This window comes from Pan troglodytes, chromosome 16 (genome assembly GCF_028858775.2).
Source record: "Pan troglodytes isolate AG18354 chromosome 16, NHGRI_mPanTro3-v2.0_pri, whole genome shotgun sequence".
NCBI lineage: Eukaryota > Metazoa > Chordata > Mammalia > Primates > Hominidae > Pan > Pan troglodytes.
In genome coordinates, this window is record NC_072414.2 from 44,534,916 (window position 1) to 44,823,273 (window position 288,358).

At 40.3% G+C, this 288,358-nt stretch overlaps 4 protein-coding genes and 2 long non-coding RNA genes across 34 annotated transcripts; 1 reads left to right on the forward strand and 5 right to left on the reverse strand.

The window, feature by feature from the left end:
• Positions 1–1,031: 1,031 nt before the first annotated feature.
• On the reverse strand, positions 1,032–31,448 carry ARPP19 (cAMP regulated phosphoprotein 19). Of its 7 annotated transcripts, XM_054666962.2 has the most exons (7): positions 31,277–31,415; positions 23,181–24,121; positions 22,971–23,080; positions 22,686–22,740; positions 18,023–18,079; positions 10,899–11,021; positions 1,032–5,897 (listed from the first exon to the last, which is right to left on the reverse strand). In XM_054666962.2, the coding sequence occupies exons 4-7, from the start codon at positions 22,728–22,730 to the stop codon at positions 5,727–5,729; spliced, it is 396 nt and encodes a 131-aa protein (XP_054522937.1). In that variant the 5' UTR covers positions 22,731–22,740; positions 22,971–23,080; positions 23,181–24,121; positions 31,277–31,415; the 3' UTR covers positions 1,032–5,726. The 7 variants fall into 7 exon arrangements, with proteins under 7 accessions (XP_054522937.1, XP_009427427.1, XP_009427428.1 ...); XM_009429152.5 differs by lacking the exon at positions 18,023–18,079 and having other exon boundaries at positions 22,975–23,080; positions 31,277–31,448; XM_009429153.5 differs by lacking the exons at positions 18,023–18,079; positions 23,181–24,121; positions 31,277–31,415 and having other exon boundaries at positions 22,971–23,037.
• A 3,743-nt stretch (positions 31,449–35,191) lies between these two features.
• Positions 35,192–163,704, reverse strand: ATOSA (atos homolog A). 21 transcript variants are annotated; one of them, XR_010151388.1, is made up of 13 exons: positions 133,341–133,770; positions 131,923–132,039; positions 67,494–67,678; positions 65,396–65,598; positions 64,950–65,075; positions 62,388–64,203; positions 58,952–59,065; positions 54,897–54,976; positions 53,942–54,050; positions 47,482–47,640; positions 40,941–41,104; positions 38,624–38,823; positions 35,192–36,184 (listed from the first exon to the last, which is right to left on the reverse strand). XR_010151388.1 is itself a non-coding variant. In XM_009429157.5 (13 exons), the coding sequence occupies exons 2-13, from the start codon at positions 131,936–131,938 to the stop codon at positions 36,031–36,033; spliced, it is 3,231 nt and encodes a 1,076-aa protein (XP_009427432.2). In that variant the 5' UTR covers positions 131,939–132,039; positions 163,598–163,704; the 3' UTR covers positions 35,192–36,030. The 21 variants fall into 21 exon arrangements, 16 of the variants coding, with proteins under 16 accessions (XP_009427432.2, XP_009427430.2, XP_009427431.2 ...); XR_010151387.1 differs by lacking the exon at positions 133,341–133,770 and adding an exon at positions 132,347–132,528; XR_010151385.1 differs by lacking the exon at positions 133,341–133,770 and adding an exon at positions 114,181–114,250 and having other exon boundaries at positions 131,923–132,036.
• LOC107968626 (uncharacterized) lies at positions 123,628–125,553 on the reverse strand. The gene is made up of 2 exons (XR_001709972.4): positions 125,469–125,553; positions 123,628–123,884 (listed from the first exon to the last, which is right to left on the reverse strand). It is a non-coding gene; the product is annotated as an uncharacterized LOC107968626 (long non-coding RNA).
• LOC107968625 (uncharacterized) lies at positions 135,583–143,967 on the forward strand. Its single transcript, XR_001709971.3, has 4 exons — positions 135,583–139,228; positions 142,135–142,308; positions 142,798–142,909; positions 143,247–143,967. It is a non-coding gene; the product is annotated as an uncharacterized LOC107968625 (long non-coding RNA).
• Positions 163,705–201,002: 37,298 nt separating the features above from the next.
• Positions 201,003–240,628, reverse strand: ONECUT1 (one cut homeobox 1). Of its 2 annotated transcripts, XR_008539314.1 has the most exons (3): positions 239,072–240,626; positions 207,348–208,109; positions 201,003–204,376 (listed from the first exon to the last, which is right to left on the reverse strand). XR_008539314.1 is itself a non-coding variant. In XM_001170549.5 (2 exons), exons 1-2 carry the CDS (start codon positions 240,174–240,176, stop codon positions 207,817–207,819), a joined length of 1,398 nt encoding a protein of 465 aa, XP_001170549.2. In that variant the 5' UTR covers positions 240,177–240,628; the 3' UTR covers positions 205,961–207,816. The 2 variants fall into 2 exon arrangements, 1 of the variants encoding a protein (XP_001170549.2); XM_001170549.5 differs by lacking the exon at positions 201,003–204,376 and having other exon boundaries at positions 205,961–208,109; positions 239,072–240,628.
• A 9,853-nt stretch (positions 240,629–250,481) lies between these two features.
• Positions 250,482–256,827, reverse strand: LOC104002306 (uncharacterized). Of its 2 annotated transcripts, none has more exons than XR_010151390.1 (4): positions 256,404–256,821; positions 254,817–255,118; positions 254,536–254,624; positions 250,482–254,172 (listed from the first exon to the last, which is right to left on the reverse strand). XR_010151390.1 is itself a non-coding variant. In XM_063794160.1 (4 exons), the coding sequence occupies exons 1-2, from the start codon at positions 256,039–256,041 to the stop codon at positions 254,829–254,831; spliced, it is 339 nt and encodes a 112-aa protein (XP_063650230.1). In that variant the 5' UTR covers positions 256,042–256,827; the 3' UTR covers positions 250,482–254,172; positions 254,536–254,624; positions 254,817–254,828. The 2 variants fall into 2 exon arrangements, 1 of the variants encoding a protein (XP_063650230.1); XM_063794160.1 differs by having other exon boundaries at positions 255,993–256,827.
• Positions 256,828–288,358: the final 31,531 nt, after the last annotated feature.

A 288,358-nucleotide genomic window follows, 5' to 3' on the forward strand; every position in this document is an offset into this window, starting at 1 on the left:
GCAGGATGCTTGTGGTGGCGGTGGCAGGGCAGTGGCTACACTGCAGCTCTGACACTGTGGAGGGCAAGGTTGTTTTCAGTTGCAGCAGCCACACCCAGGAGGCTGTGAGCCTGTGCTTCACTCATGCATTGGCCCTGGTTACAGCAGCCTGCAGTCAGGCCACCACAGGTAGGGGAATTTGTCCTTGGGGCACATGAAAATGCATGGCAGCTTTACTACTGGGGCAGCAAGGTCTTTGCCAACGGCTGGGCACTTCAGCCCTGTAGGAAGCAGCCAGCTGTGATGGTGGCTATTGGTGGTGAACATCAATGAGGTTCTAGAGATGTGGAGATGCAAGTGCTGTAGGGCCTCTGGGCAGGATGCAGTTTGCAGGGCTAAGCTCTCAATATGGTGCCTTGCTGCAGCTGCTTAGGGCTTTGGGTGTGGGGATAGCATAAGCTCTGTCTCTGGAGCAGTATCTTTTGTGGTCTCCAGGCAGCTCCCTATGTTAGTCTTGGGGTCTGCGAGGGTCTAGAGGCTGTCCTGTGGCTGGGATGCAGGAGTCTGTGGTGAGAATGTGGACTTCTGGGAATCACTCATTTAATCTTTCCAGGCCCCCAGAAGATCCTGGCCAAGTAGGCTGCCTTGCTTCCCACTCCTACCTTAAGTGTTTCCTGTCCTTTTTCTGTTTAATTCCTGAGTTCTCTCTTGAATGATCTAGTTGAGGTGTTATCTCCTCACTATTGTGGCTCTTTGTAGAGAAGCTGAGTACCAGATGTCTCTAGTCACCCATGTTGAAGCCCCTCCTCTGTAATGTTTCACAAATAAGATGAAAAAGACTCACAATCTGCAAACATTTAATCCTACCTTAAGTACAAAGCCTTTACAAATGCAAAAAAAAAAAAAAAAAAAAAAAAAAAAAAATCAAAGATTACAAGTCAGTTTCTTTCTGCATACAGTAATAGCTGAAATGTAGAGATCAACTTCAGAAAAAATACACTGAAAAACATACCACTTTAATAAGACAAAACTGCAAATTAAATCAATAGAAATTAGGTAGATCCATTTATTTTTTAAATACAAGTATAATTTTGGAAGGGGTATTTGACAAATTCAGCATTAACTGCCAACTCTATAGACATGTTTTAACAAAAAGCAAAACAAAACAAAACAAAAAAACAAAAGAAGGCATTTACTCTTGGCCCTTTCAGTACAGGCGAAGTGTTCTATTGCATCACAAGTGCTAGTGATGCAGTAACAGATCCAAGGGCATAATATTAAATGTTTTTTTCCAACTGCGACTTAGTTGAAAAATAACATAATACAAACATATATTAATGGCTATCAAGACCACCAGTGATCTGCAGAATACCTAGAGGCCACCTAATTAGAAGATTGAAACTTAGTAAAACCGTATTAAAGTCAGTGTTTTTATTCTTAGATTAACAATGACAGAGTCAGATAGCTTTGATTACAATTTTATAAGGTGTGGTGGGGAATTGAGAGGAGACAGATATTGGGGAAGACTGGCAGTGTGTGCTGAGTTAGAGTTGGGAATGTGGCTCAAATTAGTCAATATTGATTAGGATATTGTTTTAGAAAATTTTAAATGTGTCCTAAATTGTGGCATATTGAAAACGATATTAAGGAACAATGATTCATTAGCCCTAAATACAATTTAATGAGTGCCATTGATGGGCTTAAGAAATAAGCAGGGATGGGGGATAGAGAGGCAAAATGAGGTGAAAGAGAAAATGGAAAGTGGAAAATATGCTTGAACATTGGAGTATGTGAGAAGGCCACCAAAGAAACTGCTTTAGTTATCACTCAGAAGTGCTCTTCCCATTGGCTACCTGCTTCTGATCACCCAAACACCAATTTTAGAGCACAGGAGCAGTAATCCCCTTTATCTGCAATTTCACTTTCTGTAGTTTGTTACCTGAGGCAACCTTGGTCCAAAAATATTATGTGGAAAATTCCAGAAATAAACAATTCATGTTTTAAATCATAAGCCAGCCGGGCATGGTGGTGCATGCCTATAATCCCAGCACTTTGGGAGGCTGAGGCGAGTGGATCACCTGAGGTCAGGAGTTCAAGACCAGCCTGGCCAACATGGTGAAACCCCGTCTCTACTAAAAGTACAAAAATTGGCTGGGCATGGTGGCGGACGCCTGTAATCCCAGCTACTTGGGAGGCTGAAGCAGGAGAACTGCTTGAACCCAGGAGGCAGAGGTTGCAGTGAGCCAAGATCGCACCACTGCACTCCAGCCTGGGCAACAGTGAGACTCCATCTCAAAAAAAAAAAAGAATAAAATAAAATAAATCACAAGCCATCCTGAGTGATGAAATCTCATGATCTCCTGTTCTGTCCTGCCTGGGATGTGAATCACCCCTTTGTCCTGCTTATCCACACTGTATACTACCTGCCCCTTAGTCGCTTAGTAGCCGCCTTGGTTGTCAGACTGAAAAAACATAGTTGATGAAGGGTTCAGTACTATCTGAGGTTTCAGGCATCCACTAGGGGTCTTGGAATGTATCTCTTGCAGATAAGGTGAGACTACTGTATTCCATTTCAGCTTCCATAAAACTTTACTAATTTGGATTAAGAACACAAGCCTGATTTAGTAAAAAGTATCCATAAATATTCAGAGGTATAGTTTTGTTTCATCAAGTAAAAAGAGCAACTAATTCCAACTGTTGAAGTAGTTAACAAGTAAAGGCTTCACCAGGCTTTCCTTGATGAATAGTTAAGACATATTTTTAGGTCATCAGCACAAGATTATTGAATAACTTGTATGCTACAAACATGCCACTTCCACTCATCGAAACAAGCCAATAATCCTTACTATTCCAACTTGCTGAGAACCATGTCAGATGCTGCGTTCAAGAATGAAATGTTCCTCAAAACTGTTCTATCAAATGTAGTAGCTATTGGACATAAAACAAGTAATTTATTTCAGACTTTAGTTTTCATGAAGTATTTATCAACAACTTCAATTTATTCCAACATTAATTTATGATAGGACAGTTATTAAAATTAACCATTTCTAAGACTGTAACTTTGAAATTGTTAAGAAATGGACAATTAAGCTCACTAGTCAAAATCTTGATTCAAGTGATGATCCAATAGCTTACAAATGTCTTCAATAAACTGAGCTTTGAGGCAGAAAAAAAAAAAAAAAAAAAATCTAAAACCTCTCTATCCCAAGCACCAATAATGGAGGCTAAGCAATTATACCTACAAATCCTTAACGACAGGTCTCTCCTAATGAAAAATCCTGAGATTTAAGCACTGTGACTTACAGAAGGCAGGTTGGCTTAATGAGGAAATTTACTTTTAATAAAAAGACAATCAGCAATATTTTGTTTTGGGCACTTAGCATTTCACAGATCCTCAATACGTTTTGAGGTAGGTCAAATATTAATTGTGTATTTTACAAACAAAACTCAAGCAGTTGTTTTATTACTTGTCCCAAACCACAGGAGCAGTTCTATCGTGGTCAGGAATAACATGGTCTCTCTGATCTTTCAGATTAATCTTTCATGTGTGAATTTAATGGTAATTACTTGCAAATATTCATAAAAAAACCAAAAGACTAGATATAGAAATTCTACTCTGGGATATTTTAAACTTCTTAAATTGATTCTATAATGAGTATATACTTGCTCTCATTACAAATATATATATATAACTGATCTTTACATTACAAATGACCACAGCAGTGACTGTGTTGCTTTTCTGCCTTTTGGGGTGAGTAGATCAGGAAGATAATCAGCAAGCTTTCCTCAGAGCACTAGGCAGCCTTTAACTTAAGGTGCTATGTTCGAGGCACCATTGACTATGATTTGGGGTCATAGGAGAGCAGGTATACTGATGGAACCAGGATTCAGAAAAGATGCCTGGATCCAAAAACGGGAGGCTCTCTGCAAGTCAAAGATGAAGAGAAAAATAGTAACATCTCAAGCTACTGATCCTGAGTATCTTGCTACAGCATTACAACTACTTGTGAGAGGAGCTCCTACAAGAGCAGTAAACTTGTCCCAGTAAAGTCTGTTAAGTTCTAACTAGATAAGCCACAAGTAAAACTAAATTGGTATTTTATTAAAGTGACATCTACAGAAGCAAACATCTAAACAGTTTTAATAGGAGTTTTACCTGTCATGTAAATTACTCTCATTGTCACAAGCCTAATTCAATTAGCTTGTCATAATTCCTAAAATAATTTACCAAAATTCAGCTCATCTTGACATAGGTTCTTGAGCCAGTATTCTGAACCGTTTCATTATAAAGTTCCTTTTATTTAAACAATTGTAGAATATTAGTAATAATAAAGGATCAAGAATAGTTAACTTGAGCCTAGGAGTAAGGTTGCAGTGAGCTGTGATTGCATTACTGCACTAGAGCTCAGGTGACAGAGCAAGGCCCTATCCTAAAAAAAAAAGAGAGAGGTTAACAACTGAGAAATTAGAAGGAAAACGCCATTATTGTCTTATATAAAAGAGTAAGGATATAGACACCTATGCTTCCATATACAACAAACAGCTCAATACCATTTGAGTCAAAGAACAAAGGGGAAAAAAAAGCAGGTGGCAGAGGGCATGGAATGCAGAGTACTGAAGCCTTTTATTCTAGGGTCTCCAAAACTGAGTGTGGAAGTAAAAAGTTTCTACATTTAAAAAGTTTATATAAATTACATGAATTGCAACTTTCATAAAAATCAAAATGAAAGGTTCTGCATAGGACAAAAGATATGCCTAAGCAACATATCGTATTTGCACAAGGCCACTGAATGTCATGGATATTAGTAACAAATGAAAAGCTTAAGTCTATGGCAGATTGAACTAAGATTTCAGTTTGGTATTCTATAAGCCCGAGATTGTAAACTACTCTTATTATACAAAAGCTATAATGATTTACAGAGTTTTGTGTAGGAACTCTTGTGCTTCTGGTTGGCACATTATCTACTTTTTAAGTATGTGAAATTAATACAGACATTTGTGAGAGGTTGTGCAAAACTACTGTATTTACAAAAATGGCACAAAAGTGAATTCAACAGTCAATGCACATGCATACTTCATTCACATCTTCAACAACAAAAGGTATTCTAACTCTACAGAACTGAATATTAGCTTCAACGGCAGCTGTTAAGCACTAGAGTCACATAAGTTACACCAGAATGGGCAAATATTGCCCAAGTAAAATTCTACTGTTAAAGCTGAAACAGGTTTAAGGCCATTCAAGTTCAAGCACAGAGATACAAATCTTTCAGAGCCCCATCTAGTTGTGTTTGAAATATGTGACCTTTCTTCTAACTTGTGGTCTTAAACTTCTGTTTTACAAAATCCAAAAGGTAAATACAGAAGAAATCAATACAATAGAGATTATATTAAATAAGAGTAACATACAAAGCTATAATTAAGATGAAGTAATGAAAGCCAAAACATTAAAATTTTAAAACTTGCTTGTTACTTGTTAGAACCAGTACTACACTAGGAGTTAGGTAATATATACAATTATTTTCAAGTAGTTTACTTATGTTGCTCTAACATGTCCTCTTCACCAGTGCACTGTTAAACTAATCAAAAACTCTACACATGTATATTCCACAATAGCAGCACACACTACTGCTACCTGCAAAGCTGTCAGTCTCAAATGACTAGTGAATGAAAGGAAATAAAAAGTAGATAAGTAACATATTAAGGAGAAATAATGAGATTTAGCAGATTCATGCACTTCAGCCTCTTAATCAGCCAGCCAGCTTGCTAGCAACGAGGGATGGCTTCCGTTGAGGAAGGTCCTGCGGAGTGGGAATGTGGTCACCAGTGACCTCCGTCTTATCAGGAGCTGCAGTAGGAAGTTGCTTGTTCTTCATTTTTGCTTTAGCCATGTTGTAATCCCCAGAATCAAAATATTTTTGCTATAAGTAAAAACAAAAAAAATTCAGATTAGAGCTTAGCAATTACTGATTTAAGATGTCAATGCAACCCCATGCTGTCCATATAAGGTTGGTCTAAAAAAATTTAAACAGGAATATTAATTAGATGAAATAGTCTCTGTACTGAGTTCCAGCATAAGTCAACAGTCGAGAAGCCCCCCTTCAGACTGGGCACAGTGGCTCACTCTTGAAATCCCAACACTTTGGGAGGCCAAGGCAGGCGAAACACTTAAGGTCAGGAGTTCCAGGCCAGCCTGGCCAATATGGCGAAACCCTGTCTCTACTAAAAAAAAAAAAACACAAAAAACAAAAAACAAAAATTAGCTGGGTGTGGTGGTGCACATCTGTAACTCCAGCTACTCCAGAGGTTGAAGCTTAAGAGTCATGTGAACCTGGGAGGTGGAGGCTGCAGTGAGCCAAGACTGCCCCACTGCACTCCAGCCTGGGCAACAGAGTGAGACTGTCTCAAAAAAAAAAAAAAAAGAACCTGCCTTCAGGCTTTCTTGAACCATTCTGGTTCTAATAAAGAACCATCAAGACTAATATAATATTAAGCTATTTGGGAAGTCCCAGACTCAGTGAAATAAAACCTTTCATTTACTAATGGAACAACCAGGTGAAACACTTGCTTAAATTATTTTATAAATAAAACACATAATTTGGCTGGGCATGGTGGCTCATGCCTGTAATCCCAGCACTTTGGGAGGCCGAGTTGGGTGGATCACTTGAGGTCAGAGGTCAGGAGTTTGAAACCAGAACGGCCAATATGGTGAAACCCCGTCTCTACTAAAAATACAAAAATTAGTCGGTTGTGGTGGCAGGTGTCCGTAATCCCAGCTACCCTGGAGGCTGAGACATGAGAATCGCTTGAACCCGGGGTGTGGTGGTTGCAGAGAGCTGAGATTGTGCCACTGCACTCCAGCCTGGGTGACAGAGCAAGACTCTGTCTCAAAAACAAAAAAACCAACCCCCCCCCATAATTATAGTTATTAAAACTATTATTTATAGTTCCTGGTATTGTTATTTAGAACAAGTGTTTCTGCAAGAATTTAAATCATACTTATTTGAACTAGAGCAGTTTACCAAAAATTAAGGTAAAAATATAAATATTAGAGTAATGAAAGAAATAAACTCACTAGAAATTATTACTTAAAATGCATATCCCTACTCCACACCTCCTCCATTTTTCACAGAGAGACATGAAGTATGACTACTGCTTTTTTTTTAGCTGCCCTTTACCACTAACATGCAAATTGTGATGAGATCTAAACATCAACCTTAATATAACTAACCTACTTGACTTCCAGAGTGAAAACATAAATTTGCCTGGGTTCTAACTTACACCTATCATGCTGAGCCCATCTTTACTGAGTGCCTGCTATATGTGAGGCACTATGTGAGAGCTGGAGTCAGATACAAAGAAGGGACAATAGTCAAGTAAATCAACAATTACAATACTGCCTTAAGCACACACAGTGCTATATGGTGTTCAAAGAAGGGGACTCTAATCTCAGTCTTGGGTTGGCAAAGGAAATAATCCAGGTATGAAACAAGGGCTTGGACAAAGGGTGAAGGGGAAGAAAACAGATAATATTTATGGAATCTTACGCTAATATCTTCAGGGATACTTCATGTGATAAAACAAAATAGCTAGGAACTCACAGCTTAGTATAAGACTATTGAGTGGCCTGAGGAAAAAGTCTCATTGGCTGCTTTCCTCCACCACTTTTTGATAAGCCAGACCTGGTCTATGGCCCAAAGGCCTAAAGACAGAAACTGCTTTAATGTATTACTATATATGTACCATACAGAACAGTAACAAGGAACCCTGGAACAGGCCCATCTAAAGCTTTCTGCAGCTTCACTTCTGTATGTTTTAAAATGAGCAGACAGAAAAACCTCAGAATTGTGATGCACTGTATTATATTAAAAAGCTATTTCTGAATTTTGTAGCCTCTAGAGGAGAACAAAGCAGCCTGCCAAACTTCTTATTTTGTCAGAAGCACATACTGAGAAATTTAACACTCATGTAAATTTTAGGCAGATTTTCCCCCAATGTAATAAATGCAGTTTCTAATGTAAGTAATTTTATAGTAAGCAAAAGTTCATCACAAGGGGGTCCCAATTAACTGTAGATTAGGCTACTCTGCTTGGGGGAAAGGAATTAAATTTAGTGTGACTAGAGATAAAACTAAAATCAATGCCTGACAATTAGAATTGCCCTAAAAAGGAAAAGGTTACTGCAAAAGGCAGAGATTCAGCAAAGACAATAAAACAACAAAGATGTCAGAGAAAGAAGCTAATGCTTTAAGATAGAGAAGTGAACTAAATTAATGTTTATCAAATTGGGATCCACAGATAACAACGATGATGATATGCCTTTAACAATCTCTAAATTTCATGAGTTTGTAATGAAAATATTTAAAAATTAATTATGATCTAGATGACAATCTTATAAAAGCCTCCTCTCACCCAAATTTATGGGCCATACTTACATCAGCATTTACAACTACACTGACACTAAGTGATCACCTAAAGTGGTAATGTTCAACTTTAAAGCCATGTTTCTTACAATTGGATTCACTGTTTTCTTGGGACTTCACAACCCCTACGAATATGAAAAAACAAAACAAAACAAAAAGCAAAAAGAAATAAAAAATGTAAAAACAGGCCACACAGCTTCTTGATATCCCTCCCAGCTCTGATAATCTATGTAGTCATGTGTACATGGTCATATTGTTAAAAGTCTAATAATAACATTAACCTCATAATAACATTAATGGGTACAACACAAGAAGAGACCTATTATAATAATCACAATATCTAATCAAACCTTCTCAAATTAAGAAGCTACTTAAAGATGCTAAGGTAATTTGTCAAGTTTGCTAACTAGTGATAGAGGAAAATTAAAACCCAGAACCCGTGATCCAGAGTTTTAAAAAAAATCAAAACTTCATATAAGATAACTTATTCACTGACATTGTTATAATACAGAATCATTAAAGAGCTCACTTCTCAAATTCTATCTACTTATTTCTTGATTCAGTGGCTTTCTTCATTCTCAACTATTTATATCTACAACACCAACTCCAAGATACAATGTATATGAAATCTGACTTGAAGATACTTAAAAATAAATAGTTCAAGCTAGAGAAAAATTACAGTGACAATTGGCCCAATATTGGAAGAAAGCCTATTAGCCAAGGTTATGCTGGAGATTAGCAAAGAAAACATTTCCTAAACAATAATCAAATCAAAATAATTTAATAGCCAAAGATTAAATAATTTATCTCATAACTAAAAACACAGTTGTCATTCTACTTCTTCTATTTATCCCCTATATTATGATCTTTATGTTCTAAAATAACCACATAATACTATTTTATTGACTTACTTCAATTTATTTAATCATTTCTCTGCTGTTGAATAGTGGTGCTGCTACTAATTATAGTTATAAGCTATAAGGAGGACCTTCCAACTTGGAAGACGTTTTCCTTGTACTGAATTATACCCTTAGATTAATTAATAAGAGATTATTGATTTGAAGAACATTTTTATAAACCTTAATCCATACCCTGTTCCGAAATGAGTAATAATTTTTAATGTTTAAACACAACAAAGAGCATATTAGTTTCATTCACTTCAACCTTAGCAACAGGTATTATTTTAAACATTTTTGCAATTTAGTTATATAAATACTATGATGTAATTTGCATTTCATTGATGTCTATAATATATAAACATTTTTCTGTTTATTATATTTCCTGTTAAAATCCTTTATCCAGGAGCACCTTAAGTGTTTTTCTTGTACACTTAAAAGTTTCCTTTCATATATTTAAAAGTTTCTGTATGTATTTTAGACATTAACTAACATTTTTGTAATAACTTCCCTACTTGATTATATATTTCACGGTACGGGAGTTTTACATCTTCATAAATTTGGTGTCATTATTCCATCATCCTACTATTTCAAAGCTGTGAATATTATTCTTTCATGTAAGATTAAAAATACCATTCTATTTTTTGCCACTTTAAAACAATCCATATGTACCTAGAGCTAATACACACACAGACATGTGTTTTAAGCAAGGAGCCAAAATCAGTATATGAATGTATTTAAGGAGAAACATGATTTAGCATCTCATTCAACAATTCTCTTCCATAAGTAATATTTCATCCTTCCCTGTATAGTAAATAATTTGAATATGCTTAAGCTGAAGATGGAACTCTCTTAATTTTTTACGGCAAAGGAAGGGGTCACAGGACAATACTTAGGGAACAAACAGGCCAGCATTATCTCAATCTCATTATTGAGAAATAATGGTATCTACCTCACAAAACATGGCAGGAATTTGAAAATAATATCTTCAGTAATTTGAACTATGATAATGAAAATGTTTAAATTGTATGAGAGTAAATCTGACTGTGAAACATATTACATAAAGGAGACAGCTGTGCATTTATTAAGTGATCATTTCATCCAAATAAGTATTTTAAGCTTTCGAATGTTGTGTGGGAATCACCTGCAAAAAATATGGAAGTTTCAAAATATGGGCAGAAGGATAAACACCAGCTTCTGGATAGTGGCTGCTTTTGGAGAGATAAGGGAAAGGGCTCATATTTACATATAGGGTGGGTTTCAACAGTATCTACAACATTTTCTTTCTTAAGAAAGATAAAACTGAAACCAACATGGCAAAATATAAACATTAAATCTGGGAAGGGGTATATGGGTTCTGTTATATCTGCACTAGTTCTACATGCTTTAAATAGTTTATTATTAAAAATGCTGAAGAGTTGTAGATTCTCACAATGCTTATTTATAAACTGCAAAATATTGGAAAAACCCATTACAGATACATATACACATATGTACATACCTGATAAAGTACAACGCTATACGCACAGATATTCGTTTCACAATCTGTCAGCATACTGAGTTTGTAGGGCTTCAGTATTTGGAAATTACCCATGAGAACTTACCCCTTTCTGCAACCGTTTCCTTAAGAAATCTGAACCTCCAGGCTTTTGTCCCAGATGAGGATATCTTGCTTTTAATTTTGCTTCTTCTGCTTTCTCTGGACTAGTCACTTTATCTTCCATTTCCTAAAATAATTTCAAATAAATTACTTCTCTATTACAACTCAGTTATTTAAAATAATTCACCTTTAAAAATCTGGATTCTGAATTCTAGTTGTTAAATGCCAAGTACCACAGCATCTGACTAAGAAATCAAACCCAGAAGCCTTTAAAACATCTCTATCTTGTTTTTCAAAAGATCCATGTGATAGCTCTATTATAGCTGTGATGCATGTGTAACACCCCACACACTGGATAAAAATATCAAGATAGCTCAGCTCTGAAGTCTTGCTTGCCATTACTTTTCCAGTCATGTATAATACATTTATAGTTAGTCACCTTCTATGGAACTCTTCAGTTCTTTGCCTATATTTAGAGAATCATCCTAATACTGTTAAAATATACAGGATTTTTTCTATTTATCTAAAATTATGTATGATTTGAAGTTACTTAGATTCTTTACTAGAAATTAACAGCAGCCTACTTATCAGTACATTTTTCTTGAATACAGATGATCCTGATATTTGTTTTTTTATGATAATTTTTAATATTTTTATTATTTTAAATAATAGAGATGGGGTCTTGCTATATTGCCTAGGCTGGTCTTGAACTCCTGGGCTCAAACAATCCTGCCTCGACCTCCCAAAGTCATAGGATTACGGGCATGACCCACCATGCCTGGCCCATCCTGATATTTTTAAAGAAGAGAAACATCATTTTTGTCAATCCTCACATCTATGTATTTCATTGCCTAACTCTCCCCCATGTTTAAAATGACAAACTCTGTTCATGTCAAACATCCTATTCTTTAATATATCAAAAACCTGTTTCCTGACAGAACTATCAATTCTTCCATCTATTCACTTTGAACAACAGTCTTGATTTAGTCTGCTTTCTTTCAAAGCGCTATATTTAATAGGGAAGGAGTGTTTATTACTTCATGGCAAGTACTGCAGAAGAATGAATCAAGAAAAACAGGCTAGGCACGGTGGTTCACTCCTGTAATCCCAACACTTTGGGAGCTGTGGGCGGATCGCTTGAAGCCAGTAGTTCGAGACCAGCCTGGGCAATATGGACAAAACCCAACCTTTGTAAAAAAGTTTAAAAATTATCCGGGCATGATGGTACATGTCTGTGGTTCCAGCTACTCAAAAGGCTGAGGCAAAATGACTGCTTAAGCACGGAAGGTTGAGGCTGCAGTGAGTCATGATTACACCACTGCACTCTAGCCTGGGTGCATACCCAGGTCTAGCGAGAACTTGTCTCAAAACAAAACAGAAAAAAAAAAAAAAAAAAGAAAGAAAGAAAGAAAAAGAGAAAGAGAAAAAGCTGTCTTGAGATAGATAAACCGGGCAGCTGGCAAGGCACATTTTCTAAGTAATGGACTCATTTCTGCACATTAAATCAGCAAAATCACATACCTCTGCCTATCTTGAGCCTTCCAGGTTACTTAGGAATAGTAAAAGCAGGAATGTTAAATCCATAAATGTCAAACCTATGTTCTTACATAGCAAGCAAACCATTTATCTATCTAAGCACTGAAAGAAAAAAAAACTTCATAAAATTTTGGCATATATTTCACTCAAAATTATATTCATACATTAAAAAAAAAAAAAGATGAAGATCCTGTTTCCCTTCCCTTTGTACCCACGGGGGGGGGGAAAAATTACAGGTCAAGCTATATTGCCCAAACTGGTCTTGAACTCCTGGCCTCAAAGCTATCCTCTCACCTCAGCCTCCCAATGTGCTGGGATTATAGGCATGCACCACCACGTCCAGCTCTCATACATGTTTTATAATCAGCTTCATTCACTTTATATATTATCAGTATTTCATCCTGAACTGCTTCTTCATTTGTTGTTAGATCTTCTCATTTTCAGTCTCGGAGAATTTTGAGAAAAAAGCTGCTTCTGTCAAATACTGTTTTCTGTGGAGCCTCTTTTTATGTTGCAGATTCATCCATTTATGTTATCTCTTTAGAGTGGCCACATCATTCACTCACTTGACATGCACGACATTCAATTATGTGCACTTAGCCAGAAATAGAGAATTTAAATAGTGGTGAGTCTACCAGTCATTCCATTCAAGAAGGGTATGCTCCAGAGAGGTAAGTGTGAGGTATGTGATGCAAACCTGCCATTCCCACGTTAGTCTCTCGTTAGGTATCTTGCAGAGCATAAGTACATCAACATGCTGTTTATCGCTGCAGTGTTTAAAATCTCAGCCCGTACAACACAAGCCTATTACCTTAGCTAGCACTCAACTTAAGAATCACCCTAGCCATCTAGCCATCTGTTCAAACACTGGACATAAAAGTGACTACCTGCTCTACTGAGAATTGATGGGGCAGTCTCCAATATGATTATGCCTTCTCTAGAATTTTGTCAAGGGTGATTTTAGCTATATGTGATTTTTTTCCCTTACTAACATTAGAACCTAACCCCATCTAAGATATGACTACACCATATTCATCACCAAAGCCAGAGAAATAAACATAAATGTAAGATTACCAAGTTTAATGTAGGAAGGCGGGCTGAGTCACTGCACAGCTTCGATGCGGCTCAGCCCTCACTGCAGATATCTACTGCAGCCCAAGGGTGTTCTCAGTGCTGCAGTTTAGAAGTGGATGTGGGAGGAGAGGCCTACTCTTGGGTTTCCCTGCACAGCTGGCTTCAAATAATATTGGCTGAAAAGGATCCCAAGCTAATTGTCACCCTTTAGTCCCTGCACCTTCAAATTAAGGATGTTACTGGAGTCCTACATTTCCAATAAAAATTCAGCTTTCTTGAGCCTAGGAAGTGAGAGCTCTCCACTTCTTCCTTTGATTTGAAATAGTTCTCCAAGTCTAATAGTTCCCTGAATTCCTTAAAAATTTTTAAAGGAAAATTGTATGTAGGTAGCAACTTACTCTAGTTTCCAGTGTTTCTGCAGGTTTCCTCCATTTGATATATAAAGGAAAATACCTTGTACACAATCCTGGCATTCCCTTATTTTTTCTTTTTTTTTTTTTTTGCCATGTTGGCCAGGCTGGTCTCGAACTCCTGACCCCAGGTCATCTGCCCGCCTCGGCCTCCCAAAGTGCTGGATCACAGGCATGAGCCACTGGGCCCAGCCGCATTCCCTTGTTTTCTTAATAAGGAATACATTGATATATCATATTAAGCATGCTTAACTAAATTAAAAAATGTTTTGGGCAAAACAGCATCTATGAGCTGCAAATGTCATTTATATTTAGAATGAATTTATAACATGTCTTAGAAAAAAACAAGCCAATTCTTGAACTTTCTTGCCAAATACATAGCACAACTGAAAGCCCCTGCTAGCTGCAACTTCCTAACTGGATTCAGAATTTCAGTCGGATTTAACAACAGGGGGGAAAAGATGACCTAATCTAGATTTTTAAATGTGGTAAACACCATTAAGACTTCCACAATACTTTTCATGAATCCTACAGAAACATTCTACAGAGGTAGGCAGTTCTAGGACCTTAATGATAAGTTAGTTCAAGTGCTTGGACATGCATTAATGTTCTGACAGTTACTGAGTTCTTATTAGGTTCTGTCAACGGCATCTATGCCGGATTAAAAGGCATGAAAGAATCCATTCTGCTCCTGGTGATGCCACCACCAACAGCAGACAGCAGTCGCCCCTGTGAGCTCCTACAGAGGGACATATAGCAGATAAACAGGGGCTCTAGCAGCAGCTACATGACAAGGGAGGCAGACGATGGTGGACTCTGAACAGTACTCATCCTTGCAGGGTCAAAGGCTTTCTGTAATCCTTACCTCTGGAAACACCATCTTCCTCCCTTTTGTTCCTCTATTCCTTCTAATAATTTGTAACCTCATTCCCTAAAAATCATATTCCTTCCTTTTTAAAAACATGCGAAGTGGTTTCTGCTCCTGTCTCCCAACAGGACACTGATAAAAGCAGGTAAAATAAGCGATTTATCCACAGTCATGTTCAAAAATGCAAAATAGAAAACAATTTGATGTGACTCCATGTTTCTGGACCTCAAGGGAATTCCTAAACATTTACTTAAGCTAGAATGAAAACAAAGGGGAGATAAGCCAATAGTTATTTATTTGTTTATTTTTTCCAAAAAGAATCACAGAAAGATTAAATCATAAACTAATCAAACTTTGGGTTAAATAGGTTAGGATGTAAGGGATAAAGGACAGGAATGACTATTACTAAACAAAGAAAATTGGTATATACATAAACATATACTGATAACAAGTCAATATTGTAATTTTAATAACTTTATCATGTGGAGTTAAGACAGAAAAGAATACTATATAACAGTACCATATTTTTAGTTTAAGTGTTCTATGGTCATGTATAATTTAGAAAAGGGTTTATAATCTTAATTTTTACATCTTGTTTAGTTAAGAATGCATGAAAAATTTCAAGGGGAACCAATTAAATAGCAGAAATAAAAAGGAGTGTTGGGGAGAGCAAGAAAGGAAGAAAAATAAAAAAAATTTTAAATACCAAAAAGAAACCAAAGATAAGGAGAAACAAATCCCAATATGTTAATAACCACAATAACCATACTGAAGCAACAGACTGTCCATTTAAATCCAGTGGCTGGATTAAGGAAAAAAAAAACCTAGCCACTTGTGGAGTACACATTTAAAAAAATCTAAAAACAAGGACATAGGTTGAAAGTAAAAAGACTGAGGGTGGGTGGTGGTGGTAACATACCAGGCAAAAAATCCTTACCAAAACAGAGCTAGTGCAGTGCACCTACTTTTTTTTTTTTTTTTTTTTTTTTATATTAAGATACGTGGTCTTCCTATGTTGCCCAGGCTGGTCTAGAACTCCTGGCCTCAAGCAATCCTCCTGCCTTGGCCTCCCAAAGTGCTGGGACTGCAGGCGTGAGCCACTGTGCTGGACTGTGCCACTAATAAAACGGCATGAAAATATACAAAGCAAAAATTGACAGAACTATAGGGAGCAACTGACAAGTCCACTACTATGGAATTCAACACACCTTCCTCAATTATTGATAGCTATAAAAGATAAAGTAGTTAAGACACTTGATCTTAATTTTACATCTAACAATTAGGGAATGCATAGTCTTCCACAAGCACAAATGGAAAAACTGACTAATACTAGGCCATAAAGCAAATCTTAACTATTTTCTTCCAGACCACCATCTATGACTGCAATTCATTAAAGTCAGTAACAACAAAAAAATTATAAATCTCTAATATTTAGAAATTAAAAACATACTTCTAAATAATTCCTGGTTAAAAAAGAAAGCACGAGTATTTAAAAAAAATAGGAGTTCTAGACCTACCTGGGCAACACAGTAAGACCCTGGCCTTTACAAAAAAAATTTAAAAATTAGGTAGGTGTCGTGGTAGATGCTTATATGCCTATAGTCCTGGCTGCTTGGGAGGCTGAGGTGGGAGGGTCACTTAAGCCTACCCTGGGAGACAGAGTGAGACCCTGTTTCTCTAAAAACAAACAAACAAAACCCTACAACACATACCAAAACTTGTCAGATATAGCAAGTATCTCTCAAGGGCTTATATCAGAGAAGAAAGCTAAATCTCAATGAGCGATGCATCCAATTTAAGAAGTTAGACAAAGAAAGGAGCCCAAAGAAAATGGAGAAATAAAAAGCAGAAATTAATGAAAAAGATACAATAGAAAGGGCCAACAAAGGGGGTGGAGATGGCAAGCTTAAGAAGTTTTTTTTTTTTTTTTTTTTTTTTTTTGAGACAGAGTCTCACTCTGTCGCCCAGGCTGGAGTGTGGTGGCACGATCTCGGCTCACTGCAACCTCCACCCCGCCCCACGCTGGGTTCAAGTGATTCTCCTGCCTCAGCCTCCCGAGTAGCTGGGATTACAGGTGCCCATCACCGCACCTGGCTAATTTTTGCATTTTTAGTACAGACGGGGTTTCACCATCTTGCCCACGCTGGTCTTGAACTCCTGACCTCGTGATCCATCTGCCTCTGCCTCCCAAAGTGCTGGGATTACAGGTGTGAGCCACCGCGAAGAAGTATTTTTTATGATTCAAATGTGGTTTTGCAGTTTCATTCTCCAAGAAGCCTTTGTGTTACACAGCAATTTTACTACATTTTAAAAATAGATGCTGTAATGTAAACGGATTTACTTAGGTAAGTAGCTTCTAAATTGATAATAGGGTCCGCAGAAGGCAGAATTCTGAACTTTTAGCTACTGGCTACAAGTTGGGAAAGGAACCCCAGGATATGGTAACAAAGATACATGTTTACACACAGATACATGTATACGATGTATGTATCCAAAAAACAAAAACAAAAATCTTAAGAACAGTATTTTTAATAATAGTTATTGTCTCGGCATGTGCATTTTTTTGATTTGTACCACTGAAATACATCAGAAATCCTTTCTGTGAATAGGTGGGGTATAAGTTATAAATATATACACGTAAAAAGGACACTCAAATAACTAAGGATTATTTTGTAGTCTATTATACACTGAGCACAATTATGTCTCAATGACTGATACCACTTTTCAGCCTTCGGCAGAGGAGGGTTATACAGCAACATCAGCAATAAAAATCTGACCACTCTAAGCAAATTCTCCTCTATCTGCTCAGCAACATGTTCACTGATGCACTGATTGACGAATAACTAGAAAGGATTAACGAAAGCCAACAAATCCTTTGGGATACTGCCAGGAAGGTACCAATACTGTATCAAGCTCTATGGAAAATTACTGTTGTCATTCTATTAAGTCTTTGTTTGCCTAGTGCCTAGCATTTAATGAATGTTCAATAAAAGTTCATTCATCTGAATGAAAAAATACAATGTACTTGTTTCCATAAAGCTATAAAGCTAAGAAACTTTCTCCACACTTGAGGATTTCACCATCAGCTCATCTTTAATATTTTATGTTATAGTAAACACAGCTTCAGGATTAGAAGTATTCAAGTCTTGCACAAACAAAAGAAGCAACCCTAACAAACTGTTGTATCGCAAACTGCTTAGACGGCTAAGAGAAACATTTAAAAACTTTTCTGAGGTTTACCTCTAGGCTGTTAGGAATCGATGGTTGCAGAGACCAAGGGAGCATGTTGTGTTCACTCTGAATAGAAATAGAAAACATGGATGAGGCGGTGGCTCACACCTGCAGTCCCAGCTACTCGGAGGCTGAGGTGGGAGGCTAGGTGAGCCCAGGAGTTCAAGGCTGCAATATGCTATCATTGTGCCATTGCACCCCAGCCTGGGCGACAGAGTAAGACCCTGTCTCAAACATAACAAAAACATTCTTCAGCCTTTAGGTAACCGAAAGTAGTGTCAAAAGAGCTCCTGAAAATACCAATATGAACTCCTATTTTTAAAATACTGGAAGCATGGGAAAACAATTTATATCTCTTTATGGTTGATATATTAAAATAATGTAGATAAAGGTTCTTTTCCTCTTCTACCACTCATAAAGGCACCAACCTGTATCTTTTACCTGACAAATAATTTCATTGACAGCTTTCCTGTAGGTATCCTTTCCAAGACATATTAGTTTGGTGAGTCTTATAACCTCTAGAAAACTTGCTATTGAGATCTTAAAAAAAAAAAATTAAGGCCACAACACAAACGAAAAAATATATACACACATCACTGTAGTTTCGTTCAAGAGTTCTTAAGTGGGTCTAAGCTAAGGTTTTCATCTTACCATGGTCTATTCTTCTCTATGGTACTAGCATTGTCATTTGTTTTGAAATAGTACTTTGGCAAAGGTTTTAAAAGAAAAGTTCTGAGGAATATCCATTCAACCATTTTGTAAATAATATCAAGCACAATGTTGAGTGCTGTGAGAGAACAGATATATAAACCAGGGTCCCTGAGCACAAGCTGCTCACAGTGCAATTAAAATTACCTTTTTTTTTTTTTTTTTTGAGACAGGGTCTCCCTCAGTCACCCAGTGGCGCCATCAAAGCTCACTGTGGTGCCATCAAAGTTCCCTGTGGTTTTGACCTCCTGGAGGTCAAGTGATCCTCCCCTTAGCCTCTGGAGTAGGTGGGACTACAGGTGTAGATTTATTATTTTAGAGACGGGGTTTTGCTATGTTGCCCAGGCCGGTCTCAAACTCCTGGCCTCAAGCGATCTTCCCACCTTGGCCTCCCAAAGTGCTGGGATTACAGGCAAGAGCCATGCTGCAGGGCCAGATTTATCTGTTTTAAGTTTCCACTTGCCTCTTCTCCCCTCCAGGACTAGTACACATGCCTTAGCTTACTGTTGATAGATTCATGAGATCTGTGCTCAAAACTTTTAAATGTTTTGTTTTCACTTCAGTGGTTATCTCAAAGGCAAATATAAGCATATTCTGGGGAATCTGAATCACCACGTTGCATCTAAGTAGTGCTATGTGGGTTCTGCATCTGAGCTTTCTTTGACAAAGACTCAGCAGGTTACTCCAACTGTCCAAGAAAATGAGAAAAGAATGGAGCTGAACTTAAAATGTGATTGTATCTATGACTCTGGAAACTTAGTGACCTCATAGTTTACTCTTAAAAGGGGAACTGAGCCACCACATGGCCTAGGGGAGTGTTTACTTGACAAACTCAAAAACTCCCTCAACTTTTAACAATTGCTGCCATATTCCAAATACACTGGAAATTTAGTTTCAGCAAAATACCAAGCACACAATCAAAAATTTAGACTGGCTTTGTTGTATTTAATCTGTTTTAGTTTAAATTTTATTTTATTTTTTTGAGATGCAGTCTCACTCTGTTGCCCAGGCTAGAGTGCAGTGGCACGATCTCGGCTAACTGCAACCTCCGCCTCCCAGGTTCAAGCAATTCTCCTGCCTCAGCCTCCTGAGTAGCTGGAACTACAGGTGCGTGCCACCACACCCGGATAATTTTTGTATTTTTTAGTAGAGACGGGGTTTCCCCATATTGGCCAGGCTGGTATCGAACTCCTGACCTCGTGATCCGCCAGCCTCGGCCTCCCAAAGCGCTGGGATTACAGGTGTGAGCCACCGTGCCCGGCCAAATTTTATTTATTTATTTTCTGACACAGAATCTTGTTCTGTTGCCCAGGCTGGAGTACAGTGGTATGATCTCAGCTCACTGCAACCTCTGCCTCCTGGGTTCAAGCAATTCTTATGCCTCAGACTCCCGAGTAGCTGGGATTATAGGTGTGGGCCACCATGCCTGGCTAGTTTTTGTACTTTTAGTAAAGACAGGGTTTCACCGTGTTGGCCAGGCTGGTCTTCAACTCCTGGCCTCAAGTGATCCACTCGCCATGACCTCCCAAAGTGCTGGGATTACAGCTGTGAGCCACAGCACAGGCCTTTAAAATTTTTTAAAAATATTTTAAAAGTAGCTCACTGTAGCCTCGAACTCCTGGTCTCAAGTGATCCTCCCACCTCAGCCTCCCAAGTAGCTGGGACTACAGGCCTACAGACATGCCACCACACCTGGCTAATTTTTATTTTATTTTATTTTATTTTGTAGAGACAGAATCTTACTATGTTGACTAGGCTGGTCTCAAACTCCTGGCCTCAAGCAATCCTCCTGCCTCAGCCTCCCAAAGTGCCAGAATTATAGGCAAGAGCCACCATGCCTGGCTGTTTTAGTCTTAGAGTGGTATACAAGTTAAGAGATAAGAGTTTATACTTATTTTTTATGTTTGTACATATTTAATTGTATACTAATACAAGACAGGAATCTATCTGGTTTTCTTCTCTTACCAAGGGTGCACACACCACTCAAGATAGAGAAAGTGACTTAGCTTTTACTCCATGCAAGGCCCAGCTATCTACCTTAATTCTTTAGCGGCAACAGGCAACCTACCAGTAAACTATAAAGGTATTTTTAGCTGAATACTTTGGCTTTAAGTGGAAGGTCAATTGGGTACACAGACAATAACTTAATTTTTTAGGTCATCGAACTGATCTTCCAAATAGAAGAAACAGGTGATTTGGCCCACAGGAACACAGAAGTGACTGTGCACATTTTCTTCATGGTTAGGGACACCATCCACGCCACAGGCAGTTAGCATTTACAGCCAATCCTCAATTTAAGAAGGAACATTATATTCCTAACACACTTTGGTTGATTTTAATGACAGCAGCTAAAACCAAAGCACCTTAAATGTTTAATGTAGACAATCAATAAGAGAAAACGTTCAAGCTACCCTTAATATTGTTAAAAGATACATTAGGCTTTTCCAAGTAAAAGTATTTACACTCTAGAAATCAACACTGCATACTTTGGCAACATACTAACAGAACTTATCAAAGAAAATTACATAGCATACTACTGTGCACCAGAAGTTAATGCTAAGTTTGACGTCAGTGTTTAAGGCAAAACACCACAGACAGGGACTTGTTATTTTGGGGGGCTCCTAAATTTCAAGCAATAATGAACACAATACGCATTTTACAATAAGCAGGTGATACTTAATAATACTGTTAAGATTGCAATCTTTAATATTTGTATTTTTGCCCCCCAAATCCATTTTTTTGGTAATGTGTAAATATATCTATTTTCACGGGATATTCTCAAATAATGTGGTAACTTGGACTTTTATCTATGCTATATGTTATTTTCTTGTTTTTCAATTACTTTAACATCCTAACAGAAGCACCAAACTTAAGAAAAGTTAACACGGTTTTAAGAACATATGGAATGGGCTTAGAACACTAATCCAATTCCCAACTTAATTAGGACATAAGTGCAACATTAAGCAGAAACCCGCACGAAGGTCAAGCAGTAGACCAAAATCGTATTTAACGGCAACACAACCTGATTTGTAAGAAAAATTGTTGATAAACAATTTAGGAGACAAGATACCTCGGGCCTTTCTCACTTCTCGGCCAGTCACACCTGCCTAGGAGGGCAGGGCGGTGGAAATAATTACAGTGGGAGAGACAAACACCAGCCTAGATAAATACAAAGGCTTGATATTCATAATTTGAACCACAGTGACACTCCTGGCCTATTCCCCTACATCAGGAAGACACAAGGGCGTTTACAAAATATTCCTGTTTCCAATAAAACCCTGATTAATTTCGTGAGTAAAATTTTAAAATTCCACCCTTTCGATTTTTAGTCAAGTACCATATTTGAGTCCCATCGACTGAAACCTTTTTGAGCACAGACTGCGCTGCACACTGCACCTGACTCACCTCCTCTAGGCCTCACCCCGCCGTGGGAGGCAAGCACCAGTATTCGGCCTTTACAGGTGAAGACACTGAAGGCCGGACTTTACTCACTGACCATGGTTACAAGGGTTGGCCCTGAAATGCCAATCCTGGCCCACATCGCGGCCCGCACACGAGGCACTGCTTTTGGAGTGAACCGCACGCTTACAATACAAGTAGTTGGAGAGTTCTTCAAAGGAAAAAATAAAACTTCCTCACCAAATTGAGGCTTACAGAAAAACTTAGGCTCTACGCCCAAAGACTGCGTCCTGGGCTCTCGCGTAAATATAAGTGACTGAGGAACACCGCGACCCACGGAGGTGTTACAAAAGGCACGATTCGGAGTCAACGCGGGGCACGTTGGAACTCCCAATTCGTCGGCGCACCAGCCAGCGACGGCGGGAAGCCAAAGGTGGGGCGCAGGAGCCTCGGCCTCCTGCGCCTCGGCCCCGCATCTCGGGCGCGCCCCTCCGCCTGGCGGGAGCAGGCCGCCCGCCAGACCCGGCCTTGGGCAGGGCCCAGGGCTCACGCCCCGCGCGCTCACCTTCTGCTCCTCCGCGGAGGCTGCCTCGGGGACTTCCGCAGACATAGTGCTCCCTCTGCAGACGAGACGCCGGGAAAAGATGCAATTAGCGGGTGGCCGAGGCCACCCGGCCGCCGCCGCCTTAGGCCCGCCCGCCGCCCGTCCCAGCTCTCCCAGGGCCCGCCGGGCCGCCTCCGCCCGCGAAAATGGCCGCCGCCTTATGACGACACGGAGCCGCGAAACGCTCCGCTGGCCAAGGCCCTCGCACGCCGGAGCCCGCCTGCCCCTCCCGCACCGCGCCCCTACCTACTTGACCCCGCTTCTCCCGCTCGCTGTCGTCCAAACACTTCCTTTTTTCCTTCAAAGGTCGCCGCTCCTGCCTCACCTCACATCCGTTTGTGGCTGCCGAATGCTTCCTGGGAATTGTAGTTTCTAAGTGGAACCGCCTCTCCCCGCCCTTTCCTGTCCACTCTGGTCCCCTCGTTCTAGGAGCTTTATTTTACTCTTTCCACGTACCCATCCTCGCCTAGTTCTGTTCTCCTCGCTCTCCGCTCTGTAGCCACACAGGCTGTCTTTTGGGCACGCCAAAAGTCTTGCTCCACTCTGCCACGCCTTCACATCTCCAGTCCTACGTCTCTGCCTCAGAACCTTTCCTTCCTAAACCTCTACACTAGGCCAGAGCCACCTCTTAAAGGCTGTCACAGCCCTGTACAGTTCCTCAACAACATGAACTGTATCATTACACAATTGTCGTGACTTTAGGTCACCTTTCCTTCTCAGATAAGCCGCACCAGGGCAGGGATCTCGTCTGTAATTACTTACATTTTACTCTGAGGGTCCAGCACTTCCTAGATATCTAACGAAGGAATTCAGATTCATTTGTCCACTCCCACAAGCTTACCGAAGCTGCTAGCATTGAGCTCCCCCAATGACCCTTTTATTTGCCAAGTCCTGCGGTTTCTTACTGAATCCTCATTCTACTTGATATCTGAATAGTTACTCGCAATGTTTGTTGGTTCCAACAAAGTGTCCCTCAGAAACTTGGAAATAAGATTGCCCTCTAAGAGTTAAACTAGTAAAAAGCCACAGAAAATGAATGCATTTCTGGGGGCAGGGGAGCAATTGAAGGACCCTAAATGCCTGGATAAGGAATTTGGAAACCATCGAAACTCAACCAGGATGTAGAATCTCAGACAGGAAGAATTGCACTGGAATTGCAACTAGAAAAACAAAAACAGTTAATATTGCACTCCTTTTGGAGAAACGAAGGAAGGCATTTGTCAGCCAAGGAAGTATTGAAAATAAAAGGGTTCAACAGGCCAACTGTTTGACAAAGATATCCCTTAAGAATGTCTCACGCTGGGCTAGCTGAGAAACTGTAAGATCCACGACATATTTGTTCTCCTTCTATACTCACAAAGTAACATACTGAAAATTTGCCTTTCCCTTAAGCAGAACTGCAGAGAGAAAGAAGAGCGCAGTAGTTAGGCCACTGAAGCATTTAACAGTTGTATTTTTATTAATAAATTGACCGACGTTCTAGTATATGTCCTATATCAATGTATTTGTGAACTTGGGTTAAAATCTGATAGACATACACTTAATGATGAAACTCAGCCTCAAGAAAATTGCCTGTGGCTGGGCACAGTGGCTCACTCGTAATCCCAGCACTTTGGGAGGCCAAGGTGGGCAAATTGCTCGAGCTCAGGAGTTCAAGACCAGCCTGGCCAACATGGCAAATCTCTGTCTCTACAAAAAGAAAAAAAACTTTTTTTTTCTTTTTCTTTTTGAGACAGAGTCTCAACTCTGTCACCCAGACTGGAGTGCAATGGCACAATCTCGGCTCACTGCAACCTCCGCTTCCTGGGTTCAAGCAATTCTCCTGCCTCAGCCTCCCAAATAGCTGGGATTACAGTTGCCCACCACCACACCCTGATAATTTTTTGTATTTTTAGTAGAGACAGGGTTTTGCCATGTTGTCCAGGCTGGTCTCGAACTCCCGGCCTCAAGTGATCCACCCGCCTCGGCCTCCCAAAGTGCTGGGATTATAGGAGCGAGCCACCACATCTGGCCTTTTTTTAAAAATTGGCTATGTGACCTTGGATAAAAAGAATCTGTTTCTGATAGTGACACTCGCAGAAGGGGAAGTTTGAATTTCTGGGGGCAGACTTTGGTCAAATGGAGAATTCACCATGGGCAATGCTCCACAATGAGGACCTGTCTGGAAAGCCATTCTTTCCCAACTAACACCACTCTGCATCATTATGAACCTTAATGTGTAAAACTGCACACTGGTCCCCAGCACCCTGTTTGTCAAAACTTCCTTCTCTTGATCTCCAGGATACTATTGTCTCATGGATTTCCTCCTACTTAACCTCCCTGTTGAATCTTAACCTGCCTCTTAATGGGAGGATTCTAACAGTTCTGTCCTTGGATCTCCTTCTCTTCTATGTTTACACAGCCTCCAGGAAATAACTTCCACCTTCATAGTTTTTTTTTCTTTTTTGAGACAAAGTGTCACTCTGCCACCCAGGCTGGGGTGCAGTGGCACCATCTCAGCTCACTGCAATCTGCCTCCTAGGTTCAAGTGATTCTCCTGCCTCAGCTTCCCAAGTAGCTGGGACCACAGGCACATGCCACCATGCCTGGCTAATTTTTGTATTTTTAATAATTGTAGGCCTGGCGCGGTGGCTCACACCTGTAATCCCAGCACTTTGGGAGGCCGAGGCGGGTGGATCACTTGAGGTCAGGAGTTCGAGACCAGCCTGGCCAACGTGGTAAAACCGTCTCTACTAAAAATACAAAAATCAGCTGGGCATGGTGGCGGGCACCTGTAATCCCAGCTACTTGGGAGGCTGAGGCAGGAGAATTGCTCAAACCTAGGAGATGGAGGTTGTAGTGAGCTGAGATCATATCACTGCACTCCAGCCTGGGCGACAAGAGCGAAACTGTTTCAAATAATAATAATAATAATTTGTAAAGACGGGGTGTTGCTGTGTTGGCCAGGCTGGTCTCAAACTCCTGGCCTCAAGTGCTCGGCCTGCCTCGGCCTCCCAAAGTGCTAGGATTACAGACTTGAGCCACTGCGCCCGGTGGACATTCATAGTTTAAACTGCCATCTAGGGATACCTTGTTTTTTGGGGCTTCATTTTATTGTACTTCTAGATACTGCATTTTTCACAAATTGAAGGTTTGTGGCAATCCTGCATCCAGCCTCTATAGGCGCCATTTCTGCAACACCATGTGCTCACTTTGTGTCCGTGTGTAACATTTGGGTAATTCTTGCAATATTTCAAACGTTTTCATTATTATTATATCTATTATAGTGATCTGTAATCAGTTATCTTTGACATTACTATTGTAATTTTGGGGGAGTACCACAAACCACTCCCACATAAGACAGTGAACTTAACCAATAAATGTGTATGCTCTGACTGCTGTACTAACCAGCATTCCCCTGTCTCTCTCTCCTTGGGCCTCCCTATCCCCTGAGACACAACGATATTGAAATTAGGCCAAATAATAACCCTACAATGGCCTCTAAGTGTTCAAGTGAAAGGAAGAGTTGCATATCTCTTCCTTTAAATCAAAAGCTAGAAATAGCCAGGTGCGGTGGCTCATGCCTGTAATCCCAGCATTTTGAGAGGCTGGGGCTGGTGGATTGCTTGAGCCCAGGAGTTTGAAACCAGCCTTGGCAATATGGTAAACTTCGTCTCTACCAAAAATACAAAAATTAGCCAGTCTCATAACCCGGTCTCTAAATAAACAAATAAATAGATTAAACATTTTTAAAAAGCTGGAAATGATTAAGCTTCGTGAGGAAGGCATGTCAAAAGCTGAGACAGCCAAAAACTAGGCCTTTTGTGACGAAGCGTTAGCCAAGTTATGAATGCAAAGGAAAGTTATTGAAGGAAATTAAAAGTGCTACTCCTGTGAACACATGAATGATATGAAAACGAGACAGTCTTATTGCTGATATGGTCCAAGTTTTAGTGATCTGTATAGGAGAGCAAACCAGCCACAACACTCCTTTAAGCCAAAGCCTAATCCAGAACGAGGGCTTAGCTGTCTTCAATTCTGTGAAGTCTCAGAGAGGTGAGGAAGCTAAAGAAGAAAAGTTTGAAGCTAGCAGAGGTGAGTTCATGAAGTTTAAAGAAAGAAGCCATCTTCATAACATAAAAGTATAAGGCAAAGTAGAAAGTGCTGATGGAGAAGCTGCAGCAAGTTATCCAGAAGATCTAGCTAAGCTAATTGACTAAGGGGGCTACAATGAGCAACAGATTTTCAATGTGGACAAAACGACCTTCTGTTGGAAAATGTCATCCAGGACTTTCATACTAGAGGAAGTCAATGCCTGGCTTTGAAGCTTCAAAAGACAGGCTGACTCTCTTCTTAGGGGCTACTGTGGCTGGTGTCTTTAAGCTGAAGCCAATGCTCATTTACTATTCTGAAAATCCTAGGGTTCTAAATCTGCTCTACCTGTACTCTGCAAATGGAACCACAAAGCCTGGATGACAGCACATCTGTTTACAACATGGTTTAGTTAATATTTTAAACTCACTATTGAGACCTACTGCTCAGAAAAAAAAAATCCTTTCAAAATATTGTAGCTCATTGACAATGCACTTGGTCTCCTAAGAGCCCTGATGGAGGTGTACAAGGAGATTAATGTTGTTTTCATGCTTTCTAACGCAACATCCATCTTGTAGTCCATAGATCAAGGAATAATTTCAACTTTCAAGTCTTTTTTTTTTTTTTTTGAGATGGAGTCTTGCTCTGTTGCCCAGGCTAGAGTGCAGTGGGTGCAATCTCAGCTCACTGCAGCCTCTGCCTCTCGGGTTCCAGCGATTCTCCTGCCTCAGCCTGCTGGGTAGCTGGGATTTACAGGCACACACCACCACAGCTAGCTAATTTTTTTATTTTTAGTAGAGATGGGGTTTTGCCATGTTGGCCGGGCTGGTTTCGAACTCCTGACCTCAGGTGATCCGCCTATCTTGACCTCCCAGAGTGCTTCAAGTCTTAATGGGAAATACATTTTGTAAAGCTATAGCTGTCATATACAGTGATTTGTCTTATAGATGTGGGAAAACTAAATTGAAAACCTTCTGGAAAGGATTCACCATTCTAGATGCTGTTAAGAACATTTGTGATTCAAGGGAGAAGGTCATTGTATTAACATTAACAGAAGTTTGGAAGAAGTTAATTCCAACCCTCATGGATGACTTTGAGGGATTCAAGACTTCAGTGGAGGAAATAACTGCAGATGTGACAAGAAGAGCAAGAGAACTACAAGTGGAGTCTGACAATGTGACTGAATTACTGCAATATCATGATAAAATTTGAATGGATGAAGAGTTGCTTCTTATGGATGAGCAAAGTAACTGGGTTCTTGAGATGGAATTTACTCCTGATGAAGATGCTGTGAATGTTGTTGAAATGACAACAAAAACTTCATTTGTATTCATTACCAACCTCTCTTCATCCTCCTCTCCCCTCTTCCTTCGCAGCTTCTGGTAATCACCATTCCTCTCTCTATCTCCATGAGATCCACTTTTTTTAGCTCCAATATGAGTGAGAACATGCTACATTTGACTTCCTCTGACTGTTTTATTTCACTGAACATAATGACCCCAAATTCCATCCAGTTGCTGCAAATGACAGAATTTCATTCTTTTTTATGGCTGAATAATATTCCATTATGTATGTATACTACATTTTCTATACCTATTCATCCATTGATGGACACCTAGGTTGACTCCATATCTTGGCTATTGTGAATAGTGCTTCAGTAAACATGGGAATGCAGATATCTCTTTGACACACTGATTTCCTTTCTTTCTTTCTTTCTTTCTTTTTTTTTTTTTTTTCAGAGAGAGTCTCACTCTGCCAACCCAGGCTGGAATGCAGTGGCTCACTGCAACCTCTGCCTCCTGGGTTCAAGCGATTCTCGTGCCTCAGCCTCCCGAGTAGCTGGGATTACAGGATGCATCACCACACCTGGCTAATTTTTAGACAGGGTTTCACCATGTTGGCCAGGCTGGTCTTGAACTCCTGATGACCTCAAGTGATCCATCTACCTCGTCCTCCCAAAGTGCCAAGATTACAGGCATGAGTCACTGCACCTGGCCAAGGATCTGAATTCTTTTCTTTGTTTTAATTAACATTTTTTTTTTGAGAGAGAGTCTCACTTGGTTGTCCAGGCTGGAGTGTAGTGGTGTGATCTTGGCTCACTACAACTTCTGCCTCCCAGGTTCAAACAATCCTCCTCAGCCTCCCAAGTAGCTGGGATTACAAGTGTGTGCCACCATGCATAGATAATTTTTGTAGTTTTTTGTAGAGAGAGTCTCACTGTGGTGTCCAGGCTGGTTTTGAACTCTGAACTCAAGTGATCTGCCCACCTCGGCCTCCCAAAGTGCTGGGATTACAGGCCTGAGCCACTGTACACAGCCATATGTCTTCTTTTGAGAAATGTCTAGTCAGGTCTTTTGTGCATTTTAAAATTGGATTATTTGGGGTTTTTTTTTGCTATTGTTTGGGTTGCTTATATATTCAATCTCTTGTTTGATGGAAGTTTGCAAATGTTCTTTGTAGCTTCTCTTCTCTTCACTTGTTTACTCTGCTATGCAGAAGATTTTTAGCTTGATGTAATCCCACTTGTCTATTTTTGCTTTTGTTGCCTGTGCTTTTTTTTTTTTTTTTCTTTTTGAGATGGAGCCTCGCTCTGTCACCCAGGCTGGAGTGCAATGGCGCGATCTCGGCTCACTGCTATCTCCGCCTCCCGAGTTCAAGCAATTCTTCTGCCTCAGTCTCCCGGGTAGCTGGGATTACAGGCACCACCACGCCTGGCTCATTTTTGTGTTTTCAGTAGAGATGGGGTTTCACCATGTTGGTCAGACTGGTCTTGAACCCCTGACCTCAGGTAATCCACCCACCTCGGCCTCCCAAAGTGCTGGGATTATAGGCGTGAACCATCGCGCCCGGCCTGTTGCCTGTGCAACACCTGTTGAGGTGTTACCTAAAAAGCCTTTGCCCAGACCAATGTCCTGGAGCATTTACCCAGTGTGTTTTTTTAGTAGTTTCAGGTCTTACATTTAAATCTCTAATCCATTTTGACTTGATTTTTGTATATGGTGAAAGATAAGGATCTAATTTCATTCTTCTGCATATGGATATCATTTTCCCAGAACCGTTTACCAGAGAAACTGTCCTTTCTGCAGTGTATGTTCTGGGCATCTTTGTCAAAAATGGGTTGGCTGTATATTTGTTTCTGGGTTCTTTATTCTGTTCCTTTGGTCTATGTGTCTGTTTTTGTGCCAGTACTATTCTGTTTTGGTTACTATAGTTTTGTAGTACAATTTGTGTAGTATAGAAATTTTAACAATATTAACTGTTCCAATCCATGAGCAAGGGATAGCTTTACATTTTTGTGTGTGTTCTCTTCAATTTCTTTCATCAGTGTTTTATAAATTTCCTCATAGAGGTCTTTCACTTCTTCACTTAAATTTATTCCTAGGTATTTTACTTTTTTTGTAGCTATTGTAAATGTAATTGCTTTCGTTTTCAGATTGATTGCTACAATAAAATATTTTAAAATATTACATAAACTTAGCTCATAAAGCAGTGGCAAGATTTGAGAGGGCTGACTCCAGTTTTGAAACCAGTTCTATTGTGGGTACGTAAAATGCTATCAAACAGCATTGCATGCTACAGAGAAATCTTGCGTGAAAGGAAGAGTCAATTGATGAGAAACTTCATTGATGTTTTATTTTAAGAAATTCTCACAGCCACTCCAACCTTCAGCAACCACTATCCTGACCAGTCGGCAGCCATCAACATCCAGGCAAGATCCTCCACCAGCAAAAAGATTATGACTCCTTGAGGGTTCAGATGATTGTTAGTATTTTTTAGCAATAGATTATTAATTTTTTTTTTTAGAGATAAGGTGTCACATTGTCACCCAGGCTGGAGTTCAGAGGTGCCATCATAGCCCACTGTAACCTTGAACTCCCGGGCTCAAGTGACAATAAACTATTTTTTACTTTTATTTATTTTAGAGACAGGGTCTCACTTGTTACTGAGGCTGGAGTGAGCTTGGCTCACTAACCTTGAAATCTTGGCCTCAAGTAATTTACCTGTCTCAGCTTCCCAAAGTGCTTGGATTACAGGTGTGAATCACCATGCCCAGCCCTATAATCTGTTTTTTATTTAGGGTATCTACATCTTTTTAGACATAATGCTATTACACACTTCTAAGCTATAATATAGTATAAACGTAACTTTTTAAATTATTATTTTGAGGGGAGTTTCGCTCTTGTTGCCCAGGCTGGAGTGCAATGGCATGATCTCAGCTCACTGCAACCTCCACCTGCTGGGTTCAATTGATTCTCCTGCCTCAGCCTCCCAAGTACCTGGGATTACAGGCATGTGCCACCATGCCTAATTTTTTGTATTTAGTAGAGACGGGGTTTCACCATGTTAGTCAGGCTGGTCTTGAACCCCTAACCTCAGGTGATCCACCTGCTTCAGCCTCCTAAAATGCTGGGATTACAGGGTGCTCGGCCAAATGTAACTTTTATATGCACTGGAAATAAAAAAAAATGTGTATGACTTACTTCATTGTTGTGGTCTGGAACCAAACCTGCAACATCTCCAAGGTATGTGTGTATTCTAGATTAGTGCTGTCTTATAGCAACTTGTGTGATGGAACTATTCTATATATGTGCTCTCCAATACAGTAGCCACTAGCTACATATGACTATTGAGCATTTGAAATGTAACTAGGGCAACCAAGGAACTGAATTTTTAATTAATTCTATTAGCCATAGGGAATAGAATCATGGAATGACCCTTTAGACAGAGATTCTCACTAAGTTTGGGGCAAGGTCCAAGAAGTGATGTTTAACCAAAGTTCCCCTGGTGATTCTGATGCATACCTGCACAAAATAGTTTTTTGATTTGGAACTTGATAGGTGTATAAAAGCTTTAAAAAGAACGGGGTTCTTTTTGAGGTTTAGTTGGCCTAGTTCAAGAGTTTATAGGAATAAGGAGATGAAGTAATGTCTCCCTCCATTCAATCCTCAAACAATTGAGAGAGGAAATTCACCTTTATCATCTGAGTGTAGCAAACACCAAAAACAGAATACATTTTGAATGAGAGGAAGAGACTGGAAAATCAACTCAGGGAAAACAAGTGAGATACTGAACACCAAAAATCCTGGGATGAATGGTGATTTCTATGAGCAAAGCCCAGAGATTGTTAACTGAATAAACAGGTCAGATAACTGTAAACAGCAGTTTCAACAACTTGCGTGTTGAAAGTGGAACTTAGAAAGTGGATGATCCCACTTCTCTAGAGACTTAGTGGTTGGAACAGGAAAATTTTGAATATATTAAAAAGAAAGGGCTGGGTGCGGTGGCTCACGCCTGTAATCCCAGCATTTTGGGAGGCAGAGGTGGGCGGATTACCTGAGGTCAGGAGTTCGAGACCAGCCTGGCCAACATGGTGAAATCCTGTCTCTACTAAAAATACAAAAATTAGCTGGGCATGGTGGCAGGCACCCAGCTACTCAAGAGGCTGAGGCAGGAGAATCAGTTGAACCTGCAAGGCGGAGATTGCAGTGAGCCAAGATCACGCCACTGTACTCCAGCCTGGGTGACAGAGAAAGACTCATCTCAAAAAACAAAAACAAAAGCCAAAACAAAACAAAAAACCAGTGAACAATAGGGTAAAAGGGGACCTGGAAGAGACTTGAAAAACTGAATCTTTACCTCATGCCTCCTGACAGTGTATTACGTCAAATAGCTTCTGAGTTGCATTAGGATATTCATTCCCAAAGTTGTAGGTTTTAAAAAAACTGGACACTTGAGGTAGGCATTTCCTTACTATATCTCACTTACCACATGGAAAGTTATTATCTTCACTTCCAAGAATATTGATGGAAAGTATATTTCTGGTGGAAAAATATAATGGAAATGAGGAAAAAAGGCAAAATATCACTGTAGTAGAGTGAAAAAGACAATCTTTAACCCAGATTGGAATTCTGGTTCTTCTACTTATTGCCAGTATGACCTTGGGCAAGCTTCAAACCCCCTTTTAACTGGAGAATAACTAGAATTTCCACTCTTTTTCCGAAGTATGGTTTTTAAGGACTCAGTGACATATAAACTGACTGTACAATGCCTAGCACATTGCAAGCATTCAGATATTCTCTTCCTTCTCCCCATGTCCACATTTTTGCCATATCTCCCACAGACAGCCCATGATGGAGTAGAATGGGCTGATTCCAGTGCTATATACGGATAGTCTAGGGATTTAGAGTTAATGCTCACCAATATGAAAAGCCTACTTCCGTTTAGATTGATCCTGTTTTCCTAGGTCTAGCAAACCATATGGTGTATCACATACCAAATTTTCAGCAGTCACCAGCCCTGTTAAAGCAGTAGCTGCAAAGGTCAACTTGAGGGAGGGGACTTTTACATTTACTTTATATACTTATATGGTGTGAACATTTTTTATAATAGACATGTATTTTATGTTTATAAATTAAGTTAGAAAAGAATCACCACTTTATTCATGAAGTTAATTAGGAAAGAGTGAGGATTTCAAAGATGAAGGCTTTGAAGGAGAAATTTTCCCCTTCTTTAGCCCTCAGGGAATGACAGATCTGGTGAGGGCAAATGGCAAGAGGGGAGAAACTTCCGTTGGGTATTTTCCAGCTAGACCTCATTTCATCACTTTGATTTTTTTAATTCTGACAGATTTTAGCATTCTCATCAAAGAAAATCTCCAAAGGTTATTTGTGATCCCATAGTTCCTTTTTTTTTTTTTTTTTTTTGAGACGGAGTCTCGCTCTGTCACCCAAGCTGGAGTGCAATGGCGCATTTTCGGCTCACTGCAAGCTCCGCCTCCAGGGTTCACGCCATTCTCCTGCCTCAGCCTCCTGAGCAGGTGGGACTACAGGCGCCCGCCACCGGGCCCGGCTAATTTTTTGTATTTTTTTTTAGTAGAGACAGGGTTTCACTATGTTAGCCAGGATGGTCTCGATCTCCTGACCTTGTGATCCGCCCGCCTCGGCCTCCCAACCGTAGTTCCTTTTTAAAGGGAGTTATCAGTTACGACTCATTTTACTGATCTGCAACACTGCCAGGTGGGCCTGCAGTAAGATCTCTCGTATCTATCACAGGTAACCATGTTGGTTGTCTGCTGGTATCTTTCTGTGCATGCCAACACTCAACTGTTATATAATCCAGTGACATAATCTTTGAATACAGATAATAGAGATGTGGTAATGCCTTGGCCTATAATTACACAAGGGTAGAGAAAGAACCAGCGTGATAGAGACAATGCCAGGGCAAGTGAGAACAGACAGACGCTGGGTAATTATACCTCACAGAGGAAAAACATAAGTGAAAAAGGCCCTAAGAAGTAGAGGAGCAAAAGGTCAGCACGTGCTTGCTCTGCACAAACTTTCCAGGAAGAAAGCACAGGATGCACCCAGGTGTTCCATTCAACTTCAAAGTTTCTAAAAAGTGCTCAGAAAGGTTGGAAGACTGTGTACTAGAAAGAATTCCGGTGTGGTATCCATGCAAAAAGACACCTGCACAGAAGTATGTGACTATTTTTTGGGTAAACTTTACTGGAGAGGTCAAAAAAAATTTAAAAATGTTTTTGATGTTTTTCAAGTTTTATATAAAATTATCAATATTGACTTTTGCCAAATGCCTATCTAGATTTATGTATCGAAATGCTTATTTCAAGGATTAGATAACAGAATTTAAGAAGAGAAGGCACATTAATCATATACTCTCACCACATTTTCTCAATCACACAGACCTGGAAACATTAGGGGATTCCTAGAGTCAGTTCCATCAGATACCATTAGAACTGGGACTACAATCCAAACCTTTGGGTCCTTGTCCCATCTGTTTTCCACACAGTCTAAAGATTGAAAACAATCTTCATAAATTTGCACCACTGAAATTTTTTTTTTTTAGTTTTATGGAATATAAATAGCCTTTTTTTCTTTAACTGATATTTTAAAAGAAATATATAAAAGGTATCTGCTTGCCATTCCACAGCCTGCTGGCCTGCAGCCACACACTCATCACCTGGACTGATAGATTCTCTTAAGCGGTCTAATGCCTGGGTCCAAAAGTAGACTTTCTCCTTTCCCAATTCCAGACTGCTTACCAGGTTCTAGATTCCCAGGTCTCCTGGGTCTGGCCTACTTGAGTGGTCTTTTTTTTTAACCTGCGGTCATAGATTTCTACCAGCATTCCTAGTATTTTTGCCTTGTTATTTAATCTGCTGTTGCCCGCTGTCTGAGCACAAACATCTAAAAACCACCCTGTTCTTTCCAAGGGTGTTGGAAGACAGACTTCTGATGCACTTAGTGATAAATTGGGAACAAGACTCAAGACATCTTCCCCCTCCCTCTTTGCAGCTGTAGAGCTAGAATGAAAATGTCTAATGGCTAATTCACTCAATCACATAAATGTCTCATCTACAAATAAAAGCCAAGTACACGTTTCTTAGTTTTTTTTGAATATATTTACAATATAAATACTAATTTGTTTCCAAAGTACATATTCTTTTAACAATTTGAGAAAATTATCTAGCATACAACAGTAATTTAATGTAAAGACTCTATAGTAGTGATTAAGGAAAAATAGAACTGTTTTGGGGATAAGGAATCCTGGCTATGAATGGGCATGATGATCTGAACTTGCAAAGGGAAAGTGAAGCAGCTTAGTCCACATTGCACTGCTAATACAATATGTTAAAGGACTACTATGTGAGATAGCAACCTGGATATGGTGTTATAAAAACTAAACATGAGAGATATAAAAAGTACACATGCTTGCATAGTGTGTTACTTTTAAAGAAGCTCAACATTTTATTCTCATTTCCAATAACTTAAATGAACAGCACTTAACACATTACACAAAATTAAAGACTTGTGCATATATTTCAGATTTCAACATTAATGTCAAAAATACATAGTATGATTTTACATAGGATTTGTGCTACATTAGAACACTAGAGACAAACATCACTTGAGTATTAAGGAAAACATTAAATATTAAATAACTGAGAAAATGTGTAAACACTAATCTAACTGGGGGTTTTGCTATTGCAACATGTCCAATGAAGTGGTTTCAACAGTACAAAAAGGATTAGGACATGAGTTTTTCCAGTCTACATGGAATATATGGATTTCATTTCAGGAATCCTTTCATAAAAACTGGTCCAGGGTAACAGGAGAGGATCCACTCTCCTGATTGTTAATTTGGTACACTCCATTCTATGCTAATTTTTACTTGCAAACTTGGGTACTGAGTAAATACTTTAAATCATCACTCCTTATCAACATCTTGGTGAAAACTGAGGGTTTGTTGGTGATTCAGTGTAAGATTTGAGTTCATATGCAGCACCGCTATCAACCTCCATTGACTTTCTAGAGAACAGGAGCCGTACGTCTCTATGGAGGTAGATCTTTCCAGATTTAGAACTCTGGAACCTAAACAAATAAACAAAATATAAAACATTTCAGAGAACGAGTCTTTAAAAGAAACTAGAATAATTAAAATTTGAAAGTAGGAAGAACTAATCTTGCTACAATATTAGGTCAACACTAACTCTTTAACATGATATTTAAGATCTTTCTAAAGACCAAAGCATATGCTTTTATTTAAATGCTGCTCTCTTACCATTCCCTAAATACCTCATACTCCTTTTCCTTCCCTCAGTGCCTGAGATGCTTCTTCCTGTAAATCTGAGTGTCAAATAGAATCTTACTTTTCCTCCCTGACTCCACAGTACATGCACCTTTCCTCATCTGCAGGTTCACGTGGCAGTTCACTCACATTACTCAATAACATTACATTTGGGCTCTGTAGCCCTGGCATCTTCTAGCTCCATAGACTGACCCATTTCACACAGCTTAGCCTCCCATGATTTGGGGTAGATGATAAAAAACTGCTATAATCAGCAGTGGCTAGGCTAAGTAAAACCCAGCCACCATCAAAAGTCAAGAGAAAAGTTAGCAGTAAAATGAAAATGGCTATCAAAACTGTATATGAAACTGTTTCTATCCACTGCTAATATCTGTAATACAGTGCAGGGATTTGGAATCTTCACTCACATTAACTTACCTACCAAACAGACAAACATACCCTGTAGTGCTTTCTCTTTGTTTTTCCCTTGGCATAGCATAAATACTCTCTGGGTTTGTGGATTTTACTCCTGAACTAGCTGAAAGATGTGGTGGTTACAGCTCTGTATGTTAAAACAGACTGGCTCTGACTGGCTCACTCTTCCCTCCTTTCTGAAGTTTTTCACCTTCCCAAACTGAAGGAGAACATTCTTTGGGAAGTGTACAGTTTTCCCCAAAAAGGTTTCTTTAAAGTATCCTGTCATTATGTGGAGATTATAAAAGCTAAGGTGGCTGATTTTTACTCTGGCCAGTATTGGTTTTGGTTACAAATAGCTATGGTTGTTAAACTTCAAGAGGAATGCTGTCAAATGCAAGTTTAACCAGAGAGGGTTGAATCTTTTTCTAGTTTGGTAGGTATTCTTATAGTCTGCTATTTCATACCATGTCATTCATTCATTCATTCATTCATTCATTCATGTGAGAGTCTTGCTCCTTTGCCCAGGCTGGAGTGCAGTGGTACGATCTCAGCTCCCAGGTTCAAGTGATTCTCCTGCCTCAGCTTCCCGAGGAGCTGGGATTACAGGTGTCCACCACCACGCCTGGCTAATTTTTGTATTTTTAGTAGAGATGGGGTTTCACCATGTTGGCCAGGCTGGTCTTGAGCTCCTGACCTCAGGTGATCCACCCACCTCGGCCTCCCAGAGTGCTGGGATTATAGGTGTGAGCCACCGTGCCCGGCTATACCATGTCTTTTAAAAAAAGTTTTCCAAGTCTGTTTTTCATAGATTTTTCATTCCCACAATCTGTGTAACATTTCCCATGTGGCTTACATCAGGTAGTGTCAGATTTGGTTTAAATACATTGTGCTGGCTGAACACGTCTTTTGCATACAGAACAACAGGCAGAAGACTGAGATGAAAGAACTAATTAAATAGAGCTTTGGGGAGAATAATTAACGGACTTTCATGTATGGGACTTGAGTGTACAGCTCACTGCTTATTCACTCCAGAACACCACTGCAAGGCATATATAAAGAAAGATAGCAGGTGGTCCCCATCAGCAATAACAGATTGAAGAAGTCTTCTGCCTGGACCCGAGATGAAAGGTGACTCCTCCTGATGAACAGAGTGAGACTCCGTCTCAAGAAAAAAAAAAAAAAAAAAAAAAAAGAAAAATATAAAATGATTTATATGGCTCATATTACTTTTTTTTTTTTTTTTGAGATGGAGTCTCATTCTTGTCACCCAGGCTGGAGTCCAATGGTGTGATCTCAGCTCACTGCAACCTCCACCTCCCGGGTTCAAGCAATTCTCCTGCCTCAGCTTGAGTAGCTGGGATTACAGGCTCCCACCACCATGCCCAGGTAATTTTTGTATTTTTAGTAGAGACAGGGTTTCACTATGTTGGCCAGGTTGGTCTCAAACTCCTGAAGGTGATCCGCCCACCTTGGCCTCCCAAAGTGCTGGAATTACAAGGTGTGAGCCACTGCGCCCGGCCCTCGTATTACATTTTTAAATAGTATTCGTTTAGAAAATGTGTTTCACTGCCCCAGATGCATGTGTTTTGGCATAAAATATTTTATATTAAACAGCTATAAATGAAAACTTCCCTAACTCAACAAGTAATAACCACCACAGGAAGGTATGCCATGTACTTTCAGCATCTTGGCACATCATCAAGAGTTCCCGAGCTAAGCAAAGTCCCAAGGGACACTGGTCTAGTTAGAGTCACAGTTTTAAAAAAAAAACTAAAAATTTTAGAGTTGTTCTAAAGTAACATTTTCATATTAATTTGAAGCATTACCTCAGATGTATGAGGTAGCGTAATAACCGTTCTTCTGTGTGTCGGATGTTCTCTTTATTAACACTTCTCTTCACTTCTTGTTTAACAGGTACAGAAAAAGTTCTTTGTCGTAGGAATGTCTGATGATTGGCTGGCATATCTCGTAAATCATATATCACAACAAACATCTTCACCACAGTCTTATTAGGATTAAATAAGGTCTGAAGAAACAATATAGAAATTATTCTTTAAAAATAGTGATTTGTTGATGTGATTCAGAATGATTGTGCCAATAATCAAACAAGATTTTAAACAACAAGGTAATACCACTGAATATAATTCAGTTTCAAGGACTAAAATTAACACAATTTCAAAAGTTTAAGAAATATTATTATTTTTTAAAAGGTTCAATTTTTTGTTTTACAATAATATAAGGTCCAATAACAAATCAAAATCTTTAGTCACATATTTCATATATATAAATTTTACTCCTTGTTCAGAGGAGCAACTTTAAGGAATAGTTCCAGTAGCTTAAGCAAAATACATCCTTATTGGGTTAAAATATTCCAGTTCAATTATTTCAAACATAATAGCTTTGCTAAAGAGTATCAAGTTCAAACTTCTCAAAATTGAGTTTTAATTTTTCTCACATTTTAATAGCAAACAGAATATTTCAAATAAAAATACAAGCTCTGTAAAATTAGCATGTTTGATGTCTTAGGTACATATGATTATTATAAAATTTAAAATAGGTGCTCAAAGAAGAGACTTTTTCCTATCTGAACATTTCCCCAAGTTTAGAAAACAAAGCTCACTATTATTAATTAATTAGATCTAAAGTAGGCTAATACTTCATTTACTCATACATGGAATCATTTCAAAATTTGTAGCAACACTAGGCCTTAAAAAATTCTCAATATTATTATAGACCAAAATATGTATCCTGGTAAAGACTGAATTAAATTCAGTTGTTGCTTGGTTATGAATAATTGAAGGAATATTATTTTTAAAGTACTCGTTTTGAAACAAAACCCCAAGCTGCTGATCTGACTTTAACCAAATTACCAACACATCAATAGGTAACTTGGTACCCATGCTTTCAGAAGCTCATCCGTGGCACTGGACATCACTCACTGAATCAAAATGAGAAATATATCAATATCATAATCCAGTTTTTGAAATCTAGTGAGTCTTAAGATTAAGGCTAATACATTCAACAACCACACCTCATAAGCCAGGAGTTCAAATCATGTTTATACACAGTTAAACTGTATACAGAATAGAAGACATATAATTAACCACTAAAGCTGGCAGTCTCCAAACAAGAGGTGAATGTGTTACCTCCGAGTTTATGATTCATTATTATCACAACTGACAGCTAGCTTTCCACTGACCCACACTTTCTCATGAGCTGCATAGCCAAAGGCAAGAGAACACTGTCACTCCTTTACTTCAAGAAATCGGTTTACTTGTGGTATTCTTGTGGTAATTCCTCCTCAAACTTATATAAATATGTATTACTATATATGTGTGTGTATATATATATATACACACACGTACACATGTTACATACTTCTGTTTCATTCCTGTGTGATATGAAATAAACAAATATACAGATTCCTTGCAGTATTGGAACAATGATGATGAGTAAAAGTGATCTGACAAAGTACTGAACACACTGAGGTCAAAGGTCATACAAAGTCTTGTTGGATTAGATCAAATCCTGGGTATGAGGAGCAAGCCTTAGCTAGACTCTCTTTCAGTCTGCAAACTCTGTAATAGATTTGAGGGCTTGCAGGATTACGCTGGGTCAGATCTAGAGTTAACTCAATTTCAAGCTGGCCTTAATATCAGATTATTCTTCTGAGAACCCTAGACCAGGGATGATGAAGGACTGTTCTGAGACAGCAGGACTCTCCTGAGCCAAAAGAGATCAATGCCTAGACCAAAAGGAATGATGCCTTCTCTGCCCTGACATCTGTCAGACTATATTTCTGCTTTGTGTGGTCATCTCATTAAATCAATTTTAGAAATTATTAGAAATAAAATAATTTTGTTTCCCAAGTTTTCCTGTGAAAGCAATTCTAATATTTGGGGTCTCCTTTTAAACAGGTTCGTCTCAATTTGGTTTATTAAAAAGAAGGCACCAGTAATATTAGGTTCTAAATATGTATTGAAGAGTCCTATTGAAGTTATGCAAACTGTCATATGCTATTTTTCTTAAGTATTCACCTTGATTAGCTTATTAATGCTTTCCTTTTATGGAGGTCCCCAAATGGTCATTCCTGGGGCAGAGCAGGGAAACTCCAAACAAAGCTGCAGCCCCACTGTTACTTACCAAAGTTGTTGCAGCAGCAGTAGCAGGAGAAAGGGCTAAGTTCTATATGTATGTGAGAGAATGATTATTGCAATTGTAGGCTATAAAACACATACCACTTGTATTGTTCCTGAAGGAGGTACTCGATAACCCCTTTTACCAAGGGACTCTAAAGTAATCACACCCTTGAAATAAAAGAAGACAAATTGAGTACAAACTGATGCATATGTACATAAAAGACTAAAATAAGAATAACTCATGTAATTTATTAAAATTTCAGAATTCTATTTCTATGGAAAAACATTCATATTGAATTAATAGAGATACATTCTATGTTTCTACCCCTAAGGAAACACTTTACTGTTCTTCCTGGTGATGTCGCTATAAAGAATATATAACATCAATGGCCACAGCACTCAAAATTACTATTAAGATATAGGAATAAAAGAAAGAAGTTCCTAACTAAAAAGGAAATAAAGGAAGGTAATAGGACCCTTCCCATGTATCTTGAGGGAGAGGGGAAATGAAGAAGCAAGTAATTTATTGGTCTTCGGGCATGTAAAAAGTCACAAGTGTAGGAAAGTAAGCCTTGGCCAAAAATAAAGTCAGTTCTTCAGTCTGCGAGTTAAGTTACATATCTGGATTTCTGAATAAAAACAGAAAAAAAAATAGAAAAGCAATTTGGAAGTCTGTAGTTCCTGCCTGGTACTACTTTATGGGATAAGAGATGTTTAAGACAAAAAGTGAAAAATGAAAGTTAAATCAGTAACTTTCAGGCTGTGGAATGTTCTATAGTAAAGCTATAAAATCTCACTTTCCTAAAATTAAATATTTCTTCAGAAACAACTTTATATCATGTTGTGTCTTAATCTGGATATTATTAAGGTATTTTGCTTTTGTTTGGTCATTTACTTATTAAGGAATCTAAGAATCCAAATTGATTCTAAATCAGAACACAATGGATTGAGAGCTGATTTGAGTCAAGGTTAAAGCTAAATTAGGGTCATGTCACTAGAGAAGTCTAAAAGAGGATATCAGGAGTCCTCCAGTTAGTTTGGTACTCAAAGAATGATCCTCAGATGAGCATCATCAGCATCACTTGTGAACTCGTTAGGAATGTGAAATGTCTGGCCTCTTCCCAGACCTTACAAACTCAAATATACATTTTAACAAGATTCTCCAGATTATATCAATTTACATTAAGGTTTGGGGGCCCTGCTCTACTATATGAAGTAGTTTTTCTCAGGATGTTCTCCTTACTGCAAAAATGCAATCAATGGGGAAAAAGTGTATGTTAAAACAAGGTAAGTTCAAATTGAATGTGTAAAAGTTTCTCAATAACCAGGATGATCAATAACCAGGATAACCAAATGACTATCAGTGGTAATTGTGATACTTAATTATTATTATTATTATTGTTATTATTTTGAGATGCTTTCTCACTCTGTCACCAGGGCTGGAGTGCAGTGGCGCAATCTTGGCTCACTGCAACCCTTGCCTCCCGGGTTCAAGCGATTCTTCTGTCTCAGCCTCCCAAGTAGCTGGGACTACAGGCACTCACCACCACGCCCAGCTAATTTTTGTATTTTTAGTAGAGATGGTTGGGGGCAGGGGCGGTGGTTCTACCATGTTGTCCAGGCTGGTCTCGAACTCCTGACCTCAGGTGATCCACCCGCCTCTGCCACCCAAAGTGCTGGGATGACAGGCGTGAGCCATCATGCCCAGGCTGTGATACTTAAAGAGCTTTAAAAAATGAATGCTGATGCATTTACGTTAACTGGGCTAATACTTTTCTTTCAAGTAGTTAAGGAGAACTGTATGTTCTACATTTCATGATTTCATTATTATACATTGTACATGCCAAACTTATGTAAAAGCAAATATAAAACAGCACTGTTCTATCAGGTGACATCTCTCTGTTGGGTTCGGAAGTTGGACCAGGGTTAGGAAGTAAAAAGGAGTGGATAAAGGTAAAAGGGAAAGCCACATTCTGACATATGAATTTACTCCAAGTGAACAACACTTGACATCAGATTATTAAATTAACACATTAAGGTTAACCCATACGTGGTTCTTGACAAATCAGATTTGTCATGTGGTTATTTAAAGCATGAAAAAAGCACATCAACAAACTGCAACCCTAACCAAAACAGCAATGAAACTTTAACAATTTATCTCTTACAATCTGCCCTACGTGCCTAATGAGGTACTCTGTATACCACTTTTTTTAAATGAGCAGAGTGTGGCTATTTACTCTACATGAAAAAGATATGGTATATTATACATGTTTTCTTCCTAGTTTCAGAAAGAAAAAGTAAAATATACCTAAATAATAGCTATCTTTAAAATCACATAACTACACGTAATATATTACCGTTCTTCCTTGCCAGCCATCTGCCTCCCCACCAAATACATACAGTAAAACTGGTAAGGCAACTACTACCAAGTTTATACTTGTTTCCTTTAATACATTCAATTCCAATAGTTTTTAGAATACAGTAACTGAATCAATTTATTTAAAAAAAACAGCTTTTTGAAAAAAACCATAAAGTTGAAGGCAACAATTTAAAACAATTTGTAAGCAATGTTAAGACTAGTAGCATTGGCAAGTTAGGAATTTTAGAAAGGGACTGGGAAATTATTTGGAATTTTATTATTATTCATCATTATTGTAATAATTTCATCATTTTAATTGATCAGCATATTAATATTTATACCTAGAAAAAGTTACCATATTTAACACAAAAGAGAAAAACACATTTTCTTCTGGCATTTTTTTTTTCTTTTTTTTGAGATGGAGCCTTGTTCTGTCATCCAGACTGGAGTGCAGTGGCACGATCTTGGCTCAGTGCAACCTCTGCCTCCTGGGTTCAAGCCATTCTCGTGCCTCAGCCTCCCGAGTAGCTGGGATTATAGGCACCCACCATCACGCCCAGCTAATTTTTGTGCTTTTAGTAGAGACGGGGTTTTACCATGTTGGCCAGGCTGGTCTTGAACTCCTGACCTCAAGTTATCCGCCTGCCCCAGCCTCCCAAAGTGCTGGGATTACAGGTGTGAGCCACCATGCCCAGCCCTTCTTCTGGGATTTTAAAATGGAATAGTAGGGTTAAAATAAATATGGTCAAAATCTTATACAAAAATTGCTCAGATTATTATGGAATAGGGAATATGCACAAATAAGTGGAAAACTGAAAGAACTTTATCTTGATCTGGTTAATTACAAAGAAAGGAAATCATACCTGGCCCTAATATTATAATGAAAGTCTTATTAGAAATTTGCCACTGGCACACCTGCCTTAGATATTTCTGCCTGGTTTCACACTGCAACCGTTTCTAAACAGCTAAGTGTTGTCATATAACACTTGGAGAACATTTTTACCACTGACTCCCAACCGGAGAATAATATTATATGGCTTTGAGTTAATCTTTAAGGGAATTATTTAAATGAGAAGTCCTATACCACCTCTATACCACAAAGATAGGATTTTCTGTGCTAAAATTTTACCCTTGTGAGTCATTTGTATAATCTGTGATAAGAGGTCCCAAAATTATTATTAGAGTAACAAGGTTATTATAAGAGTAACAAGTGTTTTATGTCTTCGCTCTGCTGGTCTGTGATATGTACAGTCTTACCAAAACATAATCACATTCTTTGAAAACAGATTCAACTACAAAAATAATGAGAATATTCCCTGAGGAACAAAATTAATTCATAGCAGGAAAGACTGGAACTGGGTCACTTGCAAAAAGAATGCATTCCTGGTAAGTAAACTTTTAATAGAAAAATACAGACTATTTTTTGAAAATGTTCTAATTTTTTCATAGGAAAAATATAAATGGGATAGTTGATTGAAGAATGTTATCAGAGAAAAGAAAGTCAGAGTTTCTCAAAAGGATAGATTAAATTCAGTAACCCGATTTATACCCTTGCCAATACCTATTCAACAATCTGCAATCATCTGCGTGTACATCTCTAGTACTTTCTGGAGTGACAAAATCTTTTATCTCCCAATCCTTCATTTTTGAGATATCAACTAAGGTGAAAGATTAATGCTGTCTTGCTTTTTAAAAGCATAGTTCAAGTTACCTCTTGCTCATTAATTTCCATCAAAGATATTTATTTGAGCTGATTTTCAGCCAGTTTACTCTTTTATCTTGTTTCCAAGCCATCCTAATGGCCAACAGGGACTCTGTTCACTAATGATAGATCACAGTATTTTATTTTATTTATTTTGAGATGGAGTTTTGCTCTTGTCGCCCAGGCTGCAGTGCAATGACGCGATCTCGGCTCACTGCAACCTCTGCCTCCCGGGTTCAAGCGATTCTCCTGCCTTAGCCTCTTGAGTAGCTGGGATTACAGGCGTGTGCCACCATGCTCGGCTAATTTTTTGTATTATTAGTAGAGACAGGGTTTCATCATGTTGGCTAGGCTGGTCTTGAACTCTTGGCCTCAGGCGATCTGCCAGCTTCAGGTGATCTGTCCGCCCCAGCCTCCCAAAGTGCTGGGATTCAGACATGAGCCACTGTGCCTGGCCAGATCACAGTATCTGAGACCTCATCTTTCCATCCTCTATTACTATATGCCAGTAAAAGGTGTGAAACTGATGAGATTCTTGATGTCCTGGTAAGGCAAAACAGGCTGTTGCTATATTTTCATATTGTAAGCATTCGAGTATGATATGCATTTATTCTGGTATTAAACTTATCTCAGTGGTACTTTCCATTTTATTAAGTGTCCAAAATTAGCAGTTATTTTTTTCAAAATAATTCTGGAAAAGTGGGTACATCTTTCTATGGTAAATGAACAGGTAGCATATGTAATAACTGGGCAGGTTTGTGAAGGGGGCCTCTTCTTTCGATAATAACCTATGCTGGGCATCTTCATGCTTATGACCCACAGATGTGAATGTTGTTGGGAAAAGAAAACTTTGAATAAATAAGCAGTCACCACTCTGCTTTTTCTATCAAAGTGTCAAACACTAATCAAGCTCTTGACTAAAATCTTCACCCTTAGAATGGAGTAAGCTTTCCTTGAAGAAACTGGGCCAGTAATGAGTAGGCCACATATAGGTTCCTAAAAGTAGCTTCCTTTCCTCTCTGTTGTTTCTCAATTGTATAGATGTCCCTTTTTACAGCTTTTATTAATAACAAAAGTCATTGTTACTAATGTCCTTGAAGACCTAGAAGGTTGTGGAGAGGGGTGTTAGGAGAGGAAGCAGTTGGGCCAGATAGTAAGTTAGGAAATTCAAGCAGCAAGACTAGGCTATAATGTTCAATGCCTACAGTAATCTGCATTTCTCAAAAGTAACACCTAAAATGAAAACCCAGATTTGACTCCATATTTGATACCATCACTGTCAACTTTTTACAGACCTGCATGGCTAGCTACTTATCTCTCTTTGTCTTTTGCAAGAGGGCTGATACTAATCATATACTAGTACTCAGTATTGTTTTTGCAAATGAATGCTTATATTATCCACAAGCCATTGGAATAAAAAAATTGGAAAGGTGAAATCATAAGATTGATCTTAAGGCTCAACACTATAACTCAGAGGTGTCCAATCTTTTGGCTTCCCTGGGCCACACTGGTAGAAGAAGAATTGTCTTGGGCCACACATAAAATATACTAACACGAACAATAGCTGATGAGCTAAAAAACAAAAATCACACAAAAAAATCTCATAATGTTTTAAGAATGTTTACAAATTTGTGTTGGGTTACATTCAAAGCCTTCCTGGGTTGCATGTGGGCTGTAGGCCGGACAAGCTTGCTGTAACTCCTCTTAGTTATTTCACTCTCCATTAAGACAGCGTGAGTCTGAAGTAGCTAGTATTCTGAAGAACTCTAGGATTAGGCCAGTTGTGGTGGCTCATGCCTGTAATCCCAACACTTGGAAGGCCAAAGTGGGAGGTCTGCTTGAGGCCAGGAGTTCAAGACCAGCCTGGACAATATAGGGAGGCCCTGCCTCTACAAAACATAAAAATTAGCTAGGCATGGTGGTGCATATCTATAGACCCAGCTATTTAGGAGCTCCAAGGCAAGAGGATGGTTTGAGGCCAGAAGTTTGAGGCTGCAGTGGGCTATGACTGCACCACTGCATTCCAGCCTAGGCAAGAGTGAGATGCTGTCAAAAAAAAAAAGAACCCTAGGATTAGAAAAAAATAGGCCCAAAGACAAACCAAACCGAAAAGGGAGTAAAAGGGCCATACAGAAGCCTTATGTCACCAAAGCCTTGTAGGACTAGAGGACACAGTGCACACTAAGCATTTGAGAATGTGTGTGAACTCAGCAAGATGGAATTACAGTGTCACTAATAAATTTTTATCATTTTTTCAAGACAAAGAGAAATAAGTACATTTTTAGTACCATCCTTAAATGCAAAAGAGGTTATCTGTTGTTTGAACTAGCTTAGAAAGAAGTTGTGAGGTAATATTTTGGCATATTAGTTTGTATTCAGCTGTTAGGAAATGATTTATATTTTCAAGTACTGCATTAAAGCACTTAAATTTGTCATTAAGTTGGTTGATTTGGCAGGAAAACATACAATATAAAAAATACTTGCCATATAAGGAGAGGGAGCATTGTCATCTGAAACACTGTAGAATGACACTTCAACTGGAAGAGTCAAATGTGTGGGGCAGAAAGCACCACTTGCCCCTACCTCGGCAGTAAAACCATCAACAATGCCGAGAGGATCGAAACGATAGTTCAAGACAGATTCCTGGAAGACAAAATAATTTTAAAAACTCAATTAAAAAAGCTAACACATTCATTTTTTTTCTATTTAAAGAAATATACACTTAGCCTAAAGGCAGAGAAGTGATTAAAAGAAATATATTACTATGCTTTCTAGCACTAGAACAGTGGTTGTTACCATTGCCATGTCCTTATTTCTGCTTTTCATCTGACTTGAAGTCAACTGCATCTCCCATCAGTCTTCTACCATCCTACAACAGTTTGGTCTTCTCTCACTATTCCAACTCACACTGAACTCTCCTGCAACTTCAGCATTAGTTAGGCCTAATTGTTTACTATGTTGTTTTTATATCTGTAAATTTAAAAATATGCTCTATCAGAGCAGGTATTTATCCCTCACAGTGCCCATTCATGGTGCTAGACACAGAGAAACACCTGAAAACCTAACAGGTTATATATGGAAGTTCCATCAAAAGATGAAGTCAAGCACTTATAATTCTAACCAAGAAATAATTGCTTCTCTTATAAATACTGTAGTATGTGACACGTTTTAGTTTAAAACATAAAAATGTGCATTTATAAAAAGTTTAAAAGTACAGAAATAGTACAGAAGCTCCTTATCCATCCCTCCCCCAAGGTCACTCACTGAGATAACTACTTTTAAAATTTAGTGGTTATTTTCCCACTTATGAGAAACATTTAAAACTTTTCACAAGCTTTATTTTATATAAATATATCAACACATATATGCATACATCATGAAATGTGAGTAGCATTCCTTTGATTAATTCTTTGAAAAGAAATGCGACAAAGCCTCATGATTCTAAAAGTTTGTGTAGTCTAAATGTGAAACAGTGACATATCAGCAATTCTAATCTCCTGATCCAAAAGATAAAGCCAAAAGACCTGGGTCACAATCAACCTTCTATATCTCCTTTTTGCCCTCTAATCAATCCAATCCATATCCTGCTGATTTTACCTCTCAGTCTCAGGGCCTCATTTCCATCCCCACTACCACCACTATCCTAGTGACCTAGGTGATCCTCATAACCTCTCCTCTGAATAAATGCTACATCTTCTAACTAGTCTTTCCATCTCTAGTGTATCCTCTGTACTACTGCCAGAGTTCTTTTTCTTTTTTTGAAAAAAGCCTTATAGTATCACCTACCACTTAAAAACTTTGTTTCCTGCTGTCTATAGGATGAGGTCAACATTCATAGCACAGCACTTAAGCTCCACCATGCCTCTCATTTCATCTCTCCCAACATATACAGAGTCCCATGCTCTAGCTCCAGTTGATCCTTTCCAACATTGCCATGCTCTTTTACGTTTGCACATGCAGTTCCCTTTGTCTAGAATCTCTGATTCCTGAACAAATTTACCTGGCAAATTCCTTCTCATCTTTTGTGACCAAGCTCAAATGACAGCTCCTCAGTAAAGCTTTCCTCAATCCTTTTAGCAGAGATAGTAGATACACAAGTACTAGGCAACTTCTATTACAATGCTAATTACTTGAGTTTATAAATTATTTACTCACCTGGGTAAATTATATGCCCACCTTCTCCAGCAGACAATAAACGTCTCTAAGGCAGGAACTTTATCATTTAAACTTTGTATTCCTAGCACATAGTAAGTACTCAACAAATGTTTCCCAAATAAGAAGTCTATTCTGAAGATGCAAAAAATTTTCATAGGAGAGGTACATACAAAAATGTTTATGGATTAAGGCAAATGACCAATATTAGTTGCTGACTTTATCTGAGATATTTTAGATTTTTGTAAATTTAATATACAAGCATATATGCTAGGCCCCACTCAGTGCAGTATGACAAGAAAAAAAAAAAGGCATGAAAATAAAAAGCCAAAACTATCCCTATTTATAGATGACAAGACTGTCTATGTAGAAAAATCCCAAGGATTATTTTTTTAAATCTACTGAAATTAGTGAGTGAGTTGAGCAAGATCACTGGCGATTTTTTGTAGATAACACACACACACATACATTCATTTAAAAATACTAGCAATGAACAATTGACAATTAATTGTTAAGTTACAATATCCCAGAAAACATGAAATACTTAGGTATACATCTACAAAAAGATATCAAAAATCTGGGCTAGGCGTGGTGGCTCACACTTGTAATCCCAGCAGTTTGGGAGACTGAGGTGAGTAGACTGCTTGAGGCCAGGAGTTTACGAAAAGCCTGTGCAAACACAGCAGGGCCCTATTTCTACAAAACTTTTTTAAAAAATTAGCTGGGTGTGGTGGTACAAGCGTAGAGTCCTAGCTACTTGGGAGGCTGAGGTGGGGTGAATGCTTCAACCCAGGAGATCGAGGCTGCAATGAGGTATGATCACGCAGCTACACTCCAGCCTGGGTGACAGAGAAAAGTCCCTACCCCTATTAAAAATAAAAAAGATGTCCAAGATATGCATGCTAAAAACTATAAAACACTGATGAAACAAATAAAAGAATATATAAATAAATGAATTTCAGGGATTGGAAGACTTTATATTTTTAAGATGTCAATTTTCCTCCAATCGACCTGTATTAATGTAGGCCAAAGAAAATCTCAGCAGGCTATTTTGTGGAAATAGACAAGATGATTCTAAAATTTATATGAAAAAATAAAGGAGCTAGAATAGTTTAAGCAATGCTGAGAAAGAACAATAAAGTTAGGACTCACATTACCTGATTTCAAGACTAGAAAATTGAACATCCATATGCGTAAAAGGGAACCTTGATCACACACCTCCTATCATGTAAAAATTAACTCAAAATAGATCACAGATCTAAACGTATGAGCTAATACAAACTTTCAGAAGAAAACAGAAAAAAAGCTTTGTGACCTTGGGTTGGGCCAGTGGTTCTCACCCAGGGGATATATGGTAATATATGAAGACATTTTTGGTTGCTAGAACTAGGCAGGGGGGTACTATTGGAATCAAGTGGGTAGAGGCCAGAGATTCTGCTAAACATCCCACAATGCACAAACAGCCCTTCAGAAGAATTATCTAACTCAAATATCAACAGTACTAGTGTAAAGAAGCCTTGCGCTAGGCAATGTTTTTTTAGATTCAACATCAAAAGTAAGATTCATAAAGAAAATTCGACATCAAAAAACTTAAAATCTTTTACTCTTGTAAAGACACTATCACAAAAATGTACAGCCAAACTTCAGACTTGGAAAAAATATTTGGAAAACATATATGCTTATTTGGCAAGTAGGTGCAGGAAAAGAGGATCAACATCAATAGTCATCAGGGAAATACAAATTAAAACCACAATAATTAAGATGAAAATGACTGATCATTGCAAACAATGGCAAGGATGTGGAAGAACTAGAACTCTCATACGACGCTGATGCAAATTAAAATGGTACAATCAGTTTGGAAAATAGCTTGGCAGTTTCTTAACAGTTAAACTATTCTGTTCTGTTCTGTTCTGTTCTGTTCTGTTCTGTTCTGTTCTATTCTATTCTATTCTCTATTCTATTCTATTCTACTGTAGTTACCCAAGTGAAATGAAAATTTATGTCCACATAAAAATTCATACACAAATGTTTATAGCAGCTTTATTTTTAATAACCCCGAAGTGGTGACAACCCAAATGTCTAAAATCAGGTGAATGAATAAACAAACTGTGGTCTATCCATACAACAGTAATAAAAACGAATGAACTCTTGATATGCAGGACAACATGGATTATCTTAAAAACAATGACACTCAGTTAAATAAATCCCCAAGCCACCCCCTAAGAGTAAATACTGTGTGACTACATTTATATAAAATTATAGAATATACAAGCTATTTTATAGTGACAGAAAGCACTAAGATTCCCTCATATAGGAAAAATAACTCATTTCCAATGGTTGTATTATGCTGGACTGAACTGAATGAAGAAAATCACAGGACAGATGAATTGAATGGATGATGACAAGGTTTTGCAGTAGAAAACTCTAAATCAGGGGTGTCCAATCTTTTGGCTTCCCTGGGCCACACCGGAAGAAGAATTGTCTTGGGCCACGTGTAAAATATACTAATATTGGCTAGGCGTGGTGTCTTATGCCTGTAATCCCAGCACTTTGGGAGGCCGAGGCAGGTGGATCACCTGAGTTCAAGAGTTTGAGACCAGCCTGACCAGCATGGTGAAACTCGTCTCTACTGAAAATACAAAAATTAGCTGGGCATGGTGGCGCGCTCCTGTAATCCCAGTTACTTGGGAGGCTGAGGCAGGAGAACTGCTTGAACCCAGGAGGCGGAGGTTGCAGTGAGCCAAGGTTGCGCCATTGCACTCAGACCTGGGGAACAGAGTGAGACTCTGTCTCAAAACAAACAAACAAACAAACAAACAAAAATATATATGTAGATATATATAGATACTTACATATACATACTCATTAACAATAGCTGATGAGCTTAAAAAAATCACAAAAAAAATCTAACAACATTTTAAGAAAGTTTACGAATTTGTGTTGGGCTGCATTCAAAGCTGTCCTGGGCCGCAGGCTGGACAAGCTTGCTCTAAATGGTGGCAAGAAAAGGTGACTATTAGCTATTAGACTATTTGGGTGTTATTCTGTGTCCACGTGTTTCCAGACTCCACCTAATGCCCCACAAATAATGTCTAAGGATCATGATTTCCCCCAACAACATTACAGGGATAAGACTTTGCCCTGTTTTCATTAAACAAGTCTAATGTGTCATTTTAGTGACTCAAGTCTAACCCCATCTTTTATTGCACAGAATGTCAAATTCACTAAGCAGAGGAAATATCTTCTGTAATTTACTGAAGAAAACATCAAATTCATTATAAATAAGACCTATGGGTTGGATAGTCTCAGAACATCTCTATTTCTTAAGTCACTTGGAAAATGTATGTATATCTGCACAAATAGAATCGTCTGAAAAAAACTGTGTACTGATCTTTAACTATCTTCCCTGACATGGTTTGCATATTGTCCCCTTCAAATCTCATGTTGAAATGTAATCCCCAAAGTTGAAGGTGGGGCCTGGTAGGAGGTATTTCGGTCATGGAGGTGGATCTTTCACAAATAGCTTGGTTCCGTCCTTGCAACAGTAGGTTCTTACGAGATCTGGTTGTTTAAAAGCATATGGCACCTCCCTCCTTGCTCTCTTGTTCCTGCTCTCACCATATGATGTGCCTGCTCCCACTATGCCTACCACTATAAGTAAAAGCTCCCTGAGGCCTCATCAGAAGCAGATGCCAGCACCATGCTTCATGTAAAGCCTGCAGAACTGAGCCAATTAAACCTCTTTTCTTTATAAATTATCCAGCCTCTGGCCTTTCTTTATAGCAATGCAAAAACAGTCTAATACATTCCCTTTTCCAAAGTTTTCACATATCAGACTGCTCTCTTTTTCACTTATACATTTTTTGTAGTACATGTCTCAAAAGGAGCAAGAAAAATAATTTCTTGTAGTACAAAGGTTGCTGAGCCACCCGACCCTAACAATGGCCTATGCAATTTTAATTTGATGACAAAGAGGAATAGAGAGCTTGACATCTCTGAACTGATACCTTGGAAGTGACATGGAAAAGACTTACCATGAAATATCTTTTCATTTCCACTAAGACTTTGAAAGATAGCTTCACTATTAAAATAGTTATAAAGCAAATGGTTAATATATCAAAACACAACTCCTGTAAAACTATTTATCTTAAAAATATAAAATTTAAATTATTTTCTCCTAAAAAACTCACCAGTTAAAATCACTTTAAAAATGTCATTTACAAGTTCGTGTTTAAGGTTAAGCTGATTTCTAATTACAGACAATTGAAACCCATGATTTCTACTTGACCCCAAGTAGAAATATTGTGAGTAAACATATCAGAAATCTTTATTTGAATTTTTAAAAAATAACCTTGTTACTTTAGAATAGCTGCAGATTTACAAAAAAGTTGCAAATAAAGTACAGAGAACCTTTTGGTTTTGCAAATCAACTTCCCTGATTATGAGGGGGCTGCTATTAGCCCACCACTATTTTCTCTGGGTCCTAGACCCAATTTTACCAAGTAAGAAGATGTGGTCAAATCTATGCTCCCGGCTTAAGTAACAGATTCCTCAATCCAACCTGATTTCATCAGGTCTTCTCTTCTCCACTACCATCTATCCAATTCTAAGACGTCACTGCCAACAATTCTGATTTCCCTTCTTGTGAAAATAAAATAAAAAGGTAATTTCAAGGCTTGAAAAAAGACAATTATTTCTTTCCTTTTCACAACCAAAGTTAAAGACATAAAATGACACCCTAGAACCTAGGGTATAAAATTTTCATTTAAAGAACAGTTTCAAAGCACATTACCTCAAAATTTCCTAGGAGACTAAGACTTGTTATAGGTGGAGCACTAGAACTCAAAAATGGTTTTTCATGAATATCTGGATCATCTTCAATGTTTAAACATGGTCGAGGACTATTAGAAAAACAAATCAGCAAAAGAACACATTAGCCACAATACTTTTTTTAATCTTGAGACAGGGTCTCACTCTGTCACCCAGGCTGGAGTACAGTGGCACCATCATAGCTCATACAGCTCAAACTCCTGGCTTCAGGCAATCCTCCTGCCTCAGCCTCCCAAAGTGCTGGAGACTACAGGTGTGAGTCACCAAGCCAAGGCACAATATTATTTACTTTTGTACAAAATTAAGAAAATCTGAACTCTACTCAAACTACCATAATAAATTAATGTTATCAAATTTTAAAATATAAAATTTCAAGTTTTAAATTCTCAGATTTTATCTTTCTTTATATTTTATATTTTATAAACACACATACACACATCCTAAAAGGTTTCGAGGTGGAATTTAGAACATATCACATAGTGGCATCTACTGGAAATAAATAATAATGCAGACTTCTATATCAATCTTATTTTCAGTTAAGAATGAGAATACAAGGGCAAAAGTGTGTGACTAAAGATTATAATCAGAGTATTATTTGCCAACACAGAAAAAAATGGCCAAGGTTGTTTTTTTTTTTCCGTCAAAGAGTAAAAGGTAGTAGAGGTTAATAACTAGAAATATATAAAACCACTTAAAACCAATGTAAGAGTTTATTATGATGACCACTATATAGTTGCTACTCATTGCCTTAATTTCTTCCACACTCATCCTTAATAACTGCGTGTGTACATGGTATCATACTCTAAATAAGATTCCTGTTACAATTCTGATGTTTAGAATCAACATTATTTATTGTTAAAGACCAGAATTTTGTGAAATTCTGTTTGAAACACACAAATGAATTTTGAGATAAATACCTTCTAGATGAGAAGCTTTTCAGATGTAGTAATGAAGAATCCAGATCAAAGCAACCTGATTGTGTTTTTCTTTGAGGAACCTAAGGTCAAAACGATCATTTGTGATATTTAAAAAAAAACTGTTAATTTTTTTCTTGAATTGATAAAACACTTTTTAAATGAAATTTAAGCATATCTTTGAAATATTACAACTTCTCCTATAATAGCTTATTTAAAATCATGCTGTTCATTACACATTGTTCTTATGTTATTTTATTAGTGTTGAAAAAACAGATGACAAATAAAAGCACTTTTACTAGGTTTTGATTTTTTAAGAAGCAGAAACATCTTTTTCCAAAACCAAACCCTGCATGGAATTCCAATATATAATATAAGGAACATTTTGCTTTTTTGTATACTTCTCTATTTTTTTGGGAGGTGGGAAACACTTCCAACTTAAAAAGGAAAAAAAAAAAAAAAAAAAGAAAACCGAATAGAGATAGGAGCCTGAGGCCCCACCAGCACTGCCCACCCTTTGCCCATTCCACCTACTGCAACATTTCCAGGAATCCTAATGCTTTACAGAGAATAGATTTGAAAAGTACTATGCTCCTAGGTTTTCAACCATCACTGTATACCAGATTACATTTAAAGCAAAACACCACCTGGCTCAAAATATCCTAAAATCAAAGACCTAAATGTTAATTAAAGGTAAAATCATATACAAGTTAGACAGTTTTGTTTCTAGAATATTAAATATGTGTACTTGACTCTCTGGTCTAATTAGTGACTGAAGAAACAGATGACACTGAAAATTTAAACCACCTCGACATTTTGGAGAGTTGTACAAGTGTACCATGTTATTTACTGTAGTAAGAACTTATTGTGAAATTTTCAATCTAAACCCTCATGTCTTCAATTCTGGAAAGTTCTCTGCCTTCATTTCTAATATTGCATTTTCTTATTCTATTTAGTCCTTCTTTTTAAACTTCTACCAGACTTACATTGAACATCTCATTCTCTTTATGGCTTTTTCGTATTTTACTATTTCTCTTCCCTTTTGTGCTTCATTCTAGGTGCTTCCTAAATATTTGTCTACTCACTCACAAAATCTCTATTGAGCCGATCCTAGTTTGCTGTTTAATTCATCTGTATGTGTATGCATGTGTGTGTATACACTTCATGCATTTTTCATATCTAGAATTTCTATTTAGTTCAAATCCACGTTCTTTCATCTGAATTCCCTATCTTTGCCTTCATCTATCTCCCAGAATACTTTAAACAGTTACTTTTAACTCTCAAATTGCTCTGATAACAGAGTTCCTATATGTGCATCCTCCCATTTCTTGCTCCTGCTGATTCTTTTAAGGTGCTTTGTAATTTTTTTTTCCTCTAAGGTCATCTTCAGTAAGAGGTATTTGCTATAAAAATAAATCCTCACTGCCCTGGGTTATAGATGTGGGATAGTTTCATGTTTCCCCTACTAATACTAGATGGATTTCATGGGTTCCAATTTAGTTTTTATGGCTATTTCTTAGCCAGACATCTCTGAATCTCATAGGTAGTATAAATTCAGAACCCCTACCATGTGTGGCTTAGATTTAGGTACAATTTCTTTCAGGTGCTGCTTTTTCTCCCATGTACTACTCCACCCGAGTAAATAGATGGATACATTTTCCCCCTCTCTCATTTATAGAAGGCCAGTCTTCCCTGTGCCTGGCTTTATGAAGAATCTGGTCTCAGATAAGATTGTTACAGACTTGCAGCCTTGATTCCTGTTCTCAGCAGGGGAACTGAACCCTAGCGCTATTTTAGGTTCAAATATCCTAGCGGACCAAAATTTGCCCCAGGTTACACCTTGGGAATTTTTCTTTCTTGCTCTTACATAACATTATGCATTTGGAAGTTATACTTCTTCCAGAATCTCTGTGTGGGGGAAGGGGCAAATGTCTTCCTGTATTGACTTAGTCTACCATATTGACCAGAAGTCTGTGGTGCTTTTTACACCAGCAAGACGCTGAAAATTTCTTCCCTGATCACTTGGGCATTTTAAATCACCTCTTAGGTAGGTCAAACATTTGGAGTTTTTATTTTAAAATGGACAAAAAAAATCTGAACAGACGTTTCTCAAAAGACAATATGCAAATGGCCAACAGATATATGAAAAAATGCTCAACACCACTAATCAGAGAAATGCAAATTAAAACCATAATGAGATGTTGTCTCACTCCAGTTACAATGACTTCTATCCAAAAGACAGGCAATAACGGATGCTGGCAACGATGGAACAAAAGGGAAACCCTCATACACTGTTAGTGGGAATGTAAATTAGTACAGCTACTGTGGAGAAGACTATGGAAGTTCCTCAAAAAACTAAAAATAGAACTACCATATGACCCAGCAATCCCACTGCTGGGCATATATCTTAAGGAAAAAAAAGGGAAATTAGTATATTAAAGAGATAGCTGCACTCCAATGTTTAGTGCAGCACCATTTGCAACAGCCAAGATATGGAAGCAACCTAAGTGTCCATCAATAGATGAATGAATAAAGAAAATGTAGTATATACACAATGGAACATTATTCAGCCATAAGAGGAATGAAATCCTGTCATTTGCAACAATATGAATGAAACTGAAGGACATTATGCTAAGTGAAATAGGCCAGGCAAGAAAGACAAATATTCCATGTTCTCACTCATATGGGGGAGCTTAACAAACACATTTGAACTAATGAAGATAAAGGGTATAAGGATGGTTGCCAGAGGCTTGGAAGAGTTGTGAGGAGGGAGGGATAAAGTGGGAATGGTTAATGGGTTCAAAAACACTGTTGGACACAATGAATAAGATCTAGTATTTGGTAGCAAAACAGGGTGACTAAAGTTAACAATAATTTATCGTATATTTAAAAATAAGAGTGAAATAGGAAGGTTCCTAACACAAAGAAATGATAAAGCCTTGAAGTGATAGATAATCCATTTACTCCGATTTGATTATTACACATTGTATGCCTGCATCAAAACATCACACGTACCCTGTAAATATATACAACTATTATGTACCCATAAGAATTTGAAAAAACATGGCCGGGCGCCGTGGCCCACGCCTGTAATCCCAGCACTTTGGGAGGCAGAGGCGGGCGGATCACGAGGTCAAGAGATCGAGAACATCCTGGCTAACACGGTGAAACCCTGTCTCTACTAAAAATACAAAAAACAACAAAATCCATTTGGAATTTTTTAAAGTTGTTTGGACTTCAACTTTTCTAAAATAGAAGACTGAGCTCCAAGTTATACATTTAAATTCTACATCTATTGTTCAATAATTATTTTTTGAACATACGTGAGATACTGTATTCTTTTAGTTACTAAAAAACACATACAACTAAAAATACGTTTGTGGCAAATTACACGGATTTTTAGTTCTGCTATACAATTTACTGCTTGCCTCAAGTTTAACTGAAATGGTAGCCATACCAACTAACTACTGACTGCTTACATGCAAGAGGGATGATACTAACCATCCTCACAACACTAAGGTAGACATTATCATCCTGATTTACATATGAGGAAACTGAGACTCCAAGAGATTGTGTTGCATAACTAGGGGGAATTCAGTGTGACTCCAAAGTGATGCTTTTAACCACTGCACTCAGATATCTAAATCTATTAGTAATTGAGGAGTGGAGAGATTTATATGTCTCAAGATGATTAAGTGAAGGGATTCCAAATCAAAAACAGCAACAGTTTTAACTTGCAGATGACCCAGTTAGTGGTATCAGTAAGATACAAATCCACTTGATGGTTTTTGTTTTTTTCACATCTAGTAACAGTTACAATTTGAGGCAAAAGAATTTCAGATAAATTTTATAACTAATAAATTTCATTTTTATTCACATTTTTGTCTTTTCCTGTATTATCACATAGCTGTAAAATGTGTTATCAAAAAATAAAATGTTTCCTAACTGGAAATTTAAAGACATTTAAATTTTTTTCAATTAAAATTTGAATGAAATTATTTGTAAACCTTTCAGATGTATGTAAGTTCTAAGCATGAGATAAGAAAAAAAATGCTTACAGGGCTTGAAAGAAGAGGCAATCCAGTTTGAGGATGAAAGGCTCTGGTTGAAGTTCCATCCAAGGAATGAAAATTATGTTTTCGCCACACATTTGAATGTTTCAGTGTAGTCCTCTGTTAGGAAAATAATTAGATGTTAATTGTAATATTTAAATACCATTTAAAGAACTTGGACAGTGTTTTTGTTTTTAAACTCATTCCTAATACATTCTGAGGTATTGCTGGTGAAGTTGGTGATATACAGGTGGGATATCCCTTATCCAAAATACTTGGGGACTAGAAGTGTTTAGAAGTTTGGATTTTTTTTCTGATTTTGGAGTATTTGCATCATATATACTTTACTGGTTAATCACCCCAAATGCAAAAATCCCAAATCTGAAACATTCCGATGAAAATTTCCTTTGAGCACCTTGTCAGCAATCAAAAAGTTTGGGATTTTCGAACATTTCAAATTTGGGATGCTCAAACTGTGTATCTACATCTTATGTTTACACACTATATATATATACCAATTGGAAAACAATGTCTAAAATGGTTACTGTAATATGCTGAATAAATTAAGTTCTAAAGAAAACATGTCCAAATGTAAATGCTTTATATGGTCATATTTGTTCAGAATTTATCATCTAGCAAACTAATACCTGATTATTTCAATTTGTGAAAAAACTACTATGGTAGTCCCCTCTTATTCTCAGGGGATATATTCCATGAACCCCAGTGGATGCCTGAAATCACGTGTAGTACAAAACAATATATATATTTTTTCCTATACATACCTATCCTAAAGTTTAATTTATAAATTAGGTACAATAAGAGATTAATGATAATAATAAAATACAATTATAATAATATGCCATAATAAAAGTTATGTGAATGTAGTCTTTCTCTCTTTCAAAGTATCTTATTGTACTGTACTCACCTATTTTGTGACCTGGTTGACCATGAGTAACTGAAACCATGGAAAGGAAACCGTGGATAAGGGGCGACTACTGTACTCACAGGAAAAATTCATACAATATTGTAAAATATAAAACTATGTCAATATTAAGAACCATTTTCAGATGATATAATTTGGTGGAACATGATACAGAAATATAAGAAACACTGTAAATTAAAAATTATATATAATGCAGTCACAGCACTATGTTTTTGACGTGATACAAGAAACAGGCTAATTCTTAAGGATTGGAGAAGTTTATACCCAAAGATCAGAAATTCATAAAAATTACATGAATAAAAATTATAAAAGACTATTCTGGGTCTTGGCTCTACCATTTATTAGCTTTGTGACCCTGGCAAGTTATATAGTTTCCCTAGCTCAAGGTCCTCATTTGTCAACTGGAGTTAGTAAGAGCACCTACCTTCATATCAAAGTGAGAGGGATTAAGTAAGCCAACATGTGTAAAATATTCAGAAGGGGCACACAGTAAATTGTTTATTACATTTAAAACAGGTACATGAAAAAAATGAACCTTAGTGGGCTTGAAAAATATCATGGCCAGATTCAAGCCTCCCTATTAGATAACAGAAAAGATCATAAGAACCGAACATTCTTAAGGCCAGTGTAGGTTTTTGTGACAATTATACTTTTAGAAAATTGGAAACTACCATTTGATTACACCCCATATTAGAGCGAGATCTTCTGAAGAAAAATATAAACTGGAAACATGGCAAAATTTTAAAACTCTGTCCAGAAAAGCTAATTTGAGTGATAAAGAAGACAAACTTAGGTCATTTAGACTTGGATCAAGGTACTTAAGAAGAAAATTTCCATATAATTGAGATACTGCTTGGAAAAGTAAAGGAAAGTGAAGCCTAATGATTTTTAGAAATTAAAAGGTGGTTTGGTAGGAAATCAAATGAAATGAAAATAACTTAAAATATCTTTTATGTATATAGTACATTAAGGTCTACAAAATATTTATAAATTGTTTGATTATCACCACTCTAAGATAGGCAAAAGAGATTAATCACGAGTCTTGTAAAATTGAGGAAACAGGTTTTTATAAGTAATACGACTTATTTACGGTCACTTAAGGCCTAAACTATGAAGCCAGGACTAGAACTCAGGTGTTTTGACCAGTAACTTGGTGGTTTCCCTATAGACACTTTGAAAGTCATTAACTGACCAACGGCATAGCACAATGGGCACAACGCTAATATTGGGTCTGACCTGCTAACAAATAATACATTAAGCTAATACAAATTTGATTTCTGACTGTTTTTGCTCTAAGAATTGTTTATAAGTACTGAAATAAACAAAAAAGGGCAACAGGAGGAATTAATTCTTTTTCTAAACAAGAGGAATGAACCAAGGACTTGTACAGTCCACAAATTTGTCCTAGATTATTGTGAGGTAGTAGAAAGGAGCCTGGATTAGGAGTCAAGAGACTGGGGTGGGGGTGCCAGTTGAATCACTAAGGACTTTGTACAGCTACTGGTATGTCATTCTCTTTGAGTCCCAGTTTCCTCATAACTGTCCTACCTGTCCCATATGGTGTAGTTATCAAAAAGAACCAAGTACCCTATTAGGTTGGTGCAAAAGTAATTGAGGTTTGCCATTACTTTCAATGGCAAAAACTTCAACTACTTTTGCAGAAACCTAATATGTAATATAACTGAACGTTATATACAAGCAATATACAAAATCCAAGTAGTATTTTATAAATATTATATAGTATTCATTCTCTTGAAATTACAAATCAAATATTAAAAAGCTGAGTGCTTCTGTTTTGGTTGGTTGGTTTTTTTCTGTTTCTGTTTTTTTGAAACAGGGTCTCACTCTGTTGCCCACGCTGGAATGCAGTGGCACAATCATAGTTCACTGCAACCTTCAACTCCTGGGCTCAAGTGATTCCCCCACCTCAGCCTCCCAAATAGTTAGGCCTACAGGCATGTACCACCATGCCTGGCCAATTTTTATTTATTTATTTATTTTTGTAGAGACAGGGTCTCACTATGTTGCCCAGGCTAGTCTCCAACTCCTGAGCTCAAGTGATCCTTCTGCCTTGGCCTCCCAAAGTGTTGGAATTATAGGCTGTGAGCCATTGTGCCTGGCCTGGGTGCTTCTGACTAGAAGAAAAAGAGGCCTTTAAGATGGGGGAGCAGGGGGAGAACAGAGCTAAAAGAACTAAATAATAGACCTAACATGTCATGAAAACAATTACTGTCCTATTAACAGTTTTTTAAAAAGGTACCAATTCCTATTTTTTAAACAGCATGATCTTTATTTCCTCCATTTACTTAGCATTTGTTCTTAGGAGAGTGGGTTATTTGCAAGGATGTTAATACTAGTTCTGTAGGTTTATTATTCTATCAGACTGTGTGTCCTGTAGATAATGGAACCTTGGGCCTTTATAACTAGATCTCCTGTGAACAAAATTTAAACCATAACAAATATTTGAGACTTACATTTGACATATTAGATGTTACTTACCAATACCTCTGTATTTTTTGGTTGCTCACATGTAGACAAACAGTCTTTTATACTTCTTCTCTGAGAACAGTTTTGGGATTTTTCATTAGTTGGATCTTCTTGCTTATCTTGTTCATTTTTTAATTGGTCTGACTTTTTACATTTGAAACCTTCATTATCTTTATTGAGATAATTCTCTATGCTATTAAGTTGAGTATTTTGCTCACATGTCTTAGGCCTTTTTGAGTCTTTATTTGAGGACATGCTTTCATATTTGTTCAAATATTCAGACATTTCCAACACAGTAACTTTTATTTTTGAGTCATTTTTTTTGGAATCATCAGACTGAAGATTGCCAAAGAATTTTGGATTATAGTTCTCATTTATTATTTTTTCCTTATACTTATTTGTACAAATCTGTTTGTCAATAGTGGTGCAATTTGAATACTGTTTATCAATTCCATTGCTCATTTCTTGCTCCTTGAATCTGCTTGTCAAATCTAAGTTATTTTCTTTGTGCTGAGACAAAATTGAGGAAGTCGATAAACTAGAACTTTTGTTCTGTGTCTCCTGATATGTACTTTGGATGATTTCACTAGGATTGTTCTGACACTGATTTCTTGTTTGATGTTTCAAAGAACACTTTTCTTTACTATTATTTTTAAAAGAAGTAAAACATTTATTAGGTATTAAGTTTTTCCCATCACTGATGTCTCCTAACAAGGAACATTTTGTGTGAGAAATGGAAACTGACGACTCATCCTTATTTTTCTTCAACAAATTTTTGTCTTCATATGAACTCCTAAACACTTTAGATGCAACCGAACTGGAGTCATGCATGTTGAATGACTGCCGGGGGATATGTGATGCTGTTGGATCAATGTGCTCCAAGTGTTGAGCAATCCTTGCAATAACATCTTGCCGCTCCTGGAGTAAAGAGCCTATCAAAGGATTAGTCTCTCCAACAGGCATATGAGAATAAAAGTCATTAGAAATACAAGTTTCACTTCGAGGAGTTTCTGGTTTTAGTCGAATTTTCCCCTCATTGGTGTCTTCTGGGGAACTAAACTCTGGACTACCAAAAGTCATGGAGAAAGTTTCTTTACCTTTTCCCACGTTTTCATTTTCTTCTGAAACCCGGAAAAGTTTTGAATGGAGTGAACTAGACTCTTGAGTATTAAATGGACGTCCAGAAACATGTGAAGTGCTTGGATCACAATGAATCAAATGTTGGGCAATTCTTGCAATGATTTCTTGCCGCTCCTGAATTAAAGAGCCTATTAAAGGGTTAGTCTCACCAGCTGACTGCCAGAAACTCTGGCGGTTAGAGATACTGGAATCAACCATTGAAAATGATTTTAAAGTTCTCACTGATGTTTCATGTGATTTTATATCGCCTATACCACTAAAGCCTAGAATATTGGCTTGAGATGTCCCATGGTCAGATTTACTGCCAGTGCCTGGATATAGTTTGACATTTTTGACAGCTGCAGTATATTCTGGACTTGGGCCACTTTTTGCATGTAACACACTTTCAGGTGCCATGGTCCAGGTTTGTTTGCTACACAGACGCTGTGAACTGTTTGTACCACATTGTTCTGCTTCATTTGGGTTATGGTGCTGATGAGTTTTAAGTTTATGCTGTTGAATTCTTTTCTCATAAAGGCCAATATTAGTGTGAATACTGCACGTCAAAACTGGATAATTAGATTGTCTGGGCAAGGACTGAACACTGACTTTCAAGGCAACATTGTGAGAAACATTGGGAACAGGAAACACATGCTCAATTGGAGTCTGTGAAAAATTCCACTGTAGGTCTACATCAGCAGCACTGATTCTAGAATCACACAGAAAAATACTGTATTATTGGATTATAAAGGTTAGATCCTTATTATTGTATATTATTTTAAATGTAAAGCAGTCATACACTTATTTTTGTTTGCGTTAATTACCACTGAGGTTTACTTTTAGCCACTTTACCATGCATATAATTCTGATAAAACCAATGTAAGTGATATAATAGCTTATGCTTGGAAGAGATGATCTTTTTAAGAACACCAGATCACTTAAGCATTAAAGCTCAAGAATATTATAACTTAAAAATATTTGTTAAAACAGAAAAAAGGACTTTGTAATTGCTAGCACATAAATGGATTCAGCTAATTCTATTGTGCAAGGTGATTAAGAGACACCCTATCTCATGGCCATCTGCCTAAAAAGCCAGTTAGCTGTTTAGCAGCCTATATGTTTACATTATCCAAGATGCCAAAAATTAAGTCAAACATAAAAATTCAGCAGCTCAGAAAACTTTTCTACTTTATAATAGCAGCATTAAGTCCATTGGTTCTCTAAAGTAAGCTTAAAAGTTCTCTTGATATTATTCATACCAAATTTAATACAACAAACAAAATTCATATTGAGTCAATCTAAATCTCTCTAACTTGTTTTGAAAAACCGCAGTAAATTTTATCCACTTACATTTAGAATTGCAGGAAATAATCTATTTAAAAGGTAAAATGCCATTCGGTTGCTAACCAAGGTGGCTGAATACGCACTGTCCTTTTTTTTTGGCCCTAGACATACCTGTAGAGAATATTTCGTGGAATAGCACCATGAGAAACACTCAGCCATGCACTTAACTGAGAAAAAAACACAAATGAGCGGACAGCCAACAGAAGCGTCTTCTCTTCAATAAATCGGTCACCATTTCTAAGGAAGTAACAAAGCATAATTTAAATGTAGGCAAGTACAAAATGACTGAATTTTAGAATGGCAGAAGCTGAGATCCATAAACTTATCACTCAGGATTTGTGCTTTGAAGAGCATAGGAATACACTTACGCTGTCACTTGAAGTCACAATTACTAAATGCAAGTATTATATTTACTCATATTTAGTGCCAAATATAAATACTATCTCAATTTTATTACATAGAGGAATTCAAAGACATGATACATTAAAATAATTTATAGGAAGTAATGGAAACCTTGATTTACCAAGAACAACTTTGAACTACGTTCAACAACTTACTGTCGAGGAACTGGCTCCAAGATCCATCTTTCTAATAATAATGCATCTTGCTTAATTGCAGGATCATTTAGATCAATTCCCTCTGTGGTGGGCCCATCATCGCTGTAGCAGCAGTCTGGTAGTAGCATCATTTCCACCATGATTGGAAGGTTATTCTTCCACAACAATGTGACCTCAGACCTAGTTCGTCTGGCTTGGCGGCACTTAGAGAAAATGAATATAAGCAAAATGTCTCAAAAACCCACCTAATTTTGTGTTTAAAATAGAAAATTATAATTGTAAAGTAGACATCTGTGTGAGAAATGAGTCAGCTATTGCAGAGCTTTGCTCAGAATTGGCTATCTAGGTTTCCTCATTTAATAACGGATCTATGCTAGTGAGCTCTAGAGTGCAAGGATTAGTAATGAACATTTATTTTATTTCTTTTGCGACTGAGACTTGCTCTGTCGCCCAGGCTGGAGTGCAGTGGTGCGATCTCGGCTCACTGCAACCTCTGCCTCCTAGGTTCAAGCGATTCTCCTGCCTCAGCCTCTCAAGTAGCTGGGATTACAGGTGCCCGCCAGCACGCCAGACTAATTTTTATACTTTTAGTAGAGACAGGGCTTCTCCATGTTGGCCAGGCTGATCTCAAACTCCTAACCTCAGGTGATCTGCCCACCTTGGCCTCACAAAGTGCTGGGATTACAGGAATGAGCCACAGTGCCCCTGCTGTATTGAACATTTATAATGCAAATTTTCTTGAGGACTGTATCTTTGCTCTACCTTGTGGAAAAAGAACTGCTACATCCAATGTCTGACAGGCCTCTGAGTTGGCCCAGCCTTGCCTACTTTATTAATTTCATCATTTCACAGGAAAGATTACTTCTTAAATCCGAACACCAAAATATTAAAAACTCATTTTCATTAAACACTCAAAATAAACAAGATCTTTTTTTTTTTTTTTTTTTGAGATGGAGTCTCACTCTTGTCTCCCAGGCTGGACTGTAATGGCACCATCTCGGCTCACTGCAACCTCTGCCTCCTGGGTTCAAGCGAATCTCCTGCCTCAGCCTCCCGAGTAGCTGAGATTACAGGCACCCACCACCACACCCAGTGAAGTTTTGTATTTTTAGTAGAGATGAGGTTTCACTGTGTTGGCCAGGCTGGTCTCGAACTCCTGACCTTGTGATGTGCCCTCCTCAGCCTCCCAAAATGCTGGGATTACAGGCGTGAACCACTGCGCTCAGCCTCAAAATAGACACGATTTTTAGAGTTTAAAATTTTGGATTACATTTGAGAAACTAATAAGTGGGAGAAAAATTCTTAAAGCAAATTATATGCTACTACACCAAAATATTTTGAACAATGTTACACAAAAACATTAACAAAAAATAGCTTCCCATTAAAAAAAAAAAAGGAATACAAAAGGGAAATTGGTTAATGCGGGGAAAATAATCATAACAACATCAATTTACCAAATGAATAACAACACAAAGTGGATGAGCCAGGGCTGAGATTCTAAAAATAAAGCAGACGGGGCATCCTGGCTCATGCCTGTAATCCCAGCACTTTGGGAGGCTGAGGAGGGCGGATCATGAGGTCAGGAGTTCAAGACCAGTCTGGCCAATATGACGAAACACCGCTTCTACTAAAAATACAAAAATTAGCCTGGTGTGGTGGCACGCACCTGTAGTCCTAGCTACTCAGGAGGCTGAGACAGAAGAATTGCTTGAACCCGGGAGGTGGAGGTTGCAGTGAGCCAAGATCACGCCACTGCACTCCAGCCTGGGCAACAGAGCGAGACTCCGTCTCAAATAAATAAATAAATAAAGTAAAATCCAACAGCAGAGATAGTCTTAAATCTAGCTTATGAGACAGCAGGTATGAAATTGGGTGCCCACCTCCCCACTGATCAGCAGAGCTACCTGCAATGCCTTCAAGAGCCTTATTTGAGAGCCAAGGTTATTAGCTATGGTCCAGGATTTGGATTTTTTCCCTTTATGATTATGATCAATTTTACATTGAAATATGATAATTATAACTGTAATAAAATAAAGGTGATGATGAACATAAACTAGTTTATATAAAAGATACAAAGCATTCAACACAAGATTCTCACCTGGGCCAGCTTGTCACTACATTCATGTTTGGTAGTTACTGGGTAACAAGACTGTGCTGGAGGGCAATGAAAGCTTTCTGTTCGACCTTTTACAGAACATTCAGGTGTTCGTCCTTCTGTTATCAGCAAGGCCAAAGAGACCAAGAACTCCTCTGCATCGTATTCAAAATATTCATCCAGAGTATCTGATATAAAAAAGGGGCAAAGGGTCCTCAATTTAATGCACTCTTAATAAGCACTCATCTGGTCTGCCTAAAATAACTAATGTCACATTACATATTATTCATTTAACATAGAGTGAAAATAATAAAAATGAGAATCAAAATATACTAAACTTTTGATTCACAAACTACAGAAGTGAGGAGATGATGGATAATTCCAAATTCTAGTTGAACTGGTATATTAATTATAATTGTAATATAATTAATAATAATAATTACTATTATTTTTTGAGACAGTTTCATTCTTTTTGTCCAGGCTGGAGTGCAACGGCGCAATCTCGGCTCACCGCAACTTCCGCCTCCTGGGTTCAAGAGATTCTCCTGCCTCAGCCTCCCAAGTAGCTGGGATTACAGGCATGTGCCACCACGCATGGCTAATTTTTGTATTTTTAGCAGAGAAGGGGTTTCGCCATGTTGGTCAGGCTGGTCTCGAACTCCCGACCTCCGGTGATCCGCCCGCCTCGGCCTCCCAAAGTGCTGGGATTACAGGCATGAGCCACTGAACCTGGCCTATAATAATTATATTTTTGGGTCAGGGGTGGTAGCTTACTTTTCTAATTAAAAAGTGACACATTTTCTGAGAAATTTATAAAATTCAGAGAGTAAGACAAAAACAACTCATTATTCAGAGATATCTATTGTTAGCTTTATAGCCTATAATAATTATATTTTTGGGCCGGGCGTGGTGGCTCATGCCTGTAATCCCAGCACTTCGGGAGGCCGAGGTGGGCAGATCACCTGAGGTCGGGAATTTGAGACCAGCCTTACCAACATGGTGAAACCCAGTCTCTACCAAAAATACAAAAAATCAGCTGGGTGCGGTGGCGCATGCCTGTAATCTCAGCTACTCGGGAGGCTGAGGCAGGAGAATCTCTTGAACACGGGAGGTGGAGGTTGCGGTGAGCCAAGATCACCCCATTGCACTCTAGCCTGGGCAACAGAGCAAGACTTTGTCTTAAAAAAAAAATTAATATTTTTGGATGTTAAGTACAATAGTTTTTGCACGCAAATCATCACTAATAGCTAAAAGGTTAAAATGTCTTATGTCATATATTTAGCTAAGATGTTCTATTGCTATTATTTACATATTAGAAAAAGATACAGATCCAACTGCATGTTTCTCTTTCTCTCCCCCTGCCTTTACTAGTTCCTTAGTCTCACAGCACTAACTCTGTGACATGAAAATTCATAGTCATGGGGTCCTCTGTGCTTTTACTATATAGTAATAACAACTTCTAAGGAAGAAATGCTATTATCCAGCAGCGGCACAAAGCCTGATTTGCAATATGTTGAGTGTGGTATTCTGGTTATTACAGTTTCAAACAATCTAATCTGTAGATTTTTTTCATGTAGTTATGGTAATTTAAATATTTCTCATGAGTGCTCTTAGTTTTTTAACAGTTAATTTTAAAAACTGTTAACTTGCTATACAAGTTGAACATTCATACACAAAAGTGCACAAACTATTCAATTTGTTGTACAATTTGTTGTACAAAAAGTTGCTCTTATCTCTGCCAATCAAGCCACAAATATTTCAAGTGCCTATTATACCTCAGGTAATAGGACACAGAGTCATATGCACATAGTTCCTAGTTTTGAAACCTTTACAATTCAAAGAATTTTAAAAACAAACAGAACCATGCAGCATGGAATGGGAAGAGAGAAGGTGCAATTTGAGCAGAGATCTCATGTAGAGAAAAGTATGCAAAAAGAAGGACTGGAGCCAGATTATGAATAGCTTTGAAGGGTATGATGAAGAATGCTCTTTTCCAGCTTCAGGAAGGCTTATCAGGACAGGAAGAAGCCTTGGGAGTAAACTTTATTAAACTGGTATTTTAAGACCATTCAGAAAAGTTTATCTAAAGTGACCATTTGGAACATATAAAATGACAGCCGACATTTGGTAACTTATCACTGTCAGTTCTAAGTACCTTCTACACGTCAACTGATTTAATCCTCAGAACAGCTCTAGAAGGTGAGGACTATTACTTCTATTTTTCAGATAAATGAAGCATGGAGAGGTTAAGTAATTTGCCCAAGATCACCCAGCTAGGAAGTTGCAAAGTTGAATTTTGAAGCTGGACAGTTTAGCTCCAGAACCTGGACTCTAGTACTATTCCCAGTCAATTCATCCAGTTTATCATACATCCCCAGGTTAAAAAATACATGGATCATACACTTTAAACATTCTCAGAGTAGCAGACACAACAACCAAATACATATTATAACGTACTGTGATAACCACTCGTATAGACGTTAGCAGTCTATGTTATAAGAGCACAGACAGGTGGCCAGTAGTTGAGTAGGGGTATGTGGTGGAAGACAGTGGTGACGAAAGGTTCTAAGGGGTATGTGGTGAAGACAGTGGTGAGGAAGGGTTCTACGGTAGTGACATGTTGCTTGAGACAAGTCACTGAACGTTTTCTTCTGTTAAATGAAAGTAACATCTACCCAGTTGTCTGAAAGAACTTTAGGAAGATCACATAGAGCAAGATTTTAACAGTGGCCATTGCCAAGAGTGAACACCGGCAGCCTTCTTTAAGTTGCGTGACCCCTGGTTGGAAGTGGTGGTTCATGCCTGTAATCCTAGCATTTCGGGAGGCTGAGGCAAGAGAATCCATTGAGCCCAGGAGTTTGAGACCAGCCTGGGCAATATAGGGAGACCCTGTCTTTATTTATATGTATATATAAAAGTGTGACCCTGTTCCCCAACCCCAACAAAGCCAATTGATTCAAAGTGGGCACCTGACCCATCCTGGGTCAGTCAATTTCCCAGGACACTGGAGTTAGGATTCAGAGATATTGGTTGTCCCCGTCTGCTATGACTTAAAATGAGGCAATGTACACCCAGGAGCTATGCAATGACCATAGACTGCCATGGCCATGGAACAGGAAAGAAGAGAATGAAATAAGCTATATAGTGAATGAGAGAAACAAGAGACTTTGTAGACACAGAAAGCCAGAAAAAGTAGTTGCCTGATTCCTGACCATGTTCCAGTCCCTCATAAACCTACTGAGACAGAACTCTGTATCCCTAGCAATCAATTCCTTTAAGCTTGTTGAGTGAATTATTTGTAATCAAAAGCACCTTAACTAGTAACTAAAGTATATTGTTATGAAATTAGAGAAGACAATCATCAAAAATAAAAAAAATTGCTAGTCTATAAATGGGAATTATTGAGTGATAGCTGAATTGAAATTCATATGTTGAAGCCTTAACTGGCACTGTGACTCTATTTGGAAATAAGGCTTTTAGGAGGTAATTATAGTTAAATGAGGTCATAAGGGTGGTAACGCATGTAGCTTTAAAAGAAGAGAAAGTGACCTCCTCTCTCCCTGCTTTCCCCCACCTCCCCCAGGCCACATGTGTCTCCTTCTTGCTTTTTTTCTCTTCAAGGAAAGGCCACATGAGCACACAGGGAGAAGGCAGCTGTCTGCGAGCCAGGAAGAGAGCTCTCACCAGGACCTGAACATGCTGGCACCTTGATCTTGGACTTCCAGCCTACGGAACTGTGAGAAAATAAATTTCCATTGTTTAAGCCACCCAAATCTATGGTATTTTATGGCAGCCTGAGCACACTAAAACATCGGGGAAAATAAAACTTTCCAAAAATGTGACTATTTCAAAATTTAAATAATGATTTTGAAATTAAAAAGTAACACATTTACTGAGAAATTTATAAAATTCAGAGAGTAAGACAAAAATAACTCATTTTTCAGAGATATCTATTGTTAATTTTATAGCCTTATTTTAAGCATGTATATAACTTTTAAAACAAACTTAGCTTCATACAATGTAGCTTTTACTCTTATTTTTCACATTATATAGTCTCTACTTTTGAATAAATAAATTTTATTTAAATATTTATTTATTATTTATTATATACAAATAAATTATTTATAATAATTTATTAACAATTTATATATAATAATAAAAGATGTAAAATTAACTTGTAAGAGAGCCCATAATTCTTTTAAATCCAAATCCACATAATTGTAACACATAATTGACTGACTACCTCTGCATTATCACCTTGGAATCAACCATGACCCATCTGCAGGCCTCTAACCAGAGCATTAATGTATATGATCTCCCCAAATACCGTGTACCAAAGCCTGGCTAAAAACTCATCATTCCCCTCATCAATTTTTCTTTTTTTTTTTGAGATGGAGTCTCACTCTGTCGCCCAGGCTGGAGCGCAGTGACACAATCTCAGTTCACTGCAAGCTCTGCCTCCCAGGTTCATGCCATTCTCCTGCCTCAGCCTCCCGAGTAGCTGGGGCTACAGGCACCTACCACCACGTCTGGCTAATTTTTTTGTATTTTTAGTAGAGACGGGGTTTCACCGTGTTAGCCAGCATGGTCTCGATCTTCTTACTTCGTGGTCCACCTGCCTCGGCCTCCCAAAGTGTTGGGATTACAGGTGTGTGCCACTGCGCCTGGCCCAATTTTTCTTCACTCTTAACAAGGATGTCTCTTAAAACTACTTTTTAAACACTACCACTGTACATATCCTAAAGAGCACCTGATCATTTCTGCAGCTGACAAAATTATGCAAAACTAACAGGTTAGATTAGGAAAGGACATACAAAGTGGGGAAGAGGGTGGGGAAAGTGCAATGAGAGAGTGAAAGAAAGAGATATTACCAGGACTCTATGACTTGTTATCCTTATGCCTGCAAAACTGTAATACATCTCCAAAGCTCCTAGCAGGGAGTGGCTAACTCTTGCAGTAGGAATTATCAAGTTTAAAGTGATGAAAACTGAACTGTTAAAAAAAGTATTTTCTTCTTCTTCTTCTTCTTTAGAGACAGAGTCTTGCTTTGTTGCCCAGGTTGGAGTGCAGTGGCGTGATCATAGCTCACTTTAACCTCAAACTCCTGGCCTCAAGCAATTCTCCCACCTTGGCCTCCCAGAGTGCTGGGATTACAGGTGTGAGCCACTGCCCCAAGCCACTTTTAAATAATGTAACATTGGACTAAAATTTGGCTGCTTTGGTCATTGTCTCTGTGGGAGGTAAACTAAACAAACTTCAAAACCATGACTGGAGTTTGCAATCCCTCAGATGACTTACTGAACTTAGTCAGTGCGTTAAATGTTTAAATGAAAAATTTGAAACAAAAGATTAGAGATGATACTAGTTATCTGTTAATTACCAATGTAACTATTACATAAGTATTGAAAGGAATACTATGGATTATACAATGGTATTTTGAAACACATAAAATATTACCTAAGTACAAGTGATATGTGATGACAACTTTTAGAAATTTGTCAAGAATGTCTAATTTTAATAAACGAGAATACTAAATCATAGTAGTCCTCAGAACAGTTACATTGTTATAGATTGTACTTGAAAATTGGCAGTAAAAAATTTTTTTAAAGAAAAGTTACATCATTAAAATTTTTATAATGTCAACCTCTAAACACAACAGCAAAGTTTACTGAAGAATATGACTAATTTTTGGGAAATATGTCAGGCTAAAGAGAATTCAATAGATCTAACTTGATATTTTGAGGATGTAGCTCACACTAGAAATAAAGTTTGATTTTAGAGCATCTGAAAAAGTCTACTTTTACAAAAAAAAACACAAAAAATGTTTCAAATCCAGACAAATATGAACTGCTAGGCCTTCTTACCAGTTACATGTTAGAATAAATAAATTATTTGGCCAGGTGTGGTGGCTCACTCCTGTAGCTCACCCCTGTAGGTGGATCACTTGAGGTCAGGGGTTCGGGACCAGCCTGACCAACATGGTGAAACCCTGTCTCTACTAAAAATATAAAAATTAGCCAGGCATGGTGGTGCATGCTTGTAATCCCAGCTACTTGGGAGGCTGAGATGGGAGATCACTTGAACCCAGGAGGTGGAGGTTGCAGTGAACTGAGATTGCACCACTGCACTCCAGCCTAGGCAACAGAGAGAGACTGTCTTAAAAAAAGAAAAGAAAAGAAAAGAAAAGAAAAATAAATTATTTGACATAAAATATAACATTGAAGAGAACAGAAAGGATGTTATAAATTTTCACAGGCTATGAAGGACAGATCACTGGACACCAGTGATTAACCAATGAAAACACAGTTCTGGGGGTCCCTCTACCTAAGACCTCAATGAGGATTGTGCTTGCACCAGGTTGTCTGGGAGCTATGATCAGACTGACTGCTTTTGCATGCTCTTCTGGTTCTGGAGTGTAGCAGCTTCTTAAAATTCCCCACCTGTTCTGTCCATCGAGAAAAGTGAACAACTTAGCCATTGGGAAAACTTTGAACAACTGGGGTGATCCGTAGATGAAATAGACTAAGAAGTAAATTCTTCATGGCTAGAGGTGTTCAAGCAAAGTTTGATAAACACTTGCCAGGGTGTGGCTGAAGAGATTTATGTAAGCGAGTGGTTCAGTTAGGCTTGTTTTCAGGTTTTTTCCAACTCTGAGAATTTATTCCTTGTTCTCCAGAAAAACCACAGGAGAGAGACCAGAACCACTAACTCCTTGAGAGACTCTAACCAGGAGCCCAGCTGAAGCACTACTCATTATACACACACATTTCTTGATTTAGGAAAAAAACAAACAAAGCAGGATGGCTCAAATCTACTTCAATGGGAGTGAAAGAAGAGTGTCTTTCCCACTGCTAGGCTGTTATATATGCTGTTTATTTCTAAAGCCTGCCAGAGAAGGAGAAGGAGTCTAGGCCTCTTATGCCATGGATTAACATGGAAGAGGCATGGGAACAACTTGGGGAATTGCTACTAAGAAAGTTTATCTAAAAATAATGTCCAGCCAGGTGCAGTGGCTTATGCCTGTAATCCCAGCACATTGGGAGGCTGAGGCAGGCTGATTGCTTGAGCTCTGGAATTCAAAACCAGCCTGGGCAACATGGCAAAACCCCATCTCTACAAAAATTAGCTGGTGTGGTGGCATGTGCCTGCAGTCCCAGCTACTCGGAAGGCAGAGGAAGGAGGATCACTTGAGCCTGGAGGTTGAGGCTGCGGTGAGGTGGGATTGTGCCACTGCACTCCAACCTGGGCAACAGAGTGAGACTTTGTCTCAAAAAAATAAAATAAAAATAAAAAGTGTCCTTTTTACTTCATGATGCACAATCGAGTATTGTGAATAAAAATTCTCCTTCTATGAATTTATCCCCAGGAAATAACAGAACAAGTACACCTGGCCAAATGTTCAAGGATGTTTATGAAAACATTTATGCCAACTTAAAAAAATTGGCATCAACCTAAATATTCAACAATATGAGACTGGTTAAATATACTGTGGTCCAGTTAGATCTAAAATAATGACATACCTACTTTTGACAAGGAAACATATCTACAATATAAGTAAAACCCTAATGTTTAATAACAATGTTATGATTATGTATCTGTGGAATCACAAGCATATACAAGCACAGACATACATACAACAAAATATTATCAGTCCCATAAAGCAAACACGTAATCCCATATACTAAATTATAAATAAATCACTATTCTCTGACTAGCATTAGATAAGTAACTCCTATTAACTGAAAAATAATATGTAATAAAAGCAGTCCCACTGCCATATATTTTTAATTAATCAGTTATTACTTTTTGTAACCCCTACTGATATGGTTTGGCTGTGTCCCCACCCAAATCCCACCTTGAATTGTAATAATCCCCACGTGTCATGGGAGGGTCCCAGTGGGAGGTAATTGAATCATGGGGGTGGGTTTTTCCATTCTGTTCCTGTGAGAGTGAGTAAGTCTCATTAAGTCTCATGAGATCTGACGGTTTTATAAAGCGGAGTTCCCCTGCATACACTCTCTCTTGCCTGCTGCCACTTAAGATGTGCCTTTCACCTTCTGCCATGATTGTGAGGCCTCTCTAGCCATGTGGAACTGTGAGTCCATCAAACCTCTTTTTCTTTATAAATTACCCAGTCTTGGGTATGTCTTTACTAGCAGCATGAGAATACACTAACACACTTACTATTTCTTTTCTTTCTTTCTTTCTTTCTTTTTTTTTTTTGAGACACAGTCTTGTTCTATCGCCCAGGCTGCAGTGCAATGACATGATCTCGACTCACTGCAACCTCTGCCTACAGGGTTCAAGCAATTCTCTTGCTACAGCGTCCTGAGTAGGGATCACAGGTGTGCTCCACCATGTCCAGCTAATTTTTGTATTTTTAGTAGAGATGGGGTTTCACTATATTGGCCAGGGTGGTCTCGAACTCCTGACCTCAAGTGATTTACCAACCTCGGCCTCCCAAAGTGCTGGATTACAGGCATGAGCCACTGCGCCTGGCCTACTATTTCTTAAAGAAGGTCATGGTTTGGTTACTTTATACTGGCATTTGTGAAGACACACACAGGTAACAGTATACTGGTTCTGGTATTGAGAAATTGGAACTTAGTATCTGCAACACTTTTTCTTTTTAAAAACAAATGTTTAAAAAATTAGGTAAGAACTGGAATCTCAGTGAGATTCCATATGAGAAACACATGGAAATGAGTTGAGGCATCTGAGAATGGATATTAAGAATTAGTGCAAGAGGTTATGCTCAAAGAATGGGACTCTCAGTTAACATAACCACTATGTAGACTTCATTTATTTAACAAATACCATACAACTACCAGGTTCCAGGCACTTTCGCAGACACTGGGGCTTGGAGCTTATATTGTTGTGATGGCACAGAAAAACAAAAACAAATTAATGAACTATCAGATGCTAAGTACTATGCCATAATTATAAAAAGGATGATGTGATATGAGAATGATTATGGCAATGCTTTATATCAGGTGGTTAAGGAGGGCTTTTTGAAGCACGTAACATTTCAGCTGAGATCTGAATGACAAGGAGCTAGCCATTCAAAAATTAGGGGAAAGAGCATTCTGAGCAGTGTCAAAGGTGGGAACGAATGGGTCAAATCCCAGGAACTAGAAGGTGAATGAGGCTGAAATTACAGTGGGGAGAGAGGGAAAGCAGCAAGAGATGGACGTTTTGCCAGGCATGGTGGCTCACACCCATAATCCCAACACTTTGGGAAACCAAGATGGGTGGATTGCTTAAGCCCAGGAGTTCGAGACCAGCCTGGGCAACACAGTGAGACACTGTCCCTATTATAAATAAATAAATAAATAAATAAATAAATAAATAAATAAAGCCAGGTGTGTAACATGTGCCTGTGGTTACAGCTACTTGGGAGGCTGAGGCAGCAGGACTGCTTGAGCCCAGGAGTTCAAGGCTGCAGTGAACTATGATTGCACGACTGTACTCCCACCTGGGCAACAGAGTGAGATTCCGTGTCAAAAAAAAAAAAAAAGATTTAGAAAGGTGGTCAGGGACCAGATCATATAGGATTTCGAAAATAGGGCAGAAAGTTTAGATTTTATTCTAAATGGAATGGGGAGCCATTAGAGGGTTTTAACTAGAGAAATGCATTTACATTTTAAAATGTACATTTAAAAATGATCACCCTGGCTGCTATGTGGATAAAAGAATGGGGGAAAGAATGAAAGTAGCTATACTAATTAGGAGGTTATTATAGTTGTCCGGGGTTGTAGGTATAGTTTTGGGGATCGCATGCATTTGGATAGTATTTAGAATCAAGAGTTACCTAGAGGAATATGTAGATAGAGGAGAGCAGGGAACTCATGACAGAGCCCTGGGGGACTCCAACAATTAGAGAAGACGACGAACAGCAAAAGGAGCTGGATTACAGGCTGGTATAATGGAAGCCTCGAGAGAATAGAAAGTTTCCAGGAGTGCATGGTCAATGGTCTCAAACACTGGTAAGGTTTAATAAAATATAAACAAAGAAGTGACCATTGAATTTGACAATAAGGAAGTCATTGGTGACCTTGAAAATAGTGAGCTCAGTAGATGGTGATGATGGAAGATAAGACAAATGTGACATATACTGTCAATTATTCTGAAGAGTATAAACGATAAATGCAAAAGTCTACTTACTTAGTCTTGTCTTAACACAATGGGCATTCATGTAATACAACAGCCCTTTCTAGAAAAGTATTAAATATGCAATATCATCACTCACAGAGAATTATTTCCAAATCTCAAAAGGAGACTAAAAGAAGTTTTAACTGCTTCTCTTCTAAGTCTATGGCACAAGTGGTAGGAGATTCTCCTGTATAATCCTGAGATTACTAAATTTTAATTTGTTTTAAATTTTCCTTGGAATTAAACTCTTGCTTTTTATCCCCAAAACAGTTACCTAGTTAGGTTCTTATTATTTTATACCTGAATTACTACAAGTTTCCTAGCTATTGTCTAGGACTCTAGGCATCTCCTTATCCATCTTGAATCCTAATACAGATTAATCTTCCCAAAAAGCCATTCCATTACAATCCTCTCGAGCTTAAACGTTTTTGTTTTTGTTTTTAACCTATCAAGCATGACTTCCTCCTCTCCTTTCCACCAACCCAAAGCTTTCTGGACTGCCAATCTTTTCCATGAGAAAGCCCATTCCTAACTCCTTTCCACACTGATCTTTGACTTACTTTGTTCTCTTCCCCAGAATTTACAGAAGCCATCTAGGCTATAAATGGTTACTGTAGGGTGTTGGTGTACCAATCAAAGGTCATGAATTTCACCTCCTCATGGGTAAATTTCACTCTGTTCCATGGACAGACTGTACTTTTAACTTCAGCCAAACTTCTCCAAAACTTAGGGCATTAATCACAAATGTGACCATGAAAAAAGAAAGGACAGATCAATGCAAATGAACCACCTCAGGAAAAATTCAGCACGATTTGACAACTCTATAGTTATATTAACCTATTCATTTCTTTAGAATATTCTTAACATGCTATGGATGTATATCTACTAATGGGTTAAATTCCACAATCACTGAAATGTTTTTGGCTTCTCATTTATGTGTTCCAGTCTCAAAGGAATATGTGTACCTGCTTTTTTTTTTTTTTTTTTTTTTTGAGACGGAGTCTTGTTCTGTCACCCAGGCTGGAGTGCGGTGGTGCGATCCCGGCTCACTGAAACCTCTGCCTCCTGGGTTCAAGTGATTTTCCTGCCTCAGCCTCCAGAATAGCTGGGATTACAGGCACTTGCCACCACGCCCAGCTAATTTTTTGTATTTTTAGTAGAGATGGGGTTTTACCATGTTGGTCAGGCTGGTCTCAAACTCCTAACTTCAAGTGATCCACCCATCTTGGCCTCCCAAAGTGCTGGGATTACAGGTATGAGCCACTGTGCCTGGCCATGTGTACCTGTTTTAAGTAAGAATTGTAAAGAATCTTAGAAATCATCCTAACCTAACCTACTTTACTTCCAGATGAGGAAAATAAGGTACAAAGACATCAACTTCCTTGCTTAAATAATATACTAGAAACCTGGCAATAGCAAGCTAGAATTCAAGTTTCTCAATACCTAGTACAAGTTATTTTATATACCATGAAAAGTCTTCAAGCAGAGAATAAGAGGCAAAGTTGACATTAGTGACAAGTGTGAAAAACAGTGACCACGGCTATAACTGAAAGAGCAATTTTATGTGTACACTATTATTTTATTATTAGTTATACATAAATATTCTCATCTACAGAACAGTATTTTCTAATATCAAAATACTCTTTATTCTTGGTCTTGTTAATCCACAACAAAACTTAAAACTATTTTATTCCTCAACACTCTATTATGAAAAAAGACAAGTGATCAACTTATCAACTATAAGTAAAAAATTTATCACAGACTGACTTTTAAAAGCAATTTTCTGAACTTGAGTGTGGTTTGTTTAAATTCAACCAAGTATCTCTGCTCTGCATCTACACAATAAACACCAAAGTTCAAAATTATGACTAAAACACTGTAATATCATAAGGTGCCATCTAAAAAAACAAGTTACATGTTTTTATAGTAATCTAGCTCTTTGAAAATTGGCTATTAAATTCATTGTCATGTAAAACCCAAACATTCAATTAAACAAAGATGACCCCCATCGACCTGAGTTGTGAATTGTTTTATCAAGTTAGTCCTCATGAAGCAGCATAGAGCAGTAGTAAAGGGCTCAACTCTGAAGTCTGTCAACCAGCTCTGCTACTTGCTAGTTGTTTGGATTTGTACAAGTTAATACAACATCTCTTTCCTCAGTATTTCACCTAATTAAATGGGGATAATAGTATCAACTTTCAGAGGGCAGTTACAGGGATTGAGTTATTATCTATGTAACTTTTAGAATGCTGCATGGCTCATAGTGTATGCCATATAAGTGTTAAATTTAAAATAAAACTAAATGCTATGATATACATCTTTCCCCATTGGGATTCTCTTTCCCCACAGAATCCTAAATTTGTAAAATCATTTGCCCAAGGCCAAACACTTTATCAGTAAGTGGAGGATCATCTTGAAACCCATTGGTATTACATGAATTCGGACAGTTACTCCTTTTGTTCCGTATGTCTCTCCTTTTTAACGCTCTCAATTTAAGTACTATGGAAAAAGTCTAGATCATGTGGTTCCAGAAACAACAAGAGGATATCCAACTTGGAAACATTATCCTTACAAGGCATGGCAAAACTGTACAATTACATCTGGTTATAAATAAAGTGTTTCAATGTTATCCTTTGTGCATTAAAAAACACCTAAAGTTAATTAAAACTAAACTTGATCCCTTTATCATCAAAGAGAAATAAGCAGCTTCTGTGGGAGAAAAGATAGGGAAAGCTGGGAAAAAAAAAAAAAAAAAGAGAGCGAGAGAATGGCCAAGAGTTGTTTTTTTTGTAGAATTCAGGATATATTTTCATTAATTTACAGGTGAGGAATTGGACTTCGGAGAGGTAAAGTGACTCGCTCAGGCATACACAGCAACATAATGGTAAAGGGGGGCCTTAAACCTACGTCTCTTGTGTAGGGAAAATGTCAGAAATTTGGGGATTTATTTCCAAATCTCATCCAGTGTGCCAAACTCTACCCCTGTTATTAGTTCAATTCCAATTGTGGCTCAGGGAAGAATTATGGACAGAGTTCAGAGAGAACATGAAGCCTTAGATATTTGTCAGTTTACTGTCAAGGTCATTCTTGTTGCCTATTCTGTAACAGTTATTCAGCCTCTTGAGGTTTGATTCATGTCCTTACTGTAAAACATGTTGGTATCTAATTCCCAATCCCAGTTTTCCTATAAATTCTAACTAGGTTTTCCAGTTCACTTTTCTGCTTTCCTGCCGGAATGAATGCTCTTTGTTTCTCTGCCCATGCAACCCCTCTGACCCCTATTTTTGTCAATGAGACATAACATTAGTTGTGTTTCCTCAATGTCAGCCATATTTGATAGACTCCTCTCTGCCAGAGCCACCCAAATTCTAAACCTGATACTTTCAAAGTTGCAAAAGAAGGGCTGTGAATGAGTTAGAAAATACCTAAGAGGGAAGGGAAGGAGAAGGGTAGACAATTTAAGAGTACCCTGTCACAAACTGCACATTTTTCAATGAAGAAACTGAAAATCTGCCAACTTCTAATCGTTGATTTCACTTAAATTTCAATTAATACCTTATTATAATGGCCTGTTTGCCTCTAACTCGACTATAAACTCTATGAGTACAGGGGCCAGGTCTAAATATTCATCATTTTATTACCAGTGCCTAGGACACTGCTTGACACATAGGAAGTACTCAATAAACATATAAGCAAAATGAAAGCAGGCATAAAAGTGTAGTGATTTAGCTTATTGAAAGGCACTAGCACTTGTAGATCAACTTTGATCTATGTTGAAGTATGACCAACTGAAGAATTCATATATTATAAGACAGGCAAACTCAGATTATTACCCCTACATTAAGGGAGAAAAAATGTCAGACTGAAGGTGGTCAGAACATCAGGCAATGCTTATCCATTTTTTTTTTTTTTTTGCTTTTGCTTTTATTTTACTATGATTTTTAAAAACAATTTAACTTATTCACACTGATTTTAATTAAGAGTTGTTAACACACACAGGACTGAAATGATTACATTCGTGTATGTTCCTGGGCCTCAGCCACCAGTATCTCAAGAGAATTTATAATGCCACTTAATAGCCAATTCTGCCATCTGATTGTGTCTTCAACAAAATGCTAAAAGTAGGTGCCTCTCAACCTAATGTAATTTTGAGAGGCAGATTTCATCACACTAAATCTCACAGAAGCCAAAGGAAAAGCTTTGGCTAATTCTCTAATCGCTAATTCTCGATTGTGAATGATTAGGACAACTAGAATCACCAATGGAAATGAAGGAAAGAAAGGCAGGCTTAGTGACTGATGAGACATGTGGGAATTTGGAATTTAATTCTCTCCAGTGCTCTAAAATGTCTCTTAGATATATCTAATGCTGTTCTTCATGTCTGCAGACATTCTATCAGGCCCACACACACTCTTAAGATGATTATGAACAGAATCAATATAAAATATTCACTCAATGATTTTAGATATTTTAAGACTAATAGTATTTTATAAAGCTCTTTGAGCTTCTTGGAACAACAAATCTAAGTAATGTTAAAATCCAAGTATTTCTAGATAAAAGACTTAAAAAGAACCTAAGAGAATTCTGGAAACACAGAAGATGCTCCTCTGATATGAGCTATGCCAGGGCTGTGTACTCAGAACTCAGGCCACACTGATTTTCTGTGACGTTCTCTAAGTCAATTACAGTTAAGTAATAAAATGGGTACTAATACCTTTCTCACTTTTGTAAATACTGCAAAATGTAAAACAGTAATTACCTGTCAATCTGAATTTGTTACCATAACTATTTACTACAGTAATGTAAAAACTACAATGTGATATAGTTTTTTAAAAACACTATCCTAGATACAGCAAAACTTTTAAAAAGGCATATTTTTAATGTTATTTAAACTCCTCAAATGATATTATGAATAGATTAAAAGCTTACATGACAAAGAAATGAATATGTCATGTGATTCGTTTTTATGTATCTTCCATTAAAATAATTTTAACTGAAGTGCCATGAAAGTATAACACAAAACAAAAACTCTATTTTAGTAATAGTACAATTGATGACTTCATTAAAGAAATTTCAATCTATTTTATGCAACTACTTAATTTTTCACTCAATTGTTAACAAATATATTTTCTAGACCACAAAAATCTGAAGCTAAGGAAGGTAAATCTTCTCCTTTATACAATCCTGAAGGGCCATTCTCTTCCCAGAAGACTAAAATTAGCTGTCATAACAAACATCTTGCCCTCGCCAATTCAAATTCTTAATTATAGAAAGCCTTCAATCTATAAGTGTCCATATTCCCTTCCTGGCTGCTTAACAATCCAAACATAGTCATTTTTTGTGGAGTTAAGGGTTTTTTTGGATTGCTTTTAACTAAAGGTTTTTTTAAAAATTCAATATCACGTTAGAGGTCATATAAAGATGTTTTAAGAGCAGTTTTAAGTTTACAGCAAAACTGAGTGGCAAGTAGAGATTATACCCCCTCCCCAACACCTGTGTGGCCTCCTCCATTATGAACAACCTCAAAAGAGTGGTATATTTGTTACACTTGATGAACCTACACTGACACATCATAATCACTCAAAGTCCATAGTTTATGTTAGGGTTCACTCAGGATGTCATTCATTTTCTGGATTTGGAAAAATGTTAATGACATGTATCCACCATGAGAGTATCATACAGAATCCTTTCGTGCCCTAAAAATCCTCAGTGGAGGTAAGGGTAGTTAAAAAAAAAAAAAAAAGCCAGGCATCGTGGCTCATGCCTGTAATCCCAGCACTTTGGCAGGCCGAGGAGGGCGGATCATGAGCTCAGGAGTTCGAGACTAGCCTGGCCAACATGGTGAAATCCTGTCTCTACTAAAACTACAAAAATTACCTGGGCCTGGTGGCAGGCACCTGTAATCTCTGCTACCCGAGAGGCTGAGGCAGCAGAATCGCTTGAACCTGGGAGGCAGAGGTTGCAGTGAGCTGAGATTGTGCCACTGCACTCCAGCCTGGGCAACAGAGCAAGACTCCGTCTAAAAAAAAATAAAAAAATAAAAAAAAAGAAAAGACTGGAAGGATAAGTAACTAAGAATTGAAATCAAAATGAAGACAGAATTGGGGAAGCAGCAGGGAGAAACAAAACAAATGAAGTAGAAACAATATACAGCAGGAAAATAAGACGACAAACAAAAAATATTTGTATACAATAGAGTAAAATTAGAGCTAGAGGAAGTTCAACAGGTTAGGGCAGGACGTTGGTGGTGGTGGGGTACCTAAGGAAAGTCATTACTGTACTTTTGTTTCCTGTGTGTTCCGAACAAGCTCTTTTCCCAGACTCCCATCTTTCAAACATCCCAAAGTAGGCCTCCCTGTATTCCTCACACATGTTCTACTAGCACTCCTATAAATATAGCTTAAAAGTAGCCCCAAATTTCTAAAAACTAATGTTCTACAACTTTATTTCCCAAGTTGGTTGTTGAAAGTTCATAGTTACTTGTCTTTATTAAACCACAGGCATTACGAAGGTTCCTATGGACTAAGGAAGATGAAGTGCTACACCAAAGGCACCACAGAGACTGAGAAGACATGCCAAAAACAAGGAAAATATTTGCAATGCAAATGCTGACAAAAGACGAATATCTAGAATATTTCACCTAAGAATCCTGAAAGGTTAATGAATATAAGATGTAGAACTCCTTAATCATTGCAAAATACAAATTAAAACTACAATTACATATGATTTCACATTCAAAGGATTTTGCGGGAAAATTGACTAAATATTGCTAAAGGTATAGAGCAACAGAAGTGGTCACACACTGCTAGTAAAGGTATACGCTGGTGCAAACACTTTCAAAAATAATCTGGCATTACCTAGTTAAGAAGTACATACTCTACAACTCAATTACTCTCCTAGGTAAATAACCTAGAGAAAATCTTGTACATGTATGCTAGGAGACTAATATAAGAATGTTCAAAGAAGCACTGTCTATAACAACAAAATTTTGGAAAAAACAAGTGTTTATCGTCCATAGAATGAATGCTGTGATACACTCATATAATGGGATACAAGAGTGAACATAAGTACAAGAATAATAACCTACAGCTACGCACAGGTTGTAGAACACTATAGGATGATTCTATTTGCATAAAAGTTTAAAAAACAAGCTAAACAACATAGTTTATGGTTATATATGTGATAAAATATTTTAAAAGAGACAACACAGAATTCAGAACAGTGGATATTTTGGGGATGTAACTGAGGAGAGGAACACAGGAGTCAGCACACAAGGTTCTGCTTCTCAAGCTGAGTAGCAACTGCATGGGAGGTCATTTTGCTGTTCTCTAAACCATCTTTAATGTATATGCTCTTTATAGCTATGATATGCTTCATAATTTTAAAAAATTCACATTGTCTCATGTACGACAAAATAAACCTGTTTTTAAAATTTCAGCATGTATGTGGAATACTGAAGTCTGGGAATTCTGCACATCTCACTCTTGCCTAGGTCTCACTGTTTGTAAGGTGTTACTAGTTAGTGAAAAATAAGCACCGTGCTGGATTTCATGAGGTCCACATTCTCCCATATTAACCTCTTTTGTTCTAGGTTACTTTAACTATCAAAGTACACCACTTCTTAAAAAAAGTCTTCCAACTTTAATATTTTATGAGTTGATGAAAATATTAAGGTGAAGAATTATGGTATAAAGGGAAAAAAGACAATATTCAACTTACAATATTGTTCAACTTTCCAAAGGATACAGAGCTGATAAATCCAAGTAATAAGACAAACACCTACGCCTATGTGTTACGGCAAATTAGTTTGCCATATATATATAATTTCTAGAATGCATTTTACATTTTTTAATTTAAGAAACAAGTTTTAAAGCAAGCAACATATCTCGAATTTAACACCCAAACTGAAAGCTACTGACGAAAAGTTAGATTTCCTTGTTGGCTGGACAAATAACTAAAGTGTTCTAAAACACAGTGCTAACCCAAGAAATTGCATGGTTCAAAATGTGTTTTGAAATTGAATAGGCAGTCCCATTGTAACCTCAAACTCCTGGACTCAAGCGATCCTTCTACCTCAGGCTCCCAAGTAGCTAGGACTACAGGAATGCGCCATCATGCCCAGCTATTTTTTTAAACTTTTCTGTAGAGACAGGAGCCTTGCTATGTTACCCAGGTTGGTCTCAAACTCCTGGCCTCAAGCGATCCTCCAGCTTCAGCCTCCCAAAGTGCTGGGATTACAGGTGTAGGCTGACAGTGCTGGGATTACATTGCACCTGACCAGACAGTATTTCTTAAATAAGTTTTCCTTCATTATAGGAAGGTAGCTGTATACCCATTAACTAAAAACATCTTAAAGTGGAAAAGACTAATTTCCACTTTTAGTGGAAATTTTAGTTCATGATACTGTTCAAAAGTTACAGTGCCTCAATTTAGTGAACATAAAATATTGACTACGACTTAAGCAAGTAGTTCTCTTAATCCTTATTTCTCTAGTAAGAGATGATCTATTGCTTGAGAACCACGTTGCTTATAATAATTTCTTCTGTTGGTTTAAATAAATAATACCATAAAAGTTAATTTTATTAAGGGTTAAATAAGATTCCAAAATTATAACTAATTTTAAACCTGAAATACTGAAATCTGATACTTTTCTATGGAACTGTGATGGTGAAACAGTGTAGCATAATTAGGAGAAAAGAATAGGCTTTTTGATCAAATAGGCATAAATCCAAACACTGAGTAACTCTGGGAAAGGTGAAATAATAATTCTTACCCCTGAGAAATTTATGAGGAAAAAGGACTCTGCCCTTTGATTTTTGGCACACTTTGCTATGATAGGAATTATTAATTAGTTTTCGGTTAATATTTGACCTTTAAATAGCGAGCCCAGTGTAGTTGACAAGTATTTATTTTAAAACTGACTATAAACATACTTCTCCATACAGTCAGAAGACATTCTTAGCAAAGATTTTATACAAAGGACCAGAATATAAATTACGAAATTATTGATTTCATGAAGTATTTCATTCATAATGTATTTTATTCAAGGAATGCCATGAAGCATAAAATCTTCCCCCCTTAAGAAATGAAATGGGATTATATATAACATAACTGATGGCCAAGGAAAAGTGATAACTAAAATTCATGCAAAGATTTGAAAATAAAATTGTCCTTTAATAACTGTTTTGTAACTGCAGTAAGTAAAACATTCACTGTAGAATTCAATTTTACAAAGAAGGGAGTCAGATCTAGTAAGTCCAATCAGAGCAAGTACAGGCATGTTACTTCATTTCTTCATTTATGAAATGGCAATGATATGTATTAGGGGAGAAGGGAACCTTTTCTCTTTACTCAGGTGGGGCCTGTATACATAGAGAGGACAGGACTTTACCATAAGCCTTATCTTCCTACTAGGTGATAGGCTGGAGGGAAAACCTGATTTCTATATTCACTCCTTTTATGAATTTTTCCACAAGGCTGGTGGGGTGGCTAATTGACTTTGAAAATCACTGGGCTGTTTTCAGCCAGGACAGAGTAACAGATCTAATTTATTCTTATACTTTAAACCACTCAAAATATATGAAAGAACTGTTTTCAGACACTGGCCAGCAGACAGGACAGGACTGTTATCCCAGATGGGGAAATAAACAGATGAGCCCAACAACTGCCCCACCTTACTGTCTGGAGCAAGTTTCCAGGCTGAAGCACTGGGAAAGCCACACAGAGGCCAGCAGTCTCCCTAAATTAGTGGCAAAAGAAAGAGAAGGGGAGGTTCTAAACAGTTAAAGCATCGAAGAGGAGACAGTAGCACACAGAAAGCAAGCTCCAGAGAAATGGAGAGCAGTGAAAGAAAAAAAAATCCCATCAATTAGATTTAAAAAACCAAAGCAGAATGCTTTTTTAGACATCAAAACACTGAAAAAAAATCACTATTAGCAGACCTGCCCTACCAAAAATGTTAAAGGAAGTTCTTCTGACAGAAGGAAAATAACATCTGAGAATCTATATCTATACAAAAACACTGGAAATCACAAAATCATACAGGTAAATATAATTTTTTCTCAGTTTTAAAATCACTTTTAAATATAATTAAAGGAAAAATAATCACAATGCATTGTGGGATTTATAACAGTCTGGATATAAAATGCATAACAATAGCATAAAGGCCCAAAGAAGGTGAAATGGAAGGTTCTTATACTATACACAAAGGGGCGTAATATTGCTTGGAGGTAGCCTGTAACAAGTTAAAAATAATGTGCACCTTAAAGTAACTAGTAGTAAAAAACAAAACAAAACCCAAGAGGTATAACTAAGAAGTTAACAAATGAGATAAAATAGAATTAAAAAAAAATCCAAAGAGGTCAGAAAAAGCGTGAAAAAGGGGCCAGGCATGGTGGCTCATGCCTGTAATCCCAGCACTTTGGGAGGCCAGGCTGGGCGGATCACCTGAGGTCAGGAGTTCGAGACCAGACTGGCCAACATGTTGAAATGGTCTCTACTAAAAATACAAAAATTAGTCAGGCATGGTGGCGTAAGCCTGTAATCCTAGCTACTTGGGAGGCTGAGACAGAAGACTCGCTTGCCAAAATTGCACCACTGCACTCCAGCCTGGGCGACAAAGTGAGGAAAAAAGAAAAAGAGTGAAAAAGGCACCAAGAAAGATGGGACAAATAAAATTGTAAGATAGCGGATTTAAGCCCATCTATATCAACAATAACCTTAAATGTGAATGGTATAAGCATCTTATTAAAAGGCAGACGTTGTGAGATTAGATTTTTTTTTTTTTAAAGCAAGACACAACTATATATGACTTACAAGATGTCCATTTTTCTTTTCTTTTTTCTTTTTTGAGACAGAGTCTTGCTCTGTCGCCCAGGCTGGAGTGCAGTGGCGCGCTCTCGGCTCACTGCAACTTCTGCCTTATGGGTTCAAGCAATTCTCCTGCCTCAGCCTCCCGAGTACCTGGGATTACAGGCACATGCCACCATGCCCAGCTAATTTTTGTATTTTTGGTAGAGACGGGGTTTCACCATGTTGGTCAGGCTGCTCTCGAACTCCTGACATCAGGTGATCCGCTCATCTTGGCCTCCCAAAGTGCTGGGATTACAGGTGTGAGCCATGGTGCCTGGCCAGATGTCAATTTTGAATATAAAGAAATAATAGGTTAAAAGTTAAAGGTTAAAAAAAGATATACCATGCTAACACTAATCAAAAGAAAGCTGGAATGGTTATATTAATACCACATTAAATAGATTTCAGAAAAAAGTGATATTGCTAGTGATGAGGTCTCCTTCATAATGATAAAAAAGCCAATCACCAAGAGTGTATAACAGCCCTAAACATTTATGCACCTAACAACATAGCTTCAAAATGTACGAAGCAAAGACCAACAGAACTTTAAGGAGAAACAGAAACACCCACAATTTTATTTGGAGGTTTCAACATACCCTTTTTCAATAATAATCAATAGAACAATTAACAAAGGATCACTAAAAATATAGAAAACTTGACTTGACGTTTATAAAACACTCCACCATCAAAAGCAGAATGTAGATCCTTACCAGATGCACACAAAACATTTACCATGATAGATCATATTCTGAGCCATGAAACAAGTCTCAATAAATTCAAAAGAATTTACACAAGGTGCAGTGGCTCACACCTGTAATGCCAGCACTTTGGGAGGCTGAAGTGGGAGGACCACTTGAGCTCAGGAGTTCAAGAACAACCTGGACAACAAAATAAGATCCCTGTCTACACACATACACACACAAAATTAGCCAGGCTCAGTGATGTGAGCCTGCAGTCCCAGCTACTTGGGAGGCTGAGGTGGGAGGATAGCTTGAGCCTGAGAGTTTGAGGCTGCAGTGAGCTAGGATTGTGCCTCTGCACTTCAGCCTGGGCAACACAGTGAGATCCTATCTCAAAAAAAATAAATCAAAATCGGCCAGGCACAGCGGCTCATGCCTGTAATCCCAGCACTTTGGCAGGCCAAGGTGGGTGGATCACGAGGTCAGGAGTTCAAGATCAGCCTGGCCAACACGGTGAAACCCCATCTCTACTAAAAATACAAAAATTAGCTGTGTGCAGTGGCAGGTGCCTGTAATCCCAGCTACTTGGGAGGCTGAGGCAGGAGAATTGCTTGAACCCCGGGGGCAGGGGAGGTTGCATTGAGCCAAGATCGCACCACTGCACCCCAGCCTGGGTGACAGAGTGAGAATCTATCTCACTCTGTCAAATAATAAAATAAATATATAAATAATAAATATATATTTTATTAATAATATAGTTTAATAAATTTATTAATAAATCAAAATATTAAATTAAAATAATATTAAATATTAAATTAAAATAATAAAATTTAATAAATATTATATATTAAAAATAATAAGTAATAAAAATAAATAAATAATAAAATAAAAATAAGGATTTAAATCATAAAGTATGTTTTCCAACTACAATGGAATTAAATTAGAAATCAGTAAGAGATATCTGGAAAACCTCAAAATATTTGGAAACTAAATGACTGGTGATTTTAATAGTCATTGCACCACCCTTTACTCTGAAATGAGGTTACCAAGTGCTATGGGCTTAATTGTGTCCCTTCCAAAACTCATATGTTGAAGTCCTAACCCTCAAAGGGGACTGTAGTTGGAGACAGGGCTTTTAGGAGGTAATTAAGATCAAATGGGGTTATACCAACAGGGTCCTAATCCCGTACAACTGAGAATATAAAGAAATGTTATATTCTTTATATTCTCTTAAAAGATGAAGGCTCACATAGAGGCCATGCAAGCAAGCCAGGAAGAGTGCCTCACTAGAAATAAAATCAGCTGGCATCTTGATCTTGGGCTTCCCAAACTCCAGAACTATGATAAAATAAATTTCTATGCTTTAAGTCACCCAGTCTATCATATTTTGTTATGGCAGCCTGAGCTGATTAATATTCAAGGCTAAATAAAAACCAGGAATTTGAGTCCATCTTTCCTATTCTTTCCTCAAACTCAGGGGAAGTGGTCTTGCCCTTAAGCTCTAGATTCCTGCAGGCATGGTGGGGCCTGCATGTAGAGCTAGGTGTTCTCAGTTAATAAAGAGGTAGTAACAGGAATAAACTGGGGTTTCCAGAAGTTTTACACTTGGGGAATTTGGGGATGCATGCTCAGATTAATAGTGTGGTACTGTATTCCACTACCAATTATTGTGTATATGTACTTCTGGTTGGCACTCAGTTGGAGAAATGGTACCTTGAATTCCTAGCAATTACAGTAACTATCCAACCACCTTACTAAGGGAAACTTAAGAGGAAGAATAAATTTGGGATTGGGAGAGCAGGGGTAGGAGTAGGAAATGTAGGACTTTGTGAATGCTACATGTATTTATCATTTTTGTTTGCTGTTAAACATCAAAGTCCTATGGGCTTTAATTGTTATGATGATTAGAAGTGAAATATATCAAAGACTGAATTATCAGTCTTACCCCAAAAGAGAAAAAAGAAATCTTCTGTTCTATGGCACGGTGAAGTCAAGTTGGGGGGCAGGAGAAAAAGGGAGAAAATTAAGACAAAAGAATGAGGAATAAAAGGAAAAGAAAAATGATACATACATGCAGCATTCATGAAGTCCAACATCATTTCGTACTCCTACCCCTGCTCTCCCAACCCCAAATTTGCTCATCCTCTTAAGTTTCCTATTTACCATTATCCATGCTCAATCACCCAAGCCAAAAACGTAGTAATTGAGTCTTATAAATTGTACCTCCTAATAGCTCTAACCAAGTTTAGTCCTCACTGCCAACACTACTAAGGCCATCACCTCTTTCACTGGTCTCTCTACATCTCATCTCTTACCGTTCCCATCCATCTTTACCTCTCTTGTTAGAATTCTAAAAAATGTAAATATGATTATATTGGATTAAATCTCCATAATGGACCCCACTATATACTAATAAGAGCCCAAACTCTTACACTTTTTAAAGCAGTTTAAAAGTCACTTAGTAGAAACAGAGGTGAAGCCTCCCTTACTCTCTCAGGCAGACATTTATTATTATAGTATTGCTATTAAAGCTAATAACCAGTGACTTCCTATAAGATGGAAGCTCTCCCATCCACTCCTATATCCTGAATACCTGAATATTAGGATTTTCTAAATAAACAATCATATCACTGTAATATAATGTTACTTCTTTCCAGTCTTTATGTTTGTACTTCTTTTTCTTGCCTTATTGTAATGCCTAGCTATACAATGTGGTATAAAAGCAGCTTGAGTGTCTTCTTTCTGATCTCAGTAAGAAAATATTCAATATTTCACCACTAAGTATATTAGGTGTAGATTTTCATAGATGTTCTTTAACAGGTTGAGAAGGTTTATAATGTTATCTTGGTTTGATGAATAGCATGTGAAAGAAATCTCTCAAGGAAATATTATTTTTTACTTAATTTAGAATGAATCGAGTGCTGAAGAGATTTTAAAGCAACAAACTTGTAGACAAGAATTGCTGAAGAATATGCCACTTTTCAAATTATTTCTTATTTAAGAAACATCTATATATTTAAAAATGCTTACCTTCTTTAACATGCCAGAAAAAATACATATCCTATTCACCAAGAGTGAACCCTAACGTAAACTACGGACTATGGGTGATGGTGTTAAAAAAGAGTACCACTGTGGGCCGGGCACAGTGGCTCCCAGCACTTTGGGAGGCTGAGGCGGGCAGATACCTGAGGTCAAGAATTTGAGACCAGCCTGGCCAACAGAGTGAAACCCCGTCTCTACTAAAAATACAAAAATTAGCTGGGCATGAGGCATGGTGGTGAGCACCTGTAATCCCAGCTACTTGGGAGGCAGAGGAAGGAGAATCACTTGAACCCGGGAGGCGGAGGTTGCAGTGAGCCAAGATCGCACCACTGCACTCCAGCCTGGGCGACATAGTGAGACTCTGCCTTAAAAAAAAAAAAAAAAAAAAAAAGTACCACTGGGGTGGGTGGTATCACTAACAGGAAGGTTGTGTGCATGTGGAAACAGCAGATATATGGGAAAGTTCTGCAGGGTTTTGCTGAGAACATAAAACTGCTCTAAAAACAAAGCTTATTACTAATTTTAAAAAATTACTTCCTACAAAGGCCAGAAAAACATATACTTATTTTGTGCAGTTTAAAAAAAATAAAAAATGAAAATAATCTATTCACTTATTCTAAAATCATATTTAAGAAGGCTCCCTTGGGAAGCACTGATTATGAAGAAAAAAAATTACTGGAGAAAGTGACTTGAAATTGACTTCAAGCAAAAAAAAGAAAGTATCAAAGCTCAGATGAGTCTTTACTGCCCCAGGAGCAAAAAAAACAAAAAAAAGTCCACCCGAATAGGCTTAAATTAAAAGTTTACCTTTTATATTAAGTATTTTACTATCTGTTAAGTATGAATATACTTACAAGTCTTCGGGCCTGAAAATCAGACTAGATTAGTTACTAGAAGGGATAAGTGCTAATTCTATAATATCATCTGTTCCTGAACTTGTATTACAAGCAAAAAAAAAAACTGTTAAGTGGTTAAGGGAAGCACAGTTCTCATAGTAACTGACATTCTCAAAGTCTACTGACAATAACCTTGTTTCTCATATAACCTCTGGTGCTGAGTTTCTTGAACAAAATTCCCCTGGACTAGACTACTGAATATTTATATCAGGTTTCTATATTTTAGAGATATGCCAGAATAAGAGTATCTAATAAGTAGTAAAATATATTGTATAATGACGGCTTTTAGCATTCTATAAATACAACAGTCTGGGAAATAGCAATTTAGTGCCAGTCAGGTTTCTGTTTATAAAAGGTCTTATCTATAGAAAATAGCTGAAAAAACAGTTGAATTATTTCATTTACATTGAAGACTGCTGGTAACTGCTTTCTGGTTTGTGCTTGTGGATCAATCATGCAGTTTTAACACTGTTATAATGTTATAATAATGGCTAATACTTCTTAGGCTCTTACTATATGCCAGATTCTGTGATGAATATTTATTTTTTTTAGACAAAGTCTTGGTCTTGTGGCCCAGGCTGGAGTGCAATGGCACGATATCAGCTCACTGCAACCTCCAACTTCTGGGTTCAAGTGGTTCTTCTGCCTCAGCCTCCCAAGTAGTTAGGATTACAGGCACCCGCCACCATACCCAGCTAATTTTTTTTTTTTTGGTTATTTTTAGTAGAGACGGGGTTTCACCATGTTGGCCAGGCTGGTCTTGAACTCCTGATCTCGTGATCCACCGGCCTCAGCTTCCCAAAGTGCTAGGATTACAGGTGTGAGCCACCGCGCCTGGCCGATGAATATTTTTTCTTATTTAATCTTCATAAAATACTAAGAATACAGTAAAAGTTAAGATACTTGCCCAAAGCCCACATATTAACCATCACACTGTACTTCCAAGAATAGGCCCATTGTATATGTAATAGTCATTCATGTACAATTACTATTGTTAACTAATCAAATCTAAAGTGTCAATTTTAAGACATACTACTCTTTTATCTTTTACTAACAAAAAAGCTTCCAATTAAACTATAGTGTGGGCCAGGTGAGGTGGCTCACACCTGTAATCCCAGCACTTTGGTAGGCTGAGGTTAGGAGTTCAAGAACAGCCTGGCCAACATGGTAAAAACCCGACTCTACTAAAAATACAAAAATTAGCTGGGTGTGGTGGTGGGCACCTGTAATGTAACCCCAGCTACTTGGGAGGCTGAAGCATGACAACTGGTTGAACTTGGGAGGCAGAGGTTGCAGTGAGTCGAGATCCTGCCACTGAACTCCAGCCTGAGCAACACAACAGAGCAAGACTCAAGTCTCAAAAAAAAAAAAAAAAAAAAAAGGCAGCAATCTTATATCAGAGATTTAAAATGTAGACTACATACATTTTAAAATAAACTAAATATGATTATCCTAAAATTATCAGTTTTATCAGATTGATTTAAATGCAATATATACTACTAGATCTGAAAACAAAGTGAGCAAACTATTTGAATGATTTTCAGCTTCTTTTAAATTTTTATTTATAACTGACATAATTATACATACTTACGGGGTAACAGTGTGATGTTTCAACGTATTTATACATTATATAATGATCAAATAGTATAGCCATTATGGAAAACACTATGAAGGTTCATCAAAAAATTAAAAAAAGGACTACCATATGATCCAGCATCCCATTATTGAATATATATTCAAAGGAAATGAAATCAGTATGTCAAAGAGATACCTGTACTCCCATGTTTATTGCAGTTCTTTTAAGCGTCTTTTGAAAAGACATGCAGTCTTGGAGAATGAAACCATTTATCACAAACCTCTTATTTGAAGAAAAAATAAAACAGCTATAGGTACAGGTGTTTATAAGAACTGCATTCGTTAACTTACGCTTACATATTTCTAGTCAAACGGTTTGTACATTAATCAAAGTAAAAATACTTCCATCAAAATGTATGTTTAATAAACACTGGTTAAAGTAAACCTGTATTGTAAAAAATGGGATGAATTAACACTGGATATTTTATGAGAAAGGCTGCCAAAAGGCACTGAGCTGAAAGTTGACTTCACTCTCTGTGTGAATAGTAACCAAGAGCCCCCCTGCAGTGCTATGGGGTCTTTCTCTTCCTTTCCACTGCTCCCATCTTGATCAGCCCAAGAGAAGCTTATCATCTGAAGGAGCAATGATGGGGAGGGTAGACCATGTTCCATGAAAGCAGAAAACTGTCAATTCTAAAAAAGGGGGTGATGGACCAGAAGTGTATGAGAATGATAGCTTGCCAAAAAGAAAATGAGATGATGTAATCACATCAAGAAAGAATATCCACCAGTTCCTTCAGTCATTCAGCCAGTTGAAGGAGGCAGGCAATGCCACCCTTGTAACCGTATGAGTGGATTCATTCATTACTTTCTGTGCAAATACAGGAAGATCAATTATTTGAGATGGAAAATTATAATTGTAAATGGCAGTTGTAAATATATCACCTTGCTATAAGGTTGGTAAGAACAGAAACAACACATTTTCTGATTTTTTTCCCCACAAAGTAGTTTCACATTGCTCTGTTTCCTCTTTGAAATAGTAACTCTGCCAAAGGCAGTATCCTTTGATAAAGATAACAATCAAGTAGTGGGATTTAATGCTAAAGTAACATTTTAATTAATGTTTTATTGGATGACTCTGTGGTCATTATCATTAACTTCAGGCAGCCAAGTATAGAATATTTCTAAATATTCTAAACTAAACTGGTTTTAGTTCAGCTGATTCTCACACAATGAGAACTGTAGTCAACTAAGTACAGCTATTATGATCAAGCAATTATTTATTTTGTGTTATTCTGAAATCCTCTCTTTAGAAGATAAATTTGCCAATCTGTTTAAATTCTGTATTTAAGTTGGATCTTTCCCCTAGATTTTGATAGCTAAATAGCAGATCTTAAAGATCAGCATTTATAGTTGTAATATATCCTGAAATTCACAGATCTCTCAATAAAACAAAAATCAAATGAAAATAATGCTAAGCAACTTGCAAAAAGTATGAAAATTGCTGCACTAGAAGCCAGAAGACCTGGATTCTAATTTCATCTTTGTAATAAACTAGCCCTGAGACCTTGGGAAAAGTCAAACTCTGTGAGCCTCAGCAAACTCACATGTAAAATGAAGGTATGTGAAACTAGATGGCCCCTTCCAACTCCAATTATCTAATTCTACTTAAGCCAAATTTTGAAATTACAAAATACTACAATCCCATTTATTGTTAGTATCAGTTTGGCCACAAGCACAGACTCTTACATCTAGCCTGCCACAAACTAAAAATAATCATGAGGGTGTTGGCCAGAGTACAAAACTTGTTCCAACTGTAGCTGTTTTGCTTTTTGTGACTTGAAATCTTAGAATCACTTACACCTCCTCTCTCTCACTTATTTCCAATAAGCCATCAATGTTAAAGTCTGACTGCTATTTTAGCAATCTCCCATATCTGACTCCTCACCATTCCCAGACAGGCCAGAACACTGGATGCATAAAGGGGAGTAATGAGAGATGGGTGAAAAAAAGATCCTATTTATTTTTTTGAGACAAAGTCTCACTCTGTCACCCAGGCTACAGTTTAGTTTGATCATAGCTCACCATAACCACAAACTACTGGGCTCAAACCATCTTCCCGCCTTGGCCTCCCAAACTGCTGGGATTACTGGTGTGAGCCTCCACACACGGTCCCTATCTACGTTTTTTAACCTCACCTTCCATCACTCCCTTTTATGCTCCCATCACACCTGCCAAACTCATTCTCTCCCAGGGCCACCACAAGATGCCCCACCCTCTGTATTCCACTAAATCACTAGAATTCCTCCTGTTTCCAGAACTCCCCTCATAGCAGGCCTTATAAAGACGTACCATGAAAAAATTTTGTGGTCAGAAAGTGATTCATACTTCATGCATTAGGAGAATATTCCAATTCTCTTAACATGCTTTCTGCTTTTCCAATCTTCAGATTTAACGGTGGTTCCCAAAAATTATAGCTAGTGACTCAAAAAACACTTGAACTTTTTTTAAAAATTGACCCAGCATCTTGCTCTGTAGCCCAGGCTGGAGTACAGTGGCACAATCATACCTCACTGCAGCCCTCAACTCCTGTACTCAAGGGATCCTCCTGCCTCAGCCTCCTGAGTAGCTGGGACCACAGGCATGCACCACCACACCTGGCTTCTTTTTTTTTTTTTTTTTTTTTTGTAGAGACAGCATCTCACTATGTTGCCCAGACTGGTCTTGAACTCCTGGGCTCAAGTGATCCTCCTGCCTCACAAGGTGCTGGACTTACAGGTGTGAGCCACAGTACCTGGCCTTGAACTCTTTTTTTTTTTTTTTGGAACTAACTTTTTAAAAACTGTATTTTAGCCGGGCGCAGTGGCTCACGCCTGTAATCCCAACACTTTGAGAGGCCGAGGCAGGCGGATCACAAGGTCAGGAATTTGAGACCAGCTTGACCAACATGGTGAAACCCCGTCTCTACTGAAAATACAAAAATTAGCTGGGTGTGGTGGTGTGTGCCTGTAATTCCAGCTTCTCAGGAGGCTGAGGCGGGAGAATCACTTGAACCCGGGAGGCGGAGGTTGCAGTGAGCCGAGATCACGCCACTGCACTCCAGCCTGGGCGACAGAGGGAGATTCAGTCTCAAAACAAACAAACAAACAAAAAAAAAAACCAAAAAAACCCTGTATTTTAAAGGTTTAAATCTCACCATATATGAAAGTCTTTTAAAATATTATTTGGTAGAGTTTTAAAATCTTTATAAAGTTCCTGAATATATCTGTTAAGTTTATTCAAAAATTAGATGTTTGTTGCTTTTGTGAAAGGCTTTTTTTTTTTTTTTTTTTAATTTTTGGAGAGATGGTCTTTCTATGTTGCCAGGCTGGTTTTGAACTCCTGGCCTCAAGCAATCCTCCAACCTCGGCCTCCCAAAGTGCTGGGATTTCAGTCATGAGTCACTGTGCCTGGCCTACATTTTCTAACTTAATTTCTATTCTTATGGAGGAAAAATTTAACTTTACCTCTTCATCAGATTCTTCAGATTAAAAAATTAGGGTAAGAAACAATCAGATGATCTCTGTTTCAGCTTACATACATAATTCTTCATTACATCCATCTCATCTGATCCTATTACCCTCTTTCATGGCTTTTTATCATTGTTAGAAGAGCCTATGACATCTTATACTTTTCCTTCTTAGAATTTAGCACAAATAAAATTAAGTCATTATTTGAGCTTTATGAGAATTAAGACCAACTACTATTGCTTAGCACAGTGCTTGACATGAACAGGTAGGCACTCAAATGGATGTTTAATGTGTCACCATATTTTGTTTTCTTAGTTTCAGCTTATTTCTGGTTAAAGTGATGAAAGCTAATTGTTACCCTTCCCAGATAACTATTACTTTATTCTTCTCTTGGATTTCATAGTTTAATTGCCAATTGTTTTTCTATCTTATCAATGTAATTCTCTTCAATGAGATAAGGAAACATTTGTTTAAAATGATTAGGCAATCACTAAATCTCTACATCAAGGGCAAAAATTGTCAAAAATAAAAAATAAAAGGAGAGAACACTTTGAGTTCTAATTTCTGTATTGATTATTAGAATTTCTAGGCCTCAACAGTCATTTGAAGGATTATAGATTGATCACAGCAACCTATTGAATGCTTATGTGAGCAGCTGAGGGCAACTCAAGCTATACAAAGAAAACTAAATTCTAAGTAATTTGAAAGGCTAGAAGAGTAGAAAAAAGAAGTATTTGATATTTATGTGTTAAAAACTGTCTGAGATTCAGCTCTTCTCCAGAGGCAATGGGAGAATAAGCTACTGTTGCTAACTTCTAGTAGGGGGCAGTCGTATGGAGAGAACACAGATAAGCCTAATTCATGGTAATGTGATAAAGGAGGTCAGGCGCAGTGGCTCATGCCTGTAATCCCAGCACTCTGGGAGGCCGAGGCGGGCACATCGCTTGATGTCAGGAGTTCGAGGCCAGTCTGGCGAACATGGTGAAACCCCATCGCTACCAAAAATACAAAAATTAGCTGGGCATGGAGTCATATGCTTGTAATCCCAGCTACTTGGGAGGCTGAGGCGGTAGGATTGCTTGAACCTGGGAGGCGGAGGCTGAAGTGAGCCAAGATCACGCTATGCCACTGCGCTCCAGCCTGGGAGACAAAGCAAGACTTCCATCTCAGATAAATAAATAAATAAATAATTTTTAAAAAGATAAATAAAATAGGAGTAGATCAAGGTGCTATGGGAATATTTAGGAGGGAACTCAATCTTGGACATCAGAGAAAGCTCCCAGTGGGTATGATATTTAAAATGTATGACTTAGAACTAGTCAGCGTTATCGAGAAAACTTACTGGTTTCCTCAATTCATTTCTGTCTTACCTGCACTAATCCTATTCAATTTCATTTCTCTGCGCTCTGTGTAAACCATCAGACACAATTCATCATAGTCTCAGGGCCTGAAGACTCTCAAGTAGAAAATATTGTCCTTTTCACTATCCTTTGTGGGAATATTCCTGATTATATGGTGTTATCACTCCACACCTCATACAGAAAGAACTCTGAGACAAAGATCTGAGAAAACATTGTAACAAAAGGAAACAAACTCCTGCCTCTCAAAACCAAATTCTAGATTTACCTATACTCTCATAAGAATATTCTGTTAAAAAGGCAACAATCCACTATCCCAGTGCTGTTTTTTCCCCCCAGCTTCATTAATCCTACATAAATGGCACATGACTTTCCAAAATTATCCTTAAACTTAACCTAGTTTAGTCTTACATTTTTACCTCATGGGAAAATGGTTACAACATAGGCTGGTCTCCCAAAATACATTCTGTCCTTTCAACCTCCTTCTCCCAACCATATGAATGACCCCTACTTCTAGTACTCTCAACATCCTATTTCCCACAGAATGCGTGTATGTGTGAAATCTAAAACTCCTGGAGAAATAAAAAGTGGACGGAAGACAGGACTTTTTAATTAAGAGGTGAGAAACTTGGGCACACACAGATCAGTTCTGCTTGATTCTCTTGAACAAAGATAGAACTGGGTGACATTCATAGCAGTGGACCTGTCATTTCTCGTGCAGAATGATTTCTGGAAGAGATTCCGGGTGGCAGTCTAAGGCCAAAGGAGGTGTCATTAGGTCTTCTCTAATCTCAGTCTACAACTTAGAGATGTGGCCTGTAGGTTCTGAAGACCTGAACACCGCATTCCAGGCTGGTCCTTTTGTGCTAGGTTTTCTATTTGAAGCCCATCTAGAACGTAGGAGTCCACAAAGGGATACTGGGTACTGTCCAGGGCAAACCCATCTACAAGGGTACTAATGTATGGAGCACATATGGGAACATTTTACCATATCCCTTGAAGTGGGGAAAAAATACCATGTGACACTTTGCTTGCATACATGTTCTGAAAGTTGCATCCAATCTGTTTTAAGCCTCAATTTTTAAATATTAATGCTTTCATACTCTGACTATAAACAAATTATGTTAAAAAAAAGTTCTTAACCTAAGGTAATTTATGATCCTCTTTGGTATTTTCCACAAAATTATGTGTACATAAATATAGATGTGTTTTTCCCCCTTGCAAGGGGGTTGACAGTATTCAGCACATTCTCAAAAGGGTCAGTAGAAGATGCTGACGTACAGCAATCATTCTTTTTCTACATGGATATTTTTGAGAGAAGCGATTTAAGGTAAGTATGCATTACCCAAAAACATATACACCAATGCAATGTAGTCAGTTAAAATTAGGATACCTATTTTTAAAAGGGTTCTCCTCCCCTTTTGTCAACTGTAAGTAGTCTCTGGGCCCAATGCAGAAGCTAATTGGTTAATATTACTGGACTCAATGACAGTGATAAAATGGAGTATACTTGGAAAATACTTTTGTTTTGTTTTACATTTGTGTGTTCTCTTTCATTAAGCTAACCTGCACCTTCCAGCAAATTGGAGGGCTAAATTAGTTTATGTAAAAAAAAAAAATCACAAAAATTTTACCCTTGATCAAAATATGAAAAATAGAATGGAAACCAGATTAAACCTCTCTCCCAAAATAACATATGTCAGCTCAAAGCGATGAAAATACTGTGGTCAGCTGAAAGAAGCTGAAGTTTTGTGTACTTATGAAAATGACAAAAGAGCATTTTGGCTTTGAAGTTTGAGTTTTCACAAAACCATTAGATTTTTAGTCTTAAATTTTAATATTTCAAGACAATTACACTCGTATCTGTGATGATATTTAATTTCTCCCTTCCAGGCAGCTGGCTTGTCCCTTGTCATTAATATGGAAGGCAATTACAATGTCACCTTTAGCTCAGTTCTAGCTGAGGAATTCAAAAGAAAAGTCAGAATAAAGTTACTTCCCAGTAAATAAATCACCAAGGGATTTAGCAAGTCTAGTCAATCAGCTTAGCATTTGCAGGGGTCAGAGGGGTGGGGGAAATCTGGGGGTGTCAGCACACACGAGTGTACATACACACACAACAGAAACAAAATAACACTACAAGAATCAAACTGTATGAATATGTTATCAAAATACTACAAACAGAACAAATGTTTCTTTTGCCTTCTATGTCTCTTCTCATTTTACTCATTCTTTCCTTACCACTATTGACTATTATCGTTCTTCAGATATTTAGCCATGCACTTACCCATGAACCCTGTCTTCTTTTTCTGCCCCAATCCCCATATCTCCATGGCTTTCCAGTTAATGAAGTACCTTAGGAAACTGAGAAACCTAGAAGTGTATCTTAGGGAAAGGTCTAAAAAACTATGCTTAAAATTCTCAAAATACTGAGAAAACTCAACATATTCACGTTTTTAATGTAGAATAACTTTAAAGAATAGGAAAGTTATAATACAATCTCACATTTTATTATAATAACTAATTAATAAGTAGTAATGAATCTAAGTACTTTCGCACATTCTTTCATTTAAATCCCACAATCATCCTAAAATCTCATGATACCGAGGGGGATACTAAGGCCCAGAAGGTGAAACTATGCCCATTATTACACAGCTAAATAATAAATTATACAGGCAATCCACCCAAAATTGTTTTTCCTTTTTATTTATTGATATACCACAGTTGTATGTATTTTTGGGGGTACATGTGATATTTTAACACATGTATATGATGTGTAATGATCAAATCAGGGTAACTGGAATATCCATCACCTCAAACATTTATATTTCCTTTGTGCTGGGAACATTACAATTCTTCTCTTCTAGGTATTTTGAAATATACAATAATTATTAACTATAGTTTCCTATCATATTATTGAATGACAGAACGATTTCTTCTAACTGTATGTTTGTACCCACCACCCAAAATTTGAACCTCAAAAAACAAAACACCTTCAAAATATTAAGAAAACAGAAACCAACATAAATTTTAATGGTAAAAATTTAGCAATGTTAAAGAACAGGAATATACATAACTGATTCACACAGCATCCCTCTCATATGACAGATGACAGGAAGCTTATAGCAAAATCTGAGGCCCAACCATGTATGAGCCTTAGGGGCTGATTACTTTTTATACTCTATCTTGACTACTTCCTCAAATTTATAATTTTACTGTCCCTGGGCTTATTATAAACCTTCTCTTCAAGTCCTATGATGTCCAGAAGTCTTTCAGTGAGTAAAACTGAGGAATCCAGTGAAGAAAAGAACAGAAAGATATTTCCAGTTTCTCAATAGTCCTCATGCTGTCACTTTTATAACTGAGCCTCATCACAAAGGATTATATAATAGATTCAAGTAATACTGCAAACAATTATATTTTTAAAACTTAGGTCTTTGATTTTTTGATACTATAACATCTGAAGATTAAAAAAAATTTACTATATACTTGCAAAAGCAATACAGTTTATGCAAAAACACTGTCGATATGTGAAAATGCCTGACAAAAAGTTGTCAAGACCAAATTTTTGGCCCTGCTGACTATGAAAAGCAAATATTTCTTGGATTCAAACTATGAACAAGTAATGAAATTTCTGCAAGGAAGAGTCAAGGAAAACATGTGTCATATATCACTTAAGGCATACATATAGAAATCAAACATTTGTGATAATACCTGAAGTAGGAACGATTTAAAAAAAGATTTTCACAGAACACTTAGAGAAAAAGAAAAACTCAGATTGTTAACCCTTCCCAGTCTGAGTTTTTAAGTTACATATTTTTTAAAGAACTGTAAACAGCATTATATATTATTGCCTGATTTCAAAATAATCAAAAACAATCTGTTTTACTTAAAACCAACTGTAGCAATCACTGCATCTAGTAAATACTAGCACTTCTATTTGCTATTCCTTATAAAGAGGCAAAAACAAAAAAGAAATCACTGTTTTTGAGAATTAAAGTATTTTTCCATAAGCACAAAACAATAGCCAATTTAAAGATCTGACATAGACAAAGACAATAAAAATTATATTGTCAAATAATAGACAAATCCAAAAAATTGAAATATGCTAGCAATGTTATTATAACTGACCAGATTATAAACCTCAATTACCCTGAAGTTCTGCTACTGAATAGGAACTTTCAGATGCTCCAGTATATAAAACATTTTTAGGTGCTAAGCCCAGCAATAATGTCTGGAATTCTGCCAATAATATTCCTCCTGAACACAATGGCAAAGCCTCTGTGTGACACAGCAGTACACTCAACTTTCTTACAATTTCACGTTCCCCCATCTTTTGCAGCATATGAATGAGAAATAGCCTTTCTCTTGGAGGCTCTATTAATTTTTATGAAATAAACCAACATAAAATGGGTAGCAAATCAATTTAAACAAAACTTTGTTTTTTATGGTTCTATAATTAGAAAATAAAATTAGTAATTCATAAGAGTTACAGCTAAAAAATGAAAATTGCTAGATTGACTTTCATGTGGTTAGTCATATTTAACAAACTTGAGTCCTCTCTGCCTGTGTCTGCCTCTCACTCCAAACTCCCTCTCATACCCCTACCCCTTCTACACACAGCTGCTTTTCTTGAAGTGAGTGCTTTATACTGTGGAGGCCACCAAGTCCAAATAATATAACTTTATTTTGCTATAATTTTTATAACTTCTATCAAATTCAAGTTTTTGGCTGCACCTTACAAACTTGAAAATCTAAGAAATGCCAGTCTTTTAAACTTTAGCCACATGTAGATCTATGTAAAACATTTTTTTAATCTTTAAGGACTATTTTGTAAATTTTCACCAATTATTAGAAATCTTTTAAATACAAATATTATATACATAGTACTGTTACAAAGATCAGCAAAGGGCACAAAAGCATGGGATAATATTTTGAGTTCTCTTTAAAGAAAAGAAATATCTCTCCTTACCAGAAATGCTAACACTGTTAAGACTTTCTAATGACAGGTATTTTTTGAAAAGAACAACAAAACCCACCCTATTCCAAACTATATATATATAACAATGCCCTAATATTAACTCTGAGCTTATACTAACTTTACTCATCAGACATACATCACTGAGTGAACTAAAGGCCACTTAGCCACGTAAAACGAAAAAGCAAAGGAAAAGCTGGTTATTAGCTCAATACGGATCGTTTGTAAAATGGGCAATATGCTAATTAGTCTGTTCTGCTTTAATTAAAAGAATCATTAGCTAAATCACATATGTAAACTTTAATTTCACAGTATTTGAGAAAGATACAAAAAGACCTTTTGTTTATTAAAACACTTTAAAACTTTCCTATAATCTGTTGAACAGACCAATTTTTCCAGATCCTATATAAACAAATGGTAACCTATACTCTGTTTAATTATCACATATATTAGTATAGTTTAATAAGATTTGACTATATTTGAAGTATTAACTAAGTCAGATATGCAATTATTACATTTAGGAGGCCTACTTCAATTTTAAAATACTAGTTTAACCTTGTATGTTGTCTTCAAAATCCTTTATCCTTCAGTTTTCTATATGGATGTTTAATAGAAGACTACACTGACTTTGCGGTTGAATTATGACGCTTTATCTGAACTGCACAGAACTAGTCAATGAATTAAATAATTAAGAGATTGCACAATTTGAGGTAGGATTTTCAGAAATGCTTTATAAAAAGATTTTGGCACACCAATTCCTTAAACTATGTCAAAAATCTCAGTTAAATTCTGACAATCTTTGTCAAATTCAGAAACATGAATTCAATTAAAAATATGCAGCTTATTTAAAATACATTTGTCTTAACAGCTTTAATTTAAAAAAATACCTCCTGCCCCCACATACAGTTAATGCTTCTGGCTAATGCACATTCTCTTCTCTGTATTCTCATTTCTATCACATTTTTCCCCATTGAAGTGAGCACATTGTATTTGGTTTCTTTTCTTCCTACTCATTGTTCAGTTCAGCATTTTAATAATCTTTTCAGTACTGCTGTTCGAAAAAAACAGGCTATATGAAGCTAAAGAAAATTCTCTAAGTTCAATGGTTTTCAAAGTGAGATAATTTTCCTAGACCTATTTATTAAAAATCCATGCAAAGCAAGCACCACAGCCAACTGGTAAACAGCTACAGAAAATTGGAAGCTTAAAAATAAAGCCGTTAAAAAACACTTCACTACACACCTTCTCTGTGAAGCCCTTTGTTTCCACTGAAAACCATACTGGAATCCTTGTATAAAAGAAGTTGCCTTCTGGCTATCAATAGCTATACTATCAGTAACTGAGGGATCCAGATGTCTGCAGCGGTTAAAACAAATGTTCAGCGTTGGGTGCTGATCCCGCTTCCCTCCGTGTAAGGTTTTTCACAAAGGCAGCAGAGTAAGAGCGCACATAGCAACAGCACTCACAGCTGATTGGACAGAGGGTGTGCTCAACCTCCCCTGCTCGCTAGGTCCACTACAGCTTCCTGTCTACTTGGCAGCACTGTCATGTTTTCTTTGCTCGTCTTACAAACTCAGCTGTGTTTAGGCAACTTGAAAGGAAAGAACAGTAGACTGATAATGGCAAAGTATTCTAGCGTTTGCCCCTGAAATGTGTTTCTTTAGTTGCTTTTAAAACAGAGAAATTCGTAAGACAAAAATTTATTTCAGTTAGTGATGCACATAAACTGAAGACAAAGAAGGGTTGTGGAAGGAATCAGTTACTTCACATCTAAATTAAATCAGGTTCTACCAAGTGAAACCCTCTGAAAATGTATAAATACAAAAATTTACAACAATCAGAATAAAGCATTGTCAACCTTCATATACCTGGAACTTTATATAAAGTATTTTACAACAAACTTCACAAATTCCTAGAAAAGCACAACCTGTTACATATTTAAAATGGGATAGGTCCTGAAATGGTCTCTCCTCAAATGCATGCAGTACCTTTTAAGAGGGCTAAAGAAACAGGTTACCAGACTGACTAGAAAAAGATTCAGAAAGGAAAAATTATCAGTTACTTAGTAATCTCTGACAATACAAGATTTAACTAGGTATTTGTGGTAAAATGTCTCTGGATACATAGAACAATGACGTTTAGCTTAAATTCATTTACTTTTTGTTATCATAAAATTACCCAGAGATATAAAAGTATAGACTTTTTTTCAGGTTTCAAGTACTGGGCTTCAGTTTACCAGTTCATACTGTCTCCACAAACTTTAACAGCAAAAATCCCTCCCCAGCTTACAAAGTTGTTTGGGAGAATCAATGAAGGTAGTAGGGGATGAACAGATGTGATGAATTATAAAAATTTCTCATTTTAGAAATATTTCTCCTGAACGTCACATCAACTAGGATGGTGGTTTTCAAACGTTTAAAGCAATGGAACTCTTTATTTGCATTCTTCCTATAAAATGCATTATCAGTGGTGGCTCTAGGATTTCCATACAGGAAAGGTTTGGGGGAGTAGGCTGAGGCCGCAGCAGAAGCATGCCGTTTATTACTCAGATCTTTGTTTATCTTGAGTGTCTTGGGGTTAGGGAGTGGAGTCTGATGGAAGTGTTGGAGTTACTAAAGTGTCCCATGAGCACTATGAGGCTATTTTTAAGTGAGAAGCCACAAATAACATGCAATTTCATATCAGACCCAGAATCCACAAGATTTCTACCCCTGAAGAAGCTTCTAGGATTCCTGGAGTTCTATAGTACAGAAGAAATACAACCCGGAAGAGGCTTATTGCTTTAAAGAAATCTCATTAAAGAATCTGATCACCGGCTCCACATTTAGCCAGAGGGAGAGCTGCTAAGCCCCCTGAGAAATAACAAGACGTGTTTGGAAACACAATAAGCCTGAGGTAGGTGACTCAGAGAAAGAATGGCACGGTAGAGACAGTAAGGAATTTGGAGGTAGGCCAACCTGTGTTCAAAACATGAATCTGCCATTTACTAACAGTGAGACCACATATAAGATTATTATACCATTATGAGCTTCAGTTTCCTCATCTGTACAACTTCCTAATCCAAGACTAGTCACAGGCCCACTGTACTTTTTCCTTAACACTTACTGCACAGAATGTAGAAAGACTGTTTACAAAATGACTGGTTTAATGACAGTCTCCTCCAACACACTGTAAGTGCTTAAAAGGTAGGTACTATGTCTACTTAATTGTTTACCTAGCACCATGCCCCATTTATATTTTATACAATATTTGATTTGATTTCACAATCATGGGAGGTGACTAGTGCAAGTAGAACATCTTATTTGACCATCTTCATTGTTTAAATAAGGAAGTTAGATCTAAAATTTACAAGTCACAACTGGAAGTTAAAGGAAATCAAATTTAAAAATTTTTTGGATTAATAAATTTATATTTCAAAATTAACCTTTTCCTATCTCCTATAATATATAATCCCAGGGTTGTTTTGGAATAGTTCCTTTCAGTTATAATCCTTAAACTTTAAAATTAAAGGGTAGTGATATCATATATCTATAATATAAATCTATTGATGTCATATAAAAAGAGAATTTACAGAAAAAACATTAAATGTATTTAGTCACAACATGTAATTATAAATGATAAAAGACACTCCAAATAGATGTGCCACCTTAAAAACTTAAATCCAACTGAGACAGAATTTTATTTAGTGAAATGCTCCCCTCTATGCTGCTAGTTTTCCAATAAATTTCAGAACAGCACTTCATACATTTTTGAAAAAAGTTTGCTTTTCCCCAGTTTGCTCATCTTGGTACACAAAACTAAATAATGAGTATGCTATAAAATGATGGCACATTATCTACTTTGTAAATCTCAAGACTACAAACTAAGAATCTGAATAACATGAAATTCTACACAAGTGTTAGTCCCAGATTCTCAGTTCTCAATCCCCAACCATAACAAACCTCCTTCCCCTGCTCCTCCGGAACCCACCTAGCATGGTCGTTAAGTATGTTCTCTAAATGGACAGTTCAGGAAACATACCATGCTCCTGTAGGGAAACAAATAGGATAGTAGATCTTTTACAAAAGTTTTAAAAACAAAACAATGTTTTCCAAATATAAAATGGGAAAATTTCAAATAACTATTTCAGATCATCTATGTTTTCTGTTAGCAGAAATAATTGAGATCTACCGATAGTAAGACACTTTAAGAGATAACATGCTATCTTTGAGACTTTCTAAACAAAAAAATTATTGCAGATAGAAAAAAGAACCCTTCAAAGGTAATGTTTAAATGGCTACTACACATATACGCATATTAAATAATTACTAAATATATGTATCATATATATATTAAATAGCCACTACCTACTGGCCCATGGGCCAGGCATGATGCTAATCTCTTTACGTACTCTTCTCTGATCCTCAGGTAGTTGTTATCCCCACAGATTAAAACTGGCTTGTTACTTGCCCAAGTAACTAGAACCAAGTGGGTAAAGCCAGGATTCAAACTTAATGTCTTCCTAAATCTAATATGTGTGCTCTTAACCACTAGTATCCTTTCCCTAACAATTTCTTACATATGTTACTTACTATTTGCCGTAAGGCAAATATGGCATTACACAAAAATAAAGTTTAAATACAGAAATCTCATGTAAGCATTTGCCTTACGGCAAATATGGCATTACACAAAAATAAAGTTTAAATACAGAAATCTCATGTAAGCATTTCCCATGTATTAGTCATTCAATAACCACAACGACAGCCTCATTATACCTCAAAATTACCATTAATACACTGCTTGTAACATGGAAAAATAGGATTTGACTGCAAACAGATAGCTGTTTTGTAGCTGTAGTGTGATCACAAAGACAACGATAAAAGGTTCAATCTGTAAAACTTCACTACTTGATGATCACAGATCACCTAATCCAGAGAAAGTGAAAGGAGGTCGAAAAGGACACTGAACTAGGGACCATCGATGTGGGTTCTGGCCCAAATCCTACCTCTGATCAGCTTTTTGATCTTAAGCACTTCTTTGAAATTCCTCATTCTTTGTCTGCAATGTTGGTATGTTGTAAGGATAAAATAGGACAGGATAAAATTATTTTCAAAGTAGCAATGTGCTACACATATAGGATATTTCTATTCCTAATAGTCTTTGAGGGATAGGGGATAATGTTCAGATGTGGTAGTGTAAACACGTTTGTATAAAATCCAACCTCATGATTGGAAAGACCCCTTAAAGCAGCAAGACATAATGGAGGAAAGCCACAAATTCAAGCTCTTTCCACTTATAGGATGTGTTATCAAATTATTTAACCTGTCAGAATCTATTTCTTTATTTGAAAAGTGGGAATAATCATTTCTCTAAGTGCTACAAACCACCTAGGTCAGTACTCGGCTCTTAATTTGAAGTTTCCTCTTTCCCTTTGCAGACATCAGGTCTACATGATGTGACCATATGTCTGCATACATACACACACACACACACAAATAACAGCAATACATTAGCATACATTAGTTGTATACTGTATTAATAACAATGGGAATGAGACAACTCTTGATCAAAGAAAGATTTCTGTGACGCTGATTTTTTTAAAGTTTTTAAATAATGTCACATCGAACAACACATTTACCAGCTGAATAATTTGTAATGAAGACTAAGCAATAGTTAAAAATATAACATTATTAACAGCTGTGGAAAATAAAGAAATGTATCATATCATTAAACCAGTTTTTATTAAAAAACAAAATGTGATGTTAGGTCAGTTCAGGGATAAATTAAGCCATACATTATATTGACTTCCACTTACATGAGATTCCTAGCAATCATATTTGCTGCAATGATTACCCACTGACTTGCATTCATTATAACAAGGTACAAATAAACCAAATGGCCAAACAGCAACCCAAATATACTGTTTTAAGAGTTAAACACATTCTTAAAATTAAAATGCTAAAAAGTACCTAAGAGACTTAATTTGGACTCTCATATTTCAAAAGATTTTGGGTTATGATGACCTAGATTAGTTCCAGGAGCAGTAGCTTGTTTACCAAATCTAAGATCTTGGAAAGAAGAAAATGTTCTAGCCTGTTTTTTGGCATCATTCATACTACATTGTTTAAAATGAGCTAGAACAGGGGTTATTTATAAGCTAAGCTACTGGACAAACACTTCATCTAATAATATCTTGTATACACATAAGTCAGATTTAATAAGAATCAAGATCAGGTATTAAGAATTCACTTTTAATATCCTATATACTTTGTCTTTGTAAATTAGTATCACCACTATTACATAAAATGTGTGCAGAGGTGCATATGGGTTTTTCTTTATCCATACTTCTTTTAAAGATATATTCTGGGATGTTGTTAATCTCCTGCTATTACAAAGAATGCTATGTTTGATTCAATCTGAAATTGAAAACCAATCACACATTTTTTATTATAATAAAATAACATTTTATGAAAAGTTTTTCCATGAAGATAATGGATCCCATATTTACTTGTCCCTTTGACAATTGCAACTTTGTGAAATAATATTTTGTAGATGAAGAAACTGAACCATAGAAATTAAGGTAGCCGGTGGGTTACCCTGTAAGAATCACCCACTCTAGGTTTAATTCCAAGTGCTGTTTTTTTCCCACAATTACCTATCACTGATACATGTCATTATCTCTGCTAATAGAGACAAACAGTCATACAAATGACTGATTCTGCAGTTTAAATTCTGGAGAATGTTAACAGAAATCTGGTAGAGTGACACAGTTGTATGTGTATTTAGCCAATCTTGTATAGGTGTAAGGAGACTCAATCATTAAGTCCCCAAGGCTTTAATACTGTTTGCTTTGCATTTAACATTTTTTAAAATTTGCTTATTTGAAACTATTTTACATTGGTTTGCTTCCAAGTGATATGACTAAACTCTTTTGGCTACCTCAAACTCTAGCATGTCTAAAACTGAATTAGTTTTCCTCTGAATAAGAGTCACCATTATTATCAGTGGCATCCTCCCAATTCCCTAAGCTAACAAACTTCGGAGAGAACATACTCATTGACTGTGTGTTTAGTAAGTGCCTGGCACAACCACTTCACTCAGGTTATGTCATTCTAATAAAGTTATAAAATGGTGTAAAATACTATTACTATCCCAGTTTTAATCAATAAAATGGAAACTCAGAAAAGTCAGCAACTTAAGCTTACACAGAGAAGGTAACAAAATCAAATCTTGAACACTTTTAGTTCTAAGTGCTAAAACAATCCGTAGAATTAATGTGCTGTAAAATTAATATAAAGAGTTGAGACTATAATTTTCTTTTCAAATAAAGTAGAAAAAAGAAAAAATCAGTCATCATTGCTTATAGCAAGATTGGTAAATAACTTGTTTTTGGGCAGGGGTCGATAGGGTTGTTGTCATGGGGGAGCAATGTGAAATGTCTAATTGTGGATTGCAGTCAAAAAAATTTTAAAGTCACTGCTCCATCTGACACTCTCCCAATTACTACCATCCCCTCCACTGTCTCCAAATAGATATTGGTTTTTACCATATCATATTCAAAAAACATGGACTTTGGAAGCACAATAGCTGAAATTAGGCAGAATTTTACTAAATAGAGTTGGAGAAAATAGTCACTAGAGACTTACAGCCAAAATTCACATACATCACAGGCTGCCACCACTCAATTCTACTGGCCCTCTTTTACTAGAGGTGACACTACTTCTAAAGACACAGATGTTTAGAGACCCCTAAGGATTCACAATGTACAAATCCTATAACTACTGAATATAGTTTTCTGTGTAGAGGGAGATAATAGTTGTCATTTTCCTTATATAAATGCTAGAGTCAACCTTTCTGTCAGAGCTCTCCATTTTCAATGCAATTTCAGTTTATAAAGTACTTATCATTTGAATACCTCAATAGTTTTTACCATTTTAGACCAGCAAGATTTTAACTGCAGCACCTAAGAGAGGAAACATCAGTAAGACCTCATAAACTGAGTGCCTCAATTGAAGCTTGCACTTAATGGGAATAAATTTTCATTCTTCATTTACAAAAACAAAACAAACCATCAAACATGCATGCTGCCCTCCCATTCAAACTCAAAATATAGGAGACCACCACAAACTGAAAGGGATAGTGGAGGCCAGGCATGGTGGCTCATGCTTGTAATTCCAGACTTTAGGAGGCTGATACAGGAAGATTGCTTGAGGATAGGAGTTTAAGACCAGGCTGGGCAACAGAGTGAGACCTCGTTTCTACAAAAAAAAAAAAAAAAAAAAAGTTAAAAATCCGCTGGGCATGGTGATGCACACCTGTAGTACCAGCTTCTCAGGGACTGAGGCAGAAGGATTGCTTGAGCCTAGGAACTGGAGGTTGCAGTGAGCCACGATTAAGCCACTGTACTCCAGCCTGGGCAACAGAGCAAGAACCTGTCTCAAAAAACAAAAAAAGAAAGGGATAGTAGAGTGTACAATTTCTGTAAGTTTGTACGGGCCATCTGATACTCTCTTATTCCTCTCGGCCAGCTCCCCTACCCCCAACCCCCAGCTCTTCTAAAACATCATAGGGTAACCTCAGCTTCTGATTCACCTGTTGCCCCAGGAAGAAAGGACTTTGTTTTTTGTTTCTTGTTTTTTTCAAACCACAAGTTTCTGAGGGCAGAGGCCATGTTAGTTCTTGCTCATCACAGTACTTCTAGCACATATGTGCCAGGCACATTGAAAGTGCTTGGTGAATACTTGTTTCAGTGAACAAGAGAGGGAGAATGGTCCAGATGTCTAAGGTTTTACTATTTCTAACAGTTAAATTCTAAAATGTTGTCATATTTAACCAATATGACTATATAATCACAACTGTTTATTGCAGAAGGAAATATTCATAGGAATTCCTATCACTTTGAAAAAGAACATTTTGTCAAAATATGGGTGTTTGGTAGAAACATTTTAGAAATAGAGCATTTCTAAAACAAAATCCAAGTGTTTTGTACTAAATCAAAACAAGCATCCCATGTTGTCAATCCCTTGATTTCATACAAGGACCCATGTAAATTACAAAATATTAGATGCAATATCCTACAAAACACAGCTGGGGCAAATGAGTTATTTTAATCTATATTTAAGCTATCTAAGTACAGAATGAAATACCAGTTAATGAAAGACAAGACTTGAGTGCACTAGCAGAACAGTAAAATGACTATTAGGGTTATCATAAAATTCATTGCCCACTGAGGTGGGAGGTTTGCTTGAGGCCAGGAGTTCAAGACCATCTTGGCCAACATAGCAAGACCTGTCTCTAAAAAGAAAAAAATATACATTAAAAACATAAAAAAGTAAAATTCATGATCCAAACAGTGGTAACACACTTAGAGTGAAAGGAGACCATTATGAAATAGGATTGGACACAGGGACAACAGGCATAAACCAGGATCATCCTATGTAGCATTTAACCCAGCCCACCAAAGTAGTTTGAACTTAATGGTACAGTTAGAGACATAAAACGGTTAAATATGTTAAATTTTTTAAGTGTGAATTTTATATTTCATGAAACTCACTGATATAAGCCCAAATATAAAATTATGATATCTTAGAACTTATATAGTAGTTGTTAAGCAAGCAACAGGCGCTTAATTTTTTATCAAGCATCTAATAAATACTAATTCTGTGCCAACCTGTGACAGGTGTGAGGAAAACAGCTGGGAAGAAGTCAGATGTCATCACCACCCTTGAAGAACAATTATTCTAGTGAAGGAGACAGTATAAAATGAAGAAATGAGGGAAGCACAAACTATCATATAGTACCTGGCCTTCTTTCAGTTCCTAAAGCATGCCAGACTCTTTCTAAATTCAGGACCTTTGCACATATACCTTTGGCCTGGGATGTTCTTCCCCCTTACACAGCTGGTGCCTTCTCATCCTCTGCTCATTTTCTCAGGGGCCTTACCTAACCAAAGAGGACTTCTCCTTGCTCTCACTTAGTCACTCTCTTAGCCTTTGTATATTTCCTTCAGCGCACTTGGAATGTGTTTATCTTACGCATTGAAGAAATGCTAATTTATTAACAATAACAATATGCAAATTTATTGAGTATTTATTCAGAATCAAATACTATTTTCTTTTCTTTTTTGAGACAGAGTTTCGCTTTTGTTGCCTAGGCTGGAGTGCAATGGCTTGATGTCGGCTCACTGCAACATCCGCCTCCCGGGTTCAAGCAATTCTCCTGCCTCAGCCTCCTGAGTAGCTGGGATTACAAGCATGGGCCACCAATCCCGGCTAATTTTTTTATATTTTTAGTAGAGACGGGGTTTCTTCTTGTTGGTAAGGCTGGTCTCAAACTCCCGACCTCAGGTGATCCACCTGCCTTGGCCTCCCAAAGTGCTGGGATTACAGGCGTTAGCCACCGTGCCTGGCCTAAATACTATTTTCTAAGCACCTTATATGGATTATCTCATTTCCTCATTACAGTAGCCCTTTAAGTAGGTATTATCACTAGCCTCATTTTTTACACATTGAAACTAAAGAAAAAATATTGTCCTCTATATTTCTAAATAATTAGTTTATACCATTTCCTGATTTTTTAATTTGACAATTATCTCTAATTTCTTATTTGTTTATATCCATCTCTTTCTCAGCTTCCTAGTTTCAAGGATGAAATGTCTTATTTACTTTGAGTCTACTTATTACCATTCGACTTACTTCTAAGAGTATGTATGTATTACTTTGAGAACAATGTCAAAATATAATCACCTAGACTGTTTCTTTCCAGTTTCCTGATAAAAGCCAGATGATCATTATTTCATTTCTGGTGCCAGAACCTAGAGGCAATTGTGCTCTGCTAGAGGCATGAAGTAATACAAAATACAGAAAATATTCCAGCAACTAGCAGGGAATTTGAGTTTTACTTTTTTAGTTGGACAGGTTGCTTTTCTCTGGGTCTTACGTTTTCTCAACTGTAAAAATGAAAGAAACTCACACACTCTAAAGATCTTTCCAACTGTGGTTTCTAGGGACAGAGTGATTTTGTAATTTCAGAATAACAAAATTATTTTCACATCCTCAGCTTTTTAAAGTGGATTTAATATGTACCACTATGTAACCTGAATGTTGTTGTTTTGTTGTTGTTAGCAACTTAGAGTACCCTGGTAAATACCTCAATTCTGCACCATAAGCTACAACAAAAGGTACAGGCCAGGGTTAGACTACAACCTCCTGGACCACAGAAGTCTGCCTGCAGAACCAGCATTCAATCAACACAATAATTACTCAAAGGCATAGGTATGTTCTTTACCTCAATTTCTGAATAGTTAGTATGCCAACTTAAGAAGGACACACATGCTCAGATAAACAATATTTACGAAAGGAGTTATGCCAGCAGAAATCTTACAAGCCAGGCCAAAAAAAAAAAAACACACACACACAAAAGAGTAATGAATGATCAAATCTTAGACCTAGAAGGAACCTCCAAAATTATCGAATCTAATCTCTTATCAGATGAGGCAACTGGTAGTCAAAGAGGTTGGTGATTATTCACACAGATAGTGGCAAACCAAGACTAGGAAACTGAGATTGCTTCTTAGTGCTCTACCACAATATACTGAACAAACCTCACTCTTATGACCACCATTTTTTTTTTAAAGCTTTAGTGTAAAAGTGTTTATCTGGTTGGAGAGAGAAGAAGATACATCTCTACTCTTAACACAGCTAGGAAAGCTTATTAGTATCATGGGGACTCCCAGCATTCTCAGACCTTACATGAAACTGAAGGGTATGAAAGCCTCTAATCCCATAGAATTCAAACTTCTGCCAGCAATTATCTGGAATGAAAAATGGAATCTCCAGTTTTACTCTGTATTTTTCTTCCATTTGTTTTAACACACAGCTATTTCAAAATAAATAGTGCAGCTTACTACTCTGACAAAAAGAGTATTATAAAACAACAGACATAGGGCCGGGCTTGGTGGCTCAAGCCTGTAATCCCAGCACTTTGGGAGGCCGAGGAGGGCGGATCACAAGGTCAGGGATCGAGACCATCCTGGCTAACACGGTGAAACCCCGTCTCTACTAAAAATACAAAAAATTAGCAGGGCACGGTGGCGGGTGCCTGTAGTCCCAGCTGCTCAGGAGGCTGAGGCAGGAGAATGGCGTGAACCTGGGAGGCGGAGCTTGCAGTGAGATGAGATCGAGCCACTGCACTCCAGCCTGAGCGACAGAGCAAGACTCCGTCTCAAAAAAAAAAAAAAAAAAAAGACATAGAATTATTAGTATTGTGTACCATGTTAATATTCCCAAGAATTTTTGTAAAATAAAACACAAATCCTTCATATATTATAAACAAAGAATGGTGGCAAAGGGAAAAATAAATGGGGAAGAAAAAGAATTAGCTAACAGTAGATGCATGTTAGGTAATTTTTATAACAGCGGGCGATAATGTAATTTTGAGAGCTAAAAACTGATTTTAAGACTGTCTGATACTAGCAAATGAATGAGGCTCAAACTCCTTATAGCTTAACATTTAAAACTCTAATCTCTCCCTATTCCAAAGCAACCCTTCCCATTCACATTAGCCTATCTGCCGTCCGTTAAACAACGGAATCCTATCTTCACACCTTAACTCATTCCCTCTGATCAGAATGTCCTTCCTTCCATTCCCTTCCCTGCCCCAATCTCTAAATTTTCATCTATCCAAATCATAACAGTTTTTGAAGGATCAACTCAGCTGCTGTCTCTGCTAAGACAGTCCCAGCCCTAAATTAACTTCTCCAGTGGAATTAATCATTCCCTATGACCTTTGATAGTAAACATTACTTTTACCATTCATTCAGTTCTCAAATGTCCTGCATTATACTTATCTTCTTTCTTGGATTATATTTTCTATAGGGCAGAGAATACAATACATATCTCAGAGGTCATACCACAGAATAGCTCATCAATAAATACTACTGAATGAAAAGAAAAAAATTTAGCCCAATGATCATGTGCACAAAACCATCACTTTTTTCAGATTACCTAATTGTTGCAAGATAAACTAAGAGTTGTACATATTGTTAAGATGACACATATTACATTACTTTAACTATTTAATCAAAACTGTTTTTTTGAGACAAGGTTACACTCTGTTCCCCAGGCTAGAGTGCAATGGCTTTATCATAGCTCACTACAGCCTTAAATCCTCAGCTCAAGTGATCCTCCCATCTCAGCATCCCAAGAGCTGGGACTATAGGCATGCCTCAACAAGCCCAGCTAATTTTTTTTTTAAGTTTTTTTGTAGAGATGGGGTCTCCCTATGTCACCCAGGCTCGTCTTGAACTCCTGGGCTCAAGCAATCTTCCCACCTCGGTAATCAAAACTTTCCTTAGTGAGATATCAAAAAAGTTGGGAAATATTATAGTTGAAATAGATATACGTATCTACATAAAATGAATGCCACTAAAATTCAAATTCATTGCAGAGCAAATTTGAATTCTATCCATCCAGAGCAGGCATAAGTTTCTTTTTATCCAAAATTAGAGTAAGCTGAAACACTGTTGAATCAACAAAGGAAATCAATGCCAGAGTTTAACTTCACAGAAGGCCACTCTGCCTTGTGCTCAGTCCTTACTAAAGTAGGAAACCATGGACTGACAGCATCTGCAGTTGAGCACAACTGTCATGACATCAAATTCTCATTTGCTCTTTACACAGCACTAAAGACTTTAGACATTATACCCCATAGATTTTCTAGATCTAAGTACTACTGTTAGTAAACTTTATTATAGTTACAGTTCTAGAATCCTAGTTGGAAAAAGTAGATTTAGGGAATACTGGCCCTGTATCCTCAGCGTGACAACTTGTTTTCATAGAAAGCTGGTGCCCACTTTGTGCCCAGGCATTGAGCTGGATGCTAACATGTACTATTTCTTTCAATCCTCGCAGAAACCTTGAGAAAAGAATTGCTATTCCCATTCTTACAGATTTCTGGGCAATTAAGACATAGAGAGTTTAACTTTACTAAACTCACCCAGCTAGTAATAATAGTGATGTCTGAACAATGAGTTGTCCAGCTCCAAACCCATGTTCTTTCCACTGCCCTAACTGCCACACAACAATTCCTGAAAGTCAAATCAAGAATACCATCTAGAGTGTGCGCATGGTGGCTTACGCCTGTAATCTCAGCACTTGGGGAAGCTGAGGCAGGAGGACTGCTCAAGGACAGGAGTTCCAGACCTCGGCAACATAGCAAGACCAGTCTCTACAAAAAATTTAAAAGTTACCTGGGCAGGGTGGTGTGCGCCTATAGTTTTAGTTGCTTGGGAGGCTGAGGTGGAGGGATTACTTGAGCCCAGGAGTTCAAGGGTGTAGTGACCTATGATCATGCCACTGCACTCCAGCTTGGGCAACAGAGGAAACCCTATCTCTGGGTGTCGGTGGGGGGGGGGGGGGGGGGGTGGGGTGCAGGGGAAGGAATACCAGCTAGAAATTGTCCAAAAGAAAAAAACTATTGTACAGAAAACCAAATATTGCACGTTCTCACTTGTAAATGGGAGTAAACACTGAGTATACATGGACATAAAAGTGGGAACAATAGACACTGGGGACTACGAGGGGAATGGAGGGAGGCAGGTACAGACTGAAAAAATACCTATGGGTACTATGCTCACCACCTGGGTGATGGGATCATCTGTATCCCAAAACCCAAGCATCACAAAATACACTGATGTAATGAATCTGCATGTGTACCCCCTGAATCTAAAATAAAAGTTGAAATTAACGGGGGTGAGGGGAGACTGAAGATTTTAGTTAGAACTTAGCTTGGGCATATAATGTTGGAGAATGAAAAGATGTCTACTATTTGTACGTGAAGGAAAACAAGGTACAAATCAGATAGTAATTAGTCATTTTCTTTCAAGAATATCTATAAGAATGCAAAATCAAATTTGGAATCATTTGTGTGAGTTTTGCTCATACATTAAAGCTAACAAGAGTGTCAGGTAGGGGAAATACAATTTTTCTTCTCATATACTATTGGTGACCAAAAATTGGCACTTTTTTTTTACCATAATCAAAAAATGTGATTTTTACAATATTCAAAAAATGTTTGTATATACTTTGATCAAGTAATTCTACTTTTAGAACTTCGTCTGGAAAAGATAAGGAAATACACCAGGATTTAAGTTAAAGGAATGTTCATTACAGTGCTGTTTATACTAGCCAAAACTTGAAGCTTAAGTATCCAACAAAAAGCTTGTACACATGAAAATGGTTAGGAAGATAAATTTTATGTTATCCACATTTTACCACAGTTAAAAATTAAAACATTAAGAAGTATAAATTGGCCAAATGACACAGGCATGCAAAAGTTAGCTATACGACCATTAAATATACCATAAGGGAAGAATATTTAATGACATGAAAATATACAAATTACATTAGGTAAAAAAAGTTTCCTAAACAGTATATATGGTTTAATTAAAAAATATACTATTAATATGTATGTACATTTACAGACTAGAAGGAAAAACACACACCCGCCCCCGACACCCAAAACATGAACTGTCTAATCACAGAATAGGAGCATTACTATTGGGTATTTTCTCCTTTTCTTTTAGCTTATCTAAATTTTGTACTTCTTTGACAGACTCATATTACTAGTGTAATTTTTAAGAGGATAGAAGAAAAATTCCCTACTATTTCATAAGACTTTGAAGGATGTTAATGTCTTAGTTTAGGGAACCAATATATCTGAGGCCATGATTCCTCAAACTACAAACACTACATTAGCAAGAGACATTTCCAAAGGAGTCAAGAATTTTTCTAGTTGCCCCCCAGACTCACACACAGTACCCTGCTGACTTATTCATCTGTATGTTTCCAGAACCTCGCACAATACCCGATAAGTAAACATAAATGCTTAGAGAATGAACAACTACTTATATTTACATAGCACTCTATCTTGTATACAGGGAGTTCATGTATAACATCTCATTTGATCCCCCAATAACCTTGTGAAGTGGGCATAAACATTTCCATTTAGAAGCAAAAAACTTGACACTGGAGACTTAGATCTTAGGGTTACTAAACTAACAAATCTCAGAAAAGAGAATGCATAACGTTGTCAAGTAATAAGTTTTATGCTACACCACAAAGATATTAAAATGCATGCCAAGTGTTCATTCAACACTAAACATTTATTGAAGAGCCACTAAATGCCAAGTACCTGTCTGTGTATGGGGAAATGCAGCAGTGAACAAGTGCCACTAAATCCCTTCCCTGCCCTCATGAAGCTTATATTCCTGCTGCGGAGAGGGGAAAAGAAATAAACACAGAATACCAGATTAAACAATGTAAGGACTATGAAGAGAGTAACGCAGAGTAAAGGGAGAATAAATTAGCTGTACTCTTTGAAGGATGGTCCGAGAAGGCTTCTTTGATGGCAGAAAGCCAAGTTAAAAAAAAAAAAAAAGAGCCAGGAGACTTATATTCTGAGCGAAGATATCAAATATAAAGGCCCCAAAGTGTCAAATGTGCTTGTAGTGACTGAAGAATAACAGGACTAATATGGCTAGACTGCAGGGAACCTTGGAAATCACCAGGAAATGAGGTCAGTCAGCCTGAGACTTTAGGTTTAAAAATATAATTGTTTAATGTGTTATCAATGGAATAAAATCTGGGATTTCAACAATATTCACTTTTCTCTTTAATCCATTTTGTCTAAATACTTAAAAGCTAGAGGAAAAATCTACTAAAATATTAATTAGCTGTTCTACTTACATGATCTAATTTTTTATCATATTCTTATGGCATACTCCAAAACTTTTGTAAATGTTGTCTAACATCAGGGTCTAACTCCATTTCTGTAAAAGGAAGCAATGTACAACTTTAAAAGGCAATGTGACTAAAGATGTTATTGGAACAACTAGGAAAATATGAGTATAAACTGTATATTAGATATTAGTACTATGTAAGTATTAGATTGAATGTAGTAACTGTATTGCAGGTATACAGAAGAATACTTTTATTTTTGGAAGACACATGCAGTGGTATGGCCGTAAATGTTTAACGGCTGGCTCAGAGAGGAAAAAAGGCCTTGGTTTGTAGCACTGCCAATTTCCATGGTATAAATACCATTACCATGGCTGATTTCAAGTAACCAACTAGGTGAAGAGTTGAAATGAAATATACACAATCGGCTTTTGCAAGCCAGTACCTGCCAGCTGTAGCATACTGCTGGATACATGTTGTATCTGGGGCTGAAGTGTCAAGACATCTGCAACTTGTACACAAGTGGCCAACAGGTATATGAAAACATGTTCAACATTACTAATAACCAGAGAAATGCAAATCAAAACCACAATGAGATAAAACCTTACTCCGGTTAGAATGGCTGGAGACAAAAGAAAGACAAAAGAAAACAAGTGTTGGCAAGGATGTGGAGAAAAGGGAACAGTTACACATGGTTGAGACTGTAAGTTATTACAGCCATTACGGAAAACAGTATAGACATTCCTCAAAATATCAGAGACAGAACTACCATATCATCCAGCAGTTCCGCTACTGGGCATATATATCCAAAGGAAATGAAATCAGCATGTTGAAGAGATATCTGTACTCCCATATTTATTGCAGTATTATTCACAATAGCCAAGATATGGAATCAATCTGTGTCCATAAAGAAAATGTGGTACACACAGGTGCGCACACACATAATGGAATACTATAGAGCCACAAAAGGAATAAAATACTGTCATTTGCAACAACATAAATGAACCTGGAGGACATCGTGTTCAGTAAAATCAACCAGACACAGAAAGACACATACTGCATGATCTCACTTATGTGGAATCTTAAAAAAAAGCTGTTATCATAGAAGTAGCGAGTAGAACAGTGGTTTCCAGAAACTGGGTAAGGGGAAGGAGAGAATAGGAAGAGGTTGATCAACAGATACAAAATTACAGTTAGATAGGAGGAATAAATTCTGGTGTTCTACTGCATAGTAGGATGACTAAGGATAACCCTAAAGTATTATATATTATAAAATAGCTAGAAGAGGCTTTTGAATGTTCCCACCCACAAGGAAATGATAAGTGCATGAGGTGAAAGATATGCTAAATACCCTGATTTAATTATTACACAACATATATATGTATTGGAACATCATACTGGACTTCATAAATATATACAATTGCAATGTTTCAACTGAAAAAAGTACCAGTTTGAAATAAACAAAAAGGCTTTGCATTAAAAATAGAAAAAAACAGACAACAAAACTCCATGTCTATCTAGCCCACCCACCCATCCCACCTACTTATATGGAGATAAAACAAAAGTTGTAAAATGGTCACAATTAATCTATGAAAAGGTAAATGGATGTTAATTGTAGTATTTCAACTTTTCTGTGGGTTTGAAATTTTTTTTTTTTTTTTTGAGACGGAGACTCAGTCTGTCACCCAGGCTTGAGTGCAGTGGTGCAATCTCGGCTCACTGCAAGCTCCGCCTCCCGGGTTCACGCCATTCTCCTGCCTCACTGTCCTGCCTCAGTCCTAGAGTAGCTGGGATTACAGGCGCCTGCCACCACACCCAGCTAATTTTTTTGTATTTTTTTAGTAGAGATGGGGTTTCACCATTGTTAGCCAGGATGATCTCAATCTCCTGATCTTGTGATTCGCCCACCTCAGCCTTCCAAAGTGCTGGGATTACAGGCGTGAGCCACCGCGCCTGGCCTGAAATTTTTAATTATAATAATTGTAGAGCAAGCAAAGTAGGGTAACTTAGAGAAATCCTATGGTTAGTTCTTTCATAAAATGAATAATTTTTTGTATATCAGCATCCTTCTGTCAAACACACCAAATATGATATAGACCTTTAAAGTTATTTTAAGACCAAAACAAACAAAAAGAAGTTTGCCAATATCAAGGGCTAAAATTATACATTCTCTTACTGTTATAAATTTAAGTAGAAATGGCCAATGATCTCTCTCACAAACCATGATCTCTCTTCACAAAAGAAAATTGCTAATTTGATGAAAAATGTAAATGCACTTTCTAGATGTTAGGATAAAGTTTTACAAATAGCCTATTTCAGATACTGACGCTAAATTAATTCCATTCAGGAATATACATTTGGTTAAGTGGGAAACCAAAATATGAAAACTTTAAATATTGTTTATTCCCAAATACAGATTGGCCATGTTCCCAAAGGGGATATGTTTAAGTTTGACCATTATTTAGGCTTAAATATTACTGACAAGCAATATGAGTGATGATTAGATTCCCAGAAGAGTCTACCAAAGGTTTCTTAACCTATAATGGCCATCTTGCAGCATCGTGGAACAAATCTAAATTCTGGGTCATGGAAGCAGAAGGGCCATGCTCCAAGCACTGAATCAATCCTAGGTAATACTCTGAAACAAAGAAAAAAAGCAGTTTTGGGCAACATCTCACCACTCTATTTTCCATCAGCCTCTTTCTAGTTCCCACCTCTGCCTCACTCTCTGCCCTGATGCTGCTCTAAACTGTTCATTAGGGTCTACTATCACCCAGAAATAGTGGGCTGTGTTCCAAATTGCCTACTTTCCCTCTCCATTGCATTTGCATTAAAGATTGGGTAGTTCAATGCTGGTTTTGATTTTTTTCTATGTTATTGTATATTTCAGAAGACAAGGTTGACAGTGACATAATAAGTGTCCATTGATCTTTCATGCTTGTTCCAACCAGTTTTCAAAACGGAGTTCTGAAACACTCATTTCCTCAGTGCAGCTGTTCCAAGCTGTGTATTCTTGTTAGCAGAGGAAACCATTTAGCAATCCCTACCCAGTGCTAGGCATATGTTAAGTGCCAAACCATATGTTCTCAGTTTACCTTTCCCACAAGCCTTAAGGTTGACGGTATTAGAGCAAAAAACAAAACCGTTGTTCAGAAAGGCTATGTAATTTTTTCAAGGTAATTTGGCTGGTAAGTTCCGAAGTTAGAATTTCAATCCAAATTTGATCCTAAAAGTTTAGTGTCTTAACTTTTCTTGCATTATAGTACGCTGCTAAAAGGAAACCATTTAAACTAAAATATGACCATCATTTCAACAGTCCTCGAAAAATGTATAACTAAGTATACATTTATTAATCCAAGTGAATCTCTAGTTGGTATAATTTCTGTCAGGATAGCAAGAGGAAACTAAAAGTAATAAAATCCTCATACTGTGTGAATAGCACCAACTAAGATGCAGCTGGCTGTATTTGGGAAGACCTGGCCCTTTGCACATCTATACAAATAATCCTGCCCACAGAGTAAATTAGTCCACATTTATATAGCATCTCATGGCTTACTATGTTCTTTGACACATTATCTTAGTTGAAGCTCAGAAGCAACACCCTTAGCCAGCTACATCTTACAGATAAGTAAACAGGTTTGGGACTTAATCCCAGAATGGGTCCCAAATCTAAACTCTAAATCCTTTGAGTTTTTTTTCCATTAGTCTATCCGACTTGTACTTTCTTATATTCATAAACCTGAGGTTTACCAATTTGAACATACAGACATTCTCCCTCTCTCTCAGGAACAGCAATAGGAGCAAATTCAGCACAGTGGGTGGACATCAGAGAGCTTCTAGCAAATGTCTGTGTATGAATCATTTGTTAGTCAGACGTATATAAACTGGAAACCATTGTCACTAAATGGCTTTTGCCTACTTTTAAGATATTTTATAGTGTTTTAATTCAATAAGATATGATTAATTAAGAAATATAACCTTTATTTAAGTTATGGATAGTATCCTTAACTGTATTTTCAAAAAATTAAGTATAAAATTGTGATAACAGCCTAACAGTCATTAATTCAAACCAATCCCTAAATTGGCAGAATTTCAGCTGGTATCAGTAAAACAATCAAATATTGCTACCCAGCTGCTCCTATTCCTATCTGCTCCACAAATACTGAGACATACAAGTCATTCTTTCATTTAACAAATATGTATTAAACACCTATGCACCTACCATGTACAAGACTGCCTACTAAATGATGGGAATACAGGTGTGAATAAGAGACAAGGTTTCCGGACTCACAAAACTTAAAATCTAGCTGTAGAGACAGACAATAAACAAAAGAAATTACAAAATGTGGTCAATGCTATGAAGGAAATACAGGCTGCTCAGACAGAATAACAAGGGACATCTCATTTAATAAATGACAGCAATTAACATTCACTGAGCACTTTGGATAGGGTAGTGAGAGAAAACCTCTCTGAAAAAATGACGGTTAAGTTCTATAACAAAAGAACAACAAGGAGACACCAATGTGATGACTGGGGAGAAAGGCTTTTTAGGCAGAAGGAATTTCGCATACCAGATCCTAAGTGGTAATCAAAAACCTAAAAGGCAGCTAGTGGGGCTGGATATGGTAAACAAGGGGAAGAGATGAGTATCTTTTACGTGGAAAGGAAAATATGAGAAAGCTCAACTCAAATTATTGCTAGGAATTGTGGTATTACACATGGGCTCTTAGTCTAATATTTTGATTATCTGCTGGCATTTTTTACCTATTCCATCCTGTTTTACTTTAATAAGAGTCTGGGCCAGGTGCAATTCCTGACACCTGTAATCCCAGCACTTTGAGAGGCCGAGCCAGGAGGACTGCTTGAGCCCAGGAGAATGAGAACAGTCTGGGCAACATAGTGAGACCCCATTTCTCAAAAAAAAAAAAAAAAAGACAATTAGCCAGGCATAGTGGCGTGCACCTGTAGTCCCAGCTACTCTGGAGGCTTAAGCAGGATGATCTCTTGATCCCAGGAGTTGGAGGCTACAGTGAATTATGATTGCACCACTGTACTCCAGTCTGAGTGACACAGTAAGACCCCATCCCATGAAAAAGAAAAAGAAAAAGTCTAACATGAGGAACTCTTCTGATTTTTCACCTATTTGAGCAAAGATAGAATTAACTATTAACAAATTGACTTTGGTTTACCTACTAAGAAGTACTGTTTCCAAGTACTACAATTTTGCCTTTTCATTATCCAAAAAAAAAACCAGTACTGTTAGTCTGAGTTTAATATTTCCAGTTTTTAAAATCCCCAGCCTCAAAAAGGGTGAAAACATTTTCATAATTAGATCCAAAGGCGAGAAAGGCAAAAGAATATAAATATTCTTTAACAACTAATTTTTTTCTATATTTGTTCACAATGCAGAAGGCTCAGACCCCATGGGTTTCTTCAGTTCTTGAAGAGAAAATCAATTTTTAAGTCACTCTCCTTATATACACATTTGCCTTTCAGTTCTGCCTTCCAATTATCTTTTTTTTCTCATTCTTCAAAGAAATGACAGGGTTTAGTCCACTGAATCATTTCCTTCTTACTGGATGACAGGCAAAAACATAGATGGGGTATCTCTACGTCAACCCCTTTAGTATCTGAATCTCAGAAGTTGTATCAAGCCATTGATTATTTGACAGCTACTGATGCCAAGACTCATCAACATAAATGGATGAAAGAACAACAGTAGCCAGCTTTTAACTTGTGATCACACTGAATATACAAAACATGCAGCTGAATTAGCCCCCTTTTGTCTTCCTCAGCTTTCACTAACTGACTGGTTTCTTCTTTAGAAAATGTCCAAAAATAATAGCAGTTTACATTTGAATGCTAAGTGCCAGCCACTGTTTTAAGCGTATTACATACATTAATTTATTTAATCCTCAAAATAACCATGAGCTGAGGTACTATTACTTTCCCTATTGTAAAGATAAAGCTGAGGCAGAGAGGACAAGCAGCTTTCCAAGATCACAATACTTACCAAATACCTGTTTGGAGTTTTCCTCAAGTATTTTTAAACCACTTTGGTCCCAAAATCTTATGGTATTTTAACATTACTTACTGCTACCAGTCAGGGAGCTTAAGAGCATATGCTCAAGTTCACTTCACATTTGAGCTTGCCCTTTTATTAGCTGTGTAACCTTGGGTAAGTTACCAAACTTCTCTATGACTCAGTTTCGTTTATCCATAAAACAGAGATGACAATAGCATCTATTTCCTTGAGTATCTGTGAGGATTAAATGAGTTATATATGTGAAGTACTTAAGACAGTGCCTGGCACATAGTATGAACAAGTATTAGCTGTTGCTACTCATACTATCATGACCACCTCTACCTGGGAATTTAGCAAAAGGCCGCTTTATTTAATCTAGTCAGTATTTCTTCTCCAACATCTGCCATTTCTTTTGTTTGATTTACATAAACTAACAATGAACTATTCTTAGCAAGCAATGCACCTAATTGCTTTGCTACATTTTTCTAGTCCTTAACACTTCTTTCCTATTTCACCTGCCCAGGAGTGAATTGTTTGAGGTTAACAGGGTTGCATTATGCTATAGTTAAGTTCATAAGCCACTGAAATTCTAAGGCTAATGTCTAAATTTGTAATATAGCCAAATGGAGGAAAAAACCAAGCACTTCTCTATTTTAACCTCAAAAACAAAAACCACAAAATAGTGTGGTGTTTTGTTTGTGGAACAGACTTTGCACTACTAGTTTTAACTTAAAGATCAATAGCCTACAATGTTTTTAAATATGAATTAAAACAGTAGATTTAAATTACTAATTTATTGATGATTTATTTTATAGGTCTTAATCTTTCATAGCAGTTTTGATTAAGCTCAGATATTAAAAATACAAAATTAGAAATACATTTAGAACATAACCTAATATGTTTTTAATTACCTCTACACTAAGACCACATTTTATTTATTTTTAAATAGAGACAGGGTCTTGTTATGTTGCCCAGGGTGGTCTCGAACTTCTAAGCTCTAAGCAATCAACCCTCCTCGGCCTCGCAAAGTGCTGGGATCACAGGCATGAGCCACCGCAACAGGCCGTGGACCACACCTTAGACTTCTCTTGAAACACCAGGTATTCAATATACACACAGGTCTAGAACCAGGTCCAAACTTGTACATCCTTGAGTCAAAGGTGGAATAACATTAAATTTTCCAGCTGCCCAGCTCTAGTCAGCTGTTAACATCACTTAAAAATCTAATTATTCCAGAAAGCTTAGTCCACCCATGTCATCCTCTACATATAGAAGCCATAATTGTAATAGCAAATGACAATATAAATACATTATACATATACTGCAAGTATCCTTCTGTAGCTTTTATATTTTCTCAGATAACTATATATTAAAAAATTATTAATCTGCTCGAGCCTTAGCAGGTTGAACACTATCAATGCAAAACAGAACAAAATAGCATAGGTTATTAAACATTTGATTATTTATTTATCTTTGTTGAGTATATCTTGTAATTGACCAATATATAAGCATTTGTAATGCTTATATATAAGCTTATATAACCAATATATAAGCATTTGTAATGTTTATTTAACATAGTAAATGATATTATTTATTTAATATCTGCTATGTGCCAAGCACGGTCATATTTCATTCCAACTGTGAGAAGTTGGAATTATTCCCATTTTACAGATAAGGAAACTGAGACTCTGAGAGATTATGTGATGAAGATTAGAGAGCAAGCAAGTAATGGAACAAGTATAAAAACACAGGTCTGCTAATGACAACATCTAAGACTCATCTTTGGCAGTGTTACCCAAGTAATGTTATATTATTGCTTAAAATTAATTTTTTTTACCTTGACGTACAGTAAAATACTGTCGACTACTGTGAAATCTATCATGCTATACCATAACATCTTATTTGAAAGTACAGTAGAAACTCCTGACCTTCAGATAATTTTTTTCTATTGGCTATCAGTTTGTTTTTATGGAGGTTGTAGGGAGCAGAATTGACCAATGCTCCCCATACCTTCCATAAAAACAGCCAATAGAAAAAGAATTAAGGCATTTTTCCTGACCCCCACCTTAAACTTTTACAGTTAGCCAACCAACTACCACACCCAATCATGTACGATAAGAGGCTATTGTATTTATTTAGAAACTTTAACTCTTTGAAGCACAGCTGTCTTTCACAAAACTATAATCTGAGTCTCTACATTAAAATCCACACTTTACTCACACTCTGAATGAGCATCTGAGAAGTTCTCCTATTTATGTTCATCTTATAGAAAACTTAGTGTTAGGCCGGGCGCGGTGGCTCACGCCTGTAATCCCAGCACACTGGGAGGCCTAGGCGGGCGGATCACGAGCTCAGGAGATCGAGACTATCCTGGCTAACACGGTGAAACCCTGTCTCTACTAAAAATACAAAAAATTAGCCGGGCGTGGAGGCGGGCGCCTGTAATCCCAGCTACCGAAGGCTGAGGCAGGAGAATGGCGTGAACCCGGGAGGCGGAGCTTGCAGTGAGCGGAGATTGCGCCACTGCACTCCAGCCTGGGCGACAGAGCGAGACTCCGTCTCAAAAAAAAAAAAAAAAAAAAGAGAAAACTTAGTGTTAAGTACGGTTATCTAATTATGTAGCTCAGAGACTAAAAGCAGGAAAATTAAAAGGTGACAAGGATAAATATATTAACAACAAAAACTGTTGACAGCCAGGGAACATAAAAATCAGAATAAAAAAAGATAGGCTGAGATGGTTTAAACTAGAGACAAAAAAAATCTCAAACCAGAAGCGTGAACATTTTTTAAATGTCTCCACATATCATGATTACAACTAAAAATATTTTGACGTTTAAAAAGTTTCAATTATCCAGAAAATTCATTTATATAGGATAGTTCTTTGGACACCAATGTAGTTTAAAAAAAAATGAAGTGTAACTGTTTTCTCGTTAAGAGTTGTCCATAACTCTGCCTTTCAAATTGCAGGTCATCATGACCCATTAATTGGTGAAGAAATCAATTCAATGGGTGGTGACAGCAATTTTTCAAAACGTGAAATAGAATAGAAAATACAACACTACATTGCGCACAGTAAGGGTAAGTACGTTTGTGAAAAGCTTATTTCAATATTTCTGTACTAGTTTGCTAAGTAAAAGATTACTTACACTGGTTTTAGTAAAAGAAAAAAAAAGCCATGGGTCTAAAGGTTTATGTTATTATTATGGAATATAATCACAATACTAAACTCACAATCCCATCATCTTTACCCGAGAATGCTAAAGAAAGCTACAATTTTTAAGGTGAAAACTTCTTTGGAAATCTTGATGAATAAATTTGTTTCCCCTAAAAATCTATATCAGTACGTAACTAAACATTTTATTGTGTTTAACACTAGTTTTGGCTGCAAATACTATTTTTAAAACTGCTTATGACTGTAAAGCAACTTTTCACAACAATTCAAAATAAATAGTGACTTTGATTTTATTTGCTTGTTTATTCTGAGAATCAATTACTAACCTTGGTGCCATTTTTCCAAAGTGATTGATGTAATCTTAAAATCTAAACTTGGCATTCTACACAAGGAACCTGCTCAGGAGCAATACACTTACTAATACTTGATACATACATAGCTGCTGCCTGATTGCATGTAATAGCCAACAACTAAAACTAATTTAAATCACTAAATTAAGTATGGTTTTCTCCAATTCCTTCTGGTGCATTTCAATAGACCTATTTTACCCAGAAAATTTGTCTAATCACTTTGAAAAAATATATGGAAAAACAACCAGTTTAATATATATAAATTTTAAAATAAGCATCTAATTTGTAGGATAAATTAACATTTCCAATCCTAAAGACTTGGATTTGGAAGGAAATCTGTCATCTACTCCAGCCCCCTACCAAATAAAATAATCCCCACTTCACAATGTTCCTTGGAATCAAACTCATATCTGACTGAAAAGCTCTCACTACTAACCACTACTATATTAACATCTTCTAAAATTGGTTCTTGCCATTAATCAGAAGACTGATAAAGAATTACCTTGAAGTCCTTGAATAGCAGTGTATATATTATTCTTATAAATCCTGAAAATACAGGTTTAGAAAAGAAGTGACATTTACTTATCACCAGGGATTTCAGTGGCCCAAACTGTCCATATGCTGGTATATTGAATACTGGAGTACTCTGCAAACTTTTGGAGTTTGCTTAAAGCACAAAAATCAACTAATCAAAGTAGTAATAAAATAACAGTTGTCAACTCAAGCTTAAGTTTTCTCTTCATTTTATCAAGTTCACATTCAAGTTTAAAAAGCTTATGAACTTCTTGAAAGTTGAAGTTAGATTGACTACCTAAAAACGAGCAAGTACAACTCTAAAATGATACCTGTATTGTGGCAACAGATACAAATACCATTCTTTACTTTCATTTTGAGATACACTAGAATCTCTCTTGAAGCTAGTGCTTCAGAAGCACTTTTGTAAAAACGCTTAACCTTCTCTTCCATATGCCTTTCTCTACCTCACCAGCTGGAATCTGTCACAAAAACAGATAATCACATATGATACAGAAATAGTTGATCCTACTGCAGAATTAGGTTAACACTTCTAAATTGAGGCATAGAAAAGAAGGGGGTGGGGGAACAAGCCCTACTTAAACAAATCATTTACCTCGGTCTGGCTTCATTTTCACATCCAATTTTCGCCCAGAGTGCTGTGAAATGCACCTGTGGGTTCTTTCAACAGGCTCGCCGCTGATTCTACGGCTTCTGCTTCGCTTTCAAAATGCTGAAAGAGACAAAAATAAAATTAATCTGGCCCTATTCTAATACCCGGACCTTGCAAGTAAACTACTGTTAAGTTAGGCCTCTTCCTGGCACCAACTGCGGTGACAGCACCCTCGGCTGGTCTGAAAAAAGCAAAACTCTCTGCACCGCCTCCCCCATCTCCTCCGGATCGAGCACCCCCTTCCCTGCCTCTGTGCTCTCCAGGCCAATGTGTCCTTCTGACACAGTCTCTGAACCAAAACAGGATCTATTTATAACCTGGAGGTACAGGCAAGAAGAAGAAAAAGATTTGAGCAACACAAACTAACCCCTTCGTACAAAAACGCCTCTGGGAACAGAGGCACCTCCGCAGGGCTGGTATGGAAATTCTTCCACCTGGTGCCTGGGCGCAGCCAACTCTTCCAGTCCCCTGCGCCTCCCGAGCCCTCCGCCCGCCCCGCCGGGCCTCACCTGTGTAATTACCCTCTGGCTAGCCTTCCTGCGGCAACCGCGGCCAAGTTTACACAGAAACCCGAGTCACCTCCTCCCGCCCAGCCCCCAGCCCCAAACGAACTCTTCCGGGCTGTCCCGGGGCGACCCTACCAACTCCCAACCAGTCCTCTGCGGCCGGCTCCGGGGGAGGTGTTTACAGCCGGTGCTCGCCCCCTGCTCTGCACAACCCCTTCCGTCCCGCCGCGGCCCCGGATTTCCTTCAGCCCTGCCGCACCGAGCGCCGCATCTGCCCCTCTCCCCGCTGGAGAGTTGTTTTCATGGCGCTATGGAGCTGGCCGGCTCCTCCGCTCCCTCGGCCGACCTCTGCTGACTAACTCGCTCTCCTCTCCAGTCCCAATCCCGCCTCCTCTTGGCACTTGTCTCCACCGCTCGCCCAGTAGCTCACATCACACTCCCACCTCAGACCCCAGGCTCCGAGAGGCGCAGGGCCAGCGGGAGCGGAGTATGGAGGGCAGCGGCCCCCGGGGCTGCCTCAGGTGACCGTGGGGACCCGAGACGACCAGCCCGAAGCGGCTCCCCGGCGCCCCTGTGGCCATCCACCCGCGCCTTAGCCACCGCCTCGCTCCGCTCCCTGCGCTCAGCCCCTCCGCCCTGCCTGACTGGCACCCGAGCCCCGCGACCCCCGGGCTTTCCCCGCCCGTAGCCCCGGCCGGCCCTCTTGCCCAGCGCCTCTGCCAGCTCCTTGCCCGCCCGCTGTCTCTAGCTCTGGCGCCCCGGCTCCCCGTCCCCCTCGCTCGGCCAGTTCTTTCTCTGCTGTTTGCCCTGTCAAAACACTGCCTAGGTCACGTGTCCCAACAACAGCCAACCCACCCCGGTCGTCACTTCCTCCCCGGCGGCCTCCGCGGCCCTGGCGCCCGGTTACTATGGCAATGCCGCCGCTCGCCCCGGGGCGCTAGTTTGGGGCCGGGTTTTCGGTGCAGGTGCCCCGCGGGTGCGAGGGCGCTGGAGATGGCGGCTGGGAGACACCAGCAGAGTCCCGGAAGCCCGAGAGGTCCCAGGCACTTCGGTTGCGCTCGCAGCCGGCAGAGGCGCGCCTGGATTCTGAGACCAGGAATCGGAGCTGCGCTATTAGAGCGCAGGGTAACTGGGGAGATGTCATCCAAGGGCCTGCCCCAGACGTGGAGGATAATTATAGTCTCCTCCTCCTCCTCCTCCTCCTCCTCCTCCACACGGGATGCTGGCGCAGAGTTGTGATCGAGCCCCAAGTGGATTGCAGCGCATAATGGAACCCGGGTTTAATGTGACCGGGACAGGGGGGTGGGCAGCTATGCGGGTCAGGGAGTGGGAGAATTTAAGAACAGGAAGCCCACCACCACCCTAGATTTTCCCAAATCACTAAGGATTTTAGTAGGATTCAGAACCCAAGCTTCCAAGACACTCGCTGTGCTAAAAATAATCTTCATAACTTCTAAAACACTGACTCATGGGCAGGAGGACACTTTGACAGCATGTTATTGTTGGGGAGCTGTAATTTTGTTGTTGTGCTATAGCAATGTGACATGATGGCATTTCATGTTGTGATGTTGTCGTCATTTAAACACAAACAGATGACAGGAATCTGCTGTACTTAAAAAAAAAACCCAATCCTAACAAGCTGCAGCTATTAGCTACTCAGTCTATAGAAGAAGTACATATGGGGCATGAGCCCAAATGCAGACAAGTAAAAATTTGCAAGGCTCTTTGGTTTCATTAGAAAAAGTTTTTTTTAGATATAATTTTGCATAAAAGGATCACAGGAAAGTATTAGGACAAGTCTAAGGGGATTTTTTTTATTTGTGCCCTTCTGTTTTAAAATTTTTTTTACAATGAGTCTATTATTTTCACATCAGAAGAGTTTTATAAACTGCAAGATTGGCAGTTCCATTTTGTTGGCCTCAGATAAAGTTCTTATGAAAAAGGCATGAAATATTTAAAAAGTAACATTTTCTAGTGCTTAGATATGTACAGTAAAATAACATGTACAACTGAAATTGTTAACCTTAACTCCACGATTGTATCTAATCAGAGCAGAGAGAACATTCAGGAGGGTAACATTTCATTTTCTCTGAAATGTTCTGGCATCATGAAGATGAAACTGACAAATAGGAACAGTTCTTTAATCTATAAAATGCTACAAATGTTAAATCCCAGTGGATTTGACTTTGATATTATTGAATACTGTATTATGTAGTTTTTAAAAAATGAACTGAAGTTTTACTTGTTCTACAATCACTTTGCAATTAACCTTGGTAATGGGAGACAGAACAGTTACAGATAAGCCAAAAACCTAAATTTAGCACAACAGCTGGGACCAAATAACAGCTATTGTAAAAGGCTTACTGGGTGAACAGGCAGCAAAATCTGGTTTAGCTTCTTTCTTCCTCTATCTAATGCAAAAGAGGTAAAAAGACCAGGAAATGTTGAGAGCAGAAGCCAAGACTATTAGTGTGTAGCACAAACTATTCTCTTTTAAATAATTTTTAACAGCACATGGGTAAATGATGATGTCAACATTTGTTAGACTAACCTGAAGTTTTTTTAAATTTAGAATCTTAAACCTGTTCAAAAATTTGAAATCATTATGGCAGCAGAAAAAGTATTTAAAAGGTGTATTTCTGACTCATTATTCAAATTGTTTCATTCCATAATACGCATTTACTGAATACTACCTGCTAGGCTCATACAAGTCTCTGAGAATGTAAAGGTCACCAAAACCAGATAGGGTCACTACTTTCAAGGAGCTTATAGTACTATTACAGTTACATGGCCCTAATCAAGTCATATTCTAACACCTTTGTTTCACCTATAAAAGTGAGGTGTTTAGACTCTGACAATAGTTATCGCTTTCTTTTATCCTATGATTATGTAACACATGTTCAGAGTGTTTGGAAATAATGACTTGAAATGGCAATTCACTCTAAGGTGCTCTGTTCACACCTCAGAGCACATAAACAGAACAAATGTTTCTAGTTCCTAGTTGGTGAAGGGTAAGGGTAAGCAAGGGAATCAAGATAGCTGGCAGGAACCTTACCCTCTTTTCATCTGATTTGCTTTCCATTTTGCTTTCCCCTAGGGTTTCAAAGCCATATATGAGTAATTAACTTCAAAAAAAAGTTAACTCATCTTCAGCAACTCATCTTCATACCCTCAACTTTTACAGATTTTGTTGAAATGGGTAGTGTATGATCAATCTGTAATGACTGTCTCTAAGTTCTTTTACTTATTAAGGTGATGAGGATAACTGGTTTGCTCACTTTATGAATACAAGGCTGTTACTATGACCAAAGTCATGGAACCAGTCCAGGCTACCAGGATGAGCTCCACCAGAGCAGGGATTGGTACCTTCTTCTTTCTTGTATCCCCAGCACTTAGTAAAGAACTGGATATAAAGTAGGAGCTCAATAAATATTAACCTATGTATTCTCTAATATGCTTTTCTTGTGCATGCCTGTAGTCTGCATGTCTAATACTGGCTGGCATTTTCTCCCTAGTGGGATAAAGCTAGAGTTGAGAAATTGGTGGGTAGCACAAATTTCATTTGTAAATGACACATTTTCATTATACTTTTGGGGCAATGTATATATTATATGTTGTCTCATAATAGTAGGAACCCATTGTGGGTTGAAATGTGTTCTCCCCTCAAAAAAAAAAAAAATTGTCTTGCAGTCCTACTCCCATCCCCCATCTGTGAATGTGAACTTAGATATGTACAGTAATGAAGTTAAGATGAGGTGGATTATTAGGGTAGATTCCAAATCCAGTGACTAGTGTCCTGATAAGAAGGAGAGGTTTGAAGGTAGAAGACACACAGGGAAGATGGCCATGTGACTAAGAAAGAGAATGGAGGTTCTGAATGGTTACTCAAACATGAAGATCTTTAATTCTGTAAAAGTTAACAGTAAATGAGTGAAAAATGTTAAGATATCTCTAGTATCTTAAAAGAACAACTCTATGACCCATAGCTAGAGGATAATCATGAATAAGTGGTTGAGAGTCAAATGAAGATACATTATTTTAAAGATGGTAATCAGTACATCTTATTTGCCATGAAATATTGTAGAAATAAAGATGAGTAGAATTAAAATGTATAAATAAATCTGTTCTTGCAAAGTTAAAAAGAAAAATGTACTTTTAGTACTTGTTGAAACAAGATGAAATGCAAGCTATCTTTTCCATATCTAAATTGTTTCTGATTATCCACTTAAATTCAGTACAGTTAATTTCTAACAGAGAAAGATCATGGAGTCATTGCTAAGGCATTGGCTTCTGTAAACAACCTTCTACCTTCACATAAGTTGGTTGTCTGGTTTATTCTTTTTTGAGGTTCCTGTTTGTCTACCCTCTAAAACCACAGGTATAAGGAAGTAAAAACGTATTCTTTCTGGTCCCAGCCTGCGTAAGTGTCTTAGGGCTTAGAAATACAAGGGCCTCTAAACTTCAAGGTGGATAAACCTTTAATTAACCTGACAATTTTGCTGAGCTGCTGGAGGTCTCCAACCCACCAAGACTTAATGTCTTTTTAAAGAATAATAATGGCCGTTTTTTGTGACAGCAACTGTGCTCAGCATTTTACATATATTATATATTTGATCCAAAGAGGGTGATAACTATTTCTCAGATTAGGAAATTGAGGCTCAGAGAAACAAGTAACTTTCCCAAAGCTATATTTAATAAGTAGAAGGCAGCCGCTTCCTGAATGGACTCATTTAATTTCCACTACAATATTCTGAAATAAGTTAAATAATTTCAAAATTTTCAAGTGGGGAAACTATGGCTCAGAAATGTTGAGAAGTGGTTCTGCATTTAGAATTTAAATTGATTGATATACACTTAGGCTTAGTGCTTTAAGATATAAGTTCTAAATCAAATAGCTCTGGTTGGTTTGTTATATGCACACCCCAAAGAGCAAATGGTCATGCTCAGATAATAGCAGCTGAAATTTCTTCAGCACTTAAGTCATAAGCACTATTCTGAATGATTTATATATTTATTAGTCCATTTAATACAACATCCCTATAAAATAATATTATCCCTACCAAATAAACAGAAAAGGGGAAGTTAAATAATTTTCCCAAGTTTAAGCAGTTAGGCAGTAGCAGAGTCAGGATTCACACCTAGTGAGCATGACTTGAGCGCATACGTTCTTACCCACTATCTGTTACTGGTCTCTTAGTTTCATTTTCCACCCAAACCCTGTACCTTCCTGACACTGGGCTTCTGCCCTACATGAGATCCCTCCCCAACTACTATGGAAACCCTTCTGGACTTTGAAGGCCCAAAGTTTCACCTCAAAATGTCTTTTAGAACCCATACACTCATACACACCATCTCTGTCTTTTTTCTGAACACATATTTATGATCTTAAAACCACATATTCCTTTTATCTTTTAAGAGCAGATGGACTGACTTCCAATTCTTTTGTCTTTCCTTATTGAATAGCACTATCCTAGGCACAAAGATTCAAGTGATTATTGAAGATCCAAGGCTGTCACTATTCTCTAGAACTGCTCTGGCCAATACAGTAGCTATAGTCATCTGTGGTTATTGAGTGCTTGAAATGTGACTAGTGAAACTGAGAAACTGAATTGTTAATTTTAATCAATTTAAATATAAATTTTCAGCTGGGCATGGTAGCTCATGGCTGTAATTCTGGCACTTTAGGAGGCCCAGGTGGGAGGCTTGCTTGAGGTCAGGAATTCGAGACCATCCCGGGCAACATAGGGAGACCACTGTCTCTATAAAAAAGTTAAAAAGTTAGCCAGGCACGATGGCATGAACCTGTAGTCCTAGTTACTTAGGAGGCTGAAGCAGGAGGATCACTTGAGCCCAGGAGTTTAAGAATGCAGTGAGCTATGATTGTGCCACTGTACTCCAACCTAGGCAACACTGCAAGATCCTGTTACTAAAAACAAACAAACAAATAAATTTTTGATAATTGAACTCGTTTTTAAAACTAAGTATGTTTGGAACAACTGAGTATATGAATCTAATTTTTTTTACACTTGATCTTAGCCAAAAGGCCAAGAAGTGAATCTAATTTTTTAACTGCCGATTTTAGGAAATCTAAATACAGATCAGGTTTTCTTTCTTTATTATTTTTTTTTTTTTCAAATTTTTAAAGTTCTTTAAAGAGACAGAGTCTTGCTCTGTTTCTCAGGCTGGAGTACAGTGGTGTGATCCTAACTCAAGCAACCCTCCTGCCTTGGCCCCCCAAAGTGTTGGGATTACAGGCATGAGCCACCATGCCTAGCTCCACGTCAGGTATTTCTAATGAGAATTGAACCTACAAATTGAAATGTAAGTATAAAATATACAGCAGATTTCAAAGACAGTGGGAAAAAATGTACAATATCTCTATTGATACTTTAAAAATATTGATCACATGTTGAAATGGTAGTACTTTAGATATGCTGGGTTTATTTTTAATTTTTCAAAATGTGGCTAATAGAAAATTTAAAGTTATATATGTAGCTTACATAATATTTCTATTTGCTGTAGGATTCAGTGGCTTACCCAGCACTTCAGAAGACATTTGAAAATCAGTCATGTTCCTCAACCAAGTGATGCCTTTTAGCGGTGCAAATTCTGTGCTTAGGAAACTTGCTGCTTGCCCTAATCTTTTCTTTTTTTGTTTTAAAATGTGTCATGTGGCATTTAATTGTCCTCATCTTATCAAGGGTTCAGTGCACCCTAATGAGACTTGAATGCATCACAAAATGGTAAGGGCACAGCCTAGATATAGTAGGAACAATGGTGAACAACCCTTCTGAAAACAGGCTAGATTCAGTAGAGTTTTTTTTGTTTTTTTGTTTTGTTTTGTTTTTCTAAAACAGGGTCTTGCTCTGTTGCCTAGGCTGGAGTGCAGTGGTGTGATCTTGGCTTGCTGCAACCTCTGCCTTCCAGGCTTAAATGATCCTCCTGCTTCAGCCTCCTGAGTAGCTGGGACTGAAAGTACATGCCACCACACCCAGCTAATTTTTATGTATTTTGTTGAGAAGGAGTTTTGCCATGTTGCCCAGGCTGGTCTTGAACTGCTGGGCTCAAGTGATCTGCCTGGCCTCGGCCTCGCAAAGTGCTGGGATTACAGGCATTTGTTTTTTAGAGACAGGGTCTCACTCTGTCACCCAGGCTGGAGTGCAGTGGAGTATCTTAGCTCATTGTAACCTTGGACTCCTGTGGGCAAATTATCCTTCTGCCTCAGCCTCTGGAGTAGGTAGGCCTACAGCCGCCCATCACCATCACCACCATGCCCTGCTAATTTTTTAACTTATTTGCCAGGGTAGGGCAGAGGAGTTCTTGCTATGTTGTCCAGGCTGGTCTCAAACTCCTGGACTCACTCAAGTGATCTTCCCACCTCAGCCTCCCCCTGGGATTACACAAGTGAGCCACAGCACCCACTTTAGGTTCAGTAGAGTTTTCATAGAAATTAATTTTCTCTTCATACTTATTAGAGGGTAACACACAGAACTACCTACCCAAACAGTGTGAGCTATTTTTAGAAGCAGTGATGGGTAGACTTCACTCTAAGCAGCTTCACTCTTCATGAGCTGGTAGAGATACTGTTTATTATAAATAAAGTTACTGATCCTTTACATCTTTTCATCAGAATATATCAGTTCCTTGCATCCTAATGAGAATTCCACAATAATACTTTTCATGGTTAAAAAGATTTCATACATTGGACTTGAAAATTAGATATAAACAGCAGCAGTGATCTCCATTTCAAAATGTGCAATATAAACTGATCGGGTATTTCAGAAAAGCATTGTTGAACAGAGTTCTACCCTTCAAAAAGATTTGTAAGAGAAATCTTTTCTAAGGTTGCTGTCTCAATTTAAGAAAGAAAAAGGTTTGTAAGAATGCATAAAAACTACAGAAATTCCCTAACCCCTTTTCACAAATGGGAAAACTCATAATTGAGACTAAATTCTTCACATGTAGTAGATAGAGCATGATAAAACAACTTGTAGTACCTTTTTGATAAATCCAGTTTCTGCTGCTTCTATCAGAACCCCAAAGCTCAATTAGGCATAGAGAATTCTAGGAGCTATTCCTTTATTTGCTGACTGTATATATCTCAGTTTTCCTTTTGCATTTTCAGATGGGGTCTTGCAATGTTTCCCAGACTGGTCTCTAACTCCTGGGAGCTCAAGCGGTCCTCCTACCTCAGCCTCCCTAGTAGCCATGGTTAAAGGCATGCTCTACTGTGCCTGGCTCTGAATAATTTCATGCTGCCATGCTTCAGAGAAAAGAGAACATTAGCCTTCTTATTTCAACTTGCACAGGCAAATTCTTTACCTGCAACTCAAAATAATTGGTCTTTATTTCTAAAATGTCATTTCTGTATAATATAAGTTTAATTCAATTCTGCATTCATTGAACTTTGTATGCCAAATACTTTGCTGGGCCCTAGAGATACAGAGACTAGAAAAGCAAATGTTTACCCCAAAAAGCTCTATCAATCTAGAAGGGAGACAGTCGTGTTAATAAATAATTGCGGCCAGGCGCGGTGGCTCACGCCTGTAATCCCAGCACTTTGGGAGGCTGAGGTGGGTGGATCACGAGGTCAGGAGATCGAGACCGTCCTGGCTAACATGGTGAAACCCCATCTCCACTAAAAATACAAAAAATTCTCCGGTCGTGCTGGCGGGCGCGTGTAGTCCCACCTACTCCGGAGGCTGAGGCAGGAAAATGGCGTGAGCCCGGGAGGCGGAGCATGCAGCGAACCGAGATCCAGCCACTGCACTCCAGCCTGGGCGACAGAGCGAGACTCCGTCTCAAAAAATAAATAAATAAATAAATTGCAATTTGGTTTGATAACAGCAAAAATATTCGTGCATAAGGAAAACACGTGGCACAAAGAAGGAAAAGTTAATTCTCTCTAGGAGAGGGGGCTGCTAAGGAAAGAAAAGAACATATTAGCTATATTTTAGAGAATAAAGAGTGAGGTTAGACAGGCAAAGTGGGGTAGGATGGTGGAAGCTATTCTTCACAGATGAAACAGCATGTCACTGAGGCATGTTAGAACATATCAAGATGCCATTTTGGAAGGTCAGTTTCAAGGAGGTTAAACATAAGCAATAGGTACAGCATTAGAGAGAGGTTTTTTTTTTTTTTTTTTTTTTTTTTTGCCATTAGCCCCAGTCTTTATTCCTCCCCACATCCATGCCTTTGGCAGGTAACTGCAGTCCCTCCCATTAATAGGTCAGTGTATATGTCCCAGCTTTTTGTTTTGCTACATGAATTGCCCTAATGAAGAGAATGAGGCTGAAGGGACAGTATGCTAGCTCTGAGCTAAATCTTAAGAAATCTTGCCTATTTCCTCTGTTGTTTTCTCTGCCATTACCATGGAAAGCAGATGCCTAGGCTAACCTGCTGTTCCCAGGAGAATGAGAGACATGTGGAAGGGACTGGAGCTGATTCACACATCAACCCAATTTTGATTAGCAGAACCATCACAGCTGACCCGTAGATTCATAAGATTAAGTTATTGTTTAAAGCTGCTAATTTCTGGAATGGTTTGTTATGCATCATTGTTCTAGCAATGGCAAACCAAAGTAGCTATAGTAGTGAATTTGGAATTTCTTGTAGATGACAGAAAATGACAAAAGGTTATAATAAATAGATTGTTTCAGAAAGATTGCTTCAACAACAGAAGATAGAGATGGGAAGAGAATGGTGGGGGACGTGGTAGCAAAGAAGCTATTCCAATGATCCAACCTCAAGATCATGCAAATGTGAACTAAAGCAATGGCATCAGGATGGAGCAGAGAAGATGGACTGGAGAGAGTTTTAGGAGGTAGAAGTGATACAACTCTGGTGGTGACTGGCTGTAGGGAAAGAGGTCAATCATCCATCCTCCTCAGAATAGTTGGCAGGTCACCGTGTACTTTAAGATAGGAAATACGAGAGAAAGATCAGATTGGCCACTGAGGGATGGGGGTGGGGGAGAAAAGGAGAAAAAGTACTTAGTTTCAGACGTATTATATTTGAAAAACCATAGCATCTAGACAGACATTCTGAAGACAGAAAAAGATTCTGCTCTGGGACTTCAGGATGAGGTTTTATCTGAAGGTATAGTACTCAGAAGCCATCAGCCTGTAAATGGTGGCTGCTCCATGGGAGTAGATGAAGATATTGGTGTCATGGGCTATCAGGAAGGAAAGGGTGTTTAGCTATGTTGGCTGTTGTGGAAAAGTCGAATAAGACAAGGACTGAGAAATATCTTTTTGATCTGGCAATCTTGTCACCCAAAAGAGAAGGAATAATTTTGAAACTCTTTTTACAGATGGAGGAAGGTAGCCTGGGCCCAACTGAACTCACTGTGTATTCAGAAAATAACCCACAGTTGGGAAATTCACAGTGCCATTGCTTTGAATCAAATCCTTACTTCATACCAGGTCAGTATGGTATAATTCTGAGAATAGTTAGTAGCTTTATCCCAGGCACATATTTTGGGAATTCAACATCGTTTGTACTATATTCCCCCCAAAAAACATTATCCATGATCTCGGTGTGTGCCAGCAAAATCCAACATGCAGAGATTTTGCAGAAACTGTTTTTCTGAGAGTAATATACTTCAGAAATGTTTGATTTATAGGCAGTCACATATGAAAAACTAAAAAATGTTCCTAGCTCTTATTCATAAATATACATGTATTGAATTTCTTTGCAGTGTGCTATATACATGACATTTTCCTCTCAGTAAATTATGGCTCATTTCTGTCTCTTCATCAGGATGTACCATGATTCTTGGAAACATGACTGGGTATTGATGTCTTGTCTAGCCAATGAAATCCACATAGCAAAGATGTTATGAAGACATGGAAACATGAATATGAAATAAAATCAGTATAGCTATTTGGATGATTAGCTATCGACACAAGACAGTCCCTGGTTATTGCTTTTAATAGTAAGGTAGCACTAGGCCATGAAAGGTGCCTCAGTGTACCTGCCTCATTTGTGGCTCCCTTTTGGCCATGTGACCCTAACTCCCCTGGTCACAAGTGGCTGAACCAGCAATCAATACCTGACCTGAAGGCAACCCTCTATAGGCTGGCAAGCGGCCTACAAAGTTGCTCAGTGCTAGAGAATTGAGCCCAACAGAAGTACATTCTAATGTTTAGTGATTGGCCAATCATATTCTTTGTGATGGTGCTGATGGGAGGGTAGTGATGTGCATCAGACATGCAGAGTTAGTAGCAGCTGGAGCAGACACAGAAGCCTCCCTAACAACGGGCAATGGAGAAAGGAACAACAGACAGTTCTGAAAGAATACCAAGTGCTCCTAAGCCAAAAGCTATAGTTAGGCTGCTGGAGGTACTGCCAGTCCTAAATGATGGCGATGATGGTCCATTTTTCTGTGAAACTTGACTGTATACCTGTTAAGATTTTTTTGTGTTCTTTTTAAGGCTCCATGAATGAATCTTTCCAATAAACAAATTTGTAACAAAGGCAACCTGAACATCTCTGATATTTGAAACTTGAAAATATCTAATACAATTTTACATCACTTTCAAATCATGAGTGAAGAAGTTAATGTGTTATTGAATTCGATTCCCTATACATATGTCAGTTACTTATTCAATCAATAATATGTACTGATAACCTACTATGTGCCAGACATGTACTAGCATTAGGAATTTAGTAGTGAACAAGATTGACATGACTCCTGCCTAGATTGTGCTATGGTCTAGCCTGGAGTATTTAGACTCCTTGGGTCTTAATACATACGGAGAAACCTGAATATATGTCAGAAGCATGTGATCTACATTTGTTTGCTTTCGTTTTAAATATTCATGGTTTCCGAATATATTACATGAATAAGGATGTAACATTAAAACCCATGTGTTAACATTTTAATCTAAGGATATTTATATCAAAGTACAGCTTAGTTCAGAGCTTTCTAAAATTTAGTACATCTGAAACAAAGTGAACAACAGAAAGAAGGTTAACAAAACCATAAACTGTTAAGTAGAACATGGCCCCTAAGTAGAGCCAGAAGTATAGTACTGTAACAAGATGACACTTGCAGAATCCAACAGAAGAAGAGAATAAAATGATGACATTTATATGCTAGCATTTTGCAACAGTGGTAATGTGCCACCTGTAAATGAAGTGAATCCTGGAAATAAAAAGGCTGGCCATTTTTCCTCATCCTGAGTAAAAGATAAACTGAAAATTAATGGCATGGATTGCTCAAGATAACAGACTGAAAATAAAGATACAGGTGATTCATTAAACTAGATGAAGAAAAATGGAGAAGATAGAATCTGATGCTTGGTGAAATTGAAATGTCAAGGAATTGACATTGATGCATTCTGTGATGATCCTGCTGGTAACTCAATAGTCAGGCAAAGGATTTTAATGTTATATTTCTTAGACCAACTAAAATTAAGAATGAATGTCTTTCCCAGTAGAGATAAGATGGCCCAGGGGGAGTGGAGAGTTGAGGGAACCCTGTTAAGTGCTTCAGAGTTTCTAGGGATTTTTTTTTTTTCCTAGTCAATCTCTGCTTATCCATCTAGGACTCTTTAGTTATTATTTTAGTGGAGCATTAAGAGACTAAAAATGCTCTTATATTTTATCATTCAAACTTTTACAGGCTTTCTTTCCAAGATACTCAAATCCCTAAACACCTGAACTTCTAATTGCTTTACAAGACTTAGTCTCATTGGTTGCTATAGTACTGCTGTGGAAATTCTCTTCTTGTCTTCAACTAAATAGGCTGCAGTTTAAATATCTGCAACTCTCTGGGAACACAAACAACCTTAGAAATTAGAAAGATAATATAACTGTGGCTACAGCAGGTAACTTTTAATTATCAGGTTTATATGTAATTTTATACATTCAAATTTGAAAACTAGAATGAATAGATGGCCTTAAGGAAACGATAAACTATTAAACAGAACCAAGAATAGGTAGAGAACCCAAATAGATTGATCATCATCTAAGAAACTGAAAAGATTTGGGAGGCTGAGGTGGGAGAGTAGCTTGAGCCCAGGGTTTCAAGACCAGCCTGGACAACATAGTGAGACTCCGTCTCTACAAAAAGTTAAAAAATTAGCCAGGCATGGTGGTGCATACCTGTAGTCCCAGCTACTCAGGAGGCTGAGGTGGGAGGATCACTTGAGCCCGGGGGGTCAAGGCTGCAGTGAGACTTAATCACACCACTGTATTCCAGCCTGGGAGACAGAGCAAGACCTGTGTCAAAAATAAATAAATAAATAAATAAGAAAAAGAAAAAGAAATTGAAAAGCGAGTCAAAGATCCACTCCAAAAAGAGATACCAGGCCCAGAAGAGTTTGAGAAAGTTCTACTAAACCATCAAAGAACAGATCATGCCTTTTTTTTTTCTTAAATAAGCTGACCAGAGCAAAGGAAAAGGATACAAAGTTTCCCATTTCATTTTAGATCAACATAATCCTAATAAACCAAAATGAAAAGTAGTCCTCCATCTCCCCAAAAACATAAGAAATAAATCTCAGCTATAAACAGAGAAACAAAAATTCCAAATATTAGCACAGAATCCAGAAGTGTGTTAAAGGAATATTACATCATGACCAAGACTTTATCCTAGGAATATAGGACTGCTTCAACATTATAAAATGTATTAACACAAATTGCCATACTATCTGAATAAAGAAAATAGAAAGCAAATGATTGTTTTATGCCAAAATCTACACTTGACAAAATTTAATATTCATTCCTATTAAAATGTATTTGAGAGCTAAGAAAAGAGGAAAACTTTTGACACAGGGTTTTGCTCCATCACCCAGGCTGGAGTGCAGTGGCGTGATCCCTGCTTACTGCAACCTCTGCTTCCCAGGCTCAGGCAACCCTCACACCTCAGCCTCCTGAGTAACTGAGATTTTAGGTATGCACAACCACACCCAGCTAATTGTATTTTTTGTAGAGACAGGGTTTCACCATATTGCCCAGGCTGATCTCAAACTCCTGAGCTCAAGCCATCGTCCTGCTTTGGCCTCCCAAAGTGCTGGGATTACAGGCATGAGCCACTGCACCCAGCCTGAAAACTACCTCTTTTTCTTCTTAGAGATGGGGTCTCACTCTGTTGACTAGGCTGGAGTGCAGTGGCTTAATCAGGCTCACTGCAGTCTGGAACCCCTGGACTCAAGCAATCCTCCTGTCTCTGCCTCCTGAGTAGGTGGGACTACAGGCGTCAGCTATAGCACAGGGCCTTATTTTTTTGAGATGGAGTCTTACTCTGTTGACCAGGCTGGCCTCAAACTCCTGGCCTGAAGTGATCCTTATGCCTTGGCCTCCCAAAACCTTGGGATTACAAACATGAGCCACCATGCCTGGCACAAAACTCTCTTATAGAGCATTTACCAAACCTTATAGTAAGCATCACACCTAACAGTGAAAGCTTCAAAGCAAGCATTCCTTGAAAGTCAAGAACATCTTTTGCCACTTTAAGTTTTAGTCAATAATGCTAAAACAGGAAAAGAGACATACAAACGGAAAGATTGAAACAAAACTATTTCGGGCCAGGTGCGGTGGCTCATGCCTGTAATCTCAGCATTTTGGGAGGCCAAGGCAGGTGGATCACTTGAGGTCAGGAGTTTGAGACCAGCCTGGCCAACATGGAGAAACCCTGTCTCTACTAAAAGTACAAAAATTAGCTAGGCATGGTGGTGCATACCTGTAATCTCAGCTACTTGGGAGGCTAAGGTAGGAGAACCAGTTGAACCCAGGAGGCAGAGGTTGCAGTAAGCCAAGATCACGCTCCTTCACTCCAGCCTGGGTGAGAGAGCGAGACTCCATCTCAAAAAAACGATTTCAGAGAATATAGTTAAGTTAGCAGAACTAATAGAATTTAGTACTGTGGTTGGATATATGATCAACATTTTAAAAATTAATAGCTTCTAGTATATCAACACTGGGTAGAAAATGTTAAGGGATAGGGGTCCATTCACAAAAACAAAACCATACTATCACTTAGAAATAAATCTAATTAAAAAAATTAAAGACCTGTGAAAAATGACATAAAAGAAGATCTAAATAAATTGGAAGACAGATATTGTCGGTCCTTCCTCAATCCATAAAGTCAATGCAATCTCAGTCAAGATTTCCAAAATATTTTCTAATGGAGTTTAACAAATTAATTCCAAAAGTTTATGTGGAATACTAGAATTACACTTGGCACAGTGAAATGCTTACTCTAAGAGAGACATATAAAAACTGATACCAACTTAATAGAAAAACCTCTTCTAGCCTTGCCTCTCATACTTATGTAGAAGACAATAGTTGAGTGGAATGGCAGATATGCGTGTCTGCACTGCTTAAATTGTTCTCTCTCATACCTCACTCTCTCTTCTCTTTTGTTCAAGTTCTCTAAATTAATGGGTTAAGTGCACCATATGGTATGACTACTTTGCATTTTTATACATATCCTCCAAATATACAAAATAGAATTTTGTAACTTTTCATGTGAATCTTTTTATATGACCCACTTAATCCCTCAGCTGAGTATGTGTGTGTGTGCGTGTGTGTGTGTGTGTATATATATATATATATATATATATTTTTTTTTTGAGATGAAGTTTTGCTCTTGTTGCCCAGACTGGAGTGCAATGGCACGATCTCAGCTCACCGCAACCTCCTCCTCATGGGTTCAAATGATTCTCCTGCCTCAGCCTCCCAAGTAGCTGGGATTACAGGCATGCACTACCACATCTGGCTAATTCTGCATTTTTAGTAGAGACAGGGTTTCTCCATGTTGAACAGGCTGGTCTCGAACTCCTGACCTCAGGTGATCCGCTTTCCTTGGCCTCCAAAGTGCTGGGATTACAGGCATGAGCCACTGCACCCGGCCTGCTGAGTATATTTTAATATATGATTGCTCAGAATTAAAGCAAATAATTACCATTTCTACTTTGAGACTCAAGAATTCCTGAAAATTTGCTGGGTGTGGTGGCTCACGACTATAATCCCGCCACTTTGGGAGGCTGAGGTGAGAGAATTGCTTGAGCCCAGGAGTCCAAATATAGCAAGACCCCGCCTCTATTTTTTTAATTAAAAAAAATACTCATGAAAATTTGACCTCGCGCCCTATTATCAGATAAGCTAGAAAATACAAAATACACACAATGCCAAAATACAATGTTTGTGATATACATAGAATCCCACTGTTTTACAACAGCACTGCTGCCAGAGTACTAAAAAAAATCTATTATACCTTTTAAAATTTAAATTTAAAATATGTTTTGTCTTACTGATTTCCAGGGACAATCACCATACTTTCCCCCATTATTCTTTTTTTTTTTTTTTCTGTTTTTTTTGTTTTGTTTTTTTGAGACAGGGTCTTATCCTGTTGCCCAGGCTGGAGTGTAGTGGTGTGATCCCGGCTCACTGCAACCTCCACCTCCTGGGTTCAGGCAATTATCATGCCTCGGCCTCCCAAGAAGCTGGGATTACAGGCGTGCATCACCATGCCTGGCTAATTTTTGTGTTTTTAGTAGAGTTGGGCTTTCACAGCATTGGCCGGGCTGGTCTTGAACTCCTGGTCTCAAGCAATCTGCCTACCTTGGTCTCCTAAAGTGCTGGGATTACAGATGTGAGCCACCATGCCTGGCCCTGACTACTTTTTAAACATTAGTTTTGCCACCAAATTGCTCAGGCTAAAGTACTCTCTGAACAAGTCCGCGCTTTATCTGTCTCCCTTGTGCCAATCAGCTTCCAAATCTACATTTCTAGCATAAACCATCGTTTCCTGCCCTGCAGGCTACCCAGCTGTCTACATCTACAGGATGACTCACAGATCCTTCCAAATCAATATTAAATCAACAACATTCTCTTTCTTCCCTGAGAGCTTCTACTTCTCTCCCGCCTTTTCTTCCTTTGTGATTAAGATCCTCCCTATTCATTCTTACAATATCTATTGAGCATCTACTTTGCACCAGTCACTGCTGTCGACATTTGGAAGAGTGAACAAAAAGAATCTTGTCCTCGTGCACCTATGAGTGTGCAGGGACTCATATTTGCCATGTGGACTGACAGGGACAATAAATGAATAAAGGGTATGAGATATAAGAGGCAGGAAAAAATTGAGCAGAGTTAAGTGGGATTTGGGGAGAGGCATTTCCAGATAAGGTTGTCAGGGTAGGCGTCATTGGAAGGAGGTTAGGGGAGAAAAGACTTGAAGAGGTTTGAGAAAAGACATGAAGGAGTTAAGGGAGTTAGCATGTGGCTATCTAGAGGAAGACTGTTCCAGGCCAAGGGACAGTCAGCACAAAGGCTCAAGGCAGGAGCATTCCCTTATATGCTTGTGAAGAGCAGTTGCAGCTGGAACTCAATGAATGTGGGTCGGGAGACAGTAGAAAATGAGGTTGGAGAGGGGATGGAGGCCTAGATTACATGGGGTTTTAGGGACTATCATAAGGACTGGTCATTGCAGGGCTTTGAGCAGAGACATTACGCGGTCTTATTTATGTTTAAAACGTTCGCTCTGACTGCTCTGTTGAAATTAGATGATAGTGGGGCAAGGGGAGACACATGGAAACTAACTAATGGTAGGCTATTCCTGCAACCCAGGTAAGAGCTAGTGTGGCTTGGTCTGCCACCTCTGTCTTACCCAAGCTAGAAACCTCAGTGAACTCCTCTAGCCATTCCTCTCTCCCACTTCCCCACCCATTCCCCTACACACCCTGCAATATACATACCTGGATTCTATTTCCAAATACCAGCCACTGCCCTCTACCCAACCACAACAGCCTCCATTCAGGCTTATCTGGATCATTGAAACAGCCTCCTAATTGGCCTCCCTGCCTTTCACTTACCCCTTCTTCCAGTCTATCCTATCAGCTGGGGTACCCTTCTCATTACAGAGGGTCCTAGCTTGGGATATATGCATAGAATTCACTGGGTCTGTGACCTAGTGAATTCTGAAAAAGTTTGCTTTGATTTTCATTTACATCTAACTGAAATTTAGCATTTCCTTTATGCTTATAAACATAAGCAACAAGCTGCAGTACCAGTGACTGTCACCAACAGAAATTAGATATTTTCATAGCATAATTAAAGTTGACACATGTCTCAAGGTATCATTTAATGCATTACCACTTTGAAATTATATTAGACCTACCACTAGATTTTTTTAAATGTGCTAATAATGGAGCAAATATCACAATTAAGAACTATTTTGTATTTCAACATTATTGGATTCCTTTTAATTCCTATGTATTTTAATTTATATAAAGATTAAATATATAATATTTAACCTAATATAAATTATATTCTGGGGGATTCATGGGCTTTATCAGATAGCCAAAGGGGTTCAAGGCCAGAAAAGATTAAAAACCCATGTTCTAATCATATTTAATCTATTCAGACCTGATCTTATTACTTCCATAATTTGAAAATCCTGAGGTGTCTGGCTAGCATACAGGATAAAAATCTGAAGTTCTAACAATGCTAACAAGGTTCTCCCATCTTCACTTGGCTAACTTTTTCTGCTTTATTACAAGTCATTCCTTCTTTCTCCCATCCTATGCTCTGACCACCACAGACCCCTGCTGCTCCTCGGCTTATGGCCCTTTCATTCCTCTGGGCATTTGTTTCTTATGTTCCCTTTTCCTGCAAAGCCTGCACAACCATGGAAACTCTTGCTCCATCTTCAAAGACTTCCCTTCTTCCAATACTGACTTCTCAGGCCAAATGAGTTTCTCCCTCATCCTTGCTCCTGTAGCATGTTATACACCGCTTTTCACATCTTACAGCAGTCTTGGTTGCCCACTTGCCTCTCTTTCTCCACAGTAACACCTCATGGGAGAACCTATCTTACATATCTTGGAATCCTTAGAAGATGTGAACAGATGCTTCATAAATGGCTAGTTGAAATGAACTAAATACTTTTAAAAATAATTTATCTGAAACATGACTCACTTCTTTAATGCGTAAGAATATGACAAAATTTACCTTAGAATTTTTTCCCCAGTTTTCTTATAACCTTTAGGTTAAGAACATAATGTTACATTTGCTCATAAATAAATGTTTGCAAACCAGACTAGAAGATACTTGCAATACATATATCTAACAAACAATTTGGAACTACCATTAAAAAAAAAGATTTCTACAAGTTATTAAGAAAAAGACAACCAGCCCAATAAAAAATTGGGCAAAGACTTGAACAGAAACTTGAAAAGATAGATATCCAAGTGGTCAAAATTATGAAATAAAGCTCACGGGGGCTTTATATGACTCATCAGGGGAACACAAATTAAAAATCACAAGAAACCACTACTACCACCCCAGAAAGTCTCCAATTTAAAAGACTGACAATCCTAAGTATTTTCAGGGATGTAGAATTTTTTTTTTTTTTTTTTTTTTTTGTGAGACAGAGTCTCGCTGTGTCACCCAGGCTGAAGTGCAGTGGCAAGGTCTCGGCTTACTGCAACATCCACCTCCCGGATTCAAGTGATTCTCCTGCCTCAGCCTCCTGAGTAGCTGGGACTACAGGCCGTGCCACCACGCCTGGCTAATTTTCTTTTCTATTTTTAGTAGAGATGGGGCTTCACTGTGTGAGCCAGGATGGTCTCGATCTCCTGACCTCGTGATCTGCCCGCCTTGGCCTCCCAAAGTGCTGGGATTACAGGCATGAGCCACCGCGCCTGTTCCAAGGATATAGAATTCTTATTTGTGGCTGGGGGAACATGCACAATGATACAATTGTTTTGAAAAACCACTGAGTTTCTACTAGAGATAACCTGCATCTGCTTTATGATCCAGCAATTCCATTCTTTATACTTAAAAGAAATTAGTGCTATGTTCTCTCATTTGTACATTATATTCATAGCAGCTTTGTTCATAATATCCAAAAGATGAAACAATCCAAATGCTCAAATAAATTGTAATAGATTTACATAATGGAATATTGCACATTAAAAAATAAATAATCAGCTCCAACAAGTTGGAGAAATCACATAGAGATACTATGTTGACTGAAAGAAGTCAGACACAAACAAATTCTAGTATGTGACTCATTTATACAAAGTTTAAGAACAAGCACAACTAAAAGATGTTTGTAGAAGTCAGAATAGTGATTAACCTTTCAAGGCACAGACCGAAAAGTACACAAGAGAATTGCATGCAGTACAGAAAATGTATAATTTTATCTAGAGTGTGGTTATACAGATGTATACATAAGTAAAAACTCAAGCTACACACTTAAGATTACTGTACTGTCTTCATTTTAGTATTTGTATGTTGTTACTCACTAAACAAATAAATAAACTTGGCCAAATCTGCTGAAGTGGTGGTGATTTTGGAAACTCGAGCCATGGCAAAACTTTGGAAAATGGTTTTAATATAGTCCAGAACATACTGCCAGTTGACTCAGTGAAAAAAAGACAGTTATTATTGGACGAATAAAATGGAGAATGAAAATAGAAGTACAGATACTGGAAATAAAAGCACTGCATAAATGCACAGTACTAGCATCAGCTTGCCCCAGCCTCGGACAAGTAAAAACCTAGGTTAAGCCACTAATGGCTCAGAAATCACCTAGCACCATGACAAGGTTAGCCTCCTAACCATCAGTACCTGTTTTGTTTACTGTCTACTTCCTCTCTGCTTTCTTGTCTGTGCCTTCACAGTGGTGGCAGTTGGGACCGAAGAACATTTTACTCCTGTTGCAGTCAGGCAGGAGATGGAAAAATGTCCTTGAGGGAGAATATTTGGCTAGAAAGAAAGGGCTCCAAGTTCCAACATTCCCACATCCTTGTTAAGTATATATGGTCATCCTTGATGTGTCCTCCTCCTGGTCCAATCTCCAAATCCTTTTAATCCTATCTTGTGCACAAGATAGGATTAAAAGGATTTGGAGATTTTTAAGGCCTTTATTTTTGTTCTGGTACAGAGTAAGTCTTCTTGCCTCAGTAAGGCCTCTTCACCCTCCCGTTTCACTCTCCAACAGAGTAACTCATTAAAAAAAAACAGATCTTATCATGCCATTCCACTTGAGTGGTTCCTTTTGTCTCAGAGAATCTAAACTCTGTGGTGGTAAACAGGGCCTTTTATAATCTGTCCACAGTATTGCCGCCTCCAGCCTTATCTCCCCAGCGGGCATCCTGTGCAAGTACTCAGAATATGACATCAAGTGGGAGTGTGCCCAGGTTAACCTGCAGAGGATCACCATGCCTTACTGTAGCGTTCGGATTTAGTGTTTGAGGAAATCTGAAGGATACTAGTGGCATCAGCAGCAATTCAGTCTTCTGCCTTCTTGCCTTTGTTTCTTAGAATTTTCAGCTCTAAAGTGAGATTTCCAAACCTGAAGATTAATCACTAGACATGGGGCATCCTAAAACACAGCTTGTTTTTCCTTAATGCTCAGAATATGTATGGGTATGCCATCAACTACTTTATTTTCAATGTATACATTTTTCAAATCTAAAGTCTAGATTGTTAACATGAAATTAACTGAAAAGATTGACCATCAGTGGAGGAAGAAGGTAGATGCTTATTCTCTTTTCTACTACATTTCTTTTCTCTACAGGAACAACTCTATGATCTTCTTGGTGAGACTTTACATACCAAATTAAAAATTGCTTGTCAATAAATTTAGATTATAAACCCCTCAAAAGAAATAGGGAGGCATGAATAATATGTATTATTGTCCATGTGTAAAGTTCCTAAACCCACTTATTGCCTACCCCTCTCTAGGTTTGTAAGACTGTAATATATAACCCACAGTGTAGGAGTTCAAAACTAGTATCTAAGTATTGGCTTCAGGGGGGTCTCTGCCCCCTCTCCTCCCCTGTGAAAAATGTTGTAAGCTTATGTATTTTGAGGGAAAGAGTCCATAGCTTTCAGGTTCTCAACAGGATCCAAGACCACTTCAAAACATAGCTTTCAGGTTCTCAACAGGATCCAAGACCACTTCAAAAAAAGCCTTATTGTGATGAGGCTTTTTATACCTAGAAGCAACTACCCTTCATATTTATCTAGAGAACACTTAAGGAAGTGCTATCTAGCAAACTTGAATGCTGCAGACCAAGATGTCTGTAATTCCTCAGCACAATTAAAGATAATTAAGCAGTATGTCATTATTGTTTTTAAGTTGTTGCTTTCCTTTATTGGAAAGCAAGTAAAATAAACTCCTTGGTTTTTACCTCTCTCGTGGAAGTAATTTCTGATTCAGTTTTTGAATATATTTACCTCAACATATATTTAACAAAAGAAGACTTTAACAAATGGAAAGATACCCCTTGTTCTTGGTGAGAATACCTAGTCATCAAAATGTCAGTTCCCCCTAAGTTAACTTATAAATTTAACATGATCTCAATAAAAATACTAACAAGCTGTTTTTTCTGGAGCTAGACAGGTTGATAAAGTTAATGTAGAGAAACAAACATACAAGAATAGCTGGAAAATGTGAAAAGGAAGATTAGTTGAGGGGAAGGGGAGAGAGACTATTCCTATCACATAATTAAAATATACAACAAAGCCTCTATACTTAAAACAAGGTTGTACTAAAACATGAAGTAGACCAACAAATGAAATAGAATAGAAAAAGAACATATAGAAATATGGCATATGGCCAGGCCTGGTGGCTCATGCCTGTAATCCAAGCACTTCAGGAGGCCAAGGGGGGAGGATAGCTTGAGCCCTGTCTCTACAAAGTATAACATTAACCAGGCATGGTGGCCTGAGCCTGTAATCCCAGCTACTTGGGAAGCTGAGGCTGGAGACTCACTTGAGCCCAGGAGTTTGAGGTTGCAATGAGCCATAATGGTGCCACTGCACTCCAGCATGGGCAACAGGATGAGACCCTGTCTCCAGTATATATATATGTAAATCATAGAGGTGATTTCTTCAATCACTAGGACAAAAATAATCTTTTGAGATCTCAGTACAACTGGTAAGCCATTTAGAAAGGATAAATTAGATCCTTTCTTCACAACACACACAGTAAACTTCAAATGATCAGAAATCTAAATGTGAAAAGCAAAATTATACTAATAGAAGAAAACAGGCAAATTTCTCCATAATGTGGGCATAAGGATTCCTAACTATGATTCAAAATTCAGATACTATTAAGAACAATACATTTGCCATCATAAGAATCTAAAATTGTGCATAGAAACACTTTAAGTAAAATTAACATACAAATGAGAAATTGGGGGAAAATATCTGCAACATTTTAAGATAAAGATATAATGTTCCTAATACAGAAAGAGCTTTAAAAATAGAGAAGACCAGGGCCAAGGTGGGAGGATCACTTGAGGCCAAGAGTTTAAGAGTAGTCTGGGCAACATAGCAAGACCCCATCTCAACTAAAAAAATAAATTTTAAAAAAGAGAAGACAAAAAATCTTACAGAAAAATGGGCAAATAACAAACACATGAAAAAATGCTCCACATCACTAATCAGAGAAATGCAAGTCAAAATCACAAGATTTTGTATGGGATACCATTTCATACCAGTCCGAATGGCTATAAAAAAGTAAAAAAACAACAGATGCTGGCAAGGCTGCAGAGAAAAAGGAACCCTTATACACTGTTGGTGGGAATGCAAATTAGTTCAGCCACTGTGGAAAGCACTTTGGAGATTTATCAAAGAACTTAGAACTACCATTCAACCCAGAAATCCCCTTATCAGGTATATATCCAGATGAAAAATCTTCCTACCAAAAAGACACATGCACTCACATGTTCATCATGGCACTATTCACAATAGCAAAGATACAGACTTAACCTAGGTGCCCAACAAGTGAACTGGATAAAGAAAATGTGGTACATATACACCATGGAATACCACACAGCCATAAAAAGAAAACAAAATCATGTCCTTTGCAGCAACATGGATGCAGCTGGAGGCCATTATCCTGAGTAAATAAATGCAGGAACAGAAAACCAAATACAACATGTTCTCACTTATAAGTGGGAGCCAAAGATTGGGTACTCATGGACATAGAGATGACAGCAGTAGAAACTGGGAACTACTGGGGGCAGGGAGGGAGGAGGACAAGAGTTGAAAAAGTAACTATTTGGATACTATGCTCAGTACCTGGATGACAGGATCAACTGTACCCCACACCTCAGTATCATGCGGTATACCCAGGTAACAAACCTGTACATGTATCCCCTGAATCTAAAAGTTGAAAAAAAAAGTGTTTCCAAAAAAAAAAAAAAAAAAAAAAAAAGGAAAATGGGCAAAACACGTGACTGGATAATCACAAAAGATAGAAAAATGACATTGAATGAGCATTTAAAATGCTCAGTTTCACCCATAATAAGCCATTCTGTCAGATACTTACCCAAGGGAAACAAAAACACATGTCCACACAACGACTTGTACACAAATTTTCATAGTAACTTTATTTGCAATAGTCCCAAACTAGAAACAGCCTAAATGTCAATTATCAGGTAAACAGATAAACAAAATGTAGTATATCCACACAATAGAATACTATTCAGCGATAAAAACAAACAGGGTCTGATACACATAACAATGTGGGTGAATCTCAGAATCACTATGCTGAAAGAAACCAGATAAGAGTACACATGGTTCGATTTTTATATACAAATTTAGAAACTGCAAACTAATCCAAAACAACAAAAAGCAAATCAGTGTTTCCTTGGGCACAGGGGTAGAGGGAGGAATTTATTTAAAAGAGACACAGGAAAATTTTAGGGGTGATAGAAATGTTTTATACTGATTGTATACTGATTAAATTTTATATAGTTTATAGGATTTCAACTATACTTCAATAAAGCTCACAAAAATGGTCTTTAAAAGATCAATTTCATTCATAATAAGCAAATTACAAATTAAATTACCCTAAGATACTATTTCTTGCCCATCAGTTTAACAAAATGGTGCATTCTGTTAGCAAGGCTGTGGAGAAACCCAACCCATATGAAGGGAATTTGCTATACCTAAGAAAACTACCTGATGGTTGCTTAACCATCAACCAGCAATTTTACTCCTAGAAATCTAGTAAAGATATACCTCCAAACATCTGAAAATACATATGCACAAGGTTATTCATTGCAGTATAGGAGATTAGTTTAATAAAATGTGGTACACACACCGGGGCCTGTTAGGGGGTGGGGGGCTAGGGGAGGGATAGCATTAGGAGAAATACCTAAGGTAAATGTCGAGTTGATGGGTGCAGCAAACCAACATGGCACATGTATACCTATGTAACAAAGCTTCACGTTGTGTACATGTACCCTAGAACTTAAAGTATAATTTTTTAAAACAAGAAAGAAAAAATTAAATGTGGCACATACACACAATAGAGTACTATATCGCTGTGTAAAAATTGGGGGCGGGAATGTCTCTGAACTAATTTGGTGTGACTTCCAGGATATACTATTAAGAGAAAAAAGGCAAAAAGCAAAAGAATATCTATAGTATATACTACCTTTTTATAGGAAATAAGGAAGAAAGAAAACATACATAGATTAATTACTTTGCACAAAAAGAAAAATAGGAAGGACATATCAGAAAATAAAGAAATTGGTTACCTTTAACCAAAACAGCATGGTAGTGGTACCAAAACAGAGATATAGACCAATGGAACAGAACAGAGGCCTCTGAAATAATACCACATATCTACAACTATCTGATCTTTGACAAACCTGACAAAAACAAGCATTGGGGAAAGGATTCCTTATTTAATAAATGGCACTGGGAAAACTAGCTAGCCATATGTAGAAAGCTGAAACTGGATCACTTCCTTACACCTTATACAAAAATTAACTCAAGATGGATTAAAGACTTAAATGTAAGACCTAAAACCATAAAAACCCTAGAAGAAAACCTGGGCAATACCATTCAGGACATATGCATGGGCAAAGGCTTAACGACTAAAACACCAAAAGCAATGGCAACAAAACCCAAAATAGACAAATGGGATCTAATTAAACTAAAGAGCTTCTGCACAGCAAAAGAAACTATCATCAGAGTAAACAGACAACCTACAGAATGAGAGAAAATTTTGGCAATCTATCCATCTGACAAAGGGCTAATATCCAGAATCTACAAAGAACTTAAACAAATTTACAAGAAAAAAACAAAAACCCCATCAAAAAGTGGGCAAAAGATATGAACAGACAGTTCTCAGAAGAAGATATTTATGCAGCCAACAAACATATGAAAAAATGATCATCACTGGTCCTCAGAGAAATGCAAATCAAAACCACAGTGAGATGCCATCTCACGCCAGTTAGAATGGCGATCATTAAAAAGTCAGGAAACAACAGACCCTGGAGAGGATGTGGAGAAATAGGAACACTTTTACACTGTTGGTGGGAGTGTAAATTAATTCAACCATTGTGGAAGACAGTGTGGCAATTCCTCAAGGATCTAGAACTAGAAATACCATTTGACCCAGCAATCCCATTACTGGGTATATACCCAAAGGATTGTAAGTCATGCTACTTTAAAGACACATGCACACATATGTTTATTGCGGCACTATTCACAATAGCAAAGACTTGGAACCAACCCAAATGTCCATCAATAATAGACTGGATAAAGAAAATATGGCACATATACACCATGGAATACTATGCAGCCATAAAAAAGGATGAGTTCATGTCCTTTTGCAGGGACATGGATGAAGCTGGAAACCATCATTCTCAGCAAACTATCACGAGGACAGAAAACCAAACACTGCATGTTCTCACTCATAAGTGGGAGTTGAACAATGAGAACACATGGACACAGGCAGGGGAACATCACACACCGGGGCCTGTTGGGGAGTGGGGGGCTGGGGGAGGGATAGCTTTAGGAGAAATACCTAATGTAAATGACGAGTTGATGGGTGCAGCAAACCAACATGTCACATGTATACCTACGTAACAAACCTGCACGTTGTGCACATGTACCGTAGAACTTAAAGCATAATAATATAAAAAGAAATTACCCAGAAAGAAGAGAAAAAAAAACTTCGTGGATGAAAGTACATATTGCAGCATTGTATCAATTTAATTTGTAAATGAGGTATAACAGGTACACTGCAAAAGATAAATAAGCATACAGTTCAGTGAATTCTTAAGTATATACACATGTAATCACCACTCAGATCAATACATAGATTCCCAGCGCCAGAACAGGGCTCTCTTATCTTTAATGTCAATAGCACCAACACCCCCAGCCCCATCATCTCACCCCCAAGTAACCACTATTCTCATTTCCATCACTATAGATTAGTTTTGTCTGTTTCTGAATTTTGTATAAGTTGAGTAAAACATAATTGTTATATGATTCTTTTTACTCTATATTATATATGATTTATAAGATCAGTTATGTATAGTAGAAGTTTTTGTTTCTGTGTGGTATTCCATTGTATTAATATACCATAATTTATTTATCTACTCTCTGATGTACATTTGGGTCACTTCCAGTTTTTCAGTATTACATATTAAACTGCTGTGAAACAAACAAACAAAAAAGAAATTGGTTACCTTCGAGGCATGCAAAAGGAATGGGTTAGGGGAGATAGGTCAGACAATTATACTTCTGTGAGTATACATACCTTATTAGTTTTCACTTTTGGAAGGATATTAATGTTCTACATATTAAAAAATAAAACTAAGGCAAGATGGAGTGAGAACTATAACAATACAAACAAATGAACCAGTGAACGCAATGTTCTCTCAAATGAGTAATAAAACCACAATGAAGGGGGAAAAGGAACTAATCCAACCAATTTGTGAACACAGGATCTTGACTAGCCTCAGTCTATGGAGAAAAGAACTACAAACAAATCTTTTACTCTGGTTAGTAGATGAGCTTTCCATAGTGGCATGGCTTTAGCAATTCAGACATTATTTAATATGTATTGCAGGACTGGGCAAATGAATGCAATGATGTTGTTGGGAACTAAGGTTTTCACTAGAAAGGAGGGAGACAAAAATGTTCATCAGACAGGCTGTCTTATAAGAACAAACAACAAAAAGAAAATGTTCCAAAAAAGTGATAGGGACATGTCAAAAGGAAACAAAACTAGCTTGAAAGACCCAAATCCGGGAAAGTTGAGCATCAAAATAAATAAGGACAATCATGATTATAACTCACTGACTAAAAATAGGAATTCATAAGTCTATACAGAGAATAATTTAGCAATAAAAGGGAGCAATGTATTGATGCATGCCACAAAATGGATGAAATCGAAAACATCATGCCAAGTACAAGAAGCCAGATCACACATTGTTTGATTCCACTGATATAAGATATTCAGAATAGGCAAATCTGTAGAGAGAGAAAGTAAACTAGTGTTTCCCTAGGGCTGGGGGAAATGGGGGATGACTGCTAGCAGGTATGGGGTTTCTTTCTGGGGTGCTGAAATGTCCTAAAATTGATTGTGGTGATGGCTATACAACTCTGACTATACTAAAAACCACTGAGTTGCACATTTTGAAAGGGGGAGTTGTATGGTGTGTGAAATATATTAATAAAACTGTAAACAAATGGCGGTAAAGACTTCCTCATAACAGAATGTCATTTGATCAATGTAGAGGCAGCGGTGATATAATTGGAAAGTTACCATTTTACAACCATCATGGTAAACATTGGTTTGAACCAAGAATGGATGCTAAATCTAGGGGGAAATGTTTGATGCGGAGCAGGGTATTTACACGGTCTCATTGTCTTTCCGCAAATTGTTTATTGATTGCAAAGGAACAAGTAGTAAATACACAGTGGAAAAAATAGGCAGCAAATAGATAATTAAAATTAACACCACTCAATAGAGACAGATATCACATGTCTCCAGAAATTATATTCTGAGAAGGGCACAAAATCACCTATGAAAAAATCCAGCTGGGGATGCATAGCAGATAAACCCGTCAAGAACATAAAATGATCGGCCTACATTCTTCAAAAATGTCATTGCCATAAAAGACAAAGACAGGCTGAGGAATTATTCCAGATTAAAGGAAGTGAAAGAGGCATGATTCAATCCTATGTTGGTGGGAGAAAAGTATTACTGTTCGGACAAGTGAAATTGAAATATAGACAGTAGGTTAGATAAAAATAATAGATCAATATTAAATTTCTGAAATTTACTATTTTGTGTTTACATAAAAGAATATCCTTGGTCTTAGAAAATATACACTGAAGGAACATGATATTTGCCACATACTCCCGAATGATTCAGAAAAAAAGTCAAATCGTGGAAAAGGGGAGAGAAGGAAGAAGAGAGAGGGAGAGAGTATGATAAAGCGAAAGTTTAATAAAAATATGTTTGTAAGAATGAGAAATGCTCAAAGATACAAAATGGTATTGTTAAATTCATTTGCCTTTCCTACGTGAGCCCCTGAATGCCATTTTGCTTTGGATAGCCAGGAAAATCCCAGTCTCAAATCCACACCATTCCTGTCATAGAAACCTTATTACCAGAGGCTGAAACCTCAGGAGGCTTGGGGATGGTTTTCCGGGACTTCAGGAAAGGAGAGTAAAGTTACCCGGGGAAAACTGCACTGAATATTAAATTAGAACTGTAGTAAATAGGACAAAATGAAAAATGAACAAAATGAAGGGAAGGAGGTTGGGCAAGGCTGGGGTCAACCACACTTTCAGCATCTTGGGAGACTGATTCCACAACCAGACAGCTTAGTCCTTCCAGAGCCACTCTCCTCTCTCACAGCAGAAAACGGAGGCAGAAGAGGAGAGGGACTTTCCTTCAGGTTCCAAAAGCACTTTCGGATCTAGCCCCAGTGTCAAGGCTGCTTCTGGATTCCCACTCCCAACCCTAGGATTCCTAGGGCACCTAAATGCTTGATGGGATCATCGTGATTAAACTGTAGGACACAAACTCTCCTGCTTGTGTGATTTATGAAGATGCATTTGCTTATCAGACTGACTTTATAATGGAGTTCAAGGTTTGGGGGGTGGTTTTTGAATCAAGGTATGATTACTGAATTAAGGCACTCTCTATTGCCTTGTTTTTCAATCTGAAAAGTGAGAATAGCTGCATTTGTAAAATCTACCTTGCAAAACTGTCCGGACTGAAGAAATAGTTTCTGCTAAACCACATTGGGAAAAGAAATAACCCAGCATCCCTTTAAAATTGGGTACTTTTTTTTTTTTCTGTTCCAGTTGGTCAAAAACAAATTCTCCTCAGAGCTTCTTACCAAAACGCTTAAGTCACTCATAATATTATCCAGTTGTTTACAGATAGCTAATTGTTTTACTAACATATTGTGGAGGCTACCTCCCTTCCTCCCTGGTAGGATAAGGTTTATTGCTAGTTGCTTTACTAGCATACCGTGGGAATCATCTCTCTTCCTCACTGGTAGGATGAAGTTTCTGACTTAACCAGAAATCACAAACCCAAATGCCTCCAGAGCCCAGTCAGGTAACACAATTCAGAGAAGCTGGCTGATGTAGAGGTGAATGATGAAGGGGTGGTAAGGACTGGACCCATGGAGAGTACTCCCTGTCTGCAAGTCTTCGTGTTAAAAAACAAAAAAAAGAAAGAAAACAAAAAAGAAAGATGAACCTAGGCAGACCAAACAAAGCACATCCAGGCAAGTGGGTCAGTTTTGCCCCCTCTTTATTAGAAGATGGGTACATTCCTTTTCACCTCCCAAAACCCACGACTGATCATTTTGAAGTTTTACATTTGTCGTGGAAACTGGCCCAGAGCCTCTTTCCTAATATTTATTAACCTGCATGTCACCTATCATTGCAAAATCATTGGCTTTTGCTGTCACCTATCATTGCAAAATCATTGGCTTTAATGTAGTAGAGTGGTTACTGCTGAATGAGAAGTTTACATAAATGTTTCTCATATCTGCTGAACTTTACCCCAAAGCTCTAATTCTACCACCTCTCTTAAAGGACCACACTACTGGTTTAAAAACTACAAGGTGCAGAGTATTTTTCACACTGACCTTTTAACGTAAAATGCATACAAGTCCCTTTCACTTGTATGATCCCAAGACTGCACGCAGCTTCCACTTCATGCCCCTTGAATACTCCAGATCGCTCTCCCACCCCCTGCACTTGCTAGCCCCTTCGCCCTCCTCACTCCTCACCACACATCACTTCCCATCTCTTACCTCCTTACTGCCATCACCCCTTCCCACTCCCCCCTTTCTCTGGACACATACCTATTGGGTTGTGTCTGCACCAGCCAGGAGCATTCCCTGACACAGAAGAGGGAGATGATCTGAAAGTCTACAGGCAGCGGCAGCAGCAGTAGACTCTGTTCGCTGTGCCTGCTGTAAATAGAGCAAGGTAGAAGGCGGAGTCTGGGGGAGGGAGGAGCCCTGAGGCAAGCTAATTAGAGAGACTTGCCCATCAGGGAGCCCAGGCTTGTTGAAGGAGGCAGGCCTTAGACTGTTGGAGCCTGGCTAACTCAAAGTCATCTTGCTGTTAAGGCCTAGTTCCCAATACTGCAGGCTGATTCCTCTCAGTATGCTTTTTTATGGTTATAATTATGTTGAACCTAATACCCTGACATTTGTGTTGATGAGTTGATCTCTGACCTGCAAGAACTCAGAACCACAAATGTCTAGAGCAAGTGAGATGCTGACCAGTCCCTGCTGGGCTGTATTGCTGGCAGCTGATCCCAAAGGAAGGCAGAGGAAGGTCAGGTGTCCCAAAGTTCTAAGGCCCGGTGGGTGGGTGTGAGAGTTAGCACCTGGAAGACGGCAGCTGTAAGCAGTCAAGTTTCTGTTCCTGTTGTTTGTGTATTTATGTGATTTTAGGTCCCTGAAACATAGGCTGGGGCCTACCAGCTCCTTGGACTCTTATTACAGTCTGCTGCTGTGCACCTCCTGGAATCCAGTCTCTTTCCTGGCTACAAGGCCCTCCCTGCTCTGTCTCTGCCAACCTCTCAGCTTCCTCCCCTACCATGTGACCCTCTTTCATTATGCTCCTGGCACACTGTCTTCCTGATGTGTCATATAGCTTAAATAAGCCAAATGAGATCTGCCTCAGGGCCTTTGCACTGGCTATTCCTGCTACTGGAACATTTGTCTCTCTTCCCTCCCTGCTTCTTTACTTAAATATCTGGCTCCTTCTCATTCAGCTCACAGGGTCACAGTCTTTCTAAGGTTTCCCCTGACTCTCCCCTCTATCACAGTACACAGATTGGTTTTCTTCATAGCTATTAACACTACCTGAAATTATTGAGTGTTTTTATTTACTTGGTCTCCATTACCCTTTCTCCACTAGATTGTAAGTGCCATGAGTTGGGTCTGTATTGCTCATGACATTATCCACACTTCTAGAATCAGTACGTGAAACATAGTAGGTGTTTCCTGTGTGTGTAGTGACTAAATGAATGGACACCATTCATTCACTGACTAAATGTTATTGCATACTTGGTGTGTGCCAGGCACTGACTGAGTCCTGGAGATACAACAAGACAAGCAAGAGCTCCCCCAAGGAGGCTTCTCATCTAAAGGGGAGAGGACCATTACATTAATAATCAATTGAAATTATGTTTTAAAAGAAATAAACAAAGAAGAAACCACATGTTTGTTCACAGATTGAAATGAATGCATATACCAGAAGTGTTAGTAGGGGGTGAGCACCCAATCATAGAGCCTAGAATTCTTAGGAATCTGAGCCACGCTTATGAATTGATGAAGGGATTTTATTCCTGGAAACATGATGGGATCCCATGAAGCAAAGTCCCCATTCGTAGCTCTCAGACTCACTTTCTGCAGAGGGGTATAATCAAGACTGCCCTGTAGCACCAGCATATTTATCAGGCCCATTGTGTTTCACTGGAGAATAACCTTTGAATCCTCTTTTCAACGCTCAAAGAATACAAATTCTAGGGATGTCCTAGGGCTCTCAGAGTTTTTTGGAGCTTGTAAAAGAGATCTGCCATGAGGCTAGGCAGGTAATAGGCCAATGGGGCTTCTTTTAATGTTTCAGAGGAGGATTGAGACCAGGTCATTTCCCTCTGGGAGAATTCACTTCAATAATCTTGTTGGAATCCTCCAGTTTCCTCCAGGACCCCAAATCTCTACTTGACTCATTTTTATTACCTGCCTGGCCCCTGAAGGCATTTGATTTTGTGGACCTTGCTTTTAGACATTGTTTTTGACATCCTGAGAGTTTTAGGATTCTGAAATACCTGGAAATTTTTTGCTAAAAAAAAAAGTATTATTCAGGTCCTGTATCTCCTGGAAAAATTCAGATGTTAAAATGCTAGTAACTAGGGTACCAACCCAGAAAACTTTAATACACAGAGGTCTAAGATTCTAGTATTATCACTCTCAAATCCTAAAGATTCATAAAATAAAACTTTGGGGAACATTCTTTTGAATTTCCTCAACAGGAGCAATTTTTTTTTTTTTTAAAGACAGGGTCTCACTCTGTCACCTAGGCTGGAGTACAGTGGTGCGACCTCAGCTCACTGCAACCAAAAGGGCAAATTTTACCCTCTGCTGGTTGTTTAGTTATTATTGCTGCCTAACAAACCACTCCAAAACTTAAGGGCATAAAATAATCATTTTACTCTGTTCAAAGGTTCTGTGGGTTAGGAATTCTGACAGGGTAGAGAGGGTACAGCCTGAGTCTGCTCTGTGATGTCTGGGTCCTCAACTGGGAAGAAGGCAGGGGTGACTCAGTGGCTGAAGGTTAGAATCAGATGGAGACATCCTCACTCATATGTCTGGTAGTTTATGTGGACTACTGGCCTAGGCACACCTTCACATGGTGTCTCAGTGTGGGAGATGCACAGGCTAGTTTGGGCTTCCTTATAGCATGACATCTGGGTTCCAAGAGCAAGTATTTCAAGACAGCAAGGCAGAAGTGTGTGGCATTTTTATGATCTGGCTCAAGTTCTCATGGTAAGAAGAGAATGTGGGATGGAATTATTTAAGGCACTTGGAAAATACAATTTGCCACAGTAATAGATTTGACTTTCAAAAATAGCTAAAAGTCATTAGGAGTTAAGCTTGATGAATAATGTGAGTGAAGCTGTTTTGATTAAAAATTGAGGAGTATGACCATTAAATAATAAGAGCATTTTCTTCTGTGGATCACATTCAGTCCAGAATGTATTTTTGAAAGAGCACTTCTAGAACTTTTCAAACAACCTGCATCATTCTACCAATCACCATGGTTGATTTGAGAGGGCGTTGTATAACGTATATCATCTTCCAGGGAAGAATTTGAAGAAGAACTTCCATGTAGACAGGTACCTTCTTGAATTTTTATTGAAGACGAACAAATAACCTCATCATCTTATATCACATTTAGTACACACAGCCATCTTCACAAGCTACACTTTTCTTTTGGGATAAACTCTGAGATACTAGCAACGATCAGTGGAGCTAAAATGCTTTATAATGGTGTTTCCTAAAACTGTGTTCTGAGAAGCACTAGTTCCTGGAGATGGGACATTTTCCTCCCAGAAATTAATAATTATCAATTCATATGATTATTAAAGAATCTCCACAAAAGAAACTTGTTTGACATTGTTAACCTAGTGACCAAAAAACTCCTTTTTTCAAGGAGATCCTATTAATATCTCTTGGAACTAGTATACTGTGGAAAATACTGCCCTGTGGTCTTGTCCTTAAAACATGTTTGGAAATAGCAATGAAAACAACAACAAAACACCATTGGGTCGCCATTTTGTCCCCAGCATTCATTTTTAACTTCTGATTAAACTGGTGCCAGTTAATCTGATTAACTTGGGATGGAGGACACCTGGGGCCATTTGATAAAAGCTCATTAATATAACATGACTGTGTTGCCTGGGTTTCAAGGCTGCTTTCACAAATGTGAAAATCAATCTGGGGTATAGACTGTAAAAGAACCACAGAGCTGAAGGAAACCTTAGAGATTATCTACTTTAACTCCTTTATCTTAAAGATGGAAACTGAGGCTTAATCTCTGTTGGATGAGTTCCCCAAGAAGCACTGGTCAACGCCAGATCAGAACTGGAAGCCACATGTACTTTCCTAAGGTAGCTTTTCCAAATATTAAGAAGTGCATTTGTATATCTTAGAATAAGTCTGGATCCTGTGTCCCTTAGGAACAAGAATTTGGAATCAGGCCTTTTGAGACACTTTTCCATTTATTAGCTGTGTATTTTTAGGTAACTTACTAACCCACTCACCTCCTCCAAGCCTCTGCTTTCTCATATATAAACTGAGAGTGATATTGTACCCTCACTGCTTTATGGCATAGTTGTGAGGGTCAAATGAGGTAATGTTTTTGGAAGCACTTTGAAGGAACTTTGTGTGGAGCATTATGCAAATATAGGCAATTGATTGCTCTCCGCTAATATGCAGCCCTCTCAGCCCATAGAATCGTGACTCTGGGCTCCTTAGTAATTTGATTGGCTTGAGATGTTGATGTACTCCCCAGTGTAATTAGTCATTTAAACCAGCCACTGTCTTTTTTTACCTCTCCTTTTAACCTGTTTTATCAAAATGAATCATTGAGGACAAAACCTCAAAGCACATTTCCAAAGATTTTTAAAGATAAAACCTAAGATACGGCTGGGTGTGGTGGCTCACACCTGTAATCCCATCGCTTTGGGAGGCCAAGGTGGGTGGATCACGAGGTCAGGAGATCAAGACCATCCTGGCTAACACGGTGAAATCCCGTCTGTACAAAAAAAAAAAAAAAAAAAAAAAAGAAAAATTAGCTGAATGTGGTGGTGGGCGCCTGTAGTCCCAGCTACTCGGGAGGCTGAGGCAGGAGAATGGCATGAACCCAGGAGGTGGAACTTGCAGTGAGCCGAGATCACACCACTGTACTCCAGCCTGGGCAACAGAGCGAGACTCCGTCTCAAAACAAAACAAAACAAAACAAAACAAAAACGAAACCCAAAAACAAAACAAAAAAAACCTAAGATATGATGACAGATGCCCTCTCATTGCACTTAGGAGTTGGAAAATCTAATGTTTGTCTTAAAAAATTCTGGGTATTGGGAGACCTATTAGGCAGGCTGATGACTATGATATGTAGGGCTCAGGGCAAGAATATTGAGGCTCACACACCCTATGTCTACATATTTAAAAGTTGTAAATAGGGCTTACCAAGTGTTAAAAAATATATGTTCTATTCTTTTTTTTTTTTTTTGGTGATAGAGACTTGCTCTGTCGCCTAGGCTGGAGTATAGTGGTATGATCTCTGCTCACTGCAACCTCGGCCTCCCAGGTTAAAGTGATTCCCCTGCCTCAGCCTCCCAAGTACCTGGGATTACAGGCGTGCACTACCACACCTAGCTAATTTTTATTTTTATTTTTTTTGTAGAGATGGGGTTTCACCATGTTGGCCAGGCTGGTCTCGAACTCCTGACCTCAAGTGATCCACCTACCTTGGCTTCCCAAAGTGCTGAGATTACAGGTGTGAGCCACTGCACCTGGGCTGAATAAGCATTTCTAAGCAAAAGTGTTCTTATATTTCATACATTGGGAGTGGTTGCCAGCTATCAGGGACTACAGGTGCATGCAGAGCCCAGCTTTCTGCATTCGAATAAAAAATTCTTAGACTCCTACACAAAATGTAGCATCACAGAGAGAGCTGACCCTGGCTCCAAGACCCTGGCACCGTGCCCATAGCCCACTTCCTCTTCTTCCCTGGACACCATGTAGCACCATGAAGGCCTCTCTCGTATGTGGGAGGTGAACTCCTACATCCAAACTGCATAACCACATCCCCTTCAGACAGCCACCCCAGGCTACCCTTTAGACCTAAGGATTTGCAACATTCATTGCCAGAAGGCTGGACCCCAGGAAAGAGCCTGCATAGCCTCTGGAAGCAGGCTCAGGACTGTTTGGACAAGGAATTACAGAGTCCAAACAATGATGTTCCAGTCATGGTCCAGAAATGGGTGCTTAGACTAGAAGTGGCATGTCCCTTAGCTCTGCAGTATCCTCGCTTTGCCAAGAGAGGCAATGCCAGAGGATGGCCAGGACAGGGGCTCCTCTTGCCTGGGTCAAAGAAGGGGACGGCCTCTTGCAAAAGTCCCAGTGAATGGTGACAGGGCTGTGACGAAAGAAGGAAAAGGGGTCAGCAATAGGGAAGGTCACATAGGGACTTCATGGTACTTAGAAACTACCAAGCCATGGGAGAACAAAAAAGGAAGGAGGTAACAGAAGACACCAAACTTTCACTCCTGGGTTGTCGGTGGGGCTGGGGGAAATCCTCTAACAGGAAAATCTTCTAAGGTTTCTGTTAGCATTACGATATTTCCCTGACTGAGCCACACTCTTTTCCAAATAGTTTTAAACAGAATTGTTACCCATTCATGTGTTTTCACAATAGTGCATATGTTTAAGCATTTTCTTCATGCATGAAATATAAGTACATTTTTGCTTAGAAATGCTTATTCAAGCCAGGTGTCATGGCTCACACCTGTAATCCCAGCTTTTTAGGAAGCTGAGGCCAGAGGATATTTTGAGGCCAGGAGTTCGAGACCAGCCTGAGCAACATAATGAGACTCCATTTCTAAAATAAATAAATAAAAATAAAAGAGAAGGAAATGTTTATTTACAGCAATATCATACAGCAACATACTTTAGGAAAATGTGTGATTTCTATTTAAATATGTTGTCACCTTAAGCCATACAAATGAACTTGATTCTGTAGCCTTTATGGCTAAGAATTCAATCAGCTGCAAAATAGGGCTATTGAAACTGCTTCTTCACTAATTTTTATTTTTCATTTTATATTATTTTTTGAAACAGTCTCAGTCTGTGGCCGAGGCTGGAGTGCAGTGGCATGATCTCAGCTCACCGTAACCTCCACCTCCCAGGTTTAAGCGATTCTCATGCCTCAGCCTCCTGAGCAGCTGGGATTACAGGGGCACACCACCATGTCCACCTAACTTTTGTATTTTTAGTAGAGTTGGGGTTTCCCCATGTTGGCCAGGCTGGTCTCAAACTCCTGACCCCAAGTGATCTACCTGCCTCAGCCTACCAAAGTGCAGGGATTATAGGCGTGAGCCACTGTGCCTGGTCTATCACTAATTTTTAAAGTCCACTTTTAGAGTATAGCGGGGTGAGATTTTACTAAGCCTGAGCCCTCAAAAGTATAAGATATGGCTTTTTTATTACAGGTTAATCCAGCTGGATCATAGGAAAGAAATATGTAGATGGACTATAATTATTGTGGTTGGAACATAGCCATGACAGCTAGCCAACAATCCAGTCAGAAAAACATGGTTTTGTTGTTTGTTTGTTTCATTGCTTTTGTGAGACATCAGTTTGTGCCAGATAACTCTGAGAATGTAATTGAAATCTAGAGTTCTTGTTCTAAACTCACTTATGAGAAATAAAAACATGTCTTTCTTTGAAAGTAATCCATTAAATGCTTACTTGAAAGATAAAGACATTTATTTAGTCTTATGAAAGTTTCCATTAATAAATAATAAATTGCAGAATTCCCAAGATGGTTTTTCCTTAGTAGAGATTTTTAAAATGTTTCACTCTTTCTCTTAATATTGATAACTATTACACTACTTCCTATATCCAATAACGTAAAAATAAAATGACAATTCGAACATACAAAACCTACACAGGTAAACCACACAGAATTAAGTGCATCTTGGGTTAAAGGCCCTTAGAGCATTCCAGATGTCTCAGGTATCCACAATGTACCCCAAATCAGAGTCCAAGAGACACTGAAAAGGACTGAAGCAGGATATAACCATGGGTGACAAGATCTTCATCTCCAACTTTATGTGCTTTGCAGTTCACAGAATGCATTTGGTAAACCCAAGGTCTCAAACAGGGGTGGTAAAAACTAGGGGTAGAGGTGGGGCCAATATGGCTACTAAGGAAATGTATGGCCAGGCACAGTGGCTCACGCCTGTAATTCCAGGACTTTGGGAGGCCAAGGCGGGTGGATCACTTGAGGTTAGGAGTTCAAGACCAGCCTGGCCAACATGGTGAAACCCCATCTCTACTAAAAACAGAAATTAGACAGGCGTGGTGGCGGGTGCCTGTAATCCCAGGTACTTGGGAGGCTGAGGCAGGAGGCGGAGGTTGCAGTGAGCTGGGGTCGTGTGACTGGACTCCAGCCTGGGAGTGTAGTGAGACTCCGTCTCAAAAAAAAAAAAAAGAAAGAAAACGTATCAGAGTAGATTCTTCCTCTTTCTTCAGAGGACATGGAGAAGCAAGGGAGTAGAATTCCTTGCTAAGTCATTCCCCTCAATCTTTGTTGACATCTTAGGAACACCAGGCAATCATATGCTTCCTCTTTTCTGGTTCTGAATCAGCTGAAAAATAGGCATACAAATGTAATGGAAATCAAAATGCGTCTTTACTCATGGTAAAGCTGGACCAGGGAACACAGCTTGCACCGTGGCCTGGATAGGGGCTACTACCAACCGAGTTTGGTCCATCATTTCTACCTATGCATAGAGAGAGTTCTCGTCAGAGCACACTTGACCTGCCTATGCTGGGAAGGGAGTCTCTGCTCTCATTCCCTGTTAAACACAGAGAAGAGAGCCGCGGGACATCAGCCTCCAGAAGGTAGGCCCTGAGCCCTCATCCTGCTCTGCTGGATGCAAGGGAACAAAATTAGAGAGGACTGCATGCGGGCAGGTCTCAGCTAGGGAGAGAGAGCAGGCAGCCTGACTTTACTCGCATCTGACTGACTGTATCGGTCACTCCCCCAACTCCCTACAGGGCAGAACTGGAAGCCGCCTTCTTGCTTCTCTGAGAGGACAAAGTGTGGACAAAAGGCACTATTTTAGGGCCTAATGATGTAACACAAGAAGAAAGGGAGAAATATTCCCTCGGCTGTCATGTGGCTCAGTGTTATCCTCTCAGAACATTCCAGAATAGGTGGGTTCTGGAAGTTAGATTTCAAAATGAGCTCAAGTTGTAGTCAGGGTAGCTCTGGCTGATATCCATTCCCTGCAGCTCACTGGTGGATGAGCTGGGGGAGGCAGATGTAAAATGTGGTTTGAGCACTTGCGACTGGAAATCTTGAAATCAATCCCGGAAAGGAGCCAGGGATTCCCTCCTGAGAACCGCACAGGACATACGTGGAGAAAGGAAAGTAATTTATATTTATTTTTATTTGAAACTGTCCTTGAGAATAAAAGGTGTCTCCCTCCTGAGGCTGTCAGTCAGGAGGAGAAAAGCCTTGGTGAAGAGTGGGCGTATCTGGCTATGTGTTTGAGGGCAAGGTTGAGTTTTAATGGTGTCCTCATTCTGCTCTTCATTTAAGCAAAACCCTCCCTTATCTTCAAGATGACCTTTGCTTCCACCTAAACTCGTCAAAACAGGCATTCCTTCATTCCTTCAAGTGTGGCTCATAGGTAGATGGTAGAAGAAAAATAAATTAATTGAAATAATTAACAATGAATTGTGAGTCTTAGATCTCTTTAGCTACCTCAGATGCATTTCTGTTTTGTTTTGTTTGTTTAGTTTTGTTTTGTTTTTTTTTTTTTTGAGACGGAGTCTTGCTCTGTCACCCAGGCTGGGGTGCAATGGCACAATCTTGGCTCACTGCAAGCTCTGCGCCTGGGTTCATGCCATTCTCCTGCCTCGGCCTCCCAAGTAGCTGGGACTACAGCCACCCGCCACCTTGCCTGGCTAATTTTTTGTATTTTTAGAAGAGACACGGTTTCACCGTGTTAGCCAAGATGGTCTGGATCTCCTGACCTCGTGATCCGCCCGCCTCGGCCTCCCAAAGTGCTGGGGTTATAGGTGTGAGCCACTGCGCCCTGCCAGATGCATTTGTATTTTAAAAGAACAGTGAGTCTACAGGAATAAATACCTCATTGGTTTACATTTCAGGCAGAATTCTGAAGCTATTTGTCTGGGAATCGGAGATAGATAGAGTTGTTCCCAGCACCATGGAGACAATACAGCCTTCTATGAAACGTAGAATGAGTAAGGACCAGGCACAGATTCAGCAGAGGTCAAGGAGGTTGAAGACACAGAAATGAGCATTGATTGGCATAGAATGAGGTCATTGGTCACTTAAAGGAATTGGGGAGCACTAGTGCTTATGGAAGATAATGCCGGTAGTATGGTTCAATCCAACTAGTAGTAACAATGGGGTACTATCTGCCAAGCTCTGGGCTGGACACAACCAAAGCTTGAGTAAAAGAATACACTCACCTGGAAGAATGGGACAGTGCTCGGAAGAAGGAGTAGAAAGAAGTATTTTAATAGTCTGGACGTTTGAACTGGTGAGTAGACGTTTCAATAGTCTGGATGTTTGAACTGGTGAGTAGACTTCCCTTTTTCTAAGCAAACCCCTAGCCTTGAACGAAGGAAATGCCAACCCCTTCCTTTCTGGCCATAGAACTCATGCCATTCTCCACCTAGATGATGTGCTCTGGCCAGTCCTTTGATCCATCCAAATATGCATTCAGTTCCTCCCCTACACATTCCTTCTGCTCAGCCAAGCTGGTACCCAGTTGATACCTCATACCTTTCACACATCTCTCCTTGCCTCTGCTCCTGCTGTTCTCCCCTCCAGCTTCCAAGACAGGGCTCTTCATGCCCCTTCTGAATTCTGTACCTCCTTTGAAGCTGGCCCAAGTACTCAGGTACTTCCTTTTCTGGGCAGGCTTCCCTGAGTACCAGGATCCTTTCCTTCTCTGAACTCCAGGTATTGTATTAATAATCATAATGGCAATGATCACAGCAGTAATGATAATGCCTTACATTTGAATAGGTACGAAGAATTTTTCAAAGTGCTGCCACATACTTCATTACACTTATGCGTCACAGGATGATGCAAAGGATGGTAAGAGATTAATATTATTTCTGCCTAAAAACAAAATAAAAAATTCAACAAGGAGGCCGGGTGCAGTGACTTATGCCTGTAATCCCAGTACTTTAGGAGGCTGAGGCAGGAGGATTGCTTAAGCCTAGGAGTTCAAGATTACAGTAAGCTATGATTATGCCACTACATTCTAGCTTGGGCAACAGAGTGAGACTCTGTCTAAAAAAAAAAAAAAAAAAAAGAAAAAATCAGCAAGGAAACAGGTCCATAAAGAGTAAATACTTTTCTACTTTTTCCAGGGCCATATACTCCAGGATGCATTGCATCTGCCATTTGGGTCTGATTTAAGGTACAGTTTCTGATTAAATGTTATTTTACACTGATTTCAAATTATTTCATATTGCTAGTCTTGGCTTTCTAATAAGATTTATACTTTTCTTCAGGGCAGGAAAAATCTCTTGTGTTTTTGGTATTTCTCTAGCACTCAGGATTACATTGAGTCCACAACGGGGGCTTTTAAAATGCTTTAATGATGATGTTGATGGTCACAGGTTTATGTTCCTGCACATTGTATGAGCATGAATATTTGAGTTTGCTGGGAGGCACCAAGGCAGCATAATTCCATTTGACCCTATTTCAAGTGTTGGAGATCATGGGGCATCTGGAGATCATGGGGCACGTGTAGACTGAGGAGTAGCTCTCTGCGATGAAGTTCTTTTAGATTAAGAATGGTAGCATTGTCGACTACATCAGTAGTACATCGTCAGTAGACAACGATGTACTACTGATGTAGTCAACAATGCTACCATTCCTAACCTAAAAGAACTTCATCATGGGTATACAGATGCGGAGGAATAAAATATCTTAAAGTGTCACCTCCATAGCCCCTACAATACTAATTTTAATTTGGAAGTATGTGCCCTGACCTTTTGAGCCATCTGATGTGAAATTCCCTGCCTCCCTCTCTCTTATCAGTCGTGGCATTTTAGCCTGTACCTGGTTCAATGGGGAAGAGGGAAAACACTTGATTCTACGGCATGACAATAACGCTCATAAAGAGAATGTGCTGGAAGGTTGGCCATCCTGCTGGTGCCTTTGGCCATCTGAAAGGGAAACTGGGGAGGCATGAGATGGTCCTCTCTCTCCTGGGGCTTTGGGAAGGAAGGATGGTCTATGGATCACTCCCCTGGTTCCACGGTTGACCCCTGAAGGAGAGGAGTGGAGCTCTGCTCAGGCTCCAAACCCAACTCCTTGAGGGTAAAGCTACTGAAGATAATTGAGGTAACAGGGTAAGGACAATCCGGGGTTCAGCTCAGGGATGGGCTGACCGCGTGTCCCAGGAGTGATGGAGCCACTGCTTGATGTATCTACTGGCTTTTGCTGTGTAGATTTTATGTCCCACAATTAGGGTATGCGGTCTCAAAATATGAAGACATCATGACGGTTTGCTTATACGTTAATTAACATTATAGTTTCAATACTTACAGAAAACCCTATCAACTATTGATTACTGTGTAAAAGATTAATTGGAACCAGCGTTCAAACTCAAGTATGTAGGCAAGCCAGCAAGATTACTGAGGCAAAAAATATCAATGTATGCCTCTCAGTTTCTGAATCACTCTTGTGGATCACTTTTAATAAACATGTAACACCTACTTCTTTTCTAAATAATGACATCAAATGTTCCAGAGAAGTTGACCTTTTCCAGAGGGAAATCAATCAAACTCTGACAATGTAACAAACATCCTGAGACAAATGTAAGAGCAAGGGAAGTAAACAGAATATTTATTATGATAAGAATTATTTCCTTTTCCAGAATTCTTATCTTTGGGCTTATCACACTGGGAAGTCCTAGAATTGGCTGTGAGATGAAAACAAAGGAAGTAGTTTAAAAATTCTGAGTAAGAAAATACTAATTTTATACATATTAAAGTATAAACCATATAAAAGTATAAAATCTTATTACAGAGCCAACACTAGCAGCAAGAAAGAATTTTAAAACAGTGCGAGATAACACTGAGTGACAAACCATAAATCAGAGTGACCACAATGGCAGATATAATGCATGGGCTGGTATCTAGTTGTTTAACTCATGACTTAAAGTAAAACAAGCAAGTACTCATGTAGTGCTGATTCTATGCCAGGCACTATCCTAAGTGATTTAAATATGCTAACTGACTTAACTCTCATAATAACCTGATGAGATAGGTCTTATGATAATCATTTTATAGATGAGGAAACTGTGGCACAGATCAGTTAAGTAATTTTCCCGAGGTCACACACCCAGTAAGCGACAGTGTTGGGGATATGACCCCAGGGAGTCTAATTCCAAAGTCTGAGATCTTAACCACATAGCATCTCATATGTCTAGTACTAGTGGTAGTAATAATAACTCTTTTGTTATTATCTCCTATGTCAATACCTGAAGTCAACCTTCAGGTATTACATGAAATACATACATGCATGTAACTGACCATTGTTGTATAACAAGCCATATCCAGAATACCCCATCTTCACATATCCAGACTATAATGGGCACTGTGCAAGTGTCCTGATCATTATCTAGCTCACTTATGTGGAGCCGGAAATTGTTTGCAGGCCCGCAGCCCATTCCCTATATGCAGGTTGCCATAACTTGTGCCATGGAAGCACGACCCACCAGGCCAGGCATGGACACCTGCTCCAAAGGCAGCCATCTGAAGATTGGGCAGTGACCTGTGACCAGCCTCACCTAAGCCCTTCGACCAACATGGTGGTAATGGGACCCGTCATACTCTGTCTCTTGGAGACTTTTCACATGAGGCCATAGAGCAGATGCTGAATGAGTGAACTGGTGTTGAATTGGAGAGAGACCCAGAGAAAGCACTGGAGAGATGTCATGAGGCAGTAGAAGCCATGAACAAGAGGGGGCATGAGGTAGACAGGGAGAGGGCGGGAGTCAGTCAGCTGTGGGTAGGAGGAAAACATGAGCCAAAAGCAGGCTGTGAGGAATGGAGTCACAAATTCAGTTGCTGATGGAGAATGCGGTGAGCCCTGGGTTGACACTGGGTGACCAGAGCTATGTGGCATCTTGAAATTTCATGAGTGACACTTTCTGTGAAGCCAGCAGTGCAGTTCTGGAGATGGTTTCTTGTCCTCTTTAGGTTTCCATACATTCTTATATTAATCTCCCATTACAGAAGTAGTTTGACTTTTTTTTTTTTTTTGCATCTTGCAACCTGAAAGAACCTAACCTAGGTAATTACAGTCCTAGCCTTTGCCTTCTTTTTGTTCCTTCTCCTCCTATATGCCATTACCAAATCCTTGCCAAATTTGTCCTCAGACCCCTTCTCCCTCCTTTCCACACTACCTGTGGTCCTTAATCCTCCCACCCAGGTGCCTGCAGTGGCCTCCTAGCAGGGGCTGCTTTAAAAAAATCAGAAACATAATTTTCTAAATTGTTTAAAAATCATTCTGATGAAGAATTTCAATGAGCTTTGGACTCATTTGTTAAAAAAAAGTAAATTGGCTCTTTTTGATGGATGTGCTATTATCACTGATTGAAATAAAAGAATATGAACATTTCCTAGCTGAATTTCAACAAAAATGCTTGCGTAATGGTATGTGGGATTGAAAAAGTAATTTTAATTTATAAGCATGCTTCTTCTTTTGGGTCGGCTTTACTTTGGTAAAGTGTCTTTTATCAGCTGTGACAGCCCTAAAACCCAGTGTCAGAATATAACAGTCTTCTGTAAGTCAAGATTTTCAAAATAATCAATCTTAGCCCATCTTATTTATTCACCCCTAAATTATTATTTTAAGGAATAATTATATTAAATATTATTTGAAATGCTTATACTTTCTAATCTCTCATTTTAAAAAATTCTTTGTGAGCATATGTTTTACAATGCATATATTAGTAAAATAGTGTGAATATTTTATAAAGTGGTACAAGTTCAAAGCATTTTAAATGATGAAGTATGTGACAGAAAAAAGGTGGGGGCCAAGGCCTATGGGATAAAATGTTAGGTTTTCAAAGTTTTTCTCTAGCTAGCCTCCTCTTACCTTGCCTCTCTGGCCATTTTCCATCCCAGCTTCTCCGCTCCATTCAAGCTCTCCATTTCTGGAAGCTGATGCTACTACAAGCTCCCCTCTCAGCTTCTCCTTCATCAGGTGAACTCAGTTGACATTCCTTTCTCCTTCTACCAATCCAGATGATCAAATTTTATTTTTGATATGGTTTGGTCGTGTCCCCACCCAAATCTCACCTTGAATTGTAGCTCCCATAATTCCCACATGTTGTGGGACGGACCTGGTGAGAGGTAATTGAATCATGGGGGTGGGTCTTTCCTATGCTGTTCTCGTGATAGTGAATAAGTCTCATGAGATCTGAGGGTTTTATAAAGGGCAGTTCCCCTGCACACGCTCTCTTGCCTGCTAGCATGTAAGCTATGCCTTTGGTCCTCATTTGCCTTCTGCCATGATTGCGAGGCCTCCCAGCCGTGTGGAACTGTGAGTCCATTAAACCTCATTTCTTTATAAATTACCCAGTTTCAGGTATGTCTTTATTAGCAGTGTGAAAATGGACTAATACAATTTTTAAAAAACCTTATAGTCCCAAAGTTTTAATTTCTTGCCCATAACAGTGATACAGACACTAGTTTAAAATATGCTAGTGTCTGATATTTTAGTTCTGTTTTGTTTTATTGTTGAACTACAAATTAGATCCTAATATTATAATTTTATACCTAAAGTGTTTAGATTTACCTGCATGTTTGTCAATATATTGACTCATTATTTCCTATAGCATGCCAGATCTTCCCTTTGCCATCATTTTCCATTTCAGGCAGTCCATTAGTAGTAGACAATGCCAGTAGCCCTTCCACACCCTCTCAGCACAATTTGCAAGCTCAACTGGCCCTCCCACTCTCAACACCTGTGATTGTGCCCAAGGGCTCTCTCTGGCTGCTGCAGCCCCTCTGCTCCTGCTGGGAGCAGGCAAAAAATGAGGGGGAAGTGATGTCTCCTGGGAGCAGCCCTCAAATAAGGTCTGTGCCAAGACCAGCTCAGTCAGGTAGACCCTAACCCAGCAGCGCTAGAGGAATTAAAGACACACACACAGAAATACAGAGGTGTGAAGTGGGAAATCAGGGGTCTCACAGCCTTCAGAGTTGAGAGCCTCGAACAGAGATTTACCCACGTATTTATTAACAGCAAGACAGTGATAAGCATTGTTTCTATAGATTATAGATTAACTAAAAGTATTCCTTATGGGAAACAAAGGGATGGGCTGAAACAAAGGGATGAGTCTGGCTAGTTATCTGCAGCAGGAACATGTCCTTAAGGCACAGATCCCTCATCCTATTGTTTGTGGCTTAGGAATGCCTTTAAGTGGTTTTCCGCCCTGGGTGGGCCAGGTGTTCCTTGCCCTCATTCCGATAAACCCACAACCTTCCAGCCCGGGCGTTATGGCCATCATGAACATGTCACAGTGCTGCAGAGATTTTGTTTATGGCCAGTTTTGGGGCCAGTTTATGGCCAGATTTTGGGGGGCCTGTTCCCAAGAGTCTGCAGGGAGTTGTTGAATACCCCAGCTCTCTTGCCCTTTAGGATGGAAAACTGAGAATTCTCTCTCCTGGCCCCAGGGTTCCTCAGTAGGATTAAGCTCCGGTTGCCAATGGTGGTGACTTGCTTGATAATGAAATTTTTTTGGCTTCCTTTCCTTTTTCCTCTCTCACTTTCCTACTTGCCTACAACTATTTCCTGAGATCACCTTGCAAGTAAAATACTGGCACTCATATTTTGGAGGAAACTCAAATGAAAACAAGATTCTTTATAAGTTCCCTTAGTGCGTGTCCCATTGGTGGTAAATTCAATTTTTGTTTATCTGGAAACATTTTCATTTCATTATTGTTCTTGGAAAATAGTTTTGATAGATGTACAGTCCCAAATTGTCAGGAGTTTTTTGTCAAACTTTGAAAGTATAATTCTGCTGTCTATTGCCATGCACCTTTATAGGTGATCTGTCTTTTTTCTCTGAGAAAAGATCTTCCCTTTATCTCTGGTGTTCTGCAAATTTTACTATGATATACCTAGGTTTCGATTTTTAAGAAATTTATTTTTCTTTGTGGGGATTGCTCTTACTGGATCTGTGGATTCTTATCTTTCATCATTCTGGAAAGTTCTCAGCAATGATCTCTTCAAATATTGCCTCTCTTGCAGTCTCTCTGATCTTTCCTTCTGAGACTCTAGTTAGACATATGCTGAACATTTTCTAACATCTAAACATTTTAAGATCTCACTTCCAGTTAGCCAATTTTTGCTTCAACTGTTTCTAATCTATTTAATCCTTCCATTGAGCTTTTTAAAAATTCATATATATATAAATAGTAGACATCTTCAGAGTATATTAATTCAGTGGCTTCTATATTTATGTTTTGATTTTTAAATTTCTATGTGAATCTTTTTTCAATCAGCTCTATCATTTTTAAAATTTTTTTTATTTTGTAGAGATGGGGTCTTACTATGTTGCCCAGGCTGGTCCTAAATTCCTGGGTTCAGGCGATCCTTCTGCCTTGGCCTCCCAAAGTGCTGGAATTACATGTGTGAGCCAATGTGCCCGGCCACCTCCATCATTTTTGATTGTCTCTTTTTTCTTTGTGTGTGATTCTAACTTCTATTTCTTTAGACATTTCATACAGTTTTATTTTATACTCTTTATCTGATAATTCTAGTATTTAAAGTTTTAGGAGGGTTCTAACTCTGTTGTTTTTGCTGATGCTCACTCATGGTTTCTCTTGCCCCTATTTTTGTTTTATTTTGAGACAGGGTCTTGCTCTGTTGCCCAGGCTGGAGTGCAGTGGCTCGATCACAGCTCACTGCGGCCTCAACCTCCTGGGCTCAAGCCATCCTCTTGCCTCAGCCTCCTGAGTAGCTGGGACTATAGGTGTGCGCCACCATGCCTGGCTAATTTTTTATTTTTTGTGGAGACCAGATCACCCTATGTTGCCCAGGCTTGGCTCAAGCTATCCTCCCACCTCGGCCTCTCAAAGTGTTGGGATTACAGGTGTGAGCCACTGTGTCCAGGCTCCTCTTACCCATGTTGATCTTTGGTAGTGTTTGTACATTTGTTTGATCTTAATCTGTAGGAAACCTTAGGGCCTGAACTGAGATTGCTTTCTTTCAGAGGAAATTTTCATTTGTATCTGCACGCAGGAGGCACTGCCCACCTGGGAACATTTGACGTCTTCCAGGGTCCTTGGCTTACTCTGAGGTCTAGGGTTCAGCACCTTCACTTTGCTGCTGACCCAAGTCTTAGGCTCTGTTATGGCCTGAATCATGTCCTTCTCAAATTCATATATTAAAGTCGCAACCACCATTACCTAAGAATGCAACCATTTTCAGTTAAGATTTTTAAAAAGCGATTAACTTAAAATGAGGCCCTTGGGGTGGGACTGTAATTCGATATGACTAGTGTCTTTATAGAGGAAGAGACACCAATGAGGTGTGCCCACAGGGTTGACCCTGGGAAGAGGCAGCAAGAGGGCCACCATCTGTAGACCCAGGAGGGCAGCCTCAGAAGAACCCAACACTATCAGCTCCTTGATTTTGCACTGCTAGCCTCCAGAACCGTGAGAAAATAAATTTCTATTATGTAAGCCACCCAGTCTATGGTACTTTGTTATGGCAACCCAAGCAGACTAATACAGCCTCCATAGGGCAGTTTGTTAGGGTTTGCCTTTAGGGTAACTGCAGCTTTCCTGTGTACCTGCTATTCATCATTTGGATTCAACTCATATTTTCATCTCTGCCCCCGGGGAATTTCCCTTACTTCCTACAAGCTCACTGATGCAAATAAAAGCATGTTTCCATGCAGGTCTAGTTGTTCTGTTGGGGTATCTATTCAGAGTGTCTGGTCTGCCACACTGCCTGAAGTGCCTCAGAGTCCACTGCTTCCTTAAATGCTGATTTCACTCCTTTCTTCTGTGATATCTTCCTGAGAAATAATCTCCCACAGGAATACTTCCCTCCTTAAACTCTTAGCACTTATTTATGCCTTATTTATGGTCACTTAGGCTTCCTTAGAATTAGTCACTGGCTGGGCACTGTGGCTCACGCCTGTAATCCCAGCACTTTGGGAAGTCGAGGTGGGTGGATCACCTAAGGTCAGGAGTTCTAGACCAGCCTGGCCAACATGGTGAAACACCGTCTCTACAAAAATAAAAAATTAGCCCTGGTGATGGGTGCCTGTAATCCCAGCTACTGGGGAAGCTGAGGCGGGAGAATCGCTTGAACCCGGGAGGTGGAGGTTGCAGTGAATTGAGATCACACCATTGCACTCTAGCCTGGGCGACAGAGCAAGATTCTGTCTCAAAAAAAAAAAAAAAAAAAGAGTTACCAACTACTTCCTTGAAAACAGAGGACAGATCGTACACCTCTTCCCTCATGCAGCTCACAGGACAATCCTAGACACAATGTGTGCTGATTTCATGTTTCTGGAATGAGGGAATATAAAATAAAAAACCAAGAGCCAGAAACCTGTTTGCTGTCAGTATTACATTAAAAAGACTGCATGAACCATAGAGTTGACTGTGGATATTAAGTGGTCCAAACATGTTTTAACAACAAAAAGATCACATCTCAGGCCTGATTCCAGGGAGCCCTGGAGTAATGAAAAGACCTTTCATTATTGATCAGAAACATCTCTGAAAGGAAATGAAAATTGAAGGGATCAGATCAGTAATCCTAATTTATTTAGCAAGTTCTGATCTTCCTGAGAAACAAAAAAAAAATAGAATCTAAATTTATCTTGCACTGCCTCAAACTGGAAAGGAAAATACAGTCACCTGTTGTGACTCATTTGCAGTCTATTTTGTAATGGTTTCCAGATTCCTCTTCCAATTAAAAAGCAGGCCAGAAGAACCAAGATTGTTTAGTTAAGTCTGTTTGGTAATAGGTTTTAGACCGTAACTACATAAAGTCACTTACAATAAGGGATCAGAGTCTGTAAATGAATTCTGATTTTAAAAATTAGTGAGATTTCAGGGTTCTGCAATTAATTGGGTCATTTCATTTTGCTGAAGAAATAAAAAGGAATGAAGTGCAAAACAAATATTTAATGGTCATATAGCCACATGGTCATAATAATTTTATTATATTAGGATTTCTTTCTTTTCTCTCTCTCTCTTTTTTTTTTTTTTTTTTTTTTTTGAGGTGGAGTCTCACTCTGTTGCCAGGCTGGAGTGCAGTGGCGTGATCTCAGCTCACTGCAACCTCTGCCTCCCGGGTTCAAGTGATTCTTGGGGTTTCATTTTTAAAAAGCTAATACATGAATCCCAGTCAGGAAGAAGAGGGACGATGAATAGTTAGGAAGCTGAAGGGGTAGAAAGAGGAGAATGGAGATGTAAAATGCAGAGACCGCAGCAGAGAGGAGTTGGCTTCCAAGGCTACCTTTTTTGAGGTGACTCAGAAATCTGGAAGTAGCCCTCCTCCCTTCCAGCCCCAAAGGGCTTCTTGAGGGGTTCCAACAAGCATTTGGAGTCTGGACAGCTATAAACTGTATATTACCCTGTCCCTGCCTTGCAACTAGGTGTATTCTATATCCATGATACAAGAGAAGCCCATTCCTCATTGACTGAGAGACTGCTAGGAGGTCAGGATTGTTCTTAGACCAGTTTGAACCCCAAAAACCTAGACTGAATTTGATTTAGATTCTTGAATAGGCTCCAGTTTCTGAAAGGATCACATAGCCTTGTAATCAGAATGCTGGTGGTTTCCGAAGCTGTATCTTCCTGTTGCCTTTCTTTTTTAACCAAACTCACCACCTGCTTAAATTTAGCCTTCTTTTCTCTTTATGGAAGGGACAGTTATCTCCAAATGGGTTTAAACTCAAGTTACTTTCTAGCCCAGCAGTTGCTCAGCTGGTAGCTTGTGGGGATATATTTATTTAAGTGAAGTGTCTGCATCCTCTTCTGTTAATCAATTCTGCAAATCAACATCTCTCCACTCCTTCTTTTGGTGAGAGAAAAAATCCACCCTCCCCAAATCTGCAAAGACTCTGCATAGCACACATGCTTCAACTTTTGTCCTCTTCTCACAGATGGCATGATCCATTTCCTGTTGACTTGGTTTGTCTCACGCACGTGCCATTAGATCTTATGACTAACGCATGCCACCTTCTGAAGAGAACCTAAATAACCTTCCTGTAATTCTAGTTCTTTTGTAATAGACCCAAATCTGGTTTCTCTTCCTGGTCTACTTAAGGCAAATGCTATGGAGGTAATTTTTCTATCCCCTTGCCAAAGGATGTGAGGGTAAGGTTAGCGACCCACTGCTGCACTGCACTTCTGCTTCAGAAGCAAAAGAAAGACAATAGCCAAAGGGTTACTGGAGAAGCATAATAAATAGTTTTCACTTATTACAGCTTTTATGGTCCAGTTCTCCAAGGTGCATAAAACCAGCACATTGAGATAGGGCAAATGAGTCTAAGTGTTATATCGTGGCTTTCTTGTCTCATAGTACACCCCAGAGAATACCTGAAACCCTGCGTAAGCCAACACCAAGCTTAAAAATACCTCTCTCTCCTCTGGCTGGGGGAGAGAGCAGGTTTCACCTTGTAGAGGGACAGTAAAGGCCATAGCCGCACTTGCTTGACTAGGACATTCTCTTGCTGGAGACCTGCCTAAATACAAGTATAGCCCACCATAGAATTTCTCCCAGAAACATGGTCGGCTCCGCCTTGAACTGTCATCATAACTTCAGAAGAGTTGGGAAGGGCTTTCTTCTAGCAAAAACTACCTCCTCTATCTTAATAGCTAGAGAGTCAGCCACCTGAAATTCTTTTCCTTTTTTCCTTTAAAAAAAAAAAAAAAGACAGACTCTTGCTATATTGCCCAGGGTGGTCTCGAACTCCTGCTTTCAAGTGATCTTCCCGCCTAGTCCTTCCAAAGTCCTGGGATTACAGATGTGAGCCACCCTACTTGGCCAGCCACCTGAAATTCTATCAGTGACAGATTCCTTTAGCTGAAGTCATGTTCAAATGTAATCCTCCCAAGAATGGTAACATTATCCATCAATGCATTAAACAAAACAACTTGTGCTTATTGAAAAAGTCATATGTGCACACAGTAAAACAAAATTCAAATAGTACAAAAGGGTATATAGCTGGGCACAGTGACTCATGCCTGTAATCCCAGCACTTGGGGAGGCTGAGGCAGGAGGATCACTTGAAGCTAGGAGTTCAAGACCAGGGCAAAAAACAAGGCCCCTGACTCTACAAAAAACAAAAATTAGCTCAGCATGGTGGCATGTGCCTATGGTCCCAGCTACTCAGGAGGCTGAAGTGAGCTATGACTCCACCACTGTACTCCAGCCTGTACCATGGAGTGAGACCCTGTCTCTAAAGAAAAAAAAAAAAAAAAAAGAGTATACATTAAAATTGGTCTTCTTCCCCAGTACCCTCAGTACCCCAGTTATTCCCCATCTCGCCAACCCCCATCCCCCAGCAATCATACTTAGCAGCCTTATCTGGGCTTCCTGAAATATTCTGTACATATTCAGGCATATGTATAATATATACCCCTTTATAGCTCTCCCTCTTTTTGCCTCCTTGCTTTTGCTCCAAGGGTAACTTAGCACTTGGAGAGGGATTTCATCCTTCCCAGCAGCTGCCCTGTGTTCCATGGTCACAACAGAGGGCAGAAGCTGGCCTGGCTTAAGGATGATTGAGAGGCTCAATATTTCCTTCAACAAACAAACAAAAAATGCCAAGGCCACCTTAAGGTGGCTTGCTTTAGTAAGAGATAAGCTCATAAAACAGTATTTATTCAATAAAACCTGGTAAAATATTTTAGGAGTAAGTTAAGTTTTGCCAAGAGAAGTGCTTATAAACTTTGAGAGCAAGGTAGACCTTCACATATCCAGGCTTCTTCTACCTGAATTTGTTGCTGCTACTCTTGCTTTCGTCCCTTATGGGTTTAGGGTGCAGGTAGAGACCAGGCAGAGCAGTTGTGAAAGTAGAAGGGGTTGGGCCTTGCCCAGAATGAGGAGTGAGATCAGGATAGGGTTGTAAGTCAAAAATAAAAACAGACAAATCCATTTCCCAGGAGAACACAAGGGAGTTTCCTGTAGAAGCCTGTAACATTCTGATTTCTATACAAAACATTTCATGTTTGTGACTTACTTGATTCTAAGGTTAGAGTTAAGTAGACTCCATTCATATAATGAATAAATAAGTAGGTTTTGTGTTTCATGAGATTAAGATAAATGTGGTCTGAGAAGTACCAGTTTCATACATGTTTGATACTTTATATAACTTGTATAATGATCATTTATGTCACTCAGCTTTTCCGTGTGACACTTTCTCCATTTATAAGATACACTTAGAATTCTGTCAGTTTCGAAACGTTTACCTGAATCTCAAACTTTTAGATCTAACTTCCAGGTTACAAAAAATTCAAAGAATAGAGAAAAAGCTATATAACATCACTAAGAAGCCATTAGACACATCCAGGAGGACTGGCATTTGGCAGGTCAGCTGATGCCATGTCAACAGTCAGTAGCATGACAGAAAGAGACTGTTAGAGATTGAGAGACTATAGGGACATTAAAAAACAGGTGCAATGTATCGTCTTGTATTGGATCTTAGTTTAGAGAAACCAAGTATAAAGGACATTTTTAGGACAATTTGGGAAATTTGAGTTTTAATTAGGAATTATATATTAAAGACTATAATTATTTTATTTAATTTTTTCCCCAGAAAATCCTTATGCAGAAAGGAATATAACCATACCATTTGGCTAAATGTAAAAATGTTATTTTGACTCTAAAAAAAGTTTTATTTGCAAAAGATGTACCCTGAAGTTAAAAAAACAGTGTTTTTCCTCCCCTTGAACTTTGAATTCTTGAAGGTTACCAGACCAGGATAAACATGGCTATGCTACATTTTCATTTTTGTGCTGGTTGCTCAGAAGCAAGTGTCATTACTGACAACTGGGATGGGGTGTGTGGAGAGGAAATTACAGCAAATCAAAATGTTTGCAGCCATACATGGCTGTGATTCTTGAGTTACCTCTTTGTGGGTGTTGAGTTCTTGTATTAAGTTTTGCACCATCAGCAGAGCAGGACATGTGTTATGTAAAGCCAGGGTTCTTGCATCACAGTATTCAAGCCCTCTTACCCAGATCCTATCACATTCAGCTGCAGATGTAGCAAGAAGTTCCAAAGCAGAAAAAAAAAAAAAGCATGTCCCAGGACTACAACCTGCACTCTGGGTCTCAGTATATTATGAATGAAAGTGAACAATAAAGACTCCCTGTTGGGTGGGAAGGCAGAGGGAAGTCACTTGAGGCTTCAGGGCCCTCCAAGCATAGAAACCTCAATCATGCCTGAGTCTCTCCTTTCTAAGAAGGCCTTTCTCAGGAGGAACCAGTGAGAAGAACCAACTATTATCGGTGCGCTCCAGCTTCCTGGGCTGGAAGATTTGGACTAGACCTTGAGGTTCCTATAGAGACAGCTGCCCTTAATGGCCCCCAACCTGGGCCTGGACCTGAGAGTCAGGAACAGCTCCCATTGGAACTGCCTCTTTAAGTTCATTCCTGTCTGTCCTAATATCCCTCAAGCCTAGGTCCCAGGGAGCCCTGCTGGATTCTGGCTGATTCAGAAGGCCGTGTCCTACACATCCTTCCAAGTGGCTGCTCTGCTGAGTGGGCTGGGAGGAGGTGCAGCCTGCTGGGCAGTGAGCGTTGACTGAGTATTTTGATAGCGCTGGGGAGCTCTCTGAGCAGGCACCACCATGCCCATCTGTCCATTAGCAGTAGGCTATGGATTAGGAGTGGTAGAAAGGATATCTTTAAATAGATTTCTTTGTTTGTTTGTTTGGTTCGAGGCCTAGTGATTGAGGTCACTCTGGGAAAAGCTTCAGGAAGCTCTGGTCAGAAACTTTGGGTTTTACATTTCACAACCATTATCCTTCCACTGGGGAAAAGGAAAGGTCAGTTAGGTGGGGTAGAGAAATGAGGACCAGAAGTTGCCCGCCTAGGAAAATCAGAATATGAAACATTATTGAAATACATATTAATATTTCATATGTCTTAGTCATGGCTGGGAGGGTTCAGCCTAATTGGCAAACTCAGCTTTATCAGGGAATCCTTGGTATCTGCTGCTGAAATGCAACTCAGATCCTTGTCACCTTTGAGCCTGTCCTTCACAGATAAAAGACATGAGTTTGGAATGGGTTTCTGCACTGTGGAAGGGGGAATAGACTTACTCAACGTCTTGGCTTTAAGTCCCAGCTCTGGTACTTGTTAATCTTGGTATTTTAAATAAGTCTCTTGGCAGGCACGGTGGCTTATGGTTGTAATCCAGCACTTTAGGAGGCCAAGGTGGGAGATCCCTTGAGCCTGGGAGTTGGAGACTAGCCTGGGCAACTTAGTGAGACCATTTCTACAAAAAATTTTAAAATCAGTTGGGCATGGTGGTGCACACCTGTAGTCCCAGCTAACTCGAGAGGATAGCTTGAGTCCAGAAGGTCAAGGTTGCAGTGAGCTATGATCACACCACTGCACTCCAGCCTGGGTGACCAAACAAACAAACAAATAGAAAAAAACAACAAAAACAAGTTTCTTGACCTCCTGGGGCTCAGCAACTAACAGATAACTGAGATAACTGTGGTCAGGTATAGGCTCGGGCAACTGCACATGGTGAGCAGATCTCGGGTTTGTGAGAGAAGACAGAAGAGAATTGAGTGGAGCTCCTCCCAGGCCCACAACAAAAAATTATAAATTTGGAGGCTGGGCATGGTGGCACACACCTGTATTCCTAGCTACCTGGGAGGCTTAGGCAGGAGGATTGCTTGTGCTCAGTAGTTTGAGGTTGCAGAGAGCTGTGATCACACCACTGCATTCCAGCCTGGGTGACAGAGCAAGATCGTCTCCAAATACATACATAGATATGTACACAAATACATAATTTGGCTATAGTTTTATTTTTAAAATATGTTTTAAATGATGGAACTTCCTATACTAGCATATAATTTATAATTTCTTTGTAATTCATTTTTTTGAAAGTGTGAAACATTTGCAAGTCACCCTTTATTCTTCTTTCACCAGTGTGGTATTAATCACCCAGCGATTACCCAGAGGTAATGCTTAGGGCTCCTTCCTGATGCCCCAGGCTAGGGGAAAGCGTAGGGGATAGGGTGGGGATGGGGTAGGGGCAGGTAATTTTGTCTCCAAGCCTTACATCACTGTTTACAAGTTCATTCCTCCCTGCCTCATCATGTAAATCCCCATAAAAATGGCATCTCCCTATAGTGACTGTCCATCAAATAATGACTTTGTCACCTTCTGCTCCTGTGTTCTGGATATCTCATTGTTTTACCTCCCTCTCTTTATGCTCCCTTTTCCCCTGGGTTTTGCCGATGGTAAACTGGTCAAGTGCTGCCACCTACTGGCCAAAATGTATATTACTAAAGAGCTGTGGTCTGGAAAAGGTTAAGGCCCAAAGTGCCTGTGTTACAAATGACTGGATTGCGGCTTTTCACATAATTTTGTTAGCAATCTATCAGCAAAGAAAGAGTTCACAACTGTGCTTTCAGGGAAAAACGAATTTTGACATAGTTGTTTAATGAGTGCTAAAACTTTTTATGTTGAAATAGTTTTAGATTTACAGAAAAGTTGCACAAATGGTACAAGAAGTTCTGCTTGGCCTTTACTCAGGGTTCCCTAATATTAACATTCCTAAGAGTAACTGCAGGACAATAATTGAAACCAGGAAATGGACATTTGTACAATACCGTTAATTACTCCACAGATATAATTTGAAGTTTGCCAGCTTTCTCACTAATGCTCTTTTTCTTGTCCAGGATCCAATGATTCATTATCTTCTATTATATTTATTTGTCTTGTCTCCTGGACTCCTCTAATCTGTGATAGCTCCTCCATCTTTCTTGACCTTCACACTTTATTTTTTTATTTTTATTTTTTTATTTTTGAGACAGGGTCACCCAGGCTGGAGTGCAGTGGCACGACCATCAGGGCTCACTGCAGCCTCGACCTCCTGGGGTCAGGAACTCCTCCCACCTCAGCCTCGTGAGTAGCTGGGACCACAGGTGCGTGCCACCACACCTAGTGATATGGTTTGGCTCTGTGTCCCCACCCAAATCTCATCTCAAATTGTAATCCCCATAATCCCCATATGTTGAGAGAGGGACCGGGTAGGAGGTGATTGGATCACAGGGATGGTTTCCCCCATGCTGTTCTCGGGATAGCGAGTGAGTTCTTACAAGATCTGATGGTTTGATAAGGCAGTTTTCCCATGCTGGCTCTCCCCTGCCTGCCACCATGTAAGATGTGTTTCTTCCCGTTCTGCCATGATTGTAAGTTTCCTGAGGCCTCCCTAGCATTGGGGAACTGTGAGTCAATTAAACCTCCTTTGTTTATAAATTACTCAGTCTCGGGTACTATCTTTACAGCAGTGTGAGAATGGACTAACACACCTGGCTAATATATATATATACATATATATATATATAAAATATACATATAAAACCCTGTCCCTACTATATATAGTATATATAGTGTATATATATATAGTATATACATAGTATATATATATATAATATATATAAAACCCTGTCCCCACTATATATATAGGTTTTTTTTTATGTTGCCCAGGCTGGTTTTGAACTCCTGGGTTCAAGCCATCTGCCGGTCTCGGCCTCCCAAAGTGCTGGGATTACAGGATTACAGGTGTGAGCCACTGCACCCGATGACCTTCACATTTTTGAAGAGTAATGGTCAATTATCTTGTAAAATGTCCCTCAGTTTGTCCGCTATTTTCTCATGATTATGTTGAGGTAATCTGTCTTTATCGAGAATACTGCCATGTTCTTAGTGCATCATATGAGGGGATGCATGATGTTGATACGTCTTATTTATTAGTAGTGATGCTAACTTTCATCTCTTGGTTAAGAGGGGGGGACCTGTCAAGTTCCTCCTGTTTAAAGTTGCTATTTTTCCTTCGCAATTAATAAGTATTGCAGGAAAATGCTTTGAGATTATGCAAATATCCTATTTCTTACCATACTTTACCTATTGACTTTAGAATTTCTAGATGGTTCTTGCCTGCAGCAATTATTAATGCAGTATTCGTTTGCATAGTTGTGATTACCTATTTTCATCTTTTCATCTCTCCTACATTTTAAAATAGGAATTCTACTATAAGGAAGAACTGTCCCTTTCCCCCATTTATTTATCTATTCAATTATATATTTAGCTCAGTATGGACTCATGCATATTTTATTCTGTGGACTATAATCCAGTACTATCATTATTTATTTTTTTGTTCAAATTATCCAAGCTTAGGCTTTGGGAGCTCTTTCAAGCTAGCTTCTGTGCCCTTTGACATGCCCCATAATTTTTAAACAACAGCTTTCTGGAGGTATAATTGACAAATACCAATTGTGCTAATTTACACTGTATAACTTGATATATATATATCAGCTTTCTCAGGAACCTGACAGAGCACACCATGTTATTCTCAATGTGTGAACTCAGAAAAGGGCACATGAAATCATCTTCCCTGAGCACAGTGACTCAGTTACTACCCAATTATCACAAGTACCCAACCCAGGACCTCAGGACCTTGGCATTTTACCCTGTGGAGAAATAGACTTGGCATGACAAAAGTAACAATTATGAAGTTACAAAGGTTTAAAAAAAAATCTTTGAGAGTGGGTGCAGTGGCTCATGCCTGTAATCCCAGCACTCTGGGAGGCCAAGGTGGGTGGATCACTTGTGGTTAGGAGTTTGAGGCCAGCTTGGCCAATATAGTGAACCCCCGTCTCTACTAAAAATACAAAAATTAGCTGAGTGTGGTGGTGCACACCTGTAATCCCAGCTACTCAGAAGGCTGAGGCAGGAGAAATGCTTGAACCCAGGAGGCAGAGCTTGCAGTGAGCTGAGATTACGCCACTGCACTCCAGCCTGGGGTGACAGAACAAGGCTCTGTTTCAAAAAAAATGATTTTGAGTTCTGAAGCTTTCTGAACCGCTAACATGTATGGCTGCTGGCTTCCTTGCTGAGAGGGCACGTGAACATCAGCTTGGTGCTTTCATCCTTGGGCAGGGAGGAATGGCAGAGAAGAAGCTCTGAAAAGCATCTCCTCTACAAAGGCGATGAGAACACTGGCAAAACTGGTCAAAATCAACTTTTTCAGAACTCTGGAAATTATCCAAAGGCTTGCAACAATTGAAGGAATGTTTAAGAAAAACAGCCTGAATCTCAGTAAGAACAGCAGGTTTGTGACATTTTTGTCAGGCCTCTGAGCCCAAGCTAAGCCATCATATCCCCTGTGACCTGCACGTACCTGCACGTACACATCCAGATTGCCAGTTCCTGCCTTAACTGATGACATTCCTCCACAAAAGAAGTGAAAATGGCCTGTTCCTGCCTTAACTGATGACATTGTCTTGTGAAATTCCTTCTCCTGGCTCATCCTGGCTCAAAAGCTTCCCCACTGAGTACCTTGTGACCCCCACTCTGCCCGCCAGAGAACAACCCCCCTTTGACTGTACTTTTCCTTTACCTACCCAAATCCTATAAAACGGCCCCACCCCTATCTCCCTTCACTGACTCTCTCTTCGGACTCAGCCTGCCTGCACCCAGGTGAAATAAGCAGCCATTTTGCTCACACAAAGCCTGTTTGGTGGTCTCTTCACATGGACGCAAGTGAAGTTTGGTGCCGTGACTCGGATCAGGGGACCTCCCTTGGGAGATCAATCCCTTGTCCTCCTGCTCTTTGCTCCGTGAGAAAGATCCACCTACGACCTCAGGTCCTCAGACCGACCAGCCCAAGAAACATCTCACCAATTTCAAATCCGGTAAGCGGCCTCTTTTTACTCTCTTCTCCAACCTCCCTCACTATCCCTCAACCTCTTTCTCCTCTCAATCTTGGCGCCGCACTTCAATCTCTCCCTTCTCTTAATTTCAATTCCTTTCATTTTCTGGTAGAGACAAAGGAGACAGGTTTTATCCGTGGACCCAAAACTCCGGTGCTGGTCACGGACCAGGCAAGGCAGCCTTCCCTTGGTGTTTAATCATTGCAGGGACGCCTCTCTGATTATTAATCCAGGTTTCAGAGGTGTCAGACCATGCAGGGATGCCTGCCTTGGTCTTTCACCCTTAGCGGCAAGTCCCGCTTTTCTAGGGGAGGGGCAAGTACCCCAACCTTCTCTCCGTGTCTCTACCCCTTCTCTGCCTTTCTGGGGGGCAAGAAACCCCCAACCCCTTCTCCTTCACCTTTAGCGGCAAGTCCCATTTTTCTGGGGGAGGGGCAAGTATGCCAACCTTGTATCTCTGCCCCTCGATTCCTTATTTCCACACCCCGACCTCTTATATCTCTGCACCCCGATCCCTTATTTCCGTGCCCCAACCTCTTCTATCTCTGTGCCCTGATCCCTTATTTCCGCGCCCCAACCTCTTATATCTCTGTGCCCCGATCCCTTATTTCCACACCCCGACCTCGTATCTCTGCGCCCCGACCACTTTCCCGCTTTTCTGGAGGGTAAGAACCCCCGAACCCCTTCCCTCCATGTCTCTACTCTCTCTTTTCTCTGGGCTTGCTTCCTTCACTATGGGCAACCTTCCACCCTCCATTCCTCCTTCTTCTCTCTTAGCCTGTGTTCTTAAGAACTTAAAACCTCTTCAACTCTCACCTGACCTAAAATCTAAGCATCTTTTCTTCTGCAATGCCGCTTGACCCCAATACAAACTTGACAGTAGTTCCAAATAGCCAGAAAATGGCACTTTCAATTTTTCCATCCTGCAAGATCTAAATCATTCTTGTCATAAAATTGGCAAACGGTCTGAGGTGCCTGACGTCCAGGCATTCTTTTACACACCGGTCCCTTCCTAGTCTCTGTGCCCAATGCAACTCATCCCAAATCTTCCTTCTTTCCCTCCCGCCTATCCCCTCAGTCCCAACCCCAAGCGTCGCTGAGTCTTTCTAATCTTCCTTTTCTACAGACCCATCTGACCTCTCCCCACCTCCCCAGGCTGCTCCTGGCCAGGTGGAGCTAGGTCCCAATTCTTCCTCAGCCTCCGCTCCTCCACCCTATAATCTTTTTATCACCTCCCCTCCTCACACCTGGTCCGGTTTACAGTTTCATTCCATGAGTAGCCCTCCCCCACCTGCCCAGCAATTTCTTCTTAAAAAGGTGGCTGAAGCTAAAGGCATAGTCTAGGTTAATGCTCCTTTTTCTTTATCCGACCTGTCCCAAATCAGTTAGCGTTTAGGCTCTTTTTCATCAAATATAAAAAACCCAGCCCAGTTCATGGCTCATTCGGCAGCAACCCTGAGATGCTTTACAGCCCTAGACCCTAAAAGGTCAAAAGGCCATCTTATTCTCAATATACATTTTATTACCCAATCCGCTCCCGACTTTAAATAAAACTCCTTCCGGCCCTCAAACCCCACAACAGGATTTAATTAACCTCGCCTTCAAGGTGTACAATAATAGAAAAAAGTTGCAATTCCTTGCCTCCACTGTGAGACAAACCCCAGCCACATCTCCAGCACACAAGAACTTCCAAATGCCTGAACCGCAGCAGCCAAGCATTCCTCCAGAACCTCCTCCCACAGGAGCTTGCTACACCTGCCAGAAATTTGGCCACTGGGCCAAGGAATGCCCACAGCCCGGGATTCCTCCTAAGCCGTGTTTCTTCTAACAACCCCACAATATCACCCCTTACCACATGATCTTCCTTCAGCTTAATCTCTCCCACTCTAGGTTCCCACGCCGCCCCTAATCCCGCTCGAAGCAGCCCTGAGAAACATCGCCCATTATCTCTCCATAGCACCCCCCAAAATTTTCACCGCCCCAACACTTTACCACTATTTCATTTTATTTTTCTTATTAATAAAGAAGACAGGAATGTCAGGCCTCTGAGCCCAAGCTAAGCCATCATATCCCCTGTGACCTGCACGTACCTGCACGTACACATCCAGATCGCCAGTTCCTGCCTTAACTGATGACATTCCTCCACAAAAGAAGTGAAAATGGCCTGTTCCTGCCTTAACTGATGACATTGTCTTGTGAAATTCCTTCTCCTGGCTCATCCTGGCTCAAAAGCTCCCCCACTGAGTACCTTGTGACCCCCACTCTGCCCGCCAGAGAACAACCCCCCTTTGACTGTAATTTTCTTTTACCTACCCAAATCCTATAAAACGGCCCCACCCCTATCTCCCTTCACTGACTCTCTCTTCGGACTCAGCCCGCCTGCACCCAGGTGAAATAAACAGCCATATTGCTCACACGAAGACTGTTTGGTGGTCTCTTCACACAGACGTGAGTGAAAATTTTAACTTGGGCTATTCCTATCCCCTCTGATATGGTAATACAGGAGTTACTAAGAAATTATTCCAGTCAGTTAGAGCAGGTAAAAGAGTTCTCAGTGGAATTTTCCTTTAATAAAAAGCAGCCCCCAAACCACTTCTTCACTAACAGAAAGCAGCCTGAAAAATCAAGCTTCAGGCATAGATATGCAAGCTAGGTGCTTGCATATGTAAATGCCAGCAGGTGTATCTGGAAGCCAGGTACATTCAATATGGTGATTCCCGCTCCCTTTTCTTTGTCACCATATGTGCGTGTTTCATGGCATCAGCCAGGTAAAGCCACGTGTGCAGGTGTCACGGTGACAGCCAGGTAGAAGTCACATTTGCATAATAAACGATTAGGGTGGGAGGGCCAGTTTCTCCGTAGGCTATGTAAATGACACACCTAGTCAAACCAATCCCCTGGGCCCTGTGTAACTGGATCACTGCCTCCTAAAGCCTCTCTACAAAATCAATCACGTTCCACCCCAAACCTGGAAACCCTCTCTTGGGTGACCTGCTTTCTCAAAATGAGAAATCTTTCTCTCCCTTTCCTCTTCTTTGTCTATTAGACTTTGCAGTGCTAAACCCACTCCTTGTGTGTGACTGTGTCCTTACTTTTCTTGGCGTGAGACAATGAACCCCAGGTATTTACTCCAGACAATGGAGCTGTTTCAACGGTTTGGCTGTGTCCCCACCCAAATATCATCTTGAATTGTAATCACCATAATCCCCACGTGTGTAGGGAGAGAGCTGGTGGGAGGTGACTGGATCATGGGGGATGGTCTCCCATGCTGTTCTCATGATAGTGAGTGAGTTCTCACAAAATCTGATGGTTTCATAAGGGGCTCTTCCTCCTTCACTCCTCACTCTGTCTCTTGCCTGCCACCATGTGAAGAAGGTGCCTGCTTCCTTGCTTCCCCTTCTGCCATGACTGGGTTTCCTGAGGCCTCCCTAGCCATGTGGAACTGTGAGTTAATTAAACCGCCTTCCTTTATAAATTACTCAGTCTCGGGTAGTATCTTTATAACAGTGTGAGAATGGACTCATACACCCTCCTCCCCAGCTTTGCAGTCTCCTTAAAAACTAACAGCCTGGCAGCCTCTGGAGGGGGAGGGGGACGGCACAAGGGGTTTGGTGCTCTCTCAAAACACCGTTCTCAGATCGTGGTCATTCTTTGACTTATCGGGAAGTTCTCTGGGAACCTCCATTCACAGGGCTTTTAAACATTTTACCTGGCTCTGATGCCAGTGGGCTGAGGGAGGCCCACAAAAGCAGGTGGGACCTTGACCCCAGCAGTGTCCAGAATGTTGACATCATCATGAGAAGGAATTCAAGGATGAGTCAGAAAACAGGGAAAGCATGGAGATTTATTATAAAGGGAAAACTCAAAAAAAGGGGAGTGTGCATACTCAAGAGAGAGTCTTACAATGGGGTTTGTGGTTTCTATCTTCATGGGTTTCTTTCACCAAAGGGGTGGAATATTCATGAAGATTCCTGGAAAAAAGTAGAGATTTCTTGGAACTCTGGTGCCACTCATTTTTACACCAAATACAGGTATTCCCGTAACTGTTATGGTACCGATGGGCATGTGATTGAGTATGTTAATGAGCATACAATGAATTCCTAGGAGAAACCTAGGTCAAATCCAGTGCCATGTTGGGTCCAGTTAGTCTTAGCCAGCTTGGTTCACAACCCTGCAGCTATTCTGACAGTTACCTTTTGCTTAGCCATGCGAAACTACTGCCTGGAATTTTCTGTTCTCTTGTGACCACCGTGTGTTATTCCTGTCTCAACTCAGTTTCCATCAATTCCTGAGGCATTTGTCAAAAACAATCAGGGGGCTGGGTGTGGTGGCTCACGCCTGTAATCCCAACACTTTGGGAAGCCGAGGTGGGAGGATTGCTTGAGCCCAGGAGTTTGAGACCAGCCTGGGCAATATGGCAAGACTCTGTCCCCACCAAAAAACTGAACAACAAAAACAATCAGGGATGATTGTTTAATATTGCAGTTGCCTGAGCCAGTGACAACAGCTGAGACCAACTCAAAAGCTGACCAAAAATCTTAAAAGAAAATTTGGGGAATGAGATATGAAATGTGAAAGGAAAGTAAAAACTTGGGACCCTACTTCACTCTGCCAAAAGGAAAAAATTAATCTGAAAGCTGAGTCATGCAAGAAGCTGCCTTTTCTTTTGTTCCTAAGCAGATAGCTACAGATAAAAGGTCAAATATCTTCACAGGTAGCTACTCTATTTTCATGTTATCTTATATAATGTGCTGATTTACTGAGAGTGAGAGGAATATATAATTGACTCTTCCCCTACTGCTCGTTTTCCCTTGCAACATGTGGATGACCATGCCTTCCCTCTTTCCCCTCCAGTCCACTCTGCCCCTTTAAATATTGAAGTGCTCAAATTCATCTTTGGAGAAAGGCACAGACCACAGACTGTTTCTGTGATTCTGTGTTTTTTTCTTCCAGGGAAGTCCTTAAACTTGGCCAAATAAATGTCTAAATTGATCAAGACCTGTCTCAGATACTTTTTGCTTTACCCCATTGAGGGCTTTGAAAAGTTTCAATATATTCCTGAGAATCTGGACTGCTGTGCACACCCGTGTGAGATATTCTCCTTTATTTAAAGTGAGCTGATTATGAACAGCAATCACATCCACAAAATACCTTCATGGCAACACCTAGTGTTTGAATGAGTAACTGGGGACCAGAGACTAGTCAAGTTGACACAGAAAACTGATCATCACAAGAGAGAACAGAGCTATATAGGAACAAAATGTTTATATAGTATTGAAATTGATATTAATCATCCTTGGGGCAGAGCTCAGCATACCTCCCACCATCCCACTGGTATGCCCCAAAGCCCACTCATGACTATATATGTGAAAGTATTGAGAGATAAATGGGCATGATATATGCAACCTATTCTCCCAAGGTTCCAGGAAAATAATTATGTAAACATATACACAGAGAATGATAAAGCAAATGTGACAAAATATAAAGCATTGTTAAATCTGGCTAATAGGTACATAAGAATTCCTTATGTATCCTTGCAACTTTTCTGTGAGTTTGAAATTATTTCAAAATAAAACTTTTTAGAAAATGTCCACAAAAAGCTTTGTAGAAGAACATTAATATCACCTTCATTAAAAATAGCCAAGGCTGGGTACAGCGGCTCATGCTTATAACGCCAGCTCTTTGGGAGGCCAGGAGTTCAGGAACAGCCTGGGCAACATGGCAAGAACCTGTCTCTACAAAAACACAACAAAACAAACAAACCAACAAAAAAACCCCACACACAAAAATTAGTGGGGTATGGTGGCATGTGCCTGTGTTTGCAGCTACTTGGAAGGCTGAGGCAGGAGGATCACGTTAGCCCAGGAGGTCCAGGTTGCAGTGAGCGGTGATTACGCCGCTGCACTCCAGCCTGGGTGACACAAGGAGACCCTATCTCAAAATAAATAAATAAATAAATAAAAATTTAAAAAGGGAGAGCAGTCTTACCCCTATATTTAAAAAATGAAAAACCTTAGAAAATAGTTTTTTTGTTTGTCTACTTCTTTGTTTTGAGACGGAGTCTCACTCTGTCGCCAGGCTGGAGTGCAGTGACACGATCTTGGCTCATTGCAACCTCCACCTCCCGGGTTCAAGTGGTTCTGCTGCCTCAGCCTCCTGAGTAGCTGGGACTACAGGCATGCATCACCACGCCCAGCTAATGTTTTTTCTATTTTTAGTAGAGATGTGGTTTCACCATGTTGGCTGGGATGGTCTTGATCTCTTGACCTCATGATCCGCCCACCTTGGCCTCCCAAAGTGCTGGGATTACAGGCGTGAGCCACCGCGCCTGGACAAAAATAGTTTTTTTAATTGGAAAAAATCCGCATTTTAAGATATTTGCTGAGCCTGTAATCCCAGCTACTAGGGAGGCTGAAGCCCAGGAGGATCGCTTGAGCCTAGGAGTTTGACGCTAGCCTGGGTAACGTGGCAAGACCCTGTCTCTAAATCAATCAATCAATCAATCTGTCTATCTATCATCTATCTAATTTGCTGATAATAAATATAGCTAAGATTGATGGAGGATTTATATGCCGGACACTGGGCTAAGCTTTACCTACTTCTAGTGTCTAATCCTCACAACCACCCTATAATGTAGATACTTATGCCTATTTTACAGATGAGGAAACAGACTGAGGGAAGTTAAGTAATTTGCCTAAGGTCTCACAATTAGTAATCAGCACAGCAGGAAAGCCAAACCGTGTTTCCTGAGCCAGGCTTCTTGATCGGTTACTACATTGTATTAAAGAGGACCTTAATTTCCCTGCCCCCCAGCTTCTGACACACACAACTGCCCACACAAGTTATTTTACTGGAGAGGGCTTTTAAGGACCATCCTCTCTAATAATAATTTTTACTTCTTCTGAGAGTCAATCAGGTTAATATAAATGGCTAATCTCTAGAAATAGAATGTTCCACTTTCATTTAAAAGCATTATTTTGCTCCACTAGAGAACATCTCTTTATTTCCCTGCATTAATCTTTCTTTGACCATGGCACTGGCTTTTGTTTTCAAGCGTGTTGTCCTCTCCGTTTCACCCTTCCTCCAAAGAAACTCGATGAGCTACTTGCTTAGGATTTCAGGTAGAATAAAAACAAAAGAAGGCAAGGATTGTCTAAATTTAAAGTGCTGGAAAATCCAACATTTTATTTACTACATTTTGGTGACTACATAAATGCTGAAACATTTTAACACTGAAAAGCATGATGGCGTCATCACTTGCTTTTTTTTTTTTTTTCTTTTTTGCTTAGCAAACACAGCAGATGATATTGCACGGCATAAAGTGAGAACAGTAGCGAAGCTTAAAATAAATGAAAGAAACCTTAATGCAGTACAGGAGATACTCAGAAACAAACCAGAATAATGCCTAATGCATTACACGTTTTTGTTGCTACACACAAAAATACAGAAGAAGCATCAGACAGAGAGAAAGGGAGAGAGACAAAATATTAGCAAACAACCATAACTGGGTACAATAATCATTTAGTCTGAAATGTAGATGCAACGTAGAAACTACCACTGTTTTCTAATTGACAAAGAAAATGACAGCAACATTTGTCTTTTATCAAAAAATCTTCTAAGCCCCTCATGGTTAGGGTTTTAATTAACTATTTAATTATGTATTTACCCTTTTTTTTTTGTCTTTTTTTCATTGCTAAGGAAGAACTCCCTCTGCTCTTGGAAGATTTTCTACTCTACTGATCTTATTTTATTTTTACCTGATGATTGTCTTAGGCACCCTCCTTACATAATAAACCATCAAGCTAACTTGAACAGGGAAACTGAATCACACTCAAACAATAGCTAAGGTCAAAAGTGTAGTGAAAGTAGAAAAAGCGGGGAAGGGATAGGTCTAAGTGAGTGACAGATGGGCTGATTCAGACAGGGCAATAAGCACAGGGAGATATGAAGACAACTACCAAAGCAAGTGGAAGACAAGGTTTTCAACTTTATTGTATTGAAAAATACTTGTCACTTGGTTCAGACGGCAAATCTAAAATGAGCCCACAATGATTATGTAATAAATGCAGAACGTACCACAACAAATCGAGACTAACACAGAAACAGAAGATGTGACTTTGTGAATACAACGCCGCTCAGCGCTTCACTGCTGATGTAGGAGTCGACTCCCTCAACCATTGTCCTAGGTTTCTATAACTCATCGCACAGCATTTGTATTAAAAACAAATCATTGGTCAATGCTTTCCAACAGAACACTGAGTGATCCTGCAACCCAAAGCAGATTTATTGCCCTATTAAAATACATAATGAGTATAAAAATGTTCCTAAGAAAATGTAACATTTGACCTGAAGTCTAAGCCCTCTCTTTCCTTCCCCACCACAATCACCCCTGTGGGGGGGAAAGAGAAAGGTAAAATTTGTATGTTGAGAGGGAAAGTATTTACATCTATGGGTTTATGATGTGTAGTGAGAGCAACTTCTTTCAGCAAAATAAAACAAAATAGTGGGCACCGACTCTTCTGAGGATGCCACTGTCAGTTGAGAATTCTGTGTGTGTGCTCATCACAGGTAGGGCCAAGTATCTGAACTGCCTCCATGAAGGGAGCTGAGGGCAGGGATCATCTCTAGTGCAGAAAAGAAAACAGTGGGAAGATGAAGAGTGAGCAGAGACAAACTCAGAGAGGCGTGGAGTACATTCACCCCAGGACCCTGACATTTGAGGATGACTCCTGTGACTTTGGTAGGGGCGCGTGGGGAGAGGAGGGGCAGTCATGAGTAGCAGATTCCAAGAAACTGATGTGGAGAGGGATGTGTAACTTTGATTTTTCTCTTAAATTCTATTGATAATTGAGGCCAAGCAATCATATTTTGTGTCTACTGTGGACTGGCCAGAGGGGTAGGGGCTGGGTCAGCTGCTCCCCAGCCTTGACTTTCTGCTTAAGGGCATGAGGCCATTACACTCTCCTCTCAGCTTTGCAAAAGGAACTGTGTCTCCATGCCCTGCCCCCTGCCTTGAAGCAATTCAGAAACTTGGGAAAACCTAGAGGATTTCCAAATTCAAGTTAGCTTGTCTCTTTGAGTTTTTACACTCTACTTTTCATACCCGTGCGAATGGTTAAAAAAAAAAAAAAAAAAGAAGTAGCAAAGTATCTCACAAATGCCGGTGCTTTGAAATATTAAAAAAGTCTCAAATTCTTTGGAATTTCAGGTCTTACCTGCAAAGTAATCTTTTCTAAAAAAAATTAATAAATTAAAGGAAGAACACGAACAATGCCTTTCTTCTTTCTAAATGACAAAAAGGACTATCTTGAAACACTCACTTTGGCATGTACAAGTTTCTGAGGGGGACCTGGCAGTGTTTACAGCACACATTGAAGTACCTACTAAGAAAAAGCTAAAGATACACCCTGCAGTTAAGAGAAGCTCTTGCCTTCAGCTTATCTTAGCATCGAGAACAAAAAGATTGTAACATAAAGCTTTGGCCATTTCGATTCTACTATATACATTTTAAAAACTACACAGTCATAAATTAAAGCAGTGATTAAATAAGCTCATATAAAATGTAATTAAATTAAAAAAAATCACAGCACATTATAGAGAAAAATAGGAACCAGCTTCACAAAAAAGAGATTTTATATATATATATATATTTTTACCCTGTGGAAACAAATTTTCTACGGAACACAAAAACTTCATAAGTAACCATCAAAATGAAAATCATTTCGTATTCCATTCTTGCATTTTTACACAACCCTTAACTCACCCGGGGAATATTTCCAGAAACTAAGTCTTCCTTGAGCAATAGAGCAGTTCTGCCAAGAAAATAAACCCCAAATCAAAGGGGGGGGGGGACATCCCAAACATACAAACTACAAAATAAATAAGAATTATAAAGTTTTTTTAAAGTAACCTTAACAATTATCAAACTAGTAAGTTCTGCCTTATCACATAGACTCTCTATACAACATAACCCTAAAACTTTATTACTATGAGGTATTTGGAGGAATTGGTAAAAGTTATGCACGGCCTGCCTGGTGGAGGGACAGGTGAAGTCAGGTGGGGGGAACTTGAGAGGGAACAAGGAGGAGGAGCTTTGGTTTATCAGCAAGAAATTGGGGAAAAAAAAAGTCATCCTTTGGTATCAAAGAAAGTTTCATTGCATGGTTGCACGGAAAAAGCACCACGGTGAATAATTATTCCTTTTTTTTTCATTAGTGGCCTTTCTAAGAGGCTGAGGTATTCAAAGAGTATAAGGTGAAAGAGGTCAACAGCGGTTTAACACTTTGGTTCAAGCAAGGCACTCGTCCTAGGAGTTTACAAAGTTTGCAACATGTTTGCCTAGAGATTTACAAGTAGAACTAGCAGTAATAAGAGTAGTATTTCCTAATGTTGTTGTTGTCATTATTGTATCATTATTAAGAATGAAGACAAGTTTACACACTGAGTGAAGAGTTAGGAAGGGGGAGGGGTGGGGGAAGGGAAGGGGCGGAGTTCCCTCTGCAGACTGAGACCGTGCATGAAAATATCTTTGGTATTCTTTGGTATCATCAATGTGATTAAAATCACCAATGGAAATTGAGTGAGGTAGCGTCTTTGGTTCACACTATAAATAGTAGATCTTTACACTTTTTTTTTCTTTTTTTCTTTTTCTTTTTTTTTTTTTTACACGTGGAAGTCGCTATTTCTTACCTTCTGCTTCTTTGTCCTTACTATTTAGGAAATAGTTACCAAATGTACTGTAAAGCTAACCACACCACAGTAATAACCCAGAAGGCCAAACATGTCTCAAAACAGCCTCTGGTGTTTGAATGCACCCTAAACAACTAGATAGAAAAAGAAGTGCTTTCTCTTTGTTTGCTAAATGCATAGTTTTCATCCTTTATGTACAAAGAAGGGAGGACCTTTCTTAGGGAATATGCCTTTATAGCTCATGTGAAAATGTCCTAGGACTCTTTGGTATAGCAAAGTTTGCATTTAACCTGCAACCACGGTCATTCACCTGGGGTAGCAATGGGAGTGGAATGAATCCAAAAGTAGCGTAGTGCTTTTATATTTTCCTGGAAAAATAATTTCGCTTTTTTGCGGGGGCACAGTGAGTGACATGTTCATTTAGGACTTCTGGATTTCCCACACATTTTCTTTGGTCTTTGGAGTCTATTCCAGCTGCATCCAGGGACTGGAATACTCAATTCCTGACATCCAGAGCTCTTTTACCTGAACATTTACTGAAGTCTGGGGTTTTGGGGTGTCCAGACGTCACAACTCCCTGCCCTCTACAGGAAAGCTTCCAGTGATGAGAGGACCTGAATGTCTTATGGCCAGAAACAGACTAACTTCCATTCTACCAAAAAAAAAAAAAAAAAAAAAAAAAAAAAAAGGATTACTTTAAGTGCAGTTTTGGAATAAACACGTACAAATAAAAGAGTAAGATAGATACCTTTTTCTGGTGAATTTTGCAAAAGAATTGAGAAATGATGGGTGAACAAATGGCACATGATCTGCTCTGTGGGATGTAGATTAAAAAACTCAAGCCAGAAATTAATGTTACACTAAATAGGAATGGAAGCATTGTGTTTTTTTTCTACATGCCAGTTCAGGAGCAAGTAAAGAATCAGTCATACATGATGTAATAAGTGTATTGCTTGTGAGAAGCTGAGTTTGTCCATCACGATTTCTAAAAAGCAAAGGGTGTGAGTATGCTCAAACAGTCGAGTAAAAAAATTGCTTTTCAGGCTCTGATTTGTGCATCTGTTTATGAGAAAATATATCTCTAAGCCCTGAAATTGCATAATGGGTGCAAATTCAATGCTGGTATGAAAATTATCTTTGGTGTTAGCAAATAGGATAACTGGGTAGTTTCTTAAAAAACCATTATGGTAGGATACTGAAAATGAAGCAATATTCTGTGAGACTGTGCCTACACAGTACCAAAATAATTGGTCAAAAATGTAACATGAGCCAGGCGCAGTGGCTCATGCTTGTAATCCCAGCACTTTGGGAGGCCGAGGCGGGTGGATTACCTGAGGTCAGGAGTTCAAGACCAGCCTGGCCAACATGGTGAAACCCTGTCTCTACTAAAAATACAAAAATTAGCTGGGCGTGGTGGCACCTGTAATCCCAACTACTTGGGAGGCTGAGGCAGGAGAATCACTTGAACCCAGGAAGTGCAGGTTGCAGTGAGCTGAGATTGCACCACTGCACTCCAGCCTGGGTGACAGAGTGAGACTCTCTCAAAAAAAAAAAAAAAAAAAAAAAAGGGTAACATGTAGTTGGATTGATTTTGGGGGTAATATATAGTAGCAACAAATAAAAAACATGGTTGTCTGAATTCTGCTATTCTTTTCTTGGGGTATTGAATTTGGTAAGATTGTGTGTAGACACAGCTTGAATTTCCCTGCATTTAGAATTATCACGTTTTAAATAAATAAGGCTTTCCTCCCTCCTAAATTATAAATACATTATGTAGCTGTATCCCCGGCTCCCTCCATTCCTGGAGAGAGAGAAAATGTTAATCAGTTTTTTCCTTTTTGTTTATGTCATTGACAAGATTCTATTTTTTAGTAAATCTTGAAGGGTGGCCATGTAAATGGTCTCTTTCAATAGCTGAAATATAATTGTGCCATATTTAGAAGGGAAATTTTTAAGCTGGAGTTGTGGGTGAAATTAAAAACAAAAAACAAAACATGTCAAGGCAAATGAAGTATTTCATCAAAAGAGAAGTATATGTTGGTTTCCTCTTCTCATTCGACAGCAGACATGAAGCAGACACAGATAGATGGCTTGTTGGTTTTGCTTTACCTCTCTAGTTGCCTGCCTGTTACAGACCTAGACAAGGTGCTGAGATTTGATGCTAAGGAGTTATGTTTTGTGTCAAGATGGTTCAGTTTTGTTCTTTGGCATTTTTAATGAATCTCAATAAAACAACTTATCATTAGGATAACATTTAATTTCATAGTTCTAAGTAGGGGTGGTAATTAACTTACAGTATCCAATTCTTTACCTAACGGCATAAGGGGCATCCGCTTAGATAAGTTACAGTCCAACTGAATTCAGAGAGAATTTTTCTGGGAATCAAGTGATTCACTGGGGTACCACTAATACAACTTCATTTTTTTTTTTGACTTTGACTTCTACAGCTCTGGTTAAGTGATTTGGAAAAATAGAAATTTAAAATTTTGTATTTGTAAGCTCAGGTCTAGTTTTTAATCTGTCCCTGTTAGAGAGCAAAATCTATATTATAAAATTTCCAGCTAAATGCAGTAGCAAGAAAGAAGGCAGAATGCTTTGGAGGCTATTCTTAGTTCCATAAATTGATTAATACCAATAGATCAAAAGTCTTGTCGTCCACCAGAACACTGGCTTTTTTCTATACAGTTCCACCAATTCCACCATTTCTCAGTTGCACCTGCTGTTTTGTTGACGTCCAAGTCATAAAATTTCTGGGATTGGCAATAAGTTAGTTTGATAACTTTTTAGGATAGTTATAAGTACTGAATAGCTCATTTGAATAATAATGTTGTTTTTTTAAACTTTATTTGTATTTGTAAAGTATTTAAAAGAGGTTGTTGGTGCCAGATGCATAAAGCAAATATAAGTCAATTAATCTAAGGATAGTTCTTTATTTAGTGACCTTTTACTAAAAAGCATTACTTTGAACCAATTTTCTAATTTAATTACCCTCCCTGTTAAATTTAGTTTTCTAGTGTAAAAATGGGGTACTACTCTGGAAAGATCCTTAGGTTTTCTCAGCTAGGAACAGATTATGGAACCATGTCTATCTCTCTACTTAAGTGACATTTATGGATCCTGAAAAGGAGTGTGCCATCTGGATGTACACGTGTACTGCATCGACCTCTCTGCCATGATATTAATTGCTTCCCTGAAGCTACATTCTTTCTTGCCAGTTCTGAAAACTCATATTTCAAATGCTTCAAGAGTCATAAATAATAGTCATGATTCTATGTGGCATGTGTATTACAGCTAGATCAGTTCATACGTATAACTTTTCATAGTATCTTGTGTAAAAATAGCTTTGGTTATTAAAATCATTGCAATAAAATACCTGCACTATAATATTAAGTGTGTTCTTTGGTACCTAGGTGATTTTTTTAATGGATGGACTCTTGTTTCATTTCTTAAAAAATATCTGAACATTCCTTAACAAACAAAGAGAATGCACTGGTTTAGGTGTCATTCAAATTTTCTTTGCTGGGTTTGAATCTGCATTTAGGTTGCGGGCCTGGCAGGTTCAAACGTTAGGCTAGACGAGCAAAATCACACTCCTAATCCAATGAACTCAGACAACCCCATACCATGTTGGTTGCACTCCTATAGAACAACCATTTCTGAAGACAAGCTCTGCCTAAGTCTCTAACCACTGGTGGTGGTAGTACTGAGACACCATACACCTTCGTGGCATGGTAGAACAGATGAGAAAGTTCGATCTTAAAAGATGTCCGCTCAATGGCTCAAAATCACTATGCTCCAAACCACTAAACAGCCAAGCACAGCGAGGATGGTCATGGATTGAAGGTGTGAGATCCAGTGGTGTTTTCCTGCTCATCGTTTGTCTTGCCAAGTCGCCGCCCTGCTGAAGTGTGTGTCTCCAAGCAAAGTCAGAATGCAGGTGAGCTAAGTCTTTGGTTTCTTTGGACTATAAATAACACTTTTTTTTCTTCAAATATTTCTAAGTATAAACCTGCTATCTTGAGGTCCTGGTCTTTTAAAAATTTTTCTTAATTTAAAGCTTTTCCACCGAGGTTTTAGTTTGTGGTTCTTCCTTCATGCTTTGGTACAAGTGCTTGATGAAGAAGATGAGTTGCCTGAATTGGAGCTGCCCTCGTCCTGCCACTTGTCCAGACTCCTCCTTCTTGCGTTCATGAAGAAGTTGCTGACAGTGCTCAGCTCCAACCCCAGCTGCTGGGAAATGGTGATTTGCAATTCTTTGGATGGACGCTTATTTTCCTTGAATATTGCATGTAGAGTTCGACGCTGGACATCTGTGAAGACCAACCTGGGCTTTTTGGGTGTGTTGCCTCTATCCTTCCCATGTTCTTGTTCTTTCCTTTTGCATGCTGTGAAGAAACACAGAAGATGTTAGAACAAATAGTCTAGGGGAGAATCATGAGTAGAAAGACAGAGCTCATAAAATTTGTTAGCCATTCCTCATGGCCTGCTTTCTGTTTGCTGACCTCTGCTTTAAGCACCATTGGAGGCTGGGAGGAAAGTGTAATAGAAGAATGGAGAAATGGGATGCAGGTGAAGTTCTGTGAGGCCTGGGCATGGGTTGTGCCTTTGATGAGTATTTGCTCTTTGTCCTGGGTAAGTCAGTTAACTCCATCTGGGCTTCAGATTCCTCACCTGTAGAATGGAAGTTTCTGCCTAAATGAACTTAATCAGTTTGAACCTTTATTTCTTCATCCGCAAAATGCATATAAGAATACCTACCTTGCCGTGTTGTGGTATGAAATAGTGTACACAAAAGTTTATGCTAACTTTACAAATGCAACGCCTTGTCAGCAAGAAGTGGTTGTAGCCCTCAAAGGGTTTATAGTCTGCTGCCAGTAGAATCTTAAGAGCCTAATCAGAGTCTGAAAACATAGTAGAAAGGAATTGCATTTGTTTCCCTTCTGATCTTTTTTATTTTCCAGGAAAATCTGTATATAAGAAAGTTCAGTATATAGTTTTTTTTATCCTGGCCATCAAACAGTCTTCCACTGATTTTCTAGTGGAACCGGGAACTGTGGAGGTGTGAACCACTCTTCTTCGACATTGAGACTAAACCTGCCAAGTTAGCCATGTTCATCTCTGGGGTCTCTCTGTGCCTCCTTTTTGCAAGCCATGCTCTTGGAGTCCCCCTCATCACTTACTTGGTCTCCCACTGGGGGGCCCATTCCCTGCGCTTGCATGTCTGGTCCTGTATTATGAAGCTGCTTTTTGGCTGATGGAGTTATTCTAATGTATCATCCCAATGGAGCCCTCAGACCCCAGGGTTTGGCGCCAGATCAGGGTCTCTCCTGATTTTAGATGCCATAAGTCTCTTTCCACCCTAATGAGGCTCACTAGTTTCCACCTGCTAAAGGACTATCAAGGCTGCATTGGTAACAATGCACACTGCCCCTCCACCCAATCTCCACCATCAATCAATCCTCACAACCATCCACAAATAACCATACAACCCAAGTAAAAATAGTGCTCTGATATGTGAATGCAGCCTTAAGAAAAGGCTCCTATGCCCTCACTGCAATCAGATTGCTGCCTCTTAGCCCCCTATGTAGGCGTTCTAGAGCAGCCACTGCCACCTTTATATCTGGCTGGCTGTACTCTCATCATGACCATAGTGGAAGATGGACGGGGCATGCTTCATGATGGAGGGAGGGATTGCCATTCTTCCATAGCGCATCCCTCCCATTGCTGTCCTACCTGTTGCTGCCTTCTGCTTCACTGTATGCCTCTGTGTATTCCAGGTTCTCAATTCCTTACCTGATGGTTCACCAGCTCTGGCTAGATTCAGCCTCTGTGCTCTCCTCAGCCTGTCCCTCCCTTTCATTTCCAGCTGGGTAGATCCTGGACTTCAGAGTTCCTGTAAAACTTCAGGTGCCATTGGTACAAATTAGCTCAGCAACAGATCAGCTGCAGAGCTCATAGGATGAAAGCTGGAGAGGCCTCAAGGCTTTAGAGTCCAATCCAGAAGGCTCCAATTTTTTAAAACAATGTGCTACTTAGTAAAAAAAGTTCTGAGTGTATATTCCCTTATATTATTTATTTATAAATCATATACATGTGTTAGTATACTACTATATTGTGCACATTATAAAACATACACAATACAAAGACATTTTTTTGAGACAGGATCTCACCCTGTTGCCCAGGCTGGATACAGTGGTGCAATCTTGGCACACTGCAACCTCTGCCTCCCTGGGCTCAAGCGATCCTCTCACCTCAGCCTCTGGAGTAGCTGGCACTACAGGTGCGTGCTGCCACAACCTGGCTAATTTTTTTGTATTTTTTTTTTTTTATAGAGATGGGGTCTCACCATGTTGCCTAGGCTGGTCTTGAGCTCCTGGGCTCAAGCAGTCTGCCCACCTTGGCCTCCCATTAGAGGTGTGAGCCACTGCCCCCAGCCCACAATACTAAAATTTTTAAAGGGATACAATAAAAATAAATAGACATGGAATTCTCTTCTAGAGATGCATCTGCTTGCCAGGCTCTGGAGTGTATTCACCCTACTTACGGGGCCACTGGTCCAACCATTAGTAAATATAAGATTGATAATTTCAGAATGGACATGAAGGGAGGGCTCAGTCATGAAAGAGAGATTTGTAGGCAAGGCAGGCCTTATGGCCTTTTGTAACATGTCCTGTAGGTCACTTGCTATGCCTCTTGCCCACCATGAGGGGCGGCATCAACCTAACGGGCAGTATTATTAAATGTCCAACTCCCTCAGAGCCTCGAGTTATAGACATCCTGAGCCAGGTGAGAGTCTCCAAATAGAGTTCTTCCTCCCAGAGGCCTACAGCCCTCACCGGGCACCTAGATTAAGTCCCAGAAAAAAATGACTAAAGTCAACTCCAGTTGGTTTGAGTCAGCCCGTGTAGACACAGCCTCATACAATACTGATGCAGATGGCTGATTCATTGACTTAAAAATGAATACAACACAGGTTTTGCTCTTAAGGATGCCAGATTTAAGTAAATAACTGCACATAAGCAATTAACTACAAGAGTATAAAAAGAGTGTACAGAGTCTACTGCTTGAAGATATTCAGGAAGGAATTACAGAGAAGGCACTCAGATGGGCCCTAAAGGATAAATGGAGGCTTTCTAGTGAGAGGAGTGGGAAAGCTCATTCCCTGCAGAGGGAGCAGCATTGTGAAGGATTGATAAGTATTAGTAGATTGGTATTTGTGAGGCAAGAGGGCACACAAGAAGGAAAGGCTGTGGGAGATGGCTTCGTGCATAGACAGAGTTCAGATATGAATCATCTTATAGGTAAGGAGGAGGTAGGGGGAGGCATGAGTAAGGGTGTAGTGTGATTACATTTGGGCTTAGAAAAACCCCTCTGGTGGAGTTGTGGAGGGAGAACTGGAAAGCAGCAAGATTAGGGACAAGAATGCTACAGTGGGTGCTGTGGTCTACTACCCAGATCCCCCTTCAGGACTGTGGCACTTGTTCCTCCAGCTGCTGGAAGGGTTGGTGACAGGTGGCTCTCAGGTGAGGTCCATTCTTGGAATTGCCCTTGGCCAAAGGTTATGCCACTCTGGGGTGGGGTGGGGGTTTGCCCATATCTAGTGGGGGTGGGTGGGGGGCTGTAGGAGATGGGGGTATGAAAGGTGGTGGTCTAGGAGAGTGGAAATGTGTTGATTTAAGGACCCTCACCCCAATCCCTTGCATCAAGTGAGACAACTCTAAAGAGTCATCCGGTTCAAGAGCACTCCATATAATTGGATGAGGCTATTTTTGCACCTACATTGTTGTTCAACTCCTCCTTCTGTCCAGTCTTACTTCCTTCACCACCCCCAGGGGGATTATTTGCCATAACATGCTCCGAAAACCTTTCTGAATGCACATCTCAGAAACTCAGAATCTGCTTTGCAGAGAACTGTACCTAAAATACAAGTCAGAAAACCACCGTAGGGCCAGGCACAGTTTCTCATGCCTGTAATCCCAGCAGTTTGGGAGGCCGAAGCAGGCAGATTACTTGAGGTCAGGAGTTCGAGACCAACCTGGCCAACATGGTGAAACCCTGTCTCTACTAAACATACAAAAATTAGCAGGGCATGGTGGCAGGTGCCTGTAATCCCAGCTACTTGGGAGGCTGAGGCAGGAGAATTGCTTGAACCCAGGATGCAGAAGTTGTAGTCAGCTGATATTGCAACACTATACCACAGCCTGGGCGAGAGAGCAAGATTCCATTTCAGAAAAAGAAAAGAAAACCACTGTAATGAGGACCCAAAATTAGACAATGGCAGAATCGGAGAAGAACTTCTTGGGCGGTCAAATCAAGAAGACTTCTTGACTACTTGGCTAAGAAGGTGTAGTCTGGAACATCTGCCAGGTTTCTGGTTGGATGATAGTAATGGGGCCATTAGGAAATGCAGATGGAGAAATGAGTTTTATGAGGATAGTAACCACTTCTCTATGGAACAAATTGCATTGGATGTGTTTGCTGGACATTCTGTTAAAGATCTCCATTAGGTGGTTGTACAGCAGACAGCAGGATGTATGGGATCTGGAGTTCAGGGGAGACATCTGGGCTAGAAATATAGACTTGGAAGTCATTAGGTCTCTAGATGGTAAATTACACAGAACACTCACTCATGGGAAAGTAAATAACTGAGCACTGGGTACAGACTTGACTTATTTATCATTCAAAAGGCAGAGCTAAGGGAAATCAGAAAGAGATATTCATCTTCCATCTAGCCAGATTGTATGTTTGAATGACTTCAGTCTGGTCCTTGGCATTTGGCAGGACTGTCTGCTGAAGCTACCCCTGAGCCAGCATTTCCCAAATGGCATCAGAAGAATGATACTCTCTCAAACAGGGGTTCCTTGAAAAGATGGTTTGCAGATTAAGGACATTTAAAAAAATCTATTATATATTGCCTCTTCCTCAAGATTCATAACATATGTAAGCACAGCTAATTCTGTTTCTCAAATTTGTTTGACCCCAGAACGCTTTTTGGTGGAGACTGTCGATTAATGTCTTATACAATATTAATGTTGGGGAAATGCAGTTTGGAAGTTCCTGCCCTGGGACCTCAAGCACTGTAGACGTTACAATACCAGAACCTGGGAAGTGAGATTCTCTTGGAGCAGGGACCCTGGCTGACTTGCTCTGTATCTCCAGGACGCCCTGGCCTAGGGCCTGGTTGTAAGGGCAGATCAGTATCCACGTGGGTATGGGGCAGGGGTATGTCTGCGAATAAGTGGATGTGATTAGATCTGGAGGAAATGCTGCCAAAGCTGGAGGTGCTGAAAAAGAAAGCAGAGATATCAGTAAAATGGAGAGTAGACTAAAGCTTACTGAGAGTCACCGATGACCAGGGGAGGCTAAGTGGAGCAACCCACAGAAACAAGTCATACTTCTAGAAGCTTTCACCAGACTATAGCTGTGAGAGCTGAAATTTCCACGGAATTGATTTCAGAGTAGAGATTACCCATTGTAAGGTAGGAAACCCCCAATTGGAGGTTATGAGAGTCGACAGGAATGTGCAAGATAGACAGAGAGAGAGAGAGAGAATGAAAAAGGAGTATGACAAGAAGTAGTGCTGCTTAGGGAAGAGCAACACACATGTTTTATGTGAATGTAATATTTTTATGTAGGGGTACAGTTTCCATTAAAAATAGAGAAATACTTGTCAGTTAACTGGATTAAGTGGAAGGAGATGGCCATTGTTGGTGAAAGGTAGTACTAATGATGAAGATCTGTTAGGAGTCACCTCCATGAGGGTGGGCAAGCAGACAGCTCCATAGGATGCACTGGCAAAGTATATCAGACAAGTGACTTTGAGGTTTATGGGTGAGGTCACCCAAAGTGAGTACCATGGAGGAGGTAGAAGTAGGCATGAAAGATGGTAAAAGTCAGAGCATGACTTTGTGTGCCACGGGAATAAAAGATTATGAAGAAAAAAAAAACAGAGCACGAGGGTGTGGGCAAAGGACAGAGACTTCTAGTTCAGGCATGCCTGGGGACTGCTTTGCCTATAGTAGGCAAGGCAGAGCCAAGTGGGTTTCAAGAAATGTAACTTTGCAGGAGGTTGAAAGGTATTTTGTGAACAATGAGTTGTGAGGTCAAGTTGGTTTGGGAAATGCTGAATTAATTAATGATTAACCAAACTTCTTTAATGCAGGACTTTTCAGAGCTTTAATATGTTACTGAGCATCAACACTTTCTAGCTTACAGGCTCTCCCAAACTTATTTGATCAAAGAACTCTTTATTCAGGGAATTTCCCTTAGGAATGGTGATCCTTAGAACAGTTTCTCAGAGTGTGGTTGGCAGACCTGTGCTGGTCTGTGAACCACTACTGACCTGCAACGAGGTCAGTACAAAATATTGAGAATAAGAAATTAGAAATGTTTATGGCAGTTTGACATTGCTGCAACATTCAAATGTGTGATTATTTCTCTAGTAATATATTTTTTATTGTATTATCAAAATTATTCATTCAGGACAGATGGAAGTTAGAAACAAACCAACAAGCTAGTCCTTCACTACCTAGAGTTTAAGAAGCCCTGTCTTAGAACACACTTTCTAAAACACAGTACATAGTAACATCTTAGGATCAGTTGTCACTCAAGCATTTGTATACTAACTTATATCCATTTTCCTGACTTAATGATAGAAAGGACTTTAGAACTTATAAAGTGCTGATTGAATTATGCAAAAGTCTGCCAAGAATTTGTCTGGGAATATGTGGGCACACATATATTGGCCTGGGAGGCATTAATAAAGCCAAATGAACTTATGATACAGCTTCTTAAATGAGCCTGGACTCTTGAAGACACAAGCTCTGGCCCAGCTCCTTGGATATGCATCTGCAAATACCATCAACATTATGAATTTGGGGATTACATTTCCAACACATGAAATTTGGGGGACACATTCAAACCATAGCAAATATATTGTCTGACTAATTCTTAGTACCATTTTGTAAGGTGAGAGAAGCCATCGTATTCCATTTTGCAGCTGGGGACACTAAGCTCAAAGAAGGTGAAGGACTTGGGTCAAGATCACACATCTATCAGTGGCCACAGAACTGGGCTTGAGCTGTGTGCCGGCAGCTTATCCACTCATATGTGGCTTGCTCTCTGTGAGTCCTTAGACTCTAGACAAGTATTTTCTCCCTCGAAATAGCTGCCCTAGAATATGTTGTCCTAACATCATCGCAGAGAAAGTGGACTAGAGAGCAGTAAACGGGAAAGGCTGAGATGTCCAGGACACCATGAAACTGCCTTGACATCTAAGGACAGATTGGCATTGTCATAAGGGCCTGCTGGAGATGCAGCATCTTCACCCTAAAGGCTGATGTAGATGCTGAAAACTGCAACCCCTCAGTAGCCTGCAGGGCCAAGTGTTCTCACACAGGTAAGTCTGTGACGTCCGAGTCACGCAAGGGGTGTCTTGCCTGGATTTAGAAGAGAAACGTCCAGGTGGCCCTCAGCCCCTTTGCTGCTCCAATGCCTCTGGGTCAGATGGGGGTGCACTGGTAAGGCAAGACACATCCTGAAGTTCTCAAGAGCCAGCCCAGGGCTGCTACCCAGATTCCTGATGGGCTTGGCCATGGCATCCCTGCAAACCCTGCTCAGGAGAGCTTGGGGCTTCAGGGGTAGGGAACAAAAATATCAAAAAGCATGTAGGCCAGAATATGAAAATCCACAGGGATAGAAAGCAGACTGGTGGTTACTTATGGCTGAAGGGGTGGTGGTGGGAAATGGGAGTGACTAATAGGTATGGTTCTTCTTTTTTGGGGAGATGATGAAAATGTTCTAAAATTGACTGTGGTTGCAAAGCTCTGTGACTAACTGGATGATTTTAAATGGGTTGAATTCTATGGTATGTGAATTACATCTCTATCAAGTTGTAAGAGCAGCGGCAGCCAGCCATGCACACAGGGTGAGCCCTCTGCTCTCACCCCTACCTGCCACTGAGAGAGACCCTTTTCTGGGCTGTGGCAAAGGACAAGAGGTAGTTGGCTGTTCATGTGCATTGAGCCCTGAAGACCGTCTCTTGTCAGCTGAAGCTGTTTTTCAAAGTAAACTCTTAGAGACAATATATGTGGATGAGCGAGCACACAAATGAACAGATTTCAGTAAAACGCAGTGGGGGTAGGGAGAGACAAATGAAGGGGAAACTATGCAAGCAAACATGGCAGGACTGTTCCTGAGCCTGTATTCCAGGCCAGTACCTACACTGTGGAGATTAAAGAGCCATTGGATTGACCGAGACCATCAGGATTAGAGCTCAGACTCAAGGAGTCCTAGGTCAGAATGTTATCTGCCTTGCCTTGAATGATCTTACTGTGCGGTGTATATTTTTATAAGCTGTGTCCCCAGTTGTTTGGGTGATAAAGGAGCTCTTAAGTGGCAAATTCAGAGGGCACAGGCCAGTGTGCCATTTGAAAAGCAACACCAGTGAGCTCTAACTGATACGGCCAAGGAAATCCTTTGCATGGGAAGCAAAGTCCTGCACAGATTGTCTGGAAACTGATGGCCAGCAGAGGGAGGTGGAGCCCAAACAACCTACTGGACATGAGCTGTGTTTGCTGTGTCTCTGTGAGTAGCCAGAGCAACTGTGGAAACTCTTTTGGTCACACACATGGAAAGCCTAATAAGAACATGCAGAGAGCAGACATTCCCAGTGGGGAATAATCACCGTAACTCACCCTTGTGTCTTGCTTTACAGTGCTTAAAACACCTCCATAAAACCTTATCATGTGATCCCCACAAAACTCAGGTGAGGTAGAAATAGGTATTCTTCCTTTTTTTTTTTTGTAGGTGAAACCCTGTCAGAGAGGTTAGGCAGCTTGCCTGTGGGCTGGTTAGTAGGGGACTTGGGCCTCCAGCTTCACTGGACCCTGGAAGCAGAGGGCAGCACCAGTGAACACATCATGGAAACTTTCCCCAGGATGGTGAAATGGGGGCAAGAGCTGAGGGAACGGGTGAAGTGGAGCTCAGACAACTTGCACCCAAGGTGAACAGAACAGCAGCAGTTGGTCAGCCAAGCAGCAGGCCAGTTGTCAGCCAGATCCGTCTTGATGTGGCTGAAAGGACTGCAGTTTGGCCTTCCAGGAAAGTGGGCTGGATGGAAGTTGAGTCAAAGGGAGTTCTGGCAGCATAGCAGACAGCACACCCATGCTGGCCTGGGAAAGGGACTGGAGTAGTCCCATGTCAGGAAGGATGCAGGGGAGCATGGGATAGTTGTCTCCTTGTGTGTATCAGCTTTGAGAAGAAGCTGAAGGAAGCAGCTCACCCAATGGAAAAGGAAAGAGCGGGAGCAGAGGGCCTTGGCAAAGCCAGGTCGGGAAAGTCATTGGAGCCTCTCCCTGCCCCCGGTCTGCTTCTCTAGCAGAGCTGTCCAGGACAGAATCCTGCCATCCCATAGTCTGCTGCCTGGAGTCCTTCCTGAGTCAGTGAATAAAACATGGTGATGGACCTGTCTTCTCCAGGTGAAGCTCCACAGCTGCATCCCAGGAGAGATGGGAACCCTGGACAAGGTTGCCTGGGCCTGGGAGGGGTGGACAGCATCTCCTGAGCTAAGCCCCATTCATAAGTCACCTTACCAGGCCTCACAATAAGGGCGTGAGGGAGACACTGTTATTCTCTCTAGTTGACGAATAAGCAGCCTGAATCTCGGCGAGGTTAAGAGACTGGCCCAAGTCACCCCAACAGCAAAATGGTACAGCTGGGATTTGAGCCAGCACAGGGCCCCATGACAGCACTGGAGGACATCGGGAGGTATGCCTCCCGCTCCTCCGCAGGCACAGACTACGGGGAAACAGAGAACCATACCAGCTTTCGCTTTCTTTGACCGCACAAACAGCTATTTTGGTGTGATTCTAGACTATCTCAGTTCTTCTCTCCACAAGGTTTGTCTTCTCTCCCTTGTTCTGTTTTCCCTGTGATAGAGGCTAACCCTGAACTAGAATGGTAGCTGAGAATTCTCGTTGAAAGAATGCATTTCGTACCCAATGATACTGGCATCGTCCTCTCGCTGGTCATTCACGCTCATGTGCACACACTTTCCTGAGCACAGCCTCATCAGTTTTTATACTCACAGGAAGAGACACCCATCAACCTGACCCTTCCCTCCATGAAGCTCTCCCCCTGTACTGCAGCTTCAAAGGAACTGGTGGGAAGGGAGAAGCTGCGGCCTTGCACCTGCTAGTTTGGTCAGCAGCAAAGGGCAATAGGGCTCTTTTCTGGAAGTTTTCTATCAGTATATGAAGAGATATCTGCACTGCCATGTTCATTGCAGCACTATTCACAATAGGCAAGATGTGGCATCAATCTAAGTGTCCATCAACAGGTGAACGGATAAAGAAAATGTGGTAGATATACATATATACATATTATTCAGCCATAAAAAGAATGAAATCTTGTCATTTGAAGCAACACGGTTGGAACTGGAGGGTATTACGTTCACTGAAATAAGCCAGGCACAGAAAGGTAAATATTGCATGTTTTCACTCACATGTAGGATCTAAAAAAATTGAACTCATGGAGATGGAGAGTAGAATGATGGTTACCAGAGGCTGGGAAGGGTAGTGGGGCGTGGGGGATGAAGAGGGGATGCTTAATGGGTACAAAAATACAATTAGATAGAATGCATAAGACCGAGTGTTAGGTGGCACTATAGGGCGACTACAGTTAATTATAATTTATTGTATATTTCAAAATCGCTAAAAGAGTAGAATTGGGATGTTCCTAACATGAAGAAATGATAAATGCTTGAAGTGATGGATACCCTAGTTACCCTGATTTTATCATTACACATTGTCTGCTTGTATCAAAATATCACATGTACCCCACAAATATATACAATTATTCTGTATCCATAATTAAAAATTAAAACTAAAAAAGGATTTTTCTAAATTTTTTTGGATTCTAAATTCCTAAACTTCTGTTATTGGCTGATCAGTTGGAGTTTTATTACATCAGTATCCCTCACTTAAAAAAGACTCTCAATAGTTTGCCTCCAATAATTGGAGTGATATAGATGCTCTAGTTATTATGATGATTCCACAAAACAGTCAAAACAAAAAGCACATCTGATGAATTACATGCTTATTTTTACCTCATATATGCCTATTGTGAATTGTAAGTCTTAGCTTATCGACCTCATTTTTCTAATTAATAGATGTATATGTTACTTTATAGTATTTACAGTAATTGAGAGTTATAAAACAGAATTTCTTTAAAAAACCTACAATCTTGAGTTTTCACTAAGTCATCAGACATTTTCTCTAATTAATTTCAAATTAGTGAAGTTTTCCTCGTTTGCTTTTTTGGAAAGTTGTCTGTAGAATCAAACTGTAAATGCTATTCTTCCAATGACATGCATTATACAATTAGTTTCACAAGGGTCTCCCAAAAGCCCAAGATGAAAGCCCTTGGCGGCTACTCTACCATGATATTCAAGGACCTTGACACCCTGACCTCAACCACATTTCCCATGTCACCTCCTACTACTACTGCCCACTCAATACCAATCATTCCTGCCACACTGCTCAGAAGTCATTCCTAGATATGAACCTCCACATCCCTACTACTTTGCTCAAGATGTCTCCTACATCCAGAATGTCCTTCCTTTTCTCTTTTCCATACAAAAAGATCCCTGTGCAATGAAGGTCAACCTCAAGCATCTTCTTTTCTGCTAAGCCTTCTCCATCCCCTCTCCCATCCAGGGAGAGTTGTTGTCTTTTGTGCCCACAGAGCACCTTCCCCACAGTATAATTAGTTAGTTACCTACCCATCTCTCTCACACAGTCTGTAATACTAGAACATGGATTATTTCCTTGGCATACTCAGCATCCTTGTTGGGAAGCAAGTTGGATGTGGCTCCATAGAAAATAGAGATGCAAGAGTCACAAGTCTTTTAAGTTTTGAAAATGTGTGCATAGAATGAAGTTCCATGAGATAGCCTTAATCCCTTTACTGGATAGTGATTTTTGCAGTAGTTTAATGGCACCATGGGGAGATTTCTGAAATGTTATATCAGAAACATATGGGGATATATATGGGGAATATATGGGGATATATCTGAAATGTCACTGACTGGGAAGTCAGTAAAGTTTGGCTGAGTCCTTGGTATTGCCACCACTCCTATAACTGGGTCTGAAGTGAGCTCAGGGACAGGTAAGGAGCAGACTAGAGCAACAGAGCTGGAGGAGCAGAAGGCACAGAGGAAACTAATTTGGGGTGGGACATTGAAATTAGTTGGGAGTAGGTAATCAGCTCCCTTTACTAAGGTTAGGTGCCCAGGTGGGGCCACTGAGTACCAGAGGGCAGAGGTGTACTGTCTGCATCCGTCCTTGCTAAGTCTGGGTGGTGACTGGTCCATATCTGCCTTAAATAGAGAGGAGATAAGGATCAGATTTATGGATAATGTCAGCAAATATCCAGAGAGTCTGTGTGGTAGAAACCTTAACAATAAATTAATGAGATGACTCCAGCAGAAGAGTCTTGAAGAAATTCAAATTCAAGGGATGAAAGACTCAAAGAATGCTTTATAAATAAGGTGAAATGATATCCCATTTTGTTTCTTTTTCTTCTGGCAACTGCCAAGCCATTGGGCTTTTTGAGTAGGACCTCTGGCTATTATAGAGCCCTGGATCCATGGGTTAGGGTATCATTTCTCTCTCCTGGGCTTCAGGGCTGGCCTGCATTCTGCAGTGGGAGAGACTGGAAGGACCCTCAGAAGTTCTTAGTCTTCTCTGCAAATGGGAACCACTGAGAAACTTTAAAAGCACTCGTGCCTGGGATCGATCTCCAGAGATACTGATTTATTCAGTCTCGCAGAGGCCTAAGCCTGGGATTTTTGAAAGCTCCCTAGGTGATTCTAATACTTAGCCAAGGCTGAGAACCACTCCTCTAAATCAGTCTTCTCAAACTTAAATCACCTGGACATCTTGTTAAGACGAAGATTCTGATTTGGCAGGCCAGGGTAGACTCTGAGATTCTGACCATCTAACAAGCTCCCAGGTGATGTCTAGCTGCTGGTCCGGGACTGCACTCTGAGTAACAAGGGCTGAGAGTCCCGAGCGTGAACTCCAGTAAAGGTGTGGCCCAAATACATCAACATCGCCTGGGAGCACAAAGGGGCGGCTTGTTCACAATGCACATTTTGGAACCTCATCCTATACCTACTGTCTCTGAGAGTGAGATTCACAAGCCGATATTTTGTTTTTTAATCAATTTTTTAACGTGGAAAAAAATGAACTTTAATATGGCTTAAAAATACCACAAATCAAATCCAAAGACAAAAATTGAGAAGCAGTTGTAAAATACACAATAATTTCTTTATACAAATCACTCAGAAATAAAAGAACATCCAGGGCAAAGGATGTGAACTCTGTGTCAGTTTATGAGAGAGAGAGAGAGAGAGAACATTTATTTTAATTTTTTGTCTGAGCTTGGCAAAGATTTAAAACCTTACTAATCCTCAATGTTGACAAGAATAAGGAGCAATAGGCACTTTTGATGGGAACATCAATTGGAACAACTGTTCTGAAAGATGATCTGCATTTATATCAATATTAAAATATATTTACTTTTGATCAAGTAATTAACACTTCTAGGAATTTATTCTAAGGCTATATCCAGGCAAGTGCTCAAAAATATAAGTACACATATTCATCATAGATCCTTTTATAGTAGTGAAAACTATAGGGAGTTAATCAATGAATTATGGTAAATTTGTGTGTGCAAAGACTTGCTTACCTACAACTACATCCCCAGAATCTAGCTCAGTGCTTGGTCTATATATGAACATTTATTGAATAAATGAACAAATAAATATAGTAGAAAATTCTATAGCCATTAAGAATGATGATGTAGATGTATATTTATTGCAGTGGAAAACTATTCATCCGATCTTACAAAAAGGACAAGCAGATGACAAAACTGCATAGATAGAATCATCTCAATTTTGCATAAAAAGCAAGTGTGTGTGTGTGTGTGTGTGTGTCTGTGTATATATCTATGGAAAAAAGTTTAGAAGAATGTATACCAACATATAAATTGTGTTTCTTCCTAAATGGTGAGATTATAGATCTTGTTTGCATTCTTATTTATACCTTTAAGTAATGTCTGTTTTTTTTTTACAATGAGCATGTATTAACAGATGTAATTTTGATAATCACTAAATTTTTTTTTCATTTTTGTTCCATAGGTTATTGAGGTACAGGTGGTGTTTGGTTACATGAGTAAGTTCTTTAGTGGTGATTTGTGAGATTTTGGTGCACCCATCACAGGCAGATATTTTAAACAAGCTTCCCAGTAATTTGGATGCCCAATAAATTGGAGAGCCACTTGCTCCTAGGACAGTATTTTAGACCTTTCCAAGCTCAAGAGAATTACTCCATACTTTGGCAAAAACACAGGCTGACTAAATCAGAATTTTAGGAGTGGCCTGGGAATCTGTGCTTTGAGAAGAATACCAGGTAATTCCTGTGAGTTCAGGTCCAGGAAAGCCTGCTTTGTGGGATCTTTCTGTGGGACTGGGCCCAGGTAACCCTCCTCTCTCCCCACAGTGAAACTGTACTTGTAAAACCCAGCTGCATTGATTGTCATAGACAACCTGGCAGAGGAAAAAAAAAAGCGAGATGTGGCCGGGCGCGGTGGCTCACGCCTGTAATCCCAGCACTTTGGGAGGCCGAGGCGGGCGGATCATGAGGTCAGGAGATCGAGACCATCCTGGCTAACACAGTGAAACCCCGTCTCTACTAAAAATACAAAAAATTAGCCGGGCGTGGTGGCACACACCTGTAGTCCCAGCTACTTGGGAGGCTGAGGCAGGAGAATCGTTTGAACCCGGGATGCAGAGGTTGCAGTGAGCCAAGATCGCGCCACTGCACTCCAGCCTGGGCGACAGAGCGAGACTCCATCTAAAAAAAAAAAAAAAAAAAGCGAGATGTGTGTGAAGTTTGTCCACGGAGTTCATTGCTGGAGGCAGAGGGTTTTGTTCTGTGATTATGATGAAAGAGGAAGTTGGGTGAGAATGGAGGAAAAGATCAGAGTAATGGCTGTGAGCTTTTTAGCGCTAATTGACAGGGCCTCCTTCATCTTGACTTGTCTGAATTTACTGCCAAGTGCCTAACATGGAAGGGAGGGAGCTGTGGGACTGAAGGGCATCCCTGTGGGCAAGTGAGTGTATCTCATGCCCAGAAAGAGGAAGAACAAGGTTTTTGTGCCACTCCTTATTATCCACCGGGCTGGCTCCAAGAGATGAACTAAAGAACTGGAGGGTTTTTGTTGTTTTTGTTTTAATTTCTGCAGCTCCACACCCATGCTGTGACAGGAACCCTATTAGTTTGTACTGGGCTTGTTTTAGGGTTGTTACATTTAGAGGATGTTTAAAGTGTTATTTTATATAATAAGACGTGGCATGAGTGCACACACACATACACATATAACAAACCCAAGCTGCATATTTTGGGGTGTGCTTATCAAGCTGTAACATGCATTAGAATCACTTCCAGGGCTTGTTAAAATGTAACAAGCCAGAGTTTCTAGCCAGAGTTTCTGATTCCATAGGATTTCTAACAAGCTCCCAAGTGATGCTGGGGCGTGGGTATGGCAGGTGGGGTGGGGAGAGAGAACTGCAAATGAATCTTAACTAAAACATTTTTAAGCAGGTTTGTTTATTTTATGGGTATGGGCAAAGCAATTTTGAAATGATTTTAGATGTATTACAGGATTGAGCAAATGAGTAAATGTGTGTGTGAGAGAGACAGAGAGAGAGAAAGAGAGAGAGAAAGAGAGAGAGAGAGAGGTAGATTACTGGGTACCAGAGTTCCCACTGTGCAGGAAAAGACATATAAATAGGGAATGGGGGAAGGCAGGGAAAAATCCTCTGAGGATATATTGCAATTGGAGGTGGAGGTACTGGTATGAACTAATGATTTTAGAAATACGTACATGAGCACGTATATAAGCATGTTTATGCGTACATGGATATTATGTATGTATGATGTGTATACGCATATTTGTATGTGTGTGTAAATAAATGTATATGTATCTGTTTCCTGGCTTTGTCTGAGAGGGTAGAAAACCAAAAGTCACCCTAAAGCCATGAGCACACTTAGTGCCTAGGCTGTCTTGGACTCTAACATTTTTCCCCACCAGGATAAACCAGGGCTCATCAAAGAAGTGGCACATTCTAGGATTGGGGCAGAATATGTACCAAATGAGCTTGGAACATCTTATGATGCCAGAAAGTTAAAAAAAAATGTGAGCATTGTCATAGGGACACAGGAGTCAGAGGGAAAGGGCTCTCGTCAGTGAAATCTGGGACAATTTGAGCACCAAAATAGTTAAGTACAGTAATGAATTGTAAGCCACTGGAAAAAAAAGGAATGCCTGAGTCCACTCCAATCATAAATGGATAATGAGAGAGAAGGAAGGCTTTTGCAAATATCCTCTCTCTCTATCTATATGTTGAATAAATGAATGCTATTCATGATATATTTGGGAAAGGATAGGGATGATGGAATTACCAGAGATTTTTTATTGTCTCCATTATTCTTTTATGTATTTTCAAATGCTCCACCATAAATTTAATAATGGGATTTTTTAGTTTGAAAAGTTACAAAGTAGTAGTATGTACCATCCCATAGGGAAAAGATTGGAAGGATACACACACACACACACACACACACACACACACAGACAGAGGGTTATCTGTGTGGGGTGCTGTGGGTGATTCTTTTATTTTTTTTCTTTATTAGTGTTTTACCCTGCAGCTCCAGCTCAAAGGATGTATATAATACTAATAATTTGCAACAAGAAATGAAGTTATTTATTTATTTATTTATTTATTTATTTTTTGAGACAGAGTTTCGCTCTTGTTGCCCAGGTTGGAGTGCAATGGCTTGATCTTGGCTCATTGCAACCTCCGCCTCCAGGGTTCAAGTGATTCTCCTGCCTCAGCCTCCCAAATAGCTGGGACTACAGGCAAGCGCCACCATGCCCAGCTAATTTTGTATTTTTAGTAGAGACGGGGTTTCACCATGTTGCTTAGGCTGGTCTTGAAATCCTGACCTCAGGTGATCCTCCCACCTCGGCCTCCCAAAGTGCTGGGATAACAGGCGTGAGCCACCGCACCTGGCCAGAAGTTACCTTTTTAAAAAGCATTGGAATTAAAACATAAATTAAGAAATAAGATACAAGGTGCTTGAACATGGTAAGTATCAAACAAATGTTAAAAAAAATTTACTAAGGCTATGTCATGATAAAAGCAGAATTCAAAAAAGTATATATAAGCGGTACAATAATTAACTTTTTGGAAAAAATCTCCACCCTTGTGTTGAGGGTAGTGCTCCAAAATGATATTGTAGTTGTGTCTGAGTGTATTTATTACTTTAAAAGAGGAAACTGTATGGTAGATATAATGTTTTATAAGCTTGCATTTTGAACATCTTTCACACATTGAATTGTCTTTCATAAAAGAGCTAGAATAAGAGGTTGAGGTGGGCAGATCACCTGAGGTCAGGAGTTCAAGACCAGCCTGGCTAACATGGCGAAACTCTGTCTCTACTGAAAATACAAATTGTAGCCTGGTGCAGTGGTACACACCTGTAATCCCAGCTACTCGGGAGGCTGAGGCAGGAGAATCACTTGAACCCAGGAGGCGGAGGTTGTAGTGAGCTGAGATTGCGCCACTGCACTCCAGCCTGGGTGACAGAGCAAGACTGTCTAAAAAAAAAAAAAAAAAAAAAAAAGAGCTAGAATAAGCTAGAATAAGGGGACCACCACTGAAGCACTTGGGAGCATTTTCAACCTACCCAGAGGGGTGGTCACCCTGTACTACTTCTCTTTTAATTTCATTACTCAGATAATTGCACTGGGCAGCATCTTCTAGGGAGGCAATTTTCTGGCCAAATAATTAAAAGAAGTAAGAGCCGTTTAGTACTTTCCCTAGAAAGTTATCTTTTGGGAGATGGGAGAGGCCCTTGATTATTTTTAAAGAGGAACACACACACACACACACACACACACACACACACACTTAAAGAGCCATAGACTATCTCTTAAGACTATACAAGAAACTGGTAACAGGGGTTTCTTCTAAGGGAGGGGGACTTGGGGACTTAGGGAATATGATTGGGAGGAAAACTTGTTTTTTTCTGTATACATTTTCATGCTGTTCAAATTAAAATAATGATGTGCATTTAGTATATGTTCAAAATATTTATTAATTAAAAACAATTCTTTAAAAAAGTCTGTTGCTTATGGAACAACTGTGAAAATAACTAGATCGGAGGAAAGTAAAATGTGTTTTCTTATGAAAATATGCTTGCCATTAAACTGATTAGTTTCCATCACAGATAGATTTGTAAGTGACTCAAACCAAGACTTTCCAACATTTGTCTGCCCCACCTACATGTCTGTGCTTCTGTCTACTCTGCTGTTTTCTTTGTTTATAGATAGATAGCTCTTGAGCTACCATTACTGGGGAGTTACTTTTGTTTCTCTAACAGCAGGGATGGATTTGGGCTAACCCCTTCCACTGGTTCTTCAGGGCTCCTTGTACCCAGGGAAGTGGCTGGATGGAATGTGAGTAACCATCACTGCCCACCAACACCGGGAAGTGAAAACTGGACCCAAAGGACCCACAATCTTTACCTCATTAGCATCGTGCTCACATCACGTCTCTCTCAGTAAGTAACAGGTTCCGGTGAGGCAGAAACAATCTAACTGATTGGATGCCTCAAATCTGTACAGAAGCCAGAGAGCCCACCTATCGTAGGAATGTATTTGAGAGGGTGAACTATTCTGAAACATTCCATCTTTATATTGACATCCACATAGCCACTCTGCAGTTAAAGGTATATCCAAGCACCCAGCTTCCCATGCCAGAAGCAAGGAGCCTGTTCCATTTCCATTTTCACTCTCCACCACGTCTACTCGACTTTAGAAATAGCTCTCAAATTTTGCCACCCATTTTCTCCACCTTTGCTGACAATGACATATAATCAGACCCTCAGAATCTATTGCCACTTCTAGCTAGTCCCTTGTGACTTTTCCTCCCATTATCTTCCTCTCCAGCATGCTTTCAAAAGCACAAATCTGACCATTTCATTCCACAACAGGTCACAACTTCCTTTGGGCTGCACCAACACACCAGGTCCTTTGTCATCTCCTTTCAGTCTTCTTTCCAGTTTTCCTGGCTGCTCCCACAGAACTTTATTTCTACCCAGATCAGAGACTTTGTCAGTATTTATTTTCCTGCATGCTTCCTCCCTGTGAGCTCCTCCAGGATACAATAAACACCTCATTCCTCTTTCGTGCCCCTGTACTCAGCCTAGTGCCTGGCACATAGGAGGCACCCGATCAGTGTTTGGGCGAATGAAGGAAAACAGACCTTTTGAGTGATGTAACATGGCCATCAGTGGTGCTTCTCAGACTTTAATGGACGCAAGAATTTCCTGGGGGTCTTGCTGAAATGCGGATTCAGGTTCAGCAGGTGTGGGGTGGAACCTGAGGGTCTACAGTTCTTACAAGTTCCCAGGTGAGGTCGATGTTGCTGTTTAGGGAGCCACACTTTGAGTAGTGAGGACCTATAGAACATTAATAACTTTTTTAGATGGAGGAGCACGTTGAATCAATTATTCCTCTAAGGATCTTGAAGTTTTGAGTGAACTTTTGATTTCAAAAAGATCAAAAGAAGTAAAAGATTTTATAAACACACACAAACACACAGTTATACAGAGTAAGCTACAGAGCTATAGGTTATTCCAGAAATAAGTAGGAAAAGGGAGTAAAAATAAGAGTCATCTACCCTTAAATTCTCAATACCATTATTCTAATTTGCCACTTGAATTTATATTAGAATCACCTGGGAAACTTTTTAAGCAGCACATATTCTCCCCTCTTCTCTCCCTCCAATCTGATTTGCTCTTCTAGAGGAATATGACACCCTCAGTCCATGGCTCCTTACCACTGAAAACCACAGCTTTGGAGAATGCTTTTGTAATCGATGACAATGTTTTGTGTCACTCAGCTGTGCTGGGAAAGAAACAAGCTTTTAGCTTCATAGTAATTCTGATCTAAGAGCTCTTCTGCAAAAGGAGTTTAGCCAGGGCCCCCACACATGCTGTTGTTCCCTCTGCCTGGAAACCTCTTCCTCCATTTCTGTCCCAAGTCCTACTCATCCTCCAGATCTTCAAAATTGTCCCTTCATCACACCTTAAACTCCTCCTTCCTGGAAAACACACACACACACACACACACACACACACACACACACGAAACATGTAAACAGTTATTTGTTCTCTTCCCTGCTAGACTGTGAGTTCCAAAGAAAAATTGTGTTGTACATTCCATTCCCAGTCCTGAGCACGGAAATTGCTACAGCAGGTGCTCAAATGAGTGAAAAAATTAACTCTTTTTTCCATATTTAATGAAATTCCCTCTTTTACTTATTTTATCCTCCTGTCCAAAAATGGCTGAATATAATTCCTATGAGAGCTGATATTTAGTATGGGGCTAGAACCTGCTTAAATGACAATAGAGTATGTCTTGAGGTTTGTTTGGTCTGAATTGCTTGGGTTGAGGAATCAGACAAAAACAATGTTTCTACCTCCCCAATGTTAAAAATAAATAATAATCACTGCCTACCAAACAATATGTATCATATATGTAAGATACGAAGCACAAAAACAAAATGAACATCTATGAGTCCACCACTCAATAAAAGAACTAGAACATTAGTTGCCTTGTGAAGCTACAGGGTGTTCTTGCTTCTTATCTCCCTGCCTTCCCCTATCCTCTAAATTTATGTTTATTACTCATTTTTTTAAAAATAGTTTTTATATATCATGATTTATTTATGCATTCCTTGTCAGTGAACGTTTAGGCTTTTTCAGTTTTTCTGCTCTTAGGAACAATGCTGCCAAGAACAGTCTTTGCATGTCTCTAAGAGCATTTATGAATTTACCTATAATATATGCCAAAGGGTAGAATTGCTAGATATATGTAGGTCCAGGTTGAGAAGATGATGCCAAGTCATTGACACTATGTTTTTGTAGTAAAGGTGCCAATTTACTTTCGTTTCCACCAGTAGTGGCTAAGAGTTCCTAATGACCCATATCCTTGCTAACAGCTTGTCTTACTAGAACACAAGCAATGGAATCTCAAGCTGCAGCACTTTGGGGCCAGAAGGCAGAGCTCCTGCCTGGATAGGTTATTTCCTCCTGACCACCTGACAAGGGACTGGCCCCCTGAGGCTTACACTTTGTTGAGTCCTGAAACTGCAGACAGAGCACTAAACTTAGAAGAGACTAGGGCCCCAACTAAGCTTCCCCATGGATAGATACATAGTCATCATAGAAGGCAATCAATCATAGAATGTGACACCTGGAAGGGACCCTAAAGCCAAATCCTTCATTCTACATTTATTGAGACTGAGGCCCAGAAAGGTTAAATTACTTGACAATGTCTAAGAGCTAATTACTACAGAAATCTTTCTCTGGGGCACTTTATTCTTAATCCAGAGAGGGTTTTTTTTTTTAAATTGAAGATGGTGTAATATGATCCATTACATTAATAATGACTATAAATATTCAAATAACTGACTAGTTTATTTAATTAATTAATTAATTTTGAGCTGGAGTCTCGCTGTCGCCCAGGCTGGAGTGCAGTGGTGTGATCTAGGCTCACTGCAACCTCTGCCTCCCAGGTTCAAGTGATTCCCCTACCTCAGCCTCCCGAATAGCTGGGACTACAGGTGCAGGCCACCACACCCGGCTAATATTTTTTTTTTTGTATTTTAGTACAGACAGGGTTTCGCCCTGTTGGCCAGGATGGTCTCGATCTCCTGACCTTGTGATCTGCCCGCCTCGGCCTCCCAAAGTGCTGGGACTACAGGTGTGAGCCACCGTGCCTGGCCGACCGGTTTATTTTAAAAAAATACTTGTTTAACTTAAGTGGCACGAATTTGATAACTTTCATTTCTTTGGTTATAAAGAGGGGTGATATTATTCGATGGGATAAAGAAACCAAAATTATAGTTTCAATATGCAAATTTAACTATCCTAAGAGACACTGGTCTCCTGGGGGATAAACAGTCCCCAGTTATCTGATTGATCATTCTTGTCCTTGGATCATTCCCCATACCCACCAGGCAAATACTAGGTGCCTCCTTAAAAAGCCATTTTTGTGAGTAAGGAAAACTTTAAATTCATTAAATTTAAAATCATCTTTCCCTTAGGAGCACTCATAATTAGGCTATACTAAGATTCTGGGAACGATCTGTGGAGATATGGCAAAATAGCCTCAGTGACTTGATGGTTTCTAATCCACATGCGAATGTGGAAAAATGCCAAAAAGAGACCAATCTGCAGCAGAGGTACTTAGCGCTCTTCAGAGTGTGCATAATAACCGAGTGTGGTATACAAGTCTAGGGCAGAGGCATCTGTCTCCATCCATCAGACAGTACATGTGGAGCTGGGGAGGAGAAGGAGTGCTTCCTAACAGGATGGGTGTTGGTGTGAACAAAGGGGGCTTTTGAAGCCTGTAGTGGAAATTTTCCTTCTGGAGCTGTGTCCTTCAGGAATTCTCTTCCTCCTTACCCCTTCCCATCTGCCTGGTCCTCTCTGCACCAAGTCCTCTTTTACCATTTAAACAAATCTTTTGGTTTAACAACGTCTGCAGGCAGATGCTAAAAGCTTTCTGTAAGGCAGCCCTTTTTTAATGTCAGGATGAAACTCAGGAGCTGTTTATTACTCTGGGGTGGGGGGCTTGGAGGGAAAGAACACCAAGTAATTTTGTGCAGGAACGCTGACCAGACAGTACTGAGGTACTTCTGGTTCCAGTTTTCCTCCTAGCAGTCATTTTAATCAGCACTTCCCCCTTTTAATGAGCTGGTAGTGCCATTACATAATCACCCAGCTCACTGGATTAATGATGAAAAGAGGAACTGATTTTTCCAGTTGCATCATTTGAAGTAAATGTTAACTTTCTTTCTGAGTCCTTAGTTAACCGCATTAGTGTGACAAATATGTCTTTGTCTAGCATAAGTAATTAGAATTTAATCACTTTAACTGCATCTTAATTACCCCAAATGAATTGAAAGGACATTTAATAGCAAAGATTAAATTGCCTTAATGAACGATTTTTGTGACTCCATCAATACTCGAATCGCTTTAGCCACTCCTCTCACGCACTTCAGTCGCAGAATCTGCAGCGAGCACAGAGGTCACTAGGTGGCGCGCTTCGCTCGTTTGTTTATTTAATTTTCCCCATTGATCTGTTTTAGAAGACAACAGGAAAGAAAGCAAAAAGCACATAGTTTATTGCGTTCCTTCGATAACCTCTCTTTGGGACTATGAGATCATCACCAGATGTGAAAACGAAAGCAGTGATTTCAGAAACCGTCGATTCTGAATATCCCACGGCGGCATATGCAAAGGAAGATGAGAAACACATGGTGACTGGAAACATGCAGTGTTTGACAGAACTTGCAAGATGCCCTCTAGACAACTCCCAGCCTATATACTGAGTTTTGGTCAATTTATTACTTTTTAGTGCAGAGCCCTAAAATTTGAGTTACAGACAATCTTTGACATAGCAAGGCAGGCACTGATGTGGAGCCAAGAAGTGTAATTGCTGTCCAAGTGCAGATCAGAATGCCAATGCCTGAAGGTATGGGAAGATCTGGGCCCTTGGGCCCCCCTCAAGGCAAGGGACCGAATGGACCAGCCCCACCTACAGGCACATCTAATGAGATGGGTCTTGTCCGTCAGTAATTGTTTAAGTGAACAAAGGGATGGGAGGCTGGGGTTTCACATCTACTTCTGGCACTTCCTCACATTTTCTGGCTGCTTCTTCAAAAAAGAGTAATAAAAAATCTCTTTTACAAGTCTTGAGTATAAAAGAAATAAGTTTTCATAAGTGACTCTTTTTGAGAGTCCCAAAGGAAAGACACACTTTCTCTAATTTCAAGAGCTTATTATGTAGAGACTTTCGAATCAGTTATTTCCACATTCTGACTCCACTAACCTGGTGCACCTGTCCTGGCAACAGAAGCATGGGATGGAGGATAAAATGTTCTGGGCTTTGCACTGGGAAAGCTGAGCTCAGGGCATCACTGTTTTCCAGTGGTGTTATCACAAGTAAATTATTTAACCTCACTGAAGAGAGCAACAGGGAAAAAAGTGGTAACTACCACTTAGACTAATGGTTCCCAAACTTGGCTGCACATCAAAATCGCCTGGGAGTTTATAAAAATCCAATGCCCATGTCACGTCCTGTACCAATTACATCAAAATATCTGAAGCTGCAGCTAGGCATCAGTTTTTTAAAGGTCTCTAAGTGATTCCAATGTATAGCAAGATTTGGGAACCACTGGTATAAATGTTGAGTCTTCAATGAGAACATCTATGTTCTGATCACAGTACCCAACAAATAGAATGTGCACAAAAAACTTAAGCTTCTTCCTTATCAGTTACTATGACAAATGAGATTGGTTGTACTTTAGGGTCTAGTTCTGTCCAGCTGTTGTCTTATTAAATTGCCTCATCTAAAAGAGAAGAAAATTTCTTTTTTTCTTCAACTTTTATTTTGAGTTCCAGGGTACATGTGCAGGATGTGCAGGTTTTTTACACACGTAAACATGTGCCGTGGTGGTTTGCTGCAGAGATCAACCCATCATCTTGGTACTAAGCCCAGCATCTATTAGCTATTAAGAAAAGAAAATTTCTAGAAATTAATTTGTTACAATTTTATGATACCGTAACATCTCTTGGAAGAGACATATGTGGATGCTTCTATAGCAAGACCCTGTGATAAATAATTTTTATGTTTGTATCAAAATAATCAGATTGTCTTGTGATTGGTCTAGTCACCTAGCCCAATCTTATTATCTCAGGAGGAAATTAAACTTCATTAGTATTAACATACTTGTATTAAAATAAGAACCTATACAAACCTATTGATAGAAGGTAGGAATTTATGACTGTGCACTAAATCCATTCACATAAGAAATATTTTTCTTTTTACTGGACTCTATGAGACTGACATTTTTTATGTAGAAATAATGTGGCTTTCTTCTCCCAAAGATGCTTATCCATCTTATTCAAATAGAGACACAATGAGAGTATTATTTAATAAATATTTGTTAAATGTTTTCTCCAGCATTATAAGAAATGCACCCTCTAACAACCACAACTTCAGTAACACCTTCCTTCTGTTGCTACCCTAGGTTGGGGGCCATTCAATTTTACCAAGAGTGTGGAAATTCTGCTGTTTTAATGGGGACTGAAAGGAAACTAGTCGTTTCTCATTCAAACCATCAAGGCCCCTAGATTGATTTAAAATATTAAGTCGGTGTTTAAATATTCCAATAAATGGGCTTTACAAAGAGCACAAGCAATGTCACTTGAGGAACAAGGCCTCAAGCTGAGGAGCAGGATATTGGAGAGCCTCCTTCTTAATTACCCACCTTTATTAGACTTGAGGATTTTCTGTCTTACAAGAAAATCAGAAATAAATTTTATTGGTATGCTCTGTAAGAACGATTTCTTCTGATAACTTGGGGTAGCAGCATTTGTTTGATTAGCTGAATTTGCCATGAATGTGGAAATAATGACATCAAAACAGCTCGTGTAACAACCTCCTTAAAGACCTCGTAGATTAGAGATGACTATAGATTTTCCCCAGCGCGGATCAAAGGGACTGAATTGAACGTTTTAGCTTAATGATCCAACCCCTGTCACACCCACAGGGACGCGAATTCCGATTTTATAAGCAGGTGTGCACGTGCACTCAGATACTCACACAAAGCCGCGTGGAGGGACGAAAAGATCAACCACCCGATCGACGAGGATAGATTTGATCTTTTCGATTACCTCAGTGTGCCAGTGTATATTCCTGGCTGGGCCTAGCGCCCTAAGAAACTTCGGAACTTTAGCTGTTAATTTTTGTTTTCTTACTATGACTTCCCAAAGACATTCTATCTGCCCACCAGGGGAGAAGAGAAATGGGACCAGGCGTCAGGGCGGTGGGACCCTGTCCAGGGTCCTGACTCCGCGCCAGGGCTCCAGGCCAGTCGGCCTCCGAAGGCCCTTTCACCCACCCCACACAAGAGGAAACAAAGACTTCTCAGCTCAAGGCCTCAGGGCTGCCTCCTGACTCCGGTCAGTTTGCAGGAAGAGGAAACAACAAAACAAAGGAACCGCCAATCCGCCGGGTATTATATCCCTCAGCTCCAACCTCCGACTTCGGACCGCCAGGGTCACCTTCTCTACTCTGACCCCGCTTTTCTTAAATGAAAACACGCCAACAAAAGCATACTTCGGATACAAAATCCAAGTACGCATCTTGTTTGGGGAGGTTAGAGCTGAGGTGTACTTCGGGAGATGAGAATTTTGTTTTCATGAATTGGGTAACACCCAGGAATTGTTAGGTACCCCGACAAACCCTCTAGATACCCTTCTCTTCCTCCTTCACACTTTTTTCCTATCAAAATAGTTATTGTTTTGAAATTCACTAGAACAACGACGTTCTAAAAACAAAGGCGCAGCAAGCATCCCTTTCTTCGCTGCCGCGGGCTGAACCACGGACGCTCGCGGGGCGCTCAGCCCCGACGGCCCGCAGGGGGCGCGCGCCGCAGCCGCAGCACAGCCCGGCTACCCCAAGAAAGGGAGCCGAATGGAGGGAAGCAGGGAGCGCGGAGGGCTCGAGGCTTGCAGATAAGGAGAGGCGCATCCTGGGATTTGGGTCCTCTGCTGCTACAACACAGCCGTGCTATTGTTGGCACTGTCCGACCCAAGTGTCGGTGGTAAGCGGCGATGTCGGGGCTGGGTCTCTAGCAACCGCTCTGCCCTGGGTCAGGCTGGTCGCCCCAGCTACCGGGATCCCTCTCCGGATGCTTCCAGGGCGATAGGTGCTGCACCCGTTGACGGGATAGCCGCATACCTCCGAATAGGTAGTGGAGTTCGTCTCTGGCAGGCATCCTAGCTGCGCTGACACCAAGGTCGCCACACAATAGCCATCAGCCCCTCATAAGCCCCAGAAGTAGGTTTCCCCTGCCCCAGCCATAGCGATTCCAGTCGTCGCCACGAGCCCACTTCTTATCCCCAAGCGCACCTCCCTCTCCACCCGGGTTTATGCCCGTTACACAGAGAGAACTACACAGGGGGAACTGTGGTCCTACACCCTCGAGGGGACAGACACCGGCGGTGAGACAGGCACCACGCAGAGCCTTCTGGTGACTGTCCGCAGGAGCGAGACCTTTTTTGGTTTTGCAGTCGGCTAGGTGTGTGTGTGTGACGGTCCCCAGTCGACTACCGGGATGCACTGCCACTTTTCGGCCTGGCGGGCTCTGGGACTCCTTGGTCTCCGTAGGAGGCCATCCTAGGCCTTCGGAGGAGGCGCTCCCAGCTGGCGGCGCCCCTCTCCCCGGGCTCAGAGGCGGACACGGTCGGTCGCGCCCTGCCGGCCCTTTGTTCGCGCCGCAGCAGGCTGGGAGCAGCTGCGCGACACCAGACCCACAGCGCCAAGACGCGAAGCGAGAGGAAGCCGCTGCGCTTGACTCCTTCTCCCCCAACTCTTGGACCCAGGAACGCTTCCAGCTCCTGCGTCCCACACGCCCAGTCCTGGCTTCTCTCCCGGCCCAGAAGTCTTCAAGGATTGAAGGGCTCTGCCTAGGGCCCCGCACTCCTGCCTGACTCCCATGGCCCAGAAAAGCAGGGGGACATTTGAAATGTCACCCCGGGATAAATATTAACAAAAAAGCAAATGGACTTGTGCAGGGGCCAGTTATCAATCAACCAGGCCGCAAGGCCACTCAGGGCAAACACAGCCCAGGTTGGGCTGGGCGAGACTTTCTCATGGCCGCCTCCCGACCCAACCCCTCCCCCCTTGGCTCAGGTCCTCCTTAGGCCGTTCTGGGGCAAACACCGGACGGGAAGGGGGCGCAGTCCGGGTGCTGGAGGCCCCGCCAACTCCCCCGCGGGGTTTGGAGGTTTCCTCGCCTCCAAGTCCCGCAGGGCAGGGTCGGAGTGCCCAACACCCACCCCCGCCCGAACCTCGGGCCTGCGCGCCGCCTTCCCCTGGGTCCGCGGTGCTGCGCTTGCTGTTGGGTGTGTGTCGCTGTCTCTTTCCGAGCCGGCAGCTCCTGCTGTGTGGCCGAAGCCCTCTGGAATCTTTAATTGGAAACTAATCTTGCGTCTTGATAGACGCCCACGTCAGAGGCGCGCCACCCACCCACACCCCCGCCTCATCCCGGAGGACACGCGGCAAGAACCCTGTCGCTCTGCTCTTTAATGGGGCAGCAGCAAGTAGTACATGGAGGGAACATATATTGATTTTTAAAAGGTAGTTAATTTGGTGGGAATTTCCTCCTGTCGCCCTTCTTCCACCAGCCGCTGTTATTTCGTGACCGGAAGGCGCCTCCCCAAACACAGCGCCACGTGCAAGAGGGTTTTGACCCTCTGCAACAGGCTGCCGGCAACTGGAGGACAGAGGGGCGTGGAGAAGCCACCACTCTCCCGCTGCGGAGCGAAGGAACCGAGCTCAGTGAGCCCTGACCTCGCGAGGTGGTTGGAACGAGACTGGGGAGGGTCTCTGAGCGCAACAGCAAGGAAAGCTGCCAGGGGCACCTCCCCATATGGGAGCTGGTAGTGGGGGGCAGGCACTAATGTCCCGTAGGAACGGCCAAGGCGCTCTGCAATCCATTTTAAGGCTCATGCACTTGGCCCGCTAGAGATCATTTGGAAAGTTCAGAAAATAACCCCACTCTTTTTAAAATATGAAAATGTTAATGAGATGGCTTCTTCTTCAGTAACTTAAAAATAGGTTGTGAAGAGACTGTTCCTGGTTCCTTGCAGGAGACCCTCCTGGACCAACACAGAATCCTCAGTCCTAGCCCTTGTCACCATCCCTTTTAAGTTAAGGAAACAAAAATGTAATAGACATGCTTCCTCAGGGTCTCAGGACACAGAGTCGGCTTGGTGTTTGGTGCCAAATGCCTGCCCTGCTGGACTCTCCAGTGTTTCACTTTTTCGAGGAAAAGGCCGTGGGCCTAGGGCTGAGGGCTGCATGGCCCTCTACAGGTTGCTGGGTGCCCAGGCAGGCGCTCCTTCGATAGCCTCCTGGGTGCCACAAGCACCTGCCAGGCACCAGGTTTGCGCCTCCAGCGTGCGGGTCCCAGCACTCAGGCTCCCTCCCCCTCCACAGTGCCGTCCCCTGAGCTCGGCTATGTAGCTCTCCACGCTTGGAGGTCAGAGGGCGCTCCTGCGGCCAGGTTTCCATGGCTCAGAGGTCGTCTCTGAACAGAACGTGTCAGTCTGTCCTTCCATGGGGCGACAGCAGGCAGTGGGGGGAGGAGGGATATTGAAGTCCAGAGCAAGAGCCTCCAGGGGGCAGGGGTGGGGGATGGGGACCGAGTTTTCCCGGAGGGGTAGCCCTCTCCATTTCTATCTTCTTCCCACATTCCCCCGCTCCACTCTTTGGCTTCAGCGGGCACTGCCTGGGTAAGAGGCCCTGAAGCCTGGCTCTGGGGTGGTGTGGGTGTGTGAAAAGGCACTACCTTGGGCTCTGGAGAGACGGAGCAGTCAGGGCGAGGAGCAGCCCCTTCGCCCACTCCCTCCGGAACCTCAGTTGCTCGCGGGCAGCCCACGGGTGGAGATATGGTGCCGGTGGCACAAGAGCTAGAGAGTGGAAACCCGGGAGCCAGCGATTCGCTGGGGCGCTCAGCGAGCCTCTTCTCCCCTGACTGGTTCCCGGGCGCAGGCTGCAGGAACCTGCATGAGGACTTTGCCTGGGGCTAAGGCAGAGCTGGGCTGGAAAACCTGGCAGGGCAGAGTCTCAGCCAGCGCGGTGCTTTGGGACCGGTGGCCTGCAGCGCCCAAACCCAAAGAACCAAAACCCAAAGAACGCTTTGGGTCGCTTCGGGGCACGAATCGCAGGCTGGTCGGCACCTGCCACCCCCTAGCTTCTCATTGGCAGGCACGAGTTGGGGGAGGGGGCTTTGGCCTCACGCTTTGATTTTAGACTGTGAAACGGCTCAGTGCCCCCGGCTCAGAGCGGATTGACTGTCTCTCGTTCTCCAGGGACGAATTAATGGAGAACGATCAGTTAATTAACAAACCCTCATTCCAGCTTTTACCTTTTCTCTTCGCCAAGGCTCAGGCCTGGGCGCCGGGCTGAGATGGAGGTGGAGGTGGGGGTGGGGGAGTGGGGGGCGGAGGGGGCATGGACCAGGAGTCAATCAACTTGGCAACCGCCGGCCGGATCTCATCAAACCCAGGCCACCCTCCGCTGTCCTTAGCTCTACCTCCCCTCATGTTCTCTACCCTCAAGGGTCGCCGAATCCTCCTGAAATCCCCGGTGGGGTTCGGGCTGGGCTCAGCTGTCTTCTCTGCCTATCCGCGGTCTCGGGGAGCCAGGCGCGGTGTCTGCGCTGCGCCAAGGAGAGCTTCCAGCTGAACTCAGAAACACCTGGGGCTTGGGGTTTCGGGCAGGAGACCTCTGCTCCTAGACTTGGGGGTCATTTACACACTCTCATCCCCAAACCCCCCTCCCGCACGGGGATTCAGACGAAAATCGCGAAGAGGAATAATAAAACAAAATGCAAAGTCCTCAGGGAGTCGGCAGCGGAGTCGGTCCCAGGACTTGGCTATTGCTTTGCAGCTCTCACTGGGACCTTGGGACGGTCAGCCTCCCTCTCCTTTCCACAGCCAATTCCATGCGCAGAGAGCGTCCTAACCCTTACACCTCGTCTGTGCTACACACCCACCGCCCAGTGGCTTTGAAACTTTTTGCCCATACTCTTAGATTGAGGTCACCCCAGCCAGCGCCAAAAGAATGAGCGCGGGAGGGGGTCACAGCAGCCAGTTCGGCCAAACATCGACGCTGCTCCGGCACGCTCCAGCCCAGCGCCTGGGAAGTGTCAGAGGTACCTGCGAGGAACATTTGCGTGCGATTCCACGCACGCGTTGCATCCCTCTTCCCAAACCCGGATCGCTGAACTGAGAGGTGGCGCAGAGTGTCTCACCAGGTGCGGGGATTTCTCTCCGCCTCAGGCCGTACGAGCTTCCCTCGCTGTCCCTGAGCGCAAACGCGCCTCTTCAGTCGCCGAGGCCCCGCCGCTTAGCTCTCGGAGCCTTCCACAGCCCAACACCCTGAGCCCTGGAGTAGGCAATTTGCTCCCACAGCCCTGTGCTGGCCCTTCCAGGCACAGGGAGTCCCCCTTCTAGGGGTAGGGGCGGGCGGGATGAAGCGCACCCAGCCCTCTCTCCTACCCTCCCTCCTTTCGTCCCTTCGGCTTTCGTGTACCTTATCTCCCGCGCGCCCAGCTCCTTGGCCGGCTCACCTGCTAAGCGGAGCGCGGACATGCGCTGGAACTCCGGCTCCTGCAGCCACTTCCACATCCTCCGGAAGGTCTCCCGGCCGGATTTGAGTTTGCTCCAGGGTTTGGGGTTGCGCAGCAGGTCCGAGAGGGTCCCCTGGGAGCGGCAGAGCACCCTCTGCGCGAAGATGGCCTGTGGGATGCTGTAGCGCTTGAGCTCGGTGGTGATACGCTGAGCCACCTCTTTGGTATTGATCTCTTCCATCTGCCCTGAATTACTTCCATTGCTGACCTGCGCGCCGGTCACCGAAGGGTTGGGCTCCCGGGCTGTGCCCAGGAGCTGCCCGTGGCCCTGGGCGTTCAGGTGGGCGTGGGGATGGTGCGGAGGAAGGCCGTTGATGGGCACCATGCCGGCCGAGGTGGGCGTGAGGTGCTGCTCCCCGTGGCGGCCGAGCATGGCCGGGTGGTGGGCTTCGAAGCCGTTGGGGGTGAGCATCTTGTCGGTGGGCATGGTGGTCCCCGGGTGGGCATAGTGGGGGAGCCCTTGCTGGGAGTTGTGGATGCTGCCCAGACCGGAGCTGGAGAGGGGCGAGAGGCTCTGGCCCATGCCGGCCACGTCCTTGTGGTAGGGGGTATAGAGGTTATTCATGGAGGCCAGCCCGCGCTCATCCCGCATGAGCGTGAAGCTACCGCTCACGTTGCCCGCCAGGCGCTGGTGGTGGTGCGGGTGGTGGTGGTGATGGTGGTGGTGGTGATGGTGGGGGAACTTGTCCGAGACTGTGGAGATGGGAGGCAGCGGCTGCAGAGGGGTCAAGGTGGTGTAGGTGGTGGGCATGCTCATACCTGGGGGAGTCTCGCAGGCCATGGTCATGGTGGGATGCAGGGGGCCGGCCAGGCTGTGCTCAGGGGCCCGGTGGTGGTGGTGGTAATCGCCGCCGCCGCTGCCGCCGTCCAGCAGGGACGCCATGCCCATGGAGCGCGGGTGCGCGGGGGGCAGGTGGCTGCCGCGGTGCGCCACGGAGCTGCGCGCGTGGGGGCTGCCGCCCAGGAGGTCGGCAGGGGCGGGCACCGGCTCATGGCTCACCCCGTGCAGCTCGCCGATCGCTTCCATGGTCAGCTGCGCGTTCATCGTGATCCGGGCGAGCAGGCGGCGGACACAACATCGATGTGGCCAGGCAGAGGCGGCGAGGGGCGCACGGAGTCCGGTCTTCACATCGGCTGCTGGCGACTGTTGCCTTCCTTCCTCTCACTGTGGGGCTCTGTCTCTCTCTCTCTCTCTCCGTGTGTGTGTGTCCGTGTGTGCGTGTGCGTGTGTGTGTGTGTGTGTGTCTCGCCTTCCCTCTTACACCCCACCTTCCCCTCTGCGTCCTCGGCTTTTTTTTTTTTTTAATATTAATTTCCAAAAAGGATCCGCGCCGTTGGGAGAGCGCAGTGCCCCAGCCCGCCCGCCTCGGCCACCTCTCGCCCCTCTCTTTCTTAAAATTCTGAGGTCTCCGGCTCCCCTGCCGCGGCCCGCGCGCCTGCCGCGGCTGCTGCCTGCCCGCCCCGCTGGCCAGCTTGAGCCATGGCTCTGTTACTGTTACAGACTCTGTGGCCGCGGTTCGGTAGCCGCCGCCGCCGCCGCCGCAGCAGCCCGCCCTCACGCCCGCCGGGCGCAGCGCGCATGCGCGAGGCCCGCCCCCGCCCCCTAGGTCCCGGCGCGCCCGGCCCTTGACGTCCCCGTACAAATGAAGGAGGGGGCCCAGCGCCTTCCCTGCGGCGCCGGATGGCCAGGGAGCTGCGGGCACGTGCGAAAGATTGGCGCAGAGCGCGACCTGGGGCCGCCGCTGCAATCCCAGGAGACTCGCGCCTGGCTCGCTCGCCTCCCTTGCTTGGGTGGGCTCTCTCCTCCCAGCCAGGGGACGCTCGTGTCGGGCTCCTAGCGGCTGGAGTGCTGTGCTTGGAGAGACATCGCCCCTCTCTCTCCAGTTGCTGCTTCCCGGTGCAGGTTGCCCGGGGAGCTGGGGACTGTGTCATCACCCCTTCGGCTCTGGCCCACTAAGCTTTATTTCCCGGGGGGCTGCTGGGAGTGCGCTTTCCCACCCTTGAATTCACGGCCTATTGGGGCATGGGGGTTGGGGTGGGGTGGGGTGCAGATTGCTTAAAGGGCTGGGTCCGTTTGGCGGCCGTTGACCCGGCACCCTTCGTCCTCCCAGATACATACTTGCCCACCCTTTCTCATCCATGCCCTGGGGAGAGGAGTAATCAGTGCCAAGAATCCCAGTTCGGGCCATACCTCACTGTCCCCCGCCGCCTGGCTCCTTCTCCCGCTCAGCTCATAATTAAGGCTGTGCGTCCGCTTCGCCAATGACTCGGCCTGTGGAGGGGGGCGAGGGAGAGCGGAGGGAGTGCCCTGGAGGGTACCCATGTTAACCCCCGGGTGCTGGTGGGGCCGTGGAGGCTCGGGCCGTCCCTGCGGTTACTCCCAAGGCCCTCCTGCTAAAGCACCCGGAGGCGGTTGCTTTCCAGAAGTACTGACGCAGGCAGGGTGGACGCCGGCGCGCGGGTCTCCGCTTGGCCCGTAGGGACGCCCTTTTCCCGGCGTCCCCGAGAGACGCCTCCAGATTTGAAAATCAATTCAGCTTCGGGAGTAATTTCGCCCTTCCCACAGTCACGCTCCAATCCGGAATCGAACCTGGTCTTTGGGCCTGGTGGGGACGTGTGCGGAGGCCCCCAGTTTGAGACGTACACCCGGCCGCCACATGCCGTGGCTTTCTTTCATTTACAAAAGAAAGAAAAAAAATCCGCAACAAAAGGCAGAGCCGTGTCCGCTTAGGTGCTTTCATCCCTCAGAGAAAGGACAGATGTGCCCATTGTCCAGCCCGTGGCAGTTATGGCCGGGTCAGCGCCGAGCCTCAGCCCCAGGCAAGCGGTGGTTACAATGAGAATAGCCTCTCAGAGCCGGGGTATCTGGACTCAGATATGGAATAAAGTGTGTGTAGCCTGTGCTGGGCCAGACTCAGACTGTAGGTTTGCTTGCTGGGGCACCGAACTGCAGCCCACCCGTTGTGTTTCCACTGCAAATGCTCCCAAGCCCTTAGAGAGGCCAAGGCTGTGGTAGTGGTGGTAGTTGGGTTTCCAAGGCAAAAGTTTGGGCTGGCCAACCCTTTGGGAAAAGTCCCCACCGGCCCAGGCATGAGTAGGCCTATCTCTTTGCCCAGGTCCCTGCTACCACCAGGGAAACATCCTAATCCAGGTAGGTCAAGTTCAGTGGATACAGTCAACGTGACTTCCTTGAAGGCGGCCATGTCCTGGGACTGGTTAATCTAGCTGGTTTTATCACCAGAGGCACTCCCATCCTGTCCAAACAATGCATATGGAGGCCCTGCAAATAATTCATCTCAATGGATTTCATGTCTACTTGCATAATGAACAGTTAGGAATTTAGGAACCCCCAGAGAAGAAAAGATATTTTGGGGAAAATACACTGATGTAAAGGAACTCAGAAAACACGATTAACTCTTTAAACTTGTATCTATATCTACCTATTCACACACGCATACACACAAGCACAAAACATGTATTTCCTGCCTAGTATATTACAGTACGTTGGTGGAAAGCTGCATCTTTGGTTTTTAATTGTTTCCGTTCTCATTTCCTACAGCATGAGACCAAACAATGGGTTAAAGTAGCAGGCAGTCTTTCAGCTAAACAGTTGTCCCCCCGCCCACGCCCCAATATTTTAATCCCGCTGAAGTGATTGATTTGCCCTTATGACAACTATCTTCCCAAAAGGCAGTTTGTTAAAAGAAAGAAAGAAGTAAATACCACCAAGTGCACAAATTGTTCATGGTTTTCTCTTTGTGTAGCTAATTAGGAACTTGATCTTGGAAACACTCCTTCATGAGAGGCACTCAGCTGAGCCTCTGGAGTCCACCTGAAGAAGGCTGGCATCAGGTGAGCTCAACTTCCCCTCTCCCCCAAGGGCATTTATGAAAAGGGGGGCTGGCTCTGTGTTGGTCCCTAAAGAAGGAGCCAACGAAAAGACCTGGAGAAGCACCATATGTGTTGGGCTTGCTCAGTAATTTTTGATTTTTTTCTAAAACATTAAAAAAATTGTATGTGCAGGATTTGCTTTGGTTTGCAAATCTCCCTAATCTTTCTTGGCTATTCACACCATTTATCTAACCATTGTTCTCCCCTAATTGACTGAGTTGCAGTGGTTTCTCAGTCAGAAACAACATATTACTGTGTTCTTATTTGACCTCTCAAAATTTTTCTTCTTACTAAGGAAGTGACGGGTAGGAAGAATGCTCTTCTTAGGCCTAGTTAAGGTGAATTTGCATGTGTGGAGGGAGGAGGGGCACTAGAGAGACTGTTAACTGCTGGAAGGCTGGGACTACTTTCTGTTGTTTTGTCCCTCTCCTTCTTTCCCCCTTCCAGTGCCCAGAACAGAGCCTGGCACCCATTAGGTACACTATGGGGATTGAAGGAATTAGAGTCCACAGAGGAGTCCCTGGAAACTTGGTAGGTGTAGGTCAATGTGTGCGATTGAGGAGGAGGACTTATTTTTAGCTGTTTAGATTTTGAGTAGCTGCAGGAAATTTAAAGAAAAAAATAGTGTCAATCACTAGCAGAAAATTACATAATGTATATATGTAAGAAAAAAGGAAATAAGACTGACTGGATGCTTGTTGCTGACAATATTTTCAGAGTGAAAACAAGGAACTTAGGATGTTTATTTTGTAAATGTCAGGAGAAGAACCTGGGATATGAGATGGACAGGGGCAATCCTTCTTTTGCTAGGTAGGCTAGAGCTTACCACGCACCCTACCAGGTTCAGCAAAGAAAAAGCGCAAAGAGAATAAAACCATTCCTCCAAATACTGGCCACATGAGCTTCTCTGAAAACCTTCCATTGGTTTCAGAATTAATGCTTTAATTATTTTTGTGAGTAGTAGAGGCGTAACATATGGCCCAGTCCCAGTTCTCAGGACCATTCCAAAGAAATGTTTCTAGCTCCTCCGAACCATGAAATGTCTACTTCCCATTTTTTGGACTCACAAAGAGCGAGATCCTGGGTGTCAGGGCAAATTCCTCCACCCAGGGATCCAGGGGGAGGCTGGCTCCTTGGCTAGAGCCCCAGGGCATACTCACTGGCCTTTCTGATGCCTGTAGCTAGTCTAACATTAAACTTGTGGGGAGGAACCATTTCTTTGGTATCTGGCTATAGTAGAGCACTAGACAGCTGGAGAGTGAAGGACTTGGTCCTGGGTGCTTCCTGGCAAGCTCTCCTGTTCCACTTCTAGAGAAATTTTATTCAGAAAATTGCTGCAGGCTTAGAGTAGAACACCAAGAAATTCAGAATGGGGTGGCCTGGTGACTCACTATTGAAAACCATTAAAAAAAATCACTCAATGACTTCTCTCCACTCTCTGGGGACCAAGGAAGTGGTAACTAATTATGGTAGCCCCTTGCTTCAATCTTTGATACTCTGTTTAGCGTATCATTTTATTCATATGTTTGGTAACATTTTTCTTTCTCAAATTACAGTTTTTGCCCAAGAAAATATTTTTAAATTGGGCTTTTTTTTTTGCAGTTTCCTCTGTTTTATCTACCTCTTGGCCTTCCATATCCCAAAGAGAAGATGCTCTGTCAAAGGGCTGTCAGCTGGTGCCATCCCCAACTAACTCCACGTTCTGGGAGTTGCCGAGGGCTGCCTGGGCGGCCATCCGAGGACACCAGACCACTCCGCTCGTATCTCTGGTTACTTCCTGCGCTGGGGAAAAAAGAACACGCTTGCTCTCCTGGGTCCTCGGGTAAACTACAGGCGGCTTCTCCTGGGTTGGAATCCGTTTTGGCGGTCGCCTACTTCCGCGAGGGCTTTTTCACGGCTTCAAGCCAAGAGCGCTGAAGGGAGAAAGGGTATACTGATGCCGTAGGGCTGTGGGAGGGGTTCCAGGCTCCTGGGGTGTTCTTCTGCAGCAGGACCACTCGCTGGCCGCGGCCAGCCTAATTCCGGAGGAGTTGGCCTCGTCTAGCCAACAGTTCAGTGGGATTTCTTTCTTGGACATAACTTCATATCATTGAAATAGTCTACAAAAGACGCCAGCTCAAGCCGCGAGGGCGTTGAATTGTCCGGATTTGGGGTGGCGGTTAATGCTCCTCTTCTGGTGCCTCCCCCGCTGGGGCCCTGCATTCCATTGGCCCCGCGCTGGGGTAGAGATGCCAAGTTTAGGGGCTGGAGAGGACAAGGGGAAGGACGAGAGAACTCTTGCACCGACGGATGTAGTTCCAAGCGACCCGAAATGAGGAAAACCCAGAAGGGGTGGACGGAGGGCAAAGTCGGCCCAGGACGATCTTCAGGCGCACCATTCTTTCGCCCTGGAGGGACAGGGAAGGGCGGAAGCGGAGGGTGGCTGTCCAGCCGGGAGCCTCTGATCCACGGGGCTTGGACCAGCCACCCCACCCGAGGGCGACTGAGGACTGGGCGGCCGAGCTCGCGGCCCACTTAGCTAATGCCGGGTAATGCCGACCCCGGCCCAAGAGCAGCAGCTGCACTTGGGAAGGAAAACTCTTTAAACAAATCATTTTGGTGTCTAATCAATTAGTGTTTGCGCAGTCAAGTACCGTAGATTTAACAGAATAATCGTTACTGCCCTTGTCTTTATTTGACCCGCAGACACCTAGAAGATTTAAAAATGAAACGCCGGTGTTCCGGGCTCCCCACCCGTTGCCTTCGACTCCCTCCGGGGCCTGCTAGGCCAGGTCGGGGCTTTTGCTTTCTCCAGGCCTAATCTCCTCTTTGCCTCCCTCTTCAACCCTCCTTCCCCTTCACACTTTTCCACGCTTTACCTTGTTTTCTTGCCCTTCCAGCCCTGCCGGCCTCCCGAGTCTCGGTCTCCTCATCCCCGCGTTCTTTACCCCCGTGGCTGGCACGAGAAACGGCTTCTGATTGTGGGACACCCAGGATTCTGGGCAAGCGCACCTGCCTTTTGGCCTGAGAGCCATCTGGGTGTAGAATTAGGGACTCGCCAAGCGCCCAGTTGTCTTTTCCCTGGACCCTCACTCTCTTACCCCTTCCTGAACCAGCCCAAGACCCGAGGGGTCCTATGCGAGCTCTTTGGCTTCTGTGGAGCTTGGAAAAGACTTTTACCTGCGGGCGGGGTCTGCCTGAGTCTCTCCCGGTAAATGCAGTGACCCAGGGCGCAGGACGGGGGTTGAGAGGAAAAGCTGAGTATAGCCTTGGTCCCTAAAACCCGTTTGCAGGGCGGGGAATTGGGTCTAACGGCGGGAGGGAGGATGTTGTGGGGGGAATTCGTGGGGGGCTTCCCAGCTGACTGTTGTGTGGTGACTGCACTCTCTGATGCATGCTTCTCTGGGCCAGGTTATCTCCCAAGGTCCAGGGGTGCAGCTAGGAGGTTCTCCAGGCGCTTCTGAATTGCTGCTCCTGCACCTCCCTCCTCACCCGGTGTCTTTTTCAGGCCTAACAGGTGTGGACGCCTGTGTATGTGTAGACAGTCTGGTTGTGCGCCATGCCTGGCCCTCATGCCACCAACGCTGGGTTTCAGGAGCCCCACCAGCCCGGAATCGAGGCTCCACAGGGTTGGAAGGATGCTTACCAGGGCCAAGAGACCTCGAGGTGGGGCTGCGGGGCAGATGGACCGGTGGGGTGAGGAAGTTTGGGCCACCCGAGTGGCCAAGAACACCTCCACTCCTTAATTCCGCTAATCATTTAGCTCAGCAGGGAGGATGAGGTTGGAGGCTGATGCACCCGGGTAGTGGGTTGGTTAAAGAAGAGGCTGTAATTCTAAAAGGGGGAGAGGGAGATGAGCTGGAGGTAAAGCTGCGTCTTCCTTTCCACATTTGGGGCTCTGGCTGCCTCAAATTGAGCCTGGAATGTTTATACGCCCCCAGAACTGCCTCGCAGTCCCTGGTCTCCATCAACCACCTGAGAAACTTCACTCTCAACAATAGATGATTATAATGTACTTGACTAATGCCTGTATTTTCCTGTTTAACATACATTAATCTGAGTAACAAAAAAAATCAATATTGCTAACAACATTGCAAACAAATCCTGGTCTCTCTCACACAAAAACCTCCTCCGATTTTCAGTCACTCCTACCTCCTTGAATTTTGTTATTCACCTTTAGTCTACTGGCAGTCCCTGGCTAGTCTAGAATCCAATCCTGGCTGGCTGTCAACAGCCCTTATCTAAAACTCCTGATTTTTTTTCTTTCTCTTTGTCTTTCTTTCTTTCTCTTTCTTTCTTCCTTTCTTTCCTTTTCTTTCTTTTCTTTTTTCTTTTTCCTTCCTTCCTTCCTTTCTCTCTCTCTCTCTTTCTTTCATTTTTTTTTCAGCCGTGAGTGGAATCTGGGACCCTTCAAATGCCATCCTCCTTTCAATTGGGCCATTTGAAGACCTCGAGTTTACCTCAAACTTCATCCCTTCCAGCACCAGCAAATGCCCAAAGTCACTGGCCAATGACTTATGCTTTTGTTGTTTCCCTTCCCTAACAATCTCCCTTGTGTGACAGCCACCAGCACCTCCCTAGGGCAAGAGACCCCACGCTCTGCTCTCACGTAGCTGCCACCTGCAGCTAATCTCAGCTGGCAGTTGTTGAGTTTATGATTCTTATTTTGATTATTTTTAAAAATTGGTGTTTTCCACCTGGAAGGAACAAACCGGAAGGACTGGCTAATGAAGGAAGTTAGGTTTGCAAAACACCGTGAATAATTTAGTATTGTATTTCAAGGAAAAAAATAGCTTTCTTAAATCATCCCCGCAATATAAATTGCAGACTTACGTATGGTCCTGGTAAGTCTAAATTTTTAAAGGAGCAATATTCAAAGAGACATAGATGTCTGTATTAATTATTTATTCGCTGGTGCCTTCCTTCGTTTCTAACTTATTATTAATTAGGCGCCTCTAGTCTTTCGCAGAGCGCTCCACTGAGCCGGTTGCAGCTTTAAATATGAATTAAAAGCAAATCCAAGCTACTGTAATGCGAAAATTATTCCGTGTCTTGCATGGCAGAGATGAATAGCTGCGTGGATCAATACCGTGAAACTCGGCTCCCAACGACAGGGTTATTGATAGCTTATATTAATGATGTTAATGATGGAAAAAGGAAAACAACGGCCCACCCGACTTAGAAACTTCTTAGCCGCTGAAACCCCGCAATAAAAACGGGAAGGGGGCAGGAATCGGGCTTAAGTGTAATAAGAAAATTATTTATGAAACCGGATAAATGACTTCAGAGCCTTGATGCATTTGAACCTAACGCTCTCGGCTCCTGGCAGCCCCGGCTCCAGCTGGGGAGACCGCGAAAACCCCAAGCCACGGAGAGCTGGGGGGCGGGGGGCGCCCGGCTTGCCGCCCCTCTTCCTCCGTCCCCGCCGGAAGAGCTCTCTAGGGCGCTGCTCGCAGAAGCTTTGGGAAGTTGGTGGAATGGGGCAGGGACAGAGTTGGTCCCTGCTGTCCAGGCGGGGACAGAAAGCCGGGTTAGTGGTGCCCAGCGGTCTGGGATTTGGGTTCAATTTCTTCACTGGTTCTCTTGGCACCCGCTCAAATTCTGCGGTCTTGTCGGGGGCCCAGGTCGGGCTCTGCACTGTGGCCTCCTGCCCATCTGGCCAAGGCTTTCGGGATCCCCAAAATGCAAACGGGTGGCTGGTGCCTGAGCAGGAGAGGGAAGGCTTTATATGAAGAGAAACCGTTCTAAACACGGTAGGAAAACTGGAAAAGGCGCTCACCCTCCTCCCCCGTCCCCCGTGCCTCCGTGGGTTCTTTACCAGGCCCGGGGTTTAATTGGGCCCTGGCATAAGGCTCCCAGCAAGCGCGGGACATTCTAGGCTAGCTGTTCCCGGGCTAGAGGAGAGTGAGCGCTCAGGTCTGGGCCCAATTCTCCTGTAATTCGGCACAGGCGCCGCCCCCACTTACCCACCGGCTCCAAATATCGACCCACTCTCGGTTTTCCCCTAGTCAAGGGCCACTGAGAGGGAGGAGGAGAAACAGAGGGGGTGGGGGAGCGAAAGGTTAAATCCTGACCCTGGAGGACCGCGGGAAAGTTCAGAGCCCGAGGGTCAATCTCAGGCCCGAGTTCCCATCCCCCACTGCTGGGGGTAGAGCCGCCATGTCCCCTCCCCCTAGCTAGGGTCCTGGGCCCTTGGCGAAGCTGAGTGAGGGAGAGGGGCGACCCCTGGCCGCAGTGGGATGGGGCGATGCAGCAATGCTAGGGTAGCCGGTGGTGTCCCGGCCTGGCGGTGTGGTCGGGGTTGCCCTGAGTCCAGTCTTTCTGATTGGTGCGGAAAGTTGAGGGGCTTTTAATTTACACCGGGGCTGTCATTTGCTCAGTGCCTCAGAAGGGAGGAGAGGCCGTCTGGTACTGCAGGCAAAGGCCCAGGTGGTCCACCAGGGCAATTACAATTTCCTAGAAAAGACCGGGTAATTTTGTGTTTTTTATTAGGTCTTTTAAGATCTGTTTTTCTTCCTTCTCTCCCTCCCGTCTTCCTTTCTCTCTCTCCCTTTTACTCCCTCCCTTCCTTTCTCTCTCATTGGTTCCCTCCCTCCATTCTTTTCTTCCTTCTCTATCACTCCTTTCTTATTTTCTTCTCCCTTCCCCCTCCCTCCTTTTTTCTTTCTTTTTCTCCACCCCTGTCTTATTCTTTCCTTCTCCCTAGCTTTCTTCTCTCATCCCCCCTCCCTCCTTTTTTCTTTCTTTTTCTCCACTCCTGTCTTATTCTTTCCTTCTCCCTAGCTTGCTTCTCTCATCCCCTCCCTCCTTCTCTACAGGGGAGCCTGGTGCAGGTCTCTGCACCTCCAGACTTTTATATGAAGGGTGCCAGTCCATTTGGCATGACAAACTAATCCTGTTTCTGAAAAAAAGGAGAAAGAAAGGAGAGTGCCAGGTGAGCCTCAGGATGCAGAGGCGGTACCTAAGCTTCTGGGGCCCTTTCGCTGTAACTGGCCTTTCCTGATGTTTCTCAGTTAGGCTTCAGTCCATACCCTGTGCAGGGTCGTGCCCCTTTCCTGAGCGTGGTACATTTCTGACATCCGTGGAGGTTGCATTCCTCTTGCTAAGTAATATTCCCACGGTGCCATCTGGGCCCCTGACATCAGCAAGATTTGGGGGTTGTTTTTATTTTTATTTATTTGATTTGGAGAAAAACTTGAACCTGTCAATCTCAAATGCTGTAACCCCTAAAAGCACCGTCAGAGCCTTAAATCTAGTCTAGGGCACCGGGGCGGCCCATTCGAATCACTGTCTCAGACAAAACCCAAACTTCCTGCCACCCAGGAAAAATCCCTTGTCAGCTATCTGGCTTCAAAGTCCACAACGTGTTTCAGATAAGCACCAGCCTGCATAGACGCAGCCCCGTTGCCACACAGTCTAAAAGAAAACAGCCCTTCTTCAGAAAGGAAACACAACAGCCACTACAAAAAATCACTGGATTCTGGAAAAAAAAATCAATATCAAAATTAGATTTATTGTCTGCTTATGTGATTAAAAATGACAAAGTGTTGCCTCTTATTTTCATAAAAAGAGAGAAGGCTGAACAAAATAATTTACTATCGAGTTGTGCTCGTTTCATTTGCCTGGCAAAACCTGGAGGAGGCCTGTAGGGCGTTTGTGGAGTGCAGTGGCAGAGCCAGAAGCCCACTGCGCAGGAGTGAGCTCGCTGTCAGAGGATGTGTGTGCTACAGTGTCTGAGAACAATTTCCTAATCCCCAATATGTGGCCACGCTGGTTCAGCTGGGCAGGTCTCAGTTCTGCCTCGTTCCAGAGAAATACAGGGTGATCTGTCCCTTGCTCACAATTTTTTGATTCAAACCCAGACTCCAGGTCCTGTTCTTCCAAATAACTTTCAAGATGACACTGCTGTATTGGTTTCCGTCACAGTCTTCCTGGTTCGCTTAGCCACCACCTCCCAGATCCGCATCCAGCCTTCGATCCTGCGAAGAGCTACGCAGTCCGTGTGTGTGTGTGTGTGTGTGTGTGTGTGTGTGTGTGACCGACTGCTTGGCCCGGGCCGGGCTCTCTTTCCTGGGAGGCTCGCAGGGTTTCAGTCTAGGCTGGAATCACTCAAACTGGGTTTCCGAAACCTCTGTGGGCTGGATTCCTCAAGTGTGGCAGGCGGAGAGCGCATTCTAGAAAAACGACTTCATTGGGAACGGGCTGATTACACGGACGATGGGGGTTATTTATCTACGTTAAAAACAAAAAAGGAAAAACTAAAAAAATCCGGTGTGTATCTCATCTTACACTCCCCTTCCGTTCCCCAAGCCGAATCAGACTACCCGCGTCTTTCCGCTGCTGCTGCTGCTGCTGCTGCTGCTCTTGGGTTAGGGTCCATGTGCGCAGCCAGGGCTCCTATTCATCCGCTGCCTTCCTCCGGGACAAAGTGGCTCCCCATCGCGCCAGGGGTCTTGGAGCGAGGCCCGCGAGAGTGCAAATAGCTTCACTCACACTTAACAGCACCATTGGAAAAATAACTACCAAGCCGGGTCCCTGAGAGTCCCTAAACGTGCCTTCCGATTTGGAACTGGCGTTGTTTGGCGGGTTGCACACGCCAGGGACTAATTTGTACAGGCGTTAATTGGTCCTCCGTTTGTTCTGAAGCCAAACCCAGAGGGTTCATCTCCTGGTATTGATGCAAATGAAACCCAACCAAACAATCTCCTCCATAGAATCCCCAGGGGGCATGGCTCCTGCAAGGTCGTCCTGGCCTCCGCTTGGGGTCCAGGGCTTAAGGAGAAGCGGATATGGTCCCTTGTTACTTGTAAAGGTGACAGGCCCCGCTGGACGCCAACGCTGGACTAGCAGTGGCCCAAGACCCGCCAGCTCAGCAGCCGCCTGCTGTTAGGCTCGACTTTTGTCTCTCTTCGCCCCCCGTCGTGCGGGGCCAGAACACCCTTGAGTCAGGGCGTCTTTTCCCCAGATGCTGGAAGGGAGGTGGCAAGGGAGCGTGGATCCCGACAGACAGGCCTGACCTACCCGCCTCTGGGATGGTGAAGGCAGCCAGAGGGTCGGGCGTCGGGTGGCCCCTGCTGTGGGGCAGCTCCAGCTCCTTTCTGCGTCAAGGTAGATTCCTCCACTAGCTTCGTGGGGAACAAACCCAGCCTTTCCTATTGCCCTGCGGGCCCCTGTCTAGCCTCGTCTCCCAACCCGCCTCCCTCTGCAGACTCTAGCACCCCGGAGCTGCCGGGCCAAGGGTCAAAGGTCAGGCCTTCTCTAGGTCCAGACTTCCTTTCCGCTTGGGCTGGTGTGAGTGCACGAGTCGCCCAGGCCTATCATTCCCGCTGGACGCCCATTTCCAGAGAGAACAGGCGCATACCCCAGAGCTTAACCTTCGCTTCCCAACTTAGCCGCTCTTTGATTATGTGGGGTCTTGATGGGGGTGGAGCAGTTTAATTTAGGAAATTATATCCAGACCATAAAGTGACCTATCTGGACATTTTAGGAGGTTTTTTGTTTGTTTGTTTGTTTTTGTTTTTGAGATTTTAATGATTTCTCTAAGCTTAAGCAAGTCAAGGTGGCTTTGATCACAGGACTGAGGAGGAGTCTCCCATTGCATCATTTCATTGCCCCAACCTGGCCGCAGCTGGAAAGAAGTTGCCAGAAGGGATACAGGAAAAGCAAACGAATGCCCAGCCCTTCAAATAGACAGTTCTGTTCCAAAGGGGCCGACCTATTGCCTGAGTGGGGGCAAGGCTGGGAGAGTAAAAAGCAGATTTCTATGCATGCTCATGTGGCCCAATGTAATGAACACATCTCTATCAATTTCTGGAGGCAGAAGGCTCAATTTATTTTGGTTTTAGTGGTGGAAAGTCCTCAGCCTTAGCTCTGACTGATGACAGAGCAGCCGAGTAGTTAGAATTCTCTCTCCAACGAAAGCGATGGTCAATAGAATTCTCAGTATCAAATGAGCAATAATTTGCTGTGGCTACATGCTGGATAATGAAAGATGTTAGCAGGATCAATAAAAAATGAAAACACTTTTACTTACATCTTGAGTTACTGTTTTAAGAGAGCGAGAGATGTAACAAACCCAAAGCCAGGTTCAGAGCCACCCAACACACCCCTCAAAACCCCAAGGCACACAGTTTTGTCACCACCTGACTGGCCCTTCCAGAATGCCAGGCCTCCACCTTTTCCCTCAGGAGAGTAGATTATTTACATTAAATTAACCCTGTAGAGACCAGTAATAATTTAACTGCCAGGGTTTAAAATTTTTCTTTTGTTTCCTAAAGCCAGGAATACATTTTAAATTGTTTTCCACCAGGATTAAAGGTCACGTAATAGGTTGCAGTTTACCAAAAAAGTGTGCAAGTGTCCCAGAGCTGATCTGTCTGTTGAAATGCCTCAAAATGTGCATCTGACCCAGATGCCTAGGAGGGCAAAAGAATAGATTTAATTCCTTTGGATTTGTTCTGTGTTGCCATTGAATCTGTAAAGTTCAGACCCTAAACTCGATTTTTTCCAGACAAGTTAATTCCCCCATCTTCTTTCATAATCATTTCATCTGTTTAATTTGTTTTCCATTTGGATTGGGTTTATTTGTACTTTCCAGTCTGCTTTTCTCACCACTCAATCCCAAACGTTTTCTTACATATCTGGTTGTTAAGGAACATACTGTGAAACAATCAGAGACACATTCTACATTTTAAAAAGATACCAAGACGTAAAAGACGAGAAAAACATCCCGGGTGCTCTGCATAAACCACACGCAACGAAAAAGCTCACCGCCAGACAGCTTCCAGCACTCGAACCAATACAAGTAAAGCACATTTGAAAATGTGTTTGACTGTTTTTGTAGGTTTAAGAAGACTACGTTTTTCTGACCACTTCAAAAAAACAAACACGAATTCAGCCGCTGCTTTAATAATCTCTGACCAGAGGAGCTGATTTTGCCACCGAGTTATCGGTCAGTGCTGCAAGGTCAGTGGCCTGTGATCATGTTTATAGCAGGGTTGGCTTGGATTTGGTGACACAGCCAGCAAACCTGGGAGATTATGAAACCGTGAACCAGCCCAGGGAAGTGTAGTCAAGTTTCAGTTTGGGCATTTCTCCGGGTGAGGGAATCCGGTGGGCTCCATTTCTACAAGGCTCACAAACGCAGGTGCAGTTCGGCCGCCGCACGCTGCCTGGCGGGAGAAACGCGCACAAACCGCAGACGCGTGCTCGCGTAGTTGCCACTAGCTCGGGGCACGCCCGTGTTATTTACACCCTGCTCGGGGGCCCCCCTCTCATTTGTTACTTTAAACTCACGGGGAGGAACTGTTAGCTGCCGTGGCGGGACTGGCAGGCTGGGAGGGGGGCGCCCCCGCTCGGCTCCCGGGCCGTGACGCGGCCGCTGCCCTCCGCCCCTGGCTTCCACCCTGTTTGCATGGCCACAAGCTCAGCGGTGGGCCAGCGTGACCAGGCCCCCGGAGCCCTTGCCCTGACCTACCGCCCCCTACTTCTTCCCCCTCACCACCCCCGCCCAAACGCTTGTGAGACTGGCTTACCCTGGTGGGCGAGTCGCAGCGCATTAGCGGATTTCATGGCAAGTTGCTTCTGTGACATGAGATCAGGTTCGCGTTCGAGGATTTGCCCCCTAGGAGGGAAGGAAAGGAGAGTCAATCTGCATAATTTCAAATGAGAAATAAATAGGGAAATAGGGAACTGAATTTCAAGCCCCCTAATTCCTCCTTCCCCCCGAACCTGTGAGCCACCCCGCACCCCCACAACACGCCCCGTGCACAGGTAAAAAAAAAAAAAAGTAATCAGCACACGTCGCAGGTGATACCTTTTATTGTGCTCATTTTAAAGACAGGAACAGGCTGGCCTCCTGCTCGAAGACTTTCTCTGCAGCCGGGCCCGGGGCAGGAGGGTCAGCTGGGCAGCATCCGGGCCCGCGGATTCCTGCAAGGTCGCGAGGTGAGAGGTGCGGGGAGGATAGACCTCGGGCTCGGCGCACAGGGTCTGGGCCAGACGCACAAGCCCAAATTCCCTCCAGCTTCTTCGGCTCCATCTTTAAGTCCAGGCAAAGATCAATTCCCTCTCTCTCTTGAACACACACATTTGCAGCCATAAATAAACAGCTCCCAGCTAAATCAGGAACCGGAGAGGAAAAAGGGAAAAAGAAAGGAGAAAAGAGAAGGATTGAGAACCCGAGCGCGAGTCTCGCCTCTTCCGGGCGCCGAGTGGCTCTTTTTGGTCAGGCCAGCCTCGCATTTGGGGATGCAACTTGCATTTGAATAGCTGCCTGGGCTTGTTATGGACCCGGGAAAGCTCTGAAAGGGAATCACTATGCAAATTGTCCCAGTTACAATCGAAAGGTTCGATCTCCAGGAGCTGCCTGACGGAAGTTGATGTCAGCTATCTATGCATTAGGGTTGCATTACCGCCTTCGTCGGCCTCCTCGCCACCCCCGCTCGCGCCTGCAGGGGAGGCTTTTTTTTTTTTTGCTTATGTTTATATTTTCCCTCAGTAATTAAAAAAAATAAAAAAAGAAAATAAAAGGCTGAAGGTGGTGGCATAGCTGGCTAGGGCCTGGGAGGCCCACGGGCTGAGAGGGGAGGAGGTGCGGAAGGGCGGGGTTGGGGGTGGGGGGGGGGTCGTTCTTTTGCAGCAGGTGTTGATGGTGCGTTTGAAATCAAACATTTAGATTTTTTTCTCGCTTTGCCGGACGAGGCGGCGGCGGCGGCGGGGGGTTGGGGCGGCGATGTCTGCCTCCGCCCGCCCGCTTGATCCTACAATGCCGGCTGCGGATCAATACCCGCTCACTGTAATCCCAGTAATTGTAGGGCTCGCAGCTTTTATTTTAAAGAAATAGGACACTAGGGCGCCGGCAGGCGGCTGAGGCAGAACGGTTGGGCTGCGGTGCCTCCGGGGGCCTTTTGGGGCGCCTATCTTTTACCCCAGAGCTCAGAAAGCTCCGGGCAGCGGGGTGGTGGCGGGATGGCCAGTAGCCAGGGCCCACCTGGCGGCCCGCCGGGATGTGGAGGCCCACGTGGGTTCCGGCCCGGCATGGCGCTGGCGAGAAGGCGCCGCTGGGCGCGTAGGGTAGGCAGCACGCGGGATTTAGCCTTTTCCCGACCTGCGCGCGGGCCCTGGCGGGAAGGCCAGGTCCGGGATGGGCGTCTTGGGCTTGGGCGCCGACTGTGGGCGGTCTTGGCCCCAGACCCCGACGCGTGGGGACCCAGGATGCTGGAACTCAGGCCTTCGGCCTAGAAAGACAGAGGTTTTGTCTCCTTTCTGCCGCCTTCCAGGGCCGGAGGCCGGGCCAGGCTCCCGGGTGGCCTAGCTCGGGCCTAGTCTGCGTCTGGCCCTCGGTCTGGGAATTGGCAGGGACGCTAGGACCTGGTGATCTAACGCCCGCGCGGCCTCTTACGCCGGGGTTTCCTCCAGGTGCTCGTTGCCATGCGTTCGCCCGACGCCCGCAGACCCCGTCGCGCTCGCAGGCTGGGCCAGCTCCGCAAGCCGCCTGCTACCTCTGCCGCCCGCCCCTTGCTGGCAGAGTCCGGGCAGGACTGCCGGGGCCTGGGGCCGCAGCCCCCGCGCCGCTGGCCGCCCGCAGCTTCTGGCGCCCCCGAAAATGACCATCTGTCATTCAATTAAGGTTTCAGGGCAGCTGATGGGGGAGCCAGGGTCAGCGACCCCAGGACAAAACGGCCTGCTGCCTCGGATAGGAGAAGTTCAAATGTTAAATGCAGAACATTGTACCCTCTCCCAGTCCGGGGCCCCACCCGGCCGCAGGTCCGGCCAGTGGACAGCAGCAGGGTGAAGGGCAACGGTCATTAGCACTTAGATTTCAGCTCTGGGCCTAGCTCCTTCTGTTGGGCTATTTTGACCAGAGAACCTTTAACCCTTTCACGCCAGCCCTCCCTCTAGAGAAGGCCAGATTGTCCAAAGGGGGAAAGTAAGAGAGGGAACTTAGATGCACCCATATGAAGAAGGTTCAAAATGTTTTTTGTGCTCACTTCTTCATAGGAATAGCAGACAAAATACCCGCAAATTAGAAAAATGTTAATTACAGCCAAAACAAACGAAAAGTCCTCAGAAAGTTTTATTTTAATATTTTTAGTTTTGGGGAAAGGAGTGCATTTATTAAATATGACTGTGAAACTGCTGGGCCAGTGTGGAGAGAGTCTGTAAAATATTCCAGACTTTTCTCCCATATCTGTGTTTACCCAAATGTATGTGAGTGGTGATTAGACTCTGCTAGCTATAGACAACTCCATTTATGTGCTGGTGATGAAGTCTCCATTGCAGCCAGTCTCATTTACAGTTGAAAATAAGTTAGACAGTTGGCTTTTCCCTTTTGAGACGTTCCTATAATAAAATGAGGTAAAAGTAATTGTAACTAATGGAATTCATAAAGTACATTCATTAAGCATGTACATAATGCCCACAGGCTGTGGGTATTTAGGTATTAATATGCTTGGCTTTTCCACGCCAATCTGAGGAGAAGCAGCCGCACACTTAGCAGTTTTCAGTGGAAGATCCAACTAGTCCTCTTAATTATTAACCAGGAAGCCTAAAAACAGCTATATTAGCAAGATATCATTTTAAGGCTTGGAAATCTAAGCCCTTCAGCAGGCTAGTTAGCAATAGAGGAAGAACTCAGAGCTTCTAGCTTCCAGCGCCTGGTTCTAAACATTAAATCTAGTGCTTACTTTTTGGAAGTAACTATCAAGCAATCAATTAATCAATCAGGCATTCAGCATTGAAGCACCTTAGAAAATTTTTCATTGGATAACAATGAATAATGCATGGCCCTCCAGTATATTGACTGTGGTAAATGGTCTTTAAGGTAAGGTGCTGCAACAAGTACCTTTAAATAAAATCAAATAAAAAGTTTACCACAATCATAATAAATTGTTCAGTCATCTTCTTATTGACCCACATAGTGTCTTTCTTCAGGGGCATTTGGAGTTATTTTTTCCCCCTTACAAACAGACCAGAACAAATTGATGAATTGAGCTTTCGCTATGCTAATTTAGACATTATAAATATTTAATTAACATCCCTAATAGCCAGTCATAGAGCCCCCCCCTCCACACTGCTTTACACTCTTCTTAATCTAAAGTAAATGCTTTTCCCATTAATAGCCTGATGCCATATTAGCGCTTCCTCGGTAAAAGGGTCCCATTTAGTCCAAAAGGAGGGAGCATTGAGTAGTCTGCATTAGGTAGGGGTTTATGCCTGTTTGTAAAGGATCCTGGGAACCGTTACACATCTCTACAAATTCTACCTTTCTTGGTTCTTGCTTAAGTGAAACCATTCTAAGAAGTGGGGGAGCCTCTCAATTTCATTTTTTGAGATACTTTTGAGGTTGTAGTAGAATAAAACTATTTATTTTAGTAAGCCCTAGAAGTGGATCATAGATAATGGATAACAAATTTCTAACCAGGGACTGTGCTAGTCTTTTCAGCAAAAGTTATGCAGTGAAAAGAATTTTGAACCAGGAGTCAAAGGACCTAAGTTCAAATCCTATGGCACCCACTAGCAGTGGGACTCTTGGGCAAGGGATTTAACCCCTCAGAACTTCAGTTTTCTCTTTTAAAATGGAGATAATGTCTATGCCACAGAGTTAAAGATTGAATGGGAGAATGTATGTGAAATTGCTTGGCATATAGTAGAAATAAATATTAGGTTAATTCCTAAATGACTGCCCCAAATTCATGAATCCTTCTCTCCCCTTATATTTATTCTTGTCATCCTTAAAATATCCTGTTATCATAATCTAACATTGCAATAGCACTTTATATTTGCAAGCATTGTTTGTCTTATTAATCCTTTGATTTAGTTTCTATAATGTAAAATAGGGAGAAACTAGAAGACCTAAACTCTGATCAAGAGACAGTTTAAAAACAGATACTGGAACTTAGATGCTCAAAAGCTCTGAGTCATAAACTCTGATGACTGAAATGTCCTTCCGCAACAGTCCTTGTGTGGTTTAGAAAGATTCCAGAAGCTGCATTATATTTCCCTGGGGGTAGGAATCAGGTCAGAACGGAGAGTTCAAGAAATTAGAAGCTCTCCAGGCTGATCTAACTCTGGAACTAGAATCTGCAGATGCTGAACATTAAATAGCTGAAAAAAGGAAAAGAAGCTTCAGACAATTTAAATGTAAAACATTGGAATGATAAGCCAGTTTATTCTGAGAATATTTCTCTATCTGAGAAAAATGGACTTAACTTGTGGGATGTTGCTGGTTATAGAGAGAGTAGAAACTCTGAGTTATTCTTTTTGTTTGCCAGTACAAAATAAATACCACTTAATGTAATATACACATTAATACTGACAAGAGAGATATTTATCTAGATAAATAATCCTAGTAAAATCACATATTTTGATTTTTGGTGGAAATCAAATTTTTCTTTTCCTTTTTGGTTAGCGGTGGAAAGGCCCAGATAGAAAAAATAATGGGAAAAGGGCAAGAAATTGGCTGGAACTATTTCCTAAGTAGCAGGGAGTGGCAGGAGGTGTGAGCTGACAGACAGCAGAGACTGTCCTTGGATAGCCACCCTCTCTTTCATGCTCTGCTCTTCTACTCTCCCTCTGTCATTTTCTCTAAGATGTGCTGATCTGTTGAATAGGAAGGGAAACATTTTTGCACCCTCCCCCAACATTTTGCTTGACATACCTATGGGGAAAGTTTTCGACAAGTGCTTCCCAGGGGTGTGTCCCACAGTGTCACTCCCTGAGAACACCATCAATTTGTTCTACAGGAATGATTGGTGTGGGCCCAGAGAACTCTCATTATCTACTTCTTGGGCTTTCCATGTGAAGGCGAGGGGCCTCTTGGAGTTAGGCTATGGAAAACTGCCCTGAAGCTCTTGGAAACAAGGCAGAAAGTGATTTGCAGAATGAAAAACTTTGTTTCTTAGCTATTCACTGCCCACTATGTGCTGGGCTCCTTGCTGGGTATACAGGGGTTCAGAGAAAGTAAGAAATAGGACCTTTTCTTTATCTGAGGGAAGTGACAGACATTTAGATGGCATTTCAGAGATCCGAGGAAAGCTGGGAGAGAGGTTGGGGTGCTGCCAGGGACAGGGAGTTTGTCACCAAAGGCTTTACCTAGGAGGATGAGATGGAGCTGGGCAGGTGAGAATGATTGTAGAGGAAGAACATAGAGAAAAACAGAATGAATAAAGTGCCCAGCCTGGCAGACATGAGGGTAATAGCTCCAAGAGAAAGTCAGCTGGGGCCTGGGAAGGGCCTATTGCCAAGTTGGGTTTGGATTTTCTCATTTACCCAACAGGGAACCAATAGAAGTTTTTAAGCAGGTAAATAAGGTAATAGGATTTATTGCTTAGGAAAAGAACTGGTTTAAGAGTGAGGAGAGTGGGGACAGGGAGGTCAGTATAAACACAAGAGCAATACACACAAACAAAGCTGGTGTTCATGTTGTTGGTATATAAAGTGTTAGTTCATTAAATAATTTTCCAGATATCCATTTTTTCTTAAGTACAAAAATTGAAGTATCAAATTTATTTGAGGAGAATAAGTGTGATGTTTTTCTTTTTACTATTATTGTTGTTTAATTTTCCCTTCTATTACCATAAGCACCCCATCATTTTGCCTCTGAATTTTGTTGTTCTCTGTTGAAGTTGATTGGCTTGTTGTGAGTGGACAACGATTGTCTTAGAACTGAGGTTCTGCCTGTGTCTGAAGCTTGTTCTCAGTGGCTATGTGCACTGGTCACATTTGAACAAAACACACGGCAACTCAAAAAGCCTTGACGAACAATGCAAATCCTCACTCTGTCTTCTTTTTTTTTCTATGTTTATTTTTAGAGACGAGGTTTCATTTTGTCCCAGGCAGGAGTGCAGTGGTGCGATCACAGCTCATTGCCACCTCGAATTCCTGGGCCCAGTGAATCCTGCCTCGGCCTTCCAAGTAGCTGGGACTACAGGCACACTCTATCATGCCTGGCTAATTTTTTTTCCCACAACATTTTGGTTGTGAGAACTCACCACCTGGCCCAGGCTGGTCTTTAACTGGGCTCAGGTGATCCTCTCGCCTCGGCCTCCTAAAGTGCTGGGATTACAGGTGTGAGCCACTGCACCTGGCCCACTTTGTCTTCTTGAAAGTGTTTTAAAACCTGCACTGCCCTTTCTTATATGACACTCTACACAATAAACTTCCCAAAGTTCATATTTAGATGTCTGTTCTTTCTTGCAAGTTTCCCTGTGTTGCTAAACAAGCTCTTCTCACCTCTCTGAGAGTCCTTTTCAGCCATCCTGCTCTTCCGTTGGCTTTCTTCTTCTTTGCTCCCTTGCTGTTCACATACCATCAGGTGTAGAAGCCCATTTCCCCAGGGCAGTCCTGTGGGAGTGTCTCCTTCACCAGCTGGATTTCTTAAGCATCCCTGCTAGAATTTTGGGGGGAAAAGCCTCTTTCTTCTTATACTTGGGGAATATAATACTCGCACCCACAAAAGAGCAGAGAACATTGAACTGCTAAGAGGTTTGATAGACTCTGTGTGGTGAGAATTCAGAGAGGAGAAGATCAACTGGACTAGAGTAATCAGAGAAGGCTTGAGCCAAGATTGGTAGGATTTGGGGAAGTGGGAGGGAGGCCACAGAACATTTTGGTTGCGAGAACTAGCCCACAAAATGAGCAAAGGTACAGGCCTAGGAACTGAAGATTTTCTTTGTGCCTTACACTAGAAAATGAAGTACTGAGTCAAGCAAAACTATAGAGCAGAGTTGGGAGACTCTCAGAAGATCATCTGGTCTGTCTGTCCTTGAAACAGAGAGCTCAAATAGGCAATGATTAATCATTATTTTCAATACCTGTGGATAGCTTATTTATCCCATCCTTAGGGGAATCTGTAATTTCTAAGTAATGAGCAAATGAACTGCCAAGTCAATATCCATATTCCTGTTCTTCCATATTAACAAAACTCCTGTATTGCTGGATGTAGCCATTTGCCCAGATATGCAACTGTTATCTCCTAGTCTCTCTTGCAGAAAGATGTTGTGGTCCATGAGAGGTAAGCAGGTGTCTTGTGAGAATTCCAGAAAAGCACTTTAAAGGAGTATGAAACAGCTGGAATGTATGACTTGGTCCTTGCCCCTTTCTTCATCCTGATATCTGGATCATGGGCTTGATGACTGGAGCTGCAGTGACCATCTTGAAAGTAAGAGATGATTTTCAGGATAAAAGCTATGTGCTAAAGATGGCACAGCAGAAACACAGAAAGAGCTTCATTCCTGATGACCATGGAGCCATCATTTCAGCCCTTGGTGTGTATCTCTCGATTTTTTTCATGAGAGAGATACAGGCCTCTATTTATCTAGGTCTTTTTCCAATGTGTTACTGGAAGTTGAATATATTTCTAAGTGATATAACCCCTACAAACTTTGAAAGTAGATTCTAAATTCTGGCAATCCTGGCAGGAGTGTGTCTATATTATTAATAATTCAATCAAAATAATATAATATCTCCTCTTTGCTTCATTAGGTATTTTAATATAGTTTTGTGCTTTGAAAAAAAACTTAGGTCAGGCGGGGTGGTTCATGCCTGTAATCTCAACACTTTGGGAGGCCGAGGCAGGTGGATCACCTGAGGTCAGGAGTTCAAGACTAGCCTGGCCATCATGGTGAAACCCCGTCTCTACTAAAAATATAAAAATTAGCCTGGTGTGGTAGCATGTACCTGTAATCCCAGCTACTCAGGAGGTAGGAGAATCGCTTCAACCTGGGAGGCAGAGGTTGCAGTGAGCCGAGATCACGCCACTGCACTCTAGCCTGGGAGACAGAGTGGGACTCCATCTAAAAAAAAAAAAAAAAATAGATTGTAGGGCTAGGGTCTCACTCTGTCACCCAGGCTGGACTGCAATAGCATGATCATAGCTTACTGCAGCCTCAAAGTCATGGGCTCAAGCCATCCTCCCACCGCAGCCTCCCACATAGCTGAGACTACAGGTATACACCACTGTGCCCAGCTAATTTTTAATTTTTTTTTTCTGTAGAGACAAAGTCTTCCTATGTTGCCCAGCTGGTTTTGAACTTCTAGCTTCAAGTGATTCTCCCACCTTGGCCTCATAAAGTGCTGGGCTTATAGGCATGAGCCACTGTGCTTGGCCTGTGCTGCGGTTTGAATATGTTCCCTAAATTTCATGTGTTGGAAACTTAATTCCCAGTGCAATAGCGTTGTGGTGCAGGTCTAATGGAAGGTGTTAGATAACGAGGGCTCTGCCCTCATAAATGGATTTATGTTGTTATCATGAGAATAAGTTTGTTATAAAATCATGTTTGTCCCCCCCACCTGTCGTTCCTGCTCTTGCCCTCTCTTGCCCTTCTGCCTTTTGCCAGGAGATGGTGCGGTAAGAAGGCTTTTACCAGATGCCAGTGCCATGCTCTTGGAATTCCCAGTCTCCAGAACTATGAGCAAAATAAATTTCTGTTATTTAAAAATTACCCAGTCTCAGTTTTCCGATATAGCAGTACAAAAGGGCTAAGACATCACGCCTGAGCATTTACATTTTCAAGTGTATATTCTTAAAATATAAATTGCTTTTTACTTCTTCCTTACATCTGTTAGAGCCTTATAAAACATGTGCATCAGTGGGTTATACTATCAATGAATTTTACTTTAGGATAGCAAAGGAGACATAAGAAAATTTCTCTTAATAAAGAGGGTATTGGGTGTAATTGGGCTGAGCAGTGCTCTTTGGACCTATGCTACACAAAATGTCTGCTTACCCAGACTGACCCAGGCTGCTCACTAAGGCAGGCCTGCATCCAGGTGGGGGTCAAAGTGATGAAGACTGTTATATATTCACTGAAAAGAATGCAACAGTGCTTAGTGGAGAGGGTGCTCTAAATGATCTTGTCCACAAGGCATGCAATTAAGGTTTTCTCTCGCTTTTTTTTTTTTTTTTTTTGAGACGAAGTCTCACTCTGTCGCCCAGGCTGGAGTGCAGTGGCACGATCTCGGCTCACTGCAACCTCCTCCTCCCCGGTTCAAGTGATTCTTCTGCCTCAGCCTCCTGAGTAGCTGGGATTAGGCGCGCACCACCACGACTGGCTAATTTTTTTTTGTACTTTTGGTAGAGACGGGGTTTCACCATGTTGTCCAGCCTGGTCTCGAACTCCTGACCTTGTGATCTGCCCACCTTGGCCTCCTGAAGTGCTGGGATTACAGGCATGAGCACTGCACCCGGCAAGGTTTTCTCTTGTGCTTGAATTTATTTATTGCTATGTTCCTTTGAAACTTATAGCATTATTTTGTTCTGTTGTGATATACCCTCTTCTATTTCAGATTTATTGATATAAAATAGTGAAATCCCCAAATCTGTAGAAAGCTGTAGGAAGCTGTGTTCACATGCCTTTTTCTGTTATTGTTGTTCTTATTTCAGTACCAGGGAATTTGGCCTCAAACCATTGACTTTTATTGTCATTACCAAGTGTAGTGCCTAGTCGTACATTACAGTGGGCAGTGTCTTATGGCTCATTTGATTAAAAACAAAGTCATCCTCCTAAAAACAATATTGAATACATAAAAATACTGAATATATCCCTTGAAATACGCATTCTTTCTCCTTTGTGTTTTAGGAATTCAAAACTCATTGTCACTGCAATTGCAGTGCCTGGAAACAGAATAAAAGCAGAGTAAATAGTATAAGGAGATAGAGAGAAAGACAGTCACATTGAAATAGGAATAGAAATAGAACTAATACTGTAAGTCAAAAACAAGTTGAACATCTGATGCTTCTTAAACTTGTGTTATAAAATCCATCATTTTTAACAGGATCCAAAGTAAAATTCCAGCAACTTTTGTGGATTATAGTGAATCTTATAAGTCTTAGATTTTTCTTAGGAAAACTATCGTGAGGAGATGTCTCAGCAGGTGGAGCTCTGGATTTTTACCCCCATTCAAACCAGAGTACTTCTATTTTATAAAATATTTTGGGTATGAATTTCTTTGGGTATATACTTTTTCTCCAAAGCAATAGGAAATCAGTTTAGAACTATTTTGGTTGAACTGAAGTGGGCATAAGTAATCAGTATTTTCTGCATGTCTGGGTAATTTCGTTCTCCCAATTTTTAGGAATATCTGTGGTTGCTAGCAAGTGAGAAAGTACAGTGAAAATTCTCTTTTACAAAGTAATTTTAGCATCCATACAAAAACAAATCTTGACTCATATTGGTAAAAATATTCCACTCGATTTTCTGAATTTTTATTTTTGTTTTGAATTGTTAAAGATTCTTAATTAGATATTTGACATTAGGAAAAACTAGTGATAGTTTCTTATTGACCCAGGTGGTTTATGTATTTCAAGACCTTCTTTGCCATAATGACAATGCAAATAAAATTTTTCTCAGTAGAGATAATCCTGAATGGGAATAATATCACAATTTTCAGGGATGTTAGAGGATGACACAGACATTTAAAACATGGTTTAAAAATGAATTCAAGAGATGTAACATTATAGGTTCTTAAGAGTTTTTACAAAATAGGACATATATTTGCTGCTGACTTAATATAACTCTGTAGGATGAATTGTAGCCTGAAATTCCATTAATGCTTAATTCACACTTAAGTTGAGGTAGACATGGCCATTTTATGCATTATGACCTCTCTGCATGTTTCAGTTTTCCCATTGTCAGAAAAGAATGATGTTATCTGCCAGTTTCAAATTTTATCTATGAGGCAAAAATAAAGGAATACAAATGTTAGATTTAAATAAAAGGACAGAGATGGAAGGTATTAGGATAATCATTTCTTTTGGATGTAGGCAGTATGCCACCCTCCTTCTGCTGATTCCAGCAAAGCTGAAACATATTTGCTCAAAATCAATAAATGTGTCTGTTAATTTGAATGCTTAAAGCATAGCAGTTGAGGGCTACAGTGGCACAAGACAGGAATGGAGATTTGGCAGAGGCTGGACCAGATGGCATCATGTGGGTCATGATAAAAACATTGGTGTTGTAGTCCAAATGCAATAGAAGCCCTTGAAGACTTTTTTTAAAACTCTTGGTTTATTCATTGAATTATATTTTTCATTGTAAATATGTAACATTAAAAAAATCTGAAATTACTGTTTGTTACAATCATCAAAGGTTTTAAGATTTTCTTTCTTTTTTTAATTATACTTCAAGTTCTGGGGTACATGTGCAGAATGTGCACGTTTGTTACATAGGTATACATGTGCCATGGTGGTTTGCTGCACCCATCAACCCATCATCTACATTAGGTATTTCTCCTAATGGTATCCCTCTTGTAGTCCCCTAACCCCTGACAGGCCCTGCTGTGTGATGTTCCCCTCTCTGTGTCCATGTGTTCTCATTGTTCACCTCCAACTTATGAGTGAGAACATGCGGTATTTGGTTTTCTGTTCCTGTGTTAGTTTGCTGAGAATGATGGTTTCCAGCTTCATCCATGTCCCTGCAAAGGACATGAATTCATCCTTTTTTATGGCTGCATAGTATTCCATGGTGTATATGTGCCATATTTTCTTTATCGAGTCTATCATTGATGGGCGTTTGGGTTGGTTCCAAGTCTTTGCTATTGTGAATAGTGCTGCAATAAACATACATGTACATGTGTCTTTATAGTAGAATGATTTATAATCCTTTGGGTAAGTATCCAGCAATGGGATTGCTGGGTCAAATGGTATTTCTGGTTCTAGATCCTTGAGGAATCTCTACACTATCTTCCACAATGGTTGAACTAATTTACACTCCCACCAACAGTGTAAAAGCATTCCTCCCGGGACACGGTGGCTCATGCCTGTAATCCCGGCACTTTGGGAGGCTGAGGTGGGCTGAGGTTGGGAGTTCGAGACCAGCCTGACCAACATGGACAAACCCTGTCTCTATTAAAAATTCAAAATTAGCCAGCTGTGGTGGTGCATGCCTGTAATCCCAGCTACTCGGGAAGGCTGAGGCAGGAGAATCACTTGAACCCAGGAGGCAGAGGTTGTAGTGAGCCGAGATTGTGCCATTACACTCCAGCCTGAGCAACAAGAGCGAAACTCCATCTCAAAAAAAAAAAGTGTTCCTATTTCTCCACGTCTTCTCCAGTATCTGTTGTTTCCTGACTTTTTAATTCTCACCATTCTAACTGGTGTGAGATGGTATCTCATTGTGGTTTTGATTTGCATTTCTCTAATGACCAGTGATGATGAGCTTTTTAAAATATGTTTCTTGGCCACACAAATGTTTTCTTTTGAGAAGTGTCTGTTCATCTCCTTCACCCACTTTTTGATGGGGTTATTTGTTTTTTTCTTGTAAATTTGTTTAAGTTCTTTGTAGATTCTGGATATTAGCCCTTTGTCAGATGGATAGATTGCAAAAATTTTCTCCCATTCTGTAGGTGGCCTGTTCACTCTGATGATAGTTTCTTTTGCTGTGCAGAAGCTCTTTAGTTTAATTAGATCCCATTTGTCAGTTTTGGCTTTTGTTGCCATTGCTTTTTGTGTTTTAGTCATGAAGTCTTTGCCCATGCCTATGTCCTGAATGGTATTGCCTAGGTTTTCTTCTATGGTTTTTATGGTTTTAGGTCTTACGTTTAAGTCTTTAATCCATCTTTAATTTTTGTATAAGGTAAGGAATGGGTCCAATTTCAGTTTTCTCCATATGGCTAGCCAGTTTTCCTAGAACCATTTATTAAATAGGGAATTCTTTCCCCACTGCTTGTGTGTGTCAGGTTTGTCAAAGATCAGATGGTTGTAGATGTGCGGCGTTATTTCTGAGGATCTTGGTTCTGTTCCATTGGTCTATGTATCTGTTTTGGTACCAGTACCATGCTGTTTTGGTTACTGTAGCCTTGTAGTATAGTTTGAAGTCAGGTAGCATGATGTCTCCAGCTTTAATCTTTTTGCTTAGGATCGTCTTGGCTATATGGGCTCTTTTTTGGTTCCATGTGAAATTTAAAGTAGTTTTTTCCAATTCTGTGAAGAAAGCCAATGGTAGCTTGATGGGGATAGCATTGAATCTATAAATTACTTTGGGCAGTATGGCCATTTTCACGATATTGATTCTTCCTATCCATGAGCATGGAATATTTTTCCATTTGTTTGTGCCCTCTCTTATTTCCTTGAGCAGTGATTTGTAGTTCTCCTTGAAGAAATCCTTCACATCCCTTGTTAGTTGGATTCCTAGGTATTTTACTGTCTTTGTAGCAATTGTGAATGGGAGTTCACTCATGATTTGGCTCTCTGTTTGTCTATTATTGGTGTATAGAAATGCCTGTGATTTTTGCACATTGATTTTATGTTCTTAGACTTTGCTGAAGTTGCTTATCAGCTTAAGGAGATTTTGGGCTGAGACTATGGCGTTTTCTAAATATAGAATCATGTCATCTGCAAACAGAGACAATTTGACTTCCTATTTTCCTAATTGATTTCACTTTATTTCTTTCTCTTGCCGGATTGCCCTGGCCAGAACTTCCAATACTGTGTTGAATAGGAGTGGTGAGAGAGGGCATCCTTGTCTTGTGCTGGTTTTCAGAGGAAATGCTTCCAGTTTTTGCCCATTCAGTATGATATTGGCTGTGGGTTTGTCATAAATAGCTCTTATTATTTTGAGATATGTTCCATCAATACCTAGTTTATTGAGAGTTTTTAGCATGAAGGGGTATTGAATTTTATTGAAGGCCTTTTCTGCATGTATTGAGATAATCATGTGGTTTTTGTCATTGGTTCTGTTTATGTGATGGATTACATTTATTGATTTGTGTATGTTGAACCAGCCTTGCATCCTAGGGATGAAGCCAACTTGATCTTGGTGGATAAGCTTTTTGATGTGCTGCTGGATTCGGTTTGCTAGTATTTAACTGAAGATTTTCGCATCAATGATCATCAGGGATATTGGCCTGAAATTTTCTTTTTTTGTTGTGTCTCTGCCAGGTTTTGGTATCAGGATGATGCTGGCCTCATAAAATGAGTTAGGGAGGAGTCCCTCTTACATTGTTTGGAATAGTTTCGGAAGGAATGGTACCAGCTCCTCTTTGTACTCTGGTAGAATTAGGCTGTGAATCCGTCTGGTCCTGGGCTTTTTTTTGGTTGGTAGGCTATTAATTACTGCTTCAATTTCAGAACTTGTTATTGGTCTACTCAGGGATTCGACTTCTTGGTTTAGTCTTGGGAGGGTGTATGTGTCCAGGAATTTATCCATTCCTTCTAAATTTTCTAGTTTATTTGTGTAGAGGTGTTTATAGTATTCTCTGATGGTAGTTTGTATTTGTGTTTAAAAAATACTTTTTGGGCTGTTCCCTGGGGAATGAATAGTGGAGGTTCAAGGGTGGGAAGCTTTTAGGGGGTGATTGCAGCTTCACGTGAGGAAGGAAGGTTTGGACTAAGGTAATGGCAGTAGAGAGGCAGAAAAATGGAGATTTTTGGAAAATGATTCAGAAGTGGAACTGATAGCAATTGTTGATGAATTGGAAATGTGGCAGTGAGGGGAAACAATTTAAAAGATAACTATTAGATGGTTGGCTGAAGCCACCAGATGGATGGTGGTGCCATTTTACAGAGATGAGGTGACTGGGGGAGGAGCAGGATATTCTTTTGAGAAAGGGAGGGAGGAGGAAATAGTCTCCATTTCGCATTTTACATTTGAGGAACCTTTCATATGTCCTCATTTCTTCCTATGAGAGATGATAAAAGACAGTGAAGCCATCACAGGTCAGTTTAATGCTGTGAAACCAGTGAAATGGATATATTGAATTATGAAATCACAGTGTGGTATACTGTATCTAATTTGTTTTTCTGAAGATCCTACATCGAAAAGGATTCGTTTGTTTTTAGGAATTTCGTTGAAATGCTGTAATGTGTCAGTTTGATCAGACTCTTACAGGGAAGAGAGTGGCCTGTACTCAGAAAACCCTAGGAGCATACTTATGTGAGAGGAAATTGCTGCTGGAACATAACTATAGATTTACTCTTCCCGTGGTGACTGTGAAGGAGGCAATACCAATGCATGGTGGCAAAGAAATGGTTTCCAAAGTCATTTGCTTTCGGTTAAAGATCTTTTATCAGTCAGTAGATTATCTGTTATAACAAACTAACCTCCAAAATTACAATAGCTTACCCCAATAAAAGTTTACTTTTTTGTTCAAGCAAAGCACACAGGTTTTGTTGTTGTTTTTTCTTGAGACAGGTTCTTGCTCTGTTGCCCAGGCTGGAGTGCAGTGGCGTGATTACGGCTCACTGCAACCTTGACCTCCTAGGTTCAAGTGATCCTCTCACCTCAGCCTCCTGAGTAGCTAGGACTACAGGTGCACACCACCATGCCAGGCTAATTTTACAATTTTTTGTAGAAACGGGGTCTCACTATTTGCCCAGGCTGGTCTGGAAACTCCTGGACTCAAGTGATCCTTCCACCTTGGCCTCCCAAAGTGTTGGGATTACAGACATGAGCCACTACCCCCAGGCGGATACACATCTTTTGCTTCTGAAAGACCCTACTCTTGAGTTCTTAGTTCATCCTGTAACCTTTTCCAAAGCCATCTTGGATTTAAAAGAAAGGCAGTAGAGAACACTCAAACTTGCCAAAGTTTCTTTCTAAGCTTGCCTTTTGAAAATTGAAAATTAACCATTCAATTCTTTTGTCTAATAAAAATCATGTCTTAACTCTCAAACAAGCTGTTCCACTTGTTTATTGTATCTTGCTTAATATAATTACTATTTGCTGAGTCTCCTATTTGAAACATTTTTAAGATGACAAAGTTCAATAATTTTTGACTTGCAAAAAGGACAATTTTATATTGCTCACCCTAATTGAAGTTTCAGATATAGCCTAAATACCTTCCTTTTCTTCTGACCATTAATTGGTCTCCAAGTGTGGGCCATTCTTCTGAAACAAACGGACAAAGGACATGAATAGACATTTTTCCAAAGAAGATATAAAAATGGCCAATAAGCACATGAAAAGGTGCTCGACATAATTTGTCATTAGGAAAATGTAAACCCAAATTGCAATGAGATGCTACTTCACCCACTAGGAAGGCTATAAGGAAAAAGATGGACAATAACAAATGTTAGAGAGGATGTGGAGAAACTGGAACCTCACTCATTGCTGGTAAGAATGCAAAATGGTGCAGCTGCTTTGGACAACAGTTTGGCATTTCCTTAAAAAGTCAGTTACCATATGACCCACCAATTCTACTTCTAGGTGTATATCCAAGAGAACTGAAAACACATGTTCACACAAAAATCTGTACATGAATGTTGTCAGCAGTAATATTCATAAAAGCCTGGTGGTGTGTGCCTATAGTCCCAGCTACTTGGGGGGCTGAGGCAGGAGAATCACTTGTACCCATGAGGCGGAGGTTGCAGAGAGCTGAGATCGCGTCACTGCACTCCAGCCTGGTGACAGAGTGAGACTCTGTCTCAAAAAAAAAAAAAATAAAAAAATAAAAAAACAAGCCAAAAAGTAGAAACAACTCACATGCTTGTCAACTGATTAAAGGATAAACAAAATATGTATGTTTATATACAGTAAAATAAAAAGGAATGAAGTGCTGATACATGTTATAACATGGTTGAACCTTGAAAACGTTAAACTAAATGAAAGAAGCCTGAAACAAAAGGTCACAAATTATAATGATTTCACTTACATGAGATATCCAGAAGAGGCAAATCCATAGAGACAGACTATAGAGTAGTGGGTGCCAGGGACTAGGAATTGGGGGGAATGAGGAGTGTCTGCTGATGGATATGGAGTTTCTTTTTATAGTGATAAAAATATTCTGGAATTAGATAGTGATGATGGTTGCATAACTTCTGAACATAGTTAAAACCACTGACGTATCATTTGTAAGAATGAATTTTATGATATATAAATTATATTTCAATGCAAATAATTTAAGAAATAATGCATGATATGTGCTTTGCAGATGGTTAAATACGTCAAAGATAGAAATACAAGGAAATCAGTTTGGGCATATTCATTTGGGTCTATTTCTGAGTTCTTTATTCTGTTCCATTGATGTGTGTGTCTATTCTTCAGCTAATACCACACTGTTCTGATTACTGTAGCTACACAGTGAGCCTTAAAATTGGGTAGAATAGTTCCTCCTACTTTATATTTTTGATCAAGATTGTTTTAGGGCCTATGTCTGTTTTGGGGCCTGTATCTTTCCATATAAATATCAGAATAAGCTTGTTTTTATCTACAAAATCTTGCTGGGATTTTGACAGAAATTGCATTAAGCCTCTATACCAGCTTAAGGAGACTTGGCGTCTTTACTTTGTTGATTCTTCCAAGTCATAAACTTGGTGTATCTTTTCCTTTATTTAAATCTCCTTTGATTTCTTTTAATTAGCATTTATAATTTTCAGCATAAAGGTCCTGTGTAAGTTTAAGTTTCTGTCTAGAAATTTCATTTTCTTTGTGGTGATTATAAATGGCCTTGTTTTTCCATTTTTCTGTTTTCACGTGTTCACTGTGAGTATATACATATGTGATTCATTTTTATGTGTTGATTTTGTATCCTGTGACCTTGCTGAATTCACATTCTGCTTCTCTCACTCTTGTTCCTATATTCCCTGGGATTTTTTACCTGGATAATCATGTCATCTGTAAATATGGACATATTTATTTCTCCCTTTCTAATCTATATGTTTTAATTTTTTTCTTACATTATTGTACTGCTTGTACTACGTTAAATAAGAATAGTGAGAGTGGATTTCTTTGCCTTGTTCCTGGTCTTAGAGGAAAAGCATTCAGTTTTTTCACCATTAAGTGTGATATTAACTATAGGTTCAATGTGGATGCTCTTTATCAAGTTGAGGTTAAAAGAAGTTTTGTTGAGTTAAATGTTATACATATAATTTAATTTCAGATATCGTCAGTTTTCACTGAGAAGAAGTTGCTTCAGTTTATATTCCTACCAACAATGTCTAGGAATGCTGTCTCACATTTTTCAACACTGTATTTCTTTAAACCTAATGATCTTTATCAGTCTGACATAGAAAAAAGTATGTCATTATCAGTCTTTTTGCATTTGTATGTAAGCGAATTTATCTTTTTCTTTACAGCTTTTGAAATTTGTATCATTTCAAAAGACTTTCCTCATTCCAACTTTGTAATTTTTTTATGTTATTTAATCCTCAAGATTTAATTTCCTTTTAGATCTCTGTCAGTAGTTCATCAAGTGCTCTTGTTAAACACGGAGTCTGGCAAAAGACACTTCCAGTTAATATATTTTTATCTTTTTCTGTAAGAAAAACTCAATTGCAGTCTGTTTTAATTTCTATTATGAAGAAATTACTCTTAAAATAAAAATATCTAAGTTGAATGTAAATCATCCTTTAGAAAAATATATTGAAAGTGTTGAGAGAGGTGACCTGTTATAGTGAGACACAGATTCTGGGTCAGCAGACCGGGGTTCAAGTACTACAGTCACCTCTGGAGTTGTGAGGCTCTGGAAGACTTGCTTAATTCCCCTGGATCTCAATTTTTTTTCTTTGTAGCATGAGGGAGAGAGTTTTGCCAAATAGTCTCTAGCTTCCCTTTTCTTTTGCATGTCTCCGAATCTATGCAGATGTGTATTGTTGAATCCTTAGGTTTGCAATTATAAATCGTGTAGGAATTTTGAGCATATTTGCCTTCTCCAACACAATTTAATTTGCTTATGTGAAAAAGTTGTAGACAGTTAAAAAAAATACTGTGGCACACATTTCCTGACCTGAAACCCACAGTTTACATTTTAAATAAGCTGTACCATTGTATTTTTGTTCTTTTCACTCCTTGGACCTGAGTGAAAATCATTTATTTGAGATGCCAGTATGCCTGTGCTCTGGTACTTAGACTGATGAGCTAATTCCTCAAAACACACATGTATTCACTGTGGTATGAAGAACAATGGGCTTCAATCATCTTACAGAATGTCTTTTCTGTAAACCAGAAATAAAATGCAAACAAGTAATACTTGCTTCTTTGATCATATGTTTATAACATGGAATAATTTTGGTAGAGGTTGTTATGTAACAAAAGGAGGTGGGGAGCTTAAGAGGGCACAAAGTCGCTAAGTGGGGGCAATTTTCACTTCTGGAATAATTTGGCCCACAGCTCAGTTTCCCTACCTCCCCTGAGAATCAGTCTTTTGTTTCTGATGTAACCTTATAACACAGCATCCATGTGGCTCGTTCTTGGAATGGCCAATAAACAGTCAAGTAATCAGTAGTTCAGAATAGCTCAGATCCTTTACTTTTATTTCCAAAAAATGTGGAAGGGATTCACACAAGTAGTTCACTAAAACACTTCTTAGAATCCCCTTTCCTTTTCCATCCACTTCTCTTGCAATCTCCAGCTCCACAAGTCACTTCAAACCTCCTCGTCAGTCCAGCTGGCTGCTGCTCTTCTCTCCCAGCTCAATTTCCAAACTTTTGCCGTGTAGATCAGTCTTTCTTGAGGAATGAAGAGGAGGGGAAATTGGGTTAAAAATTACAGTGTTTTATTTTTGGCAGTGTGAGGTTAGAAAAAAGGCTGTGCAACACTCCTATATTAACAATTTTGATTATATTAACAATAAATGTTACACAAACTAGATGCTCAGTAAATATTTCTTGAATAAGTGAAAGAACTCTGATAATTCTCATATCCCAGAAATTGCCCTACTTAGTTTTAAAGAAAATCTAAAAGTACTATGAAATATCAGCCCTATCCTGCTATCAATTTGGATAGAATTAGATCTTAAATAGACTCCACTGTAATCATCTTGACTGGCATGTTACAAGAGTTTTCTTCTAGGTGCAGAGTACGCAAAAGTCTCACTAACCCATGCCATTTCGCTTCGAGGGACACAATATGGAAATGGTGTAATTAATGGCTATACTCAATTTATATTGCTTCTATTAAAAATAATAGATGCTACAGCAAGAATCTTAATTTTATTTTATAATGCTCCACAATACATTTCAGAGACATGTCTCTAAGGTTATCTGTATTCATTATCTATCTTTTCTATCTATCCATCCATCTATCTTTCTATCTATCCTCTCTGTGTTAGGGTGTCCAACTTGTTCCTGGTTTGCCTGGGACTCTCCTAGTTTTAGACCTGAAAGTCTTGAATTCCAGATACCTCCTCAGTCCCCGGTAAGTTGGGATGATTGGTCACCCTGATTTGTGTAAGTGTGTGTGTATGTGTGTAAGCGTATGGTCCGATTCAAAGAGGTTTTTAAGAAATGCAGCGGAGAGATCCAGTTTTGTCCACTTTTAACTGAGATTGCTTTTACTGATCTATCCAGGGTGTAGATTTATAATCCTATGATGTTTAATAGATAATTTCACCTAACATCTTTTCAGTGTCTTATATCATCAAATAATTGCTATTCTTTTAGAGACCTTGGGAAGTCTCTTGGAGTTTTTTCCAGCTTTATGATTCTACCTTTCCAAATCTAGTCTATTCAAACCCTGTCATATCTTAATGTCCTTCCTGTCAAGTTTCAGTTACAGAGAAACACCCCTTCCCTTGTAATCACATTTACTCCTCACAAATCTTCACTACAGACACAGAACTGTTTTCTTGTCTTGTCTAGTTTTTTCTTTTCAATTTTCACCTTCTTGCCTAAATATTCTGTCTTGCTCATATAATTGCCCTTCTACTTAGTCATCAATTATTGTTTTGAATACTCTTATTCTTCAAAAACCCTCCATAATAATAGATACCTTGTGGCATGATTAATTTGAATTATTTATTTGAAATTTGTGGCAGTTGGATTGGGCTTTATATTATCCACTAAAAACATTTTGTCCTGGCAGTGCACGGTGGCTCACGCCTGTAATCCCAGCACTTTGGGAGGCCGAGGCGGGCAGATCAGGAGGTCAGGAGAATGAGACCATCCTGGATAACATGGTGAAACCCCACTTCTACTAAAAATACAAAAAATTAGCCAGGCGTGGTGGCACGTGCCTGTAGTCCCAGCTACTTGGGAGGCTGAGGCAGGAGAATCACTTGAACCCGGGAGGCGGAAGTTGCAGTGAGCCAAGATCGCGCCACTGCACTCCAGCCTGGGTGACAGAGGAAGACTCCGTCTCAATAAAACAAAGCAAGACAAAACGAAACAAAAAAACAAAAAAACTCCCATTTTGTCCTTCTAATGAAAAGTGCAAACAAAATGGACAGAGGTGGTAGGAAGATAAGCAGAAAGAATGTTTAAGAAATTGAATTGTATATTCAAGTTTTAAAAATCAGTATCATTAATGTTGACAATAATACTGTGTAATATTTATGTGTCTCTGTTAGTGCAGATCCAATGACACATCTTTTTTCCGTTTATTATCTTAGTCTAAATGTGTATATGTACATATGTACATAATACACACAAATATATGTGTTACATAATATATATCTATATATATTTGAAAAATACAATTAAAGCTACTTATTTGTAAACAAATCAGAGAAATTTATTTAAAATTAAAACAATAGCTAAAGCTAATATATACACATGTTAAAAACTCAAGGCTGAGTGCAGTGGCTCACGCCTGATATCCCAGCACTTTGGGAGGCTGAGGCGGGTGGATCACTTGAGGTCAGGAGTTCAATACCAGCCTGGCCAACATGGTGAAACCCTGTCTCTACTAAAAGTACAGAAATTAGTTGGGCTTAGTAGCAGGCAACTGTAATCCCCACTACTCAGGAGGCAGGAGAATCCCTTGAATCCAGGAGACAGAGGTTCCAGTGAGCTGAGATCATGCCACTGCACTCCAGCCTGGGTGACAGAATAAGACTCCATCTCAAACAACAACAACCACAACAACCACCACAAACCCCCCTCCCCCAAAACTCAAAACAGTAAAGTATGAAATGAAAAATAAAACTCTTTCTCTGTATACTACCTCAACCCTAGGAATTACTGTCAGTTTCTCATGTAGTCTTTTAAACATTAAAACATTTAAAAAATTTCCCCATGTGTATGCAGGCATATGCTTTTAAACATTTATACAAATGGAACATGCTACAACCAGTCTTGTGAGTCTTTTTTGTTTGTTTTGTTTGATAATGTATCTTAAAGATATTTCCAGTCCATATCAACTAGATCTACCTAATTTTTGTCAGAACTGTGAAGTATTCAGCTGTTTGGATATGCTATGATTTATTTAACTGGACCCCTAATTATGGATTTTTAGTTTTTTCCTGATTGTTTTCTCTATTGCAAACAAAACTGTGACTTAGAGTTCTTTGTGAGTGTGTGTATATTCTGAGCTGTGGAATTACAGGGTTAGAGTATACACGTTGAAAAAAATGTTAACAGGTTTTTCCAAAACATCCCCACCTGAAATGTGCTGATTTATCCTTTCCAACAGTGTATGAGAATGCCCATTGCCCACTTATCATAAAAAAGTATGTATTTTCAGTAATAAAACATTTGATATTCTGGCAAAAATTCCAAGTCAGGTATCGCACTCTTATTTTGATTTTTAATCTTGAAAACTTTCTTTGTGAAGCACTTGCAGCTCCCAGCAAGAGTCACTTCCTCCTCCTCTGGCATTGACTGGAGATTCTTGTACTGAGAACTAGTTTCCTCATTCAACCTTTCCCCAGAATAAGCCACTTGAACAAAAGGTGGTGATTGGTGGGGTGTGGGGGCTGGGTCCTGAGAGGTTGAGTAAGTGGTTTTAGGACGCGTAAGCCTCATGATCTTTGGTGAGTCCTTATGGAGAGGACATGGGTCATTCTACTGGGTTCAGGTTGGAAAACTCTGGATTTGTGAAAAAGCAGTGATTTCTTGGAAAAAATAATGGAATATAGAGGTTTATTTCTGTCTGGCCATTGACAAAGTAACTCCCGTTCCTTACAAGCTCATTTGCATGGGGGGCAGCAGCCCAGCATGGTGGTGAGTAGCTGGGATTCTAAAGCCTGGCTGTGTGGGCCTGGGTCTTGGTACCTCTACCTGGCAGCTATGTGAACTTGTGCCTCAGTTTCCTCATTCATAACATGACAAGGTTACTAATCATGGATACATCACAGGGTTGTTATGAGGACCAAACATGTTAATATCTGAGAAGCACTAAGAGCTGTACATGGCACATGGTAAGCCCTAAACAAAGGTTTGTTCAGTGAGATAAATGGGCTAGTTGGTGAGTGGCTTTTCTCTTCGAGCAAGTTTGAGAGTGCACACTTCTAATTTTTTCCTACTGTTCTTCAGTGACCTTTTGGCTATTTTCAGAATGCTCTCTTTCTAAACTCATTAGCAACAATAAACATTTGAGTAAAATTGATGAAGTCTAAACATGAATGCCAATGGAGGTGAGCAGCTGGTATTTTGGAGTATTTTATTTGGTTTGCAAAAGAGCCCATAGTAGTATGATATCAGGTGGAGCTCCCTGTGCACCTTTACTTAGGAATAATGCCTTTGGGTTAGCTCCCATTGCACTGCATTGCTAGGTAGAAGCAGATGCATCTTGAATCACTAGGTCCTGTCTCAGGACAGGGCTGGCCTGATTATGGAAGTTACGGAAGGAACTGGGGGCAGATTGGTAGAGGAAAAAACCGGGCCTTTAGTCTGCGATGAGTAGGCGCTTGGACGAAGATAAGGCAAGGCTTCTCTATTGTGCCAGGCACATAGTAGGCCTTCATGGTATTTTTGACTAACTGAACTGAGCTCAGAGGAGCTGCAGAAAATTCCTGTGGTGTTCTGGGCCTGGTCAGTTCAAACCAATTGAGACAGGGGTTACTCAGAGGAAAGGGACTTATTGGTTGGGAGTAAAAAAGGATGCCCTCTTGTCCTTACTTTGGCCACACTCTCCTATATGTCTGTTGTCTCTGTAGATCCTGGCTCTGACTGGTGCCTCCTTATTTGTAAATAAATTATATGTTTTCCAGATTGTACTTGCTTAACAAATGGTGAAGAGTAGAAAGAAGAAAAATCTCATTTTCATTCTTACCATCAAGAGGTAGCCATTGTATTACTGGCTGTAGCTAATTCCATTCCATTCCTTGAAATGATTCCATGTAATCATTTATTCTATATTTTTAAATTGTTATAGAATACTTAAGAGGTACCAAAAGGTATAAGGAATAGTACAGCCAACAATCAGTTACCCACCATCCTGCTAAAGAAATGAAACATTCAGAAGGGAAGCCTTGACAGACTGTAGCTGGAAAATTGGGACACTGCCACCCAAATACTGCACTTTCCCAGTGGTATTAGCAAACGGCACTCCAGGAGATTATATCCCATGCCCGGCTCAGCAGGTCCCACACCCACGGAACCTTGCTCACTGCTAGCACAGTAGTCAGAGATCAAGCTGCGAGGCAGCAGCCTGGCTGGGGGAGGGGTGTCCGCCATTGCTGAGGCTTGAGTAGGTAAACAAAGTGGCCAGGAAGCTCGAACTGGGTGGAGCCCACCTCAGCTCAACGAGGCCTGCCTGTGTCTGTAGATTCCACCTCTGGGGGCAGGGCATAGCTGACAAAAGGTAGCAGAAACTTCTGCAGACTTAAACGTCCCTGTCAGACAGCTCTGAAGAGAGCAGTGGTTCTCCCAGCATGGTGTTTGAGCTCTGAGAACGTACAGACTGTCTCCTCAAGTGGGTCCCTGACTCCCACGTAGCCTAACTGGGAGACACCTCCCAGTAGGGGCCGACTGACACTTCATACAGCCAGGTGCCCCTTTGAGACGAAGCTTCCAGGGGAAGGATCAGGTGGCAATATTTGCTGTTGTGCAATATTTGCTGTTCTGCAGCCTCCGCTGGTGATACCCAGGCAAACAGGGTCTGGAGTGGACCTCAAGCAAACTCCAACAGACCTGCAGCTGAGGGACCTGACTGTTAGAAGGAAAACAAACAAACAGAAAGGAATGGCATCAACATCAACAAAAAGGACATCCACACCAAAACCCCATCTGTAGGTCACCATCATCAAAGACCAAAGGTAGATAAAACCACAAAGATGGGGAGAAACCAGAGCAGAAAAGATGAAAATTCTAAAAACCAGAGTGCTTCTTCTCCTCCAAAGGATCACAGCTCCTCGCCAGCAACAGAACAAAGCTGGATGGAGAATGACTTTGACGAGTTGACAGAAGTAGGCTTCAGAAGGTTAGTAATAACAAACTTCTCTGAGCTAAAGAAGGATGTTCGAACCCATTGCAAGGAAGCTAAAAACCTTGAAAAAAGATTAGACGAATAGCTAACTGGAATAAACAGTGTAAAGAAGACCTAAAATGACCTGATGGAGCTGAAAACCTTGGCACGAGAACTACGTGACACATGCACAAGTTTCAGTAGCCGATTTGATCAAGTGGAAGAAAGGTATCAGTGATTGAAGATCAAATTAATGAAATTAAGTGAGAAGAGAAGTTTAGAGAAAAAAGAGTAAAAATAAACAAATAAAGCCTCCAAGAAATATGGGACTATGTGAAAAGACCAAATCTACGTTTGATTGGTATACCTGAAAGTGAGGGGGAGAATGGAACCAAGCCGGAAAAGACTCTTCAGGATATTATCCAGGAGAACTTCTCCAACCTAGCAAGGCAGGCCAACATTCAAATTCAGGAAATACAGAGAACGCCACAAAGATTCTCCTTGAGAAGAGAAACCCCAAGACACATAATTGTCAGATTCACCAAGGTTGAAATGAAGGAAAAAATGTTAAGGGCAGCCAGAGAGAAAGGTCAGGTTACCCACAAAGGGAAGCCCATCAGACTAATAGCGGATCTCTTGGCAGAAACTCTGCAAGCCAGAAGAGAGTGGGGGCCAATATTCAGCATTCTTAAAGAAAATAATTTTCAACCCAGAATTTCATATCCAGCCAAACTAAGCTTCAGAAGTGAAGGAGAAATAAAATCCTTTACAGACAAGCAAATGCTGAGGGATTTTGTCACCACCAAGCCTGCCTTACAAGAGCTCTTGAAGGAAGCACTAAACATGGAAAGGAACAACTGGTACCAGCCACTGCAAAAACATGCCAAATTGTAAAGACCATGGATGCTAGGAAGAAATGGCATCAACTAACGGGCAAAATAACTAGCTAACATGAAAATGATAGGATCAAATTAACACATAACAATATTAACCTTAAATGTAAATGGGCTAAATGCCCCAATTAAAAGACACAGACTGGCAAATTTTATAAAGGGTCAAGACCCATCAGTGTGCTGTATTCGGGAGACACATCTCACGTGCAGAGACACACATAGGCTCAAAATAAAGGGATGGAGGAAGATCTACTAAGCAAATGGAAAGCAAAAAAAAAAAAAAAAAAAAAAAAAAAAAAAAAAAAGCAGGGGTTGCAATCCTAGTCTCTGATAAAACAGACCTTAAACCAACAAAGATCAAAAGAGACAAAGAAGGCCATTACATAATGGTAAAGGGATCAATTCAACAAGAAGAGCTAAGTATTCTAAATATATATGCACCCAATACAGGAGCACCCAGATTCATAAAGCAAGTTCTTAGAGACCTACAAAGAGACTTAGACTCCCACACAATAATAATGGGAGACTTTAACACCCCACTGTCAATATTAGACAGATCAATGAGGCAGAAGGTTAACAAGGATATCCAGGACTTGAACTCAGCTCTGCACCAAGCTGACCTAATAGACATCTACAGAACTCTCCACCACAAATCAACAGAATATACATTCTTCTCAGCACCACATTGCACTTATTCCAAAATTGACCACATAGTTGGAAGTAAAGCTCTCCTCAGCAAATGTAAAAGAACATAAATCATAACAAACTGCCACTCAGACCGCAGTGCAATGAAATTAGAACTCAGGATTAAGAAACTCACTCAAAACCGCTCAACTACCTGGAAACTGAACAACCTGTTCCTGAATGACTACTGGGTAAATAACGAAATGAAGGCAGAAATAAAGATGTTCTTTGAAACCAATGAGAACAAAGACACAATGTACCAGAATCTCTGGGACACATTTAAAGCAGTGTGTAGAGGGAAATTTATAGCACTAAATGCCCACAAGAGAAAGCAGGAAAGATCTAAAGTCGACACCCTAACATCACAATTAAAAGAACTAGAGAAGCAAGAGCAAACACGTTCAAAAGCTAGCAGAAGGCAAGAAATAACTAAGATCAGAGCAGAACTGAAGGAGATAGAGAGACACAAAAAACCCTTTAAAAAATCAATGAATCCAGGAGCTGTGTTTTTGAAAAGATCAACAAAATTGATAGACTGCTAGCAAGACTAATAAAGAAGAAAAGAGAGAAGAATCAAATGGACGCAATAAAAAATGATAAAGGGGGTATCACCACTGATCCCACAGAAATACAAACTACTATCAGAGAATATTATAAACACCTCTATGCAGATAAACTAGAAAATCTAGAAGAAATGGAAAATTCCTGGACACATACACCCTCTCAAGACTAAACCAGGAAGAAGTTGAATCCCTGAATAGACCAATAAGAGGTTCTGAAATTGAGGCAATAATTAATAGCTTACCAACCAAAAAAAGCCCAGGACCAGATGGATTCACAGCCGAATTCTACCAGAGGTACAAAGAGGAGCTGGTACCATTTCTTCTGAAATTATTCCAATCAAATGAAAAAGAGGTAATCCTCCCTAACTCATTTTATGAGGCCAGCATCATCCTGATACCAAAGCCTGGCAGAGACACAACAAAAAAAGAGAATTTTAGACCAATATCCCTGATGAACATCAATGCAAAAATCCTCAATAAAATACTGGCAAATCAAATCCCACAGCACATCAAAAAGCTTAACTACGAAGATCAAGTTGGCTTCATCCCTGGGATGCAAGCCTTGTTCCACATACAGGAATCAATAAATGTAATCCATCACATCAACAGAACCAAAGACAAAAACCACATAATTATCTCAATAGATGCAGAAAAGGCCTTTGACAAAATTCAACAGCCCTTCATGCTAAAAACTCTCAATAAACTAGGTATTGATGGGATGTATCTCAAAATAATATGAGCTATATATGACAAACCCACAGCCAATATCATACTGAATGGGCAAAAACTGGAAGCATTCCCTTTGAAAACTGGCACAAGACAGGGATGCCCTCTCTCACCACTCCTATTCAACATAGTGTTGGAAGTTCTGGCCAGGGCAATCAGGCAAGAGAAAGAAATAAAATGTATTCAATTAGGAAAATAGGAAGTCAAATTGTCCCTGTTTGCAGATGACATGATTATATATTTAGAAAACCCCATAGTCTCAGCCCAAAATCTCCTTAAGCTGATGAGCAACTTCAGCAAAGTCTCAGGATACAAAATCAACGTGCAAAAATCACAAGCATTCCTATACACCAATAATAGCCAAACAGAGAACCAAATCATGAGTGAACTCCCATTCACAATTGCTACAAAGAGAATAAAATACCTAGGAATCGAACTTACAAGGGATGTGAAGGACCTTTTCAAGGAGAACTACAAACCGCTGCTCAACCAAATAAAAGAGGACACAAATGGAAGAACATTCCGTGCTCATGGATAGGAAGAAACAATATCGTGAAAAGGGCCACAATGCCCAAGGTAATTTATAGATTCAATGGCATCCCCATCAAGCTACCAATGACTTTCTTCACAGAATTGGAAAAAACTAATTTAAAGTTCATTGGAACCAAAAAAGATGCCCCATTGCCAAGGCAATCCTAAGCCAAAAGAATAAAGCTGGAGGCATCACGCTACCTGACTTCAAACTATACTACAAGGCTACAGTAACTGAAACAGCGTGGTACTGGTATCAAAACAGAGATACAGACCAATGGAACAAAACAGAGGCCTCAGAAATAACATCACACATCTACAACAATATGATGTTTGACAGACCTGACAAAAACAAGAAATGGGGAAAGGATTCCCTATTTAATAAATGGTGCTGGGAAAACTGGCTAGCCATATGCAGAAAGCTGAAACTGGATCCCTTCCTTACACCTTATACAAAAATTAATTCAAGATGGATTAAAGACTTAAATGTTAGACCTAAAACCATAAAAGCCCTAGAAGAAAACCTAGGCAATACCATTCAGGACATAGGCATGGGCAAGGACTTCATGACTAAAACATCAAAAGCAATGGCAACAAGAGCCGAAATAGAGAAATTGGATCTAATTAAACTAAAGAGCTTCTGCACAGCAAAAGAAACTACCATCAGAGTGAACAGGCAACCTACAAAATGGGAGAAAATTTTTGCAATCTACCCATCTGACAAAGGGCTAATATCCAGAATCTATAAAGAACTTAAACAAATTTACAAGAAAAAATCAACCCCATGAAAAATGGGCAAATGATATGAACAGACAGTTCTCAAAAGAAGACATTTATGCAGCCAACAGACACATGAAAAAATGCTCATCATCCCTGGTCACCAGAGAAATGCAAATCAAAACCACAGTAACATACCATCTCACACCAGTTAGAATGGCGATCATTAAAAAGTCAGGAAACAACAGGTGCTGGAGAGGATGTGGAGAAATAGGAACACTTTTACACTGTTGGTGGGAGTGTAAACTAGTTCAACCATTGTGGAAGACAGTGTGGCAATTCCTCAAGAATCTAGAACTAGAAATGCCATTTGACCCAGCGATCCAATTACTGGGCATATACCCAAAGGATTATAAATCATGCTACTATAAAGACACATGCATACATATGCTTATTATGGCACTATTCACAATAGCAAAGACTTGGAACCAACCCAAATGTCCATCAATGATAGACTGGATTAAGAAAATGTGGCACATATACACCATGGAATACTATGCAGCCATAAAAAAGGATGAGTTCTTGTTCTTTGTAGGGACATGGTTGAAGCTGGAAACCAGCATTCTGAGTAAACTATTGCAAGGACAGAAAACCAAACACCGCATATTCTCACTTATAGGTGGGAATTGAACAGTGAGAACAGTTGGACTGAGGGTGGGGAACATCACACACTGGGGCCTGTCAAGGGGTGGGGGAATGGGGTAGGGATAGCATTAGGAGAGATACCTAATGTAAATGAGGAGTTAATGGGTGCAGCAAACCAACATGTCACATTTATACATATGTAACAAACCTCCACATTGAGCACATGCACCCTAGAACTTAAAGTATAATAATAATAATAATGATAAAAAAGAAATGAAACATTCAGCTGTACTACTGAGACTCCCTGTGTCCTCTTTTCCTGTCATGTCTCTCTCTCTCCCTATAAGAGATAAGTATTATGTTACATTTCTTTATATTCTTACTCTACATGCATCTATTACTAATTAGTATAAAGTATTGATTTATATGTTTTAAAGGTTTACAAAGCTATTTTTTTCTGAATTTACATTTGATGCTCAATATTATGTTTGTAAGATTTAGCCCTGTTGATTTTGCTATAGTTCCTCCATTTTCATTGCTGTATAGTATTCCTTTTTATGACTACCATTTTTTTATCTCTTCTCTTATTAATAGAAATTAATAATTAACTGATGAGTTGCTTTTATGATTCACTGTTACAAACAGTAAACTTTTCTGTGGCTGTCCCTTTCCATACATGTAGAAGATTTCCAGTGGGTATACACCCAGAAAAGGAAATTCTTCAAGTTTACTAGATGTTGCCAAATTATGGTTCCAGTTCCATTTATTCCATAGCATCACCAACACTTGGAATTTTCAGACTTTAAATTCTGATGGTGTGAAATTCTATCTCACTGGAATTTCTATGTGCATTTTCCCTAGTGAGTTGAACCCCTTGTTTTTATGCCTTCATTTTATATAGTTAAAACCATCTTGTATGTGCACTTTGTGTATTTTGTGTATATTTTACACTTACAATTAAAACACAAATATATTCCCTTGTTATGTGCTTTTCACAAGCAATTTCCTTTTCTCTTCTTTTCTTTTTTCTTTCTTTTTTTTGAGATGGAGTCTTGCTCTGTCATCCAGGAGGCTAGAGTGTAGTGGCACAATCTTGGCTTACTACAACTTCTGCCTCCTGGGTTCAAGTGATTCTTGTGCCTCAGCCTCCTGAGTAGCTGGGACTACAGGCACATGTCACCATGACTGGCTAATTTTTGTGTTTTAATAGAGATGGGATTTCACCATGTTAGCCAGGCTAGTCTTGGACTCCTGACCTCAAGTGATCCATCTACCTTGGCTTCCCAAACTGTTGGGATTGCAGGCATGAGGCACTGAGCCTGGCCTTCATAAACAATTTTCAATGGCTGTATGATGTTCCAACATATGAGTGGAATAAAACATTCTTCTATTACTCGACATTTAGATCCATCCAGGTTTACACTGTTATAACTGAGATGCCGAGAGAATTTAACTAGAAAGCCTTTTATGTATTTTGGATTATTTCCTTAGGTTGACTTTTCAGAAGGTGAATTATTGGGCCAAATAGTATGCACAATTCTAGAGCTCTTCCTATGAATATTGCCAAATTGCTCTTCAAAACGTTTGTAGTGATATTCTTGCCATCTAGCAATAGACAATTAGAACTTGGAATTTGAAGGGCATTGCTGATGTCTTTTCCCAGTTCTGGGAAAAGTGGTTCCAATACTTTCTGTAAGCAATTCAGAGTATATCCTGGACTGGAAGGCACAGAGAAGGGATAGACTCTAAAGAGAAGGGGTAGAGGATGAGATATTACATGGCCTCTTGCCCAGAGGAGAGTTCTGTTCCTCGTCCCTTTTCAGGGAGGACTGACTGCAGGAACCAGGGGCAAGCATGGCTGCTCAGAAGACCCCTTTTTTTCCTCTGTTTTTTTTCTTCTGATGTAGCCCATCTCTGATTTCTTTTCTGTCTTCTTTTAAATTATCAAGTAAATGATAATTTCTGCAGACCTAAACATATGGGAATCAGAATTCACTTTTTAAGAAATTGAGTCAATTCCATCTTTCCTTGGAAATAAGACAGTATATTATCTGTCATATACAAAAATCAAATCTAACAAATATTAGGCACCTGTCATATCCCAGTTTATTCCCTGAGAATACAATGGTGGACAAAATATATTACAATAGTTTATTGTGAGCGAGAATCCTATAGTAGTATATTTATTATACATATACTCTATGATATTCATACTGGTGACAGAAAGTAATAACAGCCATACCTATTATTAGCAATAATACTTTAGATTGCTATTATGACTAGCAATGGCTGAGAATATGTTGTTATGAAAAAGTGTTTTTCCGGGCACTGCTGGAAATGAGGTGTTACAGTATAGGAGGGTAATTTTTCCTGAGTTTTCAGATCTTTCATAGCTGAGCTGGTGTGCCAGATTGGTTGCTTATTAAAACTGGCACGGTGCCCTACAGGGCTAATGTGTTAATAATAAGTAGTGCTCCTCTCGGGCACTGGCCCTGCCCCTCATTAATGTCCCCCAGGATCTGCTGCTGCTGTGTGGGTCTCCATTCTGCCCCCAATGTTCCGCTGAAAGCCTCCAGGAGTGGGGTTTCAGAGACACTCATACATCATAGGTGACTCTTTAAAAAGAGATCTTAGAGATGGGAGGATAATTTAATGTCCATGCATAACATTTGTAGCTCCAGAGGCTATGATAATGATGAAAGCAATGAAGCCTTGGGGTCCAGAGCAGGGTCTTTTCACCTGAGAGGGTGAGGAAGGCACCTGATTGTCCATGTATGCTGTGGAGGGGGTACTTTTAATTTTTTTGATCTTCCTTTGAATGTTCATATACTTGCTAACAGGTCACAAAGGAAAGAAGGATATAGAAGTAGCTAGAGAGCCCTGCGATTCTTTGGTTGGGATGATAGCATGAGTCCTTTCACCTGTAGGGTGGAAACTAGAAGAGGAATGAAAAGACCTAGGCAAGCTTGGCCACACAGCCCAGCCTGGGAACATCTTAGCTACAAATATCATGCTCCAATTCTTCATGGAGATGGTTTTCTCAAGCTCTGTCACACCCTGAACTCTAAGAATAATTTTTGTTCCCTTTATGCACACATTCTCAAAAAGGATTTACCTATATAATTTATGCAATTGTAAGATTTAATAATATACATTTTGGGATGTTTCAACTTTTGCTATTTGGCAACACTTTCCAATAATAATACAGGGCAAAAAAAAGTATGAGCTCTGAGAGCCTACATTGTTAGTGAACTGATTTTTGTTAGGCAACAGAATTTAAAATACTCTTGGATAAAATTTCTCAATAAGGAAAAATCATGTGAGTTGTTAATTTTATAAGTATATTCATTATTATTACTATTAGTGAAACTAATGAATTCCACTTGGCCTTGGATTGCCATATAATTAGAGAAATAAAATTCTCTCTTTGCATGCTGAACTCATTGGCAACGGGTAATTTGACAACTCCAGCCAGCTCTATTATTAATTTCAGGCTTGTTCAATTCAGCTTCAATTAAAATCAAACATTTATTTTATTACTTTCAGTTGAATTGAATTGAATTGTTATCTTTGAATAGGTAATGTGGGTAATATATG

What these genes read in the sequence shown, in the direction of transcription:
- ARPP19 (XM_054666962.2), bottom strand. Translation starts at nt 22,730, where the DNA reads ATGTCTGCGGAAGTCCCCGAGGCAGCCTCCGCGGAGGAGCAGAAG. An exon ending in CCTCCGCGGAGGAGCAGAAG is followed by an intron (nt 18,080 to 22,685) that starts GTGAGCGCGCGG and finishes ATTTCTATTCAG; the next exon opens with AGTGAACACAACATGCTCCC. An exon ending in CGATTCCTAACAGCCTAGAG is followed by an intron (nt 11,022 to 18,022) that starts GTAAACCTCAGA and finishes AAATTATTTTAG; the next exon opens with GAAATGGAAGATAAAGTGAC.
- ATOSA (XM_003314676.6), bottom strand. Translation starts at nt 105,810, where the DNA reads ATGGTTTTCAGTGGAAACAAAGGGCTTCACAGAGAAG. An exon ending in CCACGAAATATTCTCTACAG is followed by an intron (nt 64,204 to 64,949) that starts GTATGTCTAGGG and finishes GTGTGATTCTAG; the next exon opens with AATCAGTGCTGCTGATGTAG. An exon ending in GTCTCCTAGGAAATTTTGAG is followed by an intron (nt 47,641 to 53,941) that starts GTAATGTGCTTT and finishes TTTGTCTTCCAG; the next exon opens with GAATCTGTCTTGAACTATCG.
- ONECUT1 (XM_001170549.5), bottom strand. Translation starts at nt 240,176, where the DNA reads ATGAACGCGCAGCTGACCATGGAAGCGATCGGCGAGCTGCACGGGGTG. An exon ending in GTCCGCGCTCCGCTTAGCAG is followed by an intron (nt 208,110 to 239,071) that starts GTGAGCCGGCCA and finishes GTTTCTTCACAG; the next exon opens with CATGCAAAAGGAAAGAACAA.
- LOC104002306 (XM_063794160.1), bottom strand. Translation starts at nt 256,041, where the DNA reads ATGCCGGGCCGGAACCCACGTGGGCCTCCACATCCCGGCGGGCCGCCA. An exon ending in ACATCCCGGCGGGCCGCCAG is followed by an intron (nt 255,119 to 255,992) that starts GTGGGCCCTGGC and finishes TTCCTGATTTAG; the next exon opens with CTGGGAGCTGTTTATTTATG.